Source organism: Taudactylus pleione, unplaced genomic scaffold, assembly GCF_031769625.1.
Source record: "Taudactylus pleione unplaced genomic scaffold, aTauple2 ptg003137l, whole genome shotgun sequence".
NCBI lineage: Eukaryota > Metazoa > Chordata > Amphibia > Anura > Myobatrachidae > Taudactylus > Taudactylus pleione.
The window spans coordinates 6,061,502-6,349,859 of record NW_028287496.1 but is presented as its reverse complement, the minus strand read 5'-3'; the positions used below and the strand labels follow the sequence as shown (position 1 = coordinate 6,349,859).

The following is a 288,358-nucleotide window of genomic DNA, read 5'->3' as shown; positions in this document are numbered from 1 at the left end:
GTAATTCCTGAGTAAACTCAGAGCCTGTGTAAGTGTGTGTGAGGTTGTGATGGTACTCCATGTTACTGATGGTTTCTCAGTCTTGTGTATTCACTGCGTGCGATGACGTTAGTAATTCCTGAGTATGGTCAGAGCCTGTGTAAGTGTGTGTGAGGCTGTGATGGTACTCCATGTTACTGATGGTCTCTCAGTCTTGTGTAATCACTGTGTGTGATGAGGTTAGTAAATCCTGAGTAAGGTCAGAGCCTGTGTAAGTGTGTGTGATGCTGTGATGGTACTCCATGTTACTGATGGTCTCTCAGTCTTGTGTAATCACTGTGTGTGATGAGGTTAGTAATTCCTGAGTAAGGTCAGAGTCTGTGCAAGTGTGTGTGAGGCTGTGATGGTACTCCATGTTACTGATGGTGTCTCAGTCTTGTGTAGTCACTGCGTGTGATGAGGTTAGTAATTCCTGAGTAAGGTCAGAGTCTGTGTAAGTGTGTGTGAGGATGTGATGGTACTCCATGTTACTGATGGTGTCTCAGTCTTGTGTAATCACTGTGTGTGATGAGGTTAGTAATTCCTGAGTAAGGAAGGAGCCTGTGTAAGTGTGTGTGAGGATGTGAGGGTAGTCCATGTTACTGATGGTATCTCAGTCTTGTGTAATCACTGCGTGTGATGAGGTTAGTAATTCCTGAGTAAGGTCAGAGCCTGTGTAAGTGTGTGTGAGGGTGTGATAATACTCCATGTTACTGATGGTTTCTCAGTCTTGTGTAATCACTGCGTGTGATGAGGTTAGTAATTCCTGAGTAAGGTCAGAGCCTGTGTAAGTGTGTGTGAGGCTGTGATGGTACTCCATGTTACTGATGGTCTCTCAGTCTTGTGTAATTACTGCGTGTGATGAGGTTAGTAATTCCTGAGTAAGGTCAGAGCCTGTGTAAGTGTGTGTGAGGCTGTGACGGTACTCCATGTTACTGATGGTATCTCAGTCTTGTGTAATCACTGTGTGTGATGAGGTTAGTAATTCCTGTGTAAGTGTGTGTGATGCTGTGATGGTACTCCAGGTTACTGATGGTTTCTCAGTCTTGTGTAATCACTGTGTGTGATGAGGTTAGTAATTCCTGAGTAAGGAAAGAGCCTGTGTAAGTGTGTGTGAGGATGTGAGGGTTCTCCATGTTACTGATGGTATCTCAGTCTTGTGTAATCACTGTGTGTGATGAGGTTAGTAATTCCTGTGTAAGTGTGTGTGAGGCTGTGATGGTACTCCAGGTTACTGATGGTATCTCAGTCTTGTGTAATCACTGTGTGTGATGAGGTTAGTAATTCCTGAGTAAGGTCAGAGCCTGTGTAAGTGTGTGTGAGGATGTGACGGTACTCCATGTTACTGATGGTTTCTCAGTCTTGTGTAATCATTGTGTGATGAGGTTAGTAATTCCTGAGTAAGGTAAGAGCCTGTGTAAGTGTGCGTGAGGCTGTGATGGTACTCCATGTTACTGATGGTCTCTCAGTCTCGTGTAATCACTGTGTGTGATGAGGTTAGAAACTCCTGAGTAAGGTCAGAGCCTGTGTAAGTGTGTGTGAGGCTGTGATGGTACTCCATGTTACTGATGGTCTCTCAGACTTGTGTAATCACTGTGTGTGATGAGGTTAGTAATTCCTGTGTAAGTGTGTGTGAGGCTGTGATGGTACCCCATGTTACTGATGGTCTCTCAATCTTGTGTAATCACTGCGTGTGATGAGGTTAGTAATTCCTGAGTAAGCTCAGAGCATGTGTAAGTGTGTGTGAGGCTGTGATGGTACTCCATGTTACTGATGATCTCTCAGTCTTGTGTAATCACTGTGTGTGATGAGGTTAGTAATTCCTGAGTAAGGTCAGAGCCTCTGTAAGTGTGTGTGAGGCTGTGATGGTACTCCATGTTACTGATGGTTTCTCAGTCTTGTGTAATCACTGCGTGTAATGAGGTTAGTAATTCCTGAGTAAGGTCAGAGCCTGTGTAAGTGTGTGTGAGGCTGTGATGGTACTCCATCTTACTGATGGTCTCTCAGTCTTGTGTAATCACTGTGTGTGATGAGGTTAGTTATTCCTGAGTAAGGTCAGAGCTTGTGTAAGTGTGTGTGAGGCTGTGATGGTACTCCATGTTACTGATGGTCTCTCAGTCTTGTGTAATCACTGCGAGTGATGAGGTTAGTAATTCCTGAGTAAGGTCAGAACCTCTGTAAGTGTGTGTGTGAGGATGTGATGGTACTCCATGTTACTGATGGTCTCTCAGTCTTGTGTAATCACTGTGTGTGATGAGGTTAGTAATTCCTGAGTAAGGTCAGAGCCTGTTTAAGTGTGTGTGAGGCTGAGATGGTACTCCATGTTACTGATGGTTTCTCAGTCTTGTGTAATCTCTGTGTGTGATGAGGTTAGTAATTTCTGAGTTAGGTCAGAGCCTGTGTAAGTGTGTGTGAGGATGTGATGGTGCTCCCTGTTACTGATGGTCTCTCAGTCTTGTGTAATCACTGCGTGTGATGAGGTTAGTAATTCCTGAGTAAGCTCAGAGCATGTGTAAGTGTGTGCGAGGCTGTGATGGTACTCCATGTTACTGATGATCTCTCAGTCTTGTGTAATCACTGTGTGTGATGAGGTTAGTAATTCCTGAGTAAGGTCAGAGCCTCTGTAAGTGTGTGTGAGGCTGTGATGGTACTCCGTGTTACTGATGGTTTCTAAGTCTTGTGTAATCACTGCGTGTAATGAGGTTAGTAATTTCTGAGTACGGTCAGAGCCTGTGTTAGTGTGTGTGAGGCTGTGATGGTACTCCATGTTACTGATGGTCTCTCAGTCTTGTGTAATCACTGTGTGTGATGAGGTTAGTTATTCCTGAGGAAGGTCAGAGCTTGTGTAAGTGTGTGTGAGGCTGTGAAGGTACTCCATGTTACTGATGGTCTCTCAGTCTTGTGTAATCACTGCGTGTGATGAGGTTAGTAATTCCTGAGTAAGGTCAGAACCTGTGTAAGTGTGTGTGTGAGGATGTGATGGTACTCCATGTTACTGATGGTCTCTCAGTCTTGTGTAATCACTGTGTGTGATGAGGTTAGTAATTCCTGTGTAAGTGTGTGTGAGGCTGTGATGGTACTCCAGGTTACTGATGGTTTCTCAGTCTTGTGTAATCACTGTGTGTGATGAGGTTAGTAATTCCTGAGTAAGGAAAGAGCCTGTGTAAGTGTGTGTGAGGATGTGAGGGTACTCCATGTTACTGATGGTATCTCAGTCTTGTGTAATCACTGTGTGTGATGAGGTTAGTAATTCCTGTGTAAGTGTGTGTGAGGCTGTGATGGTACTCCAGGTTACTGATGGTATCTCAGTCTTGTGTAATCACTGTGTGTGATGAGGTTAGTAATTCCTGAGTAAGGTCAGAGCCTGTGTAAGTGTGTGTGAGGATGTGACGGTACTCCATGTTACTGATGGTTTCTCAGTCTTGTGTAATCATTGTGTGATGAGGTTAGTAATTCCTGAGTAAGGTAAGAGCCTGTGTAAGTGTGCGTGAGGCTGTGATGGTACTCCATGTTACTGATGGTCTCTCAGTCTCGTGTAATCACTGTGTGTGATGAGGTTAGAAACTCCTGAGTAAGGTCAGAGCCTGTGTAAGTGTGTGTGAGGCTGTGATGGTACTCCATGTTACTGATGGTCTCTCAGACTTGTGTAATCACTGTGTGTGATGAGGTTAGTAATTCCTGTGTAAGTGTGTGTGAGGCTGTGATGGTACCCCATGTTACTGATGGTCTCTCAATCTTGTGTAATCACTGCGTGTGATGAGGTTAGTAATTCCTGAGTAAGCTCAGAGCATGTGTAAGTGTGTGTGAGGCTGTGATGGTACTCCATGTTACTGATGATCTCTCAGTCTTGTGTAATCACTGTGTGTGATGAGGTTAGTAATTCCTGAGTAAGGTCAGAGCCTCTGTAAGTGTGTGTGAGGCTGTGATGGTACTCCATGTTACTGATGGTTTCTCAGTCTTGTGTAATCACTGCGTGTAATGAGGTTAGTAATTCCTGAGTAAGGTCAGAGCCTGTGTAAGTGTGTGTGAGGCTGTGATGGTACTCCATCTTACTGATGGTCTCTCAGTCTTGTGTAATCACTGTGTGTGATGAGGTTAGTTATTCCTGAGTAAGGTCAGAGCTTGTGTAAGTGTGTGTGAGGCTGTGATGGTACTCCATGTTACTGATGGTCTCTCAGTCTTGTGTAATCACTGCGAGTGATGAGGTTAGTAATTCCTGAGTAAGGTCAGAACCTCTGTAAGTGTGTGTGTGAGGATGTGATGGTACTCCATGTTACTGATGGTCTCTCAGTCTTGTGTAATCACTGTGTGTGATGAGGTTAGTAATTCCTGAGTAAGGTCAGAGCCTGTTTAAGTGTGTGTGAGGCTGAGATGGTACTCCATGTTACTGATGGTTTCTCAGTCTTGTGTAATCTCTGTGTGTGATGAGGTTAGTAATTTCTGAGTTAGGTCAGAGCCTGTGTAAGTGTGTGTGAGGATGTGATGGTGCTCCCTGTTACTGATGGTCTCTCAGTCTTGTGTAATCACTGCATGTGATGAGGTTAGTAATTCCTGAGTAAGCTCAGAGCATGTGTAAGTGTGTGCGAGGCTGTGATGGTACTCCATGTTACTGATGACCTCTCAGTCTTGTGTAATCACTGTGTGTGATGAGGTTAGTAATTCCTGAGTAAGGTCAGAGCCTCTGTAAGTGTGTGTGAGGCTGTGATGGTACTCCGTGTTACTGATGGTTTCTCAGTCTTGTGTAATCACTGCGTGTAATGAGGTTAGTAATTTCTGAGTACGGTCAGAGCCTGTGTTAGTGTGTGTGAGGCTGTGATGGTACTCCATGTTACTGATGGTCTCTCAGTCTTGTGTAATCACTGTGTGTGATGAGGTTAGTTATTCCTGAGGAAGGTCAGAGCTTGTGTAAGTGTGTGTGAGGCTGTGAAGGTACTCCATGTTACTGATGGTCTCTCAGTCTTGTGTAATCACTGCGTGTGATGAGGTTAGTAATTCCTGAGTAAGGTCAGAACCTGTGTAAGTGTGTGTGTGAGGATGTGATGGTACTCCATGTTACTGATGGTCTCTCAGTCTTGTGTAATCACTGTGTGTGATGAGGTTAGTAATTCCTGAGTAAGGTCAGATCCTGTTTAAGTGTGTGTGAGGCTGTGATGGTACCCCATGTTACTGATGATCTCTCAGTCTTGTGTAATCACTGTGTGTGATGAGGTTAGTAATTCCTGAGTAAGGTCAGAGCCTGTGTAAGTGTGTGTGAGGCTGTGATGGTACTCCATGTTACTGATGATCTCTCAGTCTTGTGTAATCACTGTGTGTGATGAGGTTAGTAATTCCTGAGTAAGGTCAGAGCCTGTGTAAGTGTGTGTGAGGATGTGATGGTGCTCCATGTTTCTGATGGTCTGTCAGTCTTGTGTAATCACTGCGTGTGATGAGGTTAGTAATTCCTGAGTAAGGTCAGAGCCTGTGTAAGTGTGTGAGGCTGAGATGGTACTCCATGTTACTGATGGTTTCTCAGTCTTGTGTAATCACTGTGTGTGATGAGGTTAGTAATTCCTGAGTAAGGTCAGAGCCTGTGTAAGTGTGTGTGAGGATGTGATGGTGCTCCATGTTACTGATGGTCTCTCAGTCATGTGTAATCACTGTGTGTGATGAGGTTAGTAATTCCTGAGTAAGGTCAGAGCCTGTTTAAGTGTGTGTGAGGCTGTGATGGTACCCCATGTTACTGATGGTCTCTCAGTCTTGTGTAATCACTGTGTGTGATGAGGTTAGTAATTCCTGAGTAAGGTCAGAGCCTGTGTAAGTGTGTGTGAGGCTGAGATGGTACTCCATGTTACTGATGGTCTCTCAGTCTTGTGTAATTACTGCGTGTGATGAGGTTAGTAATTCCTGAGTAAGGTCAGAGCCTGTGTAAGTGTGTGTGAGGCTGTGACGGTACTCCATGTTACTGATGGTATCTCAGTCTTGTGTAATCACTGTGTGTGATGAGGTTAGTAATTCCTGTGTAAGTGTGTGTGATGCTGTGATGGTACTCCAGGTTACTGATGGTTTCTCAGTCTTGTGTAATCACTGTGTGTGATGAGGTTAGTAATTCCTGAGTAAGGAAAGAGCCTGTGTAAGTGTGTGTGAGGATGTGAGGGTACTCCATGTTACTGATGGTATCTCAGTCTTGTGTAATCACTGTGTGTGATGAGGTTAGTAATTCCTGTGTAAGTGTGTGTGAGGCTGTGATGGTACTCCAGGTTACTGATGGTATCTCAGTCTTGTGTAATCACTGTGTGTGATGAGGTTAGTAATTCCTGAGTAAGGTCAGAGCCTGTGTAAGTGTGTGTGAGGATGTGACGGTACTCCATGTTACTGATGGTTTCTCAGTCTTGTGTAATCATTGTGTGATGAGGTTAGTAATTCCTGAGTAAGGTAAGAGCCTGTGTAAGTGTGCGTGAGGCTGTGATGGTACTCCATGTTACTGATGGTCTCTCAGTCTCGTGTAATCACTGTGTGTGATGAGGTTAGAAACTCCTGAGTAAGGTCAGAGCCTGTGTAAGTGTGTGTGAGGCTGTGATGGTACTCCATGTTACTGATGGTCTCTCAGACTTGTGTAATCACTGTGTGTGATGAGGTTAGTAATTCCTGTGTAAGTGTGTGTGAGGCTGTGATGGTACCCCATGTTACTGATGGTCTCTCAATCTTGTGTAATCACTGCGTGTGATGAGGTTAGTAATTCCTGAGTAAGCTCAGAGCATGTGTAAGTGTGTGTGAGGCTGTGATGGTACTCCATGTTACTGATGATCTCTCAGTCTTGTGTAATCACTGTGTGTGATGAGGTTAGTAATTCCTGAGTAAGGTCAGAGCCTCTGTAAGTGTGTGTGAGGCTGTGATGGTACTCCATGTTACTGATGGTTTCTCAGTCTTGTGTAGTCACTGCGTGTAATGAGGTTAGTAATTCCTGAGTAAGGTCAGAGCCTGTGTAAGTGTGTGTGAGGCTGTGATGGTACTCCATCTTACTGATGGTTTCTCAGTCTTGTGTAATCACTGTGTGTGATGAGGTTAGTTATTCCTGAGTAAGGTCAGAGCTTGTGTAAGTGTGTGTGAGGCTGTGATGGTACTCCATGTTACTGATGGTCTCTCAGTCTTGTGTAATCACTGCGAGTGATGAGGTTAGTAATTCCTGAGTAAGGTCAGAACCTCTGTAAGTGTGTGTGTGAGGATGTGATGGTACTCCATGTTACTGATGGTCTCTCAGTCTTGTGTAATCACTGTGTGTGATGAGGTTAGTAATTCCTGAGTAAGGTCAGAGCCTGTTTAAGTGTGTGTGAGGCTGAGATGGTACTCCATGTTACTGATGGTTTCTCAGTCTTGTGTAATCTCTGTGTGTGATGAGGTTAGTAATTTCTGAGTTAGGTCAGAGCCTGTGTAAGTGTGTGTGAGGATGTGATGGTGCTCCCTGTTACTGATGGTCTCTCAGTCTTGTGTAATCACTGCGTGTGATGAGGTTAGTAATTCCTGAGTAAGCTCAGAGCATGTGTAAGTGTGTGCGAGGCTGTGATGGTACTCCATGTTACTGATGATCTCTCAGTCTTGTGTAATCACTGTGTGTGATGAGGTTAGTAATTCCTGAGTAAGGTCAGAGCCTCTGTAAGTGTGTGTGAGGCTGTGATGGTACTCCGTGTTACTGATGGTTTCTAAGTCTTGTGTAATCACTGCGTGTAATGAGGTTAGTAATTTCTGAGTACGGTCAGAGCCTGTGTTAGTGTGTGTGAGGCTGTGATGGTACTCCATGTTACTGATGGTCTCTCAGTCTTGTGTAATCACTGTGTGTGATGAGGTTAGTTATTCCTGAGGAAGGTCAGAGCTTGTGTAAGTGTGTGTGAGGCTGTGAAGGTACTCCATGTTACTGATGGTCTCTCAGTCTTGTGTAATCACTGCGTGTGATGAGGTTAGTAATTCCTGAGTAAGGTCAGAACCTGTGTAAGTGTGTGTGTGAGGATGTGATGGTACTCCATGTTACTGATGGTCTCTCAGTCTTGTGTAATCACTGTGTGTGATGAGGTTAGTAATTCCTGTGTAAGTGTGTGTGAGGCTGTGATGGTACTCCAGGTTACTGATGGTTTCTCAGTCTTGTGTAATCACTGTGTTTGATGAGGTTAGTAATTCCTGAGTAAGGAAAGAGCCTGTGTAAGTGTGTGTGAGGATGTGAGGGTACTCCATGTTACTGATGGTATCTCAGTCTTGTGTAATCACTGTGTGTGATGAGGTTAGTAATTCCTGTGTAAGTGTGTGTGAGGCTGTGATGGTACTCCGTGTTACTGATGGTTTCTCAGTCTTGTGTAATCACTGCGTGTAATGAGGTTAGTAATTTCTGAGTACGGTCAGAGCCTGTGTTAGTGTGTGTGAGGCTGTGATGGTACTCCATGTTACTGATGGTCTCTCAGTCTTGTGTAATCACTGTGTGTGATGAGGTTAGTAATTCCTGAGTAAGGTCAGAGCATGTGTAAGTGTGTGTGAGGCTGTGATGGTACTCCATGTTACTGATGGTCTCTCAGTCTTGTGTAATCACTGTGTGTGATGAGGTTAGTAATTCCTGAGTAAGGTCAGATCCTGTTTAAGTGTGTGTGAGGCTGTGATGGTACCCCATGTTACTGATGATCTCTCAGTCTTGTGTAATCACTGTGTGTGATGAGGTTAGTAATTCCTGTGTAAGTGTGTGTGAGGCTGTGATGGTACTCCATGTTACTGATGGTCTCTCAGTCTCGTGTAATCACTTCGTGTGATGAGGTTAGTAATTCCTGAATAAGGTCAGAGCCTGTGTAAGTGTGTGTGAGGATGTGACGGTACTCCATGTTACTGATGGTCTCTCAGTCTTGTGTAATCACTGCGTGTGATGAGGTTAGTAATTCCTGAGTAAGGTCAGAGACTGTGTAAGTGTGTGTGAGGCTGTGATGGTACTCCATGTTTCTGATGGTCTCTCAGTCATGTGTAATCACTGTGTGTGATGAGGTTAGTAATTCCTGAGTAAGCTCAGAGCATGTGTAAGTGTGTGTGAGGCTGTGATGGTACTCCATGTTACTGATGGTCTCTCAGTCTTGTGTAATCACTGTGTGTGATGAGGTTAGTAATTCCTGAGTAAGGTCAGATCCTGTTTAAGTGTGTGTGAGGCTGTGATGGTACCCCATGTTACTGATGATCTCTCAGTCTTGTGTAATCACTGTGTGTGATGAGGTTAGTAATTCCTGAGTAAGGTCAGAGCCTGTGTAAGTGTGTGTGAGGCTGAGATGGTACTCCATGTTACTGATGGTTTCTCAGTCTTGTGTAATCACTGTGTGTGATGAGGTTAGTAATTCCTGAGTAAGGTCAGAGCCTGTGTAAGTGTGTGTGAGGATGTGATGGTGCTCCATGTTACTGATGGTCTGTCAGTCTTGTGTAATCACTGTGTTTGATGAGGTTAGTAATTTCTGAGTAAACTCAGAGCCTGTGTAAGTGTGTGTGAGGTTGTGATGGTACTCCATGTTACTGATGGTTTCTCAGTCTTGTGTATTCACTGCGTGCGATGACGTTAGTAATTCCTGAGTATGGTCAGAGCCTGTGTAAGTGTGTGTGAGGCTGTGATGGTACTCCATGTTACTGATGGTCTCTCAGTCTTGTGTAATCACTGTGTGTGATGAGGTTAGTAAATCCTGAGTAAGGTCAGAGCCTGTGTAAGTGTGTGTGATGCTGTGATGGTACTCCATGTTACTGATGGTCTCTCAGTCTTGTGTAATCACTGTGTGTGATGAGGTTAGTAATTCCTGAGTAAGGTCAGAGTCTGTGCAAGTGTGTGTGAGGCTGTGATGGTACTCCATGTTACTGATGGTGTCTCAGTCTTGTGTAGTCACTGCGTGTGATGAGGTTAGTAATTCCTGAGTAAGGTCAGAGTCTGTGTAAGTGTGTGTGAGGATGTGATGGTACTCCATGTTACTGATGGTGTCTCAGTCTTGTGTAATCACTGTGTGTGATGAGGTTAGTAATTCCTGAGTAAGGAAGGAGCCTGTGTAAGTGTGTGTGAGGATGTGAGGGTAGTCCATGTTACTGATGGTATCTCAGTCTTGTGTAATCACTGCGTGTGATGAGGTTAGTAATTCCTGAGTAAGGTCAGAGCCTGTGTAAGTGTGTGTGAGGGTGTGATAATACTCCATGTTACTGATGGTTTCTCAGTCTTGTGTAATCACTGCGTGTGATGAGGTTAGTAATTCCTGAGTAAGGTCAGAGCCTGTGTAAGTGTGTGTGAGGCTGTGATGGTACTCCATGTTACTGATGGTCTCTCAGTCTTGTGTAATTACTCCGTGTGATGAGGTTAGTAATTCCTGAGTAAGGTCAGAGCCTGTGTAAGTGTGTGTGAGGCTGTGACGGTACTCCATGTTACTGATGGTATCTCAGTCTTGTGTAATCACTGTGTGTGATGAGGTTAGTAATTCCTGTGTAAGTGTGTGTGATGCTGTGATGGTACTCCAGGTTACTGATGGTTTCTCAGTCTTGTGTAATCACTGTGTGTGATGAGGTTAGTTATTCCTGAGTAAGGAAAGAGCCTGTGTAAGTGTGTGTGAGGATGTGAGGGTTCTCCATGTTACTGATGGTATCTCAGTCTTGTGTAATCACTGTGTGTGATGAGGTTAGTAATTCCTGTGTAAGTGTGTGTGAGGCTGTGATGGTACTCCAGGTTACTGATGGTATCTCAGTCTTGTGTAATCACTGTGTGTGATGAGGTTAGTAATTCCTGAGTAAGGTCAGAGCCTGTGTAAGTGTGTGTGAGGATGTGACGGTACTCCATGTTACTGATGGTTTCTCAGTCTTGTGTAATCATTGTGTGATGAGGTTAGTAATTCCTGAGTAAGGTAAGAGCCTGTGTAAGTGTGCGTGAGGCTGTGATGGTACTCCATGTTACTGATGGTCTCTCAGTCTCGTGTAATCACTGTGTGTGATGAGGTTAGAAACTCCTGAGTAAGGTCAGAGCCTGTGTAAGTGTGTGTGAGGCTGTGATGGTACTCCATGTTACTGATGGTCTCTCAGACTTGTGTAATCACTGTGTGTGATGAGGTTAGTAATTCCTGTGTAAGTGTGTGTGAGGCTGTGATGGTACCCCATGTTACTGATGGTCTCTCAATCTTGTGTAATCACTGCGTGTGATGAGGTTAGTAATTCCTGAGTAAGCTCAGAGCATGTGTAAGTGTGTGTGAGGCTGTGATGGTACTCCATGTTACTGATGATCTCTCAGTCTTGTGTAATCACTGTGTGTGATGAGGTTAGTAATTCCTGAGTAAGGTCAGAGCCTCTGTAAGTGTGTGTGAGGCTGTGATGGTACTCCATGTTACTGATGGTTTCTCAGTCTTGTGTAATCACTGCGTGTAATGAGGTTAGTAATTCCTGAGTAAGGTCAGAGCCTGTGTAAGTGTGTGTGAGGCTGTGATGGTACTCCATCTTACTGATGGTCTCTCAGTCTTGTGTAATCACTGTGTGTGATGAGGTTAGTTATTCCTGAGTAAGGTCAGAGCTTGTGTAAGTGTGTGTGAGGCTGTGATGGTACTCCATGTTACTGATGGTCTCTCAGTCTTGTGTAATCACTGCGAGTGATGAGGTTAGTAATTCCTGAGTAAGGTCAGAACCTCTGTAAGTGTGTGTGTGAGGATGTGATGGTACTCCATGTTACTGATGGTCTCTCAGTCTTGTGTAATCACTGTGTGTGATGAGGTTAGTAATTCCTGAGTAAGGTCAGAGCCTGTTTAAGTGTGTGTGAGGCTGAGATGGTACTCCATGTTACTGATGGTTTCTCAGTCTTGTGTAATCTCTGTGTGTGATGAGGTTAGTAATTTCTGAGTTAGGTCAGAGCCTGTGTAAGTGTGTGTGAGGATGTGATGGTGCTCCCTGTTATTGATGGTCTCTCAGTCTTGTGTAATCACTGCGTGTGATGAGGTTAGTAATTCCTGAGTAAGCTCAGAGCATGTGTAAGTGTGTGCGAGGCTGTGATGGTACTCCATGTTACTGATGATCTCTCAGTCTTGTGTAATCACTGTGTGTGATGAGGTTAGTAATTCCTGAGTAAGGTCAGAGCCTCTGTAAGTGTGTGTGAGGCTGTGATGGTACTCCGTGTTACTGATGGTTTCTAAGTCTTGTGTAATCACTGCGTGTAATGAGGTTAGTAATTTCTGAGTACGGTCAGAGCCTGTGTTAGTGTGTGTGAGGCTGTGATGGTACTCCATGTTACTGATGGTCTCTCAGTCTTGTGTAATCACTGTGTGTGATGAGGTTAGTTATTCCTGAGGAAGGTCAGAGCTTGTGTAAGTGTGTGTGAGGCTGTGAAGGTACTCCATGTTACTGATGGTCTCTCAGTCTTGTGTAATCACTGCGTGTGATGAGGTTAGTAATTCCTGAGTAAGGTCAGAACCTGTGTAAGTGTGTGTGTGAGGATGTGATGGTACTCCATGTTACTGATGGTCTCTCAGTCTTGTGTAATCACTGTGTGTGATGAGGTTAGTAATTCCTGTGTAAGTGTGTGTGAGGCTGTGATGGTACTCCAGGTTACTGATGGTTTCTCAGTCTTGTGTAATCACTGTGTGTGATGAGGTTAGTAATTCCTGAGTAAGGAAAGAGCCTGTGTAAGTGTGTGTGAGGATGTGAGGGTACTCCATGTTACTGATGGTATCTCAGTCTTGTGTAATCACTGTGTGTGATGAGGTTAGTAATTCCTGTGTAAGTGTGTGTGAGGCTGTGATGGTACTCCAGGTTACTGATGGTATCTCAGTCTTGTGTAATCACTGTGTGTGATGAGGTTAGTAATTCCTGAGTAAGGTCAGAGCCTGTGTAAGTGTGTGTGAGGATGTGACGGTACTCCATGTTACTGATGGTTTCTCAGTCTTGTGTAATCATTGTGTGATGAGGTTAGTAATTCCTGAGTAAGGTAAGAGCCTGTGTAAGTGTGCGTGAGGCTGTGATGGTACTCCATGTTACTGATGGTCTCTCAGTCTCGTGTAATCACTGTGTGTGATGAGGTTAGAAACTCCTGAGTAAGGTCAGAGCCTGTGTAAGTGTGTGTGAGGCTGTGATGGTACTCCATGTTACTGATGGTCTCTCAGACTTGTGTAATCACTGTGTGTGATGAGGTTAGTAATTCCTGTGTAAGTGTGTGTGAGGCTGTGATGGTACCCCATGTTACTGATGGTCTCTCAATCTTGTGTAATCACTGCGTGTGATGAGGTTAGTAATTCCTGAGTAAGCTCAGAGCATGTGTAAGTGTGTGTGAGGCTGTGATGGTACTCCATGTTACTGATGATCTCTCAGTCTTGTGTAATCACTGTGTGTGATGAGGTTAGTAATTCCTGAGTAAGGTCAGAGCCTCTGTAAGTGTGTGTGAGGATGTGATGGTACTCCATGTTACTGATGGTTTCTCAGTCTTGTGTAATCACTGCGTGTAATGAGGTTAGTAATTCCTGAGTAAGGTCAGAGCCTGTGTAAGTGTGTGTGAGGCTGTGATGGTACTCCATCTTACTGATGGTCTCTCAGTCTTGTGTAATCACTGTGTGTGATGAGGTTAGTTATTCCTGAGTAAGGTCAGAGCTTGTGTAAGTGTGTGTGAGGCTGTGATGGTACTCCATGTTACTGATGGTCTCTCAGTCTTGTGTAATCACTGCGAGTGATGAGGTTAGTAATTCCTGAGTAAGGTCAGAACCTCTGTAAGTGTGTGTGTGAGGATGTGATGGTACTCCATGTTACTGATGGTCTCTCAGTCTTGTGTAATCACTGTGTGTGATGAGGTTAGTAATTCCTGAGTAAGGTCAGAGCCTGTTTAAGTGTGTGTGAGGCTGAGATGGTACTCCATGTTACTGATGGTTTCTCAGTCTTGTGTAATCTCTGTGTGTGATGAGGTTAGTAATTTCTGAGTTAGGTCAGAGCCTGTGTAAGTGTGTGTGAGGATGTGATGGTACTCCATGTTACTGATGGTCTGTCAGTCTTGTGTAATCACTGCGTGTGATGAGGTTAGTAATTCCTGAGTAAGGTCAGAGCCTGTGTAAGTGTGTGTGAGGCTGAGATGGTACTCCATGTTACTGATGGTTTCTCAGTCTTGTGTAATCACTGTGTGTGATGAGGTTAGTAATTCCTGAGTAAGGTCAGAGCCTGTGTAAGTGTGTGTGAGGATGTGATGGTACTCCATGTTACTGATGGTGTCTCAGTCTTGTGTAATCACTGTGTGTGATGAGGTTAGTGATTCCTGAGCAAGGTCAGAGCCTGTGTAAGTGTGTGTGAGGATGTGATGGTACTCCATGTTACTGATGGTCTGTCAGTCTTGTGTAATCACTGCGTGTGATGAGGTTAGTAATTCCTGAGTAAGGTCAGAGCCTGTGTAAGTGTGTGTGAGGCTGAGATGGTACTCCATGTTACTGATGGTTTCTCAGTCTTGTGTAATCACTGTGTGTGATGTGGTTAGTAATTCCTTAGTAAGGTCAGAGCCTGTGTAAGTGTGTGTGAGGATGTGATGGTACTCCATGTTACTGATGGTTTCTCAGTCTTGTGTAATCACTGTGTGTGATGAGGTTAGTAATTCCTGAGTAAGGTCAGAGCCTGTGTAAGTGTGTGTGAGGATGTGATGGTACTCCATGTTACTGATGGCGTCTCAGTCTTGTGTAATCACTGTGTGTGATGAGGTTAGTGATTCCTGAGTAAGGTCAGAGCCTGTGTAAGTGTGTGTGAGGATGTGATGGTACTCCATGTTACTGATGGTCTGTCAGTCTTGTGTAATCACTGTGTGTGATGAGGTTAGTAATTCCTGAGTAAGGTCAGAGCCTGTGTAAGTGTGTGTGAGGCTGTGATGGTACTCCAGGTTACTGATGGTCTCTCAGTCTTGTGTAATCACTGCGTGTGATGAGGTTAGTATTTTCGGAGTAAGGTCAGAGCCTGTGTAAGTGTGTGTGAGGCTGTGATGGTACTCCATATTACTGATGGTGTCTCAGTCTTGTGTAATCACTGTGTGTGATGAGGTTAGTGATTCCTGAGCAAGGTCAGAGCCTGTGTAAGTGTGTGTGAGGATGTGATGGTACTCCAGGTTACTGATGGTCTCTCAGTCTTGTGTAATCACTGCGTGTGATGAGGTTAGTATTTTCGGAGTAAGGTCAGAGCCTGTGTAAGTGTGTGTGAGGATGTGATGGTACTCCATGTTACTGATGGTGTCTCAGTCTTGTGTAATCACTGTGTGTGATGAGGTTAGTGATTCCTGAGCAAGGTCAGAGCCTGTGTAAGTGTGTGTGAGGATGTGATGGTACTCCATGTTACTGATGGTCTGTCAGTCTTGTGTAATCACTGCGTGTGATGAGGTTAGTAATTCCTGAGTAAGGTCAGAGCCTGTGTAAGTGTGTGTGAGGATGTGATGGTACTCCATGTTACTGATGGTGTCTCAGTCTTGTGTAATCACTGTGTGTGATGAGGTTAGTGATTCCTGAGCAAGGTCAGAGCCTGTGTAAGTGTGTGTGAGGATGTGATGGTACTCCATGTTACTGATGGTCTGTCAGTCTTGTGTAATCACTGCGTGTGATGAGGTTAGTAATTCCTGAGTAAGGTCAGAGCCTGTGTAAGTGTGTGTGAGGCTGAGATGGTACTCCATGTTACTGATGGTTTCTCAGTCTTGTGTAATCACTGTGTGTGATGTGGTTAGTTATTCCTGAGTAAGGTCAGAGCCTGTGTAAGTGTGTGTGAGGATGTGATGGTACTCCATGTTACTGATGGTTTCTCAGTCTTGTGTAATCACTGTGTGTGATGAGGTTAGTAATTCCTGAGTAAGGTCACAGCCTGTGTAAGTGTGTGTGAGGATGTGATGGTACTCCATGTTACTGATGGTGTCTCAGTCTTGTGTAATCACTGTGTGTGATGAGGTTAGTGATTCCTGAGTAAGGTCAGAGCCTGTGTAAGTGTGTGTGAGGATGTGATGGTACTCCATGTTACTGATGGTCTGTCAGTCTTGTGTAATCACTGTGTGTGATGAGGTTAGTAATTCCTGAGTAACGTCAGAGCCTGTGTAAGTGTGTGTGAGGCTGTGATGGTACTCCAGGTTACTGATGGTCTCTCAGTCTTGTGTAATCACTGCGTGTGATGAGGTTAGTATTTTCGGAGTAAGGTCAGAGCCTGTGTAAGTGTGTGTGAGGCTGTGACGGTACTCCATGTTACTGATGGTATCTCAGTCTTGAGTAATCACTGTGTGAGATGAGGTTAGTAATTCCTGTGTAAGTGTGTGTGAGGCTGTGACGGTACTCCATGTTACTGATGGTTTCTCAGTCTTGTGTAATCACTGTGTGTGATGAGGTTAGTAATTCCTGAGTAAGGTTAATGCTGTGTAAGTGTGTGTGTGGTTGTGATGGTACTCCATGTTACTGATGTGATCTCATTCTTGTGTAATCACTGTGTGTGATGAGGTTAGTAATTCCTGAGTAAGGTCAGAGCCTGTGTAAGTGTGTGTGAGGATGTGATAGTACTCCATGTTACTGATGGTTTCTCAGTCTTGTGTAATCACTGTGTGATGAGGTTAGTAATTCCTGAGTAAGGTAAGAGCCTGTGTAAGTGTGTGTGAGGCTGTGATGGTACTCCATGTTACTGATGGTCTCTCAGTCTCGTGTAATCACTGTGTGTGATGAGGTTAGTAATTCCTGAGTAAGGTCAGAGCCTGTGTAAGTGTGTGTGAGGCTGTGATGGTACTCCATGTTACTGATGGTCTCTCAGTCTTGTGTAATCACTGTGTGTGATGAGGTTAGTAATTCCTGTGTAAGTGTGTGTGAGGCTGTGATGGTACTCCATTTACTGATGGTCTCTCAATCTTGTGTAATCACTGCGTGTGATGAGGTTAGTAATTCCTGAGTAAGCTCAGAGCATGTGTAAGTGTGTGTGAGGCTGTGATGGTACTCCATGTTACTGATGATCTCTCAGTCTTGTGTAATCACTGTGTGTGATGATGTTAGTAATTCCTGAGTAAGGTCAGAGCCTCTGTAAGTGTGTGTGAGGCTGTGATGGTACTCCATGTTACTGATGGTTTCTCAGTCTTGTGTAATCACTGCGTGTAATGTGGTTAGTAATTCCTGAGTAAGGTCAGAGCCTGTGTAAGTGTGAGTGAGGCTGTGATGGTACTCCATGTTACTGATGGTCTCTCAGTCTTGTGTAATCACTGTGTGTGATGAGGTTAGTTATTCCTGAGTAAGGTCAGAGCTTGTGTAAGTGTGTGTGAGGCTGTGATGGTAATCCATGTTACTGATGGTCTCTCAGTCTTGTGTAATCACTGCGAGTGATGAGGTTAGTAATTCCTGAGTAAGGTCAGAACCTCTGTAAGTGTGTGTGTGAGGATGTGATGGTACTCCATGTTACTGATGGTCTCTCAGTCTTGTGTAATCACTGTGTGTGATGAGGTTAGTAATTCCTGAGTAAGGTCAGAGCCTGTTTAAGTGTGTGTGAGGCTGAGATGGTACTCCATGTTACTGATGGTTTCTCAGTCTTGTGTAATCACTGTGTGTGATGAGGTTAGTAATTCCTGAGTAAGGTCAGAGCCTGTGTAAGTGTGTGTGAGGATGTGATGGTGCTCCATGTTACTGATGGTCTCTCAGTCTTGTGTAATCACTGTGTGTGATGAGGTTAGTAATTCCTGAGTAAGCTCAGAGCATGTGTAAGTGTGTGCGAGGCTGTGATGGTACTCCATGTTACTGATGATCTCTCAGTCTTGTGTAATCACTGTGTGTGATGAGGTTAGTAATTCCTGAGTAAGGTCAGAGCCTCTGTAAGTGTGTGTGAGGCTGTGATGGTACTCCGTGTTACTGATGGTTTCTCAGTCTTGTGTAATCACTGCGTGTAATGAGGTTAGTCATTTCTGAGTATGGTCAGAGCCTGTGTTAGTGTGTGTGAGGCTGTGATGGTACTCCATGTTACTGATGGTCTCTCAGTCTTGTGTAATCACTGTGTGTGATGAGGTTAGTTATTCCTGAGTAAGGAAAGAGCCTGTGTAAGTGTGTGTGAGGATGTGAGGGTACTCCATGTTACTGATGGTATCTCAGTCTTGTGTAATCACTGTGTGTGATGAGGTTAGTAATTCCTGTGTAAGTGTGTGTGAGGCTGTGATGGTACTCCAGGTTACTGATGGTTTCTCAGTCTTGTGTAATCACTGTGTGTGAAGAGGTTAGTAATTCCTGAGTAAGGTGAATGCTGTGTAAGTGTGTGTGTGGTTGTGATGGTACTCCATGTTACTGATGGTATCTCAGTCTTGTGTAATCACTGTGTGTGATGAGGTTAGTAATTCCTGAGTAAGGTCAGAGCCTGTGTAAGTGTGTGTGAGGATGTGCCGGTACTCCATGTTACTGATGGTTTCTCAGTCTTGTGTAATCATTGTGTGATGAGGTTAGTAATTCCTGAGTAAGGTAAGAGCCTGTGTAAGTGTGCGTGAGGCTGTGATGGTACTCCATGTTACTGATGGTCTCTCAGTCTCGTGTAATCACTGTGTGTGATGAGGTTAGTAACTCCAGAGTAAGGTCAGAGCCTGTGTAAGTGTGTGTGAGGCTGTGACGGTACTCCATGTTAGTGATGGTCTCTCAGACTTGTGTAATCACTGTGTGTGATGAGGTTAGTAATTCCTGTGTAAGTGTGTGTGAGGCTGTGATGGTACTCCATGTTACTGATGGTCTCTCAGTCTCGTGTAATCACTTCGTGTGATGAGGTTAGTAATTCCTGAGTATGGTCAGATCCTGGTTAAGTGTGTGTGAGGCTGTGATGGTACCCCATGTTACTGATGATCTCTCAGTCTTGTGTAATCACTGTGTGTGATGAGGTTAGTAATTCCTGAGTAAGGTCAGAGCCTGTGTAAGTGTGTGTGAGGCTGAGATGGTACTCCATGTTACTGATGGTTTCTCAGTCTTGTGTAATCACTGTGTGTGATGAGGTTAGTTATTCCTGAGTAAGGTCAGAGCTTGTGTAAGTGTGTGTGAGGCTGTGATGGTAATCCATGTTACTGATGGTCTCTCAGTCTTGTGTAATCACTGCGAGTGATGAGGTTAGTAATTCCTGAGTAAGGTCAGAACCTCTGTAAGTGTGTGTGTGAGGATGTGATGGTACTCCATGTTACTGATGGTCTCTCAGTCTTGTGTAATCACTGTGTGTGATGAGGTTAGTAATTCCTGAGTAAGGTCAGAGCCTGTTTAAGTGTGTGTGAGGCTGAGATGGTACTCCATGTTACTGATGGTTTCTCAGTCTTGTGTAATCACTGTGTGTGATGAGGTTAGTAATTCCTGAGTAAGGTCAGAGCCTGTGTAAGTGTGTGTGAGGATGTGATGGTGCTCCATGTTACTGATGGTCTCTCAGTCTTGTGTAATCACTGTGTGTGATGAGGTTAGTAATTCCTGAGTAAGCTCAGAGCATGTGTAAGTGTGTGCGAGGCTGTGATGGTACTCCATGTTACTGATGATCTCTCAGTCTTGTGTAATCACTGTGTGTGATGAGGTTAGTAATTCCTGAGTAAGGTCAGAGCCTCTGTAAGTGTGTGTGAGGCTGTGATGGTACTCCGTGTTACTGATGGTTTCTCAGTCTTGTGTAATCACTGCGTGTAATGAGGTTAGTCATTTCTGAGTATGGTCAGAGCCTGTGTTAGTGTGTGTGAGGCTGTGATGGTACTCCATGTTACTGATGGTCTCTCAGTCTTGTGTAATCACTGTGTGTGATGAGGTTAGTTATTCCTGAGTAAGGAAAGAGCCTGTGTAAGTGTGTGTGAGGATGTGAGGGTACTCCATGTTACTGATGGTATCTCAGTCTTGTGTAATCACTGTGTGTGATGAGGTTAGTAATTCCTGTGTAAGTGTGTGTGAGGCTGTGATGGTACTCCAGGTTACTGATGGTTTCTCAGTCTTGTGTAATCACTGTGTGTGAAGAGGTTAGTAATTCCTGAGTAAGGTGAATGCTGTGTAAGTGTGTGTGTGGTTGTGATGGTACTCCATGTTACTGATGGTATCTCAGTCTTGTGTAATCACTGTGTGTGATGAGGTTAGTAATTCCTGAGTAAGGTCAGAGCCTGTGTAAGTGTGTGTGAGGATGTGCCGGTACTCCATGTTACTGATGGTTTCTCAGTCTTGTGTAATCATTGTGTGATGAGGTTAGTAATTCCTGAGTAAGGTAAGAGCCTGTGTAAGTGTGCGTGAGGCTGTGATGGTACTCCATGTTACTGATGGTCTCTCAGTCTCGTGTAATCACTGTGTGTGATGAGGTTAGTAACTCCAGAGTAAGGTCAGAGCCTGTGTAAGTGTGTGTGAGGCTGTGACGGTACTCCATGTTAGTGATGGTCTCTCAGACTTGTGTAATCACTGTGTGTGATGAGGTTAGTAATTCCTGTGTAAGTGTGTGTGAGGCTGTGATGGTACTCCATGTTACTGATGGTCTCTCAGTCTCGTGTAATCACTTCGTGTGATGAGGTTAGTAATTCCTGAATAAGGTCAGAGCCTGTGTAAGTGTGTGTGAGGATGTGACGGTACTCCATGTTACTGATTGTCTCTCAGTCTTGTGTAATCACTGTGTGTGATGAGGTTAGTAATTCCTGAGTAAGGTCAGAGACTGTGTAAGTGTGTGTGAGGCTGTGATGGTACTCCATGTTTCTGATGGTCTCTCAGTCATGTGTAATCACTGCTTGTGATGAGGTTAGTAATTCCTGAGTAAGCTCAGAGCATGTGTAAGTGTGTGTGTGAGGATGTGATGGTACTCCATGTTACTGATGGTCTCGCAGTCTTGTGTAATCACTGTGTGTGATGAGGTTAGTAATTCCTGAGTATGGTCAGATCCTGGTTAAGTGTGTGTGAGGCTGTGATGGTACCCCATGTTACTGATGATCTCTCAGTCTTGTGTAATCACTGTGTGTGATGAGGTTAGTAATTCCTGAGTAAGGTCAGAGCCTGTGTAAGTGTGTGTGAGGCTGAGATGGTACTCCATGTTACTGATGGTTTCTCAGTCTTGTGTAATCACTGTGTGTGATGAGGTTAGTAATTCCTGAGTAAGGTCAGAGCCTGTGTAAGTGTGTGTGAGGATGTGATGGTGCTCCATGTTACTGATGGTCTGTCAGTCTTGTGTAATCACTGCGTGTGATGAGGTTAGTAATTCCTGAGTAAGCTCAGAGCCTGTGTAAGTGTGTGTGAGGTTGTGATGGTACTCCATGTTACTGATGGTTTCTCAGTCTTGTGTATTCACTGCGTGCGATGACGTTAGTAATTCCTGAGTATGGTCAGAGCCTGTGTAAGTGTGTGTGAGGCTGTGATGGTACTCCATGTTACTGATGGTCTCTCAGTCTTGTGTAATCACTGTGTGTGATGAGGTTAGTAATTCCTGAGTAAGGTCAGAGCCTGTGTAAGTGTATGTGAGGCTGAGATGGTACTCCATGTTACTGATGGTTTCTCAGTCTTGTGTAATCACTGTGTGTGATGAGGTTAGTAATTCCTGAGTAAGGTCAGAGCCTGTGTAAGTGTGTGTGAGGATGTGATGGTGCTCCATGTTACTGATGGTCTGTCAGTCTTGTGTAATCACTGCGTGTGATGAGGTTAGTAATTCCTGAGTAAGCTCAGAGCCTGTGTAAGTGTGTGTGAGGTTGTGATGGTACTCCATGTTACTGATGGTTTCTCAGTCTTGTGTATTCACTGCGTGCGATGACGTTAGTAATTCCTGAGTATGGTCAGAGCCTGTGTAAGTGTGTGTGAGGCTGTGATGGTACTCCATGTTACTGATGGTCTCTCAGTCTTGTGTAATCACTGTGTGTGATGAGGTTAGTAAATCCTGAGTAAGGTCAGAGCCTGTGTAAGTGTGTGTGATGCTGTGATGGTACTCCATGTTACTGATGGTCTCTCAGTCTTGTGTAATCACTGTGTGTGATGAGGTTAGTAATTCCTGAGTAAGGTCAGAGTCTGTGCAAGTGTGTGTGAGGCTGTGATGGTACTCCATGTTACTGATCGTGTCTCAGTCTTGTGTAGTCACTGCGTGTGATGAGGTTAGTAATTCCTGAGTAAGGTCAGAGCCTGTGCAAGTGTGTGTGAGGCTGTGATGGTACTCCATGTTACTGATCGTGTCTCAGTCTTGTGTAGTCACTGCGTGTGATGAGGTTAGTAATTCCTGAGTAAGGTCAGAGCCTGTGTAAGTGTGTGTGAGGATGTGATGGTACTCCATGTTACTGATGGTGTCTCAGTCTTGTGTAATCACTGTGTGTGATGAGGTTAGTAATTCCTGAGTAAGGAAAGAGCCTGTGTAAGTGTGTGTGAGGATGTGAGGGTAGTCCATGTTACTGATGGTATCTCAGTCTTGTGTAATCACTGCGTGTGATGAGGTTAGTAATTCCTGAGTAAGGTCAGAGCCTGTGTAAATGTGTGTGAGGGTGTGATAATACTCCATGTTACTGATGGTTTCTCAGTCTTGTGTAATCACTGCGTGTGATGAGGTTAGTAATTCCTGAGTAAGGTCAGAGCCTGTGTAAGTGTGTGTGAGGCTGTGATGGTACTCCATGTTACTGATGGTCTCTCAGTCTTGTGTAGTTTCTGCGTGTGATGAGGTTAGTAATTCCTGAGTAAGGTCAGAGCCTGTGTAAGTGTGTGTGAGGCTGTGACGGTACTCCATGTTACTGATGGTATCTCAGTCTTGTGTAATCACTGTGTGTGATGAGGTTAGTAATTCCTGTGTAAGTGTGTGTGAGGCTGTGATGGTACTCCAGGTTACTGATGGTTTCTCAGTCTTGTGTAATCACTGTGTGTGATGAGGTTAGTAATTCCTGAGTAAGGAAAGAGCCTGTGTAAGTGTGTGTGAGGATGTGAGGGTACTCCATGTTACTGATTTGTATCTCAGTCTTGTGTAATCACTGTGTGTGATGAGGTTAGTAATTTCTGTGTAAGTGTGTGTGAGGCTGTGATGGTACTCCAGGTTACTGATGGTTTCTCAGTCTTGTGTAATCACTGTGTGTGATGAGGTTAGTAATTCCTGAGTAAGGTGAATGCTGTGTAAGTGTGTGTGTGGTTGTGATGGTACTCCATGTTACTGATGGTATCTCAGTCTTGTGTAATCACTGTGTGTGATGAGGTTAGTAATTCCTGAGTAAGGTCAGAGCCTGTGTAAGTGTGTGTGAGGATGTGACGGTACTCCATGTTACTGATGGTTTCTCAGTCTTGTGTAATCATTGTGTGATGAGGTTAGTAATTCCTGAGTAAGGTAAGAGCCTGTGTAAGTGTGCGTGAGGCTGTGATGGTACTCCATGTTACTGATGGTCTCTCAGTCTCGTGTAATCACTGTGTGTGATGAGGTTAGAAACTCCTGAGTAAGGTCAGAGCCTGTGTAAGTGTGTGTGAGGCTGTGACGGTACTCCATGTTACTGATGGTCTCTCAGACTTGTGTAATCACTGTGTGTGATGAGGTTAGTAATTCCTGTGTAAGTGTGTGTGAGGCTGTGATGGTACTCCATGTTACTGATGGTCTCTCAGTCTCGTGTAATCACTTCGTGTGATGAGGTTAGTAATTCCTGAATAAGGTCAGAGCCTGTGTAAGTGTGTGTGAGGATGTGACGGTACTCCATGTTACTGATGGTCTCTCAGTCTTGTGTAATCACTGTGTGTGATGAGGTTAGTAATTCCTGAGTAAGGTCAGAGACTGTGTAAGTGTGTGTGAGGCTGTGATAGTACTCCATGTTACTGATGATCTCTCAGTCTTGTGTAATCACTGTGTGTGATGAGGTTAGTAATTCCTGAGTAATGTCAGAGCCTGTGTAAGTGTGTCTGAGGCTGTTATGGTACTCCATGTTACTGATGGTCTCTCAGTCTTGTGTAATCACTGTGTGTGATGAGGTTAGTAATTCCTGAGTAAGGTCAGAGCCTGTGTAAGTGTGTGTGAGGCTGTGATGGTACTCCATGTTACTGATGGTCTCTCAGTCTTGTGTAATCACTGAGTGTGATGAGGTTAGTAATTTCGGAGTAAGGTCAGAGCCTGTGTAAGTGTGTGTGAGGCTGTGACGGTACTCCATGTTACTGATGGTATCTCAGTCTTGAGTAATCACTGTGTGTGATGAAGTTAGTAATTCCTGTGTAAGTGTGTGTGAGGCTGTGATGGTACTCCATGTTACTGATGGTTTCTCAGTCTTGTGTAATCACTGTGTGTGATGAGGTTAGTAATTCCTGAGTAAGGTTAATGCTGTGTAAGTGTGTGTGTGGTTGTGATGGTACTCCATGTTACTGATGGTATCTCATTCTTGTGTAATCACTGTGTGGGATGAGGTTAGTAATTCCTGAGTAAGGTCAGAGCCTGTGTAAGTGTGTGTGAGGATGTGATAGTACTCCATGTTACTGATGGTTTCTCAGTCTTGTGTAATCACTGTGTGATGAGGTTAGTAATTCCTGAGTAAGGTAAGAGCCTGTGTAAGTGTGTGTGAGGCTGTGATGGTACTCCATGTTACTGATGGTCTCTCAGTCTCGTGTAATCACTGTGTGTGATGAGGTTAGTAATTCCGGAGTAAGGTCAGAGCCTGTGTAAGTGTGTGTGAGGCTGTGATGGTACTCCATGTTACTGATGGTCTCTCAGTCTTGTGTAATCACTGTGTGTGATGAGGTTAGTAATTCCTGAGTAAGGTCAGAACCTGTGTAAGTGTGTGTGTGAGGATGTGATGGTACTCCATGTTACTGATGGTCTCTCAGTCTTGTGTAATCACTGTTTGTGATGAGGTTAGTAATTCCTGAGTAAGGTCAGAGCCTGTTTAAGTGTGTGTAAGGCTGTGATGGTACCCCAAGTTACTGATGGTCTCTCAGTCTTGTGTAATCACTGTGTGTGATGAGGTTAGTAATTCCTGAGTAAGGTCAGAGCCTGTGTAAGTGTGTGTGAGGCTGAGATGGTACTCCATGTTACTGATGGTTTCTCAGTCTTGTGTAATCAGTGTGTGTGATGAGGTTAGTAATTCCTGAGTAAGGTCAGAGCCTGTGTAAGTGTGTGTGAGGATGTGATGGTGCTCCATGTTACTGATGGTCTCTCAGTCTTGTGTAATCACTGCGTGTGATGAGGTTAGTAATTCCTGAGTAAGCTCAGAGCATGTGTAAGTGTGTGCGAGGCTGTGATGGTACTCCATGTTACTGATGATCTCTCAGTCTTGTGTAATCACTGTGTGTGATGAGGTTAGTAATTCCTGAATAAGGTCAGAGCCTCTGTAAGTTTGTGTGAGGCTGTGATGGTACTCCGTGTTACTGATGGTTTCTCAGTCTTGTGTAATCACTGCGTGTAATGAGGTTAGTAATTTCTGAGTACGGTCAGAGCCTGTGTTAGTGTGTGTGAGGCTATGATGGTACTCCATGTTACTGATGGTCTCTCAGTCTTGTGTAATCACTGTGTGTGATGAGGTTAGTTATTCCTGAGGAAGGTCAGAGCTTGTGTAAGTGTGTGTGAGGCTGTGATGGTACTCCATGTTACTGATGGTCTCTCAGTCTTGTGTAATCACTGCGTGTGATGAGGTTAGTAATTCCTGAGTAAGGTCAGAACCTGTGTAAGTGTGTGTGTGAGGATGTGATGGTACTCCATGTTACTGATGGTCTCTCAGTCTTGTGTAATCACTGTGTGTGATGAGGTTAGTAATTCCTGAGTAGGGTCAGATCCTGTTTAAGTGTGTGTGAGGCTGTGATGGTACCCCATGTTACTGATGATCTCTCAGTCTTGTGTAATCACTGTGTGTGATGAGGTTAGTAATTCCTGAGTAAGGTCAGAGCCTGTGTAAGTGTGTGTGAGGCTGAGATGGTACTCCATGTTACTGATGGTTTCTCAGTCTTGTGTAATCACTGTGTAAGATGAGGTTAGTAATTCCTGAGTAAGGTCAGAGCCTGTGTAAGTGTGTGTGAGGATGTGACGGTACTCCATGTTACTGATGGTCTCTCAGTCTCGTGTAATCACTTTGTGTGATGAGGTTAGTAATTCCTGAATAAGGTCAGAGCCTGTGTAAGTGTGTGTGAGGATGTGACGGTACTCCATGTTACTGATGGTCTCTCAGTCTTGTGTAATCACTGTGTGTGATGAGGTTAGTAATTCCTGAGTAAGGTCAGAGACTGTGTAAGTGTGTGTGAGGCTGTGATAGTACTCCATGTTACTGATGATCTCTCAGTCTTGTGTAATCACTGTGTGTGATGAGGTTAGTAATTCCTGAGTAATGTCAGAGCCTGTGTAAGTGTGTCTGAGGCTGTTATGGTACTCCATGTTACTGATGGTCTCTCAGTCTTGTGTAATCACTGTGTGTGATGAGGTTAGTAATTCCTGAATAAGGTCAGAGCCTGTGTAAGTGTGTGTGAGGCTGTGATGGTACTCCATGTTACTGATGGTCTCTCAGTCTTGTGTAATCACTGAGTGTGATGAGGTTAGTAATTTCGGAGTAAGGTCAGAGCCTGTGTAAGTGTGTGTGAGCCTGTGATGGTACTCCATGTTACTGATGGTTTCTCAGTCTTGTGTAATCACTGTGTGTGATGAGGTTAGTAATTCCTGAGTAAGGTTAATGCTGTGTAAGTGTGTGTGTGGTTGTGATGGTACTCCATGTTACTGATGGTATCTCATTCTTGTGTAATCACTGTGTGGGATGAGGTTAGTAAATCCTGAGTAAGGTCAGAGCCTGTGTAAGTGTGTGTGAGGATGTGATAGTACTCCATGTTACTGATGGTTTCTCAGTCTTGTGTAATCACTGTGTGATGAGGTTAGTAATTCCTGAGTAAGGTAAGAGCCTGTGTAAGTGTGTGTGAGGCTGTGATGGTACTCCATGTTACTGATGGTCTCTCAGTCTCGTGTAATCACTGTGTGTGATGAGGTTAGTAATTCCGGAGTAAGGTCAGAGCCTGTGTAAGTGTGTGTGAGGCTGTGATGGTACTCCATGTTACTGATGGTCTCTCAGTCTTGTGTAATCACTGTGTGTGATGAGGTTAGTAATTCCTGAGTAAGGTCAGAACCTGTGTAAGTGTGTGTGTGAGGATGTGATGGTACTCCATGTTACTGATGGTCTCTCAGTCTTGTGTAATCACTGTTTGTGATGAGGTTAGTAATTCCTGAGTAAGGTCAGAGCCTGTTTAAGTGTGTGTAAGGCTGTGATGGTACCCCAAGTTACTGATGGTCTCTCAGTCTTGTGTAATCACTGTGTGTGATGAGGTTAGTAATTCCTGAGTAAGGTCAGAGCCTGTGTAAGTGTGTGTGAGGCTGAGATGGTACTCCATGTTACTGATGGTTTCTCAGTCTTGTGTAATCAGTGTGTGTGATGAGGTTAGTAATTCCTGAGTAAGGTCAGAGCCTGTGTAAATGTGTGTGAGGATGTGATGGTGCTACATGTTACTGATGGTCTCTCAGTCTTGTGTAATCACTGCGTGTGATGAGGTTAGTAATTCCTGAGTAAGCTCAGAGCATGTGTAAGTGTGTGCGAGGCTGTGATGGTACTCCATGTTACTGATGATCTCTCAGTCTTGTGTAATCACTGTGTGTGATGAGGTTAGTAATTCCTGAGTAAGGTCAGAGCCTGTGTAAGTGTGTGTGAGGATGTGATGGTGCTCCATGTTACTGATGGTCTCTCAGTCTTGTGTAATCACTGCGTGTGATGAGGTTAGTAATTCCTGAGTAAGGTCAGAGCCTGTGTAAGTGTGTGTGAGGCTGAGATGGTACTCCATGTTACTGATGGTTTCTCAGTCTTGTGTAATCACTGTGTGTGATGTGGTTAGTAATTCCTGAGTAAGGTCAGAGCCTGTGTAAGTGTGTGTGAGGATGTGATGGTACTCCATGTTACTGATGGTGTCTCAGTCTTGTGTAATCACTGTGTGTGATGAGGTTAGTGATTCCTGAGTAAGGTCAGAGCCTGTGTAAGTGTGTGTGAGGATGTGATGGTACTCCATGTTACTGATGGTCTGTCAGTCTTGTGTAATCACTGTGTGTGATGAGGTTAGTAATTCCTGAGTAAGGTCAGAGCCTGTGTAAGTGTGTGTGAGGCTGTGATGGTACTCCATGTTACTGATGGTCTCTCAGTCTTGTGTAATCACTGCGTGTGATGAGGTTAGTAATTTCGGAGTAAGGTCAGAGCCTGTGTAAGTGTGTGTGAGGCTGTGACGGTACTCCATGTTACTGATGGTATCTCAGTCTTGAGTAATCACTGTGTGTGATGAGGTTAGTAATTCCTGTGTAAGTGTGTGTGAGGCTGTGATGGTACTCCATGTTACTGATGGTTTCTCAGTCTTGTGTAATCACTGTGTGTGATGACGTTAGTAATTCCTGAGTAAGGTTAATGCTGTGTAAGTGTGTGTGTGGTTGTGATGGTACTCCATGTTACTGATGGTATCTCATTCTTGTGTAATCACTGTGTGTGATGAGGTTAGTAATTCCTGAGTAAGGTCAGAGCCTGTGTAAGTGTGTGTGAGGATGTGATAGTACTCCATGTTACTGATGGTTTCTCAGTCTTGTGTAATCACTGTGTGATGAGGTTAGTAATTCCTGAGTAAGGTAAGAGCCTGTGTAAGTGTGTGTGAGGCTGTGATGGTACTCCATGTTACTGATGGTCTCTCAGTCATGTGTAATCACTGTGTGTGATGAGGTTAGTAATTCCTGAGTAAGCTCAGAGCCTGTGTAAGTGTGTGTGAGGCTGTGATGGTACTCCATGTTACTGATGGTCTCTCAGTCTTGTGTAATCACTGTGTGTGATGAGGTTAGTAATTCCTGTGTAAGTGTGTGTGAGGCTGTGATGGTACTCCATGTTACTGATGGTCTCTCAATCTTGTGTAATCACTGCGTGTGATGAGGTTAGTAATTCCTGTGTAAGCTCAGAGCATGTGTAAGTGTGTGTGAGGCTGTGATGGTACTCCATGTTACAGATGATCTCTCAGTCTTGTGTAATCACTGTGTGTGATGAGGTTAGTAATTCCTGAGTAAGGTCAGAGCCTCTGTAAGTGTGTGTGAGGCTGTGATGGTACTCCATGTTACTGATGGTGTCTCAGTCTTGTGTAGTCACTGTGTGTGATGAGGTTAGTTATTCCTGAGTAAGGTCAGAGCTTGTGTAAGTGTGTGTGAGGCTGTGATGGTACTCCATATTACTGATGGTCTCTCAGTCTTGTGTAATCACTGCGAGTGATGAGGTTAGTAATTCCAGAGTAAGGTCATAACCTGTGTAAGTGTGTGTGTGAGGATGTGATGGTACTCCATGTTACTGATGGTCTCTCAGTCTTGTGTAATCACTGTGTGTGATGAGGTTAGTAATTCCTGAGTAAGGTCAGAGCCTGTTTAAGTGTGTGTAAGGCTGTGATGGTACCCCAAGTTACTGATGGTCTCTCAGTCTTGTGTAATCACTGTGTGTGATGAGGTTATTAATTCCTGAGTAAGGTCAGAGCCTGTGTAAGTGTGTGTGAGGCTGATATGGTACTCCATGTTACTGATGGTTTCTCAGTCTTGTGTAATCAGTGTGTGTGATGAGGTTAGTAATTCCTGAGTAAGGTCAGAGCCTGTGTAAGTGTGTGTGAGGATGTGATGGTACTCCATGTTACTGATGGTCTCTCAGTCTTGTGTAATCACTGCGTGTGATGAGGTTAGTAATTCCTGAGTAAGCTCAGAGCCTGTGTAAGTGTGTGCGAGGCTGTGATGGTACTCCATGTTACTGATGATCTCTCAGTCTTGTGTAATCACTGTGTGTGATGAGGTTAGTAATTCCTGAGTAAGGTCAGAGCCTCTGTAAGTGTGTGTGAGGCTGTGATGGTACTCCGTGTTACTGATGGTTTCTCAGTCTTGTGTAATCACTGCGTGTAATGAGGTTAGTAATTTCTGAGTACGGTCAGAGCCTGTGTTAGTGTGTGTGAGGCTGTGATGGTACTCCATGTTACTGATTGTCTCTCAGTCTTGTGTAATCACTGTGTGTGATGAGGTTAGTTATTCCTGAGGAAGGTCAGAGCTTGTGTAAGTGTGTGTGAGGCTGTGATGGTACTCCATGTTACTGATGGTCTCTCAGTCTTGTGTAATCACTGCGTGTGATGATGTTAGTAATTCCTGAGTAAGGTCAGAAGCTGTGTAAGTGTGTGTGTGAGGATGTGATGGTACTCCATGTTACTGATGGTCTCTCAGTCTTGTGTAATCACTGTGTGTGATGAGGTTAGTAATTCCTGAGTAAGGTCAGATCCTGTTTAAGTGTGTGTGAGGCTGTGATGGTACCCCATGTTACTGATGATCTCTCAGTCTTGTGTAATCACTGTGTGTGATGAGGTTAGTAATTCCTGAGTAAGGTCAGAGACTGTGTAAGTGTGTGTGAGGCTGAGATGGTACTCCATGTTACTGATGGTTTCTCAGTCTTGTGTAATCACTGTGTGTGATGAGGTTAGTAATTCCTGAGTAAGGTCAGAGCCTGTGTAAGTGTGTGTGAGGATGTGATGGTGCTCCATGTTACTGATGGTCTGTCAGTCTTGTGTAATCACTGCGTGTGATGAGGTTAGTAATTCCTGAGTAAGGTCAGAGCCTCTGTAAGTGTGTGTGAGGCTGAGATGGTACTCCATGTTACTGATGGTTTCTCAGTCTTGTGTAATCACTGTGTGTGATGAGGTTAGTAATTCCTGAGTAAGGTCAGAGCCTGTGTAAGTGTGTGTGAGGATGTGATGGTGCTCCATGTTACTGATGGTCTCTCAGTCTTGTGTAATCACTGTGTGTGATGAGGTTAGTAATTCCTGAGTAAGGTCAGAGCCTGTTTAAGTGTGTGTGAGGATGTGATGGTACCCCATGTTACTGATGGTCTCTCAGTCTTGTGTAATCACTGTGTGTGATGAGGTTAGTAATTCCTGAGTAAGGTCAGAGCCTTTGAAAGTGTGTGTGAGGCTGAGATGGTACTCCATGTTACTGATGGTTTCTCAGTCTTGTGTAATCACTGTGTGTGATGAGGTTAGTAATTCCTGAGTAAGGTCAGAGCCTGTGCAAGTGTGTGTGAGGATGTGATGGTACTCCATGTTACTGATGGTCTGTCAGTCTTGTGTAATCACTGCGTGTGATGAGGTTAGTAATTCCTGAGTAAGGTCAGAGCCTGTGTAAGTGTGTGTGAGGCTGAGATGGTACTCCATGTTACTGATGGTTTCTCAGTCTTGTGTAATCACTGTGTGTGATGTGGTTAGTAATTCCTGAGTAAGGTCAGAGCCTGTGTAAGTGTGTGTGAGGATGTGATGGTACTCCATGTTACTGATGGTTTCTCAGTCTTGTGTAATCACTGTGTGTGATGAGGTTAGTAATTCCTGAGTAAGGTCAGAGCCTGTGTAAGTGTGTGTGAGGATGTGATGGTACTCCATGTTACTGATGGTGTCTCAGTCTTGTGTAATCACTGTGTGTGATGAGGTTAGTGATTCCTGAGTAAGGTCAGAGCCTGTGTAAGTATGTGTTAGGCTGTGATTGTACCGATGGTTTCGCAGTCTTGCTAAGTATTATGGATGTGTGTAAGGTAAAGGGGGCGTCCTCATGTTTGGCTGCATATGGCATTGTATTTGCAATCATTAGCATATCTTCGCGGTGAATCAGGCTCTTAGTCTGTTGCTGGGCTATATATATATATATATATATGTGTGTGTGTGTGTGTGTGTGTGTGTGTGTGTGTGTGTGTATAAAATGCATATTTATTAACACATTATATATTTTGCAGTGGTTAACTCTTACACCACCACAGCCCCGCTGGACATTAGCACTTCGTGTTGTGACAGCCATTTTCTACACGTGGACCAGTAGGAAAGGGACCCATGCAAACTAGTTTATAAAGAGAGATAGCGCCATACTGTTAGCTGTTATGGTGATTTATCCTTACTGTGATTTGTGCTGTCATTTGTTTGAATAGTAAAATAAATCTATATAATGTATTTATACAATCAAGATGAGCCACGCCCGTTATTATCATCGGTGTAATTGTGCACCTGCCGCATCTGCGTTACACCTGTTCTCCTGTTATCACACCTGCACGTGCGGCAGGGACACCTGTTTAATGACTTTAACCCCTAAGACCCTGAGGTAGGAGAGACTGAGTAACACATACCTTGTACCAGGTAGTGGTGGGGAGAATATACTACAGCAATGCAGCCACGGAGACACGGTATTTAAGTATTTATGGCTTTAGTGGTTTTACAAATATGATCCCCCAACCTTACTTATTTAATCTTCAGGTACCGCAAGATCTGTGTTTCAGTGTAGAGGTTCTAAGAGGTTCTAAACAGCTCCCATGCTCCGTCAAACAGCTGTTCTGCATTCAGGAAGCGTATATGGAGTTACGAGCCCCTGTACAACAAAGAACTCATCCCACTAAAAGTCACCTTCCAGATCTCTGGCGCCGCCTTAGTAACAATTTAATTCAATTTTTTATAAGGAACGAAAATAATTAGCAAATGTCCCTCAAAACGTTCCTTTTCCACACCTTGGATCTTCTCCCGCAAACCAATATGTTCCTTTGTATGAGATGGCAGGACTAGGCATAGCCTATAATCTACAAAGATCACCCTTAAACCCCAAGCTCTGCAATGAGCACCCCCAAACCCCCTGCTCAGCAAGTAGCACCTCAAACCCCACAGCTCAGAAAGGTGCACCCCAAACCCCCAGATCAGCAAGTAGCACCCTCAAACTCCATCCTCTACAAAGCACTACCTACCCCATTTCAGCAAGGAGTGTGTCCAAACCCCCATCTCAACAAGGAGCACCCAAAACACCCTCAGCTCAGAAAGGAGCACACCCAAACCCCAGCTAAGCAAGACACACCCCAAAAACCCCAGATCAGCAATGAGCACTCCAAACCCCTGAGATCAGCACAAAGCATTCAAAACACCCTGATCAGCAAGGAGTACCCCCAAACCCCCAGCTCAGCATGGACCACTACTGAACCTTCATCTCAGCGAGGAGCACCCCAAACCCTGAGCTCAGCAAGGAGCAGCCCCAGACCACCAGCTCAGCAAGAAGCACCTCAGATTCCCAGTTCAGCCAGAAGCACCCTCAGCTCAGCCAGGAGCACCTCCTGAATCCCCAGCTCAGCCATGAGCACCCCCAAAGCCCCAGCTCAAACAGTAGCCCCAGTCACTTATCCAGTGCTCCTACACCATCAACAGAGCCTTAACAAACCTGGCAGTATGGAGCGACCCTAATGGCTCTGCCAAGGGTGAGGAACAGATTCGCTTCAGCTGGTAACAGAGCAGTGATTTTGTAAACATTAGTCAAAAACTTAAAATTATCTCCTGATTATTGAATAATGAATTTTATATCCCCCTTTTTATCAAGTCATGACACAGACCTTTATGAAGTCGCAGAGTAGTAGAACAGGATGATAAGATGGTACTACTACAATGTGATCTCATCCTCCGAGGTATAAGGTGGAGGAACATTGGGCCTGATTCAGACCTGGATGCTAAGCCGCGAATGCAGGTGTGGCTGATATTCGCCCGTCTGCGCATGCGTGTATATGCGCATGCGCGAGACCCTCACTGCGCTCGGGAGTTGTGCGCTCGTAGTACACAGACTGTACGCTATTTTGAGTAACAGAATGTGCTGTTTGTGGGTGGTAACAGGGGAAGGGGCTTGTGTACAGGGCAGTGGTGCTGTGAACGCAGGCGTGTCTGGCCGTCAAAACAACGTTTTATGGGTGTGCATAATTAGCAAGGAGGCGTCATTGTACACATCACTTAGTTCTATATCAGCCTGTAGTGATCGCAGTGCTTGCGGTGGGGTAGAGTCTACCTTAAGCGCTGCGTGCAGCTCCGATGGCTCTCGATGTTACTGATTAATCATACACTTCCTAGAGATGATGTGTACTAAGAAAAGTGGGCGTCTTTAGACCGGTGTGCATTCGCTCTGCCGTCGCTCTCTAAGACATAGAGGGCGTCCTTAAGCCTTGCCGTGCGATCACGGAATTTGCATACTCGGCCCCTGCTTTGCGTCCGGGTCTGAATCGCCCCCATTGACTCTTATCCAATACTCACAGACGGTCAGGTGAGCAAGTGATAAGCCTAATATACAGATCTGGTAGAGGTAAAAAAAATGGCAATTCCCCATTTATTGTCCAAGAAAAAAAGCAATGCCTGTGTCAGTGGTAAGGAAGAAAGAATAATTAGTGCTAATAGATCTTTATCCAACTAAGTGAAAAACATTTGTCATTTGTGCACAATGCGATCCAATCTGTGATTACAGATCCTGCTGACATAACAGGACAATATGAAATGACATCAGACGCCCTATTTTGTGAAACTGCTGGTGAGCGGTGTAACACGCAGTGAGGATGAAGAGGAAGCAGTCACACACTAGACGCAGCTGCAGCTCAGCCGGCTTGTAATAAGTGGCACATAGTCTGTCACACCGACTGTATGTCAGATGCAGTAATAGAAGTTATACTGTGCAGAACTCATTTCAGGGCAAATGTCTTATTGTTGTATGATGTGTCTAAGGGCTTAAAGCCATTTTCCATGACATCACTTGATCTGCATTCCAACACTCTATGTTGTGTGGACACAACTGACATACAGATTATTTTAGTCTCTCTTGGTGAATTTGCAGCTCATTAAATTTGCAAAATTCCAGGAAAAGTCAAGTGTGAAAACATTGTAAAGCCCTCATGCAAACTTCCCAATGGATTGTAATATAAATCAATTCTTTACTTCATTTTTATTACCCTACAAAGCTGAGTATTGTGCAGAGAAAGAGGGGTGGGGGAGCAGAGAGAGGGGGGGAGCAGAGAGAGGGGGGGGAGCAGAGAGAAGGGGAGAAGCAGAGAGAGGGGGGCAGCAGAGAGGGTGGGGGGAGCAGAGAGGGTGGGGGGATCAGAGAGGGGGGGGGAAACACAAGGAAACGGCGAGAGACAGAGAGAGAAAATATTACTACAAATGTGACAGCGAAAGAGAGAGACAGAGATTTATACACTAATATAAGTAACTAAACACTGATATAAGTAACTAAACACTGATATAAATAAGTAACTAAACACTGATATAAGTAATTAATCACTGATATAAGTAACTAAACACTGATATAAGTAATTAATCACTGATATAAGTAACTAAACACTGATATAAGTAACTAAACACTGATATAAGGAACTAATCACCGATATAAGTAACTAAACACTGATATAAGTAACTAAACACTAATATAAGTAACTAAACACTGATATAAATAAGTAACTAAACACTAATATAAGGAACTAATCACCGATATAAGTAACTAAACACTAATATAAGTAACTAAACACTAATATAAGTAACTAAACACTGATATAAATAAGTAACTAAACACTAATATAAGTAAATAATCACTGATAGAAGTAACTAAACACTAATATAAGTAAATAAACACTGATATAAGTAACTAATCACTAATATAAGTAACTAAACACTGATATAAGTAACTAAACACTAATATAAGTAACTAAACACTGATATAAGTAACTAATCACTGATATAAGTAACTAAACAGTGATATAAGTAACTAAACACTGATATAAGGAACTAATCACCGATATAAGTAACTAAACACTGATATAAGTAACTAAACACTAATATAAGTAACTAAACACTGATATAAATAAGTAACTAAACACTAATATAAGTAACTAAACACTGATATAAGTAACTAAACACTAATATAAGTAACTAAACACTGATATAAGGAACTAATCACTGATATAAGTAACTAAACAGTGATATAAGTAACTAAACACTAATATAAGTAACTAAACACTGATATAAGTAACTAAACACTGATATAAGTAACTAAACACTGATATAAGGAACTAATCACCGATATAAATAAGTAACTAAACACTAATATAAGTAACTAAACACTGATATAAGTAACTAAACACTGATATAAGGAACTAATCACCGATATAAATAAGTAACTAAACACTAATATAAGTAACTAAACACTAATATAAGTAAATAAACACTGATATAAATAAGTAACTAAACACTAATATAAGTAACTAAACACTGATATAAGGAACTAATCACCGATATAAGTAACTAAACAGTGATATAAGTAACTAATCACTGATAGAAGTAACTAAACACTAATATAAGTAACTAAACACTGATATAAGTAACTAAACACTAATATAAGTAACTAAACACTGATATAAGTAACTAAACACTGATATAAGTAACTAATCACTGATATAAGTAACTAAACACTTATATAAGTAACTAAACACTGATATAAATAAGTAACTAAACACTAAGTAATCACTGATATAAGTAACTAATCACTAATATAAGTAACTAAACACTAATATAAGTAACTAAACACTGATATAAGTAACTAAACACTTATATTAGTAACTAAACACTGATATAAATAAGTAACTAAACACTAATATAAGTAATCACTGATATAAGTAACTAATCACTAATATAAGTAAGTAAACACTGACATAAGTAACTAAACACTGATATAAATAAGTAACTAAACACTAATATAAGTAACTAAACACTGATATAAATAACTAAACACTGATATAAGTACCTAAACACTGATATAAGTAACTAGACACTGATATAAGTAACTAAACACTGATATAAATAACTAAACACTGATATAAGTACCTAAACACGGATATAAGTAACTAGACACTGATATAAGTAACTAAACACTAATGTAAGTAACTAAACACTGATATAAAGAAGTAACTAAACACTAATATAAGTAATCACTGATTTAAGTAACTAATCACTAATATAAGTAACTAAACACTAATATAAGTAACTAAACACTGACATAAGTAACTAAACACTAATATAAGTAACTAAACACTGATATAAATAACTAAACACTGATATAAGTACCTAAACACTGATATAAGTAACTAAACACTTATATAAGTAACTAAACACTGATATAAATAAGTAACTAAACACTAATATAAGTAATCACTGATATAAGTACCTAATCACAAATATAAGTAACTAAACACTAATATAAGTAACTAAACACTGATATAAGTACCTAAACACTGATATAAGTAACTAAACACTTATATAAGTAACTAAACACTGATATAAATAAGTAACTAAACATTAATATAAGTAACTAAACACTGATATAAGTACCTAAACACTGATATAAGTAACTAATCACTAATATAAGTAAATAAACACTAATATAAGTAACTAAACACTGATATAAATAACTAAACACTGATATAAGTACCTAAACACTGATATAAGTAACTAGACACTGATATAAGTAACTAAACACTAATGTAAGTAACTAAACACTGATATAAAGAAGTAACTAAACACTGATATAAGTAACTAAACACTGATATAAGTACCTAAACACTTATATAAGTACCTAAACACTGATATAAGTAACTAAACACTAATGTAAGTAACTAAACACTGATATAAAGAAGTAACTAAACACTAATATAAGTAACTAAACACTAATATAAGTAACTAAACACTGATATAAATAACTAAACACTGATATAAGTACCTAAACACTGATATAAGTAACTAGACACTGATATAAGTAACTAAACACTAATGTAAGTAACTAAACACTGATATAAAGAAGTAACTAAACACTGATATAAGTAACTAAACACTGATATAAGTAACTAATCACTGAGATAAGTAACTAAACAGTGATATAAGTAACTAAACACTGATATAAGGAACTAATCACCGATATAAGTAACTAAACACTGATATAAGTAACTAAACACTAATATAAGTAACTAAACACTGATATAAATAAGTAACTAAACACTAATATAAGTAACTAAACACTGATATAAGTAACTAAACACTAATATAAGTAACTAAACACTGATATAAGGAACTAAACACCGATATAAGTAACTAAACAGTGATATAAGTAACTAAACACTAATATAAGTAACTAAACAGTGATATAAGTAACTAAACACTAATATAAGTAACTAAACACTAATATAAGTAACTAAACACTGATATAAGGAACTAATCACCGATATAAGTAACTAAACACTAATATAAGTAACTAAACACTGATATAAATAAGTAAATAAACACTAATATAAATAACTAAACACTGATATAAGTAACCAAACACTAATATAAGTAACTAAACACTGATATAAGTAACTAAACACTAATATAAGTAACTAAACACTGATATAAATAAGGAAATAAACACTAATATAAGTAACTAAACACTGATATAAGTAACTAAACACTGATATAAGGAACTAATCACCGATATAAGTAACTAAACAGTGATATAAGTAACTAATCACTGATAGAAGTAACTAAACACTAATATAAGTAACTAAACACTGATGTAAGTAACTAAACACTGATATAAGTACCTAAACACTGATATAAGTAACTAAACACTTATATAAGTAACTATTCACTGATATAAGTAACTAAACACTGATATAAGTAACTAAACACTAATGTAAGTAACTAAACACTGATATAAAGAAGTAACTAAACACTAATATAAGTAACTAAACACTAATATAAGTAACTAAACACTGATATAAGTACCTAAACACTGATATAAGTAACTAAACACTTATATAAGTAACTAAACACTGATATAAATAAGTAACTAAACACTAATATAAGTAATCACTGATATAAGTAACTAATCACTAATATAAGTAACTAAACACTAATATAAGTAACTAAACACTGATATAAGTACCTAAACACTGATATAAGTAACTAAACACTTATATTAGTAACTAAACACTGATATAAATAAGTAACTAAACACTAATATAAGTAATCACTGATATAAGTAACTAATCACTAATATAAGTAAGTAAACACTGATATAAGTAACTAATCACTAATATAAGTAACTAAACACTAATATAAGTAACTAAACACTGATATAAGTACCTAAACACTGATATAAGTAACTAAACACTTATATAAGTAACTAAACACTGATATAAATAAGTAACTAAACACTAATATAAGTAATCACTGATATAAGTAACTAATCACTAATATAAGTAACTAAACACTAATATAAGTAACTAAACACTGATATAAGTAAGTAAACACTGATATAAGTAACTAATCACTAATATAAGTAACTAAACACTAATATAAGTAACTAAACACTGATATAAGTAACTAAACACTGATATAAGTACCTAAACACTGATATAAGTAACTAAACACTAATATAAGTAACTAAACACTGATATAAGTACCTAAACACTGATATAAGTAACTAAACACTAATATAAGTAACTAAACACTAATATAAGTAACTAAACACTGATATAAGTAACTAAACACTAATATAAGTAACTAAACACTTATATTAGTAACTAAACACTGATATAAATAAGTAACTAAACACTAATATAAGTAATCACTGATATAAGTAACTAATCACTAATATAAGTAAGTAAACACTGATATAAGTAACTAATCACTAATATAAGTAACTAAACACTAATATAAGTAACTAAACACTGATATAAATAACTAAACACTGATATAAGTACCTAAACACTGATATAAGTAACTAAACACTTATATAAGTAACTAAACACTGATATAAGTACCTAAACACTGATATAAGTAACTAAACACTAATGTAAGTAACTAAACACTGATATAAAGAAGTAACTAAACACTAATATAAGTAACTAATCACTAATATAAGTAACTAAACACTGATATAAGTACCTAAACACTGATATAAGTAACTAAACACTTATATAAGTAACTAAACACTGATATAAATAAGTAACTAAACACTAATATAAGTAATCACTGATATAAGTAACTAATCACTAATATAAGTAACTAAACACTAATATAAGTAACTAAACACTGATATAAATAACTAAACACTGATATAAGTACCTAAACACTGATATAAGTAACTAGACACTGATATAAGTAACTAAACACTAATATAAGTAACTAAACACTGATATAAATAACTAAACACTGATATAAGTACCTAAACACTGATATAAGTAACTAGACACTGATATAAGTAACTAAACACTAATGTAAGTAACTAAACACTGATATAAAGAAGTAACTAAACACTGAAATAAGTAACTAAACACTAATATCAGTAACTAAACACTGATATAAATAACTAAACACTGATATAAGTACCTAAACACTGATATAAGTAACTAAACACTTATATAAGTAACTAAACACTGATATAAGTACCTAAACACTGATATAAGTAACTAGACACTGATATAAGTAACTAAACACTAATGTAAGTAACTAAACACTGATATAAAGAAGTAACTAAACACTAATATAAGTAATCACTGATTTAAGTAACTAATCACTAATATAAGTAACTAAACACTAATATAAGTAACTAAACACTGACATAAGTAACTAAACACTAATATAAGTAACTAAACACTGATATAAATAACTAAACACTGATATAAGTACCTAAACAATGATATAAGTAACTAAACACTTATATAAGTAACTAAACACTGATATAAATAAGTAACTAAACACTAATATAAGTAATCACTGATATAAGTAACTAATCACTAATATAAGTAACTAAACACTAATATAAGTAACTAAACACTGATATAAGTACCTAAACACTGATATAAGTAACTAAACACTTATATAAGTAACTAAACACTGATATAAATAAGTAACTAAACACTAATATAAGTAATCACTGATATAAGTAACTAATCACTAATATAAGTAACTAAACACTAATATAAGTAACTAAACACTGACATAAGTAACTAAACACTAATATAAGTAACTAAACACTGATATAAATAACTAAACACTGATATAAATAAGTAACTAAACACTAATATAAGTAACTAAACACTGATATAAATAACTAAACACTGATATAAATAAGTAACTAAACACTAATATAAGTAACTAAACACTGATATAAGTACCTAAACACTGATATAAGTAACTAGACACTGATATAAGTAACTAATCACTAATATAAGTAACTAAACACTGACATAAGTAACTAAACACTAATATAAGTAACTAAACACTGATATAAATAACAAAACACTGATATAAGTAACTAAACACTGATATAAGTAACTAAACACTGATATAAATAACTAAACACTGATATAAATAACTAAACACTGATATAAGGAACTAATCACCGATATAAGTAACTAAACACTGATATAAGTACCTAAACACCTATATAAGTACCTAAACACTGATATAAGTAACTAGACACTGATATAAGTAACTAAACACTAATGTAAGTAACTAAACACTGATATAAAGAAGTAACTAAACACTAATATAAGTAACTAAACACTAATATAAGTAACTAAACACTGATATAAGTAAGTAAACATTGATATAAGTAACTAAACATTGATATAAGTAACTAAACACTAATATAAGTAATGCTGGCCATACACGCTACAATTATCGGGACGATCAGCCCGATATTGGCGGATCGCCGCGATAATTGTAGCGTGTGGGGGGGCGACCGAGGGTTAAATATTGCTCAGTCGGCCATGCTGGATTGTCCAGCATGCCCGTCCGATGCGATATTTAGCGGGTAAAATGTCGGCCGCATCAGGCAGTGTATGCCCAGCGCAGCCGCCAGACAGACATTCCTGTGTTCCTTCCTACGGAAGGAACAGGGAAATGTCTCCGCCCCCGGGGGCGGAGCGTGGATGTCGGGCTGATACACTGTGAGATTTCTCTCACAGTGTATGCCGGCGGCTTCTGCGGCTGGCAGGCAGCCAGATAAAATGTCTGTCGGTCTGACAGGAATTTTATCTGGTAGTTTATGCCCAGCATAAGTAATCACTGATATAAGTAACTAAACACTGATTAGTGGATTTTTTCCTCTGGCAAATAATGTGTAATGAGAAAATATGACAAACAGAACAGACACAAAGTGAGGGGTATACTGTACGCAGGATAACTTTTTTCACATTTTCTAAAATAAATATTTAGAGATTACCTTATAATTTACTTATTATATCACTTTAACCCAGAGTTTACCAAACTCTGCCATTACAGTCCAGGTTTTAAGGATATCCATGCTTGAGACCAGAAGTTTAAATCAAAATGACTGAGGTACTAATTAAGTCATCTGTGCTCAAGCATGGCTATCCTTAAAACCTGGACTGTAATGGCAGAGTTTGGGAAACTCTGCTTTCACCTATTTTCTAAGAAGTTGTTGACAAGATGTTACCTACTTTTAGCCACCTATTAGCAGAGAGACATTATTTTTGGGCGTGGGGTATGACAACACTGGGGGTGGGATATGGCAATACTGAGGGTGGGGTATGGCAATACTGGAGGTGGGGTATGACAACTCTGGGGGTGGGGTATGACAACTCAGGGGGAGGGGTATGACAATACTGGGGGTGGGGTATGAAAATCCGGGTTGAGGTATGACAACTCTGGGGGTGGGGTATGACAATACTGGGGGTGGGGTATGACAACTCTGGGGGTGGGGTATGACAATACTGGGGGTGGGGTATGACAACTTTGTGGTAGGGTGTGATAACTCTGGGGGTGGTGGTGTGATAACTCTGGGGGTGGGGCATGACATCTTTGGGGGTGGGTGGGGTATAACACTGGGGGTGGGAGGTATGATAACTTTGGGGTGGGTGGGGTATGACAACACTGGGTGTGGGTGGGGTATGGCAACTATGGGGGTGGGGTGTGACAATACTGGGGGTGGGGTGTGACAACTCTGGGGGTGGGATGTGACAACTTTGGGGGTGGGGTGTGACAATACTGGGGGTGGGGTGTGACAACTCGGGGGGTGGGGTGTGACAACTTTGGGGGTGGGTGGGGTATGAGAACACTGGGGGTGGGTGGGGTATGAGAACACTGGGGGTGGGTGGGGTATGAGAACACTGGGGGGGTGGGGTATGATAACTCTGGGGGGGTGGGGTATGATAACTCTGAGGGTGGGATATGAGAACACTGGGGGTGGGTGGGGTATGATAACTCTGGGGGGGTGGGGTATGATAACACGGGGGGTGGGGTATGATAACTCTGGGGGTGGGATATGAGAACACTGGGGGTGGGTGGGGTATGATAACTCTGGGGGTGGGGTATGAGAACACTGGGGGTGGGTGGGGTATGATAACACGGGGGGTGGGTGGGGTATGATAACTCTGGGGGTGGATGGGGTATGATAACTCTGGGGGTTGGGTATAACACTGGTAGTGGGGTATGATAACACGGGGGGTGGGTGGGGTATGATAACACTGGGGGTGGGTGGGGTATGATAACTCTGGGGGTGGGGTATGAGAACACTGGGGGTGGGTTGGGTATGAGAACACTGGGGGTGGGTGGGGTATGAGAACACGGGGGGTGGGTGGGGTATGATAACACTGGGGGTGGGTGGGGTATGATAACTCTGGGGGTGGGGTATGAGAACACTGGGGGGGTGGGGTATGATAACACTGGGGGTGGATGAGCTATGATAACTCTGGGGGTGGGGTATGATAACACTGGGGGTGGGGTATAACACGGGGGGTGGGTGGGGTATGATAACACTGGGGGTGGGTGGGGTATGATAACTCTGGGGGTGGGGAATGAGAACACTGGGGGTGGGTGGGGTATGAGAACACTGGGGGTGGGTGGGGTATGATAACTCTGGGGGTGGGGTGTGATAACACTGGGGGTGGGTGGGGTATGATAACACTGGGGGTGGGTGGGGTATGATAACTCTGGGGGTGGGTGGGGTATGATAACACTGGGGGTGGGGTATGATAACTGGGGGTGGGTGGGGTATGATAACACTGGGGGTGGGGTATGATAACTCTGGGGGTGGATGGGGTATGATAACACTGGGGGGGTGGGGTATGATAACACTGGGGGTGGGTGGGGTATGATAACACTGGGGGGATGGGGTATGATAACTCTGGGGGTGGGGTATGAGAACACGGGGTGGGTGGGGTATGATAACTCTGGGGATGGGGTATGATAACACTGGGGGTGGGGTATAACTCTGGGGGTGGGGTATGAGAACACTGGGGGTGGGTGGGGTATGATAACTTTGGGGGTGGGGTATGATAACACTGGGTGGGTGGGGTATGATAACACTGGGGGTGGGGTATAACTCTGGGGGTGGGTGGGGTATGATAACACTGGGGGTGGGGTATGATAACACTGGGGGTGGGTGGGGTATGATAACACTGGCGGTGGGTGGGGTATGATAACACTGGGGGGTGGTATGATAACTCTGGGGGTGGGTGGGGTATGATAACACTGGGGGTGGGTGTGGTATGAGAACACTGGGGGTGGGTGGGGTATGATAACTCTGGGGGTGGGGTGTGATAACACTGGGGGTGGGTGGGGTATGATAACACTGGGGGTGGGTGGGGTATGATAACTCTGGGGGTGGGTGAGGTATGATAACACTGGGGGTGGGGTATGATAACTCTGGGGGTGGGTGGGGTATGATAACACTGGGGTGGGGTATGATAACTGTGGTGGTGGATGGGGTATGATAACACTGGGGGGGTGGGGTATGATAACACTGGGGGTGGGTGGGGTATGATAACACTGGTGGTGGATGGGGTATGATAACACTGGGGGGGTGGGGTATGATAACACTGGGGGTGGGTGGGGTATGATAACACTGGGGGTGGGTGGGGTATGATAACACTGGGGGTGGGTGGGGTATGATAACACTGGGGGGGTGGGGTATGATAACTCTGGGGGTGGGGTATGAGAACACAGGGTGGGTGGGGTATGATAACTCTGGGGGTGGGGTATGAGAACACTGGGGGTGGGTGGGGTATGATAACACTGGGGGTGGGGTATAACTCTGGGGGTGGGGTATGAGAACACTGGGGGTGGGTGGGGTATGATAACTCTGGGGGTGGGGTATGATAACACTGGGTGGGTGGGGTATGATAACACTGGGGGTGGGGTATAACTCTGGGGGTGGGTGGGGTATGATAACACTGGGGGTGGGGTATGATAACACTGGGGGTGGGTGGGGTATGATAACACTGGGGGTGGGTAGGGTATGATAACACTGGCGGTGGGTGGGGTATGATAACACTGGGGGGGTATGATAACTCTGGAGGTGGGTGGGGTATGATAACACTGGGGGTGGGTGGGGTATGAGAACACTGGGGGTGGGTGGGGTATGATAACACTGGGGGTGGGTGGGGTATGATAACACTGGGGGTGGGGTATGATAACACTGGGGGTGGGTGGGGTATGATGACACTGGGGGTGGGTGGGGTATGATAACACTGGGTGGGTGGGGTATGATAACACTGGGGGTGGGGTATAACTCTGGGGGTGGGTGGGGTATGATAACACTGGGGGTGGGGTATGATAACACTGGGGGTGGGTGGGGTATGATAACACTGGGGGTGGGTGGGGTATGAGAACACTGGGGGTGGGTGGGGTATGATAACACTGGGGGGTATGATAACTCTGGGGGTGGGTGGGGTATGATAACACTGGGGGTGGGGTATGATAACTCTGGGGGTGGGTGGGGTATGATAACACTGGGGTGCGATATGATAACTGTGGTGGTGGATGGGGTATGATAACACTGGGGGTTGGGGTATGATAACACTGGGGGTGGGTGGGGTATGATAACACTGGTGGTGGATGGGGTATGATAACACTGGGGGGGTGGGGTATGAGAACACTGGGGGTGGGTGGGGTATGATAACACTGGGGGGGTATGATAACTCTGGGGGTGGGTGGGGTATGATAACACTGGGGGTGGGTGGGGTATGAGAACACTGGGGGTGGGTGGGGTATGATAACACTGGGGGTGGGGTATGATAACACTGGGGGTGGGTGGGGTATGATCACACTGGGGGTGGGTGGGGTATGATAACTCTTGGGGTGGGGTATGATAACACTGGGGGTGGGTGGGGTATGATAACACTGGGGGTGGGTGGGGTATGATAACACTGGGGGTGGGTGGGGTATGATCACACTGGGGGTGGGTGGGGTATGATAACTCTTGGGGTGGGGTATGATAACACTGGGGGTGGGTGGGGTATGATAACACTGGGGGTGGGTGGGGTATGATAACACTGGGGGTGGGTGGGGTATGATAACACTGGGGGGGTGGCGCCAGTTCTTACAGAGAAATAGTAGATAACTACGTGTTATATATGGATAATGCTCATTATATAAATAATCATTTCTGGTCAGTTATTCTCTATAAAGGAAGAAGTCGCACAAGCAGAGGAGCTTTGAACACTTTTATTAAAAATAAGTAACATCATCATAGTAATCACTGATATGAACATAAGTGAATGGCTTTGGAGAATGACAGTGTAAGCGCTTCCGTTACACGATGTCGCCTGTTTCCAGCAGTTAGCGGACTGTACATCTCCCATGTGTGCAGAAGACATTGGGGCTTATTCCTACCAGGCTGTAACCCCTCAGGAGACATCAAAGGCAAATACACAGCGAGACCCTCCCCTGCTAGACAGCACACAGCGAGACCCTCCCCTGCTAGACAGCACACAGTGAAGCATTCCTTTATTTATGTGAGACAGGGCACAGTAAGACCCTCTATTCCTTTCTAGACAGCACACAGTGAGACCTTCCTCTATTCCTGTGAGACAGGGCACAGTAAGACCCAGGGCTGCAAGACAGTGATACCCCCCTCTGTGAGACAGGGCAGTGAGACCCCCTCTGTGAGACAGGACAGTGACACCCCCCTCTGTGAGACAGGACAGTGATACCCCCCTCTGTGAGACAGGACAGTGATACCCCCCTCTGTGAGACAGGACAGTGATACCCCCCTCTGTGAGACAGGACAGTGATACCCCCCTCTGTGAGACAGGACAGTGATACCCCCCTCTGTGAGACAGGGCAGTGAGACCCCCCTCTGTGAGACAGGACAGTGATACCCCCCTCTGTGAGACAGGGCAGTGAGGCCCCCCTCTGTGAGACAGGACAGTGATACCCCCCTCTGTGAGACAGGGCAGTGAGACCCCCTCTGTGAGACAGTACAACGAGACCCCCCTCTGTGAGCCAGGACAGTGAGACCCCTCTGTGAGCCAGGACAGTGAGAGCCTCCTCTGTGAGACAGGACAGTGAGACCCCCCTCTGTGAGACAGGACAGTGAGACCCCCCTCTGTGAGACAGGGCAGTGAGACCCCCCTCTGTGAGACAGGACAGTGATACCCCCCTCTGTGAGACAGGACAGTGAGAGTCCCCTCTGTGAGACAGGACAGTGAGACCACCCTCTGTGAGACAGGACAGTGAGACCCCCCTCTGTGAGACAGGGCAGTGAGACCCCCCTCTGTGAGACAGTACAGTGAGACCCCCCCTCTGTGAGACAGGACAGTGAGAGCCCCCTCTGTGAGACAGGACAGTGAGACCCCCCTCTGTGAGACAGGGCAGTGAGACCCCCCTCTGTGAGACAAGACAGTGAGACCCCCCTTTGTGAGACAGGGCAGTGAGACCCCCCTCTGTGAAATACGGCCACACTGTGTCATACATCTTTCTGCTACCACAGCTCTATGCTACAAATGTATCTTCCAAAGTGACAATAATCCTAAATATAATGAAATAATTGACGTTTGGGAATCGTCCTACAACTTAGGAGACCTTGTATGAGCAGGATTACAGCTGTCGGCTCTCCTGGGACTGTTCTCACGGATATAAGATTATGGAATATTAGCAGCAGGGAATCTAATCCTGTTTCTTCCAATGTTCCATATCTGCTAAACCATGGTAGATGTGTCTGTCCACAGGCTTTCCTACAGCAGGGACGCGGGACGTCTAACATGATAACAATGGATAAATGTCAGTCTTACTAAGAGGAGGAACCTGGACAATGTACTAACGCTTCAGCCAGGGATCAGGTGCAGCCCCAGTAACAGCACATTGTGAGGGACGTATTGGCTAAATAATGAGAAGTACCATTGCGACAGTCTTTGGGCCTGATTCATTACGGATCACTATTGCGATCGCGGCTGTGATTACGCACACAGGTCTGCTGCGAAAATATGCTAATGACTGCAATCGCAAAGACGTCGCACTGCCAGCATAGAGACCTCACTATCGCTATCTCACATCCGTAAGAACAGTCCTGCATACTGTGGGCCTGATTCAGAGCCGGACGCTCTGACCAGAGCGTTCGCTCTGAATCAGGGCCCTCCTACATGAAAATGGAGCGGCCTTATGGACGCTCGCATAGCTGTGGGTTACCACCCACAGCTTATGCGAGTGTCCATGATGATGGTCGCGATGGTCAAGACCATCGCGACCATCGGGCTTGCGACAGAGACTCTGCGGTAGGGTCTCGCTGCCGCAAGTCCTGGAGTTATTTTGGCTCTATCAGAGCCAAAATCACTCCCACTGACATCACTAGTGATGTCAGTGGGGCCGGCTTCAGATGGTAGGCGTTCCCATGGGAACGCCTCCGTTTGGCAGCCATGCCCCCGGCACGCCCACCAAAGGGGGCGTGCCGTCAATCAACATCGACAGCATGCCCTCTTTGGTGCGAGACCTGGAGCGACGTATTTCCCGTCGCTATCCGGGTCTCGCGCATGCACACGACGGAGCTCCCTCCGTCGTGCGCATGCGCAGTGGGGCAACATCGACCCGCTTGCAAGTGTCCAGCGCTCGCGAGCGGGTCTGAGTGACCCCCTGTATACATCGGGAACATCGAGTAACATCGGCCCCTCATGCTCAGATCTTACTCAGAAATTGCTAACCTCGTCGCACGCAGTGGCTAATTTATGCACGCCCATGCAACAGCGTTCAAATGAACAGGCACGCCTGTGTTTCTCTGACCATTCCCCGTCACCACCCCCAAACGCTGACCTCCCATCACTCGCTCTGCGATGGCTTTCTGTCGGCATGGGTGATTGCAATGCTAACTCACGCATACGCAGCACCCACCATCGACTAATCTGCGTACCCTGTTGCGATCCGTAATGAATCAGGCCCTCTGTCTGCAGATATTGATCCTAAGCCCTGAAATCCTTTATAAATACCAATGCATTTGCGCCATACAGCGCAGAGGCTGCCGCAGGTTATATGTCACATAAGCCTTTGCTGGGGACAGAACTCTTGGTCGCCTTCCAGTGGTGTCTCCTGTGTGTGATGCAGGCCGGTGTCGGGGGACCTTGCGGATGGCTGGAATCACAGGTGGGATTAGTTACGTACATCGCAGACACCGGTCTGCCAGCTCTGTACATAGAGACTACTCACTGGTCCAATGTCACAGCTTGCTCAGAACTATAGATGTTTTACTACAATAACATGGGGACTCATTTCATATGAAAATGTCCTTTATGCGACCCACATAATATAACTGGTCGCTCATGCCCCCAGTGGGCATTTGGATGATGAACGTTGCGTTACAGGTTGGCACCGCGCCTCCATTTACACAATCTCAGAACTAATCCGCAACCAATGGGAAAGTGATAGTGGAGTGAGGTCTGTCTGCTCCCCGGGAGGCTTCTGCCAGTACACAGAGAGTCCGGCAGTCTGCACATTGCTGAGAGAACCAAGCTCAGTCTAGATCCAGCGACGTGCATGCCACATTCCTATGTGTGTGTGCGGTGTGCAGAGAACGCATCTGTATACGCAGGATTACGGAACCATGCTTCATTAAGGCAAACACGGCGCTCCTTGTTTTCATGTGTACACACTTTGTCTTCTGTGAAATGTATCCGTAATGAAGCTCTCGGTATGAGGTTCTAAGCACACGTATTATAAATCCAGTCATCTGGAAGCCAGTATATGAATATGCTTAAGCTGAAACAATGCAGAGAGGCAGAATCTTATAATGAGACGCTTTGTACCTCCATATGTACATGAGGCCGCTCCGGCGCGGCAGAGAAGCTCGCTACTTGTGCGCCCTGAGCCGCAGGAACATCACTGCCTGGAATCAAGCTCTGCGCGGGAAACACCATTTTTTTTTTTTAAATGGAAACTAATCAAAATACCAAAATCATAGCCTATTACTTTCCCGCTGGCGCAAACATGGCGTCTTCTTATGTTTTACCACTGAAGTGAGTATGAGTGCCGGGCACACGTCAGGACCACTCAACAATATAACAGACAAAGAACCGAAACGTTTAAACAGAAATCAGACGAAGGATTAATAGCTGGCTACACGCACCGGGCCGATAGGAGCCTCTGGTCAGCCCGGAACTCCACTGGTGGAAAACACGCCGCGGACTGGGGCTTATCTACATTTGGCTTCATTGGAGAAATAAAAATAATGAGAAGTACTGATGTGAAGGTGTACAGAAGGACGACTTCTTCTCCGGGGGTAGGGGAGGAAATAAAAATACATTTCAGTAACAACCAAATGTACAAACTGTCAGGAACACAAGGCATGCGCAGAGCACAGCAGGAACCGCGCCGCCCCCAGACCCACAAAAGCGTTTGGCGTTCTTCTGCTTCATTCTCCTTCTGGAATGGCAACTTCAGGTGTTACGGGTGGGTAGGAAACTGGATAATACTAATCATATGCAATATATATATATTGATATATATATATATATTTTTTTATCGAACAGGTCCATGGGTTGAAGTCCGGGCTATAAAGTCAGTGTGGTGGAGGTGAGGAGCAGTGAGTGTAACGTGGTCAGCGTGAGAAGCGTTGCGCACAGACTGGATGGCGTGCCGGAGGAGCTGTCTGTAGACGTGTGGTCGCTGGATGATCTGCCGACCATGTTGTCTTTTCCGAGCGATTGCTGCAAGAGAAAGAGACGGAGATGTGAGGCGTCAGGGACTGCGCAGGCTCACGGGTAGTGTGGGTAATACAGGCCGATACTCTAGTATATAACCCAACATGAGCACATGTAAAACTTTCTAACAGCCAGTCACATACCGACCAACTGCCCCAAATCGTGGACCATGATAGGGGCAGAGCTAACACATAAGTGGGCAGTGGGAGTGGGGCTTATTGTGCCATGATTTAGCATGTATAACTGTTGGGGGGTAGATCGTTCCCTGGCGTTACAGACTGGCCAGAACGCGATGAAGACTAGGATAAGTTCCAAGTCCTTGCTACGATCTACACACTGCCTCCATCATATACCGGGAAATACGGCACAACACCCTCACCAGGAGCCAATACAACAATTACTGTATGATAACATGCATAAACCAGAACACAGAGGTTAGAGGCCCACTCCCCATATCCCCCTCTCCCCATTCAGTAAGAGCCCTGGGCAGAATATACAATAATTTCAAAGGAGGTGAAAATAAAATGTAGATTATTCATCGACACCGAACTGGATTAATGTCTCATTTCATGTAGCGTTTGCGCTGAACTTTAAAAAAAAAAAAAAATTAAAATCTCCATCCAAACCTTAGTAATACATGAAATACTGTGTCTCGCTCTATTATATTCATTTTTTATTGATTTAGGTGTAAAATGTGATATTATATTTTTGCCTTATTTATTGTTCTCCGGCATACGTCCTTCTGTCCATCTTGGGTCCTCATCCCTCTTTTTATGTATATTTTGCCCCAAGATGTTTTTGCCTTTAACTAATCCATTTGCCAATTAACGGACAGTAACTTGGCCCCGCCCTCTCATATCACATGACCAAACTTTAATAGTGTTCCACTAAACCGTTAATGAAAGTAAAAGGCGCCTAGGGGCTATATTTACGAAGTGGCAGCTTACTCAGCGGGTTTAAAGCGCCACTCACGTTACTGAAAGTGCAAAGTACGCCGGGGATTTACACTTAATGTTAGGCCGCTTTAAATTGTCACCTGGAACCGTCCAAGCAGCGCGGCTCTTCCTAAATCTATCCCTAGATGTAAAGGCCCCCTCATCCCATCAGCAGGAAAGGTGGCGGGCGGGACTCTTACCTCGGCCAGACAAAGCTGAGTGTCCACAGAATCGTTTGATTTTAGTTTCTGTGCCTGTAATAAGAAAAAAATATTAATTAATTGAGACATTTCAGCCTTTTTATTAGCCAGAGTCACGCGGCGTCACTTGCTCGCACAGAATGAATAACGTTTGTCATGGCGCGTTCCTTAGGAGACGCACAAAGCTTTACTTGGTTACAGGATTCTCATTTTAGCGAGAGGAATTAATGGCACGGCACCAGGAGCGAGCATGATCAGTTGCATTAATTAGCTGGAACCGGCTCCTGGCAGCTCATTATAGCGACTGGCTGATATATTGATGTTGGACTGACAATTTCCCTTTGTTCTTCAACACGCTCTTGTGATAATTGCTGGTGGTCCCGCAAACAGCCTAGATGTATTGTAATGAAGCTTTGCGGATATTTATATATGCAGTATATGTAGATTGCTGCTAATGACTCTTTGTTTAGAAGACAATTCCACACTGAAAAATGCTCAGTTCCCAGAGGCCCAGTAGACAGTTTAGTAAATGATGTCGTTGGATCTGGGGCTGTTTTCCTAGTTACATCTACCAGGGAAACACAGAACAGAAGAGATGAGTAAAGATTTCCCCGGGATAAGCCCCCTAAAAAGCGAGGTGACATAGACGGATAATTCCCCCCCAGCATAGTAATTCCCCTTTTCCACCAAAAACCTGGCTCCAACCCGGGACACTGAGCTCAAACCCTGCACGGGTCATAGCTTTACCCCTTTCACACTGGCGGATGGACCCAGGTTATTTCCCAGGTCCAGCCATTCACACCAGACCGGGGTCTTCCAGCGTTACAGTGGATGATTGGAGATGATGTCATCCAGGGGCGTTTCTAGAGAGGAGGGGGCCCGTGTGCAGTCTCCGACACGGGCCCCCTCCTCTCCGCCTGGCAGTCGGCACCGCACTGAGCTGTGTGCGGCCAGCTCCAGAGTCATAGACTCTGGGCACTATAGTGTATGCACAGATAACCGGGAAAATGGCGCCGCAGCCATTTTCCATTCGTTTTACAGCGCCGGACCCCAGCGCAGACGTGGGACTCCGGAGAGGTAAGTAATATTATGGGTGCAGGGTGTGCTGTGCGGGGCCCCCCTGGACCCAGGGCCCGTGTTCCCCGCACACCCTGCACCCATTATAGATACGCCCCTGATGTCATCCCCAAGTGCTCCAGAAGCCATTCCACTGGATTGAGGCATGACCTGGGTTACGTCGGTTACACTGCACCGTTACCCGAGTCCTTCCTGGCAGCGACCAGGATCGGATTTCCGTTTTTTTTTTCAAGGACACTTTTATAGCGAGCCGTGACGCGGGTAATTGTGGCAGTGGATAAGGGGTATGACAGCATAATATATATACTGAGAACAGGGCCGGATTGAGGGCTACATGGACCTGGAGCTGAAATGACCAAGGGCCTATAATCAAAAGAGAGGAGGTGTGACCAGTGCCATGTGGGTGTGGCCAGTCCCATGTGGGTGTGACCAGTGCCATGTGGGTGTGACCAGTGCCATGTGGGTGTGGCCAGTGCCATGTGGGTGTGGCCAGTGCCATGTGGGCGTGTACACCCCTATACTCTCAGTCCCAATGACTCCCTAAATATGTAAAAGAAAAAAAATGCTTAATTTTGTGAGGTAAATAGAAATACAATTTTACTACTTATGATTTATGGCCGACCGTGTGGAGAGCAGATGGCCAGTCATCATCATGTTGTCATGATGATGGGCCTATTTTTATGTGGAGGCCTGGAGCTGTAGCTCCATCCGCCCCATTGTTAATCTGGCCCTGACTGAGAATACCTCCCAGTATACAGGACAAGAGAATCGGTACTGGGCAGCGATCCTACATAAACTGGTACAAGGTGTTTTATATCCTGCACAGCCCATGAACATATTAGCTGGAATAGTAGGTGTCTGTGTACGAGCTGGTGCTGCTCCCCCGGGCTGTGAGGAACTGCCAATACCAAGCAAAGAGAACAAAAGAAAATCCCTTTTAGGGGTGCACACCTGAAATAATGTATATGGAAATAAAATGTTACTTTTAATATTGGTCTATAGTCAAAAAAAACAATTAGTAAAATAAACCAACTAGTAGGTTCTGGTAATGAGTCAAAGCATAAGACTTTTTATACTTCATTGAAAATTAAATGCACAGAAATGCAACATTGTATTCAAAATTGAGCATAAATTGATAGCGAAATCCGATACAAAATCACATCAAATAGAAATACCAAGCTTATAGTATCAAATAAAGTTTTTTTACGTCTACCGTTTAGTTGGCAGATACAGATACAAATACTGAGATTTACACCCAGCATACAGGACAACAGGATCAGTATTGGGCAGTTGTCCATATATACAGAATAATACTGAGAATTACACCCAGCATACAGGACAACAGGGACAGTATTGGGCAGTTGTCCATATATACAGAATAATACTGAGAATTACACCCAGCTTACAGGACAACAGGATCAGTATTGGGCAGTTGTCCATATATACAGAATAATACTGACAATTACACCCAGCGTACAGGACAAGAGGATCAGTATTGGGCAGTTGTCCATATATACAGAATAATACTGAGAATTACACCCAGCGTACAGGACAACAGGATCAGTATTGGGCAGTTGTCCATATATACAGAATAATACTGAGAATTACACCCAGCGTACAGGACAACAGGATCAGTATTGGGCAGTTGTTCATATATACAGAATAATACTGACATTTACACCCAGGGTACAGGACAAGAAGATTAGTATTGGGCGGCTGTTCATATATACAGAATAATACTGAGAATTACACCCAGCGTACAGGACCAGTATTGGGCAGTTGTTCATATATACAGAATAATACTGAGAATTACACCCAGCGTACAGGACAACAGGATCAGTATTGGGCAGTTGTTCATATATACAGAATAATACTGAGAATTACACCCAGAGTACAGGACAACAGGATCAGTATTGGGCAGCTGTCCATATATACAGAATAATACTGAGAATTCCACCCAGCATTCAGGACAAGAGGATCAGTATTGGGCGGCTGTCCATATATACAGAATAATACTGAGAATTACACCCAGTGTACAGGACAAGAGGATCAGTATTAGGCAGCTGTCCATATATACAGAATAATACTGACATTTACACCCAGCGTACAGGACAACAGGATCAGTATTGGGCGGCTGTCCATATATACAGAATAATACTGAGAATTACACCCAGTGTACAGGACAACAGGATCAGTATTGGGCAGTTGTTCATATATACAGAATAATACTGAGAATTACACCCAGCGCACAGGACGAGAGGATCAGTATAGGGCAGCTGTTCGTATATACAGAATAATACTGAGAATTACACCCAGCGTACAGGACAACAGGATCAGTATTGGGCGGCTGTCCATATATACAGAATAATACTGAGAATTACACCCAGTGTACAGGACAACAGGATCAGTATTGGGCAGTTGTTCATATATACAGAATAATACTGAGAATTACACCCAGCGCACAGGACGAGAGGATCAGTATAGGGCAGCTGTTCGTATATACAGAATAATACTGAGAATTACACCCAGCGTACAGGACAACAGGATCAGTATTGGGCGGCTGTTCATATATACAGAATAATACTGAGAATTACACCCAGCGTACAGGACAAGAGGATCAGTATTGGGCAGCTATCCCTACATAATCTGTAAGTTTTGCTAATTGCATGGTGGGGAAGTGATACTATAATTATTATTATAATATTATAGGATGATTATAAGATGGAGAGCAGTGACACGTGTGATTAGAATTAGCTGCTCCTGTGCCTATAACTCTGGAAGTGCTGCTCTTGTCTGATTATGGTTTGTCTGGTTATGTATCAATGTTCTCTCTCTCTGTCTCTTCTCATTTCCTCCATATATTGGGGTTATTTGTAATATAAAAAGTTTCTTAACGGCTTACTTGGCAATTAAGGTCTATTTTTCACATGAGTTAGTGCAAGTCACTACAGATTTATGTCAGCAAGCCCTCAGCTTGCCTTGCCCACATATAAGCAATGAGTACAGACACAATGGCGAGGCTGGCACCCCTCAGACTCCATACAGCCCCCCCCCAAGGGGTGAGTGCAGGGCTGGCACCTCTCAGACTCCATACAACCCCCCCCAGGGGTGAGTGCAGGGCTGGCACCTCTCAGACTCCATACAGCCCCCCCCCCCAGGGGTGAGTACAGGGCTGGCACTCCTAACCTGCTGTACGTTTGCTCTCGGTATACTGACTCTGATACACAGTTGCAGATGGAGCCTATGTTAGAGAATTTCGCTCGCCCATAGACCCTGCGGAAGCACCATACACTAGGTCCACATACAGCAATTATCCCAATAACCGGAGCCACGCTGAGTCGCCCCCCTGTGTGACAGCTGTTATGTCGCTGTGCTTAGGATGTGTCACAGACGCTGCATCTTATCATTGTATCTTTATGTTACATTTGGGATGTGTCATGTTGGCTGACTGGAAATAACAGCAGAAGTTGGACTATATTGTCATATCAGTGTATGTCTGCGCCATGAGACGCATCGTCTTCTGCAGTTACATGTATTATGTACAGATATGACCCTTCACATGTACAGCCATACACACCCATATAGCCATCCACACATGTACTTACACATACAGCCTTACACACATGTACTCACACCTACATCTTACACACGTGTACCACATACATACAGCCATACACACATGTACTCACAACTACATCTTACACACGTGTACCACATACATACAGCCTTACACACATGTACTCACACCTACACCTTACACACGTGTACCACATAAATACAGCCATTCACACATGTACTCATATACATACAGCCATACTCACATGTACTTACACATACAGCCTTACACACATGTACTCACACCTACATCTTACACATGTGTACCACATACATACAACCTTACACACATGTACTCAGACCTACATCTTACACACGTGTACCACATACATACAGCCATACACACATGTACTCACACCTACATCTTACACACGTGTACCACATACATACAGCCATACACACATGTACTTACACATACAGCCTTACACACATGTACTCACACCTACATCTTACACACGTGTACCACATACATACAGCCTTACACACATGTACTCACATACATACAGCCATACACACATGTACTTACACATACAGCCTTACACACACGTACTCACACCTACATCTTACACACGTGTACCACATATATACAGCCATACACACATGTACTCACATACATACAGCCATACACACATGTACTCACACCTACACCTTACACACGTGTACCACATATATACAGCCATACACACATGTACTCACATACATACAGCCATACACACATGTACTCACACATACAGCCTTACACACATGTGCACAACATACTGTACATACAGCCATACACCCGCAATGTTCCCGTCTTGAGCTGGCACAATCACTCACTCGGGGGTCCGGGCCGGACCCAGTGACCCCCTGAGCATACTGCTACTGTATATATCTACTGAGCGTCATCCTGCACAGAACAGAGATATTGGATGTGATACACAGATGTGCTCACATACATCTGTTCTCCGTGTGCTACAAGTCACGCCACACATAACGCGCCAGCTCAGTGTGACTTAATAGCGCCAAGCGTCCATCACAGTTGCAGATGGAGCCTATGTTAGAGAATTTCGCTCGCCCATAGACCCTGCGGAAGCACCATACACTAGGTCCACATACAGCAATTATCCCAATAACCGGAGCCACGCTGAGTCGCCCCCCTGTGTGACAGCTGTTATGTCGCTGTGCTTAGGATGTGTCACAGACGCTGCATCTTATCATTGTATCTTTATGTTACATTTGGGATGTGTCATGTTGGCTGACTGGAAATAACAGCAGAAGTTGGACTATATTGTCATATCAGTGTATGTCTGCGCCATGAGACGCATCGTCTTCTGCAGTTACATGTATTATGTACAGATATGACCCTTCACATGTACAGCCATACACACCCATATAGCCATCCACACATGTACTTACACATACAGCCTTACACACATGTACTCACACCTACATCTTACACACGTGTACCACATACATACAGCCATACACACATGTACTCACAACTACATCTTACACACGTGTACCACATACATACAGCCTTACACACATGTACTCACACCTACACCTTACACACGTGTACCACATAAATACAGCCATTCACACATGTACTCATATACATACAGCCATACTCACATGTACTTACACATACAGCCTTACACACATGTACTCACACCTACATCTTACACATGTGTACCACATACATACAACCTTACACACATGTACTCAGACCTACATCTTACACACGTGTACCACATACATACAGCCATACACACATGTACTCACACCTACATCTTACACACGTGTACCACATACATACAGCCATACACACATGTACTTACACATACAGCCTTACACACATGTACTCACACCTACATCTTACACACGTGTACCACATACATACAGCCTTACACACATGTACTCACATACATACAGCCATACACACATGTACTTACACATACAGCCTTACACACACGTACTCACACCTACATCTTACACACGTGTACCACATATATACAGCCATACACACATGTACTCACATACATACAGCCATACACACATGTACTCACACCTACACCTTACACACGTGTACCACATATATACAGCCATACACACATGTACTCACATACATACAGCCATACACACATGTACTCACACATACAGCCTTACACACATGTGCACAACATACTGTACATACAGCCATACACCCGCAATGTTCCCGTCTTGAGCTGGCACAATCACTCACTCGGGGGTCCGGGCCGGACCCAGTGACCCCCTGAGCATACTGCTACTGTATATATCTACTGAGCGTCATCCTGCACAGAACAGAGATATTGGATGTGATACACAGATGTGCTCACATACATCTGTTCTCCGTGTGCTACAAGTCACGCCACACATAACGCGCCAGCTCAGTGTGACTTAATAGCGCCAAGCGTCTTTTTGTGCTTCTATTTACCTTCAAATGAGTCTTATTCACACAACGATGCGACTAGATAGGACAAGTAGCTTCTGTTGATTACAATGATAAACTGTCCGCAGCTGTAACACCCGCAGTCACACACAGAACATAGACATGCTGCATATCATTCTGTGTGTGACTGCGGGTGTTACGGCTGCTGAGTAAAATGATATGCAGCATGCCTATGTTCTGTGTGTGACTGCGGGTGTTACAGCTGCTGAGCAAAATTATATGCAGCATGCTTATATTCTGTGTGTGACTGCAGGTGTTACAGCTGCTGAGTAAAATTATATGCAGCATGCTTATATTCTGTGTGTGACTGCGGGTGTTACAGCTGCTGAGTAAATGATATGCAGCATGCCTATGTTCTGTGTGTGATTGCGGGTGTTACAGCTGCTGAGTATAGTGATATGCAGCATGCCTATGTTCTGTGTGTGACTGCGGGTGTTACAGCTGCTGAGTAAAATGATGTGCAGCATGCCTATGTCCTGTGTGTGTGACTGCGGGTGTTACAGCTGCTGAGTAAAATGATATGCAGTATGCCTATGTTCTGTGTGTGACTGCGGGTGTTACAGCTGCTGAGTAAAATTATATGCAGAATGCTTATGTTCAGTGTGTGACTGCGGGTGTCACAGCTGCTGAGTAAAATGATATGCAGCATGCCTATGTTCTGTGTGTGACTGCGGGTGTTACAGCTGCTGAGTAAAATGATATGCAGCATGCCTATGTTCTGTGTGTGACTGCGGGTGTTACAGCTGCTGAGTAAAATGATGTGCAGCATGCCTATGTCCTGTGTGTGTGACTGCGGGTGTTACAGCTGCTAAGTAAAATGATATGCAGTATGCCTATGTTCTGTGTGTGACTGCGGGTGTTACAGCTGCTGAGTAAAATGATATGCAGAATGCTTATGTTCAGTGTGTGACTGCGGGTGTCACAGCTGCTGAGTAAAATGATATGCAGCATGCCTATGTTCTGTGTGTGACTGCGGGTGTTACAGCTGCTGAGTAAAATGATATGCAGTATGCCTATGTTCTGTGTGTGACTGCAGGTGTCACTGCTGCTGAGTAAAATGATATGCAGCATGCCTATGTTCTGTGTGTGACTGCGGGTGTTACAGCTGCTGAGTAAAATGATATGCAGCATGCCTATGTTCTGTGTGTGACTGCGGGTGTTACAGCTGCTGAGTAAAATGATATGCAGCATGCCTATGTTCTGTGTGTGACTGCGGGTGTTACAGCTGCTGAGTGAAATGATATACAGCATGCCTATGTTCTGTGTGTGACTGCGGGTGTTACAGCTGCTGAGTAAAATGATATGCAGTATGCCTATGTTCTGTGTGTGACTGCGGGTGTCACAGCTGCTGAGTAAAATGATATGCAGCATGCCTATGTTCTGTGTGTGACTGCGGGTGTTACAGCTGCTGAGTAAAATGATATGCAGTATGCCTATGTTCTGTGTGTGACTGCGGGTGTTACAGCTGCTGAGTAAAATGATATGCAGCATGCCTTTGTTCTGTGTGTGACTGCGGGTGTCACAGCTGCTGAGTAAAATGATATGCAGCATGCCTATATTCTGTGTGTGACTGCGGGTGTCACAGCTGCTGAGTAAAATGATATGCAGTATGCCTATGTTCTGTGTGTGACTGCGGGTGTTACAGCTGCTGAGTAAAATGATATGCAGCATGCCTATGTTCTGTGTGTGACTGCGGGTGTTACGGCTGCTGAGTAAAATGATATGCAGTATGCCTATGTCCTGTGTGTGTGACTGCGGGTGTTATGGCTGCTGAGTAAAATGATATGCAGTATGCCTATGGCACATGTGGGCAGGTCGTTGTTCATTGTGTGTAGGTGACAGGTACAGTGCAGGGGGCAGAGCTGCCATTATGAGGTATACACCTTACCTGTATGAGGTTGGCACAGGTGGGCAGGCCGTTGTGCATTGTGTGTAGGTGACAGGTACAGTGCAGGGGGCAGAGCTGCCATTATGAGGTATACACCTTACCTGTATGAGGTTGGCACAGGCGGGCAGGCCGTTGTGCATTGTGTGTAGGTGACAAGTACAGTACAGGGGGCAGAGCTGTCATTATGTGGTATACACCTTACCTGTATGAGGTTGGCACAGGTGGGCAGGCCGTTGTGCATTGTGTGTAGGTGACAGGTACAGTGCAGGGGGCAGAGCTGCCATTATGAGGTATACACCTTACCTGTATGAGGTTGGCACAGGCGGGCAGGCCGTTGTGCATTGTGTGTAGGTGACAAGTACAGTGCAGGGGGCAGAGCTGCCATTATGAGGTATACACCTTACCTGTATGAGGTTGGCACAGGTGGGCAGGCCGTCGTGCATTGTGTGTAGGTGACAGGTACAGTGTAGGGGGCAGAGCTGCTATTATGAGGTATACACCTTACCTGTATGAGGTTGGCACAGGCGGGCAGGCCGTTGTGCATTGTGTGTAGGTGACAGGTACAGTGTAGGGGGCAGAGCTGCTATTATGAGGTATACACCTTACCTGTATGAGGTTGGCACAGGCGGGCAGGCCGTTGTGTGTCGGGATTTCATTATTGATGTGCAGGGTGTCTGAGATGCCGGGCTCCTTGGATTTGGTCTTGGAGAGGACGGAAGACGATGTGGTGTGAGTGGATGGGTCAGGCTGCTGCTTCACATCTGTACCATTCCCAAAAGCCTGGATCGCATTTTCTATACACAAAAATAACCAAAAAGCAAAATAAATGAATTACATAGGTTACATAGGTTAGTGACCTGTGGCGCAGTGCGGATTGCAAAGCTGAGGGGGCGTCATCCCGCCGGCTCCCTGTAGAAGCGCTCCGCCAGCATTTTCTAGCTTGCAGTGTGCCTGAAGAGGCACCCCGCTCACTGCATGGAAAGCCTTAGGACGTTCCTGTTCCATCAAGGTAAATGGCGGCCTAGGACGCAGAACTGATCTGCAGGAGCACAGACAGTTACTAATCTACATAAAGTGCTGGGTGCAATACTGAACATTTGCAGGGAGTACCTTCCGCAGCGTGCATGTACTGGTGACGCAGAGATGTCCTTACTGCATCTATCGCTAAAAGGAGTAACCGGGGTATCATTATAGGCTGTTGTTCCTGCGCGGTGATGATGACAAACCAACTGTACGGATAGGACGGACGCACTGCGTACGCCATGTCTGGAGCACATTGTAGTTTGGGGGTGACTGGTTCCCTTTGTACATTTTAATGTTTCCTATAGTAACAACATTTCTGTAAACCACTGCGCATATATAATACAATCTCAGTAGCGCTCGCTTGCCCCGTGCCTGAACTCTGTGCCGGTAATCAGGCGACAGAAGATACCGTAGGAGGACGCGGAGAATCATTCCTTCTGCATACTAAGCAAATGATAAAAGTTTACATTGCAGAAGTTTAAAATATTACAGTAATTTCACAGGCATTGTGCTCCTAGCAGGGGCCGCAGACCTGCGCTAACTTCCCATTTTCCTGCTTCTATGGTAAATGAATAGAAAACAATTTTAATCAGGTCTTCAGGGAATCCTGGGGATCTCAGATTTATAGCACAGGAAATCAAACCGGAATGTGCTGCGTGCTGTTATTTCTGCTAGTCAGGCAGACAGTGCTTAACCTGTGAGTCTGGTGCAGTACCCAGCGGATGCTACAGTGCTCCTCTATCTGACGACTGTAAGCTCTCTGGGACAGTGTCTGATAACCTGCTGTGTTATAATGCCTCCGTATCTTACACAAGGGATGCTGCTATACATAGAAAACATTGAGCTGAGGCCCATTAGAGCCTATAAGAAGGCAGATATGTGGCTTATGACAGTGTTGTGATAAACAGGACAATCAGAGCTGGATTCTGACCCGCTCGCCAGGATGCGTTCGCACGCAGCCTGCCGATGTTTGCATTCTGCGCATGCGAACTAGTCCATGCCATTTGCGCATAGCCACCTTGCTAGAATGAGTGACAGGACGAGCAGTTTGTGGGTGGTGACAGGGGTTGGTCGACGGTAAAGGGGGAGTGGTGTTGTGAACGCAGGCGTACCTGAGCGTCTTATCGCCATTTCAGAGGTGCGCATAATTAAGAGGCAGCATCATAGTACACGTCACATGGCTGAATTTTACACTGAAGCACTCGCAGTGCTTGCGGTAGGGTATGGTCAGCCACAAGTGCTGCGATCGCTTCCGATGATACCCGATGTTACCGATGGTTGCATACACATCCTGGTGATGACGTGTAGAAGTGGGCGTCTTAATACAGGCTGGTGGGCGTCTAAATACTCACCGCAATCGCACACCAAGACATAGTGGGCGTGCTAATGCCTTGCCGTGCGATCGTGGGATTTGCAAACTTTGGCTGCGTGCGAATGCATCTAGCGAGCGGGTCTGAATCGGGCACAGAGCTCCCATCGGTCCCACTCGCTAAGGCTGTACAATGATCTCACACACGCTCTTCAGTGAGTATGAGTATGCCTGCCTAGTCCATACATGCTCAATCTGCTGGTAACCTGACTGACCGAGCTAGACAGCAGTAATGGTAGCACCTATAACAGAATATATATATATACACACTTACAGTCAGGTGCATAAATATCGGGACATTGACATAATTTTCATATTTTGGCCTCTATTCACCACCACAATGGCTTTGAAATGAAACAAACAAGATGTGCTTTACCTGCAGACTTTCAGATTTTATTTGAGGGTAATTACATCCAAATCAGGTGAACGGTGTAGGAATTACAACGGTCTCTATATGTGCCTCCCACTTTTTAAGGGGCCAAAAGTAATGGGACTATCAACTCAAAATCTATTTCATGGACAGATGTGGGCTATTCCCTCGTTATTTCATTATCAATTAAGCAGGTAAAAGATCTGGAGTTGATTCTAGGTGTGACATTTGCATTTGGAATCAGTTGCTGTCGACTCTCAATATGAGATCCAAAGAGCTGTCACTATCAGTGAAGCAAGTCATCATTAGGCTGAAAAATCAACACAAACCCGTCAGAGAGATAGTAAAAACATTAGGTGTGGCCAAATCAACTGTTTGGAACATTCTTAAAAAGAAAGAACGCACCGTAGAGCTCAGCAACACCAAAAGACCCGGAAAACCACGGAAAACAACTGTGGTGGATGACAGAAGAATTATTTCCCTGGTGAAGAAAAACCCCTTCACAACAGTTGGCCAAATCAAGAACACTCTCCAGGAGGTAGATGTATATGTGTCAAAGTCAACAATCAAGAGAAGACTTCACAAGAGTGAATATAGAGGGTTCACCACAAGATGTAAACCATTGGTGAGCCACAAAAACAGGAAGACCAGATTAGAGTTTGCCAAACAACATCTAAAAAAAGCCATTACAGTTCTGGAACAACATCCTATGGACAGATGAGACAAAGATCAACTTGTACCAGAGTGATGGGAAGAGAAGAGTATGGAGAAGGAAAGGAACTGCTCATGATCCAAAACATACCACCTCATCAGTCAAGCATGGTGGTGGTAGTGTCATGGCGTGGGCATGTATGGCTGCCAATGGAACTGGTTCCCTTGTATTTATTGATGATGTGACTGCTGACAAAAGCAGCAGAATGAATTCTGAAGTGTTTTGGGCAATATTATATGCTCATATTCAGTCAAAAGCTTCGGAACTCATTGGACGACGCTTCACAGTGCAGATGGACAATGACCCGAAGCATACTGCAAAAGCAACCAAAGAGTTTTTTTAAGGCTAAAAAGTGGAATGTTATGCAATGGCCAAGTCAATCCCCTGACCTGAATCCGATTGAGCACGCATTTCACTTGATGAAGACAAAACTGAAGGGAAAATGCCCCAAGAACAAGCAGGAACTGAAGACATTTGCAGTAGAGGCCTGGCAGAGCATCACCAGGGATGAAACCCAGCGTCTGGTGATGTCTATGCGTTCCAGACTTCAGGCTGTAATTGCCTGCAAAGGATTTGCAACAAAGTATTAAAAAGTGAAAGTTAGATTTAGGATTGTTTAGTTTGTCCCATTACTTTTGGCCCCTTAAAAAGTGGGAGGCACATATAGAAACCGTTGTTATTCCTACACCGATCACCTGATTTGGATGTAATTACCCTCAAATTAAATCTGAAAGTCTGCAGGTAAAGCACATCTTGTTTGTTTCATTTCAAAGCCATTGTGGTGGTGAATAGAGGCCAAAATATGAAAATTCTTGTCAATGTCCCAATATTTATGGACCTGACTGTATGTATATATATATATATATATATATATATATATACACACATATATATATATATATATATATATATATACACATAAATATAAATAAATCCAAAGACTGCCAGTACTCAAAAACCTCCAATAATATCCCCTGGCGCCCAGTGAACAATGAACAGCAAATTCAAAAGAAACTGGCACTCGGGGGTTTTAGCAAATAAAGACATACCTGCTTTTACTATGATGGGGTCCTGATGATGGGGCTGCGGCCTTGAAACGTCGACCAGAAATATATTATTTGCTAAAATCTCAGAGTGACAGTTTCTTTTGGATTTGCTATATATGTGTGTATATATATATATATATATATATATATATATATATATATAATCTACGGTATACTGGCCATTATTAAAGTACCTACAGAATATAGTAGTGCATGCAAAAATGGTCCGTTCAGTGGGCGTGATACCGGCGTGATGCGGGCGTGTCGGTGCGAGCAGCTGCTTTCCCAGATGCACAGCCGCAGCCATAGAGGGCCGTAGTCAGGCGGAGAAAGCCCAGCTGCCATGGGGCTGGTGCAAATTTTGATAGTGTGAGCGATAGGGGCGTAGAAGGATGCACCAATCGGTATCAGTGCGTGTACAGGCGCTGACAGTCATACACACGGATGTACACCAGGAGGGAGTTTGTATTGGAACTTGCATAAAGTCGGGTTACCGCCAATAGTTGCTGCTGCGTGCGCTTCTCCGTCCATCTCTGAATTCAGAGATGGGCACGATGTAGATGGTTACACAGTTGAGCGTCTTTCGTGATCTGCGCGGGCGCCTGACTCACATTGCGCATGTGTCAAGTTTCATGACTGTGCAGCAATGTTTGGGTGGCGACTCAGACTCGGCAACGGTTGGGCGCCCATTCTGAATAAGCATAGGGCTACTCAGAAATCCGATAACTGACCGATCTGCGGAATAAGCTGCGTCTTTGTACGCTGTTGTTTGGATTTGCGATGCTGCTTGTGGGCGTCTCAATACAAATCCTGGCGGCTTTCACATTTGCATGTTTTCGCACAGCGGCTGAATACAAATTTGCAGCGGCGACGGCATTAGCATCCATCTTTGGATCAAACCTTAGTTCTGTATACACAATATGGGTAACGTTGTATCCAGCCCGATACAGGTGTCTACCTGACATTGTATGGTGAAGCGCTACGTCCCCCCTCTCTCTCTATCCCCCCACACTCTCTCTCTCCCTCCCTCTGATTTATTATGTTCCCTCACGTCATCATTTTCTATTGGACACAATGAAGTAATGAGCCCTTGTTTTCACCCTTCTCCTTCCTGTGTCTCTCCCTTTCTCTCTCTCCCCCCCTCCCCTCTCTCTCCCTTTCTCTCTCTCCCCCCTCCCCTCTCTCTCCCTCTCTCTCTCCCCCCCTCCCCTCTCTCTCCCCCCTTCCCCTCTCTCTCCCCCTTTCCCCTCTCTCCCTTTCTCTCTCCCCCTCCCCTCTCTCTCCCTTTCTTTCTCGCTCTCCCCCCTTCCCCTCCCTTTCTCTCTCTCCCCCTCTCCTCTCTCTCCCTTTCTCTCTCCCCCTCTACCCTCTCTCTCTTCCTTTCTCTCCCACTCCCCCTTTCTCTCTCTCTCCCTCCTCCCCTCTCTCCTTCCCTCCTCCCCTCTCTATCCCCCTCCCTCCTCCCCTCTCACTCTCTTTCCCTCTTCCCTCCCCTCTCTCTCCCTTTCTCTCTCTCCCCCTCCCTCCTCCCCTCTCTCTTTTCCCCCTCCCTTCCTCCCCTCTCTCCCCCTCCCTGCCTCCTCCCCTCTCTCTCCCTTTCTCTCTCTCTGTTCCCCTCCCTCCTCCCCTCTCTTTTCCCCCTCCCTTCCTCCCCTCTCTCCCCCTCCCTGCCTCCTCCCCTCTCTCTTCCTTTCTCTCTCTCTCCCTCCACCCCTCTCTCCCCATCCCTCCTCCCCTCTCTCCCTCCCTCCACCCCTTTCTCTCCCTTTCTCTCTCTCCCCATCCCTCCTCCCCTCTCTCTCCCTTTCTCTCTCTCTCCCCATCCCTCCTCCCCTCTCTCTCCTCCCCTCTCTTTCCCTTTCTCTCTCTCTCTCTCTCTCCCCCTCCCCTCCATCCCCCTCCCTCCCTCCTCCCCTTTTTCTCTCTCTCTCTCTCTCTCTCGCTCCCTCCCTCCTCCCCGTTCTCTCTCTCCCTCTCCATCCTCCTCCCCTCTCTCTCCCCCTCCCTCCCTCCTCCCCGTTCTCTCTCTCTCTCCCTCTCCATACTCCTCCCCTCTCTCTCCCTTTCTCTCTCTCTCTCTCTCTCTCTCTCCCCCTCCCCTCTCTTTCCCTTTCTCTCTCTCTCCCTCTTCATTCTACTCCTCTCTCTCTCCCTTTCTCTCTCTCTCCCCCTCCCTCCCTCCTCCCCTTTCTCTCTCTCTCTCCCCATCTCTCTCCCTTTCACTCTCCCTCTCCATCCTCCTCCCCTCTCTCTCTCTCTCTCCCTCTCCATCCTCCTACCCTCTCTCTCCCTTTCTCTCTCTCTCCCCCTCCCTCCTCCCCTCTCTCTCCCTTTCTGTCTCTCTCCCCATCCCTCGTCCCCTCTCTCTCCCTTTGTCTCTCTCTCTCTCTCCCCCTCCTCCCCTCCCCCTCCCTCCCTCCCTCTCTGATTTATTATATTCCCTTGGACACAATGAAGTAAGCAGCCCCTTTGTTTCACCCCTCTCCTTCCTGTCTCTCCACATTTTACTTACAGCTCCCAGCATTTCACTAATGGTCTATGTATAAGTATAATTTAATCAGAATTATTACGGAGGGACTTGTGCTTTTTCCTCCCCTGTACATTATCAGACACGATCGTTTCTTTCTGATACCATTAGTGCACTTCACTCCTCTGACAAAACAACCTGGAACATACAATTCTGAGACTTTATGTGACAAATGTTAAATATTCATTGCACTTTTCCCTCTGAAATATGAAGAAACTAGCAATAATTTTCAGCTACTGAGTGTAAAATGTATATAATTTATTATACACAATAATTGGCATAAACCTTCCTCTCTGATCCATTTCCCTCCTATTCAGCAGGACCTAAAATTTCTCCCAAAGTGATTTAGTTTATACAGCAAAGCTGGGAGGGGCTAATGTGCTGTGAGCAGGGAGAGATAGAGATGGCCATCGTTAGGTTACCCATCGATGGTCACCATTGATGGATTACATCGATTGTATGAAATTATCAACTGTTAACCGTCGATGGTTTCATCTACAAATGGTCATCCCTGTTTTAATACTGGTCGGGCAGCGGGCCAATCAGGGAGTGGGGGCGGGACTTCACGGGTTGTGTCGAGAGGTGGAGCTAAGCTCCGTTTCCTTGGAGGGGGGAAAAATAACCCATCGACCATCATCGATGGTCAATGGCCATTCCTAGGGAGAGAGAGATGTTTAGCTCACGAGTCAAAGCTAAATACATACAGTAAGTACAGTTGCACAAATAAAGTAACTGTAATATTTCTCATATTTCCTCATTTGTGTTGTGTACAGAACATGGAACTGCCACCTATTCTTATGTCCTATTGATGTTCACAACGGTTAGCCATAAGTGCCATTACCCGTATGCTTCCCTTCCCACCTACAGATGAGTCCTCATACACCCAGCGTCTATACGCCATACAGCACGAGTGAGATCCCCCGGGAGGTGTAGTGTGCCGTAACTGTCTTTACATGTTGTCTCTTAGTCACAGACGCAGAGAAACCCCACTCACAGTACTACAGACGCTGGGTTCTGACTGTAATCGCACAGGAATCAGTACATACAGAGTCGCAGCTGAAGGACAATGGAACTTGGCGTGAGAAAAAGCTGCGGCCACTGCATAGAAGCACTTTCAGACACAAGAGCTGATTCAGGGCCGCTCGCAAGAGCCGTGCACTCACAAGCGGCCCGATGTTCGCGCACTGCGCATGTGCCGGGTCCGGCGTGCGCATGCCCCGATGAGCGACTGAAGATCAGTCGCTACGGGGCTCGCTACAAAATGGGGCGGCTGTCGATGGTGAGTGATAGCCCCGAGACATAGAGAGGGTCACTCGTATAGGAGCTGTGACCGGTGCTGCGTCCTCGGCAGCAGCGTATATGAGACGGTATGAGTATGATGCAGGTGCCGTCTTTTGAATTGAGATGCCCACGTCTGGCTTCTCAGATCCGCCGCATATGTCTGAAGATGCAGCATAGAATCACCATCGGGAACATCGAGCGAAGCATCGGACATCTGAGCAACCCTACAGAATAGCCCCCATATCTAAGCTGCCGAGGCTGGCGAATCCGCATTGGAAGACGCAGTCGCCGGCTTCGGCAGTCCCACAAAACAGAGGTGATGCATCCATTTTGAGCAACGGCGCCCTTCTTCTCCCACAAACGCCTACAGCTTGTCAATCAAGCAGCGGCGTACAGGGCACTGCGACCAGGGTGGCAGTGACAATGCGGCACATGCGCACTGTGGCCCCCGGAGAAATGTGCAGTCCCGAAAGCATCGGCCATTTTCAACCAGATCGGGGCTGAATGGGGCCCTAAGTGCTTAGGATCAGCATTTCTGTTGGACTTGGTAGAACGTAGCATACTGCGCGGCATATTGTAAGAGAGGGTCTCATTGAGCGTCTGAGCTGGGGAGAGGTGCATGTGGCCACATCTGTAATACCCAGAAGGAACATTTAGCTTCTCTTTAACGCCTCTTTCCTCAGCACCAGAAACTGTACAAATGCTGATATATTATTATATTTTATTACGATTCCATGAATGAAATCACAGGGGAGCTTTAAAAACAAGGTTAGTGTCCCTTTAAATATGAACAATAAAAGATTAGTGCTCTTTTAAACACTTTGTGCAGGACAGGGGTGCTCGCCCTCCCCGGCGCTCCGAGCCAGAGGGATTGATTTCCATTAGCGGCTTTGTGCCTTTATGTAAGGGAACGGCTGAGAGCAGTGCGTGGTTATTAATTAGTAACACAGTAACGGCTGCATTGCCCTGTATCCCAGCACTCAGCTCCTGAAGGTACTTACTGAGGCAGATGTTATCCTTGAAGAAGTTTAGGAACTTCAGGCAGTCGTCAATATAGTTTCCGCTGTTGCTGCAGTCGCACCAGGGGGACACGCTCAGGCTGCTGGAGTCAATGTAATTTGGGGTGATGCCTGTGCCTGTAACCACAACAACAATGTTACCTTCAGTTCACTGACCCTAGACTCACACGGTAATATACAACAAGAAGGCTGAGTGATGGTCTCCGGGCCACCACTGGTCTCCTAAACAACCCACCCAATCTGATTGTCATTGTGTAGTATTAGCCGTCCCTCTGTGACTCACACACATTATTATATTATAGTCCTGAGACCCCACGCCCTGTGGGACCGCTGACAAGTCACCTGACATTAGTGAGGAACAAGGTTCTGGAATAGTGTAAATTACTGCCAAGTAAATAGACAGTATATAATAACGATATAAATATATGGTATATAATAATAATATATAAATAGTATACAATAACAATATAATAGACAGTATATAATAACAATATAAATATATGGTATATAATAATAATAATATATAAATAGTATACAATAACAATATAATAGACAGTATATACTAACAATATAAATAGATGGTATATAATAATTATATAATAACAATAAAAATATATAATATAATAAAAATATAAATAGACAATATATAACAATGATATATAAATCGACAGTAGACAGTATAGAATAACAATATAAAAACAGTACTTTATATAATAACTAAATAGACAGTATAAAATAACAATATAAGGAGACAGGATATAATAACAATATAAAGACAATGAATAAAATTAATCTAAAAAGATAGTATATAATAATAATATAAAGAGCCACTATACAATAACATTATAATTAATATATAATAACAGTATAAAGAGACACTATATAATAACAAAATAAAGATACACTATACGATAATAATATAAATACACAGTATACAATAACAATAGAACACTAGGAATCTACTAAGCTGCCGTTTCATTGGACTATCGCTGGCAAATTGGAGCACCAAACCAGTGTATCTCAGCGGTTTTGATGGGGTTTTGTAAAGCGCCATCGATGTCCATCTGTTTTACTGCGGTTTTGCAGCGTTTTTTTTTAGCAATTTTGATAAAAAACAAACAAACAGAAAAACCTCCATAAAATCGCTGCAAAACTGTCGTAAAACTGCTGCATCTACCCGGCCAATCAGGTGAGGAGTCACAATACACTTACAATGAGGACAATCATTATGTATTGAATAAGGGGGCAGAAGACACAGATAATTCTATTACAGGGGCAATATTATTTTAGTAATAAACTGGGGTAAAACTAATGTTTCATTTTATTGAGAACAATATTGTTTATTAATTATATTAAGAGGGAAAATAAATGAAATGTTAATTAGTGAAAAAAATAAAAAGTGTTTTTTTATGCTGTGGGCATCATTTATACAGCGACAAAATAATAAATGGGGCCCCCCATCAGGAAAAACAAAAATAAGTATTTCATTGATACCGCTCTTTTAATTAATAAATAATATTACTTTCTTAATGAAATGAAACTATCATTTCCCCACTAATAAATTAATTAAATAGTATTTCCCCAGTGTTATCTGCCTCCTTATCTATACATAACGATTGCCCTGATTATAACTTGGGGACTGCGCTTTTATCGCGATTTTACGGTGCTTAATTTTCAGTTTTATGGCGGTTTGGTCAAAGTCCCAGGAAAAAACACCACAAAACCACCTTAATACAGATGGACGTTGATAGTAGTTTATAAAACCCCATCAACACAGCTGAACAGTAAATGTACCCCTTATTGTGCTCTTGTTCCTGTCATAACTAGAAAAAGAACTTGCTGCTTAGTAAATCTGGGGTTTCTGTACTTGTAAAGGTGAAAACACTGATGGACATTTGATGTTCTATGCCAGTGGTTCTCAAACTCGGTCCTCAGTAGCCCACACAGGTCATGTTTTCCAGGTCACCCAGCAGGTGCACAGGTGTAGTCATTACTCACTAACACATTTTAAAAGATCCACAGGTGGAGCTAATTATTTCATTTGTGATTCTGTGAGGGCACCTAGAAAACATGCACTGTTTGGGGTCCTGAGGACCGAGTTTGAGAACCTGTGCTCTGTGCTATTCCATTATGTGGTTTCCCTGAGGTTTTGCGTCAGGATTGATCTTAGTAAATCCGCAGGATGGATTCCCGACAGTAAACAGCAACAAAACTGCCGGGAATTTAAAGCCGAAGCTTAGTAAATTTACCCCCTGGAGCGTTACCGGAGAACAGACCTGGAATTAGTATAAATCCGTCTCTTATATAAAATAAGAGGGTTCCTACCGATCAGTCCGGAATAAGCCAGGAGACATTCAGCGTAGTTTTCCTTCAGACATCCACTGACAGAGCGCGGGTCTGACTGACAGTCAGTGAAAAAGTGCGCGAGCCGGGATCTGTTGAAAAGAGAAAAACATCTGTATGAAATCCGTGCCGCGGGAAATACAATATAACAGGATCCTGGTTCTTATCTTCTGAAATACTACTGACCCAATACAGGGGCAATGATAGGAGAATCAGAAGGTATATATGTATGTATATATACGTCTGTGTGTCATGTTTGTGGGTACATAATGAATATGACAGACAGTGCAAGCCCCAAAATATGTAGCTGTGATACCGTGCTATTTGTTTTATATACAAGCAGCTCTACTGGAAATTAAATGGTGTTGCAAAGTTTATAGAGCCCTGATTGTATCAGATAAAGCTGATACTTTGTATAATGTATCTATGCAAGAACATAAAAATCATATGGAGCGCAATACCTGTGAAAAAAAAATTATTAGTTATATGTTTATAAACTCTTTTGCCGATTTGGGCAGCTCATGACGTTATTAAGAGGGTTCCGATAAATTGCCAATAGTGTGCCTCTCCGGTGCGGCAGGGACTTTTATCTAGACAGTAGGCATCAATAGGGATAGATAGATAAGATTTCTGGAGAACCGAACCACACTTCTCTCCTGGTTACATTATCTCTTTTCTCTCTTTTCATCTATTCATGATGTCCGAATGGACACAGATAATTAACATTCTAACCCGCTGCGGACACCGGAGCAATTCATCACTGCTCCTGCGCGGAGACAGCTGATACGAAAGTCAGCTGTCCCCATGAGTGGCTTCACTGCTCCTTTCAGAACAGAGACGTTAGTGCACATACGCACAGGAGCCCCGACGTACGGTGGAAGGAGCCGGACAGGGGCGGAGGGACTCGAAAGGTAAGAAGCAGGTATCTGAAGATGATTAATTCTGTCCCCATACAGGCTCCTTCCACCGGACGTCGGGGCTCTGAAGCCGCTCGTGGGACAGCTGATTTTCGGATTAGCTGTCACCGTGCCAGAGCAAAACAGAATTGCGCGGCGAGTTAGAGTTAATTAGTTAGAATTAATTACATCTCAGGATGTTGTATTACTGTTATATATACACAGGTTATATTACCTCTTTTCTCTGCATGTGTGAGCATCTCAGGATGTGGTATTACTGTTATATATACACAGGTTATATTACCTCTTTTCTCTGCATGTGTGACTATCTCAGGATGTTGTATTACTGTTATATATACACAGGTTATATTACCTCTTTTCTCTGCATGTGTGAGCATCTCAGGATGTTGTATTATTGTTATATATACACACTGGTTATATTACCTCTTTTCTCTGCATATGTGACCATCTCAGGATGTTGTATTACTGTTATATATACACAGGTTATATTACCTCTTTTCTCTGCATGTGTGAGCATCTCAGGATGCTGTATTACTGTCATATATACACAGGTTATATTACCTCTTTTCTCTGCATGTGTGAGCATCTCGGGATGTTGTATTACTGTTATGTATACACAGGTTATATGACCTCTTTTCTCTGCATGTGTGAGCATCTCCGGATGTTGTATTACTGTTATATATACACAGGTTATATTACCTCTTTTCTCTGCATGTGTGAGCATCTCAGGATGTTGCATTACTGTTATATATACACAGGTTATATTACCTCTTTTCTCTGCATGTGTGAGCATCTCAGGATGTTGTATTACTGTTATGTATACACAGGTTATATTACCTCTTTTCTCTGCATGTGTGACCATCTCAGGATGTTGTATTACTGTTATATAAACACTGGTTATATCACCTCTTTTCTCTGCATGTGTGAGCATCTCCGGATGTTGTATTACTGTTATATATACACAGGTTATATTACCTCTTTTCTCTGCATGTGTGAGCATCTCAGGATGTTGCATTACTGTTATATATACACAGGTTATATTACCTCTTTTCTCTGCATGTGTGAGCATCTCAGGATGTTGTATTACTGTTATGTATACACAGGTTATATTACCTCTTTTCTCTGCATGTGTGACCATCTCAGGATGTTGTATTACTGTTATATAAACACTGGTTATATCACCTCTTTTCTCTGCATGTGTGAGCATCTCAGGATGTTGTATTACTGTTATATATACACACTGGCTATATTACCTCTTTTCTCTGCATGTGTGAGCATCTCAGGATGTTGTATTACTGTTATATATACACAGGTTATATCACCTCTTTTCTCTGCATGTGTGAGCATCTCAGGATGTTGTATTACTGTTATATATACACACTGGCTATATTACCTCTTTTCTCTGCATGTGTGAGCATCTCAGGATGTTGTATTACTATTATATATACACAGGTTATATCACCTCTTTTCTCTGCATGTGTGAGCATCTCAGGATGTTGTATTACTGTTATATATATACAGGCTATATTACCTCTTTACTCTGCATGTGTGAGCATCTCGGGATGTTGTATTACTGTTATATATATACAGGCTATATGACCTCTATTCTCGGCATGTGTGAGTATCTCAGGATTTGTATTACTGTTATATATACACTGGTTATATTACCTCTTTTCTCTGCATGTGTGACCATCTCAGGATGTTGTATTACTGTTATATATACACAGGTTATATGACCTCTTTTCTCTGCATGTATGAGCATCTCAGGATGTTGTATTACTGTTAAATATATATACAGGCTATATTACCTATTTACTCTGCATGTGTGAGCATCTCAGGATGTTGTATTACTGTTATATATATACAGGTTATATGACCTCTTTTCTCTGCATGTGTGAGCATCTCAGGATGTTGTATTGCTGTTATATATACACAGGTTATATTACCTCTTTTCTCTGCATGTGTGAGCATCTCAGGATGTTGTATTACTGTTATATATACACAGGCTATATTACCTCTTTTCTCTGCATGTGTGAGCATCTCAGGATGTTGTATTACTGTTATATATACACACTGGTTATATTACCTCTTTTCTCTGCATGTGTGACCATCTCAGGATGTTGTATTACTGTTATATATACACAGGTTATATCACCTCTTTTCTCTGCATGTGTGAGCATCTCAGGATGTTGTATTACTGTTATATATACACAGGTTATATTACCTCTTTTCTCTGCATGTGTGAGCATCTCGGGATGTTGTATTACTGTTATATATATACAGGCTATATGACCTCTATTCTCTGCATGTGTGAGTATCTCAGGATGTTGTATTACTGTTATATATACACTGGTTATATTACCTCTTTTCTCTGCATGTGTGACCATCTCAGGATGTTGTATTACTGTTATATATACACAGGTTATATGACCTCTTTTCTCTGCATGTATGAGCATCTCAGGATGTTGTATTACTGTTAAATAAATATACAGGCTATATTACCTATTTACTCTGCATGTGTGAGCATCTCAGGATGTGGTATTACTGTTATATATATACAGGTTATATCACCTCTTTTCTCTGCATGTGTGACCATCTCAGGATGTTGTATTACTGTTAAATATACACTGGTTATATTACCTCTTTTCTATGCATGTGTGAGCATCTCAGGATGTTGTATTACTGTTATATATACACAGGTTATATCACCTCTTTTCTCTGCATGTGTGAGCATCTCAGGATGTCGTATTACTGTTATATATATACAGGCTATATTACCTATTTACTCTGCATGTGTGAGCATCTCAGGATGTTGCATTACTGTTATATATACACAGGTTATATTACCTCTTTTCTCTGCATGTGTGACCATCTCAGGATGTTGTATTACTGTTATATATACACAGGGTATATCACCTCTTTTCTCTGCATGTGTGAGTATCTCAGGATGTTGTATTACTGTTATATATATACAGGTTATATCACCTCTTTTCTCTGCATGTGTGAGCATCTCGGGATGTTGTATTACTGTTATATATACACACTGGTTATATTACCTCTTTTCTCTGCATGTGTGACCATCTCAGGATGTTGTATTACTGTTATATATACACACAGGTTATATTACCTCTTTTCTCTGCATGTGTGACCATCTCAGGATGTTGTATTACTGTTATATATATACAGGTTATATCACCTCATTTCTCTGCATGTGTGAGCATCTCAGGATGTTGTATTACTGTTATATATACACACTGGTTATATTACCTCTTTTCTCTGCATGTGTGAGCATCTCAGGATGTTGTATTACTGTTATATATATACAGGCTATATGACCTCTATTCTCTGCATGTGTGAGCATCTCAGGATGTTGTATTATTGTTATATAAATACAGGTTATATCACCTCTTTTCTCTGCATGTGTGACCATCTCAGGATGTTGTATTACTGTTATATATACACAGGTTATATGACCTCTTTTCTCTGCATGTATGAGCATCTCAGGATGTTGTATTACTGTTATATATATACAGGCTATATTACCTATTTACTCTGCATGTGTGACCATCTCAGGATGTTGTATTACTGTTATATATACACAGGTTATATGACCTCTTTTCTCTGCATGTGTGAGCATCTCAGGATGTTGTATTACTGTTATATATATACAGGTTATATGACCTCTTTTCTCTGCATGTGTGAGCATCTCAGGATGTTGTATTGCTGTTATATATACACAGGTTATATTACCTCTTTTCTCTGCATGTGTGAGCATCTCAGGATGTTGTATTATTGTTATATATACACTGGTTATATCACCTCTTTTCTCTGCATGTGTGAGCATCTCGGGATGTTGTGTTACTGTTATATATACACACTGGTTATATTACCTCTTTTCTCTGCATGTGTGAGCATCTCAGGATGTTGTATTACTGTTATATATACACAGGTTATATCACCTCTTTTCTCTGCATGTGTGAGCATCTCAGGATGTTGTATTACTGTTATATATACACAGGTTATATTACCTCTTTTCTCTGCATGTGTGAGCATCTCAGGATGTTGTATTGCTGTTATATATACACAGGTTATATTACCTCTTTTCTCTGCATGTGTGAGCATCTCAGGATGTTGTATTACTGTTATATATACACTGGTTATATCACCTCTTTTCTCTGCATGTGTGAGCATCTCGGGATGTTGTGTTACTGTTATATATACACACTGGTTATATCACCTCTTTTCTCTGCATGTATGAGCATCTCAGGATGTTGTATTACTGTTATATATATACAGGTTATATGACCTCTTTTCTCTGCATGTGTGAGCATCTCAGGATGTTGTATTGCTGTTATATATACACAGGTTATATTACCTCTTTTCTCTGCATGTGTGAGCATCTCAGGATGTTGTATTACTGTTATATATACACTGGTTATATCACCTCTTTTCTCTGCATGTGTGAGCATCTCGGGATGTTGTGTTACTGTTATATATACACACTGGTTATATTACCTCTTTTCTCTGCATGTGTGAGCATCTCAGGATGTTGTATTACTGTTATATATACACAGGTTATATCACCTCTTTTCTCTGCATGTGTGAGCATCTCAGGATGTTGTATTACTGTTATATATACACAGGTTATATTACCTCTTTTCTCTGCATGTGTGAGCATCTCGGGATGTTGTGTTACTGTTATATATATACAGGCTATATGACCTCTATTCTCTGCATGTGTGAGTATCTCAGGATGTTGTATTACTGTTATATATACACTGGTTATATTACCCCTTTTCTCTGCATGTGTGAGCATCTCAGGATGTTGTATTACTGTTATATATACACAGGCTATATTACCTCTTTTCTCTGCATGTGTGAGCATCTCCGGATGTTGTATTACTGTTATATATACACACTGGTTATATTACCTCTTTTCTCTGCATGTGTGACCATCTCAGGATGTTTTATTACTGTTATATATACACTGGTTATATCACCTCTTTTCTCTGCATGTGTGAGCAGCTCAGGATGTTGTATTACTGTTATATATACACAGGTTATATGACCTCTTTTCTCTGCATGTGTGAGCATCTCAGGATGTTGTATTACTGTTAAATATATATACAGGCTATATTACCTATTTACTCTGCATGTGTGAGCATCTCAGGATGTTGTATTACTGTTATATATATACAGGTTATATGACCTCTTTTCTCTGCATGTGTGAGCATCTCAGGATGTTGTATTGCTATTATATATACACAGGTTATATTACCTCTTTTCTCTGCATGTGTGAGCATCTCAGGATGTTGTATTACTGTTATATATACACAGGCTATATTACCTCTTTTCTCTGCATGTGTGAGCATCTCAGGATGTTGTATTACTGTTATATATACACACTGGTTATATTACCTCTTTTCTCTGCATGTGTGAGCATCTCAGGATGTTGTATTACTGTTATATATACACAGGTTTTATCACCTCTTTTCTCTGCATGTGTGAGCATCTCAGGATGTTGTATTACTGTTATATATACACAGGTTATATTACCTCTTTTCTCTGCATGTGTGAGCATCTCGGGATGTTGTATTACTGTTATATATACACTGGTTATATTACCTATTTACTCTGCATGTGTGACCATCTCAGGATGTTGTATTACTGTTATATATACACTGGTTATATTACCTCTTTTCTATGCATGTTTGAGCATCTCAGGATGTTGTATTACTGTTATGTATTCACAGGTTATATCACCTCTTTTCTCTGCATGTGTGAGCATCTTAGGATGTTGTATTACTGTTATATATATACAGGCTATATTACCTATTTACTCTGCATGTGTGAGCATCTCAGGATGTTGCATTACTGTTATATATACACAGGTTATATTACCTCTTTTTTTTCTGCATGTGTGAGCATCTCAGGATGTTGTATTACTGTTATATATACACAGGTTATATTACCTCTTTTCTCTGCATGTGTGAGCATCTCGGGATGTTGTATTACTGTTATATATACACACTGGTTATATTACCTCTTTTCTCTGCATGTGTGAGCATCTCAGGATGTTGTATTGCTGTTATATATATACAGGTTATATTACCTCTTTTCTCTGCATGTGTGAGCATCTCAGGATGTTGTATTACTGTTATATATATACAGGTTATATTACCTCTTTTCTCTGCATGTGTGAGCATCTCAGGATGTTGTATTACTGTTATATATACACTGGCTATATGACCTCTATTCTCTGCATGTGTGACCATCTCAGGATGTTGTATTACTGTTATATACACACTGGTTATATTACCTCTTTTCTCTGCATGTGTGACCATCTCAGGATGTTGTATTACTGTTATATATACACAGGTTATATCACCTCTTTTCTCTGCATGTGTGAGCATCTCAGGATGTTGTATTACTGTTATATATACACACTGGTTATATTACCTCTTTTCTCTGCATGTGTGAGCATCTCAGGATGTTGTATTACTGTTATATATACACAGGTTTTATCACCTCTTTTCTCTGCATGTGTGAGCATCTCAGGATGTTGTATTACTGTTATATATACACAGGTTATATTACCTCTTTTCTCTGCATGTGTGAGCATCTCGGGATGTTGTATTACTGTTATATATACACTGGTTATATTACCTATTTACTCTGCATGTGTGACCATCTCAGGATGTTGTATTACTGTTATATATACACTGGTTATATTACCTCTTTTCTATACATGTTTGAGCATCTCAGGATGTTGTATTACTGTTATGTATACACAGGTTATATCACCTCTTTTCTCTGCATGTGTGAGCATTTCAGGATGTTGTATTACTGTTATATATATACAGGCTATATTACCTATTTACTCTGCATGTGTGAGCATCTCAGGATGTTGCATTACTGTTATATATACACAGGTTATATTACCTCTTTTTTTTCTGCATGTGTGAGCATCTCAGGATGTTGTATTACTGTTATATATACACAGGTTATATTACCTCTTTTCTCTGCATGTGTGAGCATCTCAGGATGTTGTATTACTGTTATATATACACACTGGTTATATTACCTCTTTTCTCTGCATGTGTGAGCATCTCAGGATGTTGTATTGCTGTTATATATATACAGGTTATATTACCTCTTTTCTCTGCATGTGTGAGCATCTCAGGATGTTGTATTACTGTTATATATATACAGGTTATATTACCTCTTTTCTCTGCATGTGTGAGCATCTCAGGATGTTGTATTACTGTTATATATACACTGGCTATATGACCTCTATTCTCTGCATGTGTGACCATCTCAGGATGTTGTATTACTGTTATATACACACTGGTTATATTACCTCTTTTCTCTGCATGTGTGACCATCTCAGGATGTTGTATTACTGTTATATATACACAGGTTATATCACCTCTTTTCTCTGCATGTGTGAGCATCTCAGGATGTTGTATTACTGTTATATATATACAGGCTATATTACCTCTTTTCTCTGCATGTGTGAGTATCTCAGGATGTTGTATTACTGTTATATATACACAGGTTATATGACCTCTATTCTCTGCATGTGTGAGTATCTCAGGATTTGTATTACTGTTATATATACACTGGTTATATTACCTCTTTTCTCTGCATGTGTGACCATCTCAGGATGTTGTATTACTGTTATATATACACAGGTTATATCACCTCTTTTCTCTGCATGTGTGACCATCTCAGGATGTTGCATTACTGTTATATATACACAGGTTATATGACCTCTTTTCTCTGCATGTGTGAGCATCTCAGGATGTTGTATTACTGTTATATATATACAGGTTATATGACCTCTTTTCTCTGCATGTGTGAGCATCTCAGGATGTTGTATTACTGTTATATATATACAGGTTATATTACCTATTTACTCTGCATGTGTGAGCATCTCAGGATGTTGTATTACTGTTATATATATACAGGTTATATGACCTCTTTTCTCTGCATGTGTGAGCATCTCAGGATGTTGTATTGCTGTTATATATACACAGGTTATATTACCTCTTTTCTCTGCATGTGTGAGCATCTCAGTATGTTGTATTACTGTTATATATACACAGGCTATATTACCTCTTTTCTCTGCATGTGTGAGCATCTCAGGATGTTGTATTACTGTTATATATACACACTGGTTATATTACCTCTTTTCTCTGCATGTGTGAGCATCTCAGGATGTTGTATTACTGTTATATATACACAGGTTATATCACCTCTTTTCTCTGCATGTGTGAGCATCTCAGGATGTTGTATTACTGTTATATATACACAGGTTATATTACCTCTTTTCTCTGCATGTGTGAGCATCTCGGGATGTTGTGTTACTGTTATATATATACAGGCTATATGACCTCTATTCTCTGCATGTGTGAGTATCTCAGGATGTTGTATTACTGTTATATATACACTGGTGTTATTACCTCTTTTCTCTGCATGTGTGAGCATCTCAGGATGTTGTATTACTGTTATATATACACAGGCTATATTACCTCTTTTCTCTGCATGTGTGAGCATCTCAGGATGTTGTATTACTGTTATATATACACACTGGTTATATTACCTCTTTTCTCTGCATGTGTGACCATCTCAGGATGTTCTATTACTGTTATATATACACAGGTTATATGACCTCTTTTCTCTGCATGTATGAGCATCTCAGGATGTTGTATTACTGTTATATATATACAGGCTATATTACCTATTTACTCTGCATGTGTGAGCATCTCAGGATGTTGTATTACTGTTATATACACACTGGTTATATTACCTCTTTTCTATGCATGTGTGAGCATCTCAGGATGTTGTATTACTGTTATATATATATATACAGGCTATATTACCTATTTTCTCTGCATGTGTGAGCATCTCAGGATGTTGTATTACTGTTATATATATACAGGTTATATGACCTCTTTTCTCTGCATGTGTGAGCATCTCAGGATGTTATATTGCTGTTATATATACACAGGTTATATCACCTCTTTTCTCTGCATGTGTGAGCATCTCAGGATGTTGTATTACTGTTATATATACACAGGTTATATTACCTCTTTTCTCTGCATGTGTGAGCATCTCAGGATGTTGTGTTACTGTTATATATACACTGGTTATATTACCTCTTTTCTCTGCATGTATGAACATCTCAGGATGTTGCATTACTGTTATATATACACAGGTTATATTACCTCTTTTCTCTGCATGTGTGAGCATCTCAGGATGTTGTATTATTGTTATATATACACACAGGTTATATTACCTCTTTTCTCTGCATGTGTGAGCATCTCAGGATGTTGTATTATTGTTATATATACACACTGGCTATATTACCTCTTTTCTCTGCATGTGTGAGCATCTCAGGATGTTGTATTATTGTTATATATATACAGGCTATATTACCTATTTACTCTGCATGTGTGAGCATCTCAGGATGTTGTATTACTGTTATATTTACACAGGTTATATTACCTCTTTTCTCTGCATGTGTGAGCATCTCAGGATGTTGTATTACTGTTATATATACACAGGCTATATGACCTCTATTCTCTGCATGTGTGAGTATCTCAGGATGTTGTATTACTGTTATATATACACTGGTTATATTACCTCTTTTCTCTGCATGTGTGAGCATCTCAGGATGTTGTATTACTGTTATATATACACAGGCTATATTACCTCTTTTCTCTGCATGTGTGACCATCTCAGGATGTTGTATTACTGTTATATATACACAGGTTATATTACCTCTTTTCTCTGCATGTGTGACCATCTCAGGATGTTGTATTACTGTTATATATACACAGGTTATATTACCTCTTTTCTCTGCATGTGTGAACATCTCAGGATGTTGTATTACTGTTATATATACACAGGTTATATGACCTCTTTTCTCTGCATGTGTGAGCATCTCAGGATGTTGTATTACTGTTAAATAAATATACAGGTTATATTACTTATATACTCTGCATGTGTGAGCATCTCAGGATGTTGTATTACTGTTATATACACACTGGTTATATTACCTCTTTTCTATGCATGTGTGAGCATCTCAGGATGTTGTGTTACTGTTATATATACACACTGGTTATATTACCTCTTTTCTCTGCATGTGTGAGCATCTCAGGATGTTGTATTACTGTTATATATACACAGGTTATATCACCTCTTTTCTCTGCATGTGTGAGCATCTCAGGATGTTGTATTACTGTTATATATACACAGGTTATATTACCTCTTTTCTCTGCATGTGTGAGCATCTCGGGATGTTGTGTTACTGTTATATATATACAGGCTATATGACCTCTATTCTCTGCATGTGTGAGTATCTCAGGATGTTGTATTACTGTTATATACACACTGGTTATATTACCCCTTTTCTCTGCATGTGTGAGCATCTCAGGATGTTGTATTACTGTTATATATACACAGGCTATATTACCTCTTTTCTCTGCATGTGTGAGCATCTCCGGATGTTGTATTACTGTTATATATACACACTGGTTATATTACCTCTTTTCTCTGCATGTGTGACCATCTCAGGATGTTTTATTACTGTTATATATACACTGGTTATATCACCTCTTTTCTCTGCATGTGTGAGCAGCTCAGGATGTTGTATTACTGTTATATATACACAGGTTATATGACCTCTTTTCTCTGCATGTGTGAGCATCTCAGGATGTTGTATTACTGTTAAATATATATACAGGCTATATTACCTATTTACTCTGCATGTGTGAGCATCTCAGGATGTTGTATTACTGTTATATATATACAGGTTATATGACCTCTTTTCTCTGCATGTGTGAGCATCTCAGGATGTTGTATTGCTATTATATATACACAGGTTATATTACCTCTTTTCTCTGCATGTGTGAGCATCTCAGGATGTTGTATTACTGTTATATATACACAGGCTATATTACCTCTTTTCTCTGCATGTGTGAGCATCTCAGGATGTTGTATTACTGTTATATATACACACTGGTTATATTACCTCTTTTCTCTGCATGTGTGAGCATCTCAGGATGTTGTATTACTGTTATATATACACAGGTTTTATCACCTCTTTTCTCTGCATGTGTGAGCATCTCAGGATGTTGTATTACTGTTATATATACACAGGTTATATTACCTCTTTTCTCTGCATGTGTGATCATCTCGGGATGTTGTATTACTGTTATATATACACTGGTTATATTACCTATTTACTCTGCATGTGTGACCATCCCAGGATGTTGTATTACTGTTATATATACACTGGTTATATTACCTCTTTTCTATGCATGTGTGAGCATCTCAGGATGTTGTATTACTGTTATGTATACACAGGTTATATCACCTCTTTTCTCTGCATGTGTGAGCATCTCAGGATGTTGTATTACTGTTATATATATACAGGCTATATTACCTATTTACTCTGCATGTGTGAGCATCTCAGGATGTTGCATTACTGTTATATATACACAGGTTATATTACCTCTTTTTTTCTGCATGTGTGAGCATCTCAGGATGTTGTATTACTGTTATATATACACAGGTTATATTACCTCTTTTCTCTGCATGTGTGAGCATCTCAGGATGTTGTATTACTGTTATATATACACACTGGTTATATTACCTCTTTTCTCTGCATGTGTGAGCATCTCAGGATGTTGTATTGCTGTTATATATATACAGGTTATATTACCTCTTTTCTCTGCATGTGTGAGCATCTCAGGATGTTGTATTACTGTTATATATATACAGGTTATATTACCTCTTTTCTCTGCATGTGTGAGCATCTCAGGATGTTGTATTACTGTTATATATACACTGGCTATATGACCTCTATTCTCTGCATGTGTGACCATCTCAGGATGTTGTATTACTGTTATATACACACTGGTTATATTACCTCTTTTCTCTGCATGTGTGACCATCTCAGGATGTTGTATTACTGTTATATATACACAGGTTATATCACCTCTTTTCTCTGCATGTGTGAGCATCTCAGGATGTTGTATTACTGTTATATATATACAGGCTATATTACCTCTTTTCTCTGCATGTGTGAGCATCTCAGGATGTTGTATTACTGTTATATATACACAGGTTATATGACCTCTATTCTCTGCATGTGTGAGTATCTCAGGATTTGTTTTACTGTTATATATACACTGGTTATATTACCTCTTTTCTCTGCATGTGTGACCATCTCAGGATGTTGTATTACTGTTATATATACACAGGTTATATCACCTCTTTTCTCTGCATGTGTGACCATCTCAGGATGTTGCATTACTGTTATATATACACAGGTTATATGACCTCTTTTCTCTGCATGTGTGAGCATCTCAGGATGTTGTATTACTGTTATATATATACAGGTTATATGACCTCTTTTCTCTGCATGTGTGAGCATCTCAGGATGTTGTATTACTGTTATATATATACAGGTTATATTACCTATTTACTCTGCATGTGTGAGCATCTCAGGATGTTGTATTACTGTTATATATATACAGGTTATATGACCTCTTTTCTCTGCATGTGTGAGCATCTCAGGATGTTGTATTGCTGTTATATATACACAGGTTATATTACCTCTTTTCTCTGCATGTGTGAGCATCTCAGTATGTTGTATTACTGTTATATATACACAGGCTATATTACCTCTTTTCTCTGCATGTGTGAGCATCTCAGGATGTTGTATTACTGTTATATATACACACTGGTTATATTACCTCTTTTCTCTGCATGTGTGAGCATCTCAGGATGTTGTATTACTGTTATATATACACAGGTTATATCACCTCTTTTCTCTGCATGTGTGAGCATCTCAGGATGTTGTATTACTGTTATATATACACAGGTTCTATTACCTCTTTTCTCTGCATGTGTGAGCATCTCGGGATGTTGTGTTACTGTTATATATATACAGGCTATATGACCTCTATTCTCTGCATGTGTGAGTATCTCAGGATGTTGTATTACTGTTATATATACACTGGTTATATTACCTCTTTTCTCTGCATGTGTGAGCATCTCAGGATGTTGTATTACTGTTATATATACACAGGCTATATTACCTCTTTTCTCTGCATGTGTGAGCATCTCAGGATGTTGTATTACTGTTATATATACACACTGGTTATATTACCTCTTTTCTCTGCATGTGTGACCATCTCAGGATGTTCTATTACTGTTATATATACACAGGTTATATGACCTCTTTTCTCTGCATGTATGAGCATCTCAGGATGTTGTATTACTGTTATATATATACAGGCTATATTACCTATTTACTCTGCATGTGTGAGCATCTCAGGATGTTGTATTACTGTTATATACACACTGGTTATATTACCTCTTTTCTATGCATGTGTGAGCATCTCAGGATGTTGTATTACTGTTATATATATATACAGGCTATATTACCTATTTTCTCTGCATGTGTGAGCATCTCAGGATGTTGTATTACTGTTATATATATACAGGTTATATGACCTCTTTTCTCTGCATGTGTGAGCATCTCAGGATGTTATATTGCTGTTATATATACACAGGTTATATCACCTCTTTTCTCTGCATGTGTGAGCATCTCAGGATGTTGTATTACTGTTATATATACACAGGTTATATTACCTCTTTTCTCTGCATGTGTGAGCATCTCAGGATGTTGTGTTACTGTTATATATACACTGGTTATATTACCTCTTTTCTCTGCATGTATGAACATCTCAGGATGTTGCATTACTGTTATATATACACAGGTTATATTACCTCTTTTCTCTGCATGTGTGAGCATCTCAGGATGTTGTATTATTGTTATATATACACACAGGTTATATTACCTCTTTTCTCTGCATGTGTGAGCATCTCAGGATGTTGTATTATTGTTATATATACACACTGGCTATATTACCTCTTTTCTCTGCATGTGTGAGCATCTCAGGATGTTGTATTATTGTTATATATATACAGGCTATATTACCTATTTACTCTGCATGTGTGAGCATCTCAGGATGTTGTATTACTGTTATATATACACAGGTTATATTACCTCTTTTCTCTGCATGTGTGAGCATCTCAGGATGTTGTATTACTGTTATATATACACAGGCTATATGACCTCTATTCTCTGCATGTGTGAGTATCTCAGGATGTTGTATTACTGTTATATATACACTGGTTATATTACCTCTTTTCTCTGCATGTGTGAGCATCTCAGGATGTTGTATTACTGTTATATATACACAGGCTATATTACCTCTTTTCTCTGCATGTGTGAGCATCTCAGGATGTTGTATTACTGTTATATATACACACTGGTTATATTACCTCTTTTCTCTGCATGTGTGACCATCTCAGGATGTTGTATTACTGTTATATATACACAGGTTATATTACCTCTTTTCTCTGCATGTGTGACCATCTCAGGATGTTGTATTACTGTTATATATACACAGGTTATATTACCTCTTTTCTCTGCATGTGTGAACATCTCAGGATGTTGTATTACTGTTATATATACACAGGTTATATGACCTCTTTTCTCTGCATGTGTGAGCATCTCAGGATGTTGTATTACTGTTAAATAAATATACAGGCTATATTACTTATATACTCTGCATGTGTGAGCATCTCAGGATGTTGTATTACTGTTATATACACACTGGTTATATTACCTCTTTTCTATGCATGTGTGAGCATCTCAGGATGTTGTATTACTGTTATATATACACAGGTTATATCACCTCTTTTCTCTGCATGTGTGAGCATCTCAGGATGTTGTATTACTGTTAAATAAATATACAGGCTATATTACCTATTTTCTCTGCATGTGTGAGCATCTCAGGATGTTGCATTACTGTTATATATACACAGGTTATATTACCTCTTTTCTCTGCATGTGTGAGCATCTCAGGATGTTGTATTACTGTTATATATACACAGGTTATATTACCTCTTTTCTCTGCATGTGTGAGCATCTCAGGATGTTGTATTACTGTTATATATACACAGGTTATATCACCTCTTTTCTCTGCATGTGTGAGCATCTCAGGATGTTGTATTACTGTTATATATATACAGGTTATATCACCTCTTTTCTCTGCATGTGTGAGCAGCTCAGGATGTTGTATTACTGTTATATATACACAGGTTATATGACCTCTATTCTCTGCATGTGTGAGCATCTCAGGATGTTGTATTACTGTTATATATACACAGGTTATATTACCTCTTTTCTCTGCATGTGTGAGCATCTCAGGATGTTGTGTTACTGTTATATATACACTGGTAATATTACCTCTTTTCTCTGCATGTATGAGCATCTCAGGATGTTGTATTACTGTTATATATACACAGGTTATATTACCTCTTTTCTCTTCATGTGTGAGCATCTCAGGATGTTGTATTATTGTTATATATACACACAGGTTATATTACCTCTTTTCTCTGCATGTGTGAGCATCTCAGGATGTTGTATTATTGTTATATATACACACTGGCTATATTACCTCTTTTCTCTGCATGTGTGAGCATCTCAGGATGTTGTATTATTGTTATATATATACAGGCTATATTACCTATTTACTCTGCATGTGTGAGCATCTCAGGATGTTGTATTATTGTTATATATACACACAGGTTATATTACCTCTTTTCTCTGCATGTGTGAGCATCTCAGGATGTTGTATTACTGTTATATATACACTGGTTATATCACCTCTTTTCTCTGCATGTGTGAGCATCTCAGGATGTTGTATTACTGTTATATATACACTGGTTATATCACCTCTTTTCTCTGCATGTGTGAGCATCTCAGGATGTTGTATTACTGTTATATATACACAGGTTATATTACCTCTTTTCTCTGCATGTGTGAGCATCTCAGGATGTTGTATTACTGTTATATATACACAGGTTATATCACCTCTTTTCTCTGCATGTGTGAGCAGCTCAGGATGTTGCATTACTGTTATATATACACAGGTTATATCACCTCTTTTCTCTGCATGTGTGAGCATCTCAGGATGTTGTATTACTGTTATATATACACTGGTTATATCACCTCTTTTCTCTGCATGTGTGAGCATCTCAGGATGTTGTATTACTGTTATATATACACAGGTTATATCACCTCTTTTCTCTGCATGTGTGACCATCTCAGGATGTTGTATTACTGTTATATATACAGTGGTTATATTACCTCTTTTCTCTGCATGTGTGAGCATCTCAGGATGTTGTATTACTGTTATATATACACTGGTTATATTACCTCTTTTCTCTGCATGTGTGAGCATCTCAGGATGTTGTTTTACTGTTATATATATATACAGGTTATATTACCTCTTTTCTCTGCATGTGTGAGCATCTCAGGATGTTGTATTACTGTTATATATATACAGGTTATATTACCTCTTTTCTCTGCATGTGTGAGCATCTCAGGATGTTGTATTACTGTTATATATATACAGGTTATATTACCTCTTTTCTCTGCATGTGTGAGCATCTCAGGATGATGTATTACTGTTATATATATACAGGTTATATTACCTCTTTTCTCTGCATGTGTGAGCATCTCAGGATGTTGTATTACTGTTATATATATACAGGTTATATTACCTCTTTTCTCTGCATGTGTGAGCATCTCAGGATGTTGTATTACTGTTATATATACACAGGTTATATTACCTCTTTTCTCTGCATGTGTGAGCATCTCAGGATGTTGTATTATTGTTATATATACACACAGGTTATATTACCTCTTTTCTCTGCATGTGTGAGCATCTCAGGATGTTGTATTACTGTTATATACACACTGGCTATATTGCCTCTTTTCTCTGCATGTGTGAGCATCTCAGGATGTTGTATTATTGTTATATATATACAGGCTATATTACCTATTTACTCTGCATGTGTGAGCATCTCAGGATGTTGTATTATTGTTATATATACACACAGGTTATATTACCTCTTTTCTCTGCATGTGTGAGCATCTCAGGATGTTGTGTTATTGTTATATATACACAGGTTATATCACCTCTTTTCTCTGCATGTGTGAGCATCTCAGGATGTTGTATTACTGTTATATATACACAGGTTATATCACCTCTTTTCTCTGCATGTGTGAGCATCTCAGGATGTTGTATTACTGTTATATATACACTGGTTATATCACCTCTTTTCTCTGCATGTGTGAGCATCTCAGGATGTTGTATTACTGTTATATATACACAGGTTATATCACCTCTTTTCTCTGCATGTGTGAGCATCTCAGGATGTTGTATTACTGTTATATATACAGTGGTTATATTACCTCTTTTCTCTGCATGTGTGAGCATCTCAGGATGTTGTATTACTGTTATATATACACTGGTTATATTACCTCTGTTCTCTGCATGTGTGAGCATCTCAGGATGTTGTTTTACTGTTATATATATACAGGTTATATTACCTCTTTTCTCTGCATGTGTGAGCATCTCAGGATGTTGTATTACTGTTATATATATACAGGTTATATTACCTCTTTTCTCTGCATGTGTGAGCATCTCAGGATGTTGTATTACTGTTATATATATACAGGTTATATTACCTCTTTTCTCTGCATGTGTGAGCATCTCAGGATGTTGTATTACTGTTATATATATACAGGTTATATTACCTCTTTTCTCTGCATGTGTGAGCATCTCAGGATGTTGTATTACTGTTATATATACACAGGTTATATCACCTCTTTTCTCTGCATGTGTGAGCATCTCAGGATGTTGTATTACTGTTATATATACACTGGTTATATTACCTCTTTTCTCTGCATGTGTGAGCATCTCAGGATGTTGTTTTACTGTTATATATATACAGGTTATATTACCTCTTTTCTCTGCATGTGTGAGCATCTCAGGATGTTGTATTACTGTTATATATATACAGGTTATATTACCTCTTTTCTCTACATGTGTGAGCATCTCAGGATGTTGTATTACTGTTATATATATACAGGTTATATTACCTCTTTTCTCTGCATGTGTGAGCATCTCAGGATGTTGTATTACTGTTATATAAATACAGGTTATATTACCTCTTTTCTCTGCATGTGTGAGCATCTCAGGATGTTGTATTACTGTTATATATACACAGGTTATATCACCTCTTTTCTGTGCATGTGTGAGCATCTCAGGATGTTGTATTACTGTTATATATACACAGGTTATATCACCTCTTTTCTCTGCATGTGTGAGCATCTCGGGATGTTGTGTTACTGTTATATATATACTGGTTATATTACCTCTTTTCTGTGCATGTGTGAGCATCTCAGGATGTTGTATTACTGTTATATATACACAGGCTATATTACCTCTTTTCTCTGCATGTGTGAGCATCTCAGGATGTTGTATTACTGTTATATATACACACTGGTTATATTACCTCTTTTCTCTGCATGTGTGACCATCTCAGGATGTTGTATTACTGTTATGTATACACAGGCTATATTACCTCTTTTCTCTGCATGTGTGAGCATCTCAGGATGTTGTATTACTGTTATATATACACACTGGTTATATTACCTCTTTTCTCTGCATGTGTGACCATCTCAGGATGTTGTATTACTGTTATATATACACAGGTTATATTACCTCTTTTCTCTGCATGTGTGACCATCTCAGGATGTTGTTTTACTGTTATATATATACAGGTTATATTACCTCTTTTCTCTGCATGTGTGAGCATCTCAGGATGTTGTATTACTGTTATATATATACAGGTTATATTACCTCTTTTCTCTGCATGTGTGAGCATCTCAGGATGTTGTATTACTGTTATATATATACAGGTTATATTACCTCTTTTCTCTGCATGTGTGAGCATCTCAGGATGTTGTATTACTGTTATATAAATACAGGTTATATTACCTCTTTTCTCTGCATGTGTGAGCATCTCAGGATGTTGTATTACTGTTATATATACACAGGTTATATCACCTCTTTTCTGTGCATGTGTGAGCATCTCAGGATGTATTACTGTTATATATACACAGGTTATATCACCTCTTTTCTCTGCATGTGTGAGCATCTCTGGATGTTGTGTTACTGTTATATATATACTGGTTATATTACCTCTTTTCTGTGCATGTGTGAGCATCTCAGGATGTTGTATTACTGTTATATATACACAGGCTATATTACCTCTTTTCTCTGCATGTGTGAGCATCTCAGGATGTTGTATTACTGTTATATATACACACTGGTTATATTACCTCTTTTCTCTGCATGTGTGACCATCTCAGGATGTTGTATTACTGTTATGTATACACAGGCTATATTACCTCTTTTCTCTGCATGTGTGAGCATCTCAGGATGTTGTATTACTGTTATATATACACACAGGTTATATTACCTCTTTTCTCTGCATGTGTGACCATCTCAGGATGTTGTATTACTGTTATATATACACAGGTTATATGACCTCTTTTCTCTGCATGTGTGAGCATCTCAGGATGTTGTATTACTGTTATATATACACAGGTTATATCACCTCTTTTCTCTGCATGTGTGAGCATCTCAGGATGTTGTATTACTGTTATATATACACAGGTTATATTACCTCTTTTCTCTGCATGTGTGACCATCTCAGGATGTTGTATTACTGTTATATATACACAGGTTATATCACCTCTTTTCTCTGCATGTGTGAGCATCTCAGGATGTTGTATTACTGTTATATATACACAGGTTATATTACCTCTTTTCTCTGCATGTGTGACCATCTCAGGATGTTGTATTACTGTTATATATACACAGGTTATATGACCTCTTTTCTCTGCATGTGTGAGCATCTCAGGATGTTGTATTACTGTTATATATACACAGGCTATATTACCTCTTTTCTCTGCATGTGTGAGCATCTCAGGATGTTGTATTACTGTTATATACACACTGGTTATATTACCTCTTTTCTATGCATGTGTGAGCATCTCAGGATGTTGTATTACTGTTATATATACACAGGTTATATTACCTCTTTTCTCTGCATGTGTGAGCATCTCAGGATGTTGTATTACTGTTATATATATACTGGTTATATCACCTCTTTTCTCTGCATGTGTGACCATCTCAGGATGTTGTATTACTGTTATATATACACACTGGTTATATTACCTCTTTTCTATGCATGTGTGAGCATCTCAGGATGTTGTATTACTGTTATATATATACTGGTTATATCACCTCTTTTCTCTGCATGTGTGAGCATCTCAGGATGTGGTATTACTGTTATATATACACAGGTTATATCACCTCTATTCTCTGCATGTGTGACCATCTCAGGATGTTGTATTACTGTTATATATACACAGGCTATATTACCTCTTTTCTCTGCATGTGTGAGCATCTCAGGATGTTGTATTACTGTTATATATACACAGGTTATATTACCTCTTTTCTCTGCATGTGTGAGCATCTCAGGATGTTGTATTACTGTTATATATACACAGGTTATATTACCTCTTTTCTCTGCATGTGTGACCATCTCAGGATGTTGTATTACTGTTATATATACACAGGCTATATTACCTCTTTTCTCTGCATGTGTGAGCATCTCAGGATGTTGCATTACTGTTATATATACACAGGTTATATCACCTCTTTTCTCTGCATGTGTGAGCATCTCAGGATGTTGTATTACTGTTATATATACACAGGTTATATCACCTCTTTTCTCTGCATGTGTGACCATCTCAGGATGTTGTATTACTGTTATATATACAGTGGTTATATTACCTCTTTTCTCTGCATGTGTGAGCATCTCAGGATGTTGTATTACTGTTATATATACACTGGTTATATTACCTCTTTTCTCTGCATGTGTGAGCATCTCAGGATGTTGTTTTACTGTTATATATATATACAGGTTATATTACCTCTTTTCTCTGCATGTGTGAGCATCTCAGGATGTTGTATTACTGTTATATATATACAGGTTATATTACCTATTTTCTCTGCATGTGTGAGCATCTCAGGATGTTGTATTACTGTTATATATATACAGGTTATATTACCTCTTTTCTCTGCATGTGTGAGCATCTCAGGATGTTGTATTACTGTTATATATATACAGGTTATATTACCTCTTTTCTCTGCATGTGTGAGCATCTCAGGATGTTGTATTACTGTTATATATACACAGGTTATATTACCTCTTTTCTCTGCATGTGTGAGCATCTCAGGATGTTGTATTATTGTTATATATACACACAGGTTATATTACCTCTTTTCTCTGCATGTGTGAGCATCTCAGGATGTTGTATTACTGTTATATACACACTGGCTATATTGCCTCTTTTCTCTGCATGTGTGAGCATCTCAGGATGTTGTATTATTGTTATATATATACAGGCTATATTACCTATTTACTCTGCATGTGTGAGCATCTCAGGATGTTGTATTATTGTTATATATACACACAGGTTATATTACCTCTTTTCTCTGCATGTGTGAGCATCTCAGGATGTTGTGTTATTGTTATATATACACAGGTTATATCACCTCTTTTCTCTGCATGTGTGAGCATCTCAGGATGTTGTATTACTGTTATATATACACAGGTTATATCACCTCTTTTCTCTGCATGTGTGAGCATCTCAGGATGTTGTATTACTGTTATATATACACTGGTTATATCACCTCTTTTCTCTGCATGTGTGAGCATCTCAGGATGTTGTATTACTGTTATATATACACAGGTTATATCACCTCTTTTCTCTGCATGTGTGAGCATCTCAGGATGTTGTATTACTGTTATATATACAGTGGTTATATTACCTCTTTTCTCTGCATGTGTGAGCATCTCAGGATGTTGTATTACTGTTATATATACACTGGTTATATTACCTCTGTTCTCTGCATGTGTGAGCATCTCAGGATGTTGTTTTACTGTTATATATATACAGGTTATATTACCTCTTTTCTCTGCATGTGTGAGCATCTCAGGATGTTGTATTACTGTTATATATATACAGGTTATATTACCTCTTTTCTCTGCATGTGTGAGCATCTCAGGATGTTGTATTACTGTTATATATATACAGGTTATATTACCTCTTTTCTCTGCATGTGTGAGCATCTCAGGATGTTGTATTACTGTTATATATATACAGGTTATATTACCTCTTTTCTCTGCATGTGTGAGCATCTCAGGATGTTGTATTACTGTTATATATACACAGGTTATATCACCTCTTTTCTCTGCATGTGTGAGCATCTCAGGATGTTGTATTACTGTTATATATACACTGGTTATATTACCTCTTTTCTCTGCATGTGTGAGCATCTCAGGATGTTGTTTTACTGTTATATATATACAGGTTATATTACCTCTTTTCTCTGCATGTGTGAGCATCTCAGGATGTTGTATTACTGTTATATATATACAGGTTATATTACCTCTTTTCTCTGCATGTGTGAGCATCTCAGGATGTTGTATTACTGTTATATATATACAGGTTATATTACCTCTTTTCTCTGCATGTGTGAGCATCTCAGGATGTTGTATTACTGTTATATAAATACAGGTTATATTACCTCTTTTCTCTGCATGTGTGAGCATCTCAGGATGTTGTATTACTGTTATATATACACAGGTTATATCACCTCTTTTCTGTGCATGTGTGAGCATCTCAGGATGTTGTATTACTGTTATATATACACAGGTTATATCACCTCTTTTCTCTGCATGTGTGAGCATCTCGGGATGTTGTGTTACTGTTATATATATACTGGTTATATTACCTCTTTTCTGTGCATGTGTGAGCATCTCAGGATGTTGTATTACTGTTATATATACACAGGCTATATTACCTCTTTTCTCTGCATGTGTGAGCATCTCAGGATGTTATATTACTGTTATATATACACACTGGTTATATTACCTCTTTTCTCTGCATGTGTGACCATCTCAGGATGTTGTATTACTGTTATGTATACACAGGCTATATTACCTCTTTTCTCTGCATGTGTGAGCATCTCAGGATGTTGTATTACTGTTATATATACACACTGGTTATATTACCTCTTTTCTCTGCATGTGTGACCATCTCAGGATGTTGTATTACTGTTATATATACACAGGTTATATTACCTCTTTTCTCTGCATGTGTGACCATCTCAGGATGTTGTTTTACTGTTATATATATACAGGTTATATTACCTCTTTTCTCTGCATGTGTGAGCATCTCAGGATGTTGTATTACTGTTATATATATACAGGTTATATTACCTCTTTTCTCTGCATGTGTGAGCATCTCAGGATGTTGTATTACTGTTATATATATACAGGTTATATTACCTCTTTTCTCTGCATGTGTGAGCATCTCAGGATGTTGTATTACTGTTATATAAATACAGGTTATATTACCTCTTTTCTCTGCATGTGTGAGCATCTCAGGATGTTGTATTACTGTTATATATACACAGGTTATATCACCTCTTTTCTGTGCATGTGTGAGCATCTCAGGATGTATTACTGTTATATATACACAGGTTATATCACCTCTTTTCTCTGCATGTGTGAGCATCTCTGGATGTTGTGTTACTGTTATATATATACTGGTTATATTACCTCTTTTCTGTGCATGTGTGAGCATCTCAGGATGTTGTATTACTGTTATATATACACAGGCTATATTACCTCTTTTCTCTGCATGTGTGAGCATCTCAGGATGTTGTATTACTGTTATATATACACACTGGTTATATTACCTCTTTTCTCTGCATGTGTGACCATCTCAGGATGTTGTATTACTGTTATGTATACACAGGCTATATTACCTCTTTTCTCTGCATGTGTGAGCATCTCAGGATGTTGTATTACTGTTATATATACACACAGGTTATATTACCTCTTTTCTCTGCATGTGTGACCATCTCAGGATGTTGTATTACTGTTATATATACACAGGTTATATGACCTCTTTTCTCTGCATGTGTGAGCATCTCAGGATGTTGTATTACTGTTATATATACACAGGTTATATCACCTCTTTTCTCTGCATGTGTGAGCATCTCAGGATGTTGTATTACTGTTATATATACACAGGTTATATTACCTCTTTTCTCTGCATGTGTGACCATCTCAGGATGTTGTATTACTGTTATATATACACAGGTTATATCACCTCTTTTCTCTGCATGTGTGAGCATCTCAGGATGTTGTATTACTGTTATATATACACAGGTTATATTACCTCTTTTCTCTGCATGTGTGACCATCTCAGGATGTTGTATTACTGTTATATATACACAGGTTATATGACCTCTTTTCTCTGCATGTGTGAGCATCTCAGGATGTTGTATTACTGTTATATATACACAGGCTATATTACCTCTTTTCTCTGCATGTGTGAGCATCTCAGGATGTTGTATTACTGTTATATACACACTGGTTATATTACCTCTTTTCTATGCATGTGTGAGCATCTCAGGATGTTGTATTACTGTTATATATACACAGGTTATATTACCTCTTTTCTCTGCATGTGTGAGCATCTCAGGATGTTGTATTACTGTTATATATATACTGGTTATATCACCTCTTTTCTCTGCATGTGTGACCATCTCAGGATGTTGTATTACTGTTATATATACACACTGGTTATATTACCTCTTTTCTATGCATGTGTGAGCATCTCAGGATGTTGTATTACTGTTATATATATACTGGTTATATCACCTCTTTTCTCTGCATGTGTGAGCATCTCAGGATGTGGTATTACTGTTATATATACACAGGTTATATCACCTCTATTCTCTGCATGTGTGACCATCTCAGGATGTTGTATTACTGTTATATATACACAGGCTATATTACCTCTTTTCTCTGCATGTGTGAGCATCTCAGGATGTTGTATTACTGTTATATATACACAGGTTATATTACCTCTTTTCTCTGCATGTGTGAGCATCTCAGGATGTTGTATTACTGTTATATATACACAGGTTATATTACCTCTTTTCTCTGCATGTGTGACCATCTCAGGATGTTGTATTACTGTTATATATACACAGGCTATATTACCTCTTTTCTCTGCATGTGTGAGCATCTCAGGATGTTGCATTACTGTTATATATACACAGGTTATATCACCTCTTTTCTCTGCATGTGTGAGCATCTCAGGATGTTGTATTACTGTTATATATACACAGGTTATATTACCTCTTTTCTCTGCATGTGTGAGCATCTCAGGATGTTGCATTACTGTTATATATACACAGGTTATATCACCTATTTTCTCTGCATGTGTGAGCATCTCAGGATGTTGTATTACTGTTATATATACACACAGGTTATATTACCTCTTTTCTCTGCATGTGTGAGCATCTCAGGATGTTGCATTACTGTTATATATACACAGGTTATATCACCTATTTTCTCTGCATGTGTGAGCATCTCAGGATGTTGTATTACTGTTATATATACACACAGGTTATATTACCTCTTTTCTCTGCATGTGTGAGCATCTCAGGATGTTGTATTACTGTTATATATACACAGGTTATATCACCTCTTTTCTCTGCATGTGTGAGCATCTCAGAATGTTGTATTACTGTTATATATACACAGGTTATATGACCTCTATTCTCTGCATGTGTGAGCATCTCAGGATGTTGTATTACTGTTATATTTATATAGGTTATATTACCTCTTTTCTCTGCATGTGTGAGCATCTCAGGATGTTGTGTTACTGTTATATATACACTGGTTATATTACCTCTTTTCTCTGCATGTGTGAGCATCTCAGGATGTTGTATTATTGTTATATATACACAGGTTATATCACCTCTTTTCTCTGCATGTGTGAGCATCTCAGGATGTTGTATTACTGTTATATATACACAGGTTATATCACCTCTTTTCTCTGCATGTGTGAGCATCTCAGGATATTGTATTACTGTTATATATACACACTGGTTATATCACCTCTTTTCTCTGCATGTGTGAGCATCTCAGGATGTTGTATTACTGTTATATATACACACTGGTTATATTACCTCTTTTCTCTGCATGTGTGAGCATCTCAGGATGTTGTATTACTGTTATATATACACAGGTTATATCACCTCTTTTCTCTGCATGTGTGAGCATCTCAGGATGTTGTATTACTGTTATATATACACAGGTTATATTACCTCTTTTCTCTGCATGTGTGAGCATCTCAGGATGTTGTATTACTGTTATATATACACAGGTTATATGACCTCTTTTCTCTGCATGTGTGAGCATCTCAGGATGTTGTATTACTGTTATATATACACTGGTTATATTACCTCTTTTCTCTGCATGTGTGAGCATCTCAGGATGTTGTATTACTGTTATATTTATATAGGTTACATTACCTCTTTTCTCTGCATGTGTGAGCATCTCAGGATGTTGTGTTACTGTTATATATACACTGGTTATATTACCTCTTTTCTCTGCATGTGTGAGCATCTCAGGATGTTGTATTATTGTTATATATACACACAGGTTATATTACCTCTTTTCTCTGCATGTGTGAGCATCTCAGGATGTTGTATTATTGTTATATATACACACTGGCTATATTACCTCTTTTCTCTGCATGTGTGAGCATCTCAGGATGTTGTATTATTGTTATATATATACAGGCTATATCACCTCTTTTCTCTGCATGTGTGAGCATCTCAGGATGTTGTATTACTGTTATATATATACAGGCTATATTACCTATTTACTCTGCATGTGTGAGCATCTCAGGATGTTGTATTATTGTTATATATACACACAGGTTATATCACCTCTTTTCTCTGCATGTGTGAGCATCTCAGGATGTTGTATTACTGTTATATATACACTGGTTATATCACCTCTTTTCTCTGCATGTGTGAGCATCTCAAGATGTTGTATTACTGTTATATATACACAGGTTATATCACCTCTTTTCTCTGCATGTGTGAGCATCTCAGGATGTTGTATTACTGTTATATATACACACTGGCTATATTACCTCTTTTCTCTGCATGTGTGAGCATCTCAGGATGTTGTATTATTGTTATATATATACAGGCTATATCACCTCTTTTCTCTGCATGTGTGAGCATCTCAGGATGTTGTATTACTGTTATATATATACAGGCTATATTACCTATTTACTCTGCATGTGTGAGCATCTCAGGATGTTGTATTATTGTTATATATACACACAGGTTATATCACCTCTTTTCTCTGCATGTGTGAGCATCTCAGGATGTTGTATTACTGTTATATATACACTGGTTATATCACCTCTTTTCTCTGCATGTGTGAGCATCTCAGGATGTTGTATTACTGTTATATATACACAGGTTATATCACCTCTTTTCTCTGCATGTGTGAGCATCTCAGGATGTTGTATTACTGTTATATATACACTGGTTATATTACCTCTTTTCTCTGCATGTGTGAGCATCTCAGGATGTTGTTTTACTGTTATATATATACAGGTTATATTACCTCTTTTCTCTGCATGTGTGAGCATCTCAGGATGTTGTATTACTGTTATATATATACAGGTTATATTACCTCTTTTCTCTGCATGTGTGAGCATCTCAGGATGTTGTATTACTGTTATATATATACAGGTTATATTACCTCTTTTCTCTGCATGTGTGAGCATCTCAGGATGTTGTATTACTGTTATATATATACAGGTTATATTACCTCTTTTCTCTGCATGTGTGAGCATCTCAGGATGTTGTATTACTGTTATATATATACAGGTTATATTACCTCTTTTCTCTGCATGTGTGAGCATCTCAGGATGTTGTATTACTGTTATATATATACAGGTTATATTACCTCTTTTCTCTGCATGTGTGAGCATCTCAGGATGTTGTATTACTGTTATATATATACAGGTTATATTACCTCTTTTCTCTGCATGTATGAGCATCTCAGGATGTTGTATTACTGTTATATATATACAGGTTATATTACCTCTTTTCTCTGCATGTGTGAGCATCTCAGGATGTTGTATTACTGTTATATATACACAGGTTATATTACCTCTTTTCTTTGCAGCCCCTTCCTGATGCTGTGCTGCTACTCAGCTTTCTGTCACTAGGATTTTAATATAGTTGCAGCAGGGATTGATAAATAGGAAGAATCCTTAAACCATTTTTGCTGGATTTAGGGCTCTTCTCCCTTTGATAAACAGGCCACTAAGTCACAACTGGATTCCCGTTCTTTCATCTGGACTGAATAATGAGATAAATGTGAGTGGAAATGTCAGGGGGCAATTGGTTCTCTTCTCTCTCCTATGTTACCAGTCCCCAATGTGGAGCTACCAGTGCTGGGGAGGTGATCGTACTAGTTATACAGGTTTCCCCGAGGCCCCCATTACATCAGAACAGTGTAATATTGACGAGAGGAGGCGTGAGGGGGTTAACTACAGGCTGAGAGAGCTGTAATGCGCTTGGAATAAGCGTAATATGGAATGAGCTTAAAAGACCCTGGTGTAAAAAATTTCTTAACATGAGCAAATGGTTTTAAATTGATTTGAAAGCTTTCATGGCCATTAGCTCTGAGGCCGACACATGATCAATGGTCGGCTCCAAGATCGGGAATCTGAGGAGCTCTGAGAGGTCACAAGAGAAGGAAAGTCTCCTGTATATTTCTATTGATCCAAATACACATTAATGATCAAAGACGAGAACATAGATAGATCTGGGACCTCTTCTTCCTTCAACTATCACAAGTGGCCACAATCTGCTTAAACCTGCTCTTCTACTGATATGCTCGGCATCAATACTTTGCACACCTATATGGATACATATTTAAATATTTAGAAAAAAAGTAATTAAAAGCATATTGTGTATTAAACAGTGTTCATTACTAAAATATCCATTAATTTGGATTCATGTTTCTTCATTTTTGTATCCAGTTTTATAGTATGTTCAGAGAATCAGGGCAAAAACTCTGATGCCAAATCTGGCCAAGCAGGTGGCTTCACAGGGCTGCAAAGTAGATTTCCCCGGGTCTAAGGTGAGAAGGAGCAGATCTGGGAGGGTGGTGGACAAGCTGGGGTGAGGATTGGATTAAACTGAGCTGTGAGTGGACAGGTCAGGGCAGGGTGGAGGATAGGTTGGGGCTAGGATGATACAGAAGGAGTCTGGGGAGTGGACAGGTCAGGGCAGGGTGGAGGATAGGTTGGGGCTAGGATGATACAGAAGGAGTCTGGAGAGTGGACAGGTCAGGGCAGGGTGGAGGATAGGTTGGGGCTAGGATGATACAGAAGGAGTCTGGGTAGTGGACAGGTCAGGGCAGGGTGGAGGATAGGTTGGGGCTAGGATGATACAGAAGGAGTCTGGGGAGTGGACAGGTCAGGGCAGGGTGGAGGATAGGTTGGGGCTAGGATGATACAGAAGGAGTCTGGGTAGTGGACAGGTCAGGGCAGGGTGGAGGATAGGTTGGGGCTAGGATGATACAGAAGGAGTCTGGGGAGTGGACAGGTCAGGGCAGGGTGGAGGATAGGTTGGGGCTAGGATGATACAGAAGGAGTCTGGAGAGTGGACAGGTCAGGGCAGGGTGGAGGATAGGTTGGGGCTAGGATGATACAGAAGGAGTCTGGGTAGTGGACAGGTCAGGACAGGGTGGAGGATAGGTTGGGGCTAGGATGATACAGAAGGAGTCTGGAGAGTGGACAGGTCAGGGCAGGGTGGAGGATAGGTTGGGGCTAGGATGATACAGAAGGAGTCTGGGTAGTGGACAGGTCAGGGCAGGGTGGAGGATAGGTTGGGGCTAGGATGATACAGAAGGAGTCTGGGGAGTGGACAGGTCAGGGCTGGGTGGAGGATAGGTTAGGGCTAGGATGATACAGAAGGAGTCTGGGGAGTGGACAGGTCAGGGCTGGGTGGTGGATAGGCTGGGGCTAGGATGTCATGGAAGGAGTCTGGGGAGTGGACAGGTCAGGGCTAGGTGGATAGGTTGGGGCTAGGATGATACAGAAGGAGTCTGGGGAGTGGACAGGTCAGGGCTGGGTGGAGGATAGGTTGGGGCTAGGATGATACAGAAGGAGTCTGGGGAGTGGACAGGTCAGGGCTGGGTGGAGGATAGGTTGGGGCTAGGATGATACAGAAGGAGTCTGGGGAATGGACAGGTCAGGGCTGGGTGGAGGATAGGTTGGGGCTAGGATGATACAGAAGGAGTCTGGGGAGTGGAAAGGTCAGGGCTGGGTGGAGGATAGGTTGGGGCTAGGATGATACAGAAGGAGTCTGGGGAGTGGACAGGTCAGGGCTGGGTGGAGGATAGGTTGGGGCTAGGATGATACAGAAGGAGTCTGGGGAGTAGAGAACCAAGGCTTTGCAGTGAACAGGCTGGTCTTGGAAGGACAGGCCTGGGGCTGTGCACAAAACGCCAGCAGGCACAGCTGCCAACGGGGAAGCAAGTTTTGGAAATGTTATCATGGTATTTTTCTATCATCTGTCCACCATACTACAGTCTGACCGACAGCCAGTGCAGGGGGCTGGCGCTGGGCAATGACATTGCACATAAATGTATTAATATGACAGATGGTACCAGTGACTGGACAGAAAACAGATGGGTCAGTGTGATGCATGGTTATAGTCACTGCAGAAATCTTCCCAGTGAGCTACAGTGTCATAAAATGACGTTTTCGGAGCTGGTAGTTCTGCTTCATCATTACCCACAGTGAGAATCTCTTCTTTAATGCAGCAACAATCCTTTCCCTGATCAGGGTGCTATTGAGGGCCTGATTCAGACCGCCGTGGTCCCCGACTGCGCATGCGTCGCCTCTGGCGTGTGCATGCGCGAGACCCGTACTGCGACGGCAGCTGTCGCAACCTGTCTCGCTACAAGACAGGGCGGCTATCGATGTTGACAGCTCGCCCCGTTTTGTAGGCGTTGCACAAATGCAGGCGTTCCCTTTGGAACGCCTGGCGTTCGTGGGCGGGCCCTACTGACATCACTCGTGATGACAGTAGTGGACTTCCTGCTCTATTAGAGCAGGAAGTCCACTCGGGCTTGCGATAGCTGAGACTCTACCACAGGGTCTCCTCGCAAGCCCGATGGTCGCGATAATCACGACCATCGCCAGGCAGCCCGCAAAAGCTGTGGGTGGTCACCCACAGCTTAGCTAGCGGCCTGAAGGCCGAAAACCAAACAAAAACACTCCGCCCTGGAGAGTCAGCGTTCGTAAACAGCGAGCGCCTCTGAATCAGGCCCTGTGTCCTGAGTCCTGATGGTCAGAGAAATCTCTCAATGTGATGCGAATATGGTAATTAACGCCCCCTCTATCAGTGAGCGAATAAGATAAACACCCGTGTATCTCTGGGATCTCACCCCCTACTTGCCACGTGTAAATGTATGTCACCAAGCCACCTGCTTCTATAGCGTTGCATGTCCTTGGGTTTTTGGCACTATGTCTAGAATCTAATTTCCTAATGTAAGTTCTGATAAAACGAAGACCATCTGCTGGAAAGGAAGACTTCATTTACTTTTGTCAGCGAGCCATAGACTTAGCCCAGAGTGTAATGTGAATTTCCCCCCCTACAGTCTATGCTGGACCCGGAATAGACGTGAAGCTGGCGCTGAGTCAGTGACTGGGGGGCTCTGAAGGTCACACAGAGATCTGGGCGGAATTCAGATTGGGCTGTTGGATCTTGGCCATGTGCTTGGTCTAGAGAAGGAAGATTTATCATAAACATGACCCAGATAATGCTGAGGTGAGGGCTGTACAGAGGCAGCGAAGATGATGCATCTGATTATCAGTCCCCAGCTCTGATTGTAGATATAGGAGCATATTACACAAATCCGCCACTGCCTGCGCTACTAATCCGGCGGTACGCTCCAGTATACAATGTACACCAGCACTGGGGGCTCGGGGCTCAGTCTGCGCTCTTTTGTTGCTCACACTTTTATTTCCCATTATTTCCATTGTCTATAACACAGATATTTGTTTTTATTCGTTACCATATTGTTCCCATCAAATCCTGTACTACTACCTACTCAGGATGGCAGAGATCACGTTGTAACGGATTAGTCTATGTATACGGATTGGTCTATGTATACGGATTGGTCTATGTATATGGATTGATCTATGTATACGGATTGGTCTATGTATACGGATTGGTCTCTGTATACGGATTGGTCTCTGTATACGGATTGGTCTCTGTATACGGATTGGTCTATGTATACGGATTGGTCTATGTATACGGATTGGTCTCTGTATACGGATTAGTCTATGTATACGGATTGGTCTATGTATACGGATTGGTCTCTGTATACGGATTGGTCTCTGTATACGGATTAGTCTATGTATACGGATTGGTCTATGTATACGGATTGGTCTATGTATACGGATTGGCCTATGTATACGGATTAGTCTATGTATACGGATTGGTCTATGTATACGGATTGGTCTCTGTATACGGATTGGTCTCTGTATACGGATTGGTCTCTGTATACGGATTGGTCTATGTATACGGATTGGTCTATGTATACGGATTAGTCTTTGTATACTGATTGGTCTATGTATACGGATTAGTCTATGTATACTTAGTAGCCCTGATCCTGGTGACAAGTAGGATTTTTTGCAAAAATAAAATTCATTATTAATGCAATTTATCGAGAAGAAATCGTCAAGTCCCCTAAGCGACACTGGCCCCTGATTAACTCGGTAACGGTAACTTAGTGCTGCCACGGGCTAGTCTCTACCTGAAAAATTAGATTTGGAATTTAGTTTTACTTAAATATAAAAGTAAAAAAAAAATATATATTTATTTAAAAAATTGTCAATACAATATTTTTAAACATAGGAATCGGTGTGAATTACCACTGGACCCCTGGCCAACGGTCCAAATTCCGACAGCGCGTGGCCGACAGAGGAAGTATTCACTAACCTAATCTACCCCTAACCCTAACCTTCCCCCTCTGTGCCTAACCCTAACCTCCCCTCTAAGTGCCTAAACCTAATCCCCCCTTCCCCGCCACCTAAACCTAAGTCCCCCGGGGGGGGCCTGACCCTAGCCTCCCCCCGGGGGTGCCTAACCCTAACCCTCCCTCCCCGTAGCCTAACCCTAACCTCCCGGGGGGTGCCTAACCCTAAGGGTCCCCCCAGGAGCCCTAAATCTAACCCCCCCCGCATAGCTTTCCGCTGCAGCGCCCGGCATCTGCTCAATCGGGATGCCGGTCTCCCGATGTCGGTCAAATGACAGGTGTCTAGATATAGACGCCTGTCATTCGTCCCTAGTCGGGATAACAATATCTGGCTTCCTGAACGTATACCTGTTATTCAATACATAAATGATTATTTTATTGTAATGTGTTTGGTATGCCATTGCCATGCAGTGATAAGATTTATTATTGGTTATTATCGGTAGAAACGCATACAATAATATGAAAGTTGCTAATTAGCATATTTGCTCAGGTTCAGGAGGTCGTTGACGGTCCCTCCATCAGCCTCAAAGTGTTTAACTTGCGTCAACTTGAAAGGATGAAGAAATGTTTCTATGACTGCGCCGCAAAGCAACGCTAACGCAACGCTAATGCAACACCACTGACTGGAAATGGGCTGTTAGCGTTTAACAAAAATGTATCACTTTCTATGTGGTTTCCTCTAGCCTGCCCCCCCGGATAGACCCTCTATTAGTAGCCCCGTTGCGATTGTGCACCTTATTATATAGCGTTGACAACATCCCAATACAGATTTGTATTTCTTCACATATTAGCAGAAGTTACAATGTAACAATCTATCTGTGGGGAGACAATCGTTGGCAGGAATGGAGATGAGTCTGTTCCTCACCCCGATGCCGTCATTCACCGTTCCGGCCAGATCTGTCTGACGCTGCGCCCCCACCACTGGGGCCTGTAACAGACCACGGGGTGTATAAAGTGTGAGCCATTGTAACTTATTACAGGGTAAATCTGACAACGAGAAACAGCTGCAGAGAGGTTCTTCATTCCCTGCCTAGTAATGTAAGTAATATCTCAGCACCTCAGGTCTTCTACCTCTGTAAATCTCCTCTTCGCTCCCGGTAGAAGTATTTGCAAACCAGAAGTGCGCTTGGATGTGCGGAGAGGAGGAAACGTCTGAAGAGGCGCAATGTAGCAAAGTATCACAAGAGACTCCTGCCCAGCCTCCTGCCACTTTCATTCCATACCCAGCCTCCTGCCACTTTCATTCCATACCCAGCCTCCTGCCACTTTCATTCCATGCCCAGTCTCCTACCACTTTCATTCCATGCCCAGCCTGCTGCCACTTCCATTCCATGCCCAGTCTCCTGCCACTTTCATTCCATGCCCAGCCTGCTGCCACTTTCATTCCATGCCCAGCCTCCTGCCACTTTCATTCCATGCCCAGCCTGCTGCCACTTCCATTCCATGCCCAGCCTCCTGCCACTTTCATTCCATGCCCAGCCTCCTGCCACTTCCATTCCATGCCCAGCCTGCTGCCACTTCCATTCCATGCCCAGCCTCCTGCCACTTTCATTCCATGCCCAGCCTGCTGCCACTTCCATACCATGCCCAGCCTCCTGCCACTTTCATCACATGTCCAGCCTCCTGCCACTTACATTCCATGAACGCTTTCCATTATTCTTCTACAATGGCGCTATCCTGCGGCACAAGCTCAGCTCTCTCATCTAGGAAAGCAAACGCAAATGTACGCCAGTGTGTCTTGGTTGCTGCGCTTAGTAAATGAGGGTCACTGTGGTAAAATATCCGATGTTAGAGTATTGCAGATGACATAGAAGGGCTGAATCTGTGCTGTAGTGTAAATGAGCTCAGTGATACGATGTCACCTCCCGTCTTTAGCAGGAAACAACATTGTGCCCTAATTACGGAGGCGCAGCTCTGTCCTCTGTAGGGCCTGGTGCACGCCTGGCTACTTAATGCTTAATTGACATAGAGAATGAATCAGGAGATAATTAGATGAATTGCTTTGTTGTTCCGGGGATCTGGTTTTGATGGTGTTCTGCGCTCTGTGACATTATTAGCTGATCCTTCATCTATCGATAGCTCCCGGAACCCGCGCTGCTCCCTCCTAGACGTCTGGTGGAATGAGGATAGAGATGAGCGCAGCTGCGATAGACGTTTGTGTGAATCAGAATTTTGTCCTTTTGCAGATGTTCCGGGTTTGACTTCTGCTTTGTAGTCTCTGAATGGGGCTAAGTCGATGACAACTAGCGATTCATTCTGCTGCGTGGGGTGGTTGGGGTGGAACTGGGAACACTTAGGGGCCTATTTACCAAAGGAAATTTGCAGGATATCCACAAATGTAAAGTATCCCCTGAATGTATTTAGGGGGGATGGCAGCAGATATTGGCGATATCTGCGCCATACTGTAGGTTTCTATCGGAGCTGCTCCTTATGAGATTTAATGCGCAGCCTGGCCCCGGTAAGTAAAACTATATTCTGGTGGCGGTAACCATTGTAGCCTATGGGGGTCCCTCCACGGCAATGGCCGCTCACTCATGTGGTCAGCTGACCGCTCATGCGCAGTCACACACCCGACAGCCGGACAAGAAAGTAAAGTGATCGTATTACTTTAGGCATCGCAGAGAAGGGCTCCCATCGGATGTGTTTAATGTTAGATCCCGGGGCGGGATGTATCAAAGCTTACCGTCGCGGTCTAAGCTCTCGTATGGCGCTGCTGACTTCATCGACGTGAAAAGTAGTTCCGCCTCCCTTGTTGCGTACGCACAGCCGCCTTGTCCCATCAGCTGTGTATGCAGCATCGCGGGAGCTCAATCACGCTCTATGTCAAGAACCCGATGAAGTCAGCACCGCCGTACGAGGGCTTAGACCGCGTCGGTAAGCTTTGATACATCCCGTCCCTGGTGATCTTTCATTTCTTATTGCTGTGCTAAGCCACGATAAGAAATTATAATTCTAAAACCCGATAATTATTAAATATGTCCTTAGGGTGGAATACAATTCTGCGCCGATGTGATGACGGGCTTTACTGCTTAGCTACCAAGCGCACATAACGACCGACATGGTCAGTGTTTCCTCGCTCCCTTTAGAGGCTGATGAGTATTGGACCACATTTACATAATGGTGGTTGACCAGACCCCAGGCAGGATCTTAGCAACACCAGACGACCCCCCATCACCACCCACAAAAGGCACCTCCTGTCAATCAATATCAGAAGGGTGTAGTCTGCGTACGCTTACCCGATCGCACTGGCTAGTTTGCGCACACGCAGTGCAATCCATACACATGCGCAGTATAAAAACATCGGCCAAGTGCGTGCGTTCTCTCCTGCGCGATGCTTGCTGAATCAGGCCCAGTGTTCTGATCCATCATCTGTTCTCTAATAAAACACAAGTGCACATACCCTATTGCCTAGTGCAGGGTGAGGGGAGGACTGTGAGGACAATGGACTTTAGCAGAGATTCATACGTAAGAGAGCAGTTTCCCAAAAGACAATTCAGTTGTCATGTGTCAACAAAATAGGTCACTTTGGCCAACGTGCTCTCGTAGGGTTGGATTCTTGAATCCAGAGTCCGGAGCAAAGTTCTGCATCCCAGAACCCAGGAACAGGTAATAGGACAGGGGCAGAATATAAAACCCTGGGGCAGAATATAGGGCTCAGTAGCACAATATGGAGCTCAGAGGCACAATATGGAGCTCAGAGGCAGAATACAGAGCTCAGAGGCGGAATATAGAGCTCAGAGGTGGAATATAGAGCTCAGAGGCAGAATATAGAGCTCAGAGGCACAATATGGAGCTCAGAGGCAGTATATAGAGCTCAGAGGAAGAATATGGAGCTCAGAGGCAGAATATGGAGCTCAGAGGCAGAATATAGAGCTCAGAGGCAGAATATAGAGCTCAGAGGCAGAATATGGAGCTCAGAGGCACAATATAGAGCTCAGAGGCACAATATAGAGCTCAGAGGCAGAATATGGAGCTCAGAGGCAGAATAGAGAGCTCAGAGGCAGAATATAGAGCTCAGAGGCAGAATATGGAGCTCAGAGGCAGAATATAGAGCTCAGAGGCACAATATGGAGCTCAGAGGCAGAATATAGAGCTCAGAGGCAGAATATAGAGCTCAGAGGCAGAATATAATGCTCAGAGGTGGAATATAGAGCTCAGAGGCAGAATATAGAGCCCAGAGGTGGAATATAGAGTCAGAATACAGGGCCTGATTCAGACACATACATACGCTAATGCAAATGCAGCTGCCACACCATACGCAGCTGTAAAAATGCGCTAATGCATAAAGCTGCCTGGAAATGTATTGAGACTCTGCAGCGGCTTTGCAGATCCAAGCAAGTGCGCGCAAACACGCAGATCCTAGCAAGTGCGCGCAAACACGCAGATCCTAGCAAGTGCGCGCAAACACGCAGATCCTAGCAAGTGCGCGCAAACACGCAGATTCTAGCAAGTGCGAGCAAACACTCAGATCCAAGCAAGTGCGCACAAACACTCAGATCCAAGCAAGTGCGTGCAAACACTCAGATCCAAGCAAGTGCACGCACTCAGATCCAAGCAAGTGCGCGCAAACACTCAGATCCAAGCAAGTGCGCGCAAACACGCAGACCCAAGCAAGTGCGCGCAAACATGCAGACCCAAGCAAGTGCGCGCAAACACTCAGATCCAAGCAAGTGCACACAAACACTCAGATCCAAGCAAGTGCACGCAAACACTGAGATCCAAGCAAGTGCGCGCAAACATGCAGATCCAAGCAAGTGCGCGCAAACACTCAGATCCAAGCAAGTGCGTGCAAACACTCAGATCCAAGCAAGTGCGTGCAAACACTCAGATCCAAGCAAGTGCACGCACTCAGATCCAAGCAAGTGCGCGCAAACACTCAGATCCAAGCAAGTGCGCGCAAACACGCAGACCCAAGCAAGTGCGCGCAAACATGCAGACCCAAGCAAGTGCGCGCAAACACTCAGATCCAAGCAAGTGCACACAAACACTCAGATCCAAGCAAGTGCACGCAAACACTGAGATCCAAGCAAGTGCGAGCAAACACGCAGATCCAAGCAAGTGCGCACAAACACTCAGATCAAAGCAAGTGCACACAAACACTCAGATCAAAGCAAGTGCACACAAACACAAAACATGCAGATCCAAGCAAGTGCGCGCAAACACTCAGATCCAAGCAACTGCGTGCAAACACTCAGATCCAAGCAAGTGCGCGCAAACACTCAGATCCAAGCAAGTGCGAGCAAACACGCAGATCCAAGCAAGTGCGCACAAACACTCAGATCAAAGCAAGTGTGCACAAACACTCAGACCCAAGCAAGTGCGCACAAACACTCAGATCCAAGCAATTGCGCGCAAACACTCAGATACAAGCAAGTGCGCCCAAACACTCAGATCCAAGCAAGTGCGCGCAAACACGCAGATCAAAGCAAGTGCGCGCAAACATGCAGATCCAAGCAAGTGCGAGCAAACACGGAGATCCAAGCAAGTGCACACAAACACTCAGATCAAAGCAAGTGCGCGCAAACATGCAGATCCAAGCAAGTGCGAGCAAACACGAAGATCCAAGCAAGTGCGCACAAACACAAAACATGCTGATCCTAGCAAGTGCGCACAAACACTCAGACCCAAGCAAGTGCGCACAAACACTCAGATCCAAGCAATTGCGCACAAACACTCAGATACAAGCAAGTGCGCCCAAACACTCAGATCCAAGCAAGTGCGAGCAAACACGCAGATCAAAGCAAGTGCGCGCAAACATGCAGATCCAAGCAAGTGCGAGCAAACACGGAGATCCAAGCAAGTGCACACAAACACGCAGATCAAAGCAAGTGCGCGCAAACATGCAGATCCAAGCAAGTGCGAGCAAACACGGAGATCCAAGCAAGTGCACACAAACACTGAGATCCAAGCAAGTGCGCGCAAACACTCAGATCCAAGCAAGTGCACCCAAACACTCAGATCCAAGCAAGTGCGCACAAACACTCAGATCCAAGCAAGTGCGCACAAACACTCAGATCCAAGCAAGTGCGAGCAAACACACAGATCCAAGCAAGTGCGAGCAAACACGCAGATCCAAGCAAGTGAGCACAAACACTCAGATCCAAGCAAGTGCGCACAAACACGGAGATCCAAGCAAGTGCGCACAAACACTCAGATCCAAGCAAGTGCGCGCAAACACTCAGATCCAAGCAAGTGCGAGCAAACACGCAGATCCAAGCAAGTGCGCGCAAACACTCAGATCCAAGCAAGTGCGAGCAAACACGCAGATCCAAGCAAGTGCGCACAAACATGCAGATCCAAGCAAGTGCGAGCAAACACGCAGATCCAAGCAAGTGCGAGCAAACACTCAGATCCAAGCAAGTGCGCGCAAACACGCAGACCCAAGCAAGTGCGCGCAAACACGCAGACCCAAGCAAGTGCGCGCAAACACTCAGATCCAAGCAAGTGCACACAAACACTCAGATCCAAGCAAGTGCGTGCAAACACTGAGATCCAAGCAAGTGCGTGCAAACATGCAGATCCAAGCAAGTGCGCGCAAACACTCAGATCCAAGCAACTGCGTGCAAACACTCAGATCCAAGCAAGTGCGCACAAACACTCAGATCAAAGCAAGTGCACACAAACACTCAGATCAAAGCAAGTGCACACAAACACAAAACATGCAGATCCAAGCAAGTGCGCGCAAACACTCAGATCCAAGCAACTGCGTGCAAACACTCAGATCCAAGCAAGTGCGCGCAAACATGCAGAAGCAAGCAAGTGCGAGCAAACACGGAGATCCAAGCAAGTGCACACAAACACTCAAATCAAAGCAAGTGCGCGCAAACATGCAGATCCAAGCAAGTGCGAGCAAACACTCAGACCCAAGCAAGTGCGCACAAACACTCAGATCCAAGCAAGTGTGCACAAACACTCAGACCCAAGCAAGTGCGCACAAACACTCAGATCCAAGCATTTGCGCGCAAACACTCAGATACAGGCAAGTGCGCCCAAACACTCAGATCCAAGCAAGTGCGCGCAAACACGCAGAACAAAGCAAGTGCGCGCAAACATGCAGATCCAAGCAAGTGCGAGCAAACACGGAGATCCAAGCAAGTGCACACAAACACGCAGATCAAAGCAAGTGCGCGCAAACATGCAGATCCAAGCAAGTGCGAGCAAACACTGAGATCCAAGCAAGTGCGAGCAAACACGGAGATCCAAGCAAGTGCACACAAACACTGAGATCCAAGCAAGTGCGCGCAAACACTCAGATCCAAGCAAGTGCGCCCAAACACTCAGATCTAAGCAAGTGCGCACAAACACTCAGATCCAAGCAAGTGCGCACAAACACTCAGATCCAAGCAAGTGCGAGCAAACACACAGATCCAAGCAAGTGCGAGCAAACACGCAGATCCAAGCAAGTGCGCACAAACACGCAGATCCAAGCAAGTGCGAGCAAACACGCAGATCCAAGCAAGTGCGCGCAAACACTCAGATCCAAGCAAGTGCGCGCAAACACTCAGATACAAGCAAGTGCGCCCAAACACTCAGATCCAAGCAAGTGCGTACAAACACTCAGATCCAAGCAAGTGAGCACAAACACGCAGATCCAAGCAAGTGCACACAAACACTCAGATCCAAGCAAGTGCGCCCAAACACTCAGATCCAAGCAAGTACGCACAAACACTCAGATCGAAGCAAGTGCGCACAAACACGGAGATCCAAGCAAGTGCGCACAAACACTCAGATCCAAGCAAGTGCGCGCAAACACTCAGATCCAAGCAAGTGCGAGCAAACACGCAGATCCAAGCAAGTGCACACAAACACTCAGATCCAAGCAAGTGCGCGCAAACACGCAGATCCAAGCAAGTGCGCGCAAACACGCAGATCCAAGCAAGTGCGCACAAACACGCAGATCCAAGCAAGTGCGCACAAACACGGAGATCCAAGCAAGTGCGCATATCACACAGATCCAAGCAAGTGCGCACAAACACGCAGATCCAAGCAAGTGCGCACAAACACGGAGATCCAAGCAAGTGCGCACAAACACTCAGATCCAAGCAAGTGCGCACAAACACGGAGATCCAAGCAAGTGCGCATATCACACAGATCCAAGCAAGTGCGCACAAACACGCAGATCCAAGCAAGTGCGCACAAACACTCAGATCCAAGCAAGTGCACACAAACACGGAGATCCAAGCAAGTGCGCATATCACACAGATCCAAGCAAGTGCGCATAAACACGCAGATCCAAGCAAGTGCGCACAAACACGCAGATCCAAGCAAGTGCGCACAAACACGCAGATCCAAGCAAGTGCGCACAAACACGCAGATCCAAGCAAGTGCGAGCAAACACGCAGATCCAAGCAAGTGCGCGCAAACACTCAGATCCAAGCAAGTGCGCGCAAACACTCAGATACAAGCAAGTGCGCCCAAACACTCAGATCCAAGCAAGTGCGCACAAACACGCAGATCCAAGCAAGTGAGCACAAACACGCAGATCCAAGCAAGTGCGCACAAACACTCAGATCCAAGCAAGTGCGCACAAACACTCAGATCCAAGCAAGTGCGAGCAAACACGCAGATCCAAGCAAGTGCACACAAACACTCAGATCCAAGCAAGTGCACGCAAACACTCAGATCCAAGCAAGTGCGCGCAAACACTCAGATCCAAGCAAGTGCGCACAAACACGCAGATCCAAGCAAGTGCGCACAAACACGGAGATCCAAGCAAGTGCGCATATCACACAGATCCAAGCAAGTGCGCACAAACTTGCAGATCCAAGCAAGTGCGCACAAACACTCAGATCCAAGCAAGTGCGCACAAACACGGAGATCCAAGCAAGTGCGCATATCACACAGGTCCAAGCAAGTGCGCACAAACACGCAGATCCAAGCAAGTGCGCACAAATACGCAGATCCAAGCAAGTGCGTGCAAATACGCAGATCCAAGCAAGTGCGCACAAACACGCAGATCCACTCCCTGTTACTTCATACAACATGACCCCTGTCTGTCAATCACTAAAACCGTTGTCACAACTGATTGCAATTCAATCGCTGCGTGTGCCCATTGCAGGTAAGATGCCTGCGTAGACCGGCCATAAACGCTCAGCTGCGTAAGTATCGGCATTGTATGCGTATGTGAATGAGGCCCATAGATCCCCATATAGCAATGTGTGCATTGCCGGCTGCCTCGCTCGCTTGCCCCGGTAGCTTCCCCCTTTTGGAACCACAGCGAGGAGGGGACACAGGAGACCCTGACACAATGTGACATTTCAATTATCCTAATCTAGAGGAAATATATGGAAGCAATCAGGCGCTGGTCCCTGTTACTGACTGGGGTCCTGACGTGTGCACAGAGCGATCTGTCAGCCATATGCAGGACATGTTTTCATTTATGTGGCAGAATCAATAACACATCTGCTAAATATAAGGGAGACGGGACCCGCGGGAAGGTCCCAATATGCACTTGGCTCCTGCGCGGTTCTGCGCACCGGCTGCCAGAGAAGCCTCATTCCTCAGCCGATGAGAGACAGGACACAATATATACTGTATACGCTGCTGATGGCAAATGGGACACACTTTGTATATCCATTCTGATACTAAGATATAGGGACTGATGCACCATTGCCCGCAACTGCCCCCCAAATTGTAGGTGCATTATGCGTTCATTAAAATGATGTGTGTCGACCGTAAACAGCAGCATATTCGCCTAGTGTACGCCAGGACCAGGGCTCACACACTTACGTCTCACTTGCGGCCATATCGGGAATCATATATTTGATTTCCCATAGATACAATAGTTATTAGGTATTAATACAACTGCTAAGACCTGTGTAACACAGCAGACCGGGTGACACACACAAAGGCGTATACAATGCAACAGCAGACATCGGGCCCGCTTCCTATAGATGCCTCCTGTAGTATTTACATTGTGGCTGTACGGTACAGCCGTTACCTTACAAACGTGTAATACCGCCTGACCGTGAATCAGACCCGTAGCCAATAAATCGCCATCAGCGGAACATTCATAAACCGTCAATCACAAGTGGTTCACTAGTGCTGGTGACTATCATCATCCGTGATTTGCACCTCTCTCTGGTCACTGGCAAATAATATGGCTTCAATGGTGCATAGGCATCGATGTCCTGTATCAGACATTACTGTGCCCGGCCTTCACGTGACCAACCTATCCTGCCTATCCAGACACAAGGAGGCGTGATAGGCATCTCTGCATGTGACCAGGTACATTACACATCACTGATGCCCCTGGTACAGGGCACATATGAAGGTCTGCCTGTAGACTACGCCAAGTGCAACCCCCACTCACACGCCCTGGTAGTAGTGCCAGCACCATGTCCAGGGGCTCTGGCGGCCTGCAGAGGGAAAATAGACAGACAACCCTGGATCAGGACCTTAGTTTTCTAAGGGCTAAGGGAAATACTTATTAAACAATTTTTGCAGGATATCCGCAAACATTAAAGGTCCCCGGGTGTTACATGGAGCGGCCGCAAGAGATGTCTCCGATATCTCCAACTGCAAAACACCTCCCATAGGTCTCTATGAGGGCACAGGACGCACAGTAAGCGCACAGATGACGAACCAGACGTAAGCTATCACTCTACTTCCAGCTCTCCGCCAGGACAGGCTATTACCGGAGCCTGGACGGGGGGGGGGGGGGTCACGGAGGGGGGAGTTGTGCCTGCGGTGCCTGCGCGGACATTTTCTCACTGTATTTTTGTACACATGGGGAGGTGTGCGGAGGGGATTCGCACGGGCAGAGCTTTATCGCAAGTGATCTTGATACTTTCCTGTGATAGGTCCTAAATGCGCAATGTAAACTAGTCATACCACACCCGCCAGGGGAATATACGTATGTACTGTATGTATAGATATAACCTTGTGTAATGTAGTAAATAAATGCATAGATACAGCACAGACTGTCATTGTAATGATCCTCGGATTGTATAATCTCCGTACTCAAAAATACTCAATTTCTACCATAACTTTGTTCATCTACTGTATTTAGGTGTCATGTAAACAGGTCATTCAGTATCAATAAACATGGCATGTGTTACTTACTCAGCGCCTGTACAGCACAATGAAATACTCTGTATAACCACTTGAGTGACAGATTGTCTAAAATACCTAGCTGTGTTCCAGAGCAAAGAGTGGAGTTCTAGAACTCATAGTGGGGTCTCTAGAACTCATAGTGGGGTCTCTGGAGCTCATAGTGGAGTATCTGGAGCTCATAATGTGGTCTAGAGCCCATAGTGGGATCTCTAGAGCACCTAGTGGGGTATCTGCAGCATTCAGTGGGGTTATAAAGCCCATAGTGGGGTATGTAGCACATAGTGGGGGTCTCTGTAGCACATAGTGGGGTTTCTAGAGCTTGCAGTGGAGTTACACAGCTCATAGTGGGTTCTCTAGAGCTTAGTGGGGTTTCTAGAGCTTGCAGTAGGGTTATACAGCTCATAGTGTACTCTCTGGAGCACATAGTGGAGTTTCTAGAGCTTGTAGTGGGGATATACAGCTCATATGAGTCTCCAGAGCACATAGTGGGGTTTCTAGAGCTTGCAGTGGTGTTATACACCTCATAGTGGGGTCTCTGGAACTTTAGTGGGGCTTCTAGATCTTGCAGTGGGGGTTTTACAGCCCATAGTGGAGTCTATGGAGCACATAGTGGGGTTTCTAGAGCTTGCAGTGGGGTTACACAACTCATAGTGGGGTCTCTTGATCACATAGTGGGGTCTCTGGAGCACCTAGTATAGTTTCTAGAGCGTGCAATGGGGTTATACAGCCCATAGTGGAGTCTATGGAGCACATAGTGGGGTTTCTAGAGCTTGCAGTGGGGTTACACAACTCATAGTGGGGTCTCTGGAGCTTTATTGGGGTTTCTAGATCTTGTAGTGGGGTATTGCAGCTCATAGTGGAGTCTCTGGAGCACCTAGTATTGTTTCTAGAGCTTCCAGTGGGGTTACACATCTCATAGTGGCGTCTGTGGAGCTCATTGTGGGGTTTCTAGAGCGTGCAGTGGGATTTTACAGCTCATAGTGGGGTCTCTTGAGCTCATAGTGGGGTTTCCAGAGCGTGCAGTGGGATTTTACAGCTCCTAGTGTGGTCTCTGGAGCTTTAGTGGGGTTTCTAGATCTTGCAGTGGGGGTTTTACAGCCCATAGTGGAGTCTCTGGAGCACATAGTGGAGTTTCTAGAGCTTGCAGTGGGGTTACACAACTCATAGTGGAGTCTCTTGATCTCATAGTGGGGTCTCTGGAGCACCTAGTATAGTTTCTAGAGCATGCAATGGGGTTATACAGCCCATAGTGGAGTCTCTGGAGCACATAGTGGGGTTTCTAGAGCTTGCAGTGGGGTTATACAACTCATAGTGGGGTGTCTGGAGCACATAGTGGGGTCTCTGGAGCTCATAGTGGGAAGTCTGGAGCTCATAGTGGGGTGTCTGGAGCACATAGCGGGGTGTCTGGAGCACATAGCGGGGTGTCTGAAGCTCATAGCGGGGTGTCTGGAGCTCATAGCGGGGTGTCTGGAGCTCATAGTGGGGTGTCTGGAGCACATATCGGGGTGTCTGGAGCTCATAGTGGGGTGTCTGGAGCTCATAGTGGGGTGTCTGGAGCACACAGTGGGGTGTCTGGAGCACACAGTGGGGTGTCTGGAGCTCATAGTGGGTGTCTGGAGCTCATAGTGGGGTGTCTGGAGCTCATAGTGGGGTGTCTGAAGCACACAGTGGGGTGTCTGGGGCTCATAGTGGGGTGTCTGGAGCACATAGCGGGGTGTCTGGAGCTCATAGTGGGGTGTCTGGAGCACACAGTGGGGTGTCTGGAGCTCATAGTGGGGTGTCTGGAGCACATAGCGGGGTGTCTGGAGCTCATAGTGGGGTGTCTGGAGCACATAGCGGGGTGTCTGGAGCACATATCGGGGTGTCTGGAGCTCATAGTGGGTGTCTGGAGCTCATAGTGGGGTGTCTGGAGCTCATAGTGGGGTGTCTGGAGCACACAGTGGGGTGTCTGGAGCTCATAGTGGGGTGTCTGGAGCACACAGTGGGGTGTCTGGAGCTCATAGTGGGGTGTCTGGAGCTCATAGTGGGGTTTCTAGAGCTTTTAGTGGGGTTACACAGCTCACAGTAATTAGCCGAGTGTCCTGTGGCGATACTCCTGGCAGTGAAGAAATACATGTTATACTCGGGCGGCTTCCCGTCCGTCGGTATGTTGACTGTACCCTGTTATATACACTGCACCCCAGATGCAGAAGAGAAGATGGCAGTCATTACCTGCAGATGTAATTTGTCTTACAGGATTCCTGCAGATTCAGACAGTTCTGCTTCTCCTTCTCCTCGTATGAACACACGGGGACGATGGTCTGGCGCCGGCGTTCGGAGCAGGCCGTGTTCTTGCAGGAACAGAACAGCATCCCATAGCTGTGTTTGGCTGGGACCTTGTCGAAGAACTGGCGTAGAGCTTTGTGGCATTTCCGCCGGTTGCAGACCTCGTTGGAGACGCTGCTTGTACACGGTGTTATGTAGGCCGAGCGGTACTTCTTACACGTATCGTCCAGGTTACAGGCTTTCGCTGCGTCTAGACAGTCATTCATTTTCGAAATCATCGGCTCTGTGGAAACAGCACAATGAGAATTATTCTCTGGTACTGTGCAGCTATATATAGAATAAGAGGAGATCTTGGTATGTGACATAAAAGGACAGGAGAAGTGGTACTGTGCAGCTATATATAGAATAAGAGGAGATCTTGGTATGTTACATAAAAGGACAGGAAAAGTGGTACTGTGCAGCTATATATAGAATAATAAGAGATCTTGGTATGTTACATAAAATGACAGGAGAAGTGGTACTGTGCAGCTATATATAGAATAAGAGGAGATCTTGGTATGTTACATAAAAGGACAGGAGAAGTGGTACTGTGCAGCTATATATAGAATAAGAGGAGATCTTGGTATGTTACATAAAAGGACAGGAGAAGTGGTACTGTGCATCTATATATAGAATAAGAGGAGATCTTGGTATGTTACATAAAAGGACAGGAGAAGTGGTACTGTGCAGCTATATATAGAATAATAAGAGATCTTGGTATGTTACATAAAATGACAGGAGAAGTGGTACTGTGCAGCTATATATAGAATAAGAGGAGATCTTGGTATGTTACATAAAAGGACAGGAGAAGTGGTACTGTGCAGCTATATATAGAATAAGAGGAGATCTAGGTATGTGACATAAAAGGACAGGAGAAGTGGTACTGTGCAGCTATATATAGAATAAGAGGAGATCTTGGTATGTGACATAAAAGGACAGGAGAAGTGGTACTGTGCAGCTATATATAGAATAAGAGGAGATCTTGGTATGTTACATAAAAGGACAGGAGTAGTGGTACTGTGCAGCTATATATAGAATAAGAGGAGATCTTGGTATGTGACATAAAAGGACAGGAGAAGTGGTACTGTGCAGCTATATATAGAATAAGAGGAGATCTTGGTATGTGACATAAAAGGACAGGAGAAGTGGTACTGTGCAGCTATATATAGAATAAGAGGAGATCTTGGTATGTGACATAAAAGGACAGGAGAAGTGGTACTGTGCATCTATATATAGAATAAGAGGAGATCTTGGTATGTGACATAAAAGGACAGGAGAAGTGGTACTGTGCAGCTATATATAGAATAAGAGGAGATCTTGGTATGTGACATAAAAGGACAGGAGAAGTGGTACTGTGCAGCTATATATAGAATAAGAGGAGATCTTGGTATGTTACATAAAAGGACAGGAGAAGTGGTACTGTGCAGCTATACATAGAATAAGAGGAGATCTTGGTATGTGACATAAAAGGACAGGAGAAGTGGTACTGTGCAGAAAATGGTCAGTGACAAATCCTTAGGGAACCAGGAATAGGAAGTGTCTGATATCTGTGTGTAACTTCTACACACTTTGGGGATCATTATTGGACCCCAGGTGTACGTAGTAGACACACACAAGAAAAGGTGTATGGATATGTGAATGTTCTGTCAGACGCTCAAACACAGAAGCATCTGCGCCAGAAGTGCGTCAGGCGTGCGTCAGGCGTTCCAGTATACAGTGTATACACAATATACAGGATAGCGTACAGACTGCAAACATGACAGTGCTACTAATCACATGACACGAGATCATATAATGACGTCTCAAACGCACAAGAGAGAATATAGCCTGGACAGTGTTATTAATACATTGAATGTCGCATTTCCAATATAAAATGTAATTAAGTGCAAACACAAATAAAAAAACTCAAATACAAATTACATTTTATTTAATTAAACACAAACATCTGTTGTTCTCCCTTCAAACAGCAAGTGGGAATCTCTTCTCCTGCTGCCCTCCAAATGGAAATGTCAGTGAAATAATGCAAATAAATGGCTGCAGCGCTAATGCATTACGTGCTATGCGCTGGAGGGGCCAATCTGCGATCAGCCAATCAGGAGTGGCCAGATGGAGCTGCTGATTGTCTTCATTCTGTGTCTTTGCCTAAGCCCCTCATTGAACGCAAGATGTGCGTCACAATTCAGTGACCATGCCCTTATTGTGTCCGGCCTACACTGTCAGATGGGGGGGACGCGTATGCGAGAATTGCCAGTTGAGGAAGGATGTGTGTGTGTGTGTGTGAGAGTATGTGGGGGGATCTGAGAACTGTATATAAAGCATATGGGGTGAGAGCATGTGGTTGTGTATATAAAGCATATGGGGTGGTCTGAGAATATGTGGGGGGATCTGAAAGCATGTGGCTGTGTATATAAAGCATATGGGGTGGTCTGAGAATATGTGAGGGGATCTGAGAATATGTGGGGGGATCTGAGAGCATGTGGCTGTGTATATAAAGCATATGGGGTGGTCTGAGAATATGTGGGGGGATCTGAAAGCATGTGGCTGTGTATATAAAGCATATGGGGTGGTCTGAGAGCATGTGGGGGGATCTCAGAGCATGTGGCTGTGTATAGAAAGCATATGGGGTGGTCTGAGAATATGTGGGGGGATCTGAGAGCATGTGGCTGTGTATATAAAGCATATGGGGTGGTCTGAGAATATGTGGGGGGATCTGAAAGCATGTGGGGGGATCTGAGAGCATGTGGCTGTGTATATAAAGCATATGGGGTGGTCTGAGAGCATGTGGGGGGATCTGAGAGCATGTGGCTGTGTATAGAAAGCATATGGGGTGCTCTGAGAGCATGTGGCTGTGTATATAAAGCATATGGGGAGGTCTGAGAGCATGTGGGAGGGATCTGAGAGCATGTCGCTGTGTATATAAAGCATATGGGGTGGTCTGAGAATATGTGGGGGGATCTGAGAGCATGTGGGGGGATCTGAGAGCATGTGGCTGTGCATATAAAGCATATAGGGTGGTCTGAAAGTATGTGGGGTGATCAGACAGCATGTGTGGGGGGGTCTGATGTCATTATATATAACTATAATCTACACAAAACCGCAAATAATGATGTGACACAGAAACAATTATGTAGGACCCCAAAGTTTTCAAATGATGGGACCGCCATAGTTATTTTATTTATTATTTATTTATCAACAGTTTCTTATATAGCGCAGCAAATTCCGTTGCGCTTTACACTAGAACAAAACTGGGTAATAACAGACAGATACAGTATATAGGTAGGAGGGCCCTGCTGGCAAGCTTACAGTCTATAGGGAAATAGGCATTGGTACACAAGGATAGGTGCTATATATTGTATTTTGGTTTAGTTAAGAGCTCAGTGCAATCACTGGGTATATGTGCCCGCGCGCGTCTGCACACAGCGCACGTTTGTACACGTTCAGTATGTCAATGTGGATAACAGACGTACACCCAACTCTAAATGGGCCTCACTGTCTTTATTCTTAGATTTCTTAAATCATACTTTGAATCATGTGTTTGTTAGATTCACACCAGCTACTGCGGACGTCTTCTGGCCGAGGGGGGGGAACACGATTTTGCAATGTATTCTGGGTCTCCCATGAAATAAAATGAAAACGATACTTACAGAAAGTTTCCCTGAACCGGTATAAAATCAATCAGAATTTGTGTTGTCAGCAGCTGCAGAGTTCAGTCTCCAATAGGCAGAAATCTCTGTAATTACCGTGTAATCTGCAGGGCATCAGGTGCTCTCATTAGCGCCTCATTTCAGTAATTACTTCATTACTGGCGCCAGTAAGTAAATATTATGCAAAGCACTTGGAGAGGTGCTTCGGACAATGCTGTCCCTGGGGGGAGATTACACCCCCCCCATGTACTCAGATTTCTGACCTGCACTATGGCATTGCTGCTGATGCATAGTTCTGGCTGAAATGTTCATTTATCGCGACACGGCGACTTTTGTCATTTATCACAATCTGACAGGTAACTTTACTGTGACATCAGCCTCTGACAAATGTCTCTGTGTCACTGGCCAAAGGCATGATGCAATAATGATCCTGTGTCCTAGTGATGCCGGGGGCTGATATTGGGAACAAGCCTCTCATTGCTCAGTGCTCATACAGTATAAAGCACTACAGGTACACAGCGTCGTCTCGTTTTCCCTGTGTCACAGACTGTAACGTTAGATTGTCTGCCACTGAGTATATATATGTATACAAATAAACATATACTAAAGATGTACTGTATATAGTCTACGTCAGGGCTAGTATTCTCTCCAACGATTCTCAGTTGCAGTATATATATATAAACAAAGCTAAAAGTCCAAACAACACAAACATGGGAGGACACCCTGCGCGTTTCGTTGCGAGAACTTCACCTTATCTTCACTCATATTTTATCTATTTATTTATATTTAGGCTACATAATATCCAGTTAGCAGAGACCCCTCCTCTCCAGGTACTAATTGCTGGAGGAGAAATCGGAGCTCAGGAGACAGCGGAGCTCATTCATCCTTCATAATTCATTCAGTTCAAGGTCAAACCGCTGGCAGATAACTATAGAGCAGAGAGTAAGCGGCACACACAGGAGGAGGCCCATTCAGCCTCCAGCAGCACACACAGGAAGAGGCCCATTCAGCCTCCAGCAGCACACACAGGAAGAGGCCCATTCAGCCTCCAGCAGCACACACAGGAAGAGGCCCATTCAGCCTCCAGCGGCACACACAGGAAGAGGCCCATTCAGCCTCCAGCAGCACACACAGGAAGAGGCCCATTCAGCCTCCAGCAGCACACAGAGGAAGAGACCCATTCAGCCTCCAGCAGCACACACAGGAAGAGGCCCATTCAGCCTCCAGCGGCACACACAGGAAGAGGCCCATTCAGCCTCCAGCAGCACACACAGGAAGAGGCCCATTCAGCCTCCAGCAGCACACACAGGAGGAGGCCCAATCAGCCTCCAGCGGCACACACAGAAAGAGGCCCATTCAGCCTCCAGCGGCACACACAGGAGGAGGCCCATTCAGCCTCCAGCAGCACACACAGGAGGAGGCCCAATCAGCCTCCAGCGGCACACACAGAAAGAGGCCCATTCAGCCTCCAGCGGCACACACAGGAGGAGGCCCATTCAGCCTCCAGCGGCACACACAGGAGGAGGCCCAATCAGCCTTCAGCGGCACACACAGGAAGAGGCCCTTTCAGCCTCCAGCAGCACACAGAGGAAGAGACCCATTCAGCCTCCAGCAGCACACACAGGAAGAGGCCCATTCAGCCTCCAGCAGCACACACACAGGAAGAGGCCCATTCAGCCTCCAGCGGCACACACAGGAAGAGGCCCAATCAGCCTCCAGCGGCACACACAGGAAGAGGCCCATTCAGCCTCCAGCAGCACACACAGGAAGAGACCCATTCAGCCTCCAGCAGCACACAGAGGAAGAGGCCCATTCAGCCTCCAGCAGCACACAGAGGAAGAGGCCCATTCAGCCTCCAGCAGCACACAGAGGAAGAGACCCATTCAGCCTCCAGCAGCACACACAGGAGGCCCAATCAGCCTTCAGCAGCACACACAGGAAGAGACCCATTCAGCCTCCAGCAGCACACACAGGAAGAGGCCCATTCAGCCTCCAGCAGCACACAGAGGAAGAGGCCCATTCAGCCTCCAGCAGCACACAGAGGAAGAGACCCATTCAGCCTCCAGCAGCACACACAGGAGGAGGCCCAATCAGCCTTCAGCAGCACACACAGGAAGAGACTCATTCAGCCTCCAGCAGCACACACAGGAGGAGGCCCAATCAGCCTTCAGCAGCACACAGAGGAAGAGACCCATTCAGCTTCCAGCAGTACACACAGAAAGAGGCCCATTCAGCCTCCAGCAGCACACACAGGAAGAGGCCCATTCAGCCTCCAGCAGCACACACAGAAAGAGGCCCATTCAGCCTCCAGCAGCACACACAGGAAGAGGCCCATTCAGCCTCCAGCAGCACACACAGAAAGAGGCCCATTCAGCCTCCAGCAGCACACAGAGGAAGAGACCCATTCAGCCTCCAGCAGCAGACACAGGAAGAGGCCCATTCAGCCTCCAGCAGCACACAGAGGAAGAGACCCATTCAGCCTCCAGCAGCACACACAGGAGGAGGCCCAATCAGCCTCCAGCAGCACACACAGAAAGAGGCCCATTCAGCCTCCAGCAGCACACACAGAAAGAGACCCATTCAGCCTTCAGCAGCAGACACAGGAAGAGGCCCATTCAGCCTCCAGCAGCACACACAGGAAGAGGCCCATTCAGCCTCCAGCAGAGATACTTTGCCTGTGGAATAAAATGACTCCTCCTAACATACATAATGGGTGTTTCTATCTACAGGGGATTATGTGGTTATTCATCATCTCCGGGGTGCTGCTATTTTCTCTCTCTGCCAGATGATAATTCTCATGCATACAACCAGTGACAGCACGAGTCCCATGTGTGTCCTGTGAGTGCCCACAGACCTTTGTGTAGAGGGAGCAGGATGGACACTGGTCTTTCCCTAATCTTGGCGGATCATTCTGCATATGCATGACCCGACTTGCTGGCTTCCGAACGTGCAGTGGAACTATATCTTCTGTCTTTTTGTCATTCAGCGCACAAAAAAAACCAGCTAAAAGAATATTTCCTACCTCCGCCATCTTGAGATGCTCAGGATGAAAGGAGGAACGTTGCGGGACGCTCTTTGCCCGGGAAAGCTGTCACTGAACAATCTCTTTACCTACAACATCCTTTGTTAGATAGGAGGAGTCTTGTTTGCTGCACAATGGTGCTTTTCTGTGCTTAACAAACAGAACCCGATGTAACTTATTCAGGGGTCTATTTACTAAGCAGTGTTAGGAGACAGAGTGAAAAGTGATAAGAAAGTGATAAGGTGCCAGCCAATCAGCTCCCAACTGTCATTTTTCAAACACAGCCTGTGAGATGACAGTTGGGAGCTGATTGGCTGGCACCTTATCACTTTCTTATCACTTTTCACTCTGTCTCCTAACACTGCTTAGTAAATAGACCCCTCAGTGTTATGTATTAGGGGAACGCCTAGTTTGCCTAGTGGTAGCTCCCATCCTGAATACAGCAATGAATGAGAGCAGGATGTTGCAGGGCATGGGGGCTCCAGACCCCGCATTATAATGATCTCTGAGCTGAAACGCGGGAAAGACTTTGGTGTTTCCAGACCATTGCATTAATCATGTTGGGAGATGAATCTGCTGACAGTAACACAAGGTGCTGCCCTTTGCTGATATAATTAGAGCATTCCTGGGGTTATGTTATCACTGTATCGCTGTTCGGAAATAACACCTGCTAGAAAGACAAATGCAGGCGGCTGCGTTACGGGAATATCACCACATACGGGGACATATTGTGAGTATACGGAATCCTCAGGGTCTCGCTGGGCTCTTGTAACAATAGAGAGCAATGATTCAGCGTTGGCGGGATCCCAGCTTGTGTTTTAGGATCATTTCCCTAAAAATAAACTCAACAGCCACAGATTTGTGCATCAGTGAGGTAATAAAAATGACACAGAGTTCATCAGCGATACCAGGAGCAGCGCAGATTATGGCCGGCAGTCGGGCTCTACCTACGATAACTTTAGCTAATACTTTACATTTTCTGTACATTGCTGACTTAAAGAAATATTTTATAAATGTGACCTACATCACCCAGTACCCTGAGAGCATCTATGAGAAGCATACTCAGGGGCGCCGAGAGGGGGGGGAGCGGGTACAGATTACCGGGGCCCGGGCTTCCTGAGAGGCCCGGCGGGGGCCCGGGTCCGGCGCCGCTGTCATTCCCTTAAAGCGGCCCAGCACGCAGCGTGTGCTGATCTGCAGTGGAGACTGCTCGTCTCCTATGCCTGTGGGGGGGAGCGATCACACTGATCGCTTCCCCCCCCCCCCTGGCTATGAGCAGGGCTGAGGGGGCCTAGAGCGCCCCCCTCCCCATCGCGCTGCAAATCTTTTTTTTTTTCAGGAAGGGGGCGTGGCCACGCCGGCCGCAATTAGGCCACGCCCCCTATTACCAGGGGCCCCCCGCGGCTCACAGCAGGCCTGAGCATACTGACCAACTCTCCCTCATTGTCAGAGAGACTCCCTGTAATAGCAGCAATCTCCCTGTCTCCCTGAAGAGTCCAGCATCTCCCTGACTGCACCAGACCCCCGTTATGAAGCTGTTATATTAATAAAAAACAGAGATATATACAATAAAATGGGATCGTTAGTATCATTTCCCTATAAGGTACAATGATCCCTATGAGCTCAATTACATATGGATGAAAATCAATTTTATGACACGCCTCTCAGATGTAGTAGTACACGCCTATCACATGTATGACACGCCTCTCAGATGTAGCAGTACACGCCTATCACATGACACGCCTCTCAGATGTAGCAGTACACGCCTATCACATGTATGACATGCCTCTCAGATGTAGCAGTACACGCCCATCACATGTATGACACGCCTCTCAGATGTAGCAGTACACGCCCATCACATGTATGACACGCCTCTCAGATGTAGCAGTACACGCCTATCACATGTATGACATGCCTCTCAGATGTAGCAGTACACGCCCATCACATGTATGACACGCCTCTCAGATGTAGCAGTACACGCCTATCACATGTATGACATGCCTCTCAGATGTAGCAGTACACGCCCATCACATGTATGACACGCCTCTCAGATGTAGCAGTACACGCCTATCACATGTATGACATGCCTCTCAGATGTAGCAGTACACGCCCATCACATGTACGACACGCCTCTCAGATGTAGCAGTACACGCCCATCACATGTATGACACGCCTCTCAGATGTAGCAGTACACGCCTATCACATGTATGACATGCCTCTCAGATGTAGCAGTACACGCCCATCACATGTATGACACGCCTCTCAGATGTAGCAGTACACGCCTATCACATGTATGACATGCCTCTCAGATGTAGCAGTACACGCCCATCACATGTATGACACGCCTCTCAGATGTAGCTGTACATGCCCATCACATGTATGACACGCCTCTAAGTTGTAGCAGTACATGCCCATCACATGCATGACACGCCTCTCAGATGTAGCAGTACACGCCCACTTTACCGCCGTGCTCATATGTGCTGCTGTCACACTCTCCCTGACATGCTTTTTCAAAAGTAGGCACATATGGTGAGAAGTATCAGCCCATATGTAACATGGTTACCGCTGATTTCAAAGGAGACAGAAGCATCACCCCCGCTCTCCCCATCTACAGGTGCTTGTTATCTGAGACTACGTACTGTTCTCTCCAATATTGGTGTAAAACTGCCCCATGTAGAAGACACATATAACCCCATTCTGGATTATATGTCAGAGACCATTCTGTACAACGAGAGTAACGGAGTCCTCTATGTCCTACATATCCCCAACCCTGATGCCCAAGGGCTACTCCAGAATTAGCCCTTGGGCATCGGATGTGGCTTTATTCATATCACAGTCCATGAGTGCTCCCTGAATGACTAGTTCATTGATAAGAAAGGTTTCAACACAGGTGATGGCAATGATACCATGAGAGGGACGTCCAGGAACAGAGCCTTTTGTCACTCCTGGAATGGGTCATGTTGAGAGGTTTATTGAATGCAAAAACATTTTGGAGACAAGTGTCCTCCTTCCTCAAGCTGAACATGTGTCCTGAGTGCCGTCTTCTACTCGGACTAAAATACTTCTGCATTCTGGCACCAGGAGAAACTTTCTTTATTTTTGGTGAGTACTGCTTAGAATGCGCTGAAATGGAAGCAGCAGGGGACCGAGATGCTGCTAAATAAGCCTGACGTATAGCCAGACGTGTCCAATGTTCCAGAACCTGTTTATAAGTAGGCCACCCTCTTCTAGCCGCTTCATACAGAACAAACAAGGAATTGGACTTGGGCATTGAAGCAGTCCGGTAGACATAAATACGCAACACATCCAAAAAAACAAGAGGACAGAAGGTCCTCCTGCAATAGCGGGACCACAATAGGCTGGTTCAGATAAAAAGAAGAAACCACCTTAGGTAAGATGGCAGGGCGAGTAGGGAGGACTGCCCGATCCGCATAAAACATAATATAAGGAGAGTGGCATGACAGCACTCCAAGCTCCGAATCTCTCCTGGCTGATGCCAAGGCCAGCAACAGAACCATCTTCCAAGAAAGATATTTTAAATCAACAGTCTCCAAAGGTTCGAATACGGAAGACTGAAGGAAAGAAATAACTAAGTTAAGATCCCAAGGTGCCGTCGGATGAACATAGGGAGGTTGAATACGAAGGATTCCCTGCAAGAAGGTCTGAACCTCGGGAGACAACGCCAATTTGCGTTGGAAGAAAACAGAGAGAGACGAAACTTGAACCTTCAATGATCCCAAGCAAAGGCCCGCATCCAGGCCTGACTGAAGGAAACCCAAATGATGACCCAAACGAAAAAGACAAGGTATTAAACCAGATTTTCACACCATGCCACATAGGCCTTCCAAATTCGGTAATAGTGGGCCGAGGTCACATGCTTCCGAGCCCGGATCATAGTATGGATAACTATCCCGTGGAATACCCATCTGTTTCAAGATCGTGGTTTCAACAGTCAAATGCAGTCTGTATAAGGTGCGGTACAGAAAAGGACCCTGAAAAAGGAGGTCTGGACGAAGAGGCAGTGGCCAATGATCAGCATCTAGAAGCTTTTTTAGGTCTGAGAACCAGGCCCTGCGAGGTCAGTTCTGAGCCACAAGAATGACCCTGAGCTTCTCCCACTTGATGCATTTGAGCATTCGAGGTAGGAGGGGAAAATGTGTAAACAGATAAACAAACTGGAACGGCCACGAAGCTGTCAACGTGTCCACCACCAATGCCTCCGGATCGGAGGTGCGGGAGCAATAAAGAGGGAGTTGATGGTTTTGTCTGGATGCCATGAGATTGATCTGGGGCTTGCCCCAACGCCGAAGTAGGCCTTGGAAAACCTGAGGATGAAGAGCCCATTCGCCTGGATGAAGATCCTGGCGACTTAGATAGTCTGCTTCCCAGTTGTCGACACCTGGAATAAAGACCACTGACAGCGCCGCGGCGTGACTTTCTGCCTAACAGAGGATCCGGGATACTTCCCTCATGGCTCCCGGCTTCGGATTCGTCCCTGTCGATTTATATAAGCCACCGCATTCGCATTGTCTGACTGGACTCGAATGGCCAGCCCCCGCAGGAGAGGAAAGGAGTCTTGAAGGGCATTGAAAACTGCCATGAGTTCCAGAACATTTATCGGAAAAAGGGCTTCCTGACCCGACCACCGGCCCGGTAATGATGATCCAGAACTACTGCTCCCCAGCCTCTGAGACTGGCATCCGTCGTCAGACTAACCCAGTCCCACAGACCGAAACGCTTCCTGGCCAGGAGATGGTTGGACAGTAGCCACCAAAGAAGGGAAATGCACGTCTCTGGAGACAACCGCACCAAGCGCTGCATGTGGACATAAGATCCTGACCTTTGGGACAAGAGAACTCGTTGGAAGGTCCGAGAGTGAAAACGGCCGAACTCTGGACCTGATTCACACCCGCTCGCTAGGGTGCGTTCACTCGTAGCTGGCCGATTGTCGCAATCTGCGTATGCATCGCAGTGTTCGTGCGCGAACAAGTGCTAGAGATCAGGAAGCATTTGCTCGTTACACATAGACAGCCCAGCAGAGTGAGTGACAGGAGAAACCATTTGTGGGTGGTGACAGGGGCAGTCCATTACTAACGGGGGAGTGGAGAAGCGAATGCAGTTGTGCCTGAGCGTCTTAACGCCGTTTCAGAGGCGTGCATAATTAACAGGCAGCGTCATAGTACACGTCACCTGGTTGTATTTCACACTGAAGTGCTCGCAGTGCTTGCGGCAGGGCATAGTCAACTTCAAGCGCTGCGATCACATCCGATGGTACCTGATGTACCGATGGTTGCATACACTTCCTGGAGATGACGTGTGCAAGTGGGCGTCTTAAGACAGGCTGGTGGGCGTCTGCATACACCTGTCCAGGACCACCCATCATTCTGTGCACAATTTTCTAATTCTACCACGGTAACCCATGTGTCCTTCTGCAGGAAGAGACGGCATGTACACCTGTGTGATAGGTATGATGACGGCACTGATGGTTCGGTGAGATATAGGCTGGTCATACCAAGCATACAAGTGCCAATATGTTCCGATAGTCTGGTTCCTAACTCTGCAGGGCACAGCCTCCCGCCCACAGACACTCAGATAGTGATTATAGTAAGTCTTTTATATTTGAGGCTGAGGAAAGTAAAACGTAACTGACCAAGGTCATCAGCCTGTCAATAATGGACGGTAAGGACCTGACCACAAACTATTCCCCACCACCCGACACCCCCAGCCCGACTTTCTCTAAAGTCTTCTCTCAGCTCAGATGATCAAACCGCTTCATTTCAAGGTAACTCCATTACACAGTAATAAATGTTTTCTGCTGTTATTCAAAGACTTGCTGTGGTTGTTGTGCATTAACTGAGCCCCTCCGAGGATCGCTCTGCGCAGAGCTTAAGCCGAACATTAGACAGCGCTTCTTGTTAATATTTCAAATGAAAAGCTTTCATGTCCGATAGATCACACGCAGGGTTACTTACTGGGCGCCTGCTTTCCCTGCTCTCGTTTCTGCTGCTCTATAATGGCGCATGAATGGGACAAGGGGCGGGTGGCGGACACTCTGGGGCTGATCTTAAAGATGGATGCCAGGACATTTCTGTATTGTAAATGATTTATTATTAACACATGTTACGCAGCGCCTTACAGGCCATTATTATTTTATAGATATGGTCCCAGCATATTACATTGCATGTTTACACAGTAAGAAAATAAGACGATCGGAATTATCTCTTCTGCGTCTACGTGACAGATTCACACACACATATATATATATATATCACATATCTGCAGCATGTGGGATCAATTATAGTATTATTATTAACAGTAATATTATATTATGTGTAAAAATACGTTATTCATCGGAACGATTAAATACAACCTTCCAACATTATTTTTGCGCTTATTGTAATGTCAATTTGAGATCTTCACACGAGTGCTATCAGAAATGGTTCTCATTGTCGTTATTCTGATTTTCCTCTAGTTTTTAAATGTTGTTAATCCGTCCCCCTCTATTATAGCCCCCATCTTCCAGTGACAGGAGAAAGCCTTGCAGCGCGAGGTTCCTGGGTAATAAAGGCAGAATATAATAAAACCTATTATTTGTCACTGACTGAATTTGGTGTGTACTCTTATACACTAGCAGTATACAGAGCCTCCGATGCATTGTTTGCTACCAGGGATGAACGCTGTAATTACACACATATGGTACGCAGTCTGGAAACCGCCAGGCGAAGGGGAGCAAAAATAAGAGCAGATTGCACTCGGCATGGTGCGGCAGAGACTTGGTCATGGCACAGCTGGGCATGTGAGCCAGAAGGAGGCCGGAGACAGCCTGCACTGTGTAATTCCTGTGCTGCCGCCCATTAATCATACACACAGATACTTTATATTAATGTCTCTGTATAACAAATAGCTGCAAAGATAAATGTGAGAAAATAGTAAATAGAAGCAAGAAAGCGTCTGTAACCCAGGGTGATACCGGCCGCTACTTCTACCTGGGGCTTATTATTATTATACATTATATAGAGGGCGCCACGTGTGGTACACAGCACCGTACAGAGGGGATACAATAAGGAAGTCATACAGTACAGGCTCCCATTCACGGTGCGATATAACAGCCGATCAGACGGATTAGTCCGATATTGCTGCTATATCGTACCGTGTTTGGGCATGATATCGGCCAGTGCGCGCTCCCGTGGGGCCGTACATCGCACCCCAGATCTTACTGCATGTTCGCTTGATCTGGGGATGCCATGTACGATCCCATGCAGCGCTATGGGGGAGGGGGTTGGCATATTGGGCAGTCGGCCACCCGATCGCTCCGTGTGTGGGGACCGCCCGATATGTCGGCTGTCAGATCGCAAGGTGGATATCACACGTGTGTGGGGGCCTTAAGACAGTACGGCAGTCGGTGCTCAGAATACCGGTGCCGGAATCCCGACGGTAAGTATTAGGGTTAGGGTAAGGCTAAGACACTTGGGGGAAGGCTAGCATTAGGCAGCACGGGAGGGGGGTGTTAGGGTTAGGCTGCAGGGGGGAGGGTTAGGGAGCGCGGGGGGTGGTGTTAGGGTTAGGCTGCAGGGGGGAGGGTTCTGGAGCGCGGGGGTGTTGTTAGGGTTAGCTTACCCTCCAACATGACCCGTTCCATTAGGTACAAAACACTCTGCTCCTGGACTTCCCACCTAATGTATGATTGCAGTCACCTATGGTGAGGTAGGTGATTGATGAGACAGGTGTCTGCAATCATAAATTATGAGAGAAGTCCAGGAACAGAGCATTTTGTACCTAATGGAACGGGTCATGTTGGAGGGTCTGGGTTAGGCTGCAGGGGGGAGGGTTAGGGAGCGTGGAGGGTGGTGTTAGGGTTAGGCTGCAGGGGGGAGGGTTAGGGAGCGCGGGGGGTAGTGTTAGGGTTAGGCTTCAGGGGGAGGGTTAGGGAGTCCGGGGGGTGGTATTAGGGTTAGCCTGCAGGGGGGAAGGTTAGGGAGCGCAGAGGTGGTGGTGTTAGGGTTAGGCTGCAGGGGGGGGAGGGTTAGGCTGTGGGTAAGGTGGGTGAAGGGTTAAGACACTTACCTTATTGGGTCGGTATTCTGACCGCCGGGATCCCATACCCAGCCTCACAGTACACGGTACGCAGTTGTACTACAGTAAGACAATGGACACAAACTCTCAGCACAGCTACACAGGCAGGAGAGCTAGGGAATCTGTCAGCGCATGGTGAGACATGTACCCATTAGCGTGGGCGCAATGATTGGAGCTGCTGAAGGAGAGGAGCACAAGGGCAGAGTGTAGCCAGTGTGTAACAGACGTACATAAGAGAGGAGAGCTTACTATCTAACGGGAAGGGGAGACAGACGGATGACACAAGGAGGAGTGAGAGGAGGAAGCTATAGGGGGAGGTATGGATGAGGCAGGGGGTGATGCAGACTACCATGGCATAGTGCAGATGGGTTTCCAGCGCCCGTATGTATGAAGCTATCCGGGCTCGGGGATAACCTGAGAGAATGAGCGTTCCAGCGGTGGGCTTATGTCAGACGCATGGTACGATCTAGGGGGTCAATTTATTAAGCAGTGTTAGGAGAAGTGAAAAGTGGAAAGTGATAAGGTACCAACCAATCAGCTCCCAACTGTCATTTCTCAAACACGGCCTGTGAGATGGCAGGTGGGAGCTGATTGGCTGGTACCTTATAACTTTTCACTTCTCCTAACACTGCTTAGTAAATAGACCCCTAGGCCTCATAGCGCGCAAGTAGCCATACTTATCAAAGACTGGGACTGGCAGTGACTCTCACAGGGCATCGCCCCCTGCAGCCATGTCTGGTGATAGTCTCCCCATGGTTTACTGACAAGCACCCTCGCTGTCCTCTGATCATTATCGCCATCTCAGGATAATGCACGCAAGTATTTCTTCCCTTCAAAAAATAAATATATATTGTTTTATTTTCTCTATATTTAATAGCACGCGCTCCTGACGTGCTGGGTCATGCATGCGCGATTGCGCAGGCCCGGGACCCGGAATGGCCACCCGCGGACCGATAGGTCTCTCCTTACCTCTGACGGTATCGTCTCGGAGTTGAGCATCACTCCGCTGTCCGGGTTAAACAGGAAATAAGCAGCACAGATTATCTGGCCATATTGATAAATAGGCCCCTGAGATATTAAAGGCTGCATCCAGCGTATAGCTCGGGGAGGTAGCACTGGACAATGGCCATACAGACTGAGGATTTCATTCAGCATATAGAGCAGGGATGGGGAACCTCAGGCCCGGGGGCCGTATAAGACCCCCAGAATCATTTGCTCTGGCCCTCTGCGCTTTTCTCTGCTAGCCTCATCTGGCTAGTAGGGTGTCTAGAATGGCGCCCCGCAGCCAGAATCTATGCAGCCGTGCTGCCTGGAGCGTCCTTAGGACGCTTCATACGGTCACACCGCTGCCTGGCCCGCAAATAATGTTATATATATCAAAATGGCCCTCGGCAGAAAAAAGGTTCCCCACCCCGGGAAGCAATCGGGAAGCCGACTGTCTTATCCCGGCAAGGGTGAAATGCCGGGCGTCTAGATGTAGACGCCCGCATTTCCCCGGCGCCCGGCATCACGATCGTAGTGATGCCGGGCGCCGCGAGCGGACAGCCGCGGGGGGGAAGGTTAGGTTTAGGGCTCCCGGGGGGGACTTAGGGTTAGCCACCCCCCCGGAGGGTTAGGGTTAGGCTAGGGGGAGGGAGGGTTAGGGTTAGGCACCCCCCCGGGGGACTTAGGTTTAGGTAGCGGGGAAGGGGGTGGTTAGGGTTAGGCACTTAGAGGGGGGATTAGGGTTAGGCACTTGGGGGGGGAAGGTGGGGTTAGGCACCCCTAAGGAGGGTTAGGGTTAGGGGGGTTAGGTTAGTGGATACTTACCTATCCACGATCGGGATTTCCAGCGCTGTCAGGATTCCGCTGCGTCGCACTCTGCTCCTGTCGGGCTGCCGCTGACGGGAATCGAACCGCCATGCGGCCGGCGGTATTTCATAACCATTCCCCCACCCCTGATATAGAGGAAGAGAAGTGATACTGTGCAGTTCTCCATAAGCACAGAATAAGGACCGATACTGACAAGTGAGACAGTCACTATAATAAGGGACGTTGTAGAAGAGCGATATACAGATATAGGTTAATAATACCCCTTTTATACCAAAGTCCCAGGTCTGACCCAGGGTTTGGAACACGTTTTCAACCCGGATCAGACCCGGGACAGACCCCTTTCCCACTGCGGTGTCAACCCGGGTCATGCCTGTGTCAGCACCGTTCATAACAAAGCCAGGTCTGCAGTGACCGGCCCTTCCGGCGTTGCAGACGACGCTTGGGAGATGTTGTAATCTCCAAACGCTGCTGAAGCCAGCCAATCGGGTAGCATGTGGCACGACCTGTCATCGTGAACAGTCCAATCAGAGTTGGATCTCTGGGTCACTGGACCTGGTTGGATCCATTTACACTGACTAAAATCCCAGATGATGCGCGTTCATGTACAAAACCCCAGGATTTTAGGGTTAGGCACCCCCGGGGTGAGATTAGGTTTAGGCACCCCCGGGGTGAGATTAGGTTTAGGCACCCCCGGGGTGAGATTAGGGTTAGGCACCCCCGGGGTGAGATTAGGGTTAGGCACCCCCGGGGTGAGATTATGTTTAGGTACCCCCGGGGTGAGATTAGGGTTAGGCACCCCCGGGGTGAGATTAGGGTTAGGCACCCCCGGGGTGAGATTATGTTTAGGTACCCCCGGGGTGAGATTAGGGTTAGGCACCCCCGGGGTGAGATTAGGGTTAGGCACCCCATGGGAGGGTCAGGATTAGGGTGCGGGAAGAGAAGGTTAGGGTTAGGCACTGGGGGAGGTTTAAGGTGAGGCACCACTAAGGGAGGGTTAGAGGGGGAGAGAGGTAGGGATAGCATCCTTACCGGGATCTTCAACCATCGGGATATCATACCGAACCCCAATCTCCCTGACTCCCTGACTGCACCTTATCCCCATTATGTAACTGTTATATACTTGAACAAAACCCTCAATCATGAAGCTGCTGTATGTAAATAAAAACAGAGATATATAAATTCAAATAGTATAATCAGTGCCATGTCCCTGCATTGGGTATAAGGCACAATGATCCCTATGGCTACATGCATTAGTATAATTTCACTGCATTGGGTATAAGGCACAATGATCCCTATGGCTACATGCTTTAGTATAATTTCCCTGCATTAGGTATAAGGCACAATGATCCCTATGGCTACATGCATTAGTATAATTTCCCTGCATTAGGTATAAGGCACAATGATCCCTATGGCTACATGCATTAGTATAATTTCCCTGCATTGGGTATAAGGCACAATGATCCCTATGGATACATGCATTAGTATAATTTCCCTGCATTGGGTATAAGGCACAATGATCCCTATGGATACATGCATGAGTATAATTTCCCTGCATTAGGTATAAGGCACAATGATCCCTCTGGATACATGTATTAGTATAATTTCCCTGCATTGGGTATAAGGCACAATGATCCCTATGGATACATGTATTAGTATAATTTCCCTGCATTGGGTATAAGGCACAGTGATCCCTATGGCTACATGTATTAGTATAATTTCCCTGCATTGGGTATAAGGCACAATGATCCCTATGGATACATGTATTAGTATCATTTCCCTGCATTGGGTATAAGGCACAGTGATCCCTATGGCTACAGGTATTAGTATAATTTCCCTGCATTGGGTATAAGGCACAATTATCCCTATGGATACATGTATTAGTATAATTTCCCTGCATTGGGTATAAGGCACAGTGATCCCTATGGCTACATGTATTTGTATAATATCCCTGCATTGGGTATAAGGCACAATGATCCCTATGGATACATGTATTAGTATAATTTCCCTGCATTGGGTATAAGGCACAATGATCCCTATGGCTACATGTATTTTTTTATAAGAGTGTTTTCATCAACACATTGATGTTACTAACTGCTTTGGGGCTCATTTACATGTGGATGTAAGTCAGTATTAGTATTAGGACGCCTCTCAGATGTAGTAGTACACGCCCACTTTACCGTCGCGCTCATAGGTGCTGCTTTTACACTCTCCCTGACAGTGGCGTAAGTTCATTCCAGGAGCCCGGAGGCAAGTTATAATTTGGTGCCCCCCCCAAAGGAAAATAAATATGGTGCATGTCTATTTATCTATGTATCTCATATCTATCTATCCATCTATGCCGGGAAGAGGTGCCATGCATTGGGCGGCCGTGACGGTACACTCTGGGTACATATTTATAGCCCTAAGAGGGGTGAATATATTGTGGGCAATGGAGGAGGTACCCTTTCAGTGCTGGCGCCCGGCGGCAGGCGCCTCCGTTGTCTCCCATAGTTCTGCCCCTGCTCACTGACATGCTTTTTTAAAAAGTAGGCAAGTATGGTGTAACTACGGCAGAATCCTGATTCATTTGGGTCTGACCTTGTGCCTGTAGTCATACTCTCCATGGGAGGCAGCTGGAATTATCAGGCTGTAATGGCTCACACTGTATAACCACAGAACAAGCACACCGAGGGTCCTGAGACCCAGATCTGCTGCCCGGAGTGCAGGTGAGTAACCCACTGATACTGGACGGCCAGTGACACAAACTGACCACAAGACGGACTCTATACAGCCACTAGAAGGCTGCTCCAACACAGGCACCTGGCCTCTGCCAACATACACCTGTCACCTGTGTACAGAAACAGCTTTATGGTAATAGCTTGGACTTTACACGCCCCACTCTCAGGTGCAGGTACCATTCGGAGTGAGAGATTTTCTGCAGAGCAGCAGAGCCCTGGAGCAGGACTAATTGAGCTGTCTGAGCAGGTGTAATCATTAGGTTTTCAATTAACCTCTGCAGCACTCCAGAACTAGATCACAGTCACCTCACAGGGACCAGGAGCAGTATGCAGGAGGTGGGGATGCAGGTGTGACAGCCTAGAAAGTCTTATGATATTACACATGAAACTTTCTGAGCATGTATTACCAGTTATTTATCTTTAGCCATAATTCCCTTCATATAAAGTCTTGGAAACTACAGACTAGGACACAGCTTCTCAAACTTGGTCCTCAGGACCCCAAACAGTGCATGTTTTCCAGGTCTCCTCACAGAAACACAGTTGAAATAATTAGCCCCACCTGTGGATCTTCTAAAATGTGTCAGTGAGTAATGAGTTCACCTGTGCTCCTGCTGGGTGACCTGGGAAATGTGAACTGTGTGGTGTCCTGAGGATCGAGTTTGAGAACCACTGGAATAGGAGAATAACCATAGCCCCATTCTGCCTCCTATACCTACCATCACCTCTTCTCTCTTTTCTATTAATCTCTCCTGCCTTTTCATTACTTCCCTGCCCTTCTCTCTCCTGCATCCACATTACATCCCTGCCCTTCTCTCTCCTATATCCACATTACATCCCTGCCCTTCTCTCTCCTGCATCCACATTACAACCCTGCCCTTCTCTCCCCTGCAACCACATTACATCCCTGCCCTTCTGTCTCCTGCATCCACATTACATCCCTGCCCTTCTCTCTCCTATATCCACATTACATCCCTGCCCTTCTCTCTCCTGCATCCACATTACAACCCTGCCCTTCTCTCCCCTGCAACCACATTACATCCCTGCCCTTCTGTCTCCTGCATCCACATTACATCTCTGCCCTTCTCTCTCCTATTTCCACATTACATCCCTGCCCTTCTCTCTCCTGCATCAACATTACATCCCTGCCCTTCTCTCTCCTGCATCCACATTACATCCCTGCCCTTCTCTCTCCTATATCCACATTACATCCCTGCCCTTCTCTCTCCTGCATCCACATAATATCTCTGCCCTTCTCTCTCCTATATCCACATTACATCCCTGCCTTTCTCTCATCTGCATCCACATTACATCCCTGCCCTTCTCTCTCCTGCATCCACATTACACCCCTGCATTTCTGTCTCCTGCATCCACATTACGTCCCTGCCCTTCTGTCTCCTGGATCCACATTACATCCCTGCCCTTCTCTCTCCTGCATCCACATTACATCTCTGCCCTTCTCTCTCCTATATCCACATTACATCCCTGCCCTTCTCTCTCCTATATCCACATTACATCCCTGCCCTTCTCTCTCCTGCATCAACATTTCATCCCTGCCCTTCTCTCTCCTGCATCCACATTACATCCCTATCCTTCTCTCTCCTGAATCCACATTACATCCCTGCCCATCTCTCTCCTACATCCACATTACATCCCTGCCCTTCTCTCATCTGCATCCACATTACATCCCTGCCCTTCTCTCTCCTGTATCCACATTACATCCCTGCCCTTCTCTCTCCTGCATCAACATTACATCCCTGCCCTTCTCTCTCCTGCATCAACATTACATCCCCGCCCTTCTCTCTCCTATATCCACATTATGTCCCTGCCCTTCTCTCTCCTGCATCCACATTACAGAACTCATTCAGAGTCGGTCGTAAGCGGACGATCGGTCGTACGCATCCGATGTTTCCAAACCATGCATGCGCACGGTTGTGCGCATGTGCGTACGAGGCTTTGCGATCCAAAACGCTGTAGATTGTATGGCTTACGAGCAGGAAGAGGCTTCCGAGAGTTGATTGACATGAAAGGCCGTTTGTGGGTGTTGACGAGGGTGGCGGTCTGAAAACGCAAGCGTGCCTCAGCGTTTTGAGGGCTTTTTAGGGGCGTACATAAATTATCTGCTACGACCAACATAGTAAAACTTCACTCTGCGAGCAGGTATGAGGCCTGGCTGATCGTACAGCTTGAAGTTGGGTACGTGCTCTCGCAAGCCCCAGAGTATAATCGATACGATTGAATGTGACTGATGTTATGTTTAATGTTTCTATTTTGAGCAACACAATGCAAGCAGCTAATAATCGTTTGCTGAAGTTAATAACACTGCTAATTGGCTTGTAATTGATTCAGCTGCGTTTGCATTAGCGAATAATATAAGAATAAATAAATTTCATGGGGATAGCTTATTCTATGCGGTTTTTTGCTAATTTTTGGTGTATTTTGCATTATTATTCCAAAAAGCCAGGTTTAAAATCTTTTTTATTAACAAACGCACAACCAGTAAAACATCAGCATGAACTAAATGACATTTGAACAATAAAGTTTTAAGACCAATTGAAAGGGAGGAAAAACAAACAACACTTTAGAACACTAATTACATAATTGTCAACAAGCTATTAACAAGCTGATCGATAGAGCATGGAAACATGACATGTGGGCATCAACACAACACAAGCGGCCGCAACCATCAGAAGAAAATTAACATATAACGACTGACAACGATTGACTCGATCGCTAGCTGCTATCACTCGCTAGCTAGAGAAAGTGTATTGTTCACGTATGGACGTCACTTTGGTTGCGACCAACCGGCCGTGCGATTGCTTCCTTTTTCAGTTTCTCGGCCGTTAGGTGTACGACCGAGCGGCCGCTTACGACCGACTTTGAATAAGGTCCTACATCCCTGCCCTTCTCTCACCTGCATCCACATTACATCCCTGCCCTTCTCTCTCCTCCATCCACATTACATTCCTGTCCTTCTCTCTCCTGCATCCACATTACATCCCTGCCCTTCTCTCTCCTGCATCCACATTACATCCCTGCCCGTCTCTCTCCTGCATCCACATTACATCCCTGCCCTTCTCTCTCCTCCATCCACATTACATTCCTGTCCTTCTCTCTCCTGCATCCACATTACATCCCTGCCCTTCTCTCTCCTATATCCACATTACATCCCTGCCCTTCTCTCTCCTATATCCACATTACATTCCTGTCCTTCTCTCTCCTGCATCCACATTACATCCCTGCCCTTCTCTCTCCTATATCCACATTACATCCCTGCCCTTCTCTCTCCTCCATCCACATTACATTCCTGTCCTTCTCTCTCCTCCATCCACATTACATTCCTGTCCTTCTCTCTCCTGCATCCACATTACATTCCTGCCCTTCTCTCTCCTCCATCCACATTACATCCCTGCCCTTCTCTGTCCAGCATCCACATTACATCCCTGCCCGTCTCTCTCCTGCATCCACATTACATCCCTGCCCTTCTCTCTCCTGCATCCACATTACTTTCCTGCCCTTCTCTCTCCTGCATCCACATTACTTTCCTGCCCTTCTCTCTCCTGCATCCACATTCCATCCCTGTCCTTCTCTCTCCTATATCCACATTACATCCCTGCCCTTCTCTCTCCTGCATCCACATTACATCCCTGCCCTTCTCTCTCCTGCATCAACATTACATCCCTGCCCTTCTCTCTACTGCATCCACATTACATCCCTGTCCTTCTCTCTCCTATATCCACATTACATCCCTGCCCTTCTGTCTCCTTCATCCACATTACATCCCTGCCCTTCTCTCTCCTGCATCCACATTACATCCCTGCCCTTCTCTCTCCTATATCCACATTACATCCCTGCCCTTCTCTCAACTGCATCCACATTACATCCCTGCCCTTCTCTCTCCTACATCCAGCACTATATCCCTGCCCTTCTCTCTCCTGCATCCACATTACATCCCTGCCCTTCTCTCTCCTATATCCACATTACATCCCTGCCCTTCTCTCTCCGGCATCCACATTACATCCCTGCCCTTCTCTCTCCTGCATCCACATTACATCCCTGCCCTTCTCTCTCCTGCATCCACATTACATCCCTGCCCTTCTCTCTCCTATATCCACATTACATCCCTGCCCTTCTCTCTCCTGCTTCCACATTACATCCCTGCCCTTCTCTCTCCTACATCCACATTACATCCCTGCCCTTCTCTCTCCTGCATCCACATTACATCCCTGCCCTTCTCTCACCTGCATCCACATTACATCCCTGCCCTTCTCTCTTCTATATCCACATTACATCCCTGCACTTCTCTCTCCTACATCCAGCACTATATTCCTGCCCTTCTCTCTCCTATATCCACATTACAGCCCTGCCCTTCTCTCTCCTGCATCCACATTACATCCCTACCCTTCTCTCACCTGTAACCACATTACATCCCTGCCCTTCTCTCTCCTGCATCCACATTACATCCCTGCCCTTCTCTCTCCTGCATCCACATTACATCCCTGCCCTTCTCTCTCCTATATCCACATTACATCCCTGCCCTTCTCTCCTATATCCACATTACATCCCTGCCCTTCTCTCTCCTGCATCCACATTACATCCCTGCCCTTCTCTCTCCTGCATCCACATTACATCCCTGTCCTTCTCTCTCCTGCATCCACAATACATCCCTGCCCTTCTCTCTCCTGCATCCACATTACATCCCTGCCCTTCTCTCTCCTATATCCACATTACATCCCTGCCCTTCTGTCTCCTATATCCACATTACATCCCTGCCCTTCTCTCTCCTGCATCCACATTACATCCCTGCCCTTCTCTCTCCTGCATCCACATTACATCCCTGCCCTTCTCTCTCCTGCATCCACATTACATCCCTGCCCTTCTCTCTCCTACATCCAGCATTATATCCCTGCCATTCTCTCTCCTATATCCACATTACATCCATGCCCTTCTCTCATCTGCATCCACATTACATCCCTGCCCTTCTCTCCTACATCCAGCATTATATCCCTGCCCTTCTCTCTCCTGCATCCACATTACGTCCCTGCTCTTCTCTCTCCTGCATCCACATTACATCCCTGCCGTTCTCTCTCCTGCATCCACATTACGTCCCTGCTCTTCTCTCTCCTGCATCCTCATTACATCCCTGCCCTTCTGTCTCCTGCATCCACATTACATCCCTGCCCTTCTCTCTACTGCATCCACATTACATCCCTGCCCTTCTCTCTCCTGCATCCACATTACGTCCCTGCCCTTCTCTCTCCTGCATCCACATTACATCCCTGCCCTTCTCTCTCCTATATCCACATCACGTCCCTGTCCTTCTGTCTCCTGCATCCACGTTACATCCCTGCCTTTCTCTCTCCTGCATCCACATTACGTCCCTGCCCTTCTCTCTCCTGCATCCACATTACATCCCTGCCCTTCTCTCTCCTCCATCCACATTACATTCCTGTCCTTCTCTCTCCTTCATCCACATTACATCCCTGCCCTTCTCTCTCCTGCATCCACATTACATCCCTGCCCTTCTCTCTCCTGCATCCACATTACATCCCTGCCCTTCTCTCTCCTCCATCCACATTACATTCCTGTCCTTCTCTCTCCTGCATCCACATTACATCCCTGCCCTTCTCTCTCCTATATCCACATTACATCCCTGCCCTTCTCTCTCCTATATCCACATTACATTCCTGTCCTTCTCTCTCCTGCATCCACATTACATCCCTGCCCTTCTCTCTCCTATATCCACATTACATCCCTGCCCTTCTCTCTCCTCCATCCACATTACATTCCTGTCCTTCTCTCTCCTCCATCCACATTACATTCCTGTCCTTCTCTCTCCTGCATCCACATTACATTCCTGCCATTCTCTCTCCTCCATCCACATTACATCCCTGCCCTTCTCTGTCCAGCATCCACATTACATCCCTGCCCTTCTCTCTCCTGCATCCACATTACATCCCTGCCCTTCTCTCTCCTGCATCCACATTACTTTCCTGCCCTTCTCTCTCCTGCATCCACATTACTTTCCTGCCCTTCTCTCTCCTGCATCCACATTCCATCCCTGTCCTTCTCTCTCCTATATCCACATTACATCCCTGCCCTTCTCTCTCCTGCATCCACATTACATCCCTGCCCTTCTCTCTCCTGCATCAACATTACATCCCTGCCCTTCTCTCTACTGCATCCACATTACATCCCTGTCCTTCTCTCTCCTATATCCACATTACATCCCTGCCCTTCTGTCTCCTTCATCCACATTACATCCCTGCCCTTCTCTCTCCTGCATCCACATTACATCCCTGCCCTTCTCTCTCCTATATCCACATTACATCCCTGCCCTTCTCTCAACTGCATCCACATTACATCCCTGCCCTTCTCTCTCCTACATCCAGCACTATATCCCTGCCCTTCTCTCTCCTGCATCCACATTACATCCCTGCCCTTCTCTCTCCTATATCCACATTACATCCCTGCCCTTCTCTCTCCGGCATCCACATTACATCCCTGCCCTTCTCTCTCCTGCATCCACATTACATCCCTGCCCTTCTCTCTCCTGCATCCACATTACATCCCTGCCCTTCTCTCTCCTATATCCACATTACATCCCTGCCCTTCTCTCTCCTGCTTCCACATTACATCCCTGCCCTTCTCTCTCCTACATCCACATTACATCCCTGCCCTTCTCTCTCCTGCATCCACATTACATCCCTGCCCTTCTCTCACCTGCATCCACATTACATCCCTGCCCTTCTCTCTTCTATATCCACATTACATCCCTGCACTTCTCTCTCCTACATCCAGCACTATATTCCTGCCCTTCTCTCTCCTATATCCACATTACAGCCCTGCCCTTCTCTCTCCTGCATCCACATTACATCCCTACCCTTCTCTCACCTGTAACCACATTACATCCCTGCCCTTCTCTCTCCTGCATCCACATTACATCCCTGCCCTTCTCTCTCCTGCATCCACATTACATCCCTGCCCTTCTCTCTCCTATATCCACATTACATCCCTGCCCTTCTCTCCTATATCCACATTACATCCCTGCCCTTCTCTCTCCTGCATCCACATTACATCCCTGCCCTTCTCTCTCCTGCATCCACATTACATCCCTGTCCTTCTCTCTCCTGCATCCACAATACATCCCTGCCCTTCTCTCTCCTGCATCCACATTACATCCCTGCCCTTCTCTCTCCTATAGCCACATTACATCCCTGCCCTTCTGTCTCCTATATCCACATTACATCCCTGCCCTTCTCTCTCCTGCATCCACATTACATCCCTGCCCTTCTCTCTCCTGCATCCACATTACATCCCTGCCCTTCTCTCTCCTGCATCCACATTACATCCCTGCCCTTCTCTCTCCTACATCCAGCATTATATCCCTGCCATTCTCTCTCCTATATCCACATTACATCCATGCCCTTCTCTCATCTGCATCCACATTACATCCCTGCCCTTCTCTCCTACATCCAGCATTATATCCCTGCCCTTCTCTCTCCTGCATCCACATTACGTCCCTGCTCTTCTCTCTCCTGCATCCACATTACATCCCTGCCGTTCTCTCTCCTGCATCCACATTACGTCCCTGCTCTTCTCTCTCCTGCATCCTCATTACATCCCTGCCCTTCTGTCTCCTGCATCCACATTACATCCCTGCCCTTCTCTCTACTGCATCCACATTACATCCCTGCCCTTCTCTCTCCTGCATCCACATTACGTCCCTGCCCTTCTCTCTCCTGCATCCACATTACATCCCTGCCCTTCTCTCTCCTATATCCACATCACGTCCCTGTCCTTCTGTCTCCTGCATCCACGTTACATCCCTGCCTTTCTCTCTCCTGCATCCACATTACGTCCCTGCCCTTCTCTCTCCTGCATCCACATTACATCCCTGCCCTTCTCTCTCCTATATCCACATCACGTCCCTGTCCTCCTGTCTCCTGCATCCACATTACATCCCTGCCCTTCTCTCTCCCGCATACACATTACATCCCTGCCCTTCTCTCTCCTACATCCAGCATTATATCCCTGCCCTTCTCTCTCCTGCATCCACATTACATCCCTGCCCTTCTCTCTCCTGCATCCATATTACATCCCTGCCCTTCTCTCTCCTGCATCCACATTACATCCCTGCCCTTCTCTCTCCTGCATCCACATTACATCCCTGCCCTTCTCTCTCCTACATCCACATTATATCCCTGCCCTTCTCTCTCCTGCATCCACATTACATCCCTGCCCTTCTCTCTCCTGCATCCACATTACATCCCTGCCCTTCTCTCTCCTATATCCACATTACATCCCTGCCCTTCTCTCTCCTGCATCCACATTACATCCCTGCCCTTCTCTCTCCTGCATCCACATTACATCCCTGCCCTTCTCTCTCCTACATCCAGCATTATATCCCTGCCCTTCTCTCTCCTACATCCAGCACTATATTCCTGCCCTTCTCTCTCCTATATCCATATTACATCCCTGCCCTTCTCTCTCCTGCATCCACATTACATCCCTGCCCTTCTCTCTTCTATATCCACATTACATCCCTGCCCTTCTCTCTCCTACATCCAGCACTATATCCCTGCCCTTCTCTCTCCTATATCCACATTACGTCCCTGTCCTTCTCTCTCCTATATCCACATTACATCCCTGCCCTTCTCTCTTCTATATCCACATTACATCCCTGCCCTTCTCTCTCCTACATCCAGCACTATATTCCTGCCCTTCTCTCTCCTATATCCACATTACAGCCCTGCCCTTCTCTCTCCTGCATCCACATTACATCCCTACCCTTCTCTCTCCTCTATCCACATTACATCCCTGCCCTTCTCTCTCCTACATCCAGCATTATATCCCTGCCCTTCTCTCTCCTGCATCCACATTACATCCCTGCCCTTCTCTCTCCTGCATCCACATTACATCCCTGCCCTTCTCTCTCCTGCATCCACATTACATCCCTGCCCTTCTCTCTCCCGCATACACATTACATCCCTGCCCTTCTCTCTCCTACATCCAGCATTATATTATCCCTGCCCTTCTCTCTCCTGCATCCACATTACATCCCTGCCCTTCTCTCTCCTGCATCCACATTACATCCCTGCCCTTCTCTCTCCTACATCCACATTATATCCCTGCCCTTCTCTCTCCTGCATCCACATTACATCCCTGCCCTTCTCTCTCCTACATCCACATTACATCCCTGCCCTTCTCTCTCCTATATCCACATTACATCCCTGCCCTTCCCTCTCTTACATCCACATTACATCCCTGCCCTTCTCTCTCTTACATCCACATTACATCCCTGCCCTTCTCTCTCCTACATCCACATTACATCCCTGCCCTTCTCTCTCCTGCATCCACATTACATCTCTGCCCTTCTCTCTCCTGCATCCACATTACATCCCTGCCCTTCTCTCTCCTACATCCACATTACATCCCTGCCCTTCTCTCTCCTACATCCACATTACATCCCTGCCCTTCTCTCTCCTACATCCACATTACATCCCTGCCCTTCTCTCTCCTACATCCACATTACATCCCTGCCCTTCTCTCTCCTGCATCCACATTACATCCCTGCCCTTCTCTCTCCTGCATCCACATTACACCCCTGCCCTTCTCTCTCCTATATCCACATTACATCCCTGCCCTTCTCTCTCCTACATCCACATTACATCCCTGCCCTTCTCTCTCCTACATCCACATTACACCCCTGCCCTTCTCTCTCCTATATCCACATTACTTCCCTGCCCTTCTCTCTCCTACATCCACATTACATCCCTGCCCTTCTCTCTCCTATATCCACATTACATCCCTGCCCTTCTCTCTCCTATATCCACATTACATCCCTGCCCTTCTCTCTCCTACATCCACATTACATCCCTGCCCTTCTCTCTCCTATATCCACATTACATGCCTGCCCTTCTCTCTCCTATATCCACATTACATCCCTGCCCTTCTCTCTCCTATATCCACAATACATCCCTGCCCTTCTCTCTCCTGCATCCACATTACATCCCTGCCCTTCTCTCTCCTATATCCACATTACATCCCTGCCCTTCTCTCTCCTACATTCAGCATTATATCCCTGCCCTTCTCTCTCCTACATCCAGCATTACTTCCATACTTGTCTATATGCAGAACTATCATTTGCTGTTAGTGGGCCTGATTCAGGATTACACATGAGTGCAATGCTGAACGCAGATTCCAGATTATTACATGTATAGAACAGGCAGGCCAGCAGGGATTTCTGCATTTACAGGGTGGTACAGGGGCGGCCAGCGTTCCCGGAAATGTAGGTGTGTCTCCCATGGGTTCCGGGAGGGACAAAGCCAGGATCTGCATTATGAACACAGTTTCCTGGCCTTGCAAGCCGGCCAGCCTGCGTAAGCCGAGGCTTAATCAGCTGGCCGGCGCCGTCCATCGGTTGCGATGGTTATCCAAGCCTGTGACTGTGCTGGTCGCAGTGCAGTAGGGGATTCAGACACCTCCTGCTGCAGTTGCATATTTGCAAGGACGGAATTGCTTGAGTGCTGCTTTGCAATTCCGTCCTCTGTTGAATCAGTCACAGTATATGGATTTAGTTGATTACTACTACTACTACTATTACCCAATTTGCGACTTTTTAGTGCGTTAGTAAAGCAAATACTGCTTCGAGGCTCGTTATTCAGTTTCTGCAGAAAGGTGAATTATATTGAACGCACCTGAATCTAAGGTGCTGTAGCTGCCATCAGTGTCAATTTAGATTAGTGGAGGCTTCTGCGCATTAACGAAGTCTCTGTGATATCTAGAAGAGCCGCTTGTAGTGCAGTGTGTTCTATGTAATATTCTATTCATGGCGCTAACGCCTCCCTGACTCCATCCTCTGTAAACGTTCTATACATTTGAAGGGTAACAAGACACGTGAGCCAATATCTGCCAAGGATGATTGACACCAGAGAAAACTGAAATGACTTTGCATGGTGCAGCATCCCAGGACCCCTATGGTTAATGGGGTGGGGAAAGCAGAAGCTTAATGCTGGCTTGTACCACGGATGATGCATCACGTTGATAGGACAGGCGCACTAAATGGAGTGGCTGCATTCCCAACTCATTTCTGTCTTGGCAGCAGAGAAGAGCTTAATGATTCTGTCTACAGGATGTGGCCTCCTTCAAATGCTTTCCCCACCTGATCACAATTACTCGGTATAAATCTCTCACTGATCAATTAGAACAATAGCGGCGCATGTATTATGTAATATAACCTTTGCGCTCAGATGGAATCTGTGTAGTGGCTGCAGCTCATTTACTTACAACATCCTGATGTGTCCTCTGGAGGACAGGGGTTAAGACGAAGCCTCCGCTGCGGTGTGCGGTGTGTGGTTTGTGGTGTGTGGTGTGCGGTGTGTGGTTTGTGGTGTGCGGTGTGTGGATTGTGGTGTGTGGTTTGTAGTGTGCGGTGTGTGGTGTGTGGTGTGCGGTGTGTAGATTGTGGTGTGTGGTTTGTAGTGTGCGGTGTGTGGTGTGTAGTGTGCGGTGTGTGGTGTGTAGTGTGCGGTGTGCGGTGTGCGGTGTGTAGTGTGCGGTGTGTGGTGTGTGGTGTGCGGTGTGTAGATTGTGGTGTGTGGTTTGTAGTGTGCGGTGTGTGGTGTGCGGTGTGTGGTGTGTAGTGTGCGGTGTGTGGTGTGTAGTGTGCGGTGTGCGGTGTGTAGTGTGCGGTGTGGTGTGTGGTTTGTAGTGTGCGGTGTGGTGTGCGGTGTGTGGTGTGCGGTGTGGTGTGTGGTTTGTAGTGTGCGGTGTGGTGTGCGGTGTGTAGTGTGCGGTGTGGTGTGTGGTTTGTAGTGTGCGGTGTGCGGTGTGAGGTGTGTGGTGTGCGGTGTGCAGCAGACATCTTGTGCCGTCTGTTGCGGCTTTGTGGTTTCCATGATTTGATATATTTGCTGTTCCTGCGGTGATAAAGTCTAGGTGCAGTATATGTACCAAGCAGAGTAACTGCAGGCGACAGCGGTCATATGAAGTCTTTAGTAACATGTCCCAACCTACAATAGTAGAAAATCTGAACAAAATATCAGACAAACCCAACATTGATCAGTCTATCCATGCCGACCATTGCTCCAGGCCTTTGCCGTTTTGGCAGTCACGTGTCTCCATTTCAGTGTGAGCCATATTTGCCTACTTTTGAAGAATCATTTCAGGGAGATTGTGAGAGCAGCAGATATGAGAGCGGCGGTAACGTGGGCGTGTCCTGTTACATCTGAGAGGCGTGTCATACATGTGATAGGCGTGTGCTGTTACATCTGAGAGGTGTGTCATACATGTGATGGGCGTGTACTGCTACATCTGAGAGGCATGTCATACATGTGATAGGTGTGTACTGCTACATCTGAGAGGCATGTCATACATGTGATAGGTGTGTACTGCTACATCTGAGAGGCGTGTCATACATGTGATGGCTGTGTACTGCTACATCTGAGAGGTGTGTCATACATGTGATAGGTGTGTACTGCTACATCTGAGAGGCGTGTCATACATGTGATGGGCGTGTACTGCTACATCTGAGAGGTGTGTCATACATGTGATAGGTGTGTACTGCTACATCTGAGAGGCGTGTCATACATGTGATAGGCATGTACTACTACATCTGAGAGGCGTGTCATACATGTGATAGGCGTGTACTGCTTCATCCGAGAGAGCGCCATAATGCTGACTTACATCCATATGTATATGAAGAACCCTAAAGCAGTCAGTAAGATCTATTTGTTTATAAAAACTAGAGATGTGCAGACTCCTCCGGGTAATTATGCGCGGTGTAGCCCATTCAGATGGCGTCAGCTGCGGGGGCCAATATTCGGAATGCAGCGCGTTTTCGATGTTAGTAAATTTGGCAGCATGGCATCCCCCATGGAAACCTGCCAGCAGGAATGGAGGGATCACAGCGGGTACTGGAGAGTGCAGCATATATACATAACTCCGCAGTGCAGCACATATACATAACTCCGCAGTGCAGCATATATACATAACTCCGCAGTGCAGCACATATACATAACTGCGCAGTGCAGTATATATACATAACTCCTCAGTGCAGCACATATACATAACTCCGCAGTGCAGCACATATACATAACTCCTCAGTGCAGCACATATACATAACTGCGCAGTGCAGCACATATACATAACTCCGCAGTGCAGCACATATACATAACTCCTCAGTGCAGCACATATACATAACTCGGCAGTGCAGCACATATACATAACTCCGCAGTGCAGCATATATACATAACTCCGCAGTGCAGCACATATACATAACTCCTCAGTGCAGCACATATACATAACTTCGCAGTGCAGCACATATACATAAGTCCTCAGTGCAGCATATATACATAACTCCGCAGTGCAGCACATATACATAACTCCGCAGTGCAGCATATATACATAACTCCGCAGTGCAGCATATATACATAACTCCGCAGTGCAGCATATATACATAACTCCGCAGTGCAGCATATATACATAACTCCTCAGTGCAGGATATGTACATAACTCCTCAGTGCAGCACATATACATAACTCCTCAGTGCAGCATATATACATAACTCCGCAGTGCAGCAGATATACATAACTCCGCAGTGCAGCATATATACATAACTCCTCAGTGCAGCAGATATACATAACTCCTCAGTGCAGCACATATACATAACTCCGCAGTGCAGCATATATACATAACTCCGCAGTGCAGCATATATACATAACTCCTCAGTGCAGCATATATACATAACTCCGCAGTGCAGCATAGATACATAACTCCTCAGTGCAGCATATATACATAACTCCTCAGTGCAGCATATATACATAACTCCGCAGTGCAGGACATGTACATAACTCCGCAGTGCAGCACATATACATAACTCCGCGGTGCAGCATATATATACATAACTCCTCAGTGCAGCACATATACATAACTCCGCGGTGCAGCATATATATACATAACTCCTCAGTGCAGCATATATACATAACTCCGCAGTGCAGCATATATACATAACTCCGCAGTGCAGCACATATACATAACTCCTCAGTGCAGCATATATACATAACTCCGCAGTGCAGCACATATACATAACTCCTCAGTGCAGGATATATACATAACTCCTCAGTGCAGCAGACATACATAACTCCTCAGTGCAGCATATATACATAACTCCTCAGTGCAGCACGTATACATAACTCCGCAGTGCAGCATAGATACATAACTCCTCAGTGCAGCATATATATACATAACTCCTCAGTGCAGCATATATACATAACTCCTCAGTGGAGCACATATACATAACTCCGCAGTGCAGCACATATACATAACTCCGCAGTGCAGCATATATACATAATTCCTCAGTGCAGCATATATACATAACTCCGCAGTGCAGCATATATACATAACTCCGCAGTGCAGCACATATACATAACTCCTCAGTGGAGCACATAGACATAACTCCGCAGTGCAGCATATATACATAACTCCGCAGTGCAGCATATATACATAATTCCTCAGTGCAGTATATATACATAACTCCGCAGTGCAGCATATATACATAACTCCGCAGTGCAGGATATATACATAACTCCTCAGTGCAGCACATATACATAACTCCGCAGTGCAGCATATATACATAACTCCTCAGTGCAGCACATATACATATCTCCGCAGTGCAGCATATATACATAACTCCGCAGTGCAGCACGTATACATAACTCCGCAGTGCAGGACATGTACATAACTCCTCAGTGCAGCATATATACATAACTCCTCAGTGCAGCATATATACATAACTCCTCAGTGCAGGACATGTACATAACTCCTCAGTGCATCATATATACATAACTCCGCAGTGCAGCATATACATAACTCCTCAGTGCAGGATATATACATAACTCCGCAGTGCAGCATATATACATAACTCCTCAGTGCAGCACATATACATAACTCCTCAGTGCAGGATATATACATAACTCCTCAGTGCAGCACGTATACATAACTCCGCAGTGCAGGATATATACATAACTCCGCAGTGCAGCATATATACATAACTCCGCAGTGCAGCATATATTCATAACTCCGCAGTGCAGCACATATACATAACTCCGCAGTGCAGCACATATACATAACTCCTCAGTGCAGCATATATACATAACTCCGCAGTGCAGCATGTATACATAACTCCGTAATGTGCAGCACGTATACATAACTCTGCAGTGCAGCATATATACATAACTCCGCAGTGCAGGTATACATAACTCCGCAGTGCAGCACATATACATAACTCCGCAGTGCAGCACATATACATAACTCCTCAGTGCAGCTTATATACATAACTCCGCAGTGCAGTATGTATACATAACTCCGCAGTGCAGCATCTATACATAACTCCGCAGTGCAGCACATATATATAACTCCGTAGTGCAGCACAAATACATATCTCCGCAGTGCAGGATATATACATAACTCCGCAGTGCAGCATATATACATAACTCCGCAGTGCAGCACGTATACATAACTCCGCAGTGCAGCATATATACATAACTCCGCAGTGCAGCACATATACAGAACTCCTCAGTGCAGCATATATACATAACTCCGCAGTGCAGCATATATACATAACTCCGCAGTGCAGGATATATACATAACTCAGCAGTGCAGGATATATACATAACTCATATACATAACTCCGCAGTGCAGCACATATACATAACTCCGCAGTGCAGCATATATACATAACTCCGCAGTGCAGCACATATACATAACTCCTCAGTGCAGGATATATACATAACTCCTCAGTGCAGCACGTATACATAACTCCGCAGTGCAGGATATATACATAACTCCGCAGTGCAGCATATATACATAACTCCGCAGTGCAGCATATATTCATAACTCCGCAGTGCAGCACATATACATAACTCCGCAGTGCAGCACATATACATAACTCCTCAGTGCAGCATATATACATAACTCCGCAGTGCAGCATGTATACATAACTCCGCAGTGCAGCACGTATACATAACTCCGCAGTGCAGCATATATACATAACTCCGCAGTGCAGGTATACATAACTCCGCAGTGCAGCACATATACATAACTCCGCAGTGCAGCACATATACATAACTCCTCAGTGCAGCATATATACATAACTCCGCAGTGCAGTATGTATACATAACTCCGCAGTGCAGCATATATACATAACTCCGCAGTGCAGCACATATACATAACTCCGTAGTGCAGCACAAATACATATCTCCGCAGTGCAGGATATATACATAACTCCGCAGTGCAGCATATATACATAACTCCGCAGTGCAGCACGTATACATAACTCCGCAGTGCAGCATATATACATAACTCCGCAGTGCAGCACATATACAGAACTCCTCAGTGCAGCATATATACATAACTCCGCAGTGCAGCATATATACATAACTCCGCAGTGCAGGATATATACATAATTTCAGCAGTGCAGGATATATACATAACTCATATACATAACTCCGCAGTGCAGCACATATACATAACTCCGCAGTGCAGCATATATACATAACTCCGCAGTGCAGCACATATACATAACTCCGCAGTTCAGCACATATACATAACTCCGCAGTGCAGCATATATACGTAACTCCGCAGTGCAGCACATATACGTAACTCCGCAGTGCAGCACATATACATAACTCCTCAGTGCATCATATATACATAACTCCGCAGTGCAGCACATATACATAACTCCTCAGTGCAGCATATATACATAACTCCGCAGTGCAGCACATATACATAACTCCGCAGTGCAGCACATATACATAACTCCTCAGTGCATCATATATACATAACTCCGCAGTGCAGCACATATACATAACTCCTCAGTGCAGCACATATACATAACTCCGCAGTGCAGCATATATACATAACTCCGCAGTGCATCATATATACATAACTCCGCGGTGCAGCATATATACATAACTCCTCAGTGCAGCATATATACATAACTCCGCAGTGCAGTATGTATACATAACTCCGCAGTGCAGCATATATACATAACTCCGCAGTGCAGCATATATACAGAACTCCTCAGTGCAGCATATATACAGAACTCCGTAGTGCAGGTATACATAACTCCGCAGTGCAGCATATATACATAACTCTGCAGTTCAGCACATATACATAACTCCGCAGTGCAGCACATATACATAACTCCGCAGTGCAGCATATATACATAACTCCGCAGTGCAGCACATATACATAACTCCTCAGTGCATCATATATACATAACTCTGCAGTGCAGCACATATACATAACTCCTCAGTGCAGCATATATACATAACTCCTCAGTGCAGCATATATACATAACTCCGCAGTGCAGCACATATACATAACTCCGCAGTGCAGCATATATACAGAACTCCTCAGTGCAGCATATATACAGAACTCCGCAGTGCAGGTATACATAACTCCGCAGTGCAGCATATATACATAACTCCTCAGTGCAGCATATATACATAACTCCGCAGTGCAGCATATATACATAACTCCGCAGTGCAGCACATATACATAACTCCGCAGTGCAGCACATATACATAACTCCGCAGTGCAGCACATATACATAACTCCTCAGTGCAGCATATATACATAACTCCGCAGTGTAGCATATATACATAACTCCGCAGTGCAGCATATATACATAACTCCGCAGTGCAGCATAGATACATAACTCCGCAGTGCAGCATAGATACATAACTCCGCAGTGCAGCATATATACATAACTCCGCAGTGCAGCATATATACATAACTCCGCAGTGCAGGACATGTACATAACTCCGCAGTGCAGCACATATACATAACTCCGCAGTGCAGCATATATACATAACTCCGCAGTGCAGCACATATACATAACTCCGCAGTGCAGCACATATACATAACTCCGCAGTGCAGGTATACATAACTCCGCAGTGCAGCACATATGCATAACTCCGCTGTGCAGCACATATACATAACTCCGCAGTGCAGCATATATACATAACTCCGCAGTGCAGCATATATACATAACTCCGCAGTGCAGTATATATACATAACTCCGCAGTGCAGCATAGATACATAACTCCACAGTGCAGCATAGATACATAACTCCGCAGTGCAGCATATATACATAACTCCGCAGTGCAGCATATATGCATAACTCCGCAGTGCAGCATATATACATAACTCCGCAGTGCAGGTATACATAACTCCGCAGTGCAGCACATATACATAACTCCGCAGTGCAGCATATATACATAACTCCGCAGTGCAGCACATATACATAACTCCGCAGTGCAGCACATATACATAACTCCGCAGTGCAGGTACACATAACTCCGCAGTGCAGCACATATGCATAACTCCGCAGTGCAGCAGGCCCATTGTTGTTGCTCAGACTGGATGAACTATGAGTCTGATACAGATGCGGATACAAGCGCCATCGCAGCTGCCATCTCTCACGGATCGTAATTGCGAGAATATGCTAATGGGTCACTCGTCGTCCAGTACTTAGAGACGACCACTGAAAGCATCTCACATCCACCGCTCACGCACAAAACCGGAAACATGGAACGCAGATCAGGCGGCTATCAGCCTTCTGAGTAAGGACGGGATGCGGTTAATTTACCGTTGCCCGGAATGCAGACGGGATGCGGTTAATTTGCCGTTTCCCGGAATGCAGACTGTCTGAATCCCGACAGCGGAAGTCCGACCTGGGACTAAAGATGGGCGTCTACCGAGGCCCATCTTTAGCCCCACGCCGAAATCCTGATGGCCAGCAGCCCTAACGAGGTAAGCCAGGGATAGTTAGGTTGTAGCTGCGTGGGGGGGGGGGGTTAGGCACCCCCCGGGGAGGCTTAGGCTAGGGGAAGGGGGAGTTAGGCACTCCTGGGGGAGGCTAAGGTTAGGCAACACCCCGGGAGGTTTAGTGTGCGGAAAGGAGGTGTTAGGCTTAGGAACCCCCTGGGTGGACTTAGGGTTAGAAACCACCCTGGCGGACTTAGGGTTAGACACCACCCTGGGAGTTTTCACCAATGGAGGGTTAGGATACTTACGAGCCGCTGTTGAGATGTCCTCCCTTTGGGCTTCCGGCATTGGTATGAGAATCGGCGGCTATTCAGCCATCGGTATTTCATACCGATTCCGCCACAGACGCGCAGAGTGCTCTCCTGCTGTGTCAGAGGACTCAGCGGCTAATTTATAGACACCCAGAAAACAGAGTGCTAGCGGTCTGACACAGCTGCGTTATTCTAGACACTCCCCTTTACAACCCCAAAAGTTAAATACCTCTCACTGACTGTGTGAATGAATCCTCTGTGTGAGCCTAGTCGGCTTACGTGCAGGCGCAATGGCCAAGAATCGTGAAAATCCCGGCATTATGTCCAGGTCTGAATCAGGCTTATGTACACAGTATGTGCCTCTTACCGTCAGTATTTCTACCTACTGTATATACAGCAATATGCAGCCAGAAGAAGGGGGTCCCTGGGATATCCCGACCCCCCGGCCCCTGGACGCTGCCCAGGCCACAGAGCAGATGTAACGTCTGCTGCGGATAAGTTACGCCATCGCTGCTCTGTAGTACAGTTGCAGACATCTAACACCTATATCACACAAATGATGCAATCTATGGTGCCTACGCCCGGCGCAGTCTGGAAGCATTATATAACATGTAACACGGATTATCTTTTGAATCTGGAGTTTTGCAAAACTCCCGGGGCTGTAACCTGATGAAAAGTAACACTCTGATTTGTTTAATTTATGAACAAGTCAAACTCTGCAAGAAGCAGGAATCTAATCACACAATCCATTCTTTCCGGCCGACGTTCTCCGGGAGAATAGAGGAGTCATATTAGAAATAGTAATGAAATGAACGCAGAGGCATTAGGTTGATATCATCAGCTAATAAGGAATTACCCTGCCGGGAGGAGAGGGATCCGGAGCAGATTACAGCGCCTGTAAATATATCATGTTTTCAAGTTCCAGGTATTTGACATCTGGAGAACAAAGTAATCCATCAACACTCAGCCGTGGATCCATCACGCGGAACACTGCTGCTGAGATCCCTAATAGTATGAGGGTAATAATGTAGCTATAAAACCTGCAGCCGATAATTGACTACCTCCACTTCCAGCTAACATGTCTGTAGCGGTGACTAATGTTCACCGTAACGTTTTGTTGGCGCTGAAGGACAATAAGTTTCCGCGAGTGCTGCTCTCGGTGGATTGCTGATATTGGATAGGGCCCAGGAACAAACTCAGCGCAGCGAAACGATGGCAGGGGTAAAACGTCCACAGCGCCTGAAGGATGTGCGTCCCCTAGCGTGTTTGGGGGCTCGTGTTTAATTTGAGAACAGCACGGTCACACCTCTACTCCAGTGGATTGAGACCAACACATGCATGAGAGATTGTTGTAGACTGTATAAAATCCCCACCATTATACAGTAATACAGAATTACAGACAGGCCCATTTAGTCTTCCCAGCATGTGTTTGACCATTTCTTTATTTGTTAATATTGCTACAAAGGCCTGACGCAGAGTTACTGTATACGCTATTCTCTTATTTACAGTGTTGAGTGATTATTAGTAAACCGTGATCTGCGGTGAGATCAACGGCTGGGGAGGAACACATGGAGATGGGTCTGAGTGCTGGGAGTCTGTCTCACCCCCTACTCACGGTAACTCTTCCCTCACTACACTAAGCTTCAGCGTCCATTGATTCTCCTACCTGCATCACCGGTCTTTTCTTGCTGCTGACTGAGCTCCGATCTCTAAACACTGCAGTGCACTTCCTGGTCACATGACACATCCAAGGTGTCCATCAGCGCTCATGGCGCCCCCATACTCAGAGGCATGTCTCTATTAGCATGCCCCCACCTCTGCAAGCAGTGTCTGACTATACATACTGCGATCTCATACACAAGGGATATGTCTCCACTCTGCAGCTCTCCTTTTTCCATGGCCATTCTGCAGGACCATAGACTCGCTCAGGACTGCGACCATCAAATACGTCTGTCTGTCTGCCACATCTTACACAGGTGCTTGTCGTGCGACTCTCCATCTTTCAGCGGCCGTGACATTTTCATAATCTCACATCGCAGCTGCGTGCAAAGGTGCGGCACTGGCGGTATTAGCTTACAGCTCGGAATCAGGCCCTGAGTCGCACCGTGTATGTGACCGCAACGAGTCGCAGGTCTAATTTCAGACTCACACAAGAAGAAGGGTATTGCAAATGTATTTGGCGTTCATGGATGGTGACAGGGAGGTGGCTTAGTGCGCACACATGGAGATGGTCTGTCTTATGGCGTGTTATGGGCGGTGACAGGGAGGTGGCTTAGTGCACAGACACGGAGATGGTCTGTCTTATGGGCGTGTTATGGGAGGTGACAGGGAGGTGGCTTAGTGCACACACGGAGATGGTCTGTCTCATGGGCGTGTTATGGGCGGTGACAGGGAGGTGGCTTAGAGCACACACGGAGATGGTCTGTCTCATGGGCGTGTTATGGGAGGTGACAGGGAGGTGGCTTAGCGCACACACGGAGATGGTCTGTCTCATGGGCGTGTTATGGGCGGTGACTGGGAGGTGGCTTAGTGCGCACACACGGAGATGGCCTGTCTTATGGCGTGTTATGGGCGGAGACAGGGAGGTGGCTTAGTGCACAGACACGGAGATGGTCTGTCTCATGGGTGTGTTATGGGAGGTGACAGGGGGGTGGCTTACTGCACACACAGAGATGGTCTGTCTTATGGGCGTGTTATGGGAGGTGACAGGGAGGTGGCTTAGTGCACACAAGGAGATGGTCTGTCTCAAGGACGTGTTATGAGCGGCGGCAGGGAGGTGGCTTATTGCGCACACGGAGATGGTCTGTCTCATGGCCGTGTTATGGGCGGCGGCAGGGAGGTGGCTTAGTGCACATACGGAGATGGTCTGTCTCATGGGCGTGTTATGGCCGGTGACAGGGAGGTGGCTTAGTGCACACACGGAGATGGTCTGTCTCATGGGCGTGTAATGGGCGGTGACGGGGAGGTGGCTTAGTGCACACATGGAGATGGTCTGTCTTATGGGCGTGTAATGGGAGGTGACAGGGAGGTGGCTTAGCGCACACATGGAGATGGTCTGTCTCATGGGCGTGTTATGGGAGGTGACAGGGGGTGGCTTAGTGCGCACACACAGAGATGGTCTGTCTCATGGGCGTGTTATGGGCAGTGACAGGGAGGTGGCTTAGTGCACACAGGGAGATGGTCTTTATCATGGGCGTGTTATGGGCGGTGACAGGGAGGTGGCTTAGTGCACACACACGTAGATTGTCTGTATCATGGGTGTGTTATGGGCATGTTATGGGAGGTGACAGGGAGGTGCTTAGCGCACACACGGAGATGGTCTGTCTCATGGGCGTGTAATGGGTGGTGACAGGGAGGTGGCTTAGCGCACACACGGAGATGGTCTGTCTCATGGGCGTGTTATGGGCGGTGACAGGGAGGTGGCTTAGTGCACACATGGAGATGGTCTGTCTCATGGGCGTGTTATGGGCGGTGACTGGGAGGTGCTTAGCACACACACGGAGATGGTCTGTCTCATGGGAGTGCTATGGGCGGTGACTGGGAGGTGCTTAGCGCACACACGGAGATGGTCTGTCTCATGGGCGTGTAATGGGCGGTGACAGGGAGGTGGCTTAGTGCACACATGGAGATGGTCTGTCTTATGGGCATGTTATAGGAGGTGACAGGGAGGTGGCTTAGTGCGCACACACGGAGATGGTCTGTCTCATGGGCGTGTTATGGGCGGTGACTGGGAGGTGCTTAGTGCACACACGGAGATGGTCTGTCTCATGGGAGTGTTATGGGCGGTGACTGGGAGGTGCTTAGCGCACACACGGAGATGGTCTGTCTCATGGGCGTGTAATGGGCGGTGACAGGGAGGTGGCTTAGCGCACACACGGAGATGGTCTGTCTCATGGGCGTGTTATAGGCGGTGACAGGGAGGTGGCTTAGTGCACACACGGAGATGGTCTGTCTCATGGGCGTGTAATGGGAGGTGACAGGGAGGTGGCTTAGCGCACACACGGAGATGGTCTGTCTCACGGGTGTGTTATGGGCGGTGTTATGCTGTTACAGCCCACTTATGTTCTTACACCCCATTACAGCCCAGTTACAGCACCATTATGCTCTGTTACAGCCCAGTTACACCCTGGTTATAGCCCAATTACGCTCTGTTACAGCCCCGTTACACTCTGTTACAGCCCAGTTACAGCCCAGTTATGCTCTCTTACAGCCCAGTTACAGCCCAGTTATGTTCTGTTACAGCCCCATTACACTCTGTTACAGCCTCATTACACTCTGTTACAGCCCAGTTACGCTCAGTTACAGCCCAGTTATGTTCTGTTACAGCCCAGTTACAGCCCAGTTATGTTCTGTTACAGCCCCGTTACGCTCTGTTACAGCCCAGTTATGTTCTGTTACACCCCGTTACACTCTGTTACAGCCCCGTTACACTCCGTTACATCCCAGTTACAGCCCAGTTACGCTCTGTTACAGCCCAGTTACACTCTGTTACAGCCCAGTTATGTTCTGTTACAGCCCAGTTACAGCCCAGTTACACCTCGTTACAGCCCAGTTATGTTCTGTTACAGCCCCGTTACACTCTGTTACAGCCCAGTTACACCCCGTTATAACCCAGTTATGTTCTGTTACAGCCCAGTTACACCCCGTTATAACCCAGTTATGTTCTGTTACAGCCCAGTTACACTCTGTTATAACCCAGTTATGTTCTGTTACAGCCCAGTTACATTCTGTTACAGCCCAGTTATGTTCTGTTACAGCACCGTTACATTCTGTTACAGCCCAGTTATGCTCTGTTACAGCCCAGTTACACTCTGTTACAGCCCAGTTATGTTCTGTTACAGCCCAGTTGTGTTCTGTTACAGCCCAGTTTCACCCTATTACAGCCCAGTTATGTTCTGTTACAGCCCAGTTACGTTCTGTTACAGCCCAGTTTCACCCCATTACAGCCCAGTTATGCTCTGTTACAGCCCAGTTACAGCCCCGTTATGTTCTGTAAACCTTCTATCGGATGAGGTGTTGGTCATGTGTGCAAACCACTTATCATACTAAGATAAAATAAAGACACTGAGACGTGGATTTGGCAGATAACTTGATGGCGATTTATTGGAGCAATAATAATTATTGTTTATTTAAGGATGTATGGTGGCAAAGAAAGGACGGCCAGAAATCAGCCAGATCTGCTATGCCCACACACAAACAACAAAAGGCATAGCAGGCGTAGATCGCCCAGAGTGCATACACATAACCATGTAACTCATATCATCAACAAAAGGTAGCGCTCACCCCCATCTTGACTTCCCACCCATTTAGGTGGTGATACTGCCCCCCGTTAGGTTGGTACAGCCAACTACCAGTCAACGAAGGGAGCGCCCTTAAATCATAATTGCACCCGGACTGGCGACCTGCCGTTCTTTCCCGCCACCCAAAACCAAACCCACAACAGACCAAAATGTATAGGGGAGGGAGGGTGGGGAATCTGGAACAAAGAGGCTTTGGCCCACACTTTTAGCCCACTATATAATGTTCCTGTTACAAACCCGCCCCTGCTTGCCATAGGCTAACTCCAACAAGTCATTTGCATACATGCCGGCCCCCATCCTAGAGGTTTAAAACACCTCTTTTCTTATGCAATCTTTCGGTTTCTCTTACAGCCCAGTTACACCCCAGTTATGTTCTGTTACAGCCCAGTTATGTTCTGTTACAGCCCAGTTATGTCCTGTTACAGCCCAGTTATGTCCTGTTACAGCCCAGTTACATTCTATTACAGCCCAGTTACGTTCTGTTACAGCCCAGTTACGTTCTGTTACAGCCCAGTTATGCTCTGTTACAGCCCAGTTACAGCCCAGATATGCTCTGATACAGCCCAGTTACAGCCCAGTTATGTCCTGTTACAGCCCAGTTACATTCTATTACAGCCCAGTTACGTTCTGTTACAGCCCAGTTACGTTCTGTTACAGCCCAGTTATGCTCTGTTACACCCCGTTACAGCCCAGATATGCTCTGATACAGCCCAGTTACAGCCCAGTTATGTTCTGTTACAGCTCAGTTACAGCCCAGTTATGTTCTGTTACAGCCCAGTTACACTCTGTTACAGCCCCATTACACTCTGTTACAGCCCAGTTACACTCTGTTACAGCCCAGTTACACTCTGTTACAGCCCCATTACACTCTGTTACAGCCCAGTTACACTCTGTTACAGCCCAGTTACACTCTGTTACAGCCCAGTTACACTCTGTTACAGCCCAGTTATGTTCTGTTACAGCCCAGTTATGTTCTGTTACAGCCCAATTATGTTCTGTTACAGCCCAGTTACAGCCCCGTTACACTTTGTTACAACCCAGTTACAGCCCAGTTATGTTCTGTTACAGCCCAGTTATGTTCTGTTACAGCCCCGTTACACTCTGTTACAGCCCAGTTACACTCTGTTACAGCCCAGTTACACTCTGTTACAGCCCCGTTACACTCTGTTACAGCCCCGTTACTCTGTTACAGCCCCGTTACGCTCTGTTACAGCCCCGTTACGCTCTGTTACAGCCCAGTTATGTTCTGTTACAGCCCCGTTACACTCTGTTACAGCCCCGTTACACTCTGTTACAGCCCAGTTACACTCTGTTACAGCCCAGTTACACTCTGTTACAGCCCCGTTACGCTCTGTTACAGCCCAGTTACACTCTGTTACAGCCCCATTACGCTCTGGTACAGCCCAGTTATGTTCTGTAACAGCCCCGTTACAGCCCAGTTACAGCGCATGCGGCCCAATTGTCTGAGCAATGGCGCATGCGATATGTGCAACTGGGATGCATGCGAAGATTTAAAACATTGGCCAATTGCGTGCGGCATGGACACTGCTTCCGACTCAGAATCAGGCCGTTAATGGGAGAGGTTGAACCTTCCCAGGATTCTCTCATTTCCCTGGTGAAGTAAGCAAGGTCTGCACAGCCACCAAACAGGGTATATTGGAGATCGCCCCTGTCTGTTCTATCACAGAGCTGAGAATGGGAGTGATCCAAAAGGGCCAAATCAGGGATAGGAAATAACATATGTACACAGAAGCCGAATCTCTCTTCCACCATCATATCCCACCTATGGAACTCCCCGCCTCGCCTGACCATACTCCTCAGCTTATAATCTTTTACCAGCCCATTCAAAACCCCACCTCTTCTCTCCAGCCTTCCCGTCACCCTCCTAGACCCGATTACTCCCCCTGCATTACCTACCTGTGTCCCATCGCTCCGAGTGTCTCCACCTGCCCCATCCCTGGCCAACCTGTGGTTCTCCTGCTGTTGTGAAACTACAAGTCCCAGCATACCCTCTCATTGATCAACTGGTAAATTATGCTGGGACATGTAGTTTGACAGCAGCTGGAGAACCACAGGTTGGTCAGGCCTGCTCTAGGGTGTGAGCTCTGATGGGCAGGTCCCTCACTACCTCTGGTCTATGATTTATGTTCTCTACTTAGTGAGACTCACACGTCCTGTTATAATGGTGAATTGCTATGCATGTATATCTGTGCAGCGTTTCCGGCACCATACTATAAGATGATGGTAATGGTGATTTTTGTGTATTTATTGTAAAAGCAGTGACAGAGGCAGCTTAGATTCCTAACCTCAGACCAGCTCCAGTCTGCGACGCCTCTGCGTGAGGAACAAGATGATACCTACGTGACTGACACCTATAACCAGCGACAGCAGAGCGGCCCCTCAGCAGCTGATTAACCTGGTGTCACTATTAATATACAAAGTCTCCTTCAAGATGTGAGATTTGTAATTGGAAGAAACACCCAGGCAATATTCATTACAGAGACACAAGAGGACTCCACAAACGCCCATCAACTACTGACACACAGCACAGACAGAGAGGACGGCAATTACAATGGGAATTATTATACAATCCCTTCACTAAAACATAATAATAACTGTAATGTGAATGTTTCAGCGAAGTAGAAGTTCATTCAATATGACAAGAGATGTACAGTAATGCGATCGCAGCTGCATTCTCTCACGGATCGCAGATGCTAAAATATGCTCCCTTCCAAAGCTCAGCCCAGCATAGGGACGCCCCCTGCTGTCTCCTCATATATGTATAGTGTAAGCACAGCCCAGTATAGGGACACCCACTGCTGCCTCCTCATATACATACAGTGTAAGCACAGCCCAACATAGGGACACCCACTGCTGCCTTCTCATATCCGTACAGCGTAATCACAGCCCAGCATAGGGACGCCCACTGCTGCCTTCTCATATCCATACAGTGTAAGCACAGCCCAACATAGGGACACCACTGCTGCCTTCTCATATCCGTACAGTGTAAGCACAGCCCAGCATAGGGACACCACTGCTGCCTTCTCATATCTGTACAGTGTAAGCACAGCCCAGCATAGGGATGCTCACTGCTGCCTCCTCATATCTGTATAGTGTAATCACAGCCCAGCATAGGGACACCCACTGCTGCCTCCTCATATCCGTACAGTGTAAGCACAGCCCAGCATAGGGACACCCACTGCTGCCTTCTCCTATCCATACAGAGTAAGCACAGCCCAACATAGGGACGCACACTGCTGCCTTCTCATATCCGTACAGTGTAAGCACAGCCCAGCATAGGGATGCCCCCTGCTGCCTCCTCATATCTGTACAGTGTAATCACAGCCCAGCATAGGGACGCCCACTGCTGCCTCCTTATATCCATACAGTGTAATCACTGCCCAGCATAGGGACACCCACTGCTGCCTCCTCATATCCGTACAGTGTAAGCACAGCCCAGCATAGGGTAACCACTGCTGCCTTCTCATATCCATATAGTGTAAGCACAGCCCAGCATAGAGATATCCACTGCTGCCTCCTCATATCCGTACAGTGTAGTCACAGCCCAGCATAGGGACGCCCGCTGCTGCCTTCTCATATCCGTACAGTGTAGTCACAGCCCAGCATAGGGATATCCACTGCTGCCTCCTCATATCCATACAGTGTAAGCACAGCCCAGCATAGGGATATCTACTGCTGCCTTCTCATATCCGTACAGTGTAAGCACAGCCAAGCATAGGGATGCCCACTGCTGCCTTCTCATATCCGTACAGTGTAAGCACAGCCCAGCATAGGGACGCCCACTGCTTCCTTCTCATATCCGTACAGTGTAAGCACAGCCCAGCATAGGGACGCCCACTGCTGCCTCCTCATATCCATACAGTGTAATCACAGCCCAGCATAGGGACACCCACTGCTGCCTCCTCATATCCGTACAGCGTAATCACAGCCCAGCATAGGGACACCACTGCTGCCTTCTCATATCCATACAGTGTAAGCACAGCCCAGCATAGGGATATTCAATGCTGCCTCCTCATATCCGTACAGTGTAGTCACAGCCCAGCATAGGGACGCCCGCTGCTGCCTCCTCATATCCGTACAGTGTAGTCACAGCCCAGCATAGGGATATCCACTGCTGCCTCCTCATATCCATATAGTGTAAGCACAGCCCAGCATAGGGATATCCACTGCTGCCTCCTCATATCCATACAGTGTAAGCACAGCCCAGCATAGGGACACCACTGCTGCCTTCTCATATCCGTACAGTGTAAGCACAGCCCAGCATAGGGACACCACTGCTGCCTCCTCATATCTGTACAGTGTAAGCACAGCCCAGCATAGGGACGCCCACTGCTGCCTCCTCATATCTGTACAGTGTAATCACAGCCCAGCATAGGGATATCCACTGCTGCCTCCTCATATCCATACAGTGTAAGCACAGCCCAGCATAGGGACACCACTGCTGCCTTCTCATATCCATACAGTGTAAGCACAGCCCAGCATAGGGACACCACTGCTGCCTTCTCATATCCGTACAGTGTAATCACAGCCCAGCATAGGGACGCCCACTGCTGCCTCCTCCTATCCGTACAGTGTAAGCACAGCCCAGCATAGGGGACACCCACTGCTGCCTTCTCATATCCGTATAGTGTAAGCACAGCCCAGCATAGGGACACCCACTGCTGCCTTCTCATATCCGTATAGTGTAATCACAGCCCAGCATAGGGACACCCACTGCTGCCTTCTCATATCCGTACAGTGTAAGCACAGCACAGCATAGGGACGCCCACTGCTGCCTTCTCATATCCGTACAGTGTAAGCACAGCCCAGCATAGGGACACTCACTGCTGCCTCCTCATATCCATACAGTGTAATCACAGCCCAGCATAGGGACACCCACAGCTGCCTCCTCATATCCATACAGTGTAAGCACAGCCCAGCATAGGGACACCACTGCTGCCTCCTCATATCTGTACAGTGTAAGCACAGCCCAGCATAGGGACGCCCACTGCTGCCTCCTCATATCTGTACAGTGTAATCACAGCCCAGCATAGGGATATCCACTGCTGCCTCCTCATATCCATACAGTGTAAGCACAGCCCAGCATAGGGACACCACTGCTGCCTTCTCATATCCATACAGTGTAAGCACAGCCCAGCATAGGGACACCACTGCTGCCTTCTCATATCCGTACAGTGTAATCACAGCCCAGCATAGGGACGCCCACTGCTGCCTCCTCCTATCCGTACAGTGTAAGCACAGCCCAGCATAGGGGACACCCACTGCTGCCTTCTCATATCCGTATAGTGTAAGCACAGCCCAGCATAGGGACACCCACTGCTGCCTTCTCATATCCGTATAGTGTAATCACAGCCCAGCATAGGGACACCCACTGCTGCCTTCTCATATCCGTACAGTGTAAGCACAGCACAGCATAGGGACACCCACTGCTGCCTTCTCATATCCGTACAGTGTAAGCACAGCCCAGCATAGGGACACTCACTGCTGCCTCCTCATATCCATACAGTGTAATCACAGCCCAGCATAGGGACACCCACAGCTGCCTCCTCATATCCATACAGTGTAAGCACAGCCCAGCATAGGGACACCCATTGCTGCCTTCTCATATCTGTACAGTGTAAGCACAGCCCAGCATAGGGACACCCACTGCTGCCTTCTCATATCCGTATAGTGTAAGCACAGCCCAGCATAGGGACACCCACTGCTGCCTTCTCATATCCGTACAGTGTAATCACAGCCCAGCATAGGGACACCCACTGCTGCCTCCTCATATCCGTACAGTGTAAGCACAGCCCAGCATAGGGACACCCACTGCTGCCTCCTCATATCCATACAGTGTAATCACAGCCCAGCATAGGGACACCCACTGCTGCCTCCTCATATCCATACAGTGTAATCACAGCTCATCATAGAGACACCCACTGCTGCCTCCTCATATCCATACAGTGTAATCACAGCCCAGCATAGGGACACCCACTGCTGCCTTCTCATATCCGTATAGTGTAAGCACAGCCCAGCATAGGGACATCCACTGCTGCCTTCTCATATCCGTACAGTGTAAGCACAGCCCAGCATAGGGACACCCACTGCTGCCTTCTCATATCCGTATAGTGTAAGCACAGCCCAGCATAGGGAAGCCCACTGCTGCCTTCTCATATCTGTACAGTGTAAGCACAGCCCAGCATAGGGACTCCCACTGCTGCCTTCTCATATCCGTATAGTGTAAGCACAGCCCAGCATAGGGACTCCCACTGCTGCCTCCTCATATCCGTATAGTGTAAGCACAGCCCAGCATAGGGACGCCCACTGCTGCCTCCTCATATCCGTACAGTATAAGCACAGCCCAGCATAGGGACGCCCACTGCTGCCTTCTCATATCCGTACAGTGTAAGCACAGCCCAGCATAGGGACATCCACTGCTGCCTTCTCATATCCGTACAGTGTAAGCACAGCCCAGCATAGGGACACCCACTGCTGCCTTCTCATATCCGTATAGTGTAAGCACAGCCCAGCATAGGGACGCCCACTGCTGCCTTCTCATATCCGTACAGTGTAAGCACAGCCCAGCATAGGGACTCCCACTGCTGCCTTCTCATATCCGTATAGTGTAAGCACAGCCCAGCATAGGGACTCCCACTGCTGCCTTCTCATATCCGTATAGTGTAAGCACAGCCCAGCATAGGGACACCCACTGCTACCTCCTCTTATCCGTACAGTATAAGCACAGCCCAGCATAGGGATGCCCACTGCTGCCTCCTCATATCTGTACAGTGTAAACACAGCCCAGTATAGGGACGCCCACTGCTGCCTTCTCATATCCGTACAGTATAAGCACAGCCCAGCATAGGGGCGTCCACTGCTGCCTTCTCATATCCATACAGTGTAAGCACAGCCCAGCATAGGGACTCCCACTGCTGCCTTCTCATATCCGTACAGGGTAAGTACAGCCCAGCATAGGGACACCCACTGCTGCCTTCTCATATCTGTACAGTGTAAGCACAGCCCAGCATAGGGACACCCACTGCTGCCTCCTCATATCCGTACAGTGTAAGCACAGCCCAGCATAGGGACGCCCACTGCTGCCTTCTCATATCTGTACAGCGTAATCACAGCCCACCATAGGGACACCCACTGCTGCCTCCTCATATCCGTACAGTGTAAGCACAGCCCAGCATAGGGACACCCACTGCTGCCTTCTCATATCCGTCAGTGATTGTGCTGTGCGGCGAAATATGTGGGTCCCAGGGACCCGCCACTTAAAATAAGGGGTCCTACCTGACATGGCCTTTACTCAGAATAGATGGAGGCTACACTGGCCTATACTCAGAATGGATGGAGGATACACTGGCCTATACTCAGAATGGATGGAGGCTACACTGGCCTATACTCAGAATGGATGAAGGTTTAATCTGCCTTTGAATGGAGGCTACATCCTCCTATGTGTTAGAATGGATGGAGGCTACACTGGCCTATACTTAGAATGGATGGAGGCTACACTGGCCTATACTCAGAATGGATGAAGGTTTAATCTGCCTTTGAATGGAGGCTACATCCTCCTATGTGTTAGAATGGATGGAGGATACACTGGCCTATACTTAGAATGGATGGAGGCTACACTGGCCTATACTCAGAATGGATGAAGGTTTAATCTGCCTTTGAATGGAGGCTACATCCTCCTATGTGTTAGAATGAAGGGCCCAGCTATCCACTCATATATATATATAAATGTGATTATCTGGTGCGTTTAATGTATTACAATAGATATTTCTATTGATCTATGACACTGCTCTGGATGCCCCATAGCACATTACATTTGTACTGTAAGACTCACACTGAGACCCACTGGATTAGTATTGAACATCACTGTATTGAACATCACTGCCAGGGGAAAACAATGCAGCAGCCCCCTCCCCGTAATTCTGTCCCTGCCACCCCCAGTGCCAACACAATCTCCATATGAATAAGCAGTAGAATCCAGGAGTTGATGTACAGGGGAGACGCACAGGACCCAATGTATGGGGAGGACGCACAGGACCCAATGTATGGGGAGGACGCACAGGACCCAATGTATGGAGGGGTAGCACAGCACCTGATGTATGGGCGCACAGCACCTGATGTACGGGGAGGACGCACAGGACCTTATGTACAGGGAGGATGCACAGCACCTGATGTACAGGGAGGACGCAGTGGACCTGATGTATGGGGAGGACGCACAGCACCTGATGTATGGGGAGGACGCAGAGGACCTGATGTACGGGGAGGACGCACAGCACCTGATGTACGGGGAGGACGCACAGCACCTGATGTATGGGGAGGACGCACAGGACCCGATGTACGGGGAGGACGCACAGCACCCGATGTACGGGGAGGGCGCACAGCACCCGATGTATGGGGAGGGCGCACAGCACCCGATGTAAGGGGAGGACGCACAGCACCTGATGTATGGGGAGGACGCGCAGCACCTGATGTATGGGGAGGACGCGCAGCACCTGATGTACGGGGAGGACGCACAGCACCCGATGTACGGGGAGGACGCACAGCACCTGATGTACGGGGAGGACGCACAGCACCTGATGTACGGGGAGGACGCACAGCACCTGATGTACGGGGAGGACGCACAGCACCTGATGTACGGGGAGGACGCACAGCACCTGATGTACGGGGAGGACGCACAGCACCTGATGTACGGGGAGGACGCACAGCACCTGATGTACGGGGAGGACGCACAGCACCTGATGTACGGGGAGGACGGGCAGCACCTGATGTACGGGGAGGACGCGCAGCACCTGATGTACGGGGAGGACGCACAGGACATGATGTACGGGGAGGACGCACAGGACATGATGTACGGGGAGGACGCACAGCACCTGATGTATGGGGAGGACGCACAGGACCCGATGTGGACACACAGCACCTGATGTATGGGGAGGACGCGCAGCACCTGATGTATGGGGAGGACGCACAGCACCTGATGTACGGGGAGGACGCGCAGCACCTGATGTATGGGGAGGACGCGCAGCACCTGATGTATGGGGAGGTCATAGGGGACCTGAGAGCTATAGGGTTATTGGCTGCACTTGGTGCTATCTGCAGTGTTGTTAAATGAGGCATTTGGGTCCTCAGCAGTGAAAGTTATATTAGGGGTGGGCCGGTGGGTGCAGCATGATATCAGCGCTAACAGAATAGCCAGGAACCCCCCTCCCAGCTACACATATTCTATAGAAAGATGGGAGCAGCCGATGTAACGCACACTTCAAACACAACTGATGAGAAGACACTTTACTCCTTCTGTGCCAATTAAAATGAGCCTCAGAGTGTTTTCCATTCCTGCCTAGTGGAGTGTAGCCTCTTCCCAAATCTGCTTTTCCAAGTGTGAACTTACATCAGAATGCAATACAGACTTCATTATACGCAGCGATTCTGTCACCTATCTGTGGTTGTAATAAACGCTGAATGTGTCCACGCGGACATTATCTCCTGTCACTAGTTACACCAGGACATCTATAGGGTTACCCTGTCTAATGACCTAAGGGGCGCGATGGTGGTCACAAATGCAGCAGGGGGTGTCATACAGGGGATGTTATACAGGGGGTGTCATACAGGGAGGTGTCATACAGTGGGGTGTCATACAGGGAGGTGTCATACAGTGGGGTGTCATGCAGGGGGTGCCATACAGGGGGTGCCATACAGGGGATGTTATACAGGGGGTGTCATACAGGGGATGTTATACAGGGGGTGTCATACAAGGAGGTGTCATACAGGGGGTGTCATACAGGGGGTGCCATACAGGGGGTGCCATACAGGGGATGTTATACAGGGGGTGTCATACAAGGAGGTGTCATACAGGGGGTGCCGTACAGGGAGGTGCCGTACAGGGAGGTGTCGTACAGGGGGTGTCGTACAGGGAGGTGTCATACAGGGAGGTGTCATACAGGGGGTGTCATACAGGGAGGTGTCATACAGGGGGTGTCATACAGGGGGTGTCATACAGGGGGGTGCCATACAGGGGTTGGCATACAGGGGGTGTCATACAGGGAGGTGTCATACAGGGGGAGTCATACAGGGGGAGTCATACAGGGGGAGTCATACAGGGGGTGTCATACAGGGGGTGTCATACAGGGGGGTGTCATACAGGGGTTGGCATACAGGGGGTGTCATACAGGGAGGTGTCATACAGGGGGTGTCATACAGGGGAAGTCATACAGGGGGAGTCATACAGGGGGTGTCATACAGGGGGTGTCATACACCTCCAGCTGCATTTACATATTAGCAAGGAGAGAATTGCAATGCTGCCTGCGTGCTGCCTGCGTGTCTGTGTGCTGCCTTGCGTGCCGCCTGCGTGCTGCCTGCGTGGCTGTGTGCGGCCTGTGTGTCTGTGTGCTGCCTGCCTGTGTGTCCGTGTGCTGGCTGCGTGTCTGCGTGCTGTCTGTGTGCTGGCTGCGTGTCTGTGTGTTGCCTGCGTGCTACCTGTGTGCTGCCTGTGTGTCTGTGTGCTGCCTGCCTGTGTGTCTGTGTGCTTGCTGCGTGTCTGTGTACTGCCTGCACGTCTGTGTGCTGGCTGCGTGTCTGCGTGCTACCTGTGTGTTGCCTGCGTGCTGCCTGTGTGTCTGTGTGCTGCCTGCGTGCTGCCTGTGTGGCTGTGTGCTGCCTGTGTGTCTGTGTGCTGCCTGCCTGTGTGTCTGTGTGCTGGCTGCGTGTCTGTGTGCTGTCTGTGTGCTGGCTGCGTGTCTGCGTGCTACCTGTGTGTTGCCTGCGTGCTGTCTGTGTGCTTGCTGCGTGTCTGTGTGCTGTCTGTGTGCTGCCTGTGTGCTGGCTGCGTGTCTGTGTGCTGGCTGCGTGTCTGTGTGCTGCCTGTGTGTCTGTGTGCTGGCTGCGTGTCTGTGTGTTGCCTGTGTGCTGTCTGTGTGCTGCCTGCCTGTGTGTCTGTGTGCTGGCTGCGTGTCTGTGTGTTGCCTGCGTGCTGCCTGTGTGTCTGTGTGCTGCCTGTGTGCTGCCTGTGTGCTGCCTTTGTGCTGGCTGCGTGTCTGTGTGCTGCCTTTGTGCAGCTTTGCAATTTCGCCCTAAGCTGAATCACCCCCTAAATACACTAATGAGGAGAAATGAACATACAAAACTAATTCACAGTAATCAAGATCCCACATATTACACTGAAATAATCATGTACAAAGTGTAAAATAAAATTGCGCTCACCCAGTAAGACGCATCCGGGTTATTACGAGTCAGATGTAACATTTCCCTATAGTGCACTTTGTAATGTCTCACACTAATGTGTAATGTCCCTGCACTGAGCGGTAACAGAATCACACAGTAATGGTGGTTACACACTTAGCGATGTGTACCCAGTGCGACATCACCGGCGACGGGGACTCTGCATGCGGCAAGTGTGTATGCCGGGTCTGACAGGGGAAGGGTACGCACCATGCGGCATTCTGCAATATGGCCTCGTTAGCGCCATCCCCCGTCGTCGCTCCAGTAGGGCTGACAGGTGATGTAGCTAGCGACCCGTGCGAGCGCACCTATCATGGGTACACACTAGACGATGTACCTGATATGTCGCTCCTGATATGTGGGATCTGACGGCTTATCGTCTAGTGTGTAGCCAGCTAAACACCGGCCCCAGCACAGACCTGTATTGCTGGCTATAGAAGAGTCCCTATTTTTCTGTACTGACCTCCTGCCCCACAACCATTACCATTCCCTGCATCTTACATACGATTCTTACTCTTTCTTATGCTTTGGGATGTGGAACATTAACGTTTATTACAGAAGAGTATTTGATAGTTACATAAATACATTACAATACAAATCAAATCCAGTAGACAGTATGCTGGCGCTTGTAGTGCACCATGTGTCTGATTAATTATGGATCGCTATTGGAATTGCGGCTGCGATTTTGCATGCACGTCTGCTGTGAAAATCTGCTAATGAATGCAATCGCAAAGCCGTCGCGCAGCCAGCATACAGATGCCCACTACCGCTATCTCACATCCATAATACCTCGCAGACCTGCGTATACATCGGGAACATCGAGTAACATTGGCCGCTCACGCACAATTACAGCAGCTCTGACCTTACTCAAGTACTCGCTACGCATGCCGTCGCAGTGGTTAATTTATGCACGCCCATGTAACGGCGTTCAAATGTACAGGCACGCCTGCATTTCTCTGACCACTCCCCCGTCACCACCCCCAAACACTGACGTTCCGTCCCTCAGTCTGCGATGGCTTTGTATCAGCGTAAGTGATTGCAGTTTAATCGCAATGCTAACTCGCGCTCTGCAGTGCATGCACAACATGCACCATCGGCCAATCTGCGCACGCATCTGAATCAGGCCCCATGTTCCGTACAGAGCTTATCGCACGTGACGGGATTAGGGTCACAGGCTCAGCTCCGAAGTCTCTATGGAAATTGTTTTACAGCGTGATGTAAGACGACTGCTTGCGCCTTATCAATAACTCTGCACCCTGTGGCACCGCGCGGCTTCTTACACTGCCAGACTGTGCCCCCACCTCCTGGGTCTGCGCACACGCTGGCTGTGCCTCATACATCAGCGTACGAGTAGGACGCATAACGTCCACATGAGCACAGACATTAACTCTCCGTTCCCAGCCACTAATTAGCTGTTATTTTAGATTTAAGTTCTAAGCTCCACCAATTACTGTCAGCATAACATTTTATTGTGAGCCTCAATGTTAGTCTCCACGGCCTTCGGGGATGCTTCGCTTGGTGTAGCGTTATGACGGCACCATGATGAGAGGTTAACGGGCTATAGCGGAAGCATCCAGCGTCCAGAAGCGTCACCTACATGATGGTCCTCTACTAAATCTGCTCATATTCCTAATGACTGTATTAGACCCCCCACGTGTCGCTGATGGCCGTACTGCACGCAGTTCTTGTGGGCGATTATGCTGGGAGGATGGGGACTACATCACGTTCGGGCGTTACTTGCCCACAGCCTACAGCTGCTACCCGTTCTCCCCCCTTCTGCCCTAGACTCATCCGCCTAACAAACACATAGCGGACCTGTGTGTGTGTGGAATAGGGAATAGGGAATAACTTCTCACACACAGCAGGTCCACTATGTCTTCTGTTAGATGAAGAACCCTGGTTTAGGCAGCGATCTCTATCTTCATCTTTCTGTCCTTATTGTCTATATTTTGATTCTGTACGGACACAACTTTATACATGAAGGGATCAGGAATTAATAATAATGCGGATTGTGAGATATAATTTATTACAGTGTGATTTATTTTATTCTCTTATTATTGTATAGGTTGGGAAGCAGGAAGAGGATGGAAATTGGGGCGGCCAATAGCTGCCTGAGGTGTCCTGGCACTGATGCCCTGATTCAGAGCCGCTCGCAAAAAGCGAGCGCTCACTCTGAATCAGGGCGGCCGCTTTTTTTTTTTTTTTTTTTTTTAAACCGGCCTCCTGGACTCTCGCTAAGCTGTGGGTGACCACCCACAGCTTTCGCGAGCAGCCAGGTGATGGCCGCGATCATCGGGCTTGCGACGAGACCCTTGTGGTAGGGTCTCGTCTGCCGCAAGCCCCAGTGAGCTTCCGGCTCTAATAGAGCCGGAAGCTCACTACTGACATCATTGGTGATGTCAGTAGGGCAGCCCTCAAACGGCAGGCGTTCCTTCGGGAACGCCTCCGTTTGGCCAGCCACCCCCCCTCCCCGTCTACAAAAACGGGGCGAGCTGTCGATCAACATCAACAGCCGCCCCGTTTTGCTGCGAGCCCCGGAGCGAGTGATTTCTCGCACACGCCGCGCGTGATCACTGCCCAGCCATCGACCCGCTTGCGAGCGGGTCTGAATCAGGCCCTGAGTGCGGGCCGGCGGAGGTTTGAAGTAGGCACACACCTTTCCTCATTGGCTGACAGCAGAGAAGAGGAGGGGTGATTAATCATACACTGTCAGTCATTGGCTGGGGACATAATATGGCGTAGCCTTCCTGTTAGGCTGCATACACACGTAAAGATTTTCTGTCCAACCATCCAACTAGCTGATTGGTTGGAATGAAAATCTGGTAACGTATGGGAGTAACTGATGATCAGCAATTTGCTCCCAAACGCCGGAAAATGTTTGATTTAAACAATTTGTTCAAACTTGTCTGACGCCATTTTCATCTGACATTTAGGAGCAAATTGCTGATCATCAGTTACTCCAACCAATCAACTAGTTGGATGGTTGGACAGAAAATCTTTAGGTGTGTACCCAGCGTTACTGATAATGAGGACGGGCACCGTGCAGTGACGTGTACAGCGACATGACCAGGGACTGACACCCCCCTACGCTGACCCTGTGCTTTACAAGGCAGGATCCAATCAGTGAGGGGGGTGGGAAAGAGGGGGAATAATTGCAGAATACACAGTGGCTCAAGTCGCGCCTATAGCCCCTCCCCACACGCCAGATCTTGTCCGACTGCATTGTGTTTTTTGCACAAAAATGTGCATTTATTTGCTTAATGAAAACACACAGAAGCCACAAAACTACATCGCTAGCGTACACTGACCACTGGGGTGTGCGACTAAGTCTGAACGGTGAGAAGGACTATGATATGAGCGGCTGCGGCGTTTCCTCACGCCAAGTACCCTTGTGCCGCATCAGCGACTTTATACGTGTAAAACCAATTCCTGGCAGCTCGGCGTCTCCTGTACTGTGAGCGGCTCTCTGCAGCGTATATGATGCGCAGAAGACGTTAGTATACTACTTGTCTGCGAGCGTCTAAAGACGAGGACACATTTATAGGTGGGGGATATGTACTGGGGAGGCTGAGAGAAGGGAACATTACAGAGGAGGGGGAGGCTGCAGAACATTATTGTCATAGGACGGGGGGTGGGAGGGCTGCGGTGGAGGAATGGATTGGGGGTGCTATGTCAGGTATTAATTACAGAGTTCCCTTATTTAAATTGCGCATCTAAGTCACACAGCACTATACAAAGAATAAGGGGTCTAGTTACTAAGCAGTGTTAGGATCAGAGTGAAAAGTGATAAGAAAGTGATAAGGTGCCAGCCAATCAGCTCCCAACTGTCATTTTTCAAACACAGCCTGTGACATGACGGTTAGGAGCTGATTGGCTGGCACCTTATCACTTTCTAATCACTTTTCACTCTGTCTCCTAATACTGCTTAGTAAATAGACCCCTGAATGTCATTCATTTTGGTCCCTGTCCCCACTGGAGCTTACAGTCTAAAGTCCCTGCCGCTTCTCCCAGACGCCTAAGTCGGCACCTGGAACCGCCTCTGCTGCATAAGCGTAGATAAACTGCAGCCGCACCTCCTGATTTGTGTCAGCTGATACCTACTGATCCCTCACAATGGGCCAGGTTCCGCACGGTAGCTGGTAGTGGACTTGAGCTTGGAGACACTGGGCTCAATCCAGAACAGCCGGAGAACGAAATAGCGTTTTTCAGTTGTCGCAGGATTCAGATGTAGTCATCTTAAAGGCAAGATGTTTATTACTCAAATTGTCTTCAAAAAGACTCTACCCCTTGGGGGAATCACAGCATACGGATGTTATAGCAGTTCATTCCTTCTTGATGTCCAGAAAGATATACAAATACACAGCACTCACATGCTCTGTTTTTATCGCATTCTAACACAAAATACCATAGGCAGTAAACCCTCCCTGGGTGGTCCCTTAAAAAAATCATGTTATCTCACAAAATATAAATAAATATATCTTACACTTCAAAGGAGATAAAAATGTCCTCTTCCTTACCCAAAGCATTTGGCTTCCTAAAACACAAAGGGCCCTATTTTCTTTCCACACCCGTTTCACATTATTTTAGTATCACAGAAATGTAATAAAGGGCAATTAGAGTAGTTTTCATGATACACTCCTCATATTTTTAGAATGCAGGTGGCATTTCCCATACTTATAATGCACGCATGGGCGCCTTCTCACTGTATATGCGAAACATACAGCGAGAAGACAGCGCAGGGGCTTCGCGGGGACAGAGCAATATCGCAACCTCTGTCCCTGCCATGGATTTGTGATAAATCCTTGAGATATTTCCTGAACTCACAATGTGAATATAAGCGAAAATATCACACTACAATCTGCATTTTAAATGCGGATTGAAGTAAATAGGGCCCAAAGTGATGTAGCATTTAGTATAACTGTCTCTTACAATGTAAATATAACTCACAGGAACTGGTAAGTTATTTCCATCCTTTCAAATACGATTATCTATGTATCAAACCAGTGCGGCTTTCCCAGTCTCAGCACCTTCAGTTCTCAGGAAGTTCCACATTAAGGAAATTCTTAAAAACATTTTTTTTCCCCCCAAAACCTGCATTTTACATAGAGACTGTGGCCCTCATTCAGAGGCGGTCGCAAGAAGCGATCGCTCTCTCTGAATGAGGGCGGGCGCTTCTTTTTTTTTTTTGTGCGGCCTCCTGGCGCAAGCTAAGCTGTGTGTTACCACAGGCGAAGTACATGGCGCCTCTCAGTGCCACAGCCGCCATCTTGGCCATGTGTACGCGTCTCCGGCACAGCGGGGCAGATGTAAGAGCTGCAGATTAGATTTGGGAGGGACATATCGTATCTGATTCAGAGGTGGACGCTAATGCTGGCGAAACTGCACTCTCTACATAGCGCTTACTGCGGCTTTATGATAATGCCACAGACAATGGAATTTGTACAGAGACATCCACAGGCTGCAGCGCTAATCCGCCGCTTTGCGTAGTCACATCGGACGCACATTGGTTGCACCAGTCTGTCTGCATTTAGCCTCTGGAATCAGTACAACTATGGAAACAGCGCCTGCGTTGGGCTGGCCACCCTCCTCTTACCTCGCAGGAATGCGCAATGAACCTGCTTCTCTTCTGTGTCCCCCGGCATTAATCATTAGGGGTTAAAGCTGGCCAGAACAGGGCGGAACTGCGTTCCGTCACTTCTATTTGGAGACGGAACCAGTACCGCCTTCTCTGGTCCACCTCAGCCCAGCACCGCAGGGAGGCTCCTTTTGCCGGGCGCCCGCTGAGATTTTGTTACCAGCGAGTAGCCGGCTCCCTCCCCGTAGTGCCAGCTTCCGGCTCCCCCCACGGGCACTATGGGAGAGACATCATGACGTCTCTCCAATATTTCAGAGCCAGGCGGACTAAATAGCAGCGGACGCAGGAGTGGGGATTAAGGTAAGTATTAGGTTTTTTCTGTTTTGTTTAAGCGGCTTCACTATAGGGGCATTACTACTGGGGGCACTACTCAGGGGGCACTACTACTGGGGGCACTACTACTGGGGGCACTACTCAGGGGGCACTACTACTGGGGGCACTATTACTGGGAGAATTACTCAGGGGCACTACTACTGGGGGCATTACTACTGGGGGCACTACTCAGGGGGCATTACCACTGGGGGCATTACTACTGGGGGCACTACTCAGGGGGCACTACTACTGGGGTTACTACTCAGGGGGCACTACTACTGGGGGCACTACTCAGGGGGCACTACTACTGGGGGAATTACTCAGGGGCACTATTACTGGGGCACTATTATTATTAAATATTTATGGTTCATGTGATAGACAAAACCAGAGCTGGCAGCCCCCAATAATAAGTACGTGGACAGACAGAAGTGTAACACTGACCATCACATAACTGAGTCTTAGGGGTATATTTACTAAGATGGGAGTTCTGTTCTATTAAGAAGTGATGTTGCCCATAGCAACCAATCAGATTCTACTTCTCATTTATCTAGCACCTTCTAGAAGATAATACGTGGAATCTGATTGGTTGCTACAGGCAACATCACTTCTTAATAGAACTCCCATCTTAGTAAATTTACCCCTAAAGGTGACAGGTCTGCAAACTGTGTATTGGTTGTTGTGAAGAAAGTACTGATACCCCCGGGCGCCGGGATTCAGGGACGTCTGGGAAACGCTGCTATAAAGCCGCATTCAAATTCAGCAGACCCGCGATACTTTTCCGCCTCCCGGACTTTTCGCCTACTTCGCCTGTTTTGCGGAAAAGTATTGCGCACGTTCCCGCATATCCCCGTATTAAATTTGAAAGTATGCGAAAATAGGACTCGGCGAAACTTAAGCGGAAAGTCATGTCAGATTTGGGGAAATCAGCCTGACACCCCCCAAAAGATGCTCTGACATGGGGGTTCCCTATGGTACCCCCCGATATGGCTTGCTGAAGGTATTTGGTGTTTTTAAATGGGCTGAATAGCTGCTAAATAGCGTTTTTCTATACGTGGCGCAGAATAGTATTCAGGGTTTTTTTTGCAGAAAATTTGGGGTACTTGAAAATGGGGGTCAGCATATTTTAAAGTAGCTAAAGTAAAGTTTATGAAATCATTAAAAATCCACCTGCCGCAAGCACCTGCAATCAAAAAAACACCTGGGGCATACTTGGGGAACCCCCAGAGCCTAGTTTGCTAGTTTTTAACTTTGTCCCCCAACTTTTTTTTTTTTCGCTCCCAAAATGAAAGTGATTTTTTGGGGTGTTCTTAAGTGTTTTTTAGAATTTTTTTTGACACAGTTTACCTTTGGGGGACTGTCTGAAGGCTGCACGGGGTTCCCACAACGTTGCACCCCAATACCCCAATTCTGAACCTTTTTCCGCCTGCTATTCATAGGCCAGACTTTTTCTCTTATTACATTGCATTGAGGCGGTAAGCCTTTCAAATTGAAAATGACGATACTTTTCCGTCTGGCGAAATTACGTCATCGGCGAAACTTTCTCACCGATCTCGGCATTTCGCTCCAAATTGAATACGGGCCTTAGTCTGATATCATAAAACCTGCGTAATGCTTTCTATCTCACAGGAAATGCACATACATGAAATAGCGGGGATAATCAGGACTACTCCCATGTCCTATATCTGTCCATACAGTCTCCCTACAGGACCATCGATTACGTATACTTCATATGTAGAGTTGGGGAAGAAAAGAGATATATATTACACGATGCAGCACCAGCAGCTGAGCCCATAGACCGGCTGCATTTCCCGGTCTTTAGAGCGTAGACGTGGAATAAATGGCTGGTGATTGCCGGGCCCCTGCGCTGTGTGGCTCTGCCAGGCCCATGCTGGACGGGTCAGTGATTGCACCTGACATAGGTCTGACACTTAGATTAGCTTCCTGTCACCGGGCAGCATGGCCACAGCATAGCTATATCAGAGGGACATCACCGGGCAGCATGGCCACAGCACAGCTATATCAGAGGGACATCACTGGGCAGCATGGCCACAGCACAGCTATATCAGAGGGACATCACCAGGCAGCATGGCCACAGCACAGCTATATCAGAGGGACATCACCAGGCAGCATGGCCACAGCACAGCTATATCAGAGGGACATCACCAGGCAGCATGGCCACAGCACAGCTATATCAGAGGGATATCACCGGGCAGCATGGCCACAGCACAGCTATATCAGAGGGATATCACCGGGCAGCATGGCCACAGCACAGCTATATCAGAGGGATATCACTGGGCAGCATGGCCACAGCACAGCTATATCAGAGGGATATCACTGGGCAGCATGGCCACAGCACAGCTTTATCAGAGGGATATCACTGGGCAGCATGGCCACAGCACAGCTATATCAGAGGGATATCACTGGGCAGCATGGCCACAGCACAGCTATATCAGAGGGATATCACTGGGCAGCATGGCCACAGCACAGCTATATCAGAGGGACATCACCGGGCAGCATGGCCACAGCACAGCTATATCAGAGGGACATCACAGGGCAGCATGGCCACAGCACAGCTATATCAGAGGGACATCACTGGCAGCATGGCCACAGCACAGCTATATCAGAGGGACATCACTGGGCAGCATGGCCACAGCACAGCTATATCAGAGGGACATCACTGGGCAGCATGGCCACAGCACAGCTATATCAGAGGGACATCACTGGCAGCATGGCCACAGCACAGCTATATCAGAGGGACATCACCGGGCAGCATGGCCACAGCACAGCTATATCAGAGGGACATCACCGGGCAGCATGGCCACAGCACAGCTATATCAGAGGGACATCACCGGGCAGCATGGCCACAGCACAGCTATATCAGAGGGACATCACCGGGCAGCATGGCCACAGCACAGCTATATCAGAGGGATATCACCGGGCAGCATGGCCACAGCACAGCTATATCAGAGGGATATCACCGGGCAGCATGGCCACAGCACAGCTATATCAGAGGGATATCACTGGGCAGCATGGCCACAGCACAGCTATATCAGAGGGATATCACTGGGCAGCATGGCCACAGCACAGCTATATCAGAGGGATATCACTGGGCAGCATGGCCACAGCACAGCTATATCAGAGGGATATCACTGGGCAGCATGGCCACAGCACAGCTATATCAGAGGGATATCACTGGGCAGCATGGCCACAGCACAGCTATAGCAGAGGGATATCACTGGGCAGCATGGCCACAGCACAGCTATATCAGAGGGATATCACTGGGCAGCATGGCCACAGCACAGCTATAGCAGAGGGACATCACTGGGCAGCATGGCCACAGCACAGCTATATCAGAGGGACATCACTGGGCAGCATGGCCACAGCACAGCTATATCAGAGGGACATCACTGGGCAGCATGGCCACAGCACAGCTATATCAGAGGGACATCACTGGGCAGCATGGCCACAGCACAGCTATATCAGAGGGACATCACTGGGCAGCATGGCCACAGCACAGCTATATCAGAGGGACATCACTGGGCAGCATGGCCACAGCACAGCTATATCAGAGGGACATCACCGGGCAGCATGGCCACAGCACAGCTATATCAGAGGGACATCACCGGGCAGCATGGCCACAGCACAGCTATATCAGAGGGACATCACCGGGCAGCATGGCCACAGCACAGCTATATCAGAGGGACATCACCGGGCAGCATGGCCACAGCACAGCTATATCAGAGGGACATCACCGGGCAGCATGGCCACAGCACAGCTATATCAGAGGGACATCACTGGCAGCATGGCCACAGCACAGCTATATCAGAGGGACATCACTGGCAGCATGGCCACAGCACAGCTATATCAGAGGGACATCACTGGCAGCATGGCCACAGCACAGCTATATCAGAGGGACATCACTGGCAGCATGGCCACAGCACAGCTATATCAGAGGGACATCACCGGGCAGCATGGCCACAGCACAGCTATATCAGAGGGACATCACCGGGCAGCATGGCCACAGCACAGCTATATCAGAGGGACATCACCGGGCAGCATGGCCACAGCACAGCTATATCAGAGGGACATCACCGGGCAGCATGGCCACAGCACAGCTATATCAGAGGGACATCACTGGCAGCATGGCCACAGCACAGCTATATCAGAGGGACATCACCAGGCAGCATGGCCACAGCACAGCTATATCAGAGGGACATCACCAGGCAGCATGGCCACAGCACAGCTATATCAGAGGGACATCACCGGGCAGCATGGCCACAGCACAGCTATATCAGAGGGACATCACTGGCAGCATGGCCACAGCACAGCTATATCAGAGGGACATCACTGGGCAGCATGGCCACAGCACAGCTATATCAGAGGGACATCACTGGCAGCATGGCCACAGCACAGCTATATCAGAGGGACATCACCAGGCAGCATGGCCACAGCACAGCTATATCAGAGGGACATCACCGGGCAGCATGGCCACAGCACAGCTATATCAGAGGGACATCACTGGGCAGCATGGCCACAGCACAGCTATATCAGAGGGACATCACTGGCAGCATGGCCACAGCACAGCTATATCAGAGGGACATCACTGGCAGCATGGCCACAGCACAGCTATATCAGAGGGACATCACCGGGCAGCATGGCCACAGCACAGCTATATCAGAGGGACATCACCGGGCAGCATGGCCACAGCACAGCTATATCAGAGGGATATCACTGGGCAGCATGGCCACAGCACAGCTATATCAGAGGGATATCACTGGGCAGCATGGCCACAGCACAGCTATATCAGAGGGATATCACTGGGCAGCATGGCCACAGCACAGCTATATCAGAGGGATATCACTGGGCAGCATGGCCACAGCACAGCTATATCAGAGGGACATCACTGGGCAGCATGGCCACAGCACAGCTATATCAGAGGGACATCACTGGGCAGCATGGCCACAGCACAGCTATATCAGAGGGACATCACCGGGCAGCATGGCCACAGCACAGCTATATCAGAGGGACATCACCGGGCAGCATGGCCACAGCACAGCTATATCAGAGGGACATCACTGGCAGCATGGCCACAGCACAGCTATATCAGAGGGACATCACTGGCAGCATGGCCACAGCACAGCTATATCAGAGGGACATCACTGGCAGCATGGCCACAGCACAGCTATATCAGAGGGACATCACCAGGCAGCATGGCCACAGCACAGCTATATCAGAGGGACATCACTGGCAGCATGGCCACAGCACAGCTATATCAGAGGGACATCACTGGCAGGAAACTCTTATCAGAAACACAAGGACCCGAATTCTGCCTCACTCTTTACTCCAGGGGTAGTCATCATGCTGCACCGCAGTACTAGTACTACGACGTGACCCTTGTTACTCATGTATAATTAATATGTCCTGTGTGTAACCCCGTTGTACTACAGACTCGCTGCTCTGAGAATCAATGCATTAGTCACTGATCAGTATTAGATCTGTGACAATATAACACGAGCAGCGCACATACTATTATAGGGAGTGGTGAGTAACAGGCCGGAGCCTGGCTGATAATGATGTAACGTTTCTGTCCTTACATCATGCATTCTTATAGGCACCATTAGGGGAGAGGTCTAATCACCAGCAGAATCAGGGTTGCATAAAATTGGATTTTTTTTTTTTAAATCACAAGCGGATTTATTTGATTTCAATAGGATCTTTTTATTCATTTTTTTTTAAATAAATGTTTAAAAATTTAAAGCGTTTACTTAAAAAAAATGTTATAAAAAATCCTATTTAAATCCCCCCAAAAATCTGATTTATATCAAATAAATCAGTTTGGATTTTTTTTTTAAAAAGTCAAAATTTTATGCAACCCTGCCAGCAGTATAACCTTGCATCGGATAGGACGGACAGTGTCACATGTTACAGTCCCTACACTGGTTACTGCCACAGACTCCTCCTACTGCAGTCCCTCCAGTGGCTCAAGGACCCCGAAAACTGTGCTGAAATATCTGTAAATACGATTTATCTGTTGGTTATGTAGTTGTTCTATCAAATACGCTGTAAAGAACTTTTTAGATTGATTCACGTTTATAAAATATCCCCAAATGACAAGATCTCTGCAGCCCCCTGAGGAACATGTATACCCCTAATCTGCAGAGCTGCCCCTGCTGGTTGCCCTATGGAATAGCAATCAGAGCTATTGTGGAAATGACCCACTGAATAGTGATTATTTCACAATGCACCAAGTCAATGCTTAAGGGACTACAAGTACCAGCATTCCCATCAGTAATCCAACACAATAGGTCCGTATCAGGAAGTGGTGTGGAACTAAAAGTCTCAGCATGCCCAGTAGTTCTGCAGCAGCTGGAGAGCCATAAGCTGCCTAGCTCTGCTGTACGAGAGATCTATGAAATACTGCACAGCTTCACCAGACAGCCTCATCTTCCTAAAAAGAGATTACAGACACCACACTATGTAAAGGTCAACATCACACACTTATAAGTGGCCAAAAATGTGTAATTAGTCTGCATATAACACGGCAGAGGAAGCTGTTCCCCATTATAAGCATTTTACTCACCAGCCGGGTGACGCTAGGCCACAGATACACTAAGTGGAGACATGGCCTGACCACACAGGCTAATTAGTGTGCGATCTGCCTGTAGGATTCCTCGCTGATCACACACTGTCTACCGTGACTGAGGACCTCCTGCCTGCACAGCGGGGGTCTCACTACAGCATTACCAGCCCATACTAGGGGGCCCCTCTGACTGGGACCTGCTGCGTCTGGAGACAAATCTCCTTCAATATCCAATTTAAAGGCTGTCACAAGTTACTTACATAAATGCCAAATGGCCAAAACCTGGGAGATCTCAATCTAATTGTAAAAATAAGATATAAAAACATAAGAAGCATGAAGTAATACAGGTGAGGGCAATAATAACTGCGTATCATGTACTGCAATGTATTATAATAATATAATCTGAGCCGCTACTCTGCTACTTCCCGTATAGGTACCTGGCGGGTGCTGTCCTCCTAGTGAGTGCAGCAGGTGATATAGACCCACATTCTATAGCCTGCGGGACCCCACAAGGTGGCCGGATTCCCACAAGGCCCCTCAGCAGGGTACGGATTTGGGCCCCCTTCCCCCCAACACACATAAAAATGGGTTAGAATAATCTGGGCCCCCAGCAGGAGCCTAGATTGTCTAGTGGTAATGTGGCCCTTCCTTACCGACCCCACCGGCACAATTACTGGGCAATGACTATAAATTAGAAGCGGCCGTCCCATAGATCCAATCAGATGTGAGCTCTCATTACGCTGCAGGATACTAGACAAAGCTAATGTCTGACATTATCCGATATCCCTCTTCCCGTGCAGGGACACCCTCAGGCGTGGTGGGGACACCCTCAGGCGTGGCATGGCGGGGACACCCTCAGACATGGCGCCTTCATCATAGGCAAACGCAGGGGGGGGGTTCCGACTGCCTGGAAACCCCCCTCCCCAGCCCACACCATGATCACAATAGATATATTAAGTAATATAATAGAATGTTACTAGTGCTGCATTTTCTTCTCAGTTTCACAAATGAAATAATTAGCACCATCTGTGGATCTTTTAACATGTATCATCCACTAATAAGGACACCTGTGAACCAACTAGGAGATGTGGAAAACATGCACTGTTAGGGGTGCACTGCTATAGACCATTAATAGGGTTAATTATTGTATAATAATACACTATCCAGGACATAAGGAGACCAATATGTACATATATGTGCAGGGCAGTGCTGGGTTCTTCTGCTGCTCCCCCAGACTCCCGGACTTGCTCCAATGCTCAGGAATGGTGCCAGCATCTGACATAAATACATTCTGCTCAGGTGAGATGGCCGTACTGCGCATCTAATGTCTTACTGTGATCACTGGTCCTGTATATGCTGGAATTATGACACACAATACACTATGTATGACACATATAATGGTTACTATGATCACTGGTCCTCTATATGCTGGAATTATGACACACAATACACTATGTATGACACATATAATGGTTACTGTGATCACTGATCCTGTATATGCTGGAATTATGACACACAATACACTATGTATGACACATATAATGGGTTACTGTGATCACTGGTCCTGTATATGCTGGAATTATGACACACAATACACTATGTATGACACATACAATGGGTTACTGTGATCACTGGTCCTGTATATGCTGGAATTATGACACACAATACACTATGTATGACACATATAATGGGTTACTGTGATCACTGGTCCTGTATATGCTGGAATTATGACACACAATACACTATGTATGACACATATAATGGGTTACTGTGATCACTGGTCCTGTATATGCTGGAATTATGACACACAATACACTATGTATGACACATATAATGGGTTACTGTGATCACTGGTCCTGTATAGCTGGAATTATGACACACAATACACTATGTATGACACATATAATGGTTACTGTGATCGCTGGTCCTGTATATGCTGGAATTATGACACACAATACACTATGTATGACACATATAATGGGTTACTGTGATCACTGGTCCTGTATATGCTGGAATTATGACACACACTACACTATGTATGATACATATAATGGGTTACTGTGATCACTGGTCCTGTATATGCTGGGATTATGACACACAATACACTATGTATGACACATATAATGGGTTACTGTGATCACTGGTCCTGTATATGCTGGAATTATGACACACAATACACTATGTATGACACATATAATGGGTTACTGTGATCACTGGTCCTGTATATGCTGGAATTATGACACACAATACACTATGTATGACACATATAATGGGTTACTGTGATCACTGGTCCTGTGTATGCTGGAATTATGACACACAATACACTATGTATGACACATATAATGGGTTACTGTGATCACTGGTCCTGTATATGCTGGAATTATGACACACAATACACTATGTATGACACATATAATGGGTTACTGTGATCACTGGTCCTGTATATGCTGGAATTATGACACACAATACACTATGTATGACACATATAATGGGTTACTGTGATCACTGGTCCTGTATATGCTGGAATTATGACACACAATACACTATGTATGACACATATAATGGGTTACTGTGATCACTGGTCCTGTATAGCTGGAATTATGACACACAATACACTATGTATGACACATATAATGGGTTACTGTGATCACTGGTCCTGTATATGCTGGAATTATAACACACAATACACTATGTATGACACATATAATGGTTACTGTGATCGCTGGTCCTGTATATGCTGGAATTATGACACACAATACACTATGTATGACACATATAATGGGTTACTGTGATCACTGGTCCTGTATAGCTGGAATTATGACACACAATACACTATGTATGACACATATAATGGGTTACTGTGATCACTGGTCCTGTATAGCTGGAATTATAACACACAATACACTATGTATGACACATATAATGGGTTACTGTGATCACTGATCCTGTATATGCTGGAATTATAACACACAATACACTATGTATGACACATATAATGGTTACTGTGATCACTGGTCCTGTATATGCTGGAATTATGACACACAATACACTATGTATGACACATATAATGGGTTACTGTGATCACTGGTCCTGTATATGCTGGAATTATGACACACAATACACTATATATGACACATATAATGGGTTACTGTGATCACTGGTCCTGTATATGCTGGAATTATGACACACAATACACTATGTATGACATATATAATGGTTACTGTGATCACTGGTCCTGTATATGCTGGAATTATGACACACACTACACTATGTATGATACATATAATGGGTTACTGTGATCACTGGTCCTGTATATGCTGGAATTATGACACACAATACACTATGTATGACACATATAATGGGTTACTGTGATCGCTGGTCCTGTATATGCTGGGATTATGACACACAATACACTATGTATGACACATATAATGGGTTACTGTGATCGCTGGTCCTGTATATGCTGGAATTATGACACACAATACACTATGTATGACACATATAATGGGTTACTGTGATTACTGGTCCTGTATATGCTGGAATTATGACACACAATACACTATGTATGACATATATAATGGGTTACTGTGATCACTGGTCCTGTATATGCTGGAATTATGACACACAATACACTATGTATGACACATATAATGGGTTACTGTGATCACTGGTCCTGTATATGCTGGAATTATGACACACAATACACTATGTATGACATATATAATGGGTTACTGTGATCACTGGTCCTGTATATGCTGGAATTATGACACACAATACACTATGTATGACACATATAATGGGTTACTGTGATCACTGGTCCTGTATATGCTGGAATTATGACACACAATACACTATGTATGACACATATAATGGGTTACTGTGATCACTGGTCCTGTATATGCTGGAATTATGACACACAATACACTATGTATGACACATATAATGGGTTACTGTGATCACTGGTCCTGTATAGCTGGAATTATAACACACAATACACTATGTATGACACATATAATGGTTACTGTGATCGCTGGTCCTGTATATGCTGGAATTATGACACACAATACACTATGTATGACACATATAATGGGTTACTGTGATCACTGGTCCTGTATATGCTGGAATTATGACACACACTACACTATGTATGATACATATAATGGGTTACTGTGATCACTGGTCCTGTATATGCTGGGATTATGACACACAATACACTATGTATGACACATATAATGGGTTACTGTGATCACTGGTCCTGTATATGCTGGAATTATGACACACAATACACTATGTATGACACATATAATGGGTTACTGTGATCACTGGTCCTGTATATGCTGGAATTATGACACACAATACACTATGTATGACATATATAATGGGTTACTGTGATCACTGGTCCTGTATATGCTGGAATTATGACACACAATACACTATGTATGACACATATAATGGGTTACTGTGATCACTGGTCCTGTATATGCTGGAATTATGACACACAATACACTATGTATGACACATATAATGGGTTACTGTGATCACTGGTCCTGTGTATGCTGGAATTATGACACACAATACACTATGTATGACACATATAATGGGTTACTGTGATCACTGGTCCTGTATATGCTGGAATTATGACACACAATACACTATGTATGACACATATAATGGGTTACTGTGATCACTGGTCCTGTATATGCTGGAATTATGACACACAATACACTATGTATGACACATATAATGGGTTACTGTGATCACTGGTCCTGTATATGCTGGAATTATGACACACAATACACTATGTATGACACATATAATGGGTTACTGTGATCACTGGTCCTGTATAGCTGGAATTATGACACACAATACACTATGTATGACACATATAATGGGTTACTGTGATCACTGGTCCTGTATATGCTGGAATTATAACACACAATACACTATGTATGACACATATAATGGTTACTGTGATCGCTGGTCCTGTATATGCTGGAATTATGACACACAATACACTATGTATGACACATATAATGGGTTACTGTGATCACTGGTCTTGTATATGCTGGGATTATGACACACAATACACTATGTATGACACTGATAATGGGTTACTGTGATCACTGGTCCTATATATGCTGGAATTATGACACACAATACACTATGTATGACACATATAATGGGTTACTGTGATCACTGGTCCTGTATATGCTGGAATTATGACACACAATACACTATGTATGACACATATAATGGGTTACTGTGATCACTGGTCCTGTGTATGCTGGAATTATGACACACAATACACTATGTATGACACATATAATGGGTTACTGTGATCACTGGTCCTGTATATGCTGGAATTATGACACACAATACACTATGTATGACACATATAATGGGTTACTGTGATCACTGGTCCTGTATATGCTGGAATTATGACACACAATACACTATGTATGACACATATAATGGGTTACTGTGATCACTGGTCCTGTATATGCTGGAATTATGACACACAATACACTATGTATGACACATATAATGGGTTACTGTGATCACTGGTCCTGTATAGCTGGAATTATGACACACAATACACTATGTATGACACATATAATGGGTTACTGTGATCACTGGTCCTGTATATGCTGGAATTATAACACACAATACACTATGTATGACACATATAATGGTTACTGTGATCACTGATCCTGTATATGCTGGAATTATGACACACAATACACTATGTATGACACATATAATGGGTTACTGTGATCACTGGTCCTGTATAGCTGGAATTATGACACACAATACACTATGTATGACACATATAATGGGTTACTGTGATCACTGGTCCTGTATATGCTGGAATTATAACACACAATACACTATGTATGACACATATAATGGTTACTGTGATCGCTGGTCCTGTATATGCTGGAATTATGACACACAATACACTATGTATGACACATATAATGGGTTACTGTGATCACTGGTCCTGTATATGCTGGGATTATGACACACAATACACTATGTATGACACAGATAATGGGTTACTGTGATCACTGGTCCTATATATGCTGGAATTATGACACACAATACACTTTGTATGACACATATTAAAGCTGGATAAGTGATAATTATGTCCTCTTTATAGACTGGCCACACTCACTCTAGATATCCTGCGTTTGCCATTGTTCACAGGAGAGATTCTGAGTCTCTACATGTGCAGGATTCTTTCTCTGCTAATTAAGCTAAAAATATTTTAATAATCTATCATTCAAAATGCAAATAAGTAGACAGAGGAGCAGCGATGTATGACAGGACACACAGAGATATATGTAACGTTATTAAGTGGCCACTAAACAGAGGAGTAAAGATAATTATCTAAGCACCTTTATTTATGCAGATCACTTAAAAGGAGTTTAACGCACATAACTAACACTCGTTATCTGTCCGGTGTATGTACAGTGTGGCTGTTATCTGTCCGGTGTATGTACACTGCGGCTGTTATCTGTCCGGTGTATGTGCACTGCGGCTGTTATCTGTCCGGTGTATGTACACTGCGGCTGTTATCTGTCCGGTGTATGTGCACTGCGGCTGTTATCTGTCCGGTGTATGTACACTGCGGCTGCTATCTGTCCGGTGTATGTACACTGCGGCTGCTATCTGTCCGGTGTATGTACACTGCGGCTGTTATCTGTCCGGTGTATATACACTGCGGCTGTTATCTGTCCGGTGTATGTGCACTGCGGCTGTTATCTGTCCGGTGTATGTACACTGCGGCTGCTGTCTGTCCGGTGTATGTACACTGCGGCTGTTATCTGTCCGGTGTATGTGCACTGCGGCTGTTATCTGTCCGGTGTATGTACACTGCGGCTGCTATCTGTCAGGTGTATGTACAGTGCGGCTGCTATCTTTCCGGTGTATGTACACTGCGGCTGTTATCTGTCCGGTGTATGTACACTGCGGCTGCTATCTGTCCGGTGTATGTACAGTGCGGCTGCTATCTGTCCGGTGTATGTACAGTGCGGCTGCTATCTGTCCGGTGTATGTACAGTGCGGCTGTTATCTGTCCGGTGTATGTGCACTGCGGCTGTTATCTGTCCGGTGTATGTACACTGCGGCTGTTATCTGTCCGGTGTATGTACACTGCGGCTGTTATCTGTCCGGTGTATGTACACTGCGGCTGTTATCTGTCCGGTGTATGTACACTGCGGCTGTTATCTGTCCGGTGTATGTACACTGCGGCTGTTATCTGTCCGGTGTATGTACACTGCGGCTGTTATCTGTCCGGTGTATGTACACTGCGGCTGTTATCTGTCCGGTGTATGTACACTGCGGCTGTTATCTGTCCGGTGTATGTACACTGCGGCTGTTATCTGTCCGGTGTATGTACACTGCGGCTGCAGGGAAATACTGCACAAAATGAGCCAAAGCCAAAGAGTATGAGATCTCACAAACCCTGATGCTCTCACTTGTAAATGCTCATTTCCTAACCATGACCCTGGATGTGCAGTTTGATAACTAATCCCTGCCCCCCCCCCAATATTCTGCCTATGTACAAATATCCCTGCACCCCCCCCCAATATTCTGCCTATGTACAAAATTTATCCCTGCACCCCCCAATATTCTGCCTATGTACAAATATCCCTGCACCCCCCAATATTCTGCCAATGTACAAATATCCCTGCATCCCCCAATATTCTGCCTATGTACAAATATCCCTGCATCCCCCAATATTCTGCCTATGTAGAAATATCCCTGCACCCCCCCAATATTCTGCCTATGTACAAATATCCCTGCACCCCCCAAATATTCTGCCTATGTACAAATATCCCTGCACCCCCAATATTCTGCGTATGTACAAATATCCCTGCACCCCCCAATATTCTGCCTATGTACAAATATCCCTGCACCCCCCAATATTCTGCCTATGTACAAATATCCCTGCACCCCCCAATATTCTACCAATGTACAAATATCCCTGCACCCCCCAATATTCTGCCTATGTACAAATATCCCTGCACCCCCCAATATTCTACCAATGTACAAATATCCCTGCACCCCCAATATTCTGCCTATGTACAAATATCCCTGCACCCCCCAAATATTCTGCCTATGTACAAATATCCCTGCACCCCCAATATTCTGCCTATGTACAAATATCCCTGCACCCCCCAATATTCTGCCTATGTACAAATATCCCTGCACCCCCCAATATTCTGCCTATGTACAAATATCCCTGCACCCCCCAATATTCTACCAATGTACAAATATCCCTGCACCCCCCAATATTCTGCCTATGTACAAATATCCCTGCACCCCCCAATATTCTACCAATGTACAAATATCCCTGCACCCCCAATATTCTGCCTATGTACAAATATCCCTGCACACCCCTCCCCCCTTAAATATACTGCAAGGATACAAACATCAGCGCTATGGTTTATATGTAACTAGCACCTGCTTTGGGGCTATGACACCCCTCTCATGCGGAGCCTCCATCATCGCCACCTACATAGGTGTCGCTCCCCCCATCTCCCTGAAATGCTTTTTCATACGTAGACAAATATGTCTCATGTACTCGCTGCTGTCAACCAGGATATTTATACACTCAGAGACCCTCATCCGTGTCCGGTCCATGTAAATTGTTGGTGCGTGACGTGATTTATGGCTGTACATATACGGTGTACAGTCCCATGTAGATTGTTGGTGCGTGATGTGATTTATGGCTGTACATATACAGTGTACAGTCCCATGTAGATTGTTGGTGCGTGACGTGATTTATGGCTGTACATATACGGTGTACAGTCCCATGTAGATTGTTGGTGCGTGATGTGATTTATGGCTGTACATATACGGTGTACAGTCCCATGTAGATTGTTGGTGCGTGACGTGATTTATGGCTGTACATATACGGTGTACAGTCCCATGTAGATTGTTGGTGCGTGACGTGATTTATGGCTGTACATATACGGTGTACAGTCCCATTGTAGATTGTTGGTGCGTGATGTGATTTATGGCTGTACATATACGGTGTACAGTCCCATGTAGATTGTTGGTGCGTGACGTGATTTATGGCTGTAAATATACGGTGTACAGTCCCATGTAGATTGTTGGTGCGTGATGTGATTTATGGCTGTACATATACGGTGTACAGTCCCATGTAGATTGTTGGTGCGTGACGTGATTTATGGCTGTACATATACGGTGTACAGTCCCATGTAGATTGTTGGTGCGTGATGTGATTTATGGCTGTACATATACAGTGTACAGTCCCATGTAAATTGTTGGTGCGTGACGTGATTTATGGCTGTACATATACGGTGTACAGTCCCATGTAGATTGTTGGTGCGTGATGTGATTTATGGCTGTACATATACGGTGTACAGTCCCATGTAGATTGTTGGTGCGTGACGTGATTTATGGCTGTACATATACGGTGTACAGTCCCATGTATATTGTTGGTGCGTGACGTGATTTATGGCTGTACATATACGGTGTACAGTCCCATGTAGATTGTTGGTGCGTGATGTGATTTATGGCTGTACATATACGGTGTACAGTCCCATGTAGATTGTTGGTGCGTGACGTGATTTATGGCTGTACATATACGGTGTACAGTCCCATGTAGATTGTTGGTGCGTGACGTGATTTATGGCTGTACATATACAGTGTACAGTCCCATGGAGCTCGCTCTGTCAGGAGAACCTCAGTGCGCAGTAATTACGTGGAGAGAATCTGCTGAGTGCGCATTTTCTACGCTGTATTATTGCACTCAGAGGATAGTAAATGAGAAATGACTTCTATTAGAGCAATAGTCTGTACATGCATGGGGAGAGGTATGACCCCCCACCATCATCTGCAGCTGGGAGTACTCTCTGCACACTGCAAGTGACGTTACAATGGAGTCAGTATAGGGGAAGTTTAATGGGATGCACTCATATAGACAGGCGTAATGTCGACACCACAATGCTGACAGATATGATATCGACATTGTTGAAATGTCAACATGGAACATCTGCACAATGTTGAAATGTTCAGTGTCAACATGTGAAATATTGACATTCTGCACGGTGCAGAGGGTTAGGCTGCTGCAGCAGAAGTTTACGGCTAGACTGCTGCAGCGGAGGGCTACGGTTAGGCTGCGGCAGCTGAAGGCTACGGCTAGGCTGCTGCAGCGGAGGGCTACGGTTAGGCTGCGGCAGCTGAGGGCTACGAGTAGGCTGCGGCAGCTGAGGGTTAGTGTTAGGCTTCAGGAAGGGAGTGTTAGGCTGCTGAAGGGTAGTGTAGGGTTAGGCTGTGGCAGCAGAGGGTAAGGGTCAGGCTGTGGGGAGGGGGTTTAGGGTTAGGTACTAGGGGTAGGGTAGAGTTAGGCTGCAGTAGCGGACTGTTAGGGATAGGCTATTTTAACACACACCGTCAGGCTTTTTTCCTGTGGATCAGTCCCTTTCACAAGCAACGGTTTTGTGCCGGGTGTAATGTTATTGCCGGGTGTAATGTTATTGCCGGGTGTAATGTTATTGCCGTGTTCAATGTTATTGCTATATGTAATGTTATTGCAGTGTGTAAGGTTAGTGCCGTGTGTAATGTTATTGCCGTGTTCAATGTTATTGCTATATGTAATGTTATTGCCGTGTGTAAGGTTAGTGCCGTGTGTAAGGTTAGTGCCGTGTGTAATGTTAGTGCCGTGTGTGTAAAGTTATTGCCGTGTGTGTAATGTTAGTGCCGTGTGTAATGTTACTGCCGTGTGTAATGTTATTGCCGGGTGTAATGTTATTGCCGGGTGTAATGTTATTGCCGGGTGTAATGTTATTGCCGGGTGTAATGTTATTGCCGGGTGTAATGTTATTGCCGTGTGTAAGGTTAGTGCTGTGTGTAATGTTACTGCCGTGTGTAAGGTTATTGCCGCGTGTAAGGTTATTGCCGTGTGTAAGGTTATTGCCGCGTGTAAGGTTATTGCCGCGTGTAAGGTTATTGCCGCGTGTAAGGTTATTGCCGCGTGTAATGTTATTGTCGTGTGTAAGGTTATTGCCGTGTGTAATGTTAGTGCCGTGTGTAATGTTATTGCTGTGCGTTTGAATCTCTTTTCAGTCTGTAAAACTGAAGACCGTGGACGGCAGCCATTGTAGTCAGTGGTTATCACGGCTGTAACACGGTGACCGTGCCGTGTGCGTGCAGTATGGAAGCTCTAATGTATTTGTAACTTCCACTGAAATGAAACAACGGAAAAGTCAGTAATGTTGCTGGACGGAGAAATCTGTTGTGTGTGAAATGACAGCGGGAGGGAAGGGAATGACATCGGGAGGGAAGGGAATGGCAGCGGGAGGGAAGGGAATGGCAGCGGGAGGGAAGGGAATGACAGCGGGAGGGAAGGGAATGACAGCGGGAGGGAAGGGAATCACATCGGGAGGGAAGGGAATGACAGCGGGAGGGAAGGGAATGACAGCGGGAGGGAAGGGAATGACAGCGGGAGGGAAGGGAATGACAGCGGGAGGGAAGGGAATGACAGCGGGAGGGAAGGGAATGACAGCGGGAGGGGAGGGAATGGCAGCGGGAGGGGAGGGAATGGCAGCAGGAGGGAAGGGAATGACAGCGGGAGGGAAGGGAATCACATCGGGAGGGAAGGGAATGACAGTGGGAGGGAAGGGAATGACAGCGGGAGGGAAGGGAATGACAGCGGGAGGGGAGTTTAGGGTTAGGGTTGCGGCAGGGTTAGGGTTAAGCTGTGACAGGGTTAGGCTGCGGGATGGGGGGTGTAGGGTTAGGCTGCGGGATGGGGGGTGTAGGGTTAGGCTGCGGGATGGGGGGTGTAGGGTTAGGCTGTGGGATGGGGTGTGCAGGGTTAGGCTGCGGCAACAAGAGGCTAGCCTCAGGCTATGGGAAGGGAAGGTTAGGGTTAGGTACTAGGGGGGAGGGTTTTGGGGCAGAGATAGTAACCAGTGGAACCACGGCAGGAACATTTGCTAGACGCGTTCGCTCGCTAGATGTGAATGCAAATTCGGCAAGGCAGGCGATCGCACGGTAAGGCATAAGCACGCCCACTATGTCTTGGTGTGCGATCGCTCTGTGTATGCAGACGCCCACCAGCCTGTGTTAAGACGCCCACTTGCGCACGTCATCTCCAGGAAGTGTATGCAACCATGGGTACATCGGGTACCATCGGATGCGATCGCACCTCTTGTGGTTGACCATATCCTACCGCAAGCACTGCGAGCACTTCAATGTGACTTGTACAATGACGCTGCCTCTTAATTATGCACGCCACTGCAACGGCGTTGAGACGCTCAGGCACGCCTGCGTTCGCACCTCCACTCCCCCATTTGTAGCGGCCAGCCCCTGTCACCACCCGCAAACGGCCTCTCCTGTCACTCATTCTGCCGGGTTGTCTATGTGCAGCGAGCGTACGCTTCCCGATCGCTCGCACTGGTTCGTGCACACGCATTGCGATGCGTACGCATGCGCAGGATGCAAACAATTGGCTGGCTGCTTACGAATGCATCCTAGCGAGCGGGTCTGAATCAGGCCCCCGGTGTGGTGAGAGCCGCAGGTTCCAGGCAGCCCTGAGATTCTGTGATTTAGCCGCAATAATTTAAAGGGAAAAAACAAAAGAACAGAATAATATCCTACAGTACCCTGACCGACATGACGGCAAGTGCTCATTACCCACCGCCTGCCAAATGCGGTCTCGCTGGATTGGTGATGTCACTGACATTTAATGCAACGCCAGTGGGTAATCAGCATTATAACATCATTTCATGTATTATACATAAAAACAGCATTACAGGGGTTACCGTCCCTATATACTCCACTGGACAATCTTAGCAGACGAATACCCATCAGTAAGAGTTTAGGTCCTCCAAGCACCCCAACAGTACAGGTTTAGAGATATCAAAGGTTTGGCACAGGTGGTTAGATCAAATTGACTGAGGGACTAATCAATTCACCTGTGGTCAAGCATGGATATCCTTAAAACCTGGACTGTTAAGGTGCCTCCAGGAGAGGGCGGTCAGGTGAGAATGGCGGAGGGGCGTGACGCAGCCAAGGGGCGTGGTGCCATGATCACTATAAAGTGCTGTCACCACTATACAAAAATGCGAATCGCAGCCTTGTAAAGCAGGGGGCGGGGCCACGTTGACGCAATTCAGCGCTAATAGTGTTTTCAAGCTGCCTGGACTGCCCACTTCACTCAGGAAGTGGGCAGGGGGTGGTCAACGGGGCGCTGATGGCGGGAGACGCCTTCTCTTCCTGGGGTCCTGAAGAGCCACCAGAGATTCGGGAGTGTCCCAGACATTCCGAGTAGGCAAGTGTGTGTGTACTGCAGGGGAGGGGGAAGCCAGGTCTGCGGTGCAGGGGGCGTGGTGGTGGCATTGGTGGGCGGTGCGGGGGCGTGACTCTGGCAATAGTGGGCGGTGCGGGGCATGATGGGTGGTACGGGGGCGTAGTGGCAGGCAATGGTGCCGATGTGGGGAGGGGACAGATAAGTGTGCAAAAAGATTTGTTGTTAATAATTCTTAATTTCAGAGTAAAAACAAATCCGCCCAGCATTGGTCCTCTGCATGCAGTCAGGATTTCCCGGCATGCCATTTGCACACTTTGCTTTGCTACATGGTTATTCCAGGAGGAAATTCCTCCTCTTCTATATTTCTCCTAACTCTGAATCAGAGCCATATATATCACAGGCTGCTGTGTGACAACATGTATCTCAGGTTTCATTTACTTTAACAGACTCTCAGTAACATTTAGCCGAACAGGCGGAGAAGTAGCCCCCTCCCCCATATTACTATTCATCAGTGAGCTGGGGGGTCCTGAGGCTGAGAATTCAGTGTAAGTCTCTGTGACCCACTCACTGTGCAATAGGCAAACTTCCTTTCTGTATTAATTATGCACAAATTCTTCCCCATTTTGGGTATGAACTAGGACAGATTTGCATTAAAAATGTATCACAACATGGAGTGAGTGGGCTGTTTGTAATTACTGTATTTCATCGCCTGCAATAAGTGTCAGACAGTGGCTCCATATTGACGTGTCTGGTGCGGAACGTCACTGGTGCAGATGGACAAGAGAACCGGGTCAGGGATCACGAAGTCACCTGCGTCCCTATTACAGCAAAGCTGGACGCTCGGATATAATGCTGTGTTATAGCGCTATGCTGCTAATACACGGCTGTACAGGTGATGACAGAACAATATGTTTATTTTCCTGCGCAGTGACGTGTGCGGCCTGGTCAGGTACAGCTGTAATTGCGGCACATTCTGATTTCTGTGTCATTTTGTGAAGGATCTTCTGGTTGGTCTGTGAGTGGATAAACCGTCTCCTGCAGAATAATGTGCGTATTGCGGAAGCGGGGTAACAATCTAACATACTGTGCTACACATAACGTTTGCACTGTTCTGCACACAAGTAAGTCTGGGCCTAAGAACCGAACGTAGGAGGTGTTAGAGAGAAGTGTAAACCTTCGCCATAGCAATCAGTGCTGATAGTACTGGTGTCAGCAATTGTCTGGACAGCGGCTTATTGGGGCTTATTATCCGTCATACATATACTGATAAAAGTCCCCCAAAATACAATTATCACTGCGATAAGGAATTACACTGTTGGAGCCCCACTACCACAAATGATAAGTATATAAACAGGCCCCCATATAAACACACAGGGGTGAGAGTTTTTAGAAGGTGCTAGTTAAATGTTAAGTAGAATCTGATTGGTTGCTAACATCTCTTCTAAAACTCACTTCTAAAAACTGTCACTTTAGTAAATGTACCCCAGTGTCATAGTATCTGTATACAGTGATACGCCAGACACACGCTCCTAATACTACAATTACACTATTATCACATTTCCTGCACTTACATCTTCTACATTTCCTCTTCCATCACTGTGTCTGTCTGACTATTATATCATATACTGTATATACACCGTGTGTGTCTGACTATTATACCATATACTGTATATACATTGTGTGGGTCTGACTATTACATCTTATATATTATATATAACTCCTATCTGTCCATTGAGGAGTTGACCTGAATAGATGATACTGTTTGTCCCATATAACACTGTAATGTCAGCAGATGGGGTGTAACATTGTACCTTGCAGTCACTGATAGGAGCAGAGCTGTGTTATACTGCAGGGAGATAGTCCCTGGTTCTGTGCACAACCTCCAGCATTGGTCAGGATAGTCCTCTCCCTATCCCGGGGACCTTGCCCTAGCAGGGGTGACGTTTGGTTCATGTTGGGGTATTTGGCTGGATATGATCTGTGGCTTCTGTGTCCCAGCTCTCCCGTTCTGTCCCCTAAGTCTCAGGACACGAGTGCACGTCTGACACCATCTCTGAGGGCTGGCGATGCTCGTACGTTACCAGACTATCCCTGCACAATACCTGAGTCTGTGTGCCACGGGCTTGGGTGCTATATACCAGGGCTGATGGCACATAGGCATCCTGAGCCTGGTAATAAGATTCAGAGGAAGCGCAAATAATCACATTCTGAGATTAATATGGAGAAAACCGGAACATTCAAAACCTGACAATAAGGCTCCATGGGGACAAATTACTACAGGGCAAAAAGCCCTATTGTCAGTGTAACCATAGGTTGTATTTATTACCGATGTAACCCCCATAGGTGGCATTTATTACCGACGTAACCCCCATAGGTGGCATTTATTACCGACGTAACCCCCATAGGTGGCATTCATTACCGACGTAACCCCCATAGGTGCCATTTATTACCGACGTAACCCCCATAGGTGCCATTTATTACCGACGTAACCCCCATAGGTGGCATTTATTACCCAACGTAACCCCCATAGGTGGCATTTATTACCGACGTGGAATCCCGGCAGCGGCAGGCCTACAGAAGCAGAGTTCCCGGCAGCGGAAGCCCGACAGCACTGGAAATCCCAATCGTCGATAGGTAAGTATTGACTAACCTAACCCCCTAACCCTCCTTAGGGGTGCCTAACCCTAACCCCCCCAAGTGCCTAATCCTAATCCCCCCTCTAAGTGCCTAAACCTAACCCCCCCTTCCCCGCTGCCTAAACCTAAGTCCCCTTGGGGGGGTGCCTAACCCTAACCTCCCCCCAGGGATGCCTAACCCTAACCCTCCCGGGGGGGGTGTGCCTAACCCTAAGTCTCCCTCGGGTGCCCTAAACCTACCACCCCCCCCCGCGGCTGTCCGCTCGTGGCGCCTGGTATCCCTTCGATCAGGATGCCGGGCGCCTGTCTCCCGGCATCGTGGAAATGTCAGGCGTCTACATCTAGATGCCCGGCATTTCACCCTCGCCGGGATATGACAGTCGAGAAGCCTGCTGCCGGTATTAAGGCAACCGGCTTCCCGATTGTATACCACCAACGTAACCCCCATAGGTGGCATTTATTACCGACATAACCCCCATAGTCGTGCCCTTATATAAAGACTGAATCTACAAAAATGGAAATCTCCATAGAGAATTCCGGAGGGGGGCGTATGGTGTTTAAGGGGCTACACCTCAAAAGCTATTGGAGGTACGGAGCTGAAATTTGGCATGGGCTGGTAGAACTGTCGCTCGGTGCTGCACGACAAAATGAGGATTTGGGAGTAATGTAAAGTTCCAACTGTCAGTTTTCTCTGATATATATATATATACACTAGTTACAAATGTAAATGTCTGAGAGGGAGGAATGAGCTTGTGTAGCTGGGAGTTTGGGGGACAGGACGGCTATTGCTGGGTGCTCGGCTCCCCTCCCCGCCGACATTACAATCATCTTGGGACAGCTGCCAACACGAAGTTACCGACCGATATCACAATCCTTCTTTCCTGACAGCCCATTGGGAAGCGTTTTGTGGGAAATTGCTTTGCAATCATTAATTCTGCAGAAAAGCCTGCGACTATTTCTACTGACCTCTATTGAGTGAGGGTCTTTAAATGACTGAAATTGCAGGAACAAAGAGAGCCCTCCTACAGCTGCAATCATTGTGAAAGCCGGGCTGCGCCGCGCCTTCCGCTTTGCGAGGCATTTTAGGGTAATTTCTTAGAAGGGAAGAGAAGCGGATGTTAACTTATTACAGGGAATAAATGGATACATATTTTTATTCCCTTTTTTTTGCATGCTGTTTTCATTGTCCTACTGTGTAACTGTTGTGTTGCAGATTGCAAGCTCCGCAGCCCGATGCTTTAATGCTTGTGAAAAACAAAGGTGAGTGAGAGGGTTAATGCGGAACTGAATGCTTCAAGCTGTCTTGTCTTTAGCAGATATGTTCTCTGTGTAATACATAATGGGCTTGTATGATGGAGAGTAACCTTTCCTAGGTACACAGGCGGATATGGCTCCTGTAAGGGATGGGTGACACTTGTGGGGACATTATGTTACATTCCAGTGTCGTCATGGAACATTCTGTGCTGCAGAGAAGTAAAGTTAGGGGTCTATTTACTAAGCCTTGGATGGAGATAAAGTACCAGCCAATCAGCTCCTAACTGCCATGTCACAGGCCGTTAGTCTCCCGCCCTCCTGTGTGCCCTTACCACTCACCCTCCTAACACTGCAGTCTGTGCCCTCTTCTCCCCAATCTGATACCCCATGTCCCCTATATATTGTAAGATTGTATGAGCAGGACCCTCACCCCTTTACCTTCCCTACATAATCATGGTAACTGCCCACTGTGGTTATGGGCCTTATTCAGATACACAAAGTCGGTGTTGGGCGCAGTGGGGTGATATTTTGCTACTGCGCATGCGCCAAAGCCACACGTCTAGCGAATGGTTATCAACGGCGGCCACAGAGAGGATTTATTCCCAAAGTGAGTGACAGGTAGTCAGTATTTGGGGGAGGTTACGGAGGTGGCTAGATAAACGCAGGCGCGTCGGGACCTTTATCTGGGCGCGCCCTAGTGAACCTTTGTGTCTTAGGCGAGACGCTCATTCTGTGACGGCGCAGGGCTGCTCAGGGGTTTGACGTGAGACCAACGATCCAACATTTTTGCTGTAGTACGTAAACGGCGGATGTTAGACGCCAGAGGGGGGGTCTCTGCGCACAATACGGCAGCTGAGTTATCAGCATATTTGTGCAAGTCCGCTGTGTACGGGACAGCAGCAGCATCAGCCATTGGCGGTGTCATTATATTAAGGGAATGCTAATCATTTAATTTCGCCATCCCATCGAGGTCGTCAGGTGGCAGCGCAAAGCGTTACCTGCTGTGCAGAATGCAGAGACACTGCGTACAAAGCGACCACTCCCTCTGAGCGCACAGAATACTGCGTACAAAGCGACCACTCCCTCTGAGCGCACAGAATACTGCGTACAAAGCGACCACTCCCTCTGAGCGCACAGAATACTGCGTACAAAGCGACCACTCCCTCTGAGCGCACAGAATACTGCGTACAAAGCGACCACTCCCTCTGAGCGCACAGAATACTGCGTACAAAGCGACCACTCCCTCTGAGCGCACAGAACACTGCGTACAAAGCGACCACTCCCTCTGAGCGCACAGAATACTGCGTACAAAGCGACCACTCCCTCTGAGCGCACAGAATACTGCGTACAAAGCGACCACTCCCTCTGAGCGCACAGAATACTGCGTACAAAGCGACCACTCCCTCTGAGCGCACAGAACACTGCGTACAAAGCGACCACTCCCTCTGAGCGCACAGAATACTGCGTACAAAGCAACCACTCCCTCTGAGCGCACAGAATACTGCGTACAAAGCGACCACTCCCTCTGAGCGCACAGAATACTGCGTACAAAGCGACCACTCCCTCTGAGCGCACAGAACACTGCGTACAAAGCGACCACTCCCTCTGAGCGCACAGAATACTGCGTACAAAGCGACCACTCCCTCTGAGCGCACAGAACACTGCGTACAAAGCGACCACTCCCTCTGAGCGCACAGAATACTGCGTACAAAGCGACCACTCCCTCTGAGCGCACAGAATACTGCGTACAAAGCGACCACTCCCTCTGAGAGCACAGAATACTGCGTACAAAGCGACCACTCCGGTCATGTGAGCGCACAGAATACTGCGTACAAAGCGACCACTCCCTCTGAGCGCACAGAATACTGCGTACAAAGCGACCACTCCCTCTGAGCGCAGAGAACACTGCGTACAAAACGACCACTCCTGTCATGTGAGCGCACAGAACACTTCGTACAAAGCGACCACTCCCTCTGAGCGCAGAGAACACTGCGTACAAAACGACCACTCCTGTCATGTGAGCGCACAGAATACTGCGTACAAAGCGACCACTCCGGTCATGTGAGCGCACAGAATACTGCGTCTCCGCTGCATGAGTCCGAGTGGCGCGCATGCTCGGCTGCGTCTTTATGCTAACGTCACGGCCGATTACGTGAATACTGGCACACCCCCTTGCAGCGTCTTGTGGCAGAACAAATCCATCTGTATGTATTTATACGCACCATGGAAACCCGCCGCCATCCTTATGGTTAGTGCAGCTTCTCCATCTGAACATGGACTCCTAGTGAGCGGTTCTGCGTCTTTGCATGCAGCCACTTTTAGCCGGCGTCTGCTTAGCCACTCCCCAGTAGCCTCCCAGCAACGCCACACACAGACCGTGCGCCCGATTCTGTTCTGCGTCTCTGAGCACTAACAATCGGAAAGGCATGTGCTGTGTGACTCACACGCTTGCGCGGACTTAAAACATTGGCTAACCGTGCGGCACAGACACGGCGTGTGCCTCAGAATCGGGCCCCATATGTGTAGGTTGTACTCTCCAGCTCACAAGTAGATAGGTTAGGGAAAGCTTTAGTAAAGGATTATTTTTCACCGGAAGGCAGCATTTGCAGAACTTAATTGTTCACTAATTGAGAATATTTTTTCTTATTATGAGGTTGTTGCCGTCTTCGCATTTTCTGTTACTTTGTGGGAGTTGTCTGAGGATCGTGTTTAGAGAGGGATGAAGAACCTGATTCAGAGCCACTCGTAAGCGGCCACTCGTTCGCTCCGAGCGATGTTTGCCCAACTGCGCATGCGTACGGATCGTTATACGCATGCGCGACCCAGTCAGTGCGGCCGAAATTCATGTGCTCGCAAAATAGTGAATGCCTGATAATTTGAGTGACAGAATGAGGCGTATGTGGGTGGTAACAGGGGAAGGTGCTTGAAAACGGGGAGTGGAGATGAGAACGCAGGCGTGCTTAAAGGTCAAAACGGGCGTTTTATGGGTGTGCATAATTAAAACAGCAGCGTCATTGACCACGTCACTGGGTTATTTTATAGCCAGAACTGCTCGCAAAATTGTGGTAGCAAAAACCAACCACAAGAATAGCGAGCAGCTCATACGCTGGTCCATGTACTCGATTAATCTAATAAATAGCGGACATGACGTAGGATGCGAGCGGCCAGGGGGCGTAATTTCCCAAAAAACGACTGCAAGTTTTGTTCGCTCGTTCAGACCTGGAGGCGTGAACAGACCGCAAACAGCGAACGGTTCATTTGAATAGCCACCTCTATTTTCAGGACGAGCGAGCGCTAATTGCGTCCGGCTCTGAATCAGGCCCGAAGTTCACTATGTGTCATGTAGAGTAATTGTGTCATCTGTGCATCAGTATATTGTGTCATCTGTGCATCAGTATATTGTGTCACCTGTGCATCAGTATATTGTGTCACCTGTGCATCAGTATATTGTGTCATCTGTGCATCAGTATATTGTGTCATCAGTATATTAGTATATTGTGTCATCTGTGCATCAGTATATTGTGTCATCAGTATATTAGTATATTGTATCATCTGTGCATCAGTATATTGTGTTACACTTTCCCGGATCTGTGAAGTCAGTCAGCTCTTTCTGTATTCCTGTGAGTGTAATAATCTCATTAGACCCCTTTAGCAGTGAGAGGATGTCAACGTGTCGGCAACCAGGAATGCGTTAAGGATTAAACTGGCCATTTCTGTCTTCCTAATGACGCTGAGATCTCTCACCCCGGGGAGACGGGCCGCACACCCTGGGCTCTTGTGTAAGGGGAACCTGCATTTCCCCATATGCCCAGCTCAGTAACCAGTGTATTCGGTTACCTTGTTAGTCACCCCCGGAGGCCTCAGATGTTTACACTTTATATAACCTCCGGCTCCTGCACAGGAAGAAGCTCATTACATAGGCTGGTAACACAACAAGAACCTATAGTCTATCAATTACACGCCAGCTGCCAGACACATGTGCAGGGCCACACACCAACACACGTATGTAGGGCAGAGACTCCTCATATACCCCATATACATAATGCCGCATCTGTGTTTATACTAAAATGTGACTGATGTGTAAATGTCCAATGTTAACCAAACAGAAAAAACATACATGACGCCTGCCGTGTTACTGGCGTGTCATCACACAGATGCTTCAATAGAAACACATGATGTAATAATAAGTCCCTGCACACTGTCTGTGGGGTATAATCCAGAAGAACATTATACCAGAGGCTGCATATCGCTATATAAATAAGGTAACACGACTGTGACTGCAGTAATATAAAATACGCAGTACACAACTGTATGTGCGGCCAGAATTACATATATCCAAACCTGTTTTACTGTATGTCTAAGTACTCACTGTCACTGTTACTACCAAGCAATATTACTATACAGTACTCAGCAAGCTGCAAACACAGGGCCAGTACTGCAGTGGGAATAGGAATGCTGCACACACGCAGGGCCAGTACTGCAGTGGGAATAGGAATGCTGCACACACGCAGGGCCAGTACTGCAGTGGGATTGGGAATGCTGCGCACACACCGGGCCAGTACTGCAGTGGGAATAGGAATGCTGCGCACACACCGGGCCAGTACTGCAGTGGGAATAGGAACGCTGCACACACAGGGCCAGTACTGCAGTGGGAATAGGAATGCTGCACACACCGGGCCAGTACTGCAGTGGGAATAGGAATGCTGCACACACACTGGGCCAGGACTGCAGTGGGAATAGGAATGCTGCACACACACTGGGCCAGTACTGCAGTGGGAATAGGAATGCTGCGCACACACCGGGCCAGTACTGCAGTGGGAATAGGAACGCTGCGCACACAGGGCCAGTACTGCAGTGGGAATAGGAATGCTGCACACACACACCGGGCCAGTACTGCAGTGGGAATAGGAATGCTGCACACACACCGGGCCAGTACTGCAGTGGGAATAGGAATGCTGCACACACATGGCCAGTACTGCAGTGGGAATAGGAATGCTGCACACACGCAGGGCCAGTACTGCAGTGGGAATAGGAATGCTGCACACACCGGGCCAGTACTGCAGTGGGAATAGGAATGCTGCACACACACCGGGCCAGCACTGCAGTGGGAATAGGAATGCTGCACACACAGGGCCAGTAATGCAGTGGGAATAGGAATGCTGCACACACGCAGGGCCAGTAATGCAGTGGGAATAGGAATGCTGCACACACGCAGGGCCAGTACTGCAGTGGGAATAGGAATGCTGCACACATACAGGGCCAGTAATGCAGTGGGAATAGGAATGCTGCACACACAGGGCCAGTAATGCAGTGGGAATAGGAATGCTGCGCACACACAGGGCCAGTACTGCAGTGAGAATAGGAATGCTGCACACACAGGGCCAGTAATGCAGTGGGAATAGGAATGCTGCGCACACACAGGGCCAGTACTGCAGTGGGAATAGGAATGATGCACACACCGGGCCAGTACTGCAGTGGGAATAGGAATGCTGGCGCTGTGAGATCGTCTGGATACGCTGACAGGACACATAGGTAGGGATTGATCTGGTCTCCCGAAGCCTGAGCAGTCAGGCAGGATTAGCCCTTGTAGGGCTTATGTCCAACAGAGTGTCATGTAGGGGTCTATGTACTAAAGACATGGAGAGAGATACAGTGTATGGAGATAAAGTACCAACCAATCAGCTCCTCACTTCCATGTTACAGGCTGTGTTTGATCGCGGGGGCAGGGATTAATGACGGGAGCCGGGGTTTAGCGCGCGGGGCGGGTAGCAGCAGCGGCCGGTCTGCGCATGCGCAGGGCACTAGTAATGGTACTTTTTTGCGAAAATACTGTGTTAAGTGTGCGGAGGGAATTCGCAGGGACAAAGCTTTCATGCAAGCTCTGCGGTATGTAGTAAATAGAGCCATATATCTCCATAAACCTTATCTCTTTCCAAGGGCTTAGTACATAGACCCCTTGATTATCTAAGCTGCAGCAGTCTGTACACCTTGTAGCACATACTTTCCATTGGTGGAGTCTGGGAGATGATGTCCCTGAAAATCTATTCAAGTGGTTACATTGATATGAGTGGTGCCATTGGCGGAGGGCATACGTGCGTATTTTTTAAAAAGCATGTCAGGGAGAGTGTGAAAGCAGCACCTATGAGCGCGGCAGTAAAGTGGGTGTGTCCTGCTACATCTGAGAGGCGTGTCCTAATACTGACTTACATCCAATTGTAAATGAGCCCCAAAGCAGATAGTAACATCTACATGATGATGAAAACACTCTGATACTTCTCAGAAAATATATGTAGCCATAGGGATCATTGTGCCTTATACCCAATACAGGGAAATTATACTAATACATGTAGCCATAGGGATCATTGTGCCTTATACCCAATACAGGGAAATTATACTAATACATGTAACCATAGGGATCATTGTGCCTTATACCCAATGCAGGGAAATTATACTAATACATGTAACCATAGGGATCATTGTGCCTTATACCCAATACAGGGAAATTATACTAATACATGTGGCCATAGGGATCATTGTGCCTTATACCCAATACAGGGAAATTATACTAATACATGTAACCATAGGGATCATTGTGCCTTATACCCAATACAGGGAAATTATACTAATACATGTGGCCATAGGGATCATTGTGCCTTATACCCAATACAGGGAAATTATACTAATACATGTAGCCATAGGGATCATTGTGCCTTATACCCAATACAGGGAAATTATACTAATACATGTAGCCATAGGGATCATTGTGCCTTATACCCAATACAGGGAAATTATACTGATACATGTAACCATAGGGATCATTGTGCCTTATACCCAATACAGGGAAATGATACTAATACATGTAGCCAGGGCCGTAGCTAGGGCACCACTGTTCAGGGGGCGCTGTTTGGGCCTGTCATATTTCTGTTTATTATCATTCTAGCTTCCTTTTATTTCATCCCCAGCATCTCCTGGCCTCCCCTATCTCTTCCCTGGCCCTTCCCCATGAGGCCATGGCCCTCTCTCAGGTGCACTATATTATGTCCCTATTTATCCCCAGCATCTCCTGGCCTCCCCTATCTCTTCCCTGGCCCTTCCCCATGAGGCCATGGCTCTCTCTCAGGTGCACTATATTATGTCCCTATTTATCCCCAGCATCTCCTGGCCTCCCCTATCTATTCTCTGGCCCTTCCCTATGAGGCCATGGCCCTCTCTCAGGTGCACTATATTATGTCCCTATTTATCCCCAGCATCTCCTGGCCTCCCCTATCTCTTCCCTGGCCCTTCCCCATGAGGCCATGGCCCTCTCTCAGGTGCACTATATTATGTCCCTATTTATCCCCAGCATCTCCTGGCCTCCCCTATCTCTTCCCTGGCCCTTCCCCATGAGGCCATGGCCCTCTCTCTCAGGTGCACTATATATATTATGTCCCTATTTATCCCCAGCATCTCCTGGTCTCCTCTATCTCTTCCCTGGCCCTTCCCCATGAGGCCATGGCCCTCTCTCAGGTGCACTATATTATGTCCCTATTTATCCCCAGCATCTCCTGGCCTCCTCTATCTCTTCCCTGGCCCTTCCCCATGAGGCCATGGCCCTCTCTCAGGTGCACTATATTATGTCCCTATTTACCCCCAGCATCTCCTGGCCTCCCCTATCTCTTCCCTGGCCCTTCCCCATGAGGCCATGGCCCTCTCTCAGGTGCACTATATTATGTCCCTATTTACCCCCAGCATCTCCTGGCCTCCTCTATCTCTTCCCTGGCCCTTCCCCATGACGCCATGGCCCTTTTTGGGTGCATTATGTCCCTTTGAAAAATGAGGAGGGCGCCAATGCTCTTTCTGGCACAGGGCACCAAAAAGTCTGTTTACGGCTCTGCATGTAGCCATAGGGATCATTGTGCCTTATACCCAATGCAGGGATATGATACTAATGATCCCATTTGAATGTATATATTATTAGACTCTCCAGGGAGTCAGGGAGATTGCTGCTATTTCAGGGAGTCTCTCTCACAGTGAGGGAGAGTTGGCGAGTATGACGGGGGGTGATATGGACAATATAAGGAACATGAGTGAGCGATGAGCAATCACCTCAGCTGGTCTGATATGGCGTCTTCTGGCATGGCGGTAAGTAAACTTACGTGGGCCCTATACAGCATTGTAAGAGCCTACACGTAGCAGATACAGATGAAGAAAACACATATGAATAAACATAAGGCTTTGCCAGAAAAGATCGGCCTCCTGCTACTATGGTAACTACGCAATTGTACTTTGTAAGGCGCTGCGGAACACTTGTGGCACCGGGAACGGTATGAATGACCACCGGACCTACGGTTCAAATCCCGACGCCGGAAGACCAGCACCAGTGAAGATCCCGATGGATCTAACTATACCTAACCCTCCCCTCCCCCCTAACCCTCCCTTAGGGCTGCCTAACCCTAACTCCCCTTCTCCTAGCCTAGCCCTAACCCTCCCGGGGGGGAGCCTAATCCTAAATCCCTCCCGGGAGACCCTCTAACCTGACCCTCCCCCCTCGCTTACCTTCGTTCGGTATGCCGGGCGTCGGGCTCCCGGCGTAGGAATAATGGTAGGTGTCAGGATTTTGACGCCTATCATTAGTCCCCTGTCGGGATTGCATAGTCGGGAAGCCGGCAGTCGGCATTTCGCCCGTCGGCTCCCTGACTGTATCCCGTGGCAGCACATAAATATAGATAATAATAATAATAATAATGGTCTCCTGATTCCCCGGCCGTTCCGTGGGCCCATAACACCGGAGTACACACAAGCGCCACTAACTGGATCATCGATAGACAACCTGATACACTTCCGAGCCGCACTGGGCGGCTCCTTATCTTCAAAAGGGTCAAATAATACTCTTAATCTCAGTGGTAAGTAACTTTAGTACATAGAATGAATAAAAGAGAGACCTCTCTCTAATAAGGCATCAGCCGGCCCATTATACCAGCATCACATGATATAACAAAGAAACATGGCAACAAAGCAGGAGAGAGCTGGGGCTGCAAGTCGAGAGGCGGGGGGCCGCCTGTTGGCCGATGAATGGCGCCTCCCTGTACATATCGCAGCTGACGTGTGTGACTGTACACCTGGGAGCTGGGCCTCGGCAATTATAGCACGTTAAACATCTGATAAATCTCCGCTATTACCAGTTTGTTCCCGTACACACAAATGTGAATTAAGAATGAATATTCATGCGCTGAGTGTGTGTGTTCTGCTAATGCCCCCACCCTGGGAGCACCCCCAGGCTAAACTCTCAGCGTCTCAGCCGCGCACTAGATTAATATATTGTAGGGTGCGGGCTACATGCATCATCCTTGTACACTTCTGTAATTGAGTCTTGTATTTAAATGAGCACTATCAATTATTAACATTATTTAAACCCAAAGATAAAACCTGGGCTCGCTCCATCCATCAGCCCTGAACAGCCCCAGCAGTGACTCACTGGTAATGAGCGGAGCGTAAGGACGGAGCGGCGCTGTATAACCATAGGTGGGGGGGGGGGGGGGGGCCCGTATCTGCTTATTAATTCATGTCCTGGCCCTCGGCCGCTCCCATTACTGAGAGCAACACACCATCCTTCCTTCCTTCATGCCTAATTATGTTGTATGTTTTCAGCCGCTTGAAGGGGATTATATTAAAAAGTGCCGCATTAATATCTGTAATGTGTTCCCGACCCCGATGCCATCTATTCGCTAGATCCTCGGACAATGGCAGATGAAGGCGCGAGTGATAAATACGCAGGCTCCACAGAAAGTAGCAGTCACTGATCAAACGCTTCACGGTCAGATACTAATGTATCCGGTCACCTCCTGTGTTCCAGGTACTCGGGGGGGGGGGGGGGGATAACAGGACCCTCTGAGGTGCGGCCTCCTCCCTGACAACATAGCAGCCCCTACTGAGCATATTTCTCACTGATGATTCCAAAGCTACCAGGAAACATCGGGCTTCTACCGCCTCATTCTCTGCGCAACTAATGCAGCACACACACGGTCAGATTTGAACGATTTTTGACTGCATTAACATGAATGGAATCGTCCAAGTCTGACTGCGACCACATCAGATGTCAGATATCGTTATCTGACCATCGGGAAGGCGCATCGTTCAAATCGTTCATCTGACAGATTTTCCTTCAGATATGAACAATTGAACAATGTTTTAAATTGTTATCGTTCAGATCTGAAGAAAAATCTGACCGTGTGTATGCACCATTACAATCTTTCTAGAATGAACGAGACGCCATTTGTATTACTGATGAGGACAAGATGTGAGCCTCATTTCTAGGGTTTGGATTTGCAGCCTGGGCTGGAGCCCAGAGTAAAAGCATGAATGCGATATACAGGAGCGCCGCGATGGCGATAGGAGAGGAGCGAGACAAGCCAGGCAGCCGTTTCTATGCGATTGCCGTAGCTAAATGTATACCGCAAGTTAGAGAAGGACATTAACTATTTGGCAAACATTGATGATTTGCTTCTCATGGTAGATGTTTTGCCATCGATGGCTAAGATCCGATGGTGATGCAGCAACAGGATTTCCCCCCCCCCCTCAGTCACATGGTGCTTAGCCCCGCCCTAATTTTCAGATTGGGATGCTGCAGTCACACGTCTGCACTTGTGCTGCCCGCCAATGGGTCACATTATCAATGGTTTCCCATCAATGGTAGTTTCTGATGGTGCCATCGATGCTGAACCATCCAATCTCCATCCGTGGCTTTATTTGCCGTTTTACTGTTAGTGTATAACACAAGCTCTAAATATACCCCGAAGGCTTCACTCTGAGCCGCACACAAGTATGAATGTGGCGGCATCTAGCGATATTTGGCAAATGGCGCGTACTGCACTTCCAAGTGCTGAGTGGGTATACTGGGTGTCACCTGGATGACAATAGGGTGTTCACATGCAAGACAAATGTTCCTTGGGTGTTTGGTGGGCGTGTAGCCAGAGATGCTTCCTATCTGAGCCTTGTATAAGCACAGTGCACACCAACCATCTCCAGCTCCTAGCCTGGGGCAGGTGTAACTGCCGACCATAGTACTAACGGCTGCTCTGGCGGACAGAGGACAGGGGCGGCGCGATGGCAAAGATACAGGCTGTGATAGGATCACTGGTAAAGTGGTCTGTGGCAGGTACATTTGTCCCAGATTCCTGTCTTTTGTGTTTTAAACCCCCAGGAGAAAGTCTGCAGTGTAGCAGGCTTGAGTTTCGTCTTTTTGAAAAGCCGGTTTGGGACCTGGGGGTTGTGGGTGAGAGGAGAGGGAGGGCTCCACCCACGGTCACTCCAGGTTTTGGTTCTCGCAGCCTGGTAACAGGCTTGATTGGGTTCCCACCTGAGAGTGGCCAATATAAGCCTAATGTGTTGAGGGCTGATTGTCTCACCTGGGAGAGCAGCCAGGGAGTTTGCTCAGAGACACTTGAAAACCTAACTGTGAGTGTTGTGCTGTGCCCTTGTTGCTGGTGAGGGCATTAGGCCCTGCCAGGTTCTGGTAGTGAGGGAACTACCTGTAAAGTTAGTGCCCCGACAGGGCTAGGATTTACGTTTATGTTTTCTTTGTGTTATTTCTGACATTGCACAATAAAGACTGGCGCCGACCAGCTTGTACTTGCATCCAGACTGGTGTGCTGCTTCCCTGCTGCTGTGTGTGTGTGTGTGTAAGGAAGGAGTCCTCTACCCAGGAGAGGGACCCCCTAACCTGACTGTGTCACAAGGCGTATCGTCACATGCCAATCCCATTACATGCGGCTCAGAATCCGATCCTTTCTGCCCAGCCAGCAGGAGGTGACACTGAGTACATACTATGCCTGCATAGAGGGAGACACCCCAAGGTCCTCCAGCTGTGATGAGATGCCCTGCGGGTGCCCGATGGCTGCGCTGGGATCAAGTTCTACACAACCCTACCCCAAACATGGTCCTTTCATAATATACCTGAACATCTAATAAATAAACTATTACTCTGTAGGGAACAAGCTGCAGAAACAGGGATCTGCCCTCCTGAGAACAGTGATTTAATAATACAACGAGTCTGTGTATAAACTGGATGGGGGGTGAGGAAATAATAGTGATTTGGTGACAATAGTAATGGGGTGCGGATCAATGTTACAGTTAGAGTAAAATCGCAGCACATCTTCTGCAGAGCGACCTCCGTCTCCCCCCGCACACCAGAGCCTCCTGAAACACAATCTCTGAGCTGCTTTCAATCCACTTTACTCCAATTTCCAGTTAGCTCATGAATTAATATACCGCACCGCGCTAATGACTGGCCGGCAGGGTCTTTTATCCGCATATGATACCCATGAACAATATAGATTTGTGTATGTAACCTAAAACCAGACCAGTATTAAGTTAATAAGTATTCGGAGTAATTGATTTTCCTTAAAGGGCAAGGTCACGGTGTCCTTGGCTCACTGTCCCTGGCGCTATACGAGGGCCAGCGGCTGATGTGGCCAGCTAGGTGCCACTAGTCACTGTTATAGGAGGGGCAGCGGCTAATGTGGCCAGCTAGACGCAGTCACTAGTCACTGTTATAGGAGGGGCAGCGGCTAATGTGGCCAGCTAGACGCCGTCACTAGTCACTGTTATAGCAGGGCCAGCGGCTGATGTGGCCAGCTAGACGCCGTCACTAGTCACTGTTATAGAAGGGGCAGCGGCTGATGTGGCCAGCTAGATGCAGTCACTAGTCACTGTTATAGGAGGGGCAGCGGCTGATGTGGCCAGCTAGACGCCGTCACTAGTCACTGTTATAGGAGGGCCAGCGGCTGATGTGGCCAGCTAGACGCCGTCACTAGTCACTGTTATAGGAGGGCCAGCGGCTGATGTGGCCAGCTAGACGCAGTTACTAGTCACTGTTATAGGAGGGCCAGCGGCTGATGTGGCCAGCTAGACGCCGTCACTAGTCACTGTTATAGGAGGGGCAGCGGCTGATGTGGCCAGCTAGACGCCGTCACTAGTCACTGTTATAGGAGGGGCAGCGGCTGATGTGGCCAGCTAGACGCCGTCACTAGTCACTGTTATAGGAGGGCCAGCGGCTGATGTGGCCAGCTAGACGCCATCACTAGTCACTGTTATAGGAGGGCCAGCGGCTGATGTGGCCAGCTAGACGCAGTTACTAGTCACTGTTATAGGAGGGCCAGCGGCTGATGTGGCCAGCTAGACGCCGTCACTAGTCACTGTTATAGGAGGGTCAGCGGCTGATGTGGCCAGCTAGATTCCGTCACTAGTCACTGTTATAGGAGGGCCAGCGGCTGATGTGGCCAGCTAGACGCAGTTACTAGTCACTGTTATAGGAGGGCCAGCGGCTGATGTGGCCAGCTAGACGCCGTCACTAGTCACTGTTATAGGAGGGTCAGCGGCTGATGTGGCCAGCTAGATTCCGTCACTAGTCACTGTTATAGGAGGGGCAGCGGCTGATGTGGCCAGCTAGACGCCGTCACTAGTCACTGTTATAGGAGGGCCAGCGGCTGATGTGGCCAGCTAGACGCAGTCACTAGTCACTGTTATAGGAGGGGCAGCAACTGATGTGGCCAGCTAGACGCAGTCACTAGTCACTGTTATAGGAGGGGCAGCAACTGATGTGGCCAGCTAGACGCCGTCACTAGTCACTGTTATAGGAGGGACAGCGGCTGATGTGGCCAGCTAGACGCCGTCACTAGTCACTGTTATAGGAGGGGCAGCGGCTGATGTGGCCAGCTAGACGCCGTCACTAGTCACTGTTATAGGAGGGGCAGCGGCTGATGTGACCAGCTAGACGCCGTCACTAGTCACTGTTATAGGAGGGGCAGCGGCTGAAGTGGCCAGCTAGACGCCGTCACTAGTCACTGTTATAGGAGGGGCAGCGGCTGATGTGGCCAGCTAGACGCAGTCACTAGTCACTGTTATAGGAGGGGCAGCGGCTGATGTGGCCAGCTAGACGCCGTCACTAGTCACTGTTATAGGAGGGGCAGCGGCTGATGTGGCCAGCTAGACGCCGTCACTAGTCACTGTTATAGGAGGGCCAGCGGCTGATGTGGCCAGCTAGACGCCGTCACTAGTCACTGTTATAGGAGGGGCAGCGGCTGATGTGGCCAGCTAGACGCCGTCACTAGTCACTGTTATAGGAGGGCCAGCGGCTGATGTGGCCAGCTAGACGCCGTCACTAGTCACTGTTATAGGAGGGCCAGCGGCTGATGTGGCCAGCTAGACGCCGTCACTAGTCACTGTTATAGGAGGGCCAGCGGCTGATGTGGCCAGCTAGACGCCGTCACTAGTCACTGTTATAGGAGGGCCAGCGGCTGATGTGGCCAGCTAGACGCCGTCACTAGTCACTGTTATAGGAGGGCCAGCGGCTGATGTGGCCAGCTAGACGCTGTCACTAGTCACTGTTATAGGAGGGCCAGCGGCTGATGTGGCCAGCTAGACGCAGTCACTAGTCACTGTTATAGGAGGCCAGCGGCTGATGTGGCCAGCTAGACGCTGTCACTAGTCACTGTTATAGGAGGGGCAGCGGCTGATGTGGCCAGCTAGACGCCGTCACTAGTCACTGTTATAGGAGGGGCAGCGGCTGATGTGGCCAGCTAGACGCCGTCACTAGTCACTGTTATAGGAGGGGCAGCGGCTGATGTGGCCAGCTAGACGCTGTCACTAGTCACTGTTATAGGAGGGGCAGCGGCTGATGTGGCCAGCTAGACGCCGTCACTAGTCACTGTTATAGGAGCAATAAACCTCAAATACAACTTACCAGATGAACAGTACAACTACTAATACCATTCATACGTACATTATAGGCCCCTGTTATACCCATGTGAGAATGGGATGATCAGGGTGACAGATCCTCATCAGGACCATCAGCTGGTATAACAAAGCACACAACAACTAATCACACATAACATGAATGAAGGAGGCATCTGATCAGAAATCTATACACACAATACTGGGCAAAAGGTGTGTAAAACAGGCTGCAAAGTAATAATGCTTTCAAAAATAGAAATGTTAACAGTTTATTTTTATCAATTAAAAAAATGGAAAGTGAATGAACAGAAGAGAAATCTAAATCAAATCATTATTTGGTGTGACCGCCTTCAAAACAGCATCAATTCTAGGTAATAGATGGTACAGACTAGGGTGAGATAACAAGGGGGAGCACAGACTAGCTCTAGGGAATAATAGATGGTACAGACTAGGGCTAGATAACAAGGGGGGAGCACAGACTAGCTCTAGGGAACAATAGATGGTACAGACTAGGGCTAGGTAACAAAGGGGAGCACAGACTAGCTCTAGGAATAATAGATGGTGGACTAGGGCTAGATAACGGGGAGCACAGACTAGTTCTAGGGAATAATAGATGGTACAGACTAGGGCTAGATAACAAGGGGGAGCACAGACTAGCTCTAGGGAATAATAGATGGTACAGACTAGGGCTAGGTAACAAAGGGGAGCACAGACTAGCTCTAGGAATAATAGATGGTGGACTAGGGCTAGATAACAAGGGGGAGCACAGACTAGCTCTAGGGAATAATAGATGGTACAGACTAGGGCTAGATAACAAGGGGGAGCACAGACTAGCTCTAGGGAATAATAGATGGTACAGACTAGGGCTAGATAACAAGGGGGAGCACAGACTAGCTCTAGGAATAATAGATGGTACAGACTAGGGCTAGATAACAAGGGGGAGCACAGACTAGCTCTAGGGAATAATAGATGGTACAGACTAGGGCTAGATAACAAGGGGGAGCACAGACTAGCTCTAGGAATAATAGATGGTGGACTAGGGCTAGATAACAAGGGGGAGCACAGACTAGCTCTAGGAATAATAGATGGTACAGACTAGGGCTAGATAACAAGGGGGAGCACAGACTAGCTCTAGGGAATAATAGATGGTACAGACTAGGGCTAGGTAACAAGGGGGAGCACAGACTAGCTCTAGGAATAATAGATGGTACAGACTAGGTCTAGGTAACAAGGGGGGATCACAGACTAGCTCTAGGAATAATAGATGGTACAGACTAGTGCGAGATAACAGGGGGGAGCACAGACTAGCTCTAGGGAATAATAGATGGTACAGACTAGGGATAGATAACAAGGGGGAGCACAGACTAGCTCTAGGGAATAATAGATGGTACAGACTAGGGCTAGGTAACAAGGGGGAGCACAGACTAGCTCTAGGGAATAATAGATGGTACAGACTAGGGCTAGATAACAAGGGGGAGCACAGACTAGCTCTAGAAATAATAGATGGTACAGACTAGGGCTAGATAACAAGGGGGAGCACAGTCTAGCTCTAGGGAATAATAGATGGTACAGACTAGGGCTAGATAACAAGGGGGAGCACAGACTAGCTCTAGGGAATAATAGATGGTACAGACTAGGGCTAGATAACAAGGGGGAGCACAGACTAGCTCTAGGAATAATAGATGGTACAGACTAGGGCTAGATAACAAGGGGGAGCACAGACTAGCTCTAGGGAATAATAGATGGTACAGACTAGGGCTAGGTAACAAGGGGAGCACAGACTAGCTCTAGGGAATAATAGATGGTACAGACTAGGGCTAGATAACAAGGGGGAGCACAGACTAGCTCTAGGAATAATAGATGGTACAGACTAGGGCGAGATAACAAGGGGGAGCACAGACTAGCTCTAGGGAATAATAGATGGTACAGACTAGGGCTAGGTAACAAGGGGGAGCACAGACTAGCTCTAGGAATAATAGATGGTACAGACTAGGGCTAGATAACAAGGGGGAGCACAGACTAGCTCTAGGGAATAATAGATGGTACAGACTAGGGCTAGATAACAAGGGGGAGCACAGACTAGCTCTAGGAATAATAGATGGTACAGACTAGGGCTAGATAACAAGGGGGAGCACAGACTAGCTCTAGGAATAATAGATGGTACAGACTAGGGCTAGATAACAAGGGGGAGCACAGACTAGCTCTAGGGAATAATAGATGGTACAGACTAGGGCTAGGTAAGAAGGGGGAGCACAGACTAGCTCTAGGAATAATAGATGGTGGACTAGGGCTAGATAACAAGGGGGAGCACAGACTAGCTCTAGGGAATAATAGATGGTACAGACTAGGGCTAGGTAACAAGGGGGAGCACAGACTAGCTCTAGGAATAATAGATGGTACAGACTAGGGCTAGGTAACAAGGGGGAGCACAGACTAGCTCTAGGAATAATAGACAGACTAGGGCTAGGTAACAAGGGGGAGCACAGACTAGCTCTAGGGAATAATAGATGGTACAGACTAGGGCTAGGTAACAAGGGGGAGCACAGACTAGCTCTAGGAATAATAGATGGTGGACTAGGGCTAGATAACAAGGGGGAGCACAGACTAGCTCTAGGGAATAATAGATGGTGGACTAGGGCTAGATAACAAGGGGGAGCACAGACTAGCTCTAGGGAATAATAGATGGTACAGACTAGGGCTAGGTAACAAGGGGGAGCACAGACTAGCTCTAGGAATAATAGATGGTACAGACTAGGGCTAGGTAACAAGGGGGAGCACAGACTAGCTCTAGGGAATAATAGATGGTACAGACTAGGGCTAGATAACAAGGGGGAGCACAGACTAGCTCTAGGAATAATAGATGGTACAGACTAGGGCTAGGTAACAAGGGGGAGCACAGACTAGCTCTAGGGAATAATAGATGGTACAGACTAGGGCTAGATAACAAGGGGGAGCACAGACTAGCTCTAGGGAATAATAGATGGTACAGACTAGGGCTAGATAACAAGGGGGAGCACAGACTAGCTCTAGGAATAATAGATGGTACAGACTAGGACTAGATAACAAGGGGGAGCACAGACTAGCTCTAGGAATAATAGATGGTACAGACTAGGGCTAGGTAACAAGGGGGAGCACAGACTAGCTCTAGGGAATAATAGATGGTACAGACTAGGGCTAGATAACAAGGGGGAGCACAGACTAGTTCTAGGGAATAATAGATGGTACAGACTAGGGCAAGGATACAAGGGGGGAGCACAGACTAGCTCTAGGAATAATAGATGGTACAGACTAGGGCTAGATAACAAGGGGGAGCACAGACTAGCTCTAGGAATAATAGATGGTATACAGTAGATAAAATAGGAATAGCTAGTATAGGCTAGTTCAAGACAGGAATAGGTGGTATAGGCTAGCTCTGGACAGGAATAGGTGGTATAGGCTAGCTCTGGACAGGAATAGGTGGTATAGGCTAGCTCTGGATAGGAATAGGTGGTATAGGCTAGATTTGGACAGGAATAGGTGGTATAGGCTAGATTTGGATAGGAATAGGTGGTATAGGCTAGATCTGGACAGGAATAGGTGGTATAGGCTAGATTTGGACAAGAATAGGTGGTATAGGCTAGATTTGGACAGGAATTGGTGGTACAGGCTAGCTGAGGATAAGGAGGTATAGCCTAGTTCTGGATGAGAATACCAGGGCAGGTTGACACAGATCTTTCAGCGTCGGTACCTTATATTAGTCCAGTAGATATCAGGGGCTCAGGCCACACAAGCGCTGCCTGGAATACCCATTATCCAGTCACACCTAGATTATAAATGCCTCTTCTATCTCGCTGTAATGATCACGGATAAAACCTAATTAGAAGATTATATGGCTCTAAATAAAGAATAGAACAGTCTTATGTATTTGGGACAGATAAACCCTGAACATGATCTGGGATGATATTACAACCACCCCTCCAGGAGACTCTTTATCTTATGTGCGCTTGGCAGGGATCGGTGCCCCTCCGGATTTTTAGGCTTTGCCAAAGCCGCCTGGATGACAGTTGTAGCCTAGACTATGAATGTATTACTGTCACCCAAAGAATCCTTTATTTTGGCTCAGAGTCTCTCTCAGCTGCCAAAACTAATCCCTAGCACACAGCAACAATTAGCTATAACGTCTGGGCACACAAAGGCCATAAAACAATTACACGGCGGAAAGACAAACCAACAGAAACACAGGGGCCAGTCCTCTCATCAGCCGTGCCCTCTATGTATATACATGTACCTCTATGTATATACATGTACCTCTATGTCTATACATGCACCTCTATGTCTATACATGTACCTCTATGTCTATACATGCACCTCTATGTCTATACATGCACCTCTGTCTATACATGTACCTCTATGACTCTACACTTACCTCTATGTCTATACATGTACCTCTATGTCTATACATGTACCTCTATGACTCTACTCTTACCTCTATGTCTATACATGTACCTCTATGACTCTACACTTACCTCTATGTCTATACATGCACCTCTATGTCTATACATGTACCTCTATGACTATACATGCACCTCTATGACTATACATGTACCTCTATGACTCTACACTTACCTCTATGTCTATACATGTACCTCTATGACTCTACACTTACCTCTATGTCTATACATGTACCTCTATGACTATACATGCACCTCTATGACTATACATGTACCTCTATGTCTATACATGTACCTCTATGTCTATACATGTACCTCTATGTCTATACATGTACCTCTATGTCTATACATGTACCTCTATGTCTATACATGTACCTCTATGACCTTATACTTACCTCTATGTCTATACATGTACCTCTATGTCTATACATGTACCTCTATGTCTATACATGTACCTCTATGACCTTATACTTACCTCTATGTCTATACATGTACCTCTATGTCTATACATGTACCTCTATGACTTTATGTGGTCAATCCAATTAGCCAAGAATCCATTGCAGGAGTGTAAACTCTAAAAAATGTGCGAATTCGGGCCGCGAGGGGTGTTGCCGCCGTTTTAAGTATAACTCTATAATACCTCTGTGACACTATATATACCTCTGTGACACTATATATACCTCTGTGACACTACATATACCTCTGTGACACTATAATACCTCTGTGACACTATATATATCTCTGTGACACTATATATACCTCTGTGACACTCCATATACCTCTGCTTGAGTCTCGGCCTTTTGAAAAGCCGGTTTGGGACCTGGGGGTTGTGGGTGAGAGGAGAGGGAGGGCTCCACCCACGGCCACTCCAGGTTTTGGTTCTCTTAGCCTGGTAACAGGCTTGTTAGGGTTTCCACCTGAGAGTGGCCAATATAAGCCTAGTGTGTTGAGGGCTGATTGTGAGTGTTGTGCTTTTGCTTTTGTTGCTGGTGAGGGCATTAGGCCCTGCCAGGTTCTGGTAGTGAGGGAACTACCTGTGAAGTTAGTGTTTCTGACATTGTACAATAAAGACTGGCGCCGACCAGCTTGTACTTGCATCCAGACTGGTGTGCTGCTTCCCTGCTGCTGTGTGTGTGTTTAAGGAAGGAGTCCTCTACCCAGGAGAGGGACCCCCTAACCTAACTGTGTCACAATATGGTGGAGAATGCGGGCATCCACACACACTAAAGTTGCAGCAAGAGGAAAACTTTCCATTTAAAAATTAAAGGGACAGACACCCAATTTCTGAGTGTGGAAATAACACTGTGTCCTTGGAGTCCCATAGAGGAGGCGTCAGCCAATGCTCAGAGAGGCAAGGTTCAGCTTCCAACCTACACCCCAGGACAAAATGGAGGACATTATTAAGGCCTTGCTCCAAGCTACAGCAGCTCAGCAGGAATCTACCAGGGCTCAGAAGGAAGCTACAGCAGCTCAGCAGGAGACTAACAGACTTCAACATGTGGAAACCCGCCAGGCCTTAGCGGAAAACAGCCAGGCCATAAGAGAGGTGGTACAGCACCTGGTCGCCCGGCCCAGAGATGTTGCTACTGGTCCTCCCACCCCCACTCACTCCGTACGAGCCAGTCACTTCCTTCAAAAGATGACTTCGGGCGATGATGTGGAGGCCTATCTCGCCGCATTTGAAAGAACGGCCGAAAGAGAGAGTTGGCCCAAGGAGCAGTGGGCAAGTCTGGTGGCACCTTTTTTGTCTGGGGAGCCACAAAAAGCATATTTCGACTTATGCCTGGGTGATGCCAAGGACTATAAAAAACTAAAACAGGAGATCCTAACTCGCTTGGGAGTCACCACCTTTGTTCGGTCCCAACGGATCCACCGCTGGGAGTTCCATAGGGACAAGCCTCCACGTTCACAGATGCATGACCTCGTCCATCTGTCCTCAAAATGGCTACAGCCCGAGACGCTGACAGGACCACAGATCGTGGAAAGGGTCGTGATGGACCGGTACCTGCGATCATTACCTGTGACTCTGCGCAAGTGGGTGAGCCATGCAGACCCTAAGTCCGCGGACCAGTTGGTCTAGCTGGTTGAGAGGTACGTGGTGGCTGAGTAGCTGATGAGTATGCCCCACCGAGCCCCGATGGCGCACCGGCGAACTCCCACAGACACTGGTAAGACTGTTCCAGGGGAGAAGGGTGCTGGGCGGTGGAATGTACCTAAGACTGAGGGTGTAGAACCTGGAGACAGGCCTGCCAGGCCAGGAAGGTTCTTGACCCGTAAACGACTAGACATTAATATGACTCAGTGTTTACGATGTGGTGGCTTCGGCCATATTGCCGCTAATTGTTCACTTACAACTGAACCTATGCAATGTGATACTGCTCATGTCTACCGCAGGGGGTCTTTCTTTGCACAGACAGCCTGTATGGCTGACCGGCAGGCTGAGACTGAGAAGCACATGTGTGTACTCACTGTAGATGGCAACCGAGTAGAGGCACTGTTAGACTCTGGTAGCTTGGTGACACTGATGAAAGCTGAGCTGGTGAACCCCTTGAGGCATACAGGGAAAACTGTTGGTGTGACCTGCATACATGGGGATACTCGATATTATGTTACGGCCGAGGTGAACATCGAGACACCATGTGGCTCTGCTATAGTTTCTGTGGGTTTGGTGCATGGTCTGGTGTACGATGCAATATTGGGGAGAGACTTTGCTCACTTCTGGAAGTTGTGGGAAAGCCGTTTTGTTCCAGAGGTGAACAACCCCGATCCATTTGAGAAGGTTGTCGATGTAGTGGAGGAGGGAGTTTCTTCTGAGTCAGAGTTATTCCCTTTTTCTACTATGGTTGGTGAACTAGAGAATGCGGAACGTGATGGTGGCCCGCCAACTGATGTGCCTCCCATTGAGGTGGGAAGTGTTGTTGGGCCAGGTGATCGTCTGCCTGATTTAGAGGTCAGAAGAGAGGTCTTTGCCATGGAGCAGTTGAATGACCCTACTTTGGTAAAAGCCAGGGAGAATGTAAAAGTAGTTGATGGTAAACCCGTAGACCCTGATAGTACTTTGTCCTATCCCCACATGGCAATGTGTCAGGATTTGTTATATCAGGTGACTAAGAAGGGGGAAGATATTGTGGAACAACTAATAGTTCCCAAAGCCTACAGAAGAACAGTGTTGGATCTGGCCCATGGTCATATAACGGCAGGCCATCTAGGGGTAGAGAAAACCACTGAGCGAATAATGCAGAGGTTTTTCTGGCCCGGGCTTCATAAAGAGGTATCTGACTTTTGCGCATCCTGCCCTGAGTGTCAGTATCATGCTCCCAGGCCACATTTTAAGGGTCCACTAGTTCCATTGCCTATCATAGAGGTGCCGTTTGAAAGAATAGCGATGGATTTGGTTGGACCCTTAATGAAGTCTGCCAGGGGACACCAGTATATTCTGGTCATAATGGATTACGCTACCAGGTACCCGGAAGCGATCCCGTTGCGCAATACGTCAACCAAGACCATTGCCAGAGAGCTAGTTCATGTCTTTAGCAGGCTGGGTATACCCAAGGAGATACTAACTGACCAGGGTACACCGTTTATGTCAAAAGTCATGAAAGAGTTATGTCGCCTGTTCAAAATTGAACAGTTAAGAACTTCGGTTTATCACCCCCAAACCGATGGGCTGGTCGAGAGGTTTAACAAGACGTTAAAACACATGCTTAGGAAAGTGGTCGACAAGGATGGTAGGGATTGGGATTACTTATTGCCGTATTTATTGTTGGCCATAAGAGAAGTTCCCCAGTCCTCCACCGGGTTTTCACCCTTCGACTTGTTGTATGGGAGACACCCAAGGGGGTTACTAGACATTGCCAAAGAGACATGGGAGGGGCAGTCTAGTCCTTACAAAACCGTGATTGAGTATGTTTCTCAAATGCAAGAGAGAATTGCTGTGGTAGTGCCGATAGTGAGAGAGCACCTGGAACAGGCTCAACAGGCACAGCAGAGAGTATACAACCGCAATGCTCGGTTACGCTGCTTTGCTCCTGGGGACAGAGTGTTAGTATTGGTTCCCACTGTGGAAAATAAACTTTTGGCTAAATGGCAAGGGCCCTTTGAAATCTTAGAAAGAGTGGGGCAGGTCAATTACAAAGTTTACCAGCCGGGGAAAAGAAAGCCGGAACAGATATACCATATAAATCTGTTAATGCCCTGGAAAGATAGAACGGCACTGTCGGCCGTCCGAGCCCCTCCAGTAAATCCAGGGCCCTTAGTTCCCGAAGTGACAGTGGCAAAAACCCTGTCGGCAATTCAACAACAAGAGGTCAAGGAGTTTCTGATCAGAAATAGGGTGCTGTTCTCTGACGTACCTGGGAAAACCTCGGTCATTAAACATGACATCATCACTGACCCAGGGGTTAAAATTAATCTAAAGCCCTATAGGTTGCCAGAAGCACAAAGAGAATTGGTGTCGAAAGAAATTAAAAATATGTTAGAGTTAGGGGTTATTGAAGAATCACATAGTGAATGGTCAAGTCCCATTGTGTTGATTCCAAAGCCCGACGGGAGTGTGCGTTTCTGCAATGACTTCCGAAAGTTGAACAGTGTTTCAAAATTCGATGCCTACCCGATGCCAAGAGTGGATGAACTGATTGAGAGACTAGGGACGGCAAGGTATTTAACCACTCTTGACCTAACCAAAGGGTATTGGCAAGTACCGTTAACCGAGAGCGCCAAACAAAAGACAGCTTTTTCAGCGCCAGAGGGCTTGTTTCAGTACAAGATGTTGCCCTTCAGGCTACATGGGGCACCTGCTACCTTCCAAAGAATGATGGACAGGATTCTAAGGCCCCATAGACGGTATGCGGCTGCTTATCTGGATGACGTGGTCATTCATAGTCCTGAATGGCAGTCTCACTTACCCAGGGTACAAGCAGTTTTGGACTCCATCTATAAGGCAGGTTTGACAGCCAACCCAAAAAAGTGTTGTCTAGGCATGGAGGAAGTAAAATATCTGGGATACACCATTGGCAGAGGCCTGATAAAGCCTCAGCTCAATAAAGTTGATGCCATACAAAACTGGCCACGGCCTCTGAATAAGAAGCAGGTGAGAGTCTTCTTGGGAATTACGGGGTACTACAGGAGGTTTATACCCAACTTTGCCACCATGGCAGTCCCACTGACTGACCTGACCAAAGGCAAACAAAAAGTCATGGTAGAATGGAGTCCTGAGGCAGAGAAAGCTTTTCAGGAGTTGAAAGTAGTAGTACCTCTGTGGCACTACATATACCTCTATGAGACTTGTGACACAGTTAGGTTAGGGGGTCCCTCTCTTGGGTAGGGGACTCCTTCCTTACACACACACACACAGCAGCAGGGAAGCAGCACACCAGTCTGGATGCAAGTACAAGCTGGTCGGCGCCAGTCTTTATTGTACAGTGTCAGAAATAACATAAAGAAAACATAAATATAAATCCTAGCCCTGTCGGGGCACTAACTTCACAGGTAGTTCCCTCACTACCAGAACCTGGCAGGGCCTAATGCCCTCGCCAGCAGCAAAAGCACAGCACAACACTCACGGTTAGGTTTCCAAGTGTCTCTGAGCAAACTCCCTGTCTGCTCTCCCAGGTGAGACAATCAGCCCTCAACACACTAGGCTTATATTGGCCACTCTCAGGTGGAAACCCTAACAAGCCTGTTACCAGGCTAAGAGAACCAAAACCTGGAGTGGCCGTGGGTGGAGCCCTCCCTCTCCTCTCACCCACAAACCCCAGGTCCCAAACCGGCTTTTCAAAAAGCCGAGACTCAAGCCTGCTACACTGCAGACTTTCTCCTGGAGGTTTAAAACACATAAGACAGGAATCTGGGACAAATGTACCTGCCACAGACCACATTACCAATGATCCTATCACAGACTATAATACCTCTGTGACACTACATATACCTCTATGATACTATAATACTTCTGTGACACTACATATAACTCTGTGAGACTGAAATACCTCTGTGACACTACATATAACTCTATGACACTATAATACCTCTACGACACTATAATACCTCTGTGACACTATAATACCTCTGTGACACTACATATATATATATATATATATATATATATATATCTGTGACACTACATATACCTCTGTGACCCTATAATATCTCTGTGACACTATAACACCTCTATGACACTATAATACCTCTGTGAGGTATATATACATCTGTGACATTATAATACCTCTGTGACACTACATATACCTCTGTGAGGTATATGTACCTCTGTGACACTACATATACCTCTGTGACACTATAATACCTCTGTGACACTACATATACCTCTGTGACACTACATATACCTCTGTGACACTATAATACCTCTGTGACACTATATATACCTCTGTGACACTATATATACCTCTGTGACATTATATATACCTCTGTGACACTATATATATATATATATATATCTGTGACACTACATATACCTCTGTGACCCTATAATATCTCTGTGACACTATAATACCTCTATGACACTATAATACCTCTGTGAGGTATATATACCTCTGTGACATTATAATACCTCTGTGACACTACATATACCTCTGTGAGGTATATGTACCTCTGTGACACTATAATACCTCTGTGACACTACATATACCTCTGTGACACTACATATACCTCTGAGACACTATAATACCTCTGTGACACTACATATAACTCTGTGACACTATATATAGCTCTGTGACACTATAATACCTCTGTGACACTATATATATCTCTGTGACACTACATATACCTCTATGACACTACATATACCTCTATGACACTATAATACCACTGTGACACTACATATACCTCTATGACACTATAATACCTCTGTGACACTACATATACCTCTGTGACCCTATAATACCTCTGTGACACTATATATACCTCTGTAACACTATATATAGCTCTGTGACACTATAATACCTCTGTGACACTATATTTACCTCTGTGACACTACATATACCTCTGTGACACATATATATATACCTCTGTGACACTACATATACCTCTGTGACCCTATAATACCTCTGTGACACTATATATACCTCTGTGACATTATATATACCTCTGTGACACTATATATATATATCTGTGACACTACATATACCTCTGTGACCCTATAATATCTCTGTGACACTATAATACCTCTATGACACTATAATTCCTCTGTGAGGTATATATAACTCTGTGACATTATAATACCTCTGTGACACTACATATACCTCTGTGAGGTATATGTACCTCTGTGACACTACATATACCTCTGTGACACTACATATACCTCTGTGACACTACATATACCTCTGTGACACTATAATACCTCTGTGACACTACATATAACTCTGTGACACTATATATAGCTCTGTGACACTATAATACCTCTGTGACACTACATATACCTCTGTGACACTATATATATCTCTGGGACACTACATATACCTCTATGACACTACATATACCTCTATGACACTATAATACCTCTGTGACACTACATATACCTCTATGACACTATAATACCTCTGTGACACTACATATACCTCTGTGACCCTATAATACCTCTGTGACACTATATATACCTCTGTGACATTATATATAGCTCTGTGACACTATAATACCTCTGTGACACTATATTTACCTCTTTGACACTACATATACCTCTGTGACACATATATATATATCTCTGTGACACTACATATACCTCTGTGACACTACATATACCTCTGTGACCCTTATAATACCTCTGTGACACTATATATACCTCTGTGACATTATCTATATATATATATATATATATATATATCTGTGACACTACATATACCTCTGTGACCCTATAATATCTCTGTGACACTATAATACCTCTATGACACTATAATACCTCTGTGAGGTATATATACCTCTGTGACATTATAATACCTCTGTGACACTACATATACCTCTGTGAGGTATATGTACCTCTGACACTACATATACCTCTGTGACACTATAATACCTCTGTGACACTACATATACCTCTGTGACACTACATATACCTCTGTGACACTATAATACCTCTGTGACACTACATATAACTCTGTGACACTATATATAGCTCTGTGACACTATAAAACCTCTGTGACACTATATATACCTCTGTGACACTACATATACCTCTGTGACACTATATATATCTCTGTGACACTACATATACCTCTGTGACACTACATATACCTCTGTGACACTACAGTGTGTCCCTATAATACCTCTGTGACACTATATATACCTCTACAGTGTGTCCCTATAATACCTCTGTGACACTATATATACCTCTGTGACACTATAATACCTCTGTGACACTACATATACCTCTGTGACCCTATAATACCTCTGTGACACTATATATACCTCTGTGACACTATATATACATCTGTGACATTATATATACCTCTGTGACACTATATATATCTCTGTGACACTACATATAACTCTGTGACACTATAATACCTCTGTGACACTATATATACCTCTGTGACATTATATATACCTCTGTGACACTATATATATATCTCTGTGACACTACATATACCTCTGTGACACTACATATACCTCTGTGACCCTATAATACCTCTGTGACACTATATATACCTCTGTGACATTATATATACGTCTGTGACACTATATATATATCTCTGTGACACTACATATACCTCTGTGACACTATAATACCTCTGTGACACTATATATATCTCTGTGACACTACATATACCTCTATTATACTATAATACCTCTGTGACACTACATATACCTCTGTGAGGTATATGTACCTCTGTGACATTATATATACCTCTATGACACTACATATACCTCTATGACACTATATATACCTCTGTGACACTACATATAACTCTGTGACACTACATATACCTCTGTGAGGTATATGTACCTCTGTGACATTATATATTCCTCTGTGACACTACATATACCTCTGTGACACTATATATAGCTCTGAGACACTACATATACCTCTGTGACACTACAATACCTCTGTGACCCTATAATACCTCTGTGACACTATAATACCTCTGTGACACTACATATACCTCTGTGACACTACATATACCTCTGTGACACTATATATAGCTCTGTGACACTACATATACCTCTGTGACACTATAATACCTCTGTGACACTAGATATACCTCTGTGACACTTTAATACCTCTTTAACACTACATATACCTCTGTGACACTAGATATACCTCTGTGACACTTTAATATCTCTATGACACTACATACAACTCTATGACACTATAATACCTCTGTGACACTATAATACCTCTGTGACACTATAATACCTCTATGACACTATAATACCTCTGTGACACTACATATACCTCTATGACACTACAATACCTCTGTGACCCTATAATACCTCTGTGACACTATAATACCTCTGTGACACTACATATACCTCTGTGACCCTAAAATACCTCTGTGACCCTATAATACCTCTGTGACCCTATAATACCTCTGTGACACTATAATACCTCTTTGACACTACATATACCTCTGTGACACTACATATAACTCTGTGACATTATATATACCTCTGTGACACTACATATACCTCTGTGACACTATATATATATATATATACCTCTGTGACACTACATATACCTCTGTGACACTACATATAACTCTGTGACACTATAATACCTCTGTGACACTACATATTCCTCTGTGACACTACATATACCTCTGTGACATTATATATAGCTCTGTGACACTATAATACCTCTGTGACACTACATATACCTCTGTGACACTATATATACCTCTGTGAGGTATATGTACCTCTGTGACACTATAATACCTCTGTGACACTATATATACCTCTAAGACACTATAATACCTCTGTGACACTACATATACCTCTATGACACTATAATACCTCTGTGACACTACATATACCTCTGTGACCCTATAATACCTCTGTGACACTATATATACCTCTGTAACACTATATATAGCTCTGTGACACTATAATACCTCTGTGACACTACATATACCTCTGTGACACATATATATATATATATCTCTGTGACACTACATATACCTCTGTGACACTACATATACCTCTGTGACCCTATAATACCTCTGTGACACTATATATACCTCTGTGACATTATATATACCTCTGTGACACTATATATATATATATATCTGTGACACTACATATACCTCTGTGACCCTATAATATCTCTGTGACACTATAATACCTCTGTGACGTATATATACCTCTGTGACATTATAATACCTCTGTGACACTACATATACCTCTGTGAGGTATATGTACCTCTGTGACACTACATATACCTCTGTGACACTATAATACCTCTGTGACACTACATATACCTCTGTGACACTATAATACCTCTGTGACACTACATATAACTCTGTGACACTATATATAGCTCTGTGACACTATAATACCTCTGTGACACTATATATACCTCTGTGACACTATATATACCTCTGTGACACTACATATACCTCTGTGACACTATATATATCTCTGGGACACTACATATACCTCTATGACACTACATATACCTCTATGACACTATAATACCTCTGTGACACTACCTATACCTCTATGACACTATAATACCTCTGTGACACTACATATACCTCTGTGACCCTATAATACCTCTGTGACACTATATATACCTCTGTGACATTATATATAGCTCTGTTACACTATAATACCTCTGTGACACTATATTTACCTCTGTGACACTACATATACCTCTGTGACCCTATAATACCTCTGTGACACTATATATACCTCTGTGACATTATATATACCTCTGTGACACTATATATATATATATATATATATATATATATATATCTGTGACACTACATATACCTCTGTGACCCTATAATATCTCTGTGACACTATAATACCTCTATGACACTATAATACCTCTGTGAGGTATATATACCTGTGTGACACTATAATACCTCTGTGACACTATATATACCTCTGTGACACTACATATACCTCTGTGACACTATATATATCTCTGTGACACTACATATACCTCTGTGACACTACAGTGTGTCCCTATAATACCTCTGTGACACTATATATACCTCTACAGTGTGTCCCTATAATACCTCTGTGACACTATATATAGCTCTGTGACACTACATATACCTCTGTGACACTATAATACCTCTGTGACACTAGATATACCTCTGTGACACTTTAATACCTCTTTAACACTACATATACCTCTGTGACACTAGATATACCTCTGTGACACTTTAATATCTCTATGACACTACATACAACTCTATGACACTATAATACCTCTGTGACACTATAATACCTCTATGACACTATAATACCTCTGTGACACTACATATACCTCTATGACACTACAATACCTCTGTGACCCTATAATACCTCTGTGACACTATAATACCTCTGTGACACTACATATACCTCTGTGACCCTAAAATACCTCTGTGACCCTATAATACCTCTGTGACCCTATAATACCTCTGTGACACTATAATACCTCTGTGACACTACATATACCTCTGTGACACTACATATAACTCTGTGACATTATATATACCTCTGTGACACTACATATACCTCTGTGACACTATATATATATACCTCTGTGACACTACATATACCTCTGTGACACTACATATAACTCTGTGACACTATAATACCTCTGTGACACTACATATTCCTCTGTGACACTACATATACCTCTGTGACATTATATATAGCTCTGTGACACTACATATACCTCTGTGACACTATATATACCTCTGTGAGGTATATGTACCTCTGTGACACTATAATACCTCTGTGACACTATATATACCTCTAAGACACTATAATACCTCTGTGACACTACATATACCTCTATGACACTATAATACCTCTGTGACACTACATATACCTCTGTGACCCTATAATACCTCTGTGACACTATATATACCTCTGTAACACTATATATAGCTCTGTGACACTATAATACCTCTGTGACACTATATTTACCTCTGTGACACTACATATACCTCTGTGACACATATATATATATATCTCTGTGACACTACATATACCTCTGTGACACTACATATACCTCTGTGACCCTATAATACCTCTGTGACACTATATATACCTCTGTGACATTATATATACCTCTGTGACACTATATATATATATATATATATATATATATATATATATATCTGTGACACTACATATACCTCTGTGACCCTATAATATCTCTGTGACACTATAATACCTCTGTGACGTATATATACCTCTGTGACATTATAATACCTCTGTGACACTACATATACCTCTATGACACTATAATACCTCTGTGACACTACCTATACCTCTATGACACTATAATACCTCTGTGACACTACATATACCTCTGTGACCCTATAATACCTCTGTGACACTATATATACCTCTGTGACATTATATATAGCTCTGTTACACTATAATACCTCTGTGACACTATATTTACCTCTGTGACACAACATATACCTCTGTGACCCTATAATACCTCTGTGACACTATATATACCTCTGTGACATTATATATACCTCTGTGACACTATATATATATATCTGTGACACTACATATACCTCTGTGACCCTATAATATCTCTGTGACACTATAATACCTCTATGACACTATAATACCTCTGTGAGGTATATATACCTGTGTGACACTATAATACCTCTGTGACACTATATATACCTCTGTGACACTACATATACCTCTGTGACACTATATATATCTCTGTGACACTACATATACCTCTGTGACACTACAGTGTGTCCCTATAATACCTCTGTGACACTATATATACCTCTACAGTGTGTCCCTATAATACCTCTGTGACACTATATATACCTCTGTGACACTATAATACCTCTGTGACACTCCATATACCTCTGTGACCCTATAATACCTCTGTGACACTATATAAACCTCTGTGACATTATATATACGTCTGTGACACTATATATATATCTCTGTGACACTACATATACCTCTGTGACACTATAATACCTCTGTGACATTATATATACCTCTGTGACACTATATATATATCTCTGTGACACTACATATACCTCTGTGACACTACATATACCTCTGTGACCCTATAATACCTCTGTGACACTATATATACCTCTGTGACATTATATATACCTCTGTGACACTATATATATATATCTCTGTGACACTACATATACCTCTGTGACACTATAATACCTCTGGGACACTACATATACCTCTGTGACACTATATATATCTCTGTGACACTACATATACCTCTATTATACTATAATACCTCTGTGACACTACATATACCTCTGTGAGGTATATGTACCTCTGTGACATTATATATACCTCTGTGACACTACATATACCTCTATGACACTATATATAGCTCTGTCACACTACATATACCTCTGTGACACTACAATACATCTGTGACACTATAATACCTCAGTGACACTATAATACCTCTGTGACACTACATATACCTCTGTGACACTATAATACCTCTGTGACACTACATATACCTCTGTGACACTATATATACCTCTGTGACACTATATATAGCTCTGTGACACTACATATACCTCTGTGACACTATCTATAACTCTGTGACACTACATATACCTCTGTGACACTACATATACCTCTGTGACACTACATATAACTCTGACACTATAATACCTCTGTGACACTAGATATACCTCTGTGACACTGTAATACCTCTGTGACACTACATATACCACTGTGACACTAGATATACCTCTGTGACACTACATATACCTCTGTGACACTACATATAACTCTATGACACTATAATACCTCTGTGACACTAGATATACCTCTGTGACACTTTAATACCTCTGTGACACTATAATACCTCTATGACACTATAATACCTCTGTGACACTACATATACCTCTGTGACACTACATATACCTCTGTGACCCTATAATACCTCTGTGACACTACATATACCTCTGTGACCCTATAATACCTCTGTGACACTATAATACCTCTGTGACACTACATATACCTCTGTGACCCTATAATACCTCTGTGACACTACATATACCTCTGTGACACTACATATAACTCTGTGACATTATATATACCTCTGTGACACTACATATACCTCTGTGACACTATATATATATATATACCTCTGTGACACTATATATACCTCTGTGACACTACATATACCTCTGTGACACTACATATTCCTCTGTGACACTACATATACCACTGTGACATTATATATAGCTCTTTGACACTATAATACCTCTGTGACACTATAATACCTCTGTGACACTACATATACCTCTGTGACACTACATATAACTCTATGACACTATAATACCTCTGTGACACTAGATATACCTCTGTGACACTTTTATACCTCTGTGACACTATAATACCTCTATGACACTATAATACCTCTGTGACACTACATATACCTCTATGACACTACAATACCTCTGTGACCCTATAATACCTCTGTGACACTATAATACCTCTGTGACACTACATATACCTCTGTGACCCTATAATACCTCTGTGACACTATAATACCTCTGTGACACTACATATACCTCTGTGACCCTATAATACCTCTGTGACATTATATATACCTCTGTGACACTACATATACCTCTGTGACACTATATATATATATATATATATACCTCTGTGACACTACATATACCTCTGTGACACTACATATACCTCTGTGACACTACATATAACTCTGTGACACTATAATACCTCTGTGACACTATAATACCTCTGTGACACTACATATACCTCTGTGACACTATATATACCTCTGTGAGGTATATGTACCTCTGTGACACTATAATACCTCTGTGACACTATATATACCTCTGTGACACTATATATACCTCTGTGAGGTATATGTACCTCTGTGACACTATAATACCTCTGTGACACTATATATACCTCTGTGACACTACATATACCTCTGTGACACTACATATACCTCTGTGACACTATAATACCTCTGTGACGGTCACACCGCTGCCCTTACAGCTCCCCATCCTCAGAATGCTCTGGGCATTGCTGTAATCACCGGCGATTGTGGCCCCACCCCAGTGTCATGTCACATGGAGGAGGCGTGACCTGCACCGGGCCCACGAATAATGGTGTGAATATAAAGGTTCCCCACCCCTGCTGATGGTCATGCGGATGATCCGATGCCGCTGATCACATAAGCCGGCAGTGAGAGAACTTTACTACAGACGCCTCCTGTGGCTTTTGTATATTTTTGCCCAGTTGCTGCATACAAAGTGTACAGCTGTACACAGAAGGGGTCCTGGGTGAACGCACGGAGGCCCCCATATGCCTCTGCCTGACTAACATGCAGAGACGTTTATGGGGCGATGCGGGGGTGGGGATGGCCGGCGTTCCCAGAAGTATTTCCCGTTTTCCGGGAGTGGCAAGGCTAGGACCTGACGCTTACTAGGCTGGCCAGTGCCGTCCAACATCGCCACTGATGGTGGCGTTGGTGATCCCAGGCTGCGACCTCGTTCACAGCACTGGGATCGCACCTCCTGCTTCATTTGCATTTTAACAAGGATGGAATTGCAAAGCTGCTTGTGTGCGGCGTGTGTGCGGCGTGTGTGCGGCGTGTGTGCGGCGTGTGTGCGGCGTGTGTGCGGCGTGTGTGCGGCGTGTGTGCGGCGTGTGTGCGGCTTTGCAATTCCGTCCTCTGCTGAATCTCCCCTAAAGACTGTACAGTACATCTCTGAATTACGCCCAGTTCGCTATGGGGACGGCAAAATGTACAACACGCTATCACTTTACTACAAACTCTTCGCTTTGGCGGCGCTGACCGTGCGCATAAGAATGATACTGTGCGAATGTACATAAATAGGATGAACGCTCTGCCCAGTGACAGAGGGCGCTTTCTGTACCATTCACAGATGTGACGCTCCCATACAAAGCTCGTTGGCGTGCGCTCTCATTTATTGCGTTATTTCAGGCTTATCTCCCAGTATAGTGTCACCAATAAATGAAAGCTATCTGGAACAATTCAACATTTTCCAAGCTATAAAGTCACAATACTGAGGGATTTTAATAATGCACAATGGCCATGAAATATGCTACAAGGAAAAATATTGTTTTCTGATTCTTTCCCAGCAAAACGGCGTTTTCCCAGGCCTCACAGCTAAATGTGATTACACCGCCTCAGCCGCGTATCGCCGGATCTGATTTTATTATTTCTAGAAATGTATCTTTTATATGAAATATTAAGCCATCATGTTCCATACAAATTCCATTACAGGATTGTGACATTGCCGGAGACTGAGAGGAGTTGTGCGCCTGGGGATGGCTCAGCGTACGGGAAGTTACAGTAATATCTCCATAGTGCAGGTGTCTGACTATAAATAACCGGCTTTTATATAGATTACATATTACAACACAAACAGCTGTGAGCACAATATTGAAGTGATTAAAAAGTCCTGATACATCAATTATAAGTATTGATTGTAGAGAATAAGCGGTACGTCTTTTCAGGGGATTATTAAATCAGGTCCGCAGACAGATGATACCATGCTGGTAAACATTTTATATTAATCCACAAAACTACAAATTTTAAAAATGCAAAGAAAGTTACAAATCTCTGGCACAGTCGCCCCCTCGGCAGACTCGCTCCAATCAGCTGGCGTTGTACAGGTACTGTATCTGAGAACATCGGAGGGGTAACAAAGCCCATACTAAAGCAGGATTGGCCCATGGTAAAGCAGGATTGGCCCATAGTAAAGCAGGATTGTCCCATAGTAAAGCAGGATTGTCCCATAGTAAAGCAGGATTGTCCCATAGTAAAGCAGGATTGGCCCATGGTAAAGCAGGATTGGCCCATAGTAAAGCAGGATTGGCCCATAGTAAAGCAGGATTGGCCCATAGTAAAGCAGGATTGGCCCATAGTAAAGCAGGATTGGCCCATGGTAAAGCAGGATTGGCCCATGGTAAAGCAGGATTGGCCCATGGTAAAGCAGGATTGGCCCATGGTAAAGCAGGATTGGCCCATGGTAAAGCAGGATTGGCCCATGGTAAAGCAGGATTGGCCCATACTAAAGCAGGATTGGCCCATGGTAAAGCAGGATTGGCCCATACTAAAGCAGGATTGGCCCATGGTAAAGCAGGATTGGCCCATGGTAAAGCAGGATTGGCCCATGGTAAAGCAGGATTGGCCCATGGTAAAGCAGGATTGGCCCATGGTAAAGCAGGATTGGCCCATGGTAAAGCAGGATTGGCCCATGGTAAAGCAGGATTGGCCCATGGTAAAGCAGGATTGGCCCATGGTAAAGCAGGATTGGCCCATACTAAAGCAGGATTGGCCCATACTAAAGCAGGATTGGCCCATGGTAAAGCAGGATTGTCCCATAGTAAAGCAGGATTGGCCCATGGTAAAGCAGGATTGGCCCATGGTAAAGCAGGATTGGCCCATAGTAAAGCAGGATTGGCCCATAGTAAAGAAGGATTGGCCCATACTAAAGCAGGATTGGCCCATGGTAAAGCAGGATTGGCCCATAGTAAAGCAGGATTGGCCCATGGTAAAGCAGGATTGGCCCATAGTAAAGCAGGATTGTCCCATAGTAAAGCAGGATTGTCCCATGGTAAAGCAGGATTGGCCCATGGTAAAGCAGGATTGGCCCATAGTAAAGCAGGATTGGCCCATAGTAAAGCAGGATTGGCCCATGGTAAAGCAGGATTGGGTGAGTGGAATGAAGTATCAGACACTCCTATCCTCATTATAATTGGACGTCCCTTTACAGATAGGTAGCACAGTAGTTAGCATTGATGCCTCAGAGCATGGATTCAATTCCAACCAGGGCCCCATCTGTGAAGAGTTTGTATGTTCTCTGCTGTGGTGGAAGAGAAGGGGCGGGGCCTCTATCCAGCTCTCACTGCGCAGCTGCTAGACTGACACAGTAACGGATAGAAATATGGAGAAATCCTATTTGCGCATAGCAGCTATTTTTATGTACGCCGAGGCGTAGGTTTTACTAAATAGACCAGTTATTCTTTTTCACACTTCAAAGGCTATGGGGAATATTTTTCAAAGTTCGATTTTACTTTCGACTTGATGTACAATTTAGCTCACCTCAAATCGAATCAAATCGAATGTACAAATCCCTCATCAAATCCCACATTTACTAAAATTCGATTTTAGAAGCCTTTTCTAAATCAAACTCGATTTGGTTCGACTTTTGAACAGTGACCTGATGTTCGACTTTCCATGCCCATGTCCAAATCGAACACCAAATCCTATTCAAAATCGAACTTAAAATCTCCAAATGAATAAACCTGCTTAATGCTTTCAATTTTAGCATGAGCAGGTCTGATTGACACAGATGCATGCACAGATCAGTGAGATCCGTGCACGCATCTGTGTGTAAAAATCATCTAAAGTGTTAAAATAAAAAAAAAATTATGTGGGGTCCCCCTCTAAAATCACAACCAGCCCTGGACTTTTCAGAGCCAGTCCTGGTTGTTTAATTACTAGGGACAAAAGACGTAGGGGTCCCCTGCATTTGGCACAACCAGCACTGGGCTCGGCGAGCCGGTCCTGGTTTTGGAAATACAGGGGACAAAATGAGTAGGGTTCCCCTGTATTTTCCATAACCAGCACCGGACTCTTTCTAGCGGGTGGGCTGACTAGCGGTCAAGTATAATGCTTTGGCCGGGAAACCTGGTCAAAGACTAGCTGTGGCATTACACACCCGCTAGAAAGAGCGTTTGTCCCCTGTATTTCCAAAACCAGGACCGGCTTGCTGCGCCCAGTGCTGGTTGTGCAAATACAGTGGGCCCCTACGTCTTTTGTCCCATGTATTTTCACAACCAAGACTGCCTCTGAAAAGTCCAAGGCTGGTTGTGATTTTAGGAGGGGACCCCACATATATATTTTTTTTAAATGTAACACTTTACAAGTATTTTACACACAGATGAATGCATTGATCTCACTGATCTGTGCATGCATCTGTGTCATTCATACCTGCTCATGCTAAAATTAAAAGCATGTCTATTCATTTGGGGGTTTTAAGTTTGATTTGGTGTTCGAATTAAAATCGAATATTAGTAAATAAGGGATTTGTGTGTTGGACTATCTAAAAGTTCCAATGTTTTTCTGATGTTTCATTTGAAGTGGGATTCTGTTTTATGTTTGATTTGAATCAATACCGGAATAAAATAACTACTCATTGAATGAACCTTATTTTGTGTAAACTTGAAAGATTTCTAATAAAGTTTCATTTTATGGAAATATTTATTTAGTAACTTGTCATTACTATGGGGGCATCGTGGCATGCGTTTGCTCTGGGCAGCAGGATAACGCTCCATGTCACACAGCACACGTCACCTCATACTGGTTCCAGCAGGATAACGCTCCATGTCACACAGCACACGTCACCTCACACTGGTCCCAGCAGGATAACGCTCCATGTCACACAGCACACGTCACCTCACACTGGTCCCAGCAGGATAACGCTCCATGTCACACAGCACACGTCACCTCACACTGGTCCCAGCAGGATAACGCTCCATGTCACACAGCACACGTCACCTCACACTGGTCCCAGCAGGATAACGCTCCATGTCACACAGCACACGTCACCTCACACTGGTCCCAGCAGGATAACGCTCCATGTCACACAGCACACGTCACCTCACACTGGTTCCAGCAGGATAACGCTCCATGTCACACAGCGCACGTCACTCATACTGGTTCCAGCAGGATAACGCTCCATATCACACAGCACACGTCACCTCACACTGGTTCCAGCAGGATAACACTCCGTCACACGTCATCTCACACTGGTTCCAGCAGGATAACGCTCCATGTCACACAGCACCCGTCACTCATACTGGTTCCAGCAGGATAACGCTCCATGTCACACAGCACACGTCACTCATACTGGTTCCAGCAGGATAACGCTCCATGTCACACAGCACACATCACCTCACACTTTTTCCAGCAGGATAACGCTCCATGTCACACAGCACACGTCATCTCACACTGGTTCCAGCAGGATAACGCTCCATGTCACACAGCACACGTCACCTCACACTGGTTCCAGCAGGATAACGCTCCATGTCACACAGCACACGTCATCTCACACTGGTCCCAGCAGGATAACGCTCCATGTCACACAGCACACGTCATCTCACACTGGTCCCAGCAGGATAACGCTCCATGTCACACAGCACACGTCATCTCACACTGGTCCCAGCAGGATAACGCTCCATGTCACACAGCACACGTCACCTCACACTGGTTCCAGCAGGATAACGCTCCATGTCACACAGCACACGTCATCTCACACTGGTTCCAGCAGGATAACGCTCCATGTCACACAGCACACGTCACCTCACACTGGTCCCAGCAGGATAACGCTCCATGTCACACAGCACACGTCACCTCACACTGGTTCCAGCAGGATAACGCTCCATGTCACACAGCACACGTCATCTCACACTGGTTCCAGCAGGATAACGCTCCATGTCACACAGCACACGTCACCTCACACTGGTCCCAGCAGGATAACGCTCCATGTCACACAGCACACGTCATCTCACACTGGTTCCAGCAGGATAACGCTCCATGTCACACAGCACACGTCACCTCACACTGGTTCCAGCAGGATAACGCTCCATGTCACACAGCACACGTCACCTCACACTGGTCCCAGCAGGATAACGCTCCATGTCACACAGCACACGTCACTTCACACTGGTCCTGCATGGAAATACTAATAAATATTATATTCAAATCCTGATTACGGTCACTATGCAGCTGAGATTAGTAACACTGCGGCTGTTGTAGTGTGGTATAATGACTAGTGTGTGATTCTGATGGCGGGTAAAACTGACGTACTGAGCATACCAGCCTATTAATCACTGTGCCAGTTCGCTGGCGGTTTTAGCGCTGTGCTTTGCATTGGCATCGGCCGCACAAATCCAATCACAGAGAGCTTTCCATCAACATAACCAATATCACATTTACATGTAAATGCAATCCTTTTAATTTAATTGGGTTTTCATAAGGCCAACTGTGTCTTGGGACCCCTGAGGATAACGGGGAGATGTACTGTGGTGCCGAACCCAGATCAAAGATTTGTGTCCTGCCCCCCAATGTGACAATAAATGGATTGCGAGGAGACAGCCGCCCGCGCGCCTCCTACCATCACCGGCAGCCTTTGAAATGTCTCAGACAAAAGCGGTGAAATCCTTGGTAATTTCAACCTCAAGAGGAATTTTAAAAAGTGCTGTAAGACAAGGTCTTAGCATTGGGAGGGACAGAGGGACAACAGGGACTGAGAGCGGCGGGAGAGACACCAGACCTCGCTGCATTCCACCGTCCAGACAGCGGGTATGTGGCCAATACAGAAGGTCAGCGGATGGAGGGGTCAACACTGCCACCTACAGGCTGCCTGGTTGCATCACATCAAGCAGACAGGTCTCCTGTAATTCTGCAGGCAGGGACCATTTCCATCTGCTGACTGTGATTATTAGCTCAGCACAGATATCGCACAGGTCTGTCTAGCGCATATCACGGGACAGTGTCCTCCCTGGGACTAGGCCAACAACGTAAAAGATGGCTGTACCTACATTTCCTGGTCAGTTTATTATATGATACAAGTAAAAGACATTGGGCCAGATCAGATTTGAACACAGATGCGGCTGGGCTTAGTCTTTTGCCGCAGTTGCGCCTGCGTCTTTATACTAATGCCGTCACATTAGAACCGCCCCCTTCATGGATTTCAATGGGGATGTTTTTCTCCTAAATACTGCTCAGCTCATCCTCATTTTTGTCTTAAAGAGGAAAATCCACTTTGATATTATATTTTTTTTTATTAATTTCCCCCGATTCATAATACAATTGCTGCTATCCCATATTTCTGCTGTGTTCTGGGAGACAAATGAAGATATATGCCAGGTTTTCCTGCAGAGTCTGCCTGTGAGCTGGAGAGTTCCGCCAATATGTAAAAGCATATTTTCGTAACCTATGTACTTGTAAGATGGAGAATTCCGCTGATATGTAAAAGCATATTTTCCTAACCTATGTACTTGTAAGATGGAGAGTTCCGCTGATATGTAAAAGCATATTTTCCTAACCTATGTACTGGTAAGAAGGAGAGTTCCGCTGATATGTAAAAGCATATTTTCCTAACCTATGTACCTGTAAACTGGAGAGTTCACCCTGGTTTAATGGAGTGATACGGTTTCTTTCTAATGTGAGGCCATTTCCTGTAGGTGGTTCATCGTTACTGCTGCAGAGAAGCTGATAATGTTTTCAACTATAAATTATATAATAAAAGGAAAATCATATTATGTTAACTGGAGGAGATAAATGTGAACAGAAATATCTGAGTGGACATCCCCTTTAGCTGAGGCAGTGGGGGGAATATGAGAGTCTATTTATTATGTGTTTGGAGATTTGCGCCTATAAATGACTACTAAGCAGGCAGAACACTGGCCCATGTGTGTGTATGAGACTGGTGCGTGTCCTCGCGTGTGTGTATAAGACTGGTGCGTGTCCTCGCGTGTGTGTATGAGACTGGTGCATGTCCTCGCGTGTGTGTATGAGACTGGTGCATGTCCTCCCGTATAACTGCAAACCGCCCCCTGATTGCATCTCTTGTCCAGCTGCATTAAATTATCTCCTCCCGCAAATAGGAAGTCTTGTTACACTTACACCAACATTAGCGCACCTAACCCGTCACCAGTAAGGCATTCTAAATCTGTCCGACTACCACTACAAATGTTCTCACACCGCAGACGGTGCCAGTTTGTCCCACGTATTCCACTGCACTTTGGACTTTCACTTTTGCATGGTTGTAAATGAGTCTTTAGTTGGGTACAAACTTTGTCGACAGATCGGTCAGTAGACTGATTGGTGAGCTATACTCACTTACCAATCGGCCGCCCAACGTGTCTGGGCTGACAACACAACTGGTAAGGCGTTTATATTTACCACCCGTTTGAGATGTCAGTGTCAGCAGTTCCTGCAGCAAGTGTACGAGGGGTGAGAGGGTCGCGCAGCAAGTGTACGAGGGGTGAGAGGGTCACGCAGCAAGTGTACGAGGGGTCAGAGGGTCGTGCAGCAAGTGTACGAGGGGTGAGAGGGTCGCGCAGCAAGTGTACGAGGGGTCAGAGGGTCGCGCAGCAAGTGTACGAGGGGTCAGAGGGCCGCGCAGCAAGTGTACGAGGGGAAGAGGGCCGCGCAGCAAGTGTACGAGGGGTGAGAGGGCCGCGCAGCAAGTGTACGAGGGGTGAGAGGGCCGCGCAGCAAGTGTACGAGGGGTCAGAGGGTCGCGCAGCAAGTGTACGAGGGGTCAGAGGGTCGCGCAGTAAGTGTACGAGGGGTCAGAGGGTCGCGCAGCAAGTGTACAAGGGGTCAGAGGGTCGCGCAGCAAGTGTACAAGGGGTCAGAGGGTCGCGCAGCAAGTGTACAAGGGGTCAGAGGGTCGCTAATAATCCATGTGTCAGTGTGTCCTTGTACTAACAATCCATGTGTCAGTGTGTCCTTGGTCTAATAATCCATGTGTCAGTGTGTCGGTCTAATAATCCATGTGTCACTGTGTCCCTGGTCTAATAATCCATGTGTCAGTGTATCACTATACTATAATCCATGTGTCAGTGTGTCCTTGGGCTAATAATCCATGTGTCAGTGTGTCCTTGGTCTAATAATCCATGTGTCAGTGTGTCCTTGTTCTAATAATCCAAGTGTCAGTGTGTCCTTGTACTAATAATCCATGTGTCCGTGTGTCATTGTACTAATAATCCATGTGTCCGTGTGTCATTGTTCTAATAATCCATGTGTCAGTGTGTCCTTGTTCTAATAATCCATGTGTCAGTGTGTCATTGGTCTAATAATCCATGTGTTAGTGTGTCATTGTTCTAATAATCCATGTGTCAGTGTGTCCTTGTACTAATAATCCATGTGTCAGTGTGTCCTTGGTCTAATAATCCATGTGTCAGTGTGTCCTTGGTCTAATAATCTATGTGTCAGTGTGTCCTTGTTCTAATAATCCAAGTGTCAGTGTGTCCTTGTACTAATAATCCATGTGTCCGTGTGTCATTGTACTAATAATCCATGTGTCCGTGTGTCATTGTTCTAATAATCCATGTGTCCGTGTGTCCTTGTACTAATAATCCATGTGTCCGTGTGTCATTGTTCTAATAATCCATGTGTCAGTGTGTCATTGGTCTAATAATCCATGTGTCAGTGTGTCATTGGTCTAATAATCCACGTGTCAGTGTGTCCTTGGTCTAATAATCCACGTGTCAGTGTATCACTATACTAATAATCCATGTGTCATTGTATCACTATACTAATAATCCATGTGTCATTGTATCACTATACTAATAATCCATGTGTCAGTGTGTCCTTGGTCTAATAATCCATGTGTCAGTGTATCACTATACTAATAATCCATGTGTCATTGTATCACTATACTAATAATCCATGTGTCATTGTATCACTATACTAATAATCCATGTGTCAGTGTATCACTATACTAATAATCCATGTGTCAGTGTGTCCTTGGTCTAATAATCCATGTGTCAGTGTGTCATTGTTCTAATAATCCATGTGTCAGTGTGTCCTTGGTCTAATAATCCATGTGTCAGTGTGTCCTTGTACTAATAATCCATGTGTCAGTGTGTCCTTGTTCTAATAATCCATGTGTCAGTGTGTCCTTGGTCTAATAATCCATGTGTCAGTGTGTCCTTGGTCTAATAATCCATGTGTCAGTGTGTTATTGCTCTAATAATCCATGTGTCAGTGTGTTCTTGGTCTAATAATCCATGTGTCAGTGTGTCCTTGTTCTAATAATCCATGTGTCAGTGTGTCCTTGTACTAATAATCCATGTGTTAGTGTGTCCTTGGTCTAATAATCCATGTGTCAGTGTGTCCTTGTTCTAATAATCCATGTGTTAGTGTGTCCTTGGTCTAATAATCCATGTGTCAGTGTGTCATTGCTCTAATAATCCATGTGTCAGTGTGTCATTGCTCTAATAATCCATGTGTCAGTGTGTCCTTGGTCTAATAATCCATGTGTCAGTGTGTCATTGCTCTAATAATCCATGTGTCAGTGTGTCATTGCTCTAATAATCCATGTGTCAGTGTGTCACTATACTAATAATCCATGTGTCAGTGTGTCCTTGGTCTAATAATCCATGTGTCAGTGTGTCCTTGTACTAATAATCCATGTGTCAGTGTGTCCTTGGTCTAATAATCCATGTGTCAGTGTGTCCTTGGTCTAATAATCCATGTGTCAGTGTGTCCTTGGTCTAATAATCCATGTGTCAGTGTGTCCCTGGTCTAATAATCCATGTGTCAGTGTGCCCTTGTTCTAATAATCCATGTGTCAGTGTGTCCTTGTTCTAATAATCCATGTGTCAGTGTGTCATTGTTCTAATAATCCATGTGTCAGTGTATCACTATACTAATAATCCATGTGTCAGTGTGTCCTTGTACTAATAATCCATGTGTCAGTGTGTCCTTGGTCTAATAATCCATGTGTCAGTGTGTCCTTGGTCTAATAATCCATGTGTCAGTGTGTCCTTGGTCTAATAATCCATGTGTCAGTGTGTCCCTGGTCTAATAATCCATGTGTCAGTGTGCCCTTGTTCTAATAATCCATGTGTCAGTGTGTCATTGTTCTAATAATACATGTGTCAGTGTATCACTATACTAATAATCCATGTGTCAGTGTGTCACTATACTAATAATCCATGTGTCAGTGTATCACTATACTAATAATCCATGTGTCAGTGTGTCACTATACTAATAATCCATGTGTCAGTGTATCACTATACTAATAATCCATGTGTCAGTGTGTCCTTGTACTAATAATCCGTGTGTCAGTGTGTCCTTGTACTAATAATCCATGTGTCAGTGTGTCCTTGTACTAATAATCCATGTGTCAGTGTGTCCTTGTACTAATAATCCATGTGTCAGTGCGTCCTTGTACTAATAATCCATGTGTCAGTGCGTCCTTGTACTAATAATCCATGTGTCAGTGCGTCCTTGTACTAATAATCCATGTGTCCGTGTGTCCTTGTACTAATAATCCATGTGTCCGTGTGTCCTTGGTCTAATAATCCATGTGTCAGTGTCCTTGTTCTAATAATCCATGTGTCAGTGTGTCCTTGTTCTAATAATCCATGTGTCAGTGTGTCCTTGTACTAATAATCCATGTGTCCGTGTGTCCTTGGTCTAATAATCCATGTGTCACTGTGTCCTTGTTCTAATAATCCATGTGTCAGTGTGCCCTTGTTCTAATAATCCATGTGTTAGTGTGTCCTTGTTCTAATAATCCATGTGTCAGTGTGTCCTTGGTCTAATAATCCATGTGTCAGTGTGTCCTTGGTCTAATAATCCATGTGTCACTGTGTCCTTGTTCTAATAATCCATGTGTCAGTGTGCCCTTGTTCTAATAATCCATGTGTTAGTGTGTCCTTGTTCTAATAATCCATGTGTCAGTGTGTCCTTGGTCTAATAATCCATGTGTCAGTGTGTCCTTGTACTAATAATCCATGTGTTAGTGTGTCCTTGGTCTAATAATCCATGTGTCAGTGTGTCGGTCTAATAATCCATGTGTCAGTGTGTCCCTGGTCTAATAATCCATGTGTTAGTGTGTCCTTGGTCTAATAATCCATGTGTCAGTGTATCACTATACTAATAATCCATGTGTCAGTGTGTCGTTGGTCTAATAATCCATGTGTCAGTGTATCACTATACTAATAATCCATGTGTCATTGTATCACTATACTAATAATCCATGTGTTAGTGTGTCCTTGGTCTAATAATCCATGTGTCAGTGTATCACTATACTAATAATCCATGTGTCAGTGTGTCCTTGGTCTAATAATCCATGTGTCAGTGTGTCCTTGGTCTAATAATCCATGTGTCAGTGTGTCCTTGGTCTAATAATCCATGTGTCAGTGTATCACTATACTAATAATCCATGTGTCCGTGTGTCCTTGTACTAATAATCCATGTGTCAGTGTATCACTATACTAATAATCCATGTGTCCGTGTGTCCTTGTACTAATAATCCATGTGTCAGTGTATCACTATACTAATAATCCATGTGTCCGTGTGTCCTTGTACTAATAATCCATGTGTCACAGAGACTTCCTGGCTCATTCTCAGTGCAGGTCATTGTCATTTAGGGACGTGCAGAATTCCCAGCATGCACAGCGTCCGTTTTATCACACGGAATGACAATTTATATCTGTACAGAATATAAAGAATTGCTACAGGTAGAAGTTTACATGTTTGCTAAATACACGGCAGAGATAATAAAAGACAGAATGAGGCAGAGATACTGTTATATACCCACGTGCGCAATACACAGAAACGCACACAGCCAGCTACAGCCAACAGCTATATGACCACAGAAGAATTTACTTACAGCTTAGTTAAAATACTTTGGGACAAAGGGCCGTATTCAATTAGTTTCACACCCGTGATACTTTTTCACACCCTGGCCTTTTCACCTACATTACGTATTTTAGCTATGGAAATTTATCATGCGCACCCCCGCTATTCGCCGTTTTCGGTTCCAAAACACGCGAACGCAACCCGGCAAATGCAAACCAGGCAAAAAGTACTGTCAGAATTAGGGAAATCAGCCTGACACCCCCTAAAAGATGCACTAACATTGGGGATCAATGTACCTGTCCCCGAATAGCCCTAATAAAGCTATTTGGGGTACTTAAGGTGTGTCAGTATCTTCTAATTAGCGTCTTTGCACTAGTGGTGAAGAATAGCATTAAGCCGTTATTTTTGGAGAAAATAAGTAGTCCTATCAAATTTGGGGTACATGAAAATGGGTGCTAGCATGGTTTAAAGTCGCTAAAGCATAGTTTAAAAAACCATTAAAAACGTACCTGCAGCAAACACCTCCCCCACACCTGCAGACCCCCCAAAAGTCTGTTTAGCTAGTTTTTAAGTGTGTACCCGAACTTTGCACTTTTTCAAAGTAATTTTTTGGGGTGTTTCTCTATTTTTTTTTTTACGCAGTTGTCCTTTGGGGGGCTGTCCCAAGGGTGCTGTGTGGTTTTCCCACCTTTGCACCCCAAAATGGCGATTTTGCAAATTTTTTCACCAATGATTCTTAGGCGAAACTTTTTCGCCTATTACACTGCATTGCGTTTTCCCGTACGCGAAAAGAGTTTGCAATTGAATACCAAGATACAGTAAGTTTCCGCCTAGCCAAAAGTTGCAAACGAGAGAGATTCCGACTTTTCGGGCTAATTGACTACGGGCTAAAGTTGCAGAGAAGTCTGTTTTGCGGCTGGATCTTGCTATTTTACGCAGTGCGCATAGTCCCTAGCTAAGCATAGGCCACAAGGAGCATCTATGGGACATTCGGTCGTGAGCATCTCAGATTTCCAAGCAAGCAATGGGGCCGTATTCACAGACGGCTCATCTGCAAGTCTGAATGAAGCCCATAGTGTGTATATACTGTATATAAATTGTACATAATAATCCTATCCCTGACGCACGTTATCGCTTCATCACCATTGTTACACTTGGGGAATCAGAAGTCACAGTCCGAGCCCTTTGGGAGTTGGGCTTATTGGGAATACAACATCAGTCACATGACTGAATACAGAGATACAGTCACAGTATACAGCACAGCATTACACATTATCCAGCATTGCGGCTACTTACCCGATAGGCTGGAATCCATTTTGAAGATGTCAGACAGACGGTTATTAACTGGCTCATAGGGAGAATCCTCCAGCAGCTCGTTCCCTGCAGGAGACACAGAAGAGAAATGATCGTGTTACAAACAGACACTAGGAATGAAGATGACGCATCCGTGACGAATGATGGTGGAGTCCACCAGCGCTATCTAAAAATGGGATCCTCTAAATGCACTGCCATGGATTGCGCCACAGCCCAATTCTGTACAGATGGGACATGGTGGGGGAAGGGGCCATGCAGCTCCAGCGAGGACAGGAATTGGGTCGCTGAATGTAAATTCAGGCCTAAGGGTTGGAGATAACCTGGTTCTCAGATCTGGGAGCCCAGTGTGTCATTATCTCTGGTCTGGGGCAGGACAGTGTAGTAGGGAATTACCCCTATGGGAAAAGGGTTCAGCAGCTTGATGGACAGATGCTGAATGCTCTGACCTCACTGGCTGCCGTTAGTATACCTGGGCCGCTTTCTGCTCCAGAGCTGTACCTCAAAATCATATATAATAAAGGGTTACTAGTCCCTTTACAGATCAGGACACTTGTAGATTAGTAGACATTAATCTAAGGAGATAATCTACATTACTAATCATTTCACGCTCTAACCACTGCTGCCCACCTCATGTTCCTCTCTCATCGCTCTACCTCTGCTGCCCACCTCATGTTCCTCTCATCGCTCTACCTCTGCTGCCCACCTCATGTTCCTCTCATCGCTCTACCTCTGCTGTCCACCTCATGTTCCTCTCATCGCTCTACCTCTGCTGCCCACCTCATGTTCCTCTCTCATCACTATATCTCTGCTGCCCACCTCATGTTCCTCTCTCATCTACCTCTGCTGCCCACCTCATGTTCCTCTCATCGCTCTACCTCTGCTGCCCACCTCAAGTTCTTCTCTCATCTACCTCTGCTGCCCGCCTCATGTTCCTCTCTCATCTACCTCTGCTGCCCGCCTCATGTTCCTCTAACATTGCTCTACCTCTGCTGCCAACCTCATGTTCCTTTCTCATCATTCTACCTCTGCTGTCCGCCTCATATTCCTCTCTCATCATTCTACCTTTGCTGCCCACCTCATGTTCCTCCCTTACCTACCTCAGCTGCCCACCTCATGTTCCTCTCTCATCATTCTACCTCTGCTGCCCACCTCATGTTCCTCTCTTACCTACCTCTGCTGCCCACCTCATGTTCCTCTCTTACCTACCTCAGCTGCCCGCCTCATGTTCCTCTCTCATTGCTCTACCTCTGCTGTCCGCCTCACGTTCCTCTCTCATCGCTCTACCTCTGCTGCCTGCCTCATATTCCTCTCTCATCGCTCTACCTCTGCTGCCCACCTCATGTTCCTCTCTTACCTACCTCAGCTGCCCGCCTCATGTTCCTCTCTCATCTACCTCTGCTGCCGCCTACATGTTCCTCTCTCATCGCTCTACCTCTGCTGTCCGCCTCACGTTCCTCTCTCATCACTCTACCTCTGCTGTCCGCCTCACGTTCCTCTCTCATCACTCTACCTCTGCTGCCCGCCTCATGTTCCTCTCTCATCACTCTACCTCTGCTGCCCACCTCATGTTCCTCTCTCATCGCTCTACCTCTGCTGCCCACCTCATGTTCCTCTCATCGCTCTACCTCTGCTGCCCACCTCATGTTCCTCTCTCATTGCTCTACCTCTGCTGCCCACCTCATGTTCCTCTCTCATCGCTCTACCTCTGCTGCCCGCCTCATATTCCTCTCTCATCGCTCTACCTCAGCTGCCCACCTCATGTTCCTCTCTTACCTACCTCAGCTGCCCGCCTCATGTTCCTCTCTCATCTACCTCTGCTGACCACCTACATGTTCCTCTCTCATCGCTCTACCTCTGCTGTCCGCCTCACGTTCCTCTCTCATCACTCTACCTCTGCTGTCCGCCTCACGTTCCTCTCTCATCACTCAACCTCTGCTGCCCGCCTCATGTTCCTCTCTCATCACTCTACCTCTGCTGCCCACCTCATGTTCCTCTCTCATCGCTCTACCTCTGCTGCCAACCTCATGTTCCTCTCTCATCGCTCTACCTCTGCTGCCCACCTCATGTTCCTCTCTCATCGCTCTACCTCTGCTGCCCACCTCATGTTCCTCTCATCGCTCTACCTCTGCTGCCCACCTCATGTTCCTCTCTCATTGCTCTACCTCTGCTGCCCACCTCATGTTCCTCACTCATCGCTCTACCTCTGCTGCCCGCCTCATATTCCTCTCTCATCGCTCTACCTCAGCTGCCCGCCTCATGTTCCTCTCTCATCTACCTCTGCTGACCGCCTACATGTTCCTCTGTCATCGCTCTACCTTTGCTGCCCCTGTCAGTCAGTCCACTGGTTCCCTGTACTATATTCAGTAGCTCCTCTACCGCACTACTTCTCATTCTCTCCCGCAGGATCTCTCCCCGGCCGCTCACAACCTCTGGAATGGACTCCTGAGCTGGATTAGATTCTCACCCAGACTCGCAGTCTTCAAATGTGCCCTTAAAACTAAGTTTATCGTTTTAGGCTTCCAGCCCTCCTCCTATCTCACCAGTCCCTCTTCTCTCTTTTGTATCCACCTACACCCTATACCACCTATACCCCCTATAGAATGTAAACTCTTAGAGCAGGGCCCTCTTCCCATTGCCTTCTCTACATAATTATGTTAGCAGAACGCTGTAATCATATTTTTATGTAAAGTTGTGGAATTGTCTATATCTGTCTGTACATATGTTATTTGTCTAGTTCCCTTTTTACTGTGCTAGGAAAAACTTATGGCGCCTTCTAAATAAAAGATAATAATAATTGGCGGTTATTTTCACCAGCGCAGTTGATAAATTGTAGCGATAAGGAATATTTTATCGCCTCCATAAGTGGTGACACAAAGTCAGCTATATCACTGGAGAATAAGGGCTCAATCCTATTAGGTGCGAATTGCAAGATGCGAGGTGTGACTTGCTATTATCACTTCGAATTCGCATAGTGAATTAATTTCGCAATCCAATTAGCAACATGCACTGATCAGTCAGACCGAATTCGCAACTTTCCACTCGCACCTCCCTGAGGGTGAGAGACGGAAAGGAAAATCTTTATTTTAAGGTTAAAATGTCGGGACACTGTGCTGAATCCCTTGGACACCCCCCCTAATGACCAATTAGGCAATTGGAAGTTTCCAAGTAGTTTAATTGGGCCAATAATTACATGTCATTTTTGGGGTGAAAAAAGAAAGTCCTCAAATTACGTTTGTTTTTTATTATTTTCTTGCATTTAAAACCCCCCGCAAATCAGCCATTTAACAAAATTTCAAAACCTACAGTAACTTCCTAATGGCCACAAACAGCCATCTATACGGTCCTACTAATGAAATGATCCATATTGGGGGGTTCAGAATGGTCTCCCCACATTTTCATGCATTTCTCGCAAATCTCATTTGGCAGTCAATTCGCACTCCTCTGCTGCGAGTCGTGCGAATAGGTATTTTTAATTGGATTGGAGAATTCTCGGGAGCGTGCTTCGCTGCGATATGTGCGAGTTTACAGAAACAAACTCGCAATTCGCACCCAGTAGGATTGAGCCCTAAGACTCAGACGCCATGTTGTCCGGGAACATTTAGACAATGACAAATAAAAGATACTCAGGGCCTGATTACAGATATGTCTGGACAAATCTTTTAGGTCACTATTGATCACACAACAAAGAAATTACTGATAGGATACAACTACTATTCCCTATGGCACAGTGTAACACCACATTGTTGCAACGTTCAGTAAGCTCTCCATCCACACAGGCGGAAAAACAGGAATCTGGACTTTTATCCCACGGCGGCGGTTGTGCCAGAACGCAGGTATATTTCTGTCCTTCATCCATAGACTTTGGTGCAGGCTGCAGAGGGCTACCTATCCGTCTGTCCTTGTACAGAAGATGCCTCTGAGCAGGAGCTAGAGACTGTCGCCCAGCTGATGTAATACAAGGTACAGATGTCAGGTGCATCCTCTATAAAGCAGATGTATTGATCTCTATGTAGAGATGGTGATCCCCCATGAAAGCGCAGCAGTCTGGTGTTACCTGAGGAAACTTCTTCATCAATCCTGTGATTATAGGCTCAGGGGAGATACACAAAGCACCAGCCGCATTCCGCTCCTTCCAGCGCTAACGGACGTGACTTCCACACTGTGGAGAACTTTATACTGTGAGGGCGAGAGGCTCAGAGGAACGTGCGCCAATTGGAGGAGCATGTCTCATTTATTTACGTAGTACTGGCATATTCTGCTGTGCTTTACAATTGGGAAGACCGTTATAAGTCGTGACTGGGGGGTAAGTGGGCACCTGCTTGCAGGCTTAGGGAAGTCGGTGTGTTCTTACTGCAGAGATTGGGTGCGTACGGGCGACGCAGAGGCATTTCCAGCTTACGGCTGAACAGAAGAGAAATGAGCTGTGATGGGGCGTCCCAATGCTGAGAAGTCACCAAGCTGTGGTCCATGCAGAGCTGGAGGTAAGTGCAATTACACCTCTCTTCAGGTGTGTCTTGTACACCAAGCATAGGGTAGGCGCAGTGATGGCGATCAAATCGGTTAGAGAACGGACGCATACGGGTGACTATAGGCATTATGTCTGTGCACGCCCTGTTCCTGTCTGACTCTGCGCCCGGCCCTGAGTGGTCACTTATGGGAGAGTTTGGGACATGACACAACTAGAGCTACTGTAGGCCGAGGGCCACGGCGGTAACCCCTGGGAAATCCTCCTCACATGGTTAAGGCCAGTAAACATGTTTGGCTCACACTCACCTACTCTCCTGATACCTCCAGGTGACTCCCGACTATCATGCCATATCTCATACATACTTTTGAATTATTCAGGTATCACAATGTGAATTTGGGGCGACATTATGACAACCCATCCGCATTACCGATTGTGATAAAAAGGGCCCTGAGGGAGAATGCGATGATCGCAGCAGCACCTGACCTAATTTTGCAACGCGTTAAAAAATAAATTGTTGTGGGGATGTATCAAACGTAAAAAAGCATAAGTAGCTTAGCGAAAACTGCTATATCATACGTAGTCATACAAACTGCTATATAATACGTAGTCATACAAACTGCTATATCATGCGTAGTCATACAAACTGCTATATAATACGTAGTCATACAAACTGCTATATCATGCGTAGTCATACAAACTGCTATATCATACGTAGTCATACAAACTGCTATATCATACGTAGTCATACAAACTGCAAACTGCTATATCATGCGTAGTCATACAAACTGCAAACTGCTATGTCATGCGTAGTTATACAAACTGCAAACTGCTATATCATACGTAGTCATACAAACTGCAAACTGCTATGTCATGCGTAGTCATACAAACTGCAAACTGCTATGTCATGCGTAGTTATACAAACTGCAAACTGCTATATCATACGTAGTCATACAAACTGCTATATCATACGTAATCATACAAACTGCTATATCATACGTAGTCATACAAACTGCTTTATCATACGTAGTCATACAAACTGCTATATCATACGTAGTCATACAAACTGCTATATCATACGTAGTCATACAAACTGCTATATCATACGTAGTCATACAAACTGCTATATCATGCGTAGTCATACAAACTGCTATATCATACGTAGTCATACAAAGTGCTATATCATACGTAGTCATACAAACTGCTTAATCATACGTAGTCATACAAACTGCTATATCATACGTAGTCATACAAACTGCTATATCATGCGTAGTCATACAAACTGCTATATCATACGTAGTCATACAAACTGCTATATCATACCTACGCATACAAACTGCTATATCATGCGTAGTCTAACAAACTGCTATATCATGCATACTCATACAAACTGCTATATCATGCGTACTCATACAAACTGCTATATCATGCGTACTCATACAAACTGCTATATCATACGTAGTCATGCAAACTGCTATATCATACGTAGTCATACAAACTGCTACATCATGCGTAGTCATACAAACTGCTACATCATACGTACTCATACAAACTGCTATATCATGCGTACTCATACAAACTGCCATATCATGCGTAGTCAGACAAACTGCTATATCATACGTAGTCATACAAACTGCTATATCATGCGTACTCATACAAACTGCTATATCATACGTAGTCATACAAACTGCTATATCATACGTAGTCATACAAACTGCTATATCATACGTAGTCATACAAACTGCTATATCATGCGTAGTCATACAAACTGCTATATCATACGTAGTCATACAAACTGCTATATCATACGTAGTCATACAAACTGCTATATCATACGTAGTCATACAAACTGCTATATCATGCGTAGTCATACAAACTGCTATATCATACGTAGTCATACAAACTGCTATATCATACCTACATATACAAACTGCTATATCATGCGTAGTCATGCAAACTGCTATATCATGCGTAGTCATACAAACTGCTATATCATGCATACTCATACAAACTGCTATATCATACGTAGTCATACAAACTGCTATATCATACGTACTCATACAAACTGCTATATCATACGTACTCATACAAACTGCTATATCATGCGTACTCATACAAACTGCTATATCATGCATAGTCATACAAACTGCTATATCATGCGTAGTCATACAAACTGCTATATCATGCATAGTCATACAAACTGCTATATCATACGTAGTCATACAAACTGCTATATCATGCGTAGTCATACAAACTGCTATATCATACGTAGTCATACAAACTGCTATATCATACGTAGTCATACAAACTGCTATATCATACGTAGTCATACAAACTGCTATATCATACGTAATCATATTCCAGATGCAATCCCTGTTTCTTTTTTATATTGTTTTTCTACCCTGTAAGCTCTTGTAGTGCGCAGGCGCCAGCTAAAAAGACAGCAATCAACAAAGAACAGACACAATAAGCAGCAATATGACATTATCTGATGTAGAGCCCACTGTGTATAAATATGGCACTGGTTGAACAAATGATCAAAAATACCTGCAAGTTATACAGTATGCCAAGTGTACTATTATGTCACACCATAAACATATCCCCATTACCAGTACGATAAGATTCTAATTATTCAATTAACATATATCAAATACTGTTGATCCATTTACTTACACATGCAGAATAATTAATAATAATTAAACATTCAATTGAAGTGATGATGGCTCCTGCTCACTATCAGTAACATGTAGGCCAAGGAAAAGGAAGAGCTTCACTACATGGGAGGTCTTCTAATACATGGGAGGTCCTCTCATACATGGCAGGCCTTCTCATGCATGGGAGGTCTCCTCATACAGGGGTTGCCTCTCATACATGGGATGCCTCTCATACGTGGGAGATTTCCTCCTACGTGGGAGGTCTTCTCCTACATGGGATGCCTTCCAATACATGTGAGGTCCTCTCATACATGGCAGTCCCTCTCATACTTGGTAGGCCTTCTTAAACATGGGAGGTCTTCTAATACATGGGAGGTCCTCTCATACATGGCAGGCCTTCTCATGCATGGGAGGTCTCCTCATACAGGGGTTGCCTCTCATACATGGGATGCCTCTCATACGTGGGAGATTTCCTCCTACGTGGGAGGTCTTCTCCTACATGGGATGCCTTCCAATACATGTGAGGTCCTCTCATACATGGCAGTCCCTCTCATACTTGGTAGGCCTTCTTAAACATGGGAGGTCTTCTAATACATGGGAGGTCCTCTCATACATGGCAGGCCTTCTCATGCATGGGAGGTCTCCTCATACAGGGGTTGCCTCTCATACATGGGATGCCTCTCATACGTGGGAGATTTCCTCCTACGTGGGAGGTCTTCTCCTACATGGGATGCCTTCTAATACATGGGAGGTCCTCTCATACATGGCAGTCCCTCTCATACTTGGTAGGCCTTCTTATACATGGGAGGTCTTCTAATACAGGGGATGCCTCTCATACATGGGAGGTTTCATACATGGGGGTGCCTTCTCCTACATGGGATGCCTTCTAATACATGGGTGGTCCTCTCATACATGGGATGCCTTCTCATATGTAGAAGGTCTTCTCATACGCGGGAGGTCCTCTCATAGACGGGATATCCCACATACATGGGATGTCTTCTCATACATGAGATGCTTTATTTTAGTCTTCTCATACATGGGAGGGTTTCCCCTCGCCAATCTTTTTCTTAAGATAAAGCTATTTCTACGCCACCTGGGGCATGCAATAAAGAGGAGCAGGAAAATATTTGAATGATACATATGAAAATATCAAACTTCTTCTATTTTTCAATTGCAAGAGAGAGATTTTGTTATCTTCACTAAATAGATATTCATTGCAAACATTTTCTGCAAAAAAAAATCTTAATTTCTTGCTTAATACATCTGACTGATACCGGGATGCAATCGGGAAACCGGCTGACATGATCGCGACAGCCGGCTTACCGACTGCTTTATCTCGGCGTGGGTTAAATGACAGGTGTCTATATCTAGACGCCTGTCATTTTCCCGACGCCGGGAGACAGGCACCTGGCATCCCGATCGAAGGGATGCTAGGCGCCGCGAGCAGACAGCCGCGGGGAGGAGGGTTAGGTTTAGCGCACCCGGGGGGGACTCAGGGTTAGGCACCCCCCCGGGAGGGTTAGGGCTAGGCTAGGGGGAGGGAAGGTTAGGATTAGGCACCCCTGGGGGGGACTTACTGTTAGGCACCCCCCCGGGGGACTTAGGTTTAGGCAGCAGGGAAGGGGGGGTTAGGGTTAGGCACTTACAGGGGGGATTAGGGTTAGGCACTTGGGGGGGAGGTTAGGGTTAGGCACCCCAAAGCAGGGTTAGGGTTAGATTAGTATATACTTACCTGAGGACGTTCGGGATTTCCAGCGCTGTCGGGTTGCCGCTGCCGGGCTCTTTCCATCTGTCGGGCTGCAGCTGCCGGGAATCGAACCGCCGGCCATGCGGCCGCTGGTGTTTCATACCGATTCCCTGATACCGCACTATCACATTTCTCAAGCGATAATTAGTTTAATCACATTTGTTTTTGTGAAATCCATCTTGTTACATGGGCCCCATTCAGAGCCGCTCGCTGCTGGCTGGCGCTCGCTCTGAATCTGGGCGCTTTTTTTGTTTTTTATTTTGTCTCCGGCCACTCTCAAAGCTGTGGGTGACCACCCACAGCTTGTGCTAGCGGGCTGGAGACCGTTGCGATTATCGCGGCCATCGGGCTTGCGTCGAAACCCTGGGGGTAGGGTCTAGCTGTTGCAAGCCCCAGTGGACCTCCTGCTCTAATAGAGCAGGAAGTCCACTACTGACATCACTAGTGATGTCAGTAACCCCACCTACAAACACCAGGCGTTCCTAAGGAATGCCTGCGTTTGTCCGGCCATCCCCCCTACCCGCCCACAAAACGGGCGAGCTGTCATTCAACATTGACAGCCGCCCCATCTTGTTGTGAGCCCCGTAGCGGCTGAACTTCAGTCGCCCAGCGGGGCTCGTGCATGCGCACGCCGGACGCGGCGCGTGTGCGGTGGGTAACCATCGAGCTGTTTGCAAGCGGCTCTGAATGGGGCCCAGAGCCGGGAAGAGCTGACTCGTGAGGTACATTATTACCTGTGTTGGGAGTTATAACTGAATTAAACGCTTTTCTTTTTACATGCCGGGGATAGTTGGTGACATTAACCTGTCACTTGCCAGGGAGTTAGCAGCGCATGATGACATCTTGCAGAAGTGGTTAAGCTGGTTGCCTGACACAAGACACGTGGCCCCTGGGTATAAAGAGCCCATATCCCCCCTCCTTCCCCAGCAAAGGCGAAACAAAGCCGAGAGAGATTAGATGCTTCCTCCAGGAGCTGGGGAGAGACTGAAAGACATGCAGCAGGGTGCACAAGACAAAGGAGCACTTTACAGCCGTGATCGATGGGGTAACGGGGGCCGGGCTGCTGGCAAACTTTCTTCAATGCTCTTTTTGTAAAAAAACCTGAAAACAAAATTGACTGTACCCAGAGCAGGATTTACAATAGTGACTTCATTGAGTAATGACATAAATAAGGAGAGATAATTGAAAACCTTTTTATTTTTGGAGGAAATGGATTTTCCAGTGAGTTTTGCGCTTACAAAGGCGCAGATGCGTCCGGGGGCCTCCTGTCGTAGATCAGCAGCGGGAAGCGACGGTCTCTCTCCATTACTTTATGTCATAACACAGACACCCGCGTAATTCAGCAGGTGCTGATCGTCTCTGAGCACCGGGTGCTGCAGGGGGTGTTAGGCTTATTAGGGTCTCTGCCAGCTCCGAGAGACCACACACAAAGAGTTAATAGGGAGAAACAACAGGGGGGGGGGAAGGATAGATTTCATGGGATGTCTCCCAAACCAATGGCTTCAAGTCAACATAACCCTGAAAGACTGAACTAATCCTCGGTCACATATATAACTCTGGGTTGATGCATGGCTTAGGTTACAGCTGTTACTGTATACGTGCTACAGAACTGGGCGTAAGAATAGCGCCTAATAGACCAGTCATGGATCCTGCATCCATAATATTGGGACTGTAGCTAATGTGAGCTCCAGGGGATGGCTCCAGTGACAAGGCTCTGCCCGAGGAAGACGTCTTTATACTTCAATAGACAAAACTCGTATCGGCTCAGGTCAACCTCATGTCTCTTTGTCCTGAGGCCACCACAGCTTTCCATGTCATATACTTCTGCCTAACACTAAGCAAATATTTTTATGTTTTTTAATAAATAAGTTCCCACCTGATCTATCGCCAGCTTGGTATTTCTTCCCACAATAAATAAACAGGAGAGGTAACCAGGAAAACCACCGGCAAAGGACTTCCATAACATGCTCTATCCGGCAATCATTCAGTCTCATTATTATTAAAACACTATTCATATTGGTGGTCTATAAGGTGCTTTACTATCCCACGCTACCACCGTCACCCTGACCATTACACCACCACCATCACCCACACGCCACCATTACCCTGACCATTACACCACCAGCATCACCCACACGCCACCATTATCCTGACCATTACACCACCACCATCCCCCTGACCATTACACCACCAGCATCACCCACACGCCACCATGACCATTACACCACCAGCATCACCCACATGCCACCATTACCCTGACCATTACACCACCAGCATCACCCACACACCACCATCACCCTGACCATTACACCACCAGCATCACCCACACGCCACCATTACCCTGACCATTACACCACCAGCATCACCCACACGGCACCATTACCCTGACCATTACACCACCAGCATTACACCACCACTATCACCCACACCACCACCATCACCCTGACCATTACACCACCAGCATCACCCACACCACCACCATCACCCTGACCATTACACCACCAGCATCACCCACACACCAGCATCACCCTGACCATTACACCACCACCATCACCCTGACCATTACACCACCACCATTACACCACCAGCATCACCCACACACCACCATCATCCTGACCATTACACCACCAGCATCACCCACATGCCACCATTACCCTGACCATTACACCACCAGCATCACCCACACGCCACCATTACCCTGACCATTACACCACCACCATCACCCTGACCATTACACCACCACCATTACACCACCATCACCCACACCACCACCATCACCCTGACCATTACACCACCAGCATCACCCACACCACCACCATCACCCTGACCATTACACCACCACCATCACCCTGACCATTACACCACCAGCATCACCCTGACCATTACACCACCAGCATCACCCACACGCCACCATTACCCTGACCATTACACCACCAGCATCACCCACACGCCACCATTACCCTGACCACTACACCACCAGCATCACCCTGACCATTACACCACCAGCATCACCCACACCACCACCATGACCATTACACCACCAGCATCACCCACACGCCACCATTACCCTGACCATTACACCACCAGCATCACCCACACCACCACCATGACCATTACACCACCAGCATCACCCACACGCCACCATTATCCTGACCATTACACCACCAGCATCACCCACACACCACCATCACCCTGACCATTACACCACCAGCATCACCCACACGCCACCATTACCCTGACCATTACACCACCAGCATCACCCACACACCACCATGACCATTACACCACCAGCATCACCCACACGCCACCATTACACCATCACCACCCACACCACCATTACACTACCAGCATCACCCACACGCCACCATTACCCACACTACCACCATCACCCACACCGCCACCATTACCGCCATCACCCTGACCATTACACCACCACCACCCACACCACCACCATCACCGTGACCATTACACCACCAGCATCACCCACACGCCACCATTACCTTGACCATTACACCACCAGCATCACCCACATGCCACCATTACCCTGACCATTACACCACCAGCATCACCCACACGCCACCATTACCCTGACCATTACACCATCAACACTCACACGCACCATTACCCTGAGCATTACACCACCAGCATCACCCACACGCCACCATTACCCTGACCATTACACCATCACCACCCACACGCCACCATTACCCTGACCATTACACCACCAGCATCACCCTGACCATTACAACACCACCATCACCCTGACCATTACACCACCAGCATCACCCTGACCATTACACCACCAGCATCACCCACACGCCACCATTACCCTGACCATTAAACCACCAGCATCACCCACACGCCACCATTACCCTGACCATTACACCACCAGCATCACCCTGACTATTACACCACCAGCATCACCCACACGCCACCATTACCCTGACCATTACACCACCAGCATCACCCACACGCCACCATTACCCTGACCATTACACCACCAGCATCACCCACACCACCACCATGACCACTACACCACCAGCATCACCCACACGCCACCATTACCCTGACCATTACACCACCAGCATCACCCACACGCCACCATTACCCTGACCATTACACCACCAGCATCACCCTGACTATTACACCACCAGCATCACCCACACGCCACCATTACCATGACCATTACACCACCAGCATCACCCACACCACCACCATGACCATTACACCACCAGCATCACCCACACGCCACCATTACCCTGACCATTACACCACCAGCATCACCCACACACCACCATTACCCTGACCATTACACCACCAGCATCACCCACACGCCACCATTACCCTGACCATTACACCACCAGCATCACCCTGACCATTACACCACCAGCATCACCCACACGCCACCATTACCCTGACAATTACACCACCAGCATCACCCACACGCCACCATTACCCTGACCATTACACCACCAGCATCACCCACACCACCACCATGACCATTACACCACCAGCATCACCCACACGCCACCATTACCATGACCATTACACCACCAGCATCACCCACACACCACCATCACCCTGACCATTACACCACCAGCATCACCCAAACGCCACCATTACCCTGACCATTACACCACCAGCATCACCCACACACCACCATGACCATTACACCACCAGCATCACCCACACGCCACCATTACACCATCACCACCCACACCACCATTACACCACCAGCATCACCCACATGCCACCATTACCCTGACCATTACACCATCACCACCCACACCACCATTACCCACACTACCACCATCACCCACACCGCCACCATTACCGCCATCACCCTGACCATTACACCACCACCACCCACACCACCACCATCACCCTGACCATTACACCACCAGCATCACCCACATGCCACCATTACCCTGACCATTACACCACCAGCATCACCCACACGCCACCATTACCCTGACCATTACACCACCAGCATCACCCACACGCCAGCATTACTCTGACCATTACACCATCAACACCCACACGCACCATTACCCTGAGCATTACACCACCAGCATCACCCACACGCCATCATTACCCTGACCATTACACCATCACCACCCACACGCCACCATTACCCTGACCATTACACCACCAGCATCACCCACACCACCACCATGACCATTACACCACCAGCATCACCCACACCACCACCATTACCCTGAGCATTACACCACCAGCATCACCCACACGCCACCATTACCCTGAGCATTACACCACCAGCATCACCCACACGCCACCATTACCTGACCATTACACCATCACCACTCACACTACCACCATCACCCACACCACCACTCTGACCATTACACTATCACCATCAGCAGTAACACCACTAACCACACCACCCCCATTACCATGACCATTACATCACCACCATCACCCACACCACCACCCTGACCATTATAGCATCACCATCCACAGTAATGCCATCACTCATGCCGCCACCATCCTGACCATTACACCATCACTCACACCGCCACCATTACCACCATCACCCTTACCATTACACCACCACCACCCACACTACCACCATCACCCACACCACCACCATTACCGCCATCACCCTGACCATTACACCATCCCCATCCACACCACCATCATTACCGCCATCACCCTGACTATTACACTATCACCATCAACAGTAACACCACTACCCACACCACCACCATCACCCACACCACCACCCTGACCATTATACCATCACCATCCACAGTAACGCCATCACTCACACTGCCACCATTAACGCCATAACCCAGTTACACCATCAGCATCACCCACACCGCCATCACCCTGACCATTACACAACCACCATTATCATCCGTACTACCATCCTGACTATTAAACCATCACCACCCACAGTAACACCATCACCCATGCCGCCACCATTACTGCCATGACCCTGACCATTATACCACCAGCATTACCCACACCGCCACCATTACCACCCTCACCATTACATCAACACCATCATCATCACCACATCTATTCCCAAACCAACACCACCATCACCTTCACACTTTACAACCCACCATCATCATCACCACAATCATAAAAACCATCACCACCTCTATTACCATTACCAACACCACCATCACCCTGACCATTACACCATCATTATCATCATCTCCACCCTCTACACCCCACCATCATCATCACCATAATCACCATCTGCATTACCATCACCAACACCATCCACGCCACCACCATCACCAACAATATCATCACCCACACCACCATTATGGCCACCACCCTGACCGTTACATCACCAACACCATCATCATCACCACCTCTATTACTATTAGCAAAACCACCATCACCATCATCATCAATCCCACCCTCTACAACCCACTTCTTAATCACCATCACCTCCAATACCATCACACCAACCTAATCATCATCACTCTCATCACTACCACCATTATAATCAGCAACACCACCACCATCATAACCTCTATTGCCATCATCAACACCACAATCACCATAATCAACTCTACCCTCTTCACCCCAACATCATCGTCATCACCATCACCATAATAACTTTCATCACCATAATCATCACCACTTCCATTGCCCTCACCCACGCAAATCATCATCAACATCACCACTTCTGCAGAGAGGTTAGAGCTGGGGGAGAGTGAATGTAGGCTGTGGAGAGGTTGAAGCTGAGGTAGAGTAGGCTGTGAAGAGGTTGAAGCTGAGGGAGAGTAGGCTGTGGAGAAGTTGAAGCTGAGGGAGAGTAGGCTGTGGAGAGGTTGAAGCTGAGGGAGAGTAGGCTGTGGAGAGGATGGAGCTGGGGGAGAGTGTAGGCAGAAGAGAGGATGGAGCTGGGGGAGTGTAGGCAGCAGAGAGGATGGAGCTGGGGGAGAGTGTAGGCTGCAGAGAGGATGGAGCTGGGGGAGTGTAGGCAGCAGAGAGGATGGAGCTGGGGGAGAGTATAGGCAGCAGAGGATGGAGCTGGGGGAGAGTGTAGGCTGTGGAGAGGATGGAGCTGGGGGAGAATGTAGGCAGCAGAGAGGATGGAGCTGGGGGAGAGTGTAGGCTGCAGAGAGGATGGAGCTGGGGGAGAGTGTAGGCAGCAGAGAGGATGGAGCTGGGGGAGAGTATAGGCAGTGGAGAGGATGGAGCTGGGGGAGAGTATAGGCAGCGGAGAGGATGGAGCTGGGGGAGAGTGTAGGCAGCGGAGAGGATGGAGCTGGGGGAGAGTGTAGGCAGCGGAGAGGATGGAGCTGGGGGAGAGTGTAGGCTGCAGAGAGGATGGAGCTGGGGGAGAGTGTAGGCTGCAGAGAGGATGGAGCTGGGGGAGAGTGTAGGCTGCAGAGAGGATGGAGCTGGGGGAGAGTGTAGGCTGCAGAGATGATGGAGCTGGGGGAGAGTATAGGCAGCAGAGAGGATGGAGCTGGGGGAGAGTATAGGCAGCAGAGAGGATGGAGCTGGGGGAGAGTATAGGCAGCAGAGAGGATGGAGCTGGGGGAGAGTATAGGCAGCAGAGAGGATGGAGCTGGGGGAGAGTATAGGCAGCAGAGAGGATGGAGCTGGGGGAGAGTGTAGGCTGTGGAGAGGATGGAGCTGGGGGAGAATGTAGGCAGCAGAGAGGATGGAGCTGGGGGAGAGTGTAGGCTGCAGAGAGGATGGAGCTGGGGGAGAGTGTAGGCAGCAGAGAGGATGGAGCTGGGGGAGAGTATAGGCAGCAGAGAGGATGGAGCTGGGGGAGAGTATAGGCAGCGGAGAGGATGGAGCTGGGGGACAGTGTAGGCTGCAGAGAGGATGGAGCTTGGGGAGAGTGTAGGCTGCAGAGAGGATGGAGCTGGGGGAGAGTGTAGGCAGCGGAGAGGATGGAGCTGGGGGAGAGTATAGGCAGCGGAGAGGATGGAGCTGGGGGAGAGTATAGGAAGTGGAGAGGATGGAGCTGAGGGAGTGTAGGCTGCAGAGAGGATGGAGCTGGGGGAGAGTGTAGGCTGTGGAGAGGATGGAGCTGGGGGAGAGTATAGGCAGTGGAGAGGATGGAGCTGGGGGAGAGTGTAGGCTGCAGAGAGGATGGAGCTGGGGGAGAGTGTAGGCTGCGGAGAGGATGGAGCTGGGGGAGAGTATAGGCAGGGGAGAGGATGGAGCTGGAGGAGAATGTAGGCTGCAGAGAGGATGGAGCTGGGGGAGAGTATAGAGAGTGGAGAGGATGGAGCTGGAGGAGAATGTAGGCTGCAGAGAGGATGGAGCTGGGGGAGAGTATAGGCAGTGGAGAGGATGGAGCTGGAGGAGAATGTTGGCTGTGGAGAGGATGGAGCTGGGGGAGAGTATAGGCAGTGGAGAGGATGGAGATGGAGCAGAATGTAGGCTGTGGAGAGGATGGAGCTGGGGGAGAGTATAGGCTGCAGAGAGGATGGAGCAGGGGGAGAGTATAGGCTGTGGAGAGGATGGAGCTGGAGGAGAATGTAGGCTGTGGAGAGGATGGAGCTGGGGGAGAGTATAGGCAGTGGAGAGGATGGAGCTGGGGGAGAATGTAGGCTGTGGAGAGGATGGAGCTGGAGGAGAATGTAGGCTGTGGAGAGGATGGAGCTGGGGGAGAGTATAGGCAGTGGAGAGGATGGAGCTGGAGGAGAATGTAGGCTGTGGAGAGGATGGAGCTGGGGGAGAGTATAGGCAGTGGAGAGGATGGAGCTGGGGGAGAATGTAGGCTGTGGAGAGGATGGAGCTGGAGGAGAATGTAGGCTGTGGAGAGGATGGAGCTGGAGGAGAATGTAGTCTGTGGAGAGGATGGAGCTGGGGGAGAGTATAGGCAGTGGAGAGGATGGAGATGGAGGAGAATGTAGGCAGTGGAGAGGATGGAGCTGGAGGAGAATGTAGGCTGTGGAGAGGATGGAGCTGGGGGAGAGTATAGGCAGTGGAGAGGATGGAGCTGGGGGAGAGTATAGGCAGTGGAGAGGATGGAGCTGGAGGAGAATGTAGGCTGTGGAGAGGATGGAGCTGGGGGAGAGTATAGGCAGTGGAGAGGATGGAGATGGAGGAGAATGTAGGCTGTGGAGAGGATGGAGCTGGGGGAGAGTATAGGCAATGGAGAGGATGGAGATGGAGGAGAATGTAGGCTGTGGAGAGGATGGAGCTGGGGGAGAGTATAGGCTGCAGAGAGGATGGAGCAGGGGGAGAGTATAGGCTGTGGAGAGGATGGAGCTGGAGGAGAATGTAGGCTGTGGAGAGGATGGAGCTGGTGTGCGATAATATGGAAATGTTGCAGACGTTAGGACATGTACTGAGACTTGCACCAGGGCCATTGCAGATCCATATGCAGCCGCCGTCCCAGATCATTCCATAATTGGCCATCTGATTAGAGCTATGGCCACGCAGAATGGCCTCCTAAACTGAGACGTGACACCAATTTATATGTGTACGGGGTCGCAGCTGTAGGCGGAAACACACCCCAAAAACGAGTGCAACATGTCTGCATTTTTGTCGCCATTCACCCTTCACCCCCCCCCCCAAATGCGCCCTGAATGTCTATCATTTTGCAAAAAAACTCTTAGTGAGAGCGGCATCGTTAAGGTCCCTTGGCGCGTGTGCAGTGCCGTGACCATGAGGAATGCGCAGTCGGTTAATAATCGCTGAACTGTGTAAATATCGGCATTGCGTACATATCTGTGTCAGCATTAGCTGGAAATAGGATTATCCATCTCCTACTGTGATACCAGGCTCCGAGCCGTCACCTCTGTCACCCGTGACAGTAACCGGTGATACCAGGCTCCGAGCCGTCACCTCTGTCACCCCTGACAGTAACCGGTGATACCAGGCTCCGAGCCGTCACCTCTCACTCCTGACAGTAAACGGTAATACCAGGCTCCGAGCCGTCACCTCTCACTCCTGACAGTAACTTGTGAATAGGTCTCAGTAACTGCCCTGATATCGCCTCTTTGTGGTGGGATTTACCCTGACACTGACTCATCTTATACCCCCATAATTCAGACTCCAGCATCAGCAGGTCCCACATCCCGCGGACCTGATACATGTAACATATGGGCTGAACCTTCCTCTGAGTGGAACCAGTTTGATTTGGATACTTGAATTGCAGTAACCCCGTGGGGATTCGGCTGAGGCTTATAATGAACGCGTGTGTCCAGCACTTTCTACTGCCACCGGCCGCTCAATACAATTGATTTTCTCCACGGATACAAAAGACAGTTGGAAGTAATGGCCCAACAATTATGTCCTGTGTCTATATGTCCTGTGCCTATATGTCCTGTGCCTATATGTCCTGTGTCTATATGTCCTGTGCCTATATGTCCTGTGCCTATATGTCCTGTGCCTATATGTCCTGTGTCTATATGTCCTGTGCCTATATGTTCCTGTGCCTATATGTCCTGTGTCTATATGTCCTGTGCCTATATGTCCTGTGCCTATATGTCCTGTGCCTATATGTTCCTGTGCCTATATGTTCCTGTGCCTATATGTTCCTGTGTCTATATGTCCTGTGTCTATATGTCCTGTGTCTATATGTCCTGTGCCTATATGTCCTGTGTCTATATGTTTATGTTCCTGTAGTCGGTTTCCACTCCAAGTGGCAGAGCTGGGATCCTGAAGGGGTTAAATGCAGACGGGGTTTTATAGTCCGTGAAAGATTATTTACTCCTTGTGCAGTGTCATTTTGCTGCACTGTTACATCTGCTGTTTATGAACCTCTTAATGCACTAACTGCAGAGGATGGGGAACGATGGGGAACGATGGTGATGATGATGCACAGGTTGTCTTCCAGTCCCAGCACCGCTCCAGCCTGTAACCATCAGCCGCCACAGATAGCGTTTACTCCATATATGATGTGACAGATCTATAGGGCTGCCAGCCTGCTCACGTCACAGGCTTTCCAGCTGCTGCAGAACTACAAGTGCCAGCAGAGCCTGAGAGCCAAAGATTGCCTGACCATTCCATAAACCAACATGCACGTCAGAAATTATTTATTTTTAATAATGCAACAATTCTCACATCCATAAATATTCAAAGTCTCCTAATACAAAAAGTCTGAAATCATTCTATATCGGTTACATGATGAATTGTGAGCAGAGTAAGTGAGAGGTAATATAAGCTGCAGAACTGTATTAAATTGCAATGTACAGACATTGAGGGAGAGCAGAAGCGACCCGTTACCGCCCTCCAATAACGCAGCCATACTCTCCTGCACGGCACTGGCTGATGTCTGACGTCTGGTTACAGGGTAATCTAGTGACATCTGCTCAGAGAGGTCAGTCCTGCCCCCCACCCCACCCGGGAGCCCTTTCTTAGAGGGTTCTCCCAGGCCAGAGCCATCTGTTCTGGGGGCTGAAGGAAAGACCTGGCTCTCACACATGGGAATGAGCGGCACATGGCTAAATTGAATCATGAGGTCAAACCCTTGTTTTGTATCACAAAAGGCAGTTTGAGTTGAATCAGTAATCTGCACAATAACAGCGGGGCCCCCACAGAGCTGACAATCACCCTAAGGGTCAGAGGTCAGCCTGCACGTCGCAGGCTCGGACATTGTCACCGATCTTAATTGACAATGAGCAGGGCACTCAGTCACGGGCAGCCAGGAGGTGGCACAATATATATCAGTACCCTACTACTGTGTATTACAGGAGAGACAGCACACGTAACACCCACCCAAAACACAGAGAAAAACACAGGTACTCCCACAGCCGAGAGTTGGTTTGCTCAAAATGTGTTTCTTGGGAACTGTAGCAATGTTATTTTTTATTATCATTATACCACTAGGTGGCACTAGTCTGCTGCAGTCTATTTACTACACTCCATTTAGGTGTCATATGTGCACTGTACTAAAGCAACCAATCAGACACCTGTTTTCATTGCCTTACTTGTGTTAGACAGATAAAAGCTAATTGCAGATTGCAGAATTGCCACAATCGATTGAAACAGGGAAAGATTTTTATACACAATTGATTGCAAATTGCACGATTGCTGCAATCAATCTCTGATGTATGGGGGCCTTTAGACAGATACAACCTAATTGCTGATTGGTTGGAACATTTGCTCATTTGCATGCTTGGGCCATGTGGTTTTCAATCAAAAGGAGGCAAGAAAATCTCAAAAACTACATTTTAAAAACCTCTTTGAGCACCCATCAGCTGTGTGCAGTAGAGGCGGCCACTTTGGGGCCTAAAGGGTCTATTTACTAAGCCTTGGATGGAGATAAAGTATCAAGCTGCATACACGCACAACGATTGAGTTAATGAACGATTTTAGTAAACGATTTTCTACCTTGAAAAAATGAACTAAAATCGTTTACTAAAGTTGTTCATTTATTATGTTCATTTAAATGTAATGAACGATTTTTATGAACTACAAACGATTTTTGCATATTAACTTAATGAAAATCGTTGAGTTGACAAGTCTGACTGAACTACAAACGTGAACGTGCATGAACAATAATCGTTCATCGTTTGACTCAGAAAGTGAATGATTTTTTCAAGCGATTATCGTTAAACGATATTGTTTAACGATAATCGTTCAAAAAATCGTTGTGTGTGTATGCACCTTTAGCCAACCAGCTTTTGGCATTTTTCAAACATAGCCTGTGACATGGCAGTTAGGAGCTGATCGTCTGGTACTTTATCTCCGCTCATTTTATCTCCATCCAAGGCTTAGTGAATAGACCTCTAAGACATGATGTAGCCTGACGAGGAAGAACTAAGGACATTGAGCCATAAGGCACTTTTTGCCTCATACCTCAGTGATGACACTGGGAATTGATAGACTGGATATTGGTTTAGCCCATAGAATGGGTACGGGTCTTTAGTTAGCAAAGTGGAACCCGGCATCGCGGGTGAACTTACCCTGCAGGCTCTGGTACACGCTCCAGTATATCCGCAGACAGTTCTTCTCCTTCTTCATGCCACGCTTGCAGCGGCAGTTGTACAGGGACTTCTGCTTCAGGGCCTCGGTGGCGTTCTTGCACTCGTCCTTGGACTCCAGACCTGTGACTTTGCTGAAGTTGGTCTCTTTGCCAGCCACACACTGGCGGAGAGTTCTGTACTTTGTGCTGCATTCCTGCTCTTTCAGGCACTGCTCATTGGCTCTCACACAGTCCAGCCTGTCCCCGGCCGGCGGCCGCCTCACCTCCGCAGACAGAAGGGAATCTGGGGCAGCACAGAGAGACACAAGCTGACGTTAGCACTAACACTCTATCACTAGTATTATCTTTTATTCATAAAGTACTGACAGATACATAACACACAATGACATCAAACAAAGGGTAAAGACGGCCCTGGCCAGAGGAGCTTACAATCTAAAAGCAATGGGGTGCACTTGGTACATATGATAGTTGCATTGTACTAGTCTTACTCAGCTCTGGGGAAATATCAGCGCTGGCACCAAATTCAGAGAAAAGAGTCTTCTATGTTTGACTTTAATAGATATACAGTATTATAGTAACAGTAACTAATCCATACAGTGTGTTCGCTTTTGTCCTATTCTTGTCCTGAATCAGGCTGTCTAGATGCTCTGGAACTACAAGTCCCAGCATACCCTGCCTGTCAGAGGTGTTATAGCCTGGTTGGCTGTGGGGCACAGAGATTATTAGCAGAGGGCAGCAGCGCTGAAGTGGTTTCCTATTGGACGGCTGTCACCACAGACGGTCGGTGATGTATTCCTACTTCCACCTTCTTAAGTAGCAGTCGGGCTATTGCTGCATGGTCCTGGGGATGTCATTACCTCGCTCAGAGAGTGATACAACTGTGTATGGCGGAGGGGGGGGGGGGGGGAGTGCGTCACAGGTGGGCGGGTCTGGGGCTCTGGTGACACAATCGCGCCATCGCAGCGCCGCCCCTCGCTTTACATTGCCTCATTTATTGTGAAGTCTGGGCAGAGCCTCAATAATGCGATTTAACACGAATTGGGTGGCCCCAGCCTCTGGGAGACTTGCCCAACTTTCCGCGCGGCTGGGAGCACCATACGATTATCGTGAGCCTCTCAGCCGTTTCTGGAGGGTAGGCAAGTAGGTACTTAGGTCCTCATCCAACACTAACAGAGCATGTTTTCAAGGTATCCTCAGGAATAATTAGTACCACCTGTAGATCTATTGTGTTAGGGGGCTAGGACTGCACACCCTAATTTTATACATAATAAGAGGTGCTACCATGCTGAGACTTGTAGTACAACACAGGGGAGAAAGAACACAGGTTCATACTCTGAGTACTCAGAACAATAATAGTCAAAATAATCCTGATAAACTCCACAATTAACATGGAGTATAAGTGAGGTTCTCGGTACACGTTTGCCCATTCACCACATTTATTTATTTAGTAACAGTTTCTTATATAGCGCAGCATATTCCGTTGCGCTTTACAATTGTAAGCATTAATAGAACAAAACTGGGTAATAACAGACAGATATATAGGTAGGAAGGCCCTGCTCGCAAGCTTACAATCTATCACATCAAGGTGAACCCCATAAGATGGGCCCCTAACATCCCAGCACATTGGGCCAAATGTAATAGGGTGAGAGTTAGCAGTAACCTGTCACATTGCTGGAGCTTTATCTTCAAAATGGGAAAACATCGGGATGAGTTTAAGGGGAAGATGTATTAACGGCAAAATGCGGTAAAACCCCTGAAAATGCCGTTTTCGGGGGCTTTGCCGCATTCCCCGTATGTATTAAGCAGCAGAATGCGCTGCATTCTGCTGCTTCGCGTCGCTAGGTAACGCCACCTTCAGGAGGCGTTACCCAATAGAAGCCTATGGGCTTCTTAGCGCGACGCTCGGGGCCGGGAGGGATCCGATCGGATCCCTCCCATGAGCCCCCGCGGCCCGCGGCCTTCTGCGCATACGCAGAAGGACTTCTGGGTGTTCAACCCGGAAGTCCCTCTGCCCGGCCGTATCGCAAAGGACAGCTCTCATCGAGAGGGCTGTCCTTTGCGAAATCCTTGGTACATACCGCGGTAATGAACTGCGGTATGTACTCGAAGTCGGGGGGGATGTACCGCAACGGCGATGTCATCGTTAATACATCTCCCCCTAAATTCTAAGAGTTTTTGGATTCTGAAACACATGGGAGGTTGCTCTGTTGCTTTGTTCTCGGACTCTAATACATTGGCCGAGTTTAAAAAGTGTGAGAGAACCCTCAGCCTATTACATATGGCCCCTTATGTAACCAGGACATACCTATAATAGTGCCCATTCTAATACGCAGGCAGCAATGTAGGAACTTGTGCAGATGATCCAAAGCACCTAAGGGCAGATGGGTGGGGTGCAAATATCAAACAGAAGGAGTCTCAGCCTTCAAGTGTACAATAAATACACAAATATAGTGGAAAAGGGGAGGGGGCTTGGACTGCACACCCTCATTTTAAACCTAACAAGATGTGCTACCATGCTGAGACTTGTAGTACAATGCAGGGGAGAAAGAACACAGGTGCACACTCTATTGTGTTAGTCAATTAACTCACCTGTGCTCCAGTTAGGTGATCTGGAAAACATGCACTGTTAAGGTTCCATGAGGACCGAGTGTGAGAAACACTGCCCTAAAGACATCAGGTGAATGGTGACTGGTCTAGAGCTCCCCCTGCTGCACAACTAAAAATCCATTACTTCAATAGAATAAAATATTGTTGTGGCAAGGTATTCCTGGGTTATACTGGAGATGGGGATGAAGAATATTTTGGAACACAGGAGGTGCTATGTATAAACCCCAGTAATGAGGAGGCAGGGGTTTAGCGATTGTCACCAGAGATATTGCAGCAGCTGCCCTGCCTCCATGCATGGTGGGAGACTAAGATAGTGCCTCAGCCTCAGCTGCTCAGTGTCTGGAGTGTTAGGGTCATTTGCACACTGGAAGGACATTCTGCCCCGGGGGATGGTGCTCTAGCAGCACTGACTGCACATACAGAGAGACGGTAGTATGGCCATGAAAATTACAGCGTTCCCAGGAGTAATTTCAGCTATATGCAGTGGAAGAAAGAGGAAATTGTGCCCCATGATGAAGCTGAAACTCGTTGTAGACACATGGGTTACACTCCTACGCCAGTATAACCCTGTGTCAGCCACACATTCCATCATCTCCACAGAGACTGGTTTACAAATGGTGGCCTCCAACTGCTCTGAGATTGGTGTACGTATGGTGGCCTCCATCTGCTCTGAGATAGGTTTACATATGGTGGCCTACATCTCCAGCGAGATTGGTGTACGTATGGTGGCCTACATCTCCAGCGAGATTGGTGTATGAATGGTGGCCTACATCTCCAGCGAGATTGGTATATACATATGGTGGCCTACATCTCCAGCGAGATTGGTGTACATATGGTGGCCTACATCTCCAGCGAGATTGGTGTACGTATGGTGGCCTACATCTCCAGCGAGATTGGTGTACGTATGGTGGCCTACATCTCCCCCTGTAAAGGAACAGCGAAAATATTGAGCGGTTGGCCGTGGCAGTGCCTACACTGGCAGAAGCGGCAGACCGAATCTATCAGACATGCTGGATGATTTTGCCTGTCCGATAAACTGATAAATACGGATCGGTCTCAGCAATACACTGTTGAATTATCGGCCCCATCAGTTGATTATCGACTGACCAGGTTGATAACTGGACAATGTATGCCCAGTATAAATTCACTTATAGTGCACTGGTTACTTAGGATTAGCGTTTAAGCTAAACAGGAATATTTGGTGCAATATGAGGAAAGGTGTACAGTATGTGGCATATCTGTAGATAGATTTTTGATAGATAGATAGATAGATAGATAGATAGATAGATAGATAGATGTGAGACAGCTATAATTTGCAGTATACACAAAACAGAAGGCAGCAACTGTGACTAACAGAGCCCCCTGCTGGTCATGTTGATTATTGCATCCTCCCAAGAAAGGTGACATAACCCTGCTCTGCATTATTTGTATCACACAGGAGGGCAGATGTTTTTTTTATCTACCCCAGAGTTTCACAATCTCCTCCATTACAGTCCAGGTTTTGAGGATATCCATGCTTGAGTCCAGTTGATTAAATCAAATTGACTGAGGTACTAATTAAGTCACCTGTGCTCAAGCATAGATATCCTTAAAACCTGGACTGTAATTAAGGAGTTTGGGAAACGCTGATCTAACCCATTATGGTTTATTATGTGTAGGGGACAGCAGTAACAATTGCTGCCTGAAGTAGGGATTAAGGGTACCCCCTTTTCCAATGAGGTAAAACACTTTATGTTACTGTATAAAAATCTGACAAAAATCATTGTCATTCTATTCTTCATTATGACTATTGATAAATCTGCTGCTGGGGCGCCTGTCGCCAGGGGTACACGGTCACTGCTGCTGGGGCGCCTGTCGCTAGGGGTACACGGTCACTGCTGCTGTGGCGCCTGTCGCCAGGGGTACACGGTCACTGCTGCTGGGGCACCTGTCGCTAGGGGTACACGGTCACTGCTGCTGGGGCGCCTGTCGCTAGGGGTACACGGTCACTGCTGCTGGGGCGCCTGTCGCTATAGGTACATGGTCACTGCTGCTGGGGCGCCTGTCGCTAGGGGTACACGGTCACTGCTGCTGGGGCGCCTGTCGCCAGGGGTACACGGTCACTGCTGCTGGGGCGCCTGTCGCTAGGGGTACACGGTCACTGCTGCTGGGGCGCCTGTCGCTAGGGGTACACGGTCACTGCTGCTGGGGCACCTGTCGCTAGGGGTACACGGTCACTGCTGCTGGGGCGCTTGTCGTCAGGGGTACATGGTCACTGCTGCTGGGGCGCTTGTCGCCAGGGGTACACGGTCACTGCTGATGTGGTGCCCCCTGCCATAAGTACAGTCACTGCTGATGGGGTGTCCCCTGCCATAAGTACAGTCACTGCTGATGTGGTGCCCCCTGCCATAAGTACAGTCACTGCTGATGGGGTGCCCCCTGCCATAAGTACAGTCACTCTTGCTGGGGTGCCCCCTGCCTGGGGTTCACAATCACTGTTGCTGGGGCCAGAACAGCAATGTAGCACTATATAATACTTTACTATAGTTATGTAACTTTGTGTGATGCTGAGTCCCAGGAGTGTAATCTAATGCAACTTTTACACTAGAGCAAAAACCTGGTTTTTTGCTGGGTCTACCCGGTTTGCAGCTCAGTGTAAAAGGGTCCCTGAAAATAACCCGGGTCAAGTGATCCTGCAATCCAATCCAGGTAGCTACCAGGGTCGGACCCAGGATGGACCTGGGTAAAGATGCAGTGTAAACGGCACTACCCGGGTTATACGACCTGGGTTATGCCTAAAATGAGCTGATTGGTGGATCTGGAGCAGTCACCTCCCACTTTTTATGACCACACAGGTTTAGCAGGGCAGACCTGGGTTCAGAGTGAACAGGGCTGTCCTGGGAGTAACCCAGATTGAAGGTGCAGTGTAAACAGAGTCTAACTTGGGTTGGAACCATGTCCAAAAACCCAGGTTGGACCCGGGTTTTTGGTTGAAAAGAGGCATAACAAAGTAATTTATCTGCAATAATAGCACCTGGTAAATACTATATACTAGGTGTCGCTGCATGTGCAGTATGTAAGGACCCTCAGCCGAGCACCAAAAACCTCTCTCTTCCCATCACCCTGATCTGTGCCCACCACCCAATGATCTTTGCCCATCACTATGGACCTGTGCCTCTCGACCTGTATCTTTGCCCACCAACATGTGCAGCATGCCAGTTCTGTGCCCATCACCACGGATAACATTATCCTCAGCAGGAGGCTGAATAAGAGGCTGTTATGTGGAGGACACTTGAAGTTGCGTGTTTGTGTGTAAGATACAATGAGAGGGAGAGAGGGAGAGAGAGAGAGAGAGAGAGATGATTTATAGATATGAGATAGATAGATAAGATAGATAGATATGAGATAAATAGCTAGATATGAGATAGATAGATAGATAGATAGATAGATAGATAGATATGAACTAGATAAATAGATCGATAGATATTCGATAAATAGCTAGATATGAGATAGATAGATAGATAGATAGATAGATATGAGAGAGATAGATAGATAGAACTAGATAAATAGATAGATAGATATGAGATAAATAGCTAGATATGAGATAGATAGATAGATAGATAGATAGATAGATAGATAGATAGATAGATAGATAGATATGAGCTAGATAAATAGATAGATAGATAGATATGAGATAAATAGCTAGATATGAGATAGATAGATAGATAAATAGATATGAACTAGATAGATAGATAGATAGATAGATAGATAGAGAGATAGAGAGATAGATATGAACTAGAGAGATAGATAGATAGATAGATAGATAGATAAATGAATAGATAGTGACATCTATAAGCAACGTGACCCTAGAATAGTTAGTTACCCAGATGCAGAGACTGTAGAACATACATTATGGCTCCTGTCTATCTGTCATTGTACAGGAGAGTACATAGGATAACACGGTAATTGAGAGCCAGCTATCCGCATCCCCGTTGGGAACATCACAGACTGTATAACCTATACACTGAGCCGTATTCAATTTGAGCCGAGCCGCGATACTTTTTTGCGGCCCGGACTTTTCGCCTACTTCGCCTGTTTTGTAGGCGGAAGAGTAACGCGCGCGTGCCCACTTTACCCCGTATTCAACTTGAAAGGTCGCGAAAACGGGACCCGGCAAGATTTGAACAGGCGGAAAGTCATGTCAGATTTGGGGAAATCAGCCTGTCACCCCCCAAAAGATGCTCTGACATGGGGGTTCCCTATGGTACCCCCCGATTTGGCTTGCTGAAAGTATTTGGTGTTTTTAAATGGGCTCAATAGCTGCTAAATAGCGTTTTTCTATACGTGGTGTAGAATAGTATTCAGGAGTATTTTTTTCCTGAAAATAACTTATCCCAGCAAATTTGGGGTACTTGAAAATGGGGGTCAGCATATTTAAAAGTTGCTAAAGTGAAGTTGAAAACTTAGTGAAAAATCCACCTGCCGCAGGCAGCTGCAATAAAAAAAACACCTGGGGAATACTTGGGGACCCCCCAAAGTCAAGTTCGCTAGTTTTTAACTTTGTACCCCAACTTTTATTTTTTGCCCCCTTTTTCAAAGTAATTTTTTGGGGTGTCCTTTAGTGTTTTTTTTTTATTTTTTGACACAGTTTACCTTTGGGGGACTGTCTGAAGGCTGCACAGGGGTTCCCGCAACGTTACACCCCAAAACCCCAATTCTGCACTTTTTTCTGCCTCCCATTCATAGGCGAAACTTTTTTGCCTAGTACACTGCATCTTCAAATTGAATACGGAGTAAAAGCAAAACATGCGAAAATTACGGCATCGGCGAAAAAATATTGCGGATCCGAACTGTTCACCTCAAATTGAATATATTTCATATAACTGACTTCTAATCACTGCACCCCCAGCGCACATGAGGCAGGTGTGTATCATACTGTAATAGTAACAATGTATCAGTACAGAGTATCATACTGTAATAATAACAATGTATCAGTACAGAGTATCATACTGTAATAATAACAATGTATCAGTACAGAGTATCATACTGTAATAACAACAATGTATCAGTACAGGGTATCATACTGTAATAATAACAATGTATCAGTACAGAGTATCATACTGTAATAATAACAATGTATCAGTACAGGGTATCATACTGTAATAATAACAATGTATCAGTACAGAGTATCATACTGTAATAATAACAATGTATCAGTACAGGGTATCATACTGTAATAGTAACAATGTATCAGTACAGAGTATCATACTGTAATAATAACAATGTATCAGTACAGAGTATCATACTGTAATAGTAACAATGTATCAGTACAGAGTATCATACTGTAATAATAACAATGTATCAGTACAGAGTATCATACTATAATAATTACAATGTATCAGTACAGAGTATCATACTGTAATAATAACAATGTATCAGTACAGGGTATCATACTGTAATAATAACAATGTATCAGTACAGGGACCCCCTAATCACCGCACCCCCAGCGCACGTGAGGCCGGTGTATATCATACTGTAATCACCGTAGACAATATGACTTCTATAACACAGCAGCTGACTCACAGCGGATCAGTCTATAACTGGGAATACCCCAATACTGGCACTATGCACCCCAGTGCTTCAATACTGTATACATACACACAATGTACCCCAGTGCTACAATACTGTATACATACACAAACACACACACAATGTACCCCAGTACTTCAATACTGTATACATACACACAATGTACCCCAGTGCTACAATACTGTATACATACACACACAATGTACCCCAGTGCTACAATACTGTATACATACACACACAATGTACCCCAGTGCTACAATACTGTATACATACACACACAATGTACCCCAGTGCTTCAATACTGTATACATACACACACAATGTACCCCAGTGCTTCAATACTGTATACATACACACACAATGTACCCCAGTGCTACAATACTGTATACATACACACACAATGTACCCCAGTGCTTCAATACTGTATACATACACACACAATGTACCCCAGTGCTTCAATACTGTATACATACACACACAATGTACCCCAGTGCTACAATACTGTATACATACACACACAATGTACCCCAGTGCTACAATACTGTATACATACACACACAATGTACCCCAGCGCTACAATACTGTATACATACACACACAATGTACCCCAGCGCTACAATACTGTATACATACACAAACAATGTACCCCAGCGCTATAATACTGTATACATACACACACAATGTACCCCTAGTGCTACAATACTGTATACATACACACACAATGTACCCCAGCGCTATAATACTGTATACATACACACACAATGTACCCCAGCTCTATAATACTGTATACATACACACACAATGTACCCCAGTGCTACAATACTGTATACATACACACACAATGTACCCCAGTGCTACAATACTGTATACATACACAAACAATGTACCCCAGTGCTTCAATACTGTATACATACACACACAATGTACCCCAGTGCTATAATACTGTATACATACACACACAATGTACCCCAGTGCTACAATACAGTATACATACACACACAATGTACCCCAGTGCTATAATACTGTATACATACACACACAATGTACCCCAGTGCTACAATACTGTATACATACACACACAATGTACCCCAGTGCTTCAATACTGTATACATACACACACAATGTACCCCAGTGCTACAATACAGTATACATACACACACAATGTACCCCAGTGCTATAATACTGTATACATACACACACAATGTACCCCAGTGCTACAATACTGTATACATACACACACAATGTACCCCAGTGCTTCAATACTGTATACATACACACACAATGTACCCCAGTGCTATAATACTGTATACATACACACACAATGTACCCCAGTGCTATAATACTGTATACATACACAATGTACCCCAGTGCTTCAATACTGTATACATACACACACAATGTACCCCAGTGCTACAATACTGTATACATACACACACAATGTACCCCAGTGCTACAATACTGTATACATACACACACAATGTACCCCAGTGCTACAATACTGTATACATACACACACAATGTACCCAAGTGCTACAATAAAGTATTCCTACACACACAATGAACATGAGACGTATGACAATGCCATGCTGTATGTGGAAAGGTTGTATCCGTTCCTCCAGAGACTCTATACTGCATATATCCAGTATCCTGGCACTGCCCGGGCTCAGTCTATACAGGGTTATTCTCTCTCCTGGCACTGCCCGGGTTAAGTCTATACAGGGATATTCTCTCTCCTGGCACTGCCCGGGCTCAGTCTATACAGGGATATTCTCTCTCCTGGCACTGCCCGGGCTCAGTCTATAGAGGGATATTCTGTATCCTGGCACTGCACGGGATCAGTACGTACATGGATAGTCTGTATCCTGGCACTGCCTGGGCTCACTCTATACAGGGATATTCTCTCTCCTGGCACTGCCCGGGCTCAGTCTATAGAGGGATATTCTGTATCCTGGCACTGCACGGGATCAGTACGTACATGGATAGTCTGTATCCTGGCACTGCCTGGGCTCACTCTATACAGGGATATTCTCTCTCCTGGCACTGCCCGGGCTCAGTCTATAGAGGGATATTCTGTATCCTGGCACTGCACGGGATCAGTACGTACATGGATATTCTGTATCCTGGCACTGCCTGGGCTCACTCTATACAGGGATATTCTGTATCCTGGCACTGCCTGGGCTCACTCTATACAGGGATATTCTCTATCCTGGCACTTATTCTGTACATGGATAATCTGTATCCTGGAACTGCATTGGCTCAGACTATATAGGGATATCCTGTATCCTGACATTTATTCTATACAGGGATATTCTATGTCCTGGCACTACCCGGGCTCGGTCTATACAGGGAAATTCTGTATCCTGGCACTGTCCGGGCTCACTCTGTATAGGGTTATTCTGTGTCCTGGCACTGTCCGGGCTCAAGCTATACAGGGATATTATGTATGCTGGCACTGCCCGGGCTCAGTCTATACAGGGATAGTCTCTATCCTGGCACTGCCCGGGCTCAGTCTATAGAGGGATATTCTCTCTCCTGGCTCTGCCCGGGCTCGGTGTATACAGGGATATTCTCTATCCTGGCACTGCCCGAGTTAAGTCTATACAGGAATATTCTCTCTCCTGGCACTGCCCGGGCTGGGTGTATACAGGGATATTCTGTATCCTGGCACTGCCCGGGCTCGGTGTATACAGGGATATTCTGTATCCTGGCACTGCCCGGGCTCGGTGTATACAGGGATATTCTGTATCCTGGCTCTGCCCGGGCTCGGTGTATACAGGGATATTCTGTATCCCGGCACTGCCCGGGCTCGGTGTATACAGGGATATTCTGTATCCTGGCACTGCCCGGGCTCGGTGTATACAGGGATATTCTGTATCCTGGCTCTGCCCGGGCTCGGTGTATACAGGGATATTCTGTATCCTGGCTCTGCCCGGGCTCGGTGTATACAGGGATATTCTGTATCCTGGCTCTGCCCGGGCTCGGTGTATACAGGGATATTCTGTATCCTGGCACTGCCCGGGCTCGGTGTATACAGGGATATGGTGTCCTGGCTCAGTCGGTAAGTACACGCACAGAGCACTTACCCATCAGCGGCAGCACGAAGTACAAGGTGACATAGAACATTGTTACGGGTCACGGAGCAGCTCAGCAGTTAGATGTCCCCGGGATAACCACATCCACATCCCACAGACAGATCCATCCAGAGAGCAGCCAGACCCAGACCCACAGCCCGGATCCAGGAGCCAAATTCCAGCGCAAGAGCCGCAGAAGCCGGAGAAGCTGCAGCCACTGATCCGAGTCAGGGAGTGTGATCACCCCCAGCCTCATGTGAGGGAGCCCCGGACACAGGGGGAGGAGACAGGAGGGGAGGGGGAGGCAGGGGCTGGGGGATGAGAAGTTTGGGGTGTGAGGTCAGTGTGGATACAAAGGCTATGAGGAGTTGCTGTTCATCTGAGTAGAGGGCGCAGGGTGCACTGAGTAGGGGTCGCAGGGTGCACCGAGGAGGGGACGCAGAGTGCACGGAAGGGACACGGTGCAAATTATAACTGTCTCAGATAGAGGGTGCAGCAGTCCCAAAGTTTATTTGCCCTGTAAGGGGTAAGTTACCCCACCCTATAATAGATCCCCAGGAGCAGAGGGGTGTGTTTCCCAGCAGTTCCCTGCCTGCTGTCAGTGAATGATTACCCCTGGCTGGCACAGATGAGAGGAGGGTGGAGAGATTGGCAGGCATCCTGATGGAGCAGTATTTGTTCTAGGCTCTGATCCTTGCAGCCAGCTGGCAGCTGGGGAAGGGGACGCATTACAGGTATACACCGTACAGGCACGCATTACAGGTCTACACCTTACAGGTACACATTACAGGTATACACCGTACAGGCACACATTACAGGTCTACACCTTACAGGTACACATTACAGGTATACACCGTACAGGCACGCATTACAGGTCTACACCTTACAGGTACACATTACAGGTATACACCGTACAGGCACACATTACAGGTCTACACCGTACAGGCACGCATTACAGGTATACACCGTACAGGCACGCATTACAGGTATACACCGTACAGGCACGCATTACAGGTATACACCGTACAGGCACGCATTACAGGTCTACACCGTACAAGCACGCATTACAGGTCTACACCATACAGGCACGCATTACAGGTCTACACCTTACAGGCACGCATTACAGGTATACACCGTACAGGCACGCATTACAGGTATACTCCGTACAGGCACGCATTACAGGTATACACCGTACAGGCACGCATTACAGGTCTACACCGTACAGGCACGCATTACAGGTCTACACCGTACAGGCAGGCATTACAGGTCTACACCGTACAGGCACGCATTACAGGTCTACACCGTACAGGCACGCATTACAGGTATACACCGTACAGGCACGCATTACAGGTATACACCGTACAGGCACGCATTACAGGTATACACCGTACAGGCACGCATTACAGGTCTACACCGTACAGGCACGCATTACAGGTCTACACCGTACAGGCACGCATTACAGGTCTACACCGTACAGGCAAGCATTACAGGTATACAGGCACGCATTACAAGTATACACCGTACAGGCACACATTACAGGTATACACCGTACAGGCACACATTACCGGTATACACCGTACAGGCACACATTACAGGTATACACCGTACAGGCATACAATAAAGGTATACACCGTACAGGGACCCATTACAGGTACACACCGTACAGGCACGCATTACAGGTCTACACCTTACAGGCACGCATTACAGGTCTACACCGTACAGGCACGCATTACAGGTCTACACCGTACAAGCACGCATTACAGGTCTACACCGTACAGGCACGCATTACAGGTCTACACCTTACAGGCACGCATTACAGGTATACACCGTACAGGCACGCATTACAGGTATACACCGTACAGGCACGCATTACAGGTATACACCGTACAGGCACGCATTACAGGTATACACCGTACAGGCACGCATTACAGGTATACACCGTACAGGCACGCATTACAGGTATACACCGTACAGGCAGGCATTACAGGTATACACCGTACAGGCAGGCATTACAGGTCTACACCGTACAGGCACGCATTACAGGTCTACACCGTACAGGCACGCATTACAGGTCTACACCGTACAGGCACGCATTACAGGTCTACACCGTACAGGCACGCATTACAGGTCTACACCGTACAGGCACGCATTACAGGTCTACACCGTACAGGCACGCATTACAGGTATACACCGTACAGGCACGCATTACAGGTATACTCCGTACAGGCACGCATTACATGTATACACCGTACAGGCACGCATTACAGGTCTACACCGTACAGGCACGCATTACAGGTCTACACCGTACAGGCAGGCATTACAGGTCTACACCGTACAGGCACGCATTACAGGTCTACACCGTACAGGCACGCATTACAGGTATACACCGTACAGGCACGCATTACAGGTATACACCGTACAGGCACGCATTACAGGTATACACCGTACAGGCACGCATTACAGGTCTACACCGTACAGGCACGCATTACAGGTCTACACCGTACAGGCAAGCATTACAGGTATACAGGCACGCATTACAAGTATACACCGTACAGGCACACATTACAGGTATACACCGTACAGGCACACATTACCGGTATACACCGTACAGGCACACATTACAGGTATACACCGTACAGGCATACAATAAAGGTATACACCGTACAGGGACCCATTACAGGTACACACCGTACAGGCACACATTACAGGTATACACCGTACAGGCACACAATAGAGGTATACACCGTACAGGCACACAGTAAAACTGTACAGGCACGCATTACAGTTATACACCGTACAGGCACGCATTAAAGGTATACACCGTACAGGCACACATTACAGGTATACACCGTACAGGCACACATTACAGGTATACACCGTACAGGGACACATTACAGGTACAGACCGTACAGGCACACATTACAGGTATACACCGTACAGGGACACATTACAGGTATACACCGTACAGGCACGCATTACAGGTATACACCGTACAGGGACGCATTACAGGTATACACCGTACAGGCACGCATTACAGG

The 288,358-nt window shown here is 45.6% G+C and overlaps 1 protein-coding gene across 1 annotated transcript; it reads right to left on the bottom strand.

Moving 5' to 3' along the window:
• Nucleotides 1-46,175: 46,175 nt before the first annotated feature.
• Nucleotides 46,176-285,756, bottom strand: GFRA1 (GDNF family receptor alpha 1). The gene is made up of 9 exons (XM_088466456.1): nucleotides 285,333-285,756; nucleotides 274,055-274,357; nucleotides 252,305-252,388; nucleotides 119,658-119,994; nucleotides 72,487-72,596; nucleotides 70,144-70,278; nucleotides 61,421-61,608; nucleotides 51,786-51,839; nucleotides 46,176-50,656 (listed from the first exon to the last, which is right to left on the bottom strand). The coding sequence occupies exons 1-9, from the start codon at nucleotides 285,370-285,372 to the stop codon at nucleotides 50,501-50,503; spliced, it is 1,407 nt and encodes a 468-aa protein (XP_088322582.1). The 5' UTR covers nucleotides 285,373-285,756; the 3' UTR covers nucleotides 46,176-50,500.
• Nucleotides 285,757-288,358: the final 2,602 nt, after the last annotated feature.

What these genes read in the sequence shown, in the direction of transcription:
- GFRA1 (XM_088466456.1), bottom strand. Translation starts at nt 285,372, where the DNA reads ATGTTCTATGTCACCTTGTACTTCGTGCTGCCGCTGATGG. An exon ending in CGTGTACCAGAGCCTGCAGG is followed by an intron (nt 252,389 to 274,054) that starts GTAAGTTCACCC and finishes TGTCTCCTGCAG; the next exon opens with GGAACGAGCTGCTGGAGGAT. An exon ending in CCTGTGCCAACCTCATACAG is followed by an intron (nt 51,840 to 61,420) that starts GTAAGGTGTATA and finishes TTCTTATTACAG; the next exon opens with GCACAGAAACTAAAATCAAA.